The sequence below is a fragment of the Ambystoma mexicanum genome, chromosome 5p, assembly GCF_040938575.1.
Source record: "Ambystoma mexicanum isolate Mex_15411 chromosome 5p, UKY_AmexF1_1, whole genome shotgun sequence".
In the NCBI taxonomy this organism is placed as follows: Eukaryota; Metazoa; Chordata; class Amphibia; order Caudata; family Ambystomatidae; genus Ambystoma; species Ambystoma mexicanum.
In genome coordinates this window covers 907788073-908076430 of record NC_090930.1, presented here as the reverse complement: position 1 = coordinate 908076430, position 288358 = coordinate 907788073, and the positions used below count along the sequence as shown (strand labels likewise).

The window sequence follows — 288358 nt, the reverse complement described above, 5'->3', positions numbered from 1 at the left end:
TGATTAATTAAATTTGGTTTAGTGAGTTTAACTAAGCTGCCTTCACAGTTTGTCACTCTGTATTTACCTTTTTTTCATCAGGTTTTATATTATTTTTGTATGTGTAGTTTTGGGCTATGTGGTATAGACACATGGTTTCCAAAGTATTACTTCTGTTTGGGTAGTATGTGTCCAATAAATTATTTTTTAAAATGTCTTGGCTGTTGGGATCACGTTTGGCTATTGTTTCTATATCTTCGTATGATTTTAGAACTCTTTTTCTAGATTTAGCTGGACCAAGACTTAGCCATACTATATTTTCAGATTTACCATACAATGCAGTACCAGTTAAACGATCAGCTGCTTCATATGATCCACATTCTCTATGGGAGAGCATTTTTATGCCGAAGCTGTATAATTTCTGAGACACTGTTTTATATGATGACAGGGCATTCCAGAGGTCTTGGAGCTCTGTCTTTTCTGATTTGGTTAAGTATGCTGTGACATATCGTGCAACTGCAGTAGAATTGTCTGCAATGTACTGCACATCTATGTTTGCATTCCATAAGTGGGCAATGATTGCATTATAATCATTGATATATTTTTCTTCTTTTCTTTTTATGCAATATGTATTTTTAGGTGACTTACCTTTAACACTATGTCTTACTGAAGACATGACGTTGTTCACTTGACCTGTATTTGTAACTGGTCGAGGGAAACCAAATCTGCATTTGGTGTAGTATTTCCCTTTGTTTCTGTATTTGCGACGGCAATATTTTCCACATTTGTTTCTTTTTGAAATTCTAAAATTTGTACATGAAGATCACTATTTGTGGCTTCTGATGGAATTTCACAAGTGATATATTTGACAATAAACTGTAAAACAGTGTCATCACTGTCTTGACCAAATTTAGGAGCATCTTTAATCCATAAAAGCATGTGGATATGTGGTGCCCCTCTGGCTTGGTATTCTTTTCTCCAAAAGAAGTGTTGCACTTCTCCAAGGGGAGGAACAGTTGTATTACAAATAAAATGTAGCATAGCAATGAAGCGATGGTGAAAATCTTGAAACATTAACAGGATCCAAAGAACAAAGTTCTCCAGGTGTTAGTATATCTGTTTGTTTTGTTTTTGTTTGATATGCGTAGGAAATCATGTAAATCTTCCCATGCATGTTCTGCACAACTTAATGTAACAAATCATCTTCCCATGCATGTTCTGCACAACTTAATGTAACAAATCAAGTGGGTGGGCCAAGGTTTCTGATCATACACCGTACATCTCCATGACGTTGAAACCAGTACTCTTTAGTACCACGCATATTTGCTAATAGATTTGTAATATGTGATTGTAAAACCTCATCCTTTTGTTGCACTTTTTCTAATAATTGTGTAGCTGTCATATTTTGAAAGTGTGATCCTGATTTTAATATGTGTGCAACTCCGGAACATAAAGTTGCTAGTTTACTTTCAAAGAGTAGGTGGAATATGTATTCCCAGATTTAGACAAAATGTGGATCTTCAGAATACATCCGTATTGAGCGGTATTCGGAAGCTGATATTTGAATAGGTCTATCATCGTACCTTCCTCCTTTGCCAGTAGGAAAGAGTAGAGGAAAAGCACACGCTTCTATACTTTTTCCCATATGCTGATTGGTGATCCTTTTGTTTGACGCATTTGGTAAGTTTCCAGTGCATCTTCTATGGGGTCATTAGAGTGCGAAGGATGAATTGTATGATGGTCTAAAGTATTTGATATTGTAGCAGGATCTAGGAGCTCAAATTGACCAGTTTCTTGTCTTTCTTGAATTATTTCAGTTGTTTTCTTCAATATTAATTTCTTTGTAATATTCATTATTCTCTTTAAAATATTGCAAGGCGTATCTAACTTTATATAAATCTACCAGCTGTTGCCATATTTTTTTGTCTTTTATAGGTACTCCATTTAATAAGATAATTAAAGATTGCTGCATTGGACGTTGCACTCCTAGAGTATGCACATTTTCTTTTAGATCTAATGGTAAATAAACTACTTTTCCACGAATGACTTTTACCAATTCAGGAGGAGGTAATTTTGCTGTTTTTGGTTCAAGGCGTATTATTGTTTGAAATGGGTGTACTGTTTGAATTATGGTGCTCTCATATAAATTAAGTTGTTGTAGGGGTTTTGGTAGTGGGTAATAATTCCAAATTATTTGTGATGGCACGTGAAGGAGTTTGGTTGTTGTCAAGTTTTGTAGTGCAGTAACTGCAAAGTATTAAGGGGTCAGTTATTTCGTATTTGTTTTCTGCTACAAGGTAGAGAGCTAATTCAAACCATTTAGAATCTTCATTGTCTTCTATTTTGATTGATAGGTCTACAGTTTTTGTGTTACTTTTATAAAAAGTTATGCGGCAACATACACACACATGGTTTGGTACTTCAGCTGATGTACTTTTAAATTTTATTATTTCTTTTTTGTATGTGTTTAGTAAAAGGTTGCCATGTGTAGAATTGTTGCTAATTTGGTTTAAAGCTATTTCATTCTGTAAGTGGCTTTCACTTCCAAAAGATTTTTTCTGGATATAGTCAATTTCTTCAAGTAGGTCTTTTGCTGTACCATGTAGAAGAATGTTATTTAGATTTGCTAGTGCTAAAGCAGGACTTTTAGCATAGTACAGTTTATAGACTAGATTTCTTATAGTTGAATGATGTGTTGATATCCTTTTGATATCATGGAAGGTGATTTTACAAGTAGGTCCTGTAATGCAGGCCAATGAATGTCCTTGTAGTCCTGTGTACTTGTGTACTGGACAGGTATCTATATTTTGCAGTAATTTAATTTTGATTTTGTCTTTGCTTTTTACATATTGATTGAGGAATTGGCGTAAAGACTTGGAAAATTGTTTGGGAATGCTACACATTGACGTGCATGGCCATTTGTACACTAGATGTTCTGATTCAGTTGAATGGAGGGGTAATTCTAAGATTTCAGGGCATATTTTTGTAAGGAGTACTTCTTGTTCCATTATGGTATCATTCACTTTTTCATAACCTCGACCACTGCTATGTATGGCAATTGTATTTGTTTGCTTTTGTTTGTACGCTTCTTCATTAAAGTATGCTTCTGTGCTTGTAGTGTGATTCCATTCACCTCCGCATATACTTAAGAAGTTCTTTCTGTTGACATTTCGTTTATTGAGAAGTCTTTTTTGTAATTTAGTTATTAGTTTTGTTAGTGGTTTCATTTTGTTCAACACTAAAATAAATAACTTTCTTTTGAGAAGAATTGCACTGTCTATCAACGCTTCTAAGATTAATTTCCTACGATAGGTTTTAAGGGTTGAACCTGGTTTCTCTCCTGTTTTTATAAGATTTTTAAGGACTCTGTGACGGAACATTTTGGCTACAATACTTTTCTTGGTATGCTTACTTTGAAATTTATCAAGTTTTATAGAAGCAGTGATAGCTGATTTTTTGTTAATTGTTTTCTGGTTGTTTTACATTTTGATAGAGGAGGAAAAGTTTTTCCACTTGAAACTTCTTTTGCTTCACTAAATGACTGTATTAGCTGTTTTGTTTCAACTTCTTTTACAAACTCCGCTAGATATGGATGCTTATGTTGGACACTTTTATTTTCATTTGCTCTATTTCTGCGTTGCTTTCTATGGACTTGACTTTTGGTAGGCATTCTTTAGGGTCTGTTGGAAAAAATCAAGAAGGTATGGGTTGGGGTGTTCTGCAATGTATGTGTGCTGTGTGCATGAGTGTTTGAGTAAGATAAGGATGTATGTAATGGTGTGTGATTGTGCATTGGGAACTACAACTAGTAGGGATGGGTATTCTTGAATTTATATGCCACTAAACTGGGGTTCAGATGACAGAAAAAAGTAAGCTAGTGATGTGGAGAAGTACAAATAGTAAATCTAATGTATACAATTAAAACAGTTGTTTCTTCTATAATATCCAAATTGTAGCGGTTGGGTAATTTGTGTGTCCAAAAATAGGAATTTGTCATTTGCCATTCTGTCTGTAAATCGCTGTTTAAGACATGGGGATTTTTGGACAGAATGGTGCACAATCTCTATTTTTAGGCACAGAAATAGCATGAATTAACTTTACAGTGTGTTTCAGTAATAATACAAATATTATTGCGATATTCTACTTACTTTTTTTTTTTTTAAATGAACAGGTTAATTCTTCTTCTTCAAATTTGGTTGCTTCTTTTCAGGAGAATGGTCTTCACTGCAATTGTAAAAGAAACAAATTAGTAATTGTGTTTGTATATAGCACTGTTTTTAATTTAGACATTGTTTTTTTTAATTGAATTACTCAGCGCCTTCCTCCAAAACCATTAAACGTATCTTATTTATATAAGATACGTCGCACAAGTTCAATACACATGATATGTTCTTAATGAACAAATTGTATTGTAATGGCAAAATATCTTTACTATGTTTGTGAAATTCATAATGTACCACTGAATACCACTATTTCTGTAACTAAGGTCTTCCAGGTAATCTCAATGTCATGCTTAAATTAAAGTAATTGAATGAATAAAGAAATAAAACAAAAATATTAGGTCAGTTTGAAAATGTGTTCATGTATTGTACAGAAAATATGCATACCTGTAGTTTGTGTTCATGCATTTGAATATACATGGAGCTGCAAGTAGAAATCTTGGAGACTTGTACAGTATTTCTTGTAGATGGTGCTTGCCAATGATGACACTTGTACTCGGAGAGATTCACAGTACATTTGCAGTGCTGAACTATGATGATGCAGTTAGATGTAGAGGTCTTGAATGTGATTGGTGGATGGTCATGTGTCTTCTTAGCTACATCCAATGAGGGAATGGCACAGAAAGTGAAGTGGAAATGGTAGAAGGGCTGTTCCTGTTACGATATGTCCGCGGACATGGCGGTAGTTCGCGGACATCGGGTGTTGCATCCGGGGATTTTTGGGTTCAGAAGTCATGCACATGAGAATGAGCACTGAAAGGGATTGGTCAGGAAAGTTGAGTGGGTGTGTTGTGCCATGAGAGAGTTTTTCAGATACTCTTTTTGCTGAGAGAACAACAGATAGCTATGGCTGTGTGTTTCAGAAAACAGATTGTTTGGATTTTGATAGATTCATGGACACATTGGTTGAAGGTGCATGCAGAAAGCTGTGGAGTAGCTGTAAATCTTGGATTTCCACATGTGGTAGTACACTGGCATGGAGTACGTGGAATGAAGTGGTTGGACTTGCTACCTCTTTGTGCTAGTTTGGAGACAGAGCAACATCCAGACATAATTGTAATTCATTGTGGAGGGAACAGTTTAGGACATGTGTCTGGAATTTCTTTGCAATTTTCTATGAAAGAAGGACTTGGACATGTTCTCTAATTCTCAAGTAATATTTTCACGGATTGCACAGAGACAAATGTGGCTTCGTTCTTCTTCATTTGGTCCACAAATGGAAAAAGCAAGTCGCAATGTTAATAAGGCTGTTTTTGCCTTTCTAAGAGATTTTGGCATGTCCTCTTTTCACAATGAAAATATTATGTTTCGTAGTACATACATTTTTTGCAGAGATGGAGTCCATCTTACTTATGCTGGCAATCGGATTTTTTTGAGAAATATAGAAAATGCATTACGACCTTTTTTAGAATTACAGCATCCATTTTGAAGTAGGCGTTAAGTATTTATAATTTTTGACATACAACACCTCCCAAAGGCTCTTTTCAGAGCCACCACTTCCTACCAGAGAAAATTGCAATGGTTATAATAGGGTAGCAACCCAATTTTTTAGATGTCTGCGGACTTCTAAAAAATACAAAGGGCCCTGCTTCATTTATTTTCACTTCTATTTTTTAACTGGGAAAGGCGGCTCTGAAAAGAGCCTTATTTTTTTTATTTTTGTAATTTTGTATTTTTTGTTTTTTTTTATACATGACACACTAGGAGAGCAGGGGAAAGGAGGATAACGGGGGGACAGCAACCACAGGGATAAGAAAGGGCAAGCTCAGAGAGGAAGATGTAGAGTGGGTTTTATTTGGGTAGTGAGAAGGTCTTCTCTTGCTCTGAGACGATGGTCTCAAAAGCACTGCGAAGTTGCTTCCCCCTGCAGAGTACTGTGTCACTACGTACATACAACTGTGACCCTCGAAAGGTAAGGGTCAACAGAATTCTGTATTGCCTGTGAGGCAGCTTGAGGAAGACGCTGTCCCACAGAGGTGGTCCTTGTGGTGAAAGGATCAGAAACAGAGGATGAAGTAGAGGAAATCAACCTACTACGTTCTTTGCAAGGTACAACCTTGCGAATAGCCCCAGAGTGAAATGACCTCAGGTGTCGCTTCATGGTAGTGGTCCCAAAGCTGTACGAACCGTGCCTCCCGCGACTGAGTATCATTTTGCTCTCATTGCAGGTGACACGGTTCGCACGAGCCTTAGGACCATTCCCATGAATTGTAAACAACCACCACACCCAAGACTCACGCCTAGTGCGGGTAGTAGGGATTTCCTCTACCTCATTCTCCTCATCCTCTTCGTCGTCCTCTGAATCCTCACCCCTGTTCCCCTCTTCAGGCCCTTGGGGTGGTGGTGGTGGTGGTGTTGGAGGGGGTGGGGGTGGTGCTGAGGCAGACACAGCACCAGGTGGCAGCAGTGGAGCCACAGAAGCCATCAGGTTGAAGATGGAAATCTGCAGGTTGCAGCAAAAATCTCTGTGCTCTGTAGAATAGCCAGAAACACAATGAGAATAAGCTCTAGGGCGTGGTTTTTTAGAGGGGTGCTTGTGCACGATCCGTGGACATGCGCGCTGTCTGCGGACAGATCGAACACAAAAAAGGTTCAAAAGGTTTCAAAAAGTATGTATAAACTTATAATTAGTATGTGGGACTTGTGCTATGGTGAGTTTTTATTGGAAAATGTTGTGGATTACTTGAAAATATACTTTTTAATTGTTCGGAGACACGAACAGTGTCCGCATTCAGAACACGCGATCAGCATGGGTGCGGTCAAATAGTCGCTTCGCGAACATGTTCGCGAAGGAAGCAGCTGTCCGCAGGACACCAAATGCACGGGCATTTGTTTGCGCATGCGCGTTGTTCTACAGGCACTGTTCGGGTCCTGAAGTAATTAAAAGTGCGTCGGATGTCAAACGAACAGTTACGGACAGGCGTTTGTTCTTAGAACAGTGTCAACTTGCTTGCAAACAATATGGACAGAAATAACGTCCTCAGAACACCTCCATTTTCATTTCTTTATGAACATTTCAGAACACCAATTGAGTTCTGTTCAACTTAGAACAGTTTCAACTTGCTAACGAACAGTACGGACAGGTATAGTGTTCTTCAGGGCAGCTCCATTTTCGTTTATTTATGAACATTTCAGAACACCCGCGCTGTCCGTGGACACCTACATTGTATTATTTATTTTTTTTAAACGGAAACTAATTACAACTCAATATAAAAATGTAACTTTATTTAACATATATTAATAATTTATGACAGAGAAGGTGAGGCAGAAACGGAAACAAAAACAGGAGAATTAGAGGTTTCAACATGATTGGTATCGGGTGAAGAAGGGATGGAAGTCTCATCAAAACGTTTTGGGTTATGGAGAGGGTTTGGGGATAATTGACTGTGATATGGTGAGGGGGGACAAGTACATGTGGGGCAATGGTATGACGTTTTTGTTTTAAAATGATCTTCAACAAAAGTTTTCAAATTATTCAAATTGGTCAACAATAGATCCATTTTTTCTTTTATGCTGTCAAGCGTGTTTTCCATAACAGCTTCTTCAGAGGTATTTTCTATTTTGGTATGCTCTGTACAAAAAGAATATATATATGTTAAATGTATATAAAATAATAATAATTAAATGGTTTATATTGTAAAGTGTTTACCATTAGTCTCACTATCTTGTGACATTTCCTCATGTGGGAAATGCTGCTCTAGCCATTCCAGAGTACTGGACATTTCTGTGAGAAAAAAAAAAGATATTATATTTTTTTTATCTAATACAGAAAGTTTATAAATATGAGTAAAATGAAGTACACTTACTATTTCAGGTAAAATATGTTCTAAGTACTGTGTAGGTCTGGTGGTGTTCTTAGTTCTGTAGTGTCTGTGAGGTAATTATGTTGGAAGCCAATTTATGTTCTTCTGGTATATTCCATTTTAGAACATATTGTATTTAAATGAATGGTTAGTGTGTTACATATATGGGTTACATTTCTTATGTATTACTACATATAATGTGTATGTGTGTTGCTTTTTGAATTTGCTAAATGTTCCTATGTCATGATATAACAATCAAACATACCCCCCGAGAGTTTTTAGGTAGTGGTACTGTTCTCCGAAAATGTCCGCGGACATTAAAAGAGTTTGCGGACATCAAGTTCAGTAGAAGAGGTTCAGTATGTTCCATATTACATGTACATAAAGTCAAAGTTATGGTTATGACACTCTACTAAAAACATATGAAATTCAGTGAAAAAACTTTGTTAAAGGGACGTTATGGTTAAATTGTTCTACTAAAAACCTATGAAATTCAGTGAAAAATCTTTGTTAAAGGGAGGTTATGGTTCCAAGTAAAACCAAAAAACCCTTGAAATTCGCCAGTTATGGTAAGCTAAGCAACCATAACTCGCGCCACCACCGTGCACTGCTAAGACTAACACCCACAACATCAAAGATGACATCACAAATGTCATTGGGTGGGCACAAATGTATGGGTGGCTATGTGTGCATGTACAGTGAAAGGGTGCACACTGAAGTATATGGGTGGCTGCCTAGGTGTACCTGTATGGTGAAAGGAGGCACACTTAAATGTATAGTTGGCTGCCTTTGTAAATGTATGGGTGGCTGCCTTGGTGTGCCTTTATGGTGAAAAAGTGCACACTTAAATGTATGGATCACCAGGTGTGTGTATATGATGAATGGTGTGTGTGCTTGTGTTCAGGGGCAAAAGAAACCTATATTTTGGGGGGTAACCCTTCAAATATTGGGAGAAGCACTAACTTAACATGCAGTGGGGTAGGTGTAAACTTATGTGTGGGGCATCTAACTTAACACATTTTTTTGAACAACTTTATTTAAATCTGGTTTCAGCGGATTACAGTTATAAGTTTTGTGCAGCATTTTAATGAGACTATTCTAGTGCAGCTTCAATGTTGCAAGCAGTTAACACTCTCCTTTGTCTAAAAGCACCCACCACGCTGTGAGAATGAGCAGTCTTCTGTTCCCTCTTTACCCTTCCAATCACTCCCCTGGCATGCAATACTAAAGCCACATCACGATTTCAATTGCCTAAACACGTGGCATTTGAATGCAGTTAAATACTTTGTTAGTAATTGCTGGGCCCTTGTTAACAGGGAAACCCAGGTGCTGTTTAACATCTCTGTTCTGTCCGGCAACTGCTCTGTAGGTCAGACAAGTCAAGTCAACATAGCCCAAAATGTCAGGCGGAGGGGGAGAGGAAGTGCTGAAGTCCAGTCCGTTCAATGGTGTTGCACCACTACTTGTGTTTAATGTCTTGATAACTTATTGGCAATCTCCATTACTCCTAGTCCTATTCTTCCTCATCCCACTACTTGTGTATGAGGCAGTACATATGTATGAGGCACTCTGCCTCATACACAAGTACTGGGATGAGGTAGAGGTACATGGAGGTAATGCCTGACTTGGCTACCTGTAACCTTCATTACTCCTAGTCCCACTGTTCCTCATCCCAGTACTTACCTATGAGGCAAGGAGCCTCAACGTAAGCACTGGGACAAGGAAGAGGGACATGGAGGTAATTCTGGGCCAACAAGCTGATTTTGGAGGTTGGGGTTTGGGTTGGGAGAGAGAGGGGATGTGTGTGTGGGGGGGGGTGGTATAAATCATAATGGACATCCATGTCCAGGCTAAGCAGCCATGATATGTGGAATTAGTGGCTAGAGAGGCATTTTGGTGCAGCTAGTCTAGTCATTCCTTATTTGGGTATGACTTTTTTTAATTGGTATTTCTGTTAAAGCAGTACTGCTAAGTGTAATTCCCTGGCTAGACTGGCATTTGCTGCCAGTCTAGCCATTTCTTATTGCGGCATTGTATATTTTTCTGGCCATCTGTGATAAAATGATATTCTGTGATAAGTCACTTATAATGTGCCTGTACACAAGTGTTTCTAGGTGTGACAAGACGAGGAAGACCGAGGGAGGATAAGAAAAACGATCTTACTGGACCTTGTGTCATTCAGATCATGCAAGTGAGAGAACGAGAAGTGCAAGGGGAAAGGGAGGGTGGAAGTGAAAGGGAGAGGGGAGGGGAAAACAGGGCAGCAATCCTCTGAGTGAGTGCAGCCAGGGCAGTGTGGCTCTGGGTAGTGCAAGGAGAACAAGGGACTTGAACGTGATCCTTGCAGCCACCGGGTGCCACTGGAGAGATTTCAGGGCTGGAGAGATACAGTCCCTGCGCTTAAGGCCAAAGATACGTCTCGCAGTCCTGTTCTGGACTAGATGCAGAGGGCAGAGAGTAGAGGAAGGCAGATTGAGAAAGAGGCTGTTGCAGTAGTTAAGCCTAGAGAGAGCCAGGGCTCTGGAGACAGTGAACTTCTGGGGGAAGTGAGAAAGGGACGAGTCCCTTTGAGGAGGTGCAGCTGGTAGTGGGACTTCTTGTTGACATCTGAGATGTGAGGAGAGAAAGAGTGTGGGGAGTCCAAGATAGGCACCAAGGTTTTTTGCCTAGCAGGAAGGTGAAGGAAGAGCGTGCAAGGCGGGTGCCAGAATGAGAGGGGGAAAGCAGGGTCAGGGGTCCCAATGAGAAGGATCTCCATTTTACTGGCATTAACACAGAGATCATTGGAGGGGCACCAATCCTGAATCACAAATAGACATTCCGGAATGAGCAAAAGAGGAGAGGAGGCTGAGGGGAGCCTGAAGGAAAGTGAAGTGTCATCCGCATAACAATGAAAGTTAGAGGAGAAGGTAGAGATCAGGTGGGTCAAAGGGGCCAAGTAGCGGTTGAAAAACCAGGGTGAGAGGATAGAGCCCTAGTGAATGCCACAGGTAGAGAGAGGTGGCATAGAGAAAGGGACCAAGTTAGACTGGGAGGGGCGGTCCAAGAGGAAGGAGGTCCACCACCCCAGGGCCTGATCCGTAATGACAAGGTTCTCGAGGAGTCGATTGATCAGGATGGCTTGGTTGACCGTGTCTAAGGCAGAGGAAAGATGAAGGGGGAGGAGGACAGAAGGAATGCTGGAATCAAGGTTAGAGGGCAGATCTTCACAGGTGTTCAGAAGAGAAGTTTCCATGCTTCTGGCAGCTCTGAAGCCAGACTGATGTTCATGGAGACAACCAACGGGTTCAGTGTGGAGAGTAAGCTGGCAGATGGCAAGCTTTTCCAAGAGTTTTCCCAGGAAAGGGGTGATGGAGATTGGGTGATAGTTTTCCAGGCAGGTAGGATCAGCAGATGGCTTCTTGAGGAGCGGGTGCACAAGGGAGTGCTTAAGGGGAGAGGGGAAAGTTCCAGTGGCGAAAGAGTGATTAAAGAAATTGCCCAAGGCTGGAGAAAGGGTGTCGATATGGTCCTTGATGGTTCTGGAGGAGCAGGGGAGCACTTGTTTGAATGACACTTTCATAGATCGGACTTGTCTAGAAACCTCATCAAGTGTCAGAGAGAAAGAGAGGGAGAGAGAGAGATGGCAAAAGGGGGGCTGAGAGAGGAAGAGGGAGATGAGGAGGAGATGGAGGACAGGATTTCCTGAGTTTTATCAGAGAACTGAGAGGCCAGAGCCAAACAGAGGGCCTGGGAGGGAACATGAGAGGGAGAGAGAGCAACAGGATTGGCCAGTTCCTTGCATATTTTAAAGAGCTTGGCCATGTTGTTAGAGGGCGCAGGGACGCGGCTTGAATTAGTGCTCTCTTCTTGATGAGCATTATTTCTTCAACTGGCATATTGGTGCAACCAGTCTAGGTATGTCTAAATGTGGCCTGGCATGCTTTACTGTAATATTATTAAGTGTCTACACTGCACAGCCAGTTGGACATGTTTTTATTGTGGCATGGCATTTTTAATAGCAAAGTATTAATGTTCATGTAAGCTGTTGGTGACTTGCATGTATTGGTTTGGTGTTACCCTACAAAATAATTGCAAACACTCTGGCTTTTTAGCCAATTTTTCTCAAAGTGTGCTGTTTATTGCATTAACACACATATTTGTATCTTTCTCCTAGTGTAGTGTGCGGCATACCCCTTCAACAGCACGTTAGTGCCTATTGCTCAAGCATGGTAATCTAGCCCAGCCCAAAGTGTGGCGCGACCTGTAATTTATTGCCGAATTGGGAGGCCCCCCTCAGCATGGGTTGCAGGGGGGCCCCCAGATTTTGTTACGCCACTGGTCATCCTGCCTATGGGGGTCACCTTACTCTGTGCTGTCTAACGTACGTAGGAAAGCGGATTCAGTCGACTTTATTCTTTATATTTGAACACCAATTTTCCTTTACATACATATCTCCTTTATACACTTTTTGGACAAGAGATAGGGCAGGCATTAGGTTTTGTTAGCATATGCCATTTTGATTTGACACTCTACGAGGACTGTTTTTAAAAAAAATTATTTGATGGTTGAGACTGCTCCTATCCTAGTTATTGGGCAAAGTAGGAGTTTTTCCAAACCCAGAAACCTTAATAAAAGGTTTTACAAATCATACATTTTGTGTCGGTGTCATACTTGTGATACCATTCCTCCTCTACAGTTCTCCCTCCGCCCACTCCTTCACTCCCTTACTGGCACTGCTTCTCTCACTGTCAGCCACGTATCATTAGCTGCATTCAGAATGTATGTGCTTCCCTGGTCAGCCTTAAGTTTTCCTCCACATATACCTTTGCTTCCACCTCCGTGGTTATGTCATCTGGTAACAGCCGCAATATTGTGGCCCTCTCTTCCACTGTTATGTCTCTCCATGAAAGATATTGTAAGCATTTCTTCAAAATCCGAGGGGCTCTGATCCCTCCCGATCTTCATCTCCTTTATCTAGGGGCTACGCATATGGTTTACAACAATCTCCCTCATCCCTTCACTGCAATACCCTTTGTAATTACTGTTCCTGGGCGATCCCCACCTCCCAATTGTTTCGTACCAACAGGGAACCACATCCCAATTATCCACCATGCTCCTCTCCTGTGCTGGACCCTGATTTCTATGACTGGTCTACCCCCTACTCCTACCTGGTCAGTGGACCAGATGCTGCCATATTGTAACTGCCCCCAGTATTGCCCCTACAGCAAATTAACTGAGGCTTCTGACCACACACTCCTACCCTATGCCCCTTACAGCATCAACCCTACAACATCTCTCCACGACGGACACTCTGCGTATATCACAGTTTCCTAAGAATGCTCTGACCCGATTACAGTCTGTAGTTGCCCTTTCTACTCTGTACCACTGTAGAACTCTGAGGCACTGTCTCTATTGTAAGGAAGGCATGGTATCAACAGTAAGACGGACAGAAGTGACCTCAGTTCATGGGTGTTCATTGAACGTTAACAAGGGTGTGAAAAACACCTATATAAACCTAAATCTACTGATGGGAGCAAGCTACAACCCTCAAATAATAATAATGCAGTCCTCGTTGTTTCTCGTAAAAATAAAAGGGCCTATAATAAGAAATATTGCCAATCCTTACCACTAAAAATACATAGTGAGGGGTAGTGTTCAGGAAAATAAATGAAGTGGTCGCAAAATTATATGTCAGGATGTTCATACCGTTGGCCTTCAGAATGGGACAAGGCGGTTCACTCAGGCAAAGCACAAATTCTGGCTTCTTTGGCACGAGGACACAGTTCCATTACCAGCATCGCGGCCTTCTGCGCTCCAAGTCTCTTTGCTTTTCCAAATTCTCTTTACTCAGAGGGCCTGTGTACAAAAAGAAAATAAATGCAACGTTCCTCTCCTCTTTCGAGTGTTCGATTTGGGTGTCTCACCCTGGATCCCCCTCAGCCAGGCTCAGATTCCTTTTTATATCAGTCAGTATCATGGATCCCCCTCTTCTGGGCTCAGATCCCTATTTCCCAATGTTTATAGAATACTCTCTCAGGTGATTCCCGTTTCATCCCGGATCTCCATCAGCCAGGCTCCGATCCTTTCTCCATCACAATAAATCTCCCTCAGCCGGGCTTGGACCAATTGTAGCACACATTCAACTAACAAAGACTTTTGAATGTGCACAGGATTTAGCTTGACCTGTTGCAGGACCACTTCGATCTCAAATGTTCCCATTCAATAGTTGCCAATTCATTGGATGTCTGACAGACATTTGAGAGCACCCACGTGGCGCTGGACACTCTGTCTATGGTATCTCATTTGGCCTCCCAAAGTTCCATCACTCCTCTAGTTTTCAATTAAATTTGTGTCCTACGTCAGATATGTATCACACGCTATTCTCCTTAGATTTCTCCATACGATGTTGCTGCTTGTAACCTTGATTCTAACATAGGTTGGTTTGGTATCGGTTTCTCTGGCTCTCTGGCTATGCTGTCTTTTCTAGCACTAATTTGTTGTAGGAGCCAAGGACAGTACCACAGCGGCAGTGTTCTTAATAGGTCAAGGGCACTTCCCTCCTTGCAACCCTCTCTGGTCTCGCCATCTTTCTCCTTGTATTAAACTGCCATCTTGAAACCGATGTTTCCTCGTGTGCTTTGCCTCACACAGAGTGTGCTTTCGTACTCCGCCTTTTATCCATGTGGACAAGTGTGATCGAAGTCAGGTGTGTGTAGTGGTCAGTAATTGCCTGACATTGACTAACCATTGTATTGGGACATGTCAGGTATACGGCTCTGGTGTTAGTCTGTTTTTCGCTCACAGTGAGCTGTCTGTGAAAGTGTTTGTGTCAGGAAAGGGGTGGGGGGTTGAGTTCCTAGGTATCCTACCTGGTAGGATGGGGAAAGGGTTTCACAGGGAAGGGGATACTGCGTCTCACTTTCCGGTGTCCCACTTACACTCCCCGAAGACCTCTCATCCAGGTGATCCTCCCACACTGGTCCACCCCCAGGAACTGGATCCAAAAGAGATGGCTGTGTCCTGACCACCTGGATGACAGATCCCCAGGGACTACCGGGTGAGTCACATTCAGCTTTCCAACACTATACAGTGTTCATTCTGTATGATTCCTAGAGTCCCTCTGTCAAGCGTGCAACAGGTACAGCGAGGAACACTTTTCAGTTACTTGTTATATACCCAAGTCGCGCACATCAGGCAAGGTATCAGCCAGGTGTCGGCACAAATGTATTACAGGCTCGTACTTCTCCTCCACAACCCCTCGTACACTCGGACACACAGGCGATCAGAAGTAGAGAGAAATGGCATGTAATGCAAAAAGACCAGCGCATGGGACGACTGCTCACTGATCTACCCCCACCCCCTGGCGTGGCTCATTCATGTATACAAATGGAGTGGCTAAAACCATTCACCAATAAAAGAGCACGTATAATAACAAACAGGTACATGGGAAAGAAAAGGGGGAAGGAGTATTGCAGCAGTAGCAAAATGCTTTCTGTCTGCAAGGCAGCCTCTGGCCTTGTGGATCCGATCCAGTTCCAGCAGTGTCGTCTTCTGTGTACTGTCTCAGGAGCTACCATGAGCCGGCCGGCTGGCTGAGGCGTAACACGCATTCCACAGCTCTGCAGCCTTGCATGACATGGCTGTTTAGCTGTAACCCAGTCTCATCACATCAAGGCCTCAGAAATAAATGAAAGAAAAATGCAGTATCAGAGTTGGTAACATACTTTGTATGCTAAAGTGTTCAAGCCTTAGGGGTAACCTTCAATAACACTATTCTTCAGGTCTGGCAGAAGAGAAATATACAGACATGAAGATACATTGATACACAATTGCTTTATGGATCTAGACACATATATAGGAACTGCTACTAATGCTCTTCGGGCAATATTCCAGTATTACCGAATTAAAAACATACTTCGATAGCACTGGAGGTGATTCCGAATTGTACCAGTAACCAATACTTTGGTAGATGAGCTGACTGATACATTCTAGATATTTAACCTGTTGTTGTTTCTGTATGTGTCATGGAGAAATGGCCGCACATCCAGCTTTCATTAAATTGAATGATGACTTTGGAGGAATATGTGACGAAATGAATTGGTGGAATATGTGCCCCGACAAGGAATATTTCTATCAGCCCACGTTTATATCTAATACACTAAAACTATGTGCATAGTCATAGATTATACTGTACACGATTGTATAAACAAATCATCTAATTGCCAAAGATATAGCATAGACTAAGCAGACTGGCTTATCTTTAATATGCATTTATGTAATGTGAGTACTAGGGAACTAGAAAACACATAACCGATAGAGTTGGATACATTAATGATACCTATGTTGGGTTGTTTAACAGATACAACATAACATGTGGTACATAATAGGATCTCTACCTGGACGTGTCTGGCAATGGTCAGCTTTGTTCTAAGTACTAACTAGAACAGATGTATTCCAGAATGTGATGTCTTACTTAGTTAATTTAAGTAGAAAGCTAATGTTATCTAAGTAAGTTAGCAGGTTGACAAGTGTTGGAATTTGATATTGTTGGGTCAAGGTGATCGTACAAGATTGTAATATACAATATTGAGAATTTCTGATGATTAATGAAAGATGTTAGATTTTTAAAATTTAATAAATACATTCTTTAAATAACTGTTCTCCCACATTGAAGCTCCTGTCACTGCACTCGCAAAAGCATAGGCAACTTGCCATAGTCAACTGGGATATGGTACTGATACTTTTTAATGACCATCAGCTGTTGTACATAGAAGAACTAAAGCACTAAAACACATGAGACAGTTGTTGTGGAAAGGACACCTACAGATGAATACAGACGTCTTACTGGCTATTGTGGATGTTTTTGTTTTTGGATATCCTTCAAAGCCATATAATGCAAGCAAGTGATCTTGCGAATGCCTCTATAGTGCAGTCTTACATATTCCATCCAAGTCTTCTGTATGTGTTGTCCTACAGCCAGCATTCAAGGGGATTGTGTCCTCCGACGTATTCCACATCTATGACGGGTAATGACCACAGCTGTGCTGCTTTGGAAAATTTTCGGCAGAGGACGTCCAGCGTCAATGACGTTGATACATTGTTCCTCGAGGGCCTCCGTCGAGGGTCAATGTCACTGGATGTTATATATAGGACGCATGGTGCCCGTAGCCTCAGTTCTATTTTTTCCACAACGTGTTTGCTTCGGAATCTTGGCATGCTCGGTTCTTCTGTGAGAATGTCTTTGTCTTCTTCTGCTACCCCGAAGTCAGGCTTTAAAAAGTGTTTGGACTGCGAGTCGAAGATGTCCATCATGGACCCGCACGACATCTGCCTTGGTGCCTCGGCGAAAGCCACGCCACCGACAACTGCGAGGAGTGTCAGTCCCTGTCCTCTAAGGCCTTGCGGGAATGGAAGAAGAAATTGAAGGCAGGTAGGGTGTCTAAGCCCCATAAGTCAGAGTCTGCTGGGCTTTTGACCGATGACTCGAGGGGCGACTCTCCACGTCAGCGAAAGTCCAAGGGGTCTCGGTCTAGGAGTGGTTCCCGCCATTCCTCTGCCACGTCGAGGCATTCTAGGAAGCGCCGTCACCGGTCGCCTTCCCAGTCTTCAGAGGAGGAGGACTCCACTAGGTGGTTGACTTGTCCCACCAAGTCTTCGTCGCTGGCCGAATGGGATTCATTCCGCCGGCAGATGTTGGTGATTTTCGAATCCCAAGGCACAGTTCTGTCCGCGCCTTCAAAAGAAGCCGGAAAGGAATGGGCTCCATCCAACACTCACAGGCCTTTGGGCTCGGGTGGTCAGCGCGATCTTCAGGAGCCGTTGAGGTCCCGCTCTGACAAGGGAGATCGCCATAGCCGTGCCAGGTCCAGGTCCCGGTCCTCAACACCATTGAGAGCGTTGGAACCTGTGAAGCCTTGAGGAAGGAGTCGAGTCCGTTGAGGGGCTCTTTTGAGGCTCTGCCCTCGAAGAAGTCATCGGTGCCGTGTCTGTCGAGGAACTCTCTCGGGGCTCCGGCCTCAAAGAGGTTGTCGACACAGTCGACGCCTCGGCCGACGCTGAATCCCTCAGCACCCTCCACGCCGTTTGTGGAGGATTTGCTGGAGGTGCCCCGGAGGGCTGTGGAACCTCCGAGGAAGGCTCTCCGTAAATCTGTGAATCCTGTTTTTGAGCACTTTAGGATGGTGATAATCTCAACCCATTTCCAATAAAATTTTACAAGGTTAAAAATCAGGTTATGATCACGCCCTTTCATAAAATCAGACCAAATTAGAAGATTTCTATCACCAAGCACGCCACTACAAAATTAATTTTAAAAACTCTTTCGTAATTTACACAGACTTTCAAAGTTGATTAACAGTTGATCAATTGTCTCAAGGTTATTATTACCACACAGACGACAGAATGTGTCTTCCCTCGGAGTGCCGGTTTGTGCCCCTTGGATAATCATGGCATTACTAATGTTAAATTTGAGCCTCCTATTTTGCTTGGCAATCATGCTATTGGGATAAGCAGTTAAGTAGGACGGTTTACAGCTGCGTTCAACTATATAGTGACAAAATTCAACAGCATTGCTTCCAGAATACAGATTAACAAACTGTTCTTTACAGATTCCTTTCATTTTAAGTTTGATGCATGAATTTATCAGGTGAACATGTCCATTCGGGGCACGGGCAAGACATCCTTCTGTCCATTTTGCATGTGTGGAAAGCAGGAGTTCAAGGATCCCAATTACCATAAAATTGTCTGCTTTATGAAACGCATCTAAAAACATCCCCATCATTGTGTTTTCCCTTAATTTGAACAAGTTGTAAAAGAACATGATCATCTTCACTGTTGCTTCAATGGCTATATCGCTAAACTCAAATTCTAAATAAAGATAGCCAATTGGCATTGAATATGGGAGGAACATCAAACTGTCGCATCGCCGCTTCAAAACGTTTAATTTTCCCTCCCCCATATCTCTATTCCATACAACATAATAGAACAAATCTTAGTTTGATACTATAGTAGGATTGTCTCTATAGATATACCAGTTTGTTGGCCTATAAATTGTCGTAGAATGCCAACAGCACGGTTACACTTCACCTTTGTTGCCATCCAGTGAGTTTCCCATTTCAAGTTGTTTTGCACATGCAACTTTCTCTAGCAACTGCCCATTTAGGGTACATGTGACTCTCGTGGGTCTTAGCTTTGGAAAGGGTACATTCACCCCTATATTTGAAATTAGCTTTTGCAGCCTAGGAGTATAGTCAACGAAAATGAGGTCATCCGCATAGGCTAACCAACTGAAACAATGATGGCCCATTTTGAGCGGGCATGACATGGAATTTAACAATGCAACACCCTAGTCCGCTAATTACAGATTAAATAATGTCGCTGCAACTGTACAGCCCTGATTAATGCCACTTTGAGTTGACATGGCCTCAGATAGTTTTCCTTCTATGTCGAGGCGGATCTTCAGAGGTATCTGAATCCAGTAGCATTAACATTTTCAACAACCCGCTCGGTATTTGCCATTCTGCTAATTTATGCCACATATTTTACGGAACACTGAGTCAAATGCCGCTGAAAAATCAATGAAGGCAACACTAACTGGCGTCTGCCTGCGCTTCCAGGCGTATTCAATCGATGTGACGAGAATGACCAGGTTATGCATGGTACTCGATTTCTTTAATAAATCCCCATCTGGTTTGGGGGCAGTACATTAAAGCTACCTGTCCAGTCTTTTAATTCAACGAGTAATATCTTAGCAAAGTACTTGTTGTAGTGGTGGATGTGAAATCTGTGGTTATAGACTGAAAATCTACTATTCTACAATCCAACATTCACATCTTCCCAGGAATTGCAACAGCTAATGTTTTGGCAGTGAACCATGCAATAAATCCAATGGGCCTTCCTCTCCCCATCCCATGTTTAGGCTTTGGCTCAGAACATTAGAATTGGTGATGCTTTTTGCCTACAATACCACAGACACTGGCAGACCCTTTTTGAAAAGGATTTAGTGTTATGTCCTCCGATGGATCAATGCCGGAGTGTCCAGTCATTTTTTGGTACCCCTGAAAAGTTCTTTCCCTAAAAAAAAAAAATGAAGCTGTTTTGTTTGTGTGAGCGTGCCTGTTCAAACAAGCTGGCACAGCACAAATTCCTCCTACAGCCTTCAGCTCCGTGTGCCCAAGCAGGTGGTGTGGTGTCCACCACCGGAAACATTTTTTTAAAAAATTGTCTTCAGTTTAAAAAACTTGTTTATTAAAATCTGCACACACATTCTAATGCACCATTTTAACACATTTTTAAATCCTACATGTCATTTACATTTCATACTCATTTAATTAATTTTATTATATAGCCCCATCTAAAACAATTACAAATACATATTTCCCCTTAATCAACATGATTTTCTTTTTTTTAACCTACTTGTGCAAGAGTCAATGAACAGTTTCGACCATCGAACAATTCGTTCCAATCGACCAAAATGTTGACTCCTGTGCTGAGAAAGGGCAGTGCACGATGTTACCCAATGTCTCAAGGACACCAGAGTTTTTACACTGCAACATCGACCATCTACCCCATCTATCAAGAGTTCCCAACAGGTTGAAACAAACGCGCATAAACACAGTAAAGTATTTTGGGTCGGGCAATTTCTTAACATATTACGACATTTTTAAAAAAAAAACATTTTTCCAACACCCCCATTTTTCTGTTGCCCTAAATCTGTTGCAGATGCATTAATTTCAATTTCTTGTGAGTGCATGTTCAGTCAAGCAACTCCTGTGTGTGTGTGTGTGTGTGTGTGTGTATATATGTGTATATATATATATATATATTCAGTGAAAAAACGTTGTTAAAAGGGACGTTCTGGTTAAGTTGCGCTACTAAAAACCTATCAAATTCAGTAAAAAAACTTTGTTAAAGGGACGTTATGGTTCAAAGTAAAACCGAAAAAACCCTGAAATTCGGCAGATATGGTAAGATAAGCAACCATAACTCGCGCCACCGTGCACTGCTAACACTAACACCCAGGACATCAAAGATGACATCACAAATGTCATTGATGACATCACTGATGACATCCCATGGCTGGCTCTCCCTTTTTTTCCTTTACTGACATATTTAAGCCACATAGTTTTCTTCAGTAACAGTCAGGAAGTAAAAATTGAAAAGGTACTTAGGGTCAAGTCATATCATATGAAACATGTATATAGCGGAAAACACAGGCTTGAAAGGGAGCAATCCTTTCTATGCATGAAGATAATCATTAGAGTTATCAGCACTTTCTCATAGTTTTATTTTTATTACTATACCTTCCCTGTATATGCTCATATTTGTATACATTGTACTCGCACTCCTTTCCTTAGGGTTCACTGACATAATTTGATACACATACATACAGTAAGTAGCACCTTTGAAACAGAGCAATCATTTATCTGCATAAAGATAATCAGTTAAGTTATGAACTCTTTCTGCTACTACTTCTGCTTTTTTCCTTACTTCTCTGTCCCTGTATACACTCATATTTGTATGTGTTGTCTCTTTGTGTTTTGTCTGTATTAAGTGTAATTATGTATTAAGTGGGTTTTATTAGCTACTTATTACATGTTAGATTATGAATAGTGCACCTTCATGTACACTGCACACACTGCCTAAGTTTCTGCATGAGTTGCTTAGTATACTGGATAGAACTTCATAATAGAATGCTAGTTATATCAATGCACTAATTAGCTCATGATATTTATTCAAATGATCCTTCACACTTTTTGGTCAACATTATAAGAATCCCTCCTACAGAGTTTTCATGAAAAGTAAATGCACATGTGATGTCATCAATGACATTTGTGATGCCATCTTTGATGTCCTGGGTGTTAGTGTTAGCAGTGCACGGTGGCGCGAGTTATGGTTGCTTATCTTACCATAACTGCCGAATTTCAGGGGTTTTTCGGTTTTACTTTGAACCATAACGTCCCTTTAACAAAGTTTTTTTACTGAATTTCATATGTTTTTAGTAGCACAACCTAACCATAATATCCCTGACTTCATATACATGTAACATAGAACATACTGAACCCCTAGCTAGTGATTTCGATGTCCGCGGACTACTGCCATGTCCGCGGACATATCGAAAATCTGAGCGTGGTGAATGTAAATTTAAATAGTGTGCCCCATTTCCCCTTTGAGGTTGGCTCTGAAAAGAGCTGTTTTTTTTTTTTTTTTGCAGATGCTTGACACACCTGTTTTTGTATTTTTTTTTTTTTTTTTATTTTTCTTACTTTACTCCTAAAATCTTCACATAACCTTCTCCAAAGCAACCCTTACATTCCAAAACAGAATGGCATTTCCCATAAAAGATAAGGAAATGCTATCTTCTTTAAAATAAACAGCATTACTGGAATCAATATTCTCATTATTACAGAAGAACATACCAGCTCTAAGCATGAAGGCACACATGCCCCGGTTGATTACGCACCTAGCATTGTTTTGCTGAGGACAAAAAACTGAACTATTGTCCCATATTGCCCTAGGTACTAATCCAGAAAAAAATACTTTGGCATTTGGAAGGATGTTCATTACTCTTTGAACCAAGTGTTCCAAATCTGCCAACAAAGTAGGGGCACTGACATAGCCCAAATGGAAAGCACCATAGTGCAAAACTACCACATGGGGACTGTTGATCCTGCCCATATCTTCACAAACTTGTACAATTCCCTGTACATTGCAATCAGGCACAGTGCTCCACACCACATCCATTCCTTAACATCAAAATTCTTTGCAACATGCTTGCATTGAGCATACTGTTGTAAACCATGCACAAACATATCTCCGAGCACCAACACCCTGACTTTCTCCACTTCTGCCATCTTCACTACACACAGTCTCTTTGAACACAAATCCACAACCTCAACATCTGATTGGCTGATCCCTACAGTCTTCTTTCCATGCTGGATTTGCTGGAAAACCCCGGATGTAGCACGCCCTGTCCGCAGACCGCATAACTCTTAGACAGCCCTTCTACCATTTCCACTTCATTCTCTGTGCCGTTCCCTCATTGGATACAGCTAAGCAGGCACACAATAAGGAGAACGTCCTCAGAACACCCCCATTTTCTTTATTTCAGGACACCGCGAGTGTTCTTAGAAAACTTTCAGCTTGACAACGAACAATACAGAAAACGTCTTCAGGACACCCCCTGCGAACATTCCAGGACCCCACGAGTCTTCTTAGAACACTTTCAACTTGACACCGAATCCATTCTGTTTATTTAGGAACATTTCAGAACTGCTGTGTTGTCTGCAGACAAATCGAACACAACAAAAGTGTCTAGCACATAAAAAAACAGAACATTGAACCTATCTCAGACTCCCCCACCCTCCCCAAACACTCTTACACACCAACACACTCCACTAAATGCAATTTTTAATCCAAGTTTCACCGCGCTGTCGGCGGTCGTCCGCGAATGCAAGATGGCGGGTGCCACAGAAAATCTGACGCGCTTCACGCACCACGCCGTCCAATCAGCGAACATGTTGCATGTCCGCGGACATCATGCAAGCCGCTCGGCCAATCAGGGCACTGTCCGCGGAGCGAACCGGGAAGTCCGTCCGCGGAGGGAACGGAGATATCACTATTTTTTTTGCCTTACATTTTGGTCATTTAAAAAAAAACTACTCAACGGATTTACACCAAATTTGCAAAAGCACACTTTCGGGACCAAGCCCCCGCTCCTGCCGCAAATTTGGTGTAAATCCGTCCAGGGGTTTGGGCTGTAGGTGTGCGCAAAGTTTTTTCCACATTATGTCTATGGGAAAGAACAAAAGTTTTGGGACCCCCCCTATAACTTTGCCCCCCCCCCCGGACCAAACCTCTCTTGCAAAAACATTCAGAGTGGGCCATATACCTTTTCTGCAAAGTTTGGTGAGGATTCGCCCAGAGGGAGCGAAGTTATAAGCCGCCCCAAAAAATGCTCTTCCTATGGAAACACCAACTTAACCATAACTACATGGACGCTATTGCTTCCATGTAATATATATATATATATATTTAGTTGCCTGTTGGAGAAAGTGAAATCTCGCCCCCAAAAAAAAGCCCACGTCTAGACTGTCTTTCAGTGATTAGTGGTGTTTGTAAGAATAGAAATCACAGTTATATTCTGTTGAGAACTACCTAAAATCACTCTATTCAAGTTCTCGCCTATAATATTAAAGGCCCAACATGCAATGATGCTTTGTCTCGAAGTCCAGAAAGCCATACCTAAAATGAAAGTAAAATGCTTCAGGTCTCGAACAGGAACAGACACCTACATTGTAATTTCCTTTTATTTGTTCCTTCGTTCTGTCTCTCCCTATTAATGTCCCTTAAATATAATAAAGCTCTGAAAAGAAAGCAGAATGTTCCTGATTTCTTACCACAATGGACACCTGCCCACACCATCCCTCCACCCCTCTTTGAACGGTCCCCAGCTACGTCTGAAGATCTCCAGCAGCTTCCGTATATATAGGCAGGTGAATCCACCTGCCAGAACTCCTTTACCCAAATCTCTTAAAAGTTTGGTGCATCCTGACTAAGGTAACAATGTGTGTGATTCAGTAATTCGGGATGAATAATTTTGCACAACCTAATTCCTCCCTATATGATCTTTACTTGTATTAATCCTTTAGTCTGGGTCACATTTCAGTATTTTAGTAAGGAATCATGTACTGATGTGTTGGCCACGTTTTAATAATGCAGCAAGTTAGTCTCGTCTAATCTATGGTTGTATCATTCTTGCAGTGAATGTGGTGCCCTGTACTACGTGAATTCTGCAATAATATAAACAATTCATTTTGTATTACTTTGGTAGGGCCAACTCATGTAACGTGTGTTTGCATTGTTTGTGACCTTGCAGTGGTAGTGTTATGTCCTGCATGATGGTTGCTTGTTTCAATCAAGCATGTTGTCATCTTTGCTGCACTGCAGCAGTTGTCTTCTTCTGTGAAAGCCTCAGTCCTGCAGTGATGACCGCATTGTTATTGTTGTAGCCTATTGCAAACCACATTGCTTCTAAGCACAGCGGGTACAGAATGAAGAATATCCCGTGAAGGTCCATTCCTGATATTCATGGCAAGTTTGAGTCCCATTTACAGTTTCAAAATGTGCACAAAAACGGACATGAGGAAGATATGCATTGGCAAGCAGCAGCATTGGCTAAACAGTTGGCAGGCATTTGAGTAGGAACCAAAGTGGTAGGGGATTGATCCCTGCACAATGCAGAAGAGGGCTGTATGAGTGGTAACCAGTTCTGGTAAACCTATTCCAGCAATAAGGTTGTAGGAGTCCTCATTCCAGAACCAGCTTTAAAGTTTTCTTTTGAAATCCCATCTTGGATTGGTGACATCACTTCCAGTAGCCATCTTGGATTGGTGACATCACTTCTTGTGGCCATTTGGGATAAGTGTCATGACTTTCAGAGGCCGTCTTGTATCGACCCCATCTCCAGCCGAATGCCACAAGTGGATCCTCTGGGAACACCAATGAGGAAGAAATTACTTCATCCCAACAATGCCAAGGACAATATCGGAGGCACCAACCACTGATGGACTAGGTGATCGGGTGACTAAAGCATGTGTACTCCCTTCTGAACTTCCTAGTGGTGTCCAGCCGAGCGGACCCCAGTAAAGGGAAGAACAGTGAAGGGTGAAGACCAGCCTCTTGGTCTATGAGCCTTTGCATTTGCCTTTCTCCCTATTGCTCTGCAGGTACCGCAAACTTCCTAATTACTGCACTGTCTCTCCACATTGTGCTAATCCCCTATAATGCATTCACTCCTGCTCCTCCTACTCCCCTCTCTCTATGCTTTCTCTAATCATGCTACAACTTTCTCCTTTGCTATCCCTATTATGAAACTCATAACTACAAACTCCCACTACTCTATCCCTCTTCCACCCCCCAACAAAGTGAAAGATGAGGTAACAATACCTCCTGTAACACTTATCCATCTTGTCTCTCTTGCTCCGAGACTCAACTCCTCTACTCTTCCTTACCTTCTCAACTGAACATTGCACTCTGGAATGCTCATTCTGTACGAAACAAAATGTTCTTCGTCAATCACTACTTTCACTCCAGCTCTCCTCTCCTCGACCACCTTGCTATCACTGAAAACTGGATTTCACCATCTGACACTGACACTCTGGCGGCACCACACGACTCCAAACTATCCTTCATTCACTCTCCTCGACTGACTGGCAGAGGTGGCGGTATCAGACACCTACCCTCTTCTCACCTCAATTCCTCATAAATCTCCAATGTCATGTCCTTGCCTACTTCTCTTGAATTCACCATCTCTACTATTGCTCTGCCTCACTTGGTTCACATCATCTCCATCTTTCGCCCTCCTGATCCCACTGGACCATTCTTTGATGATCTTGGGGAAACTCCTTGATTCTCTTTCAACTAAACAAGACCTCATCCCCTTAGGTGTAGGGGTGGACTGGCCTATAGGGAACTCTGGAGATTTCCCATTAGGCCTCTGCACCATGGACCTCTTTTGTGTGGTATTTCCACATTTTCTCATAGGAAAAGGGTTGGGATTGCTGAAAATGTGTAATATGGGGCCACTCTGAACATTATTTCCAGGTCCTCTTTCAGTTCCCAGTCCACCCCTGCTTCGGTGTCTTTAACCTTCCCTCTCAAACCACTTCTCAACTTCAGTCTTTTCTTAGTGACCATGCTCTCCAATCAATCAATAACCTACCTACCCACTCAGGGGTAACTCTTTGAATCTCATATTCATCTCCATCTCTCCTTCACCCACTAATACTATTGTCACATCATCCTTATCTGATCGTGCAATTTTCTACCACCATCTCCTTTGCACCCTCTGACCTTTCATCACCACTTGCTTTACCTATTACTAAAAGGACATTTAAACCTTCTGCCATTCACCCCTTTCTCTCTGACCTACAGTTCGCACTTGCCTCCTTCACACCCCATATCTCTTCCACCAACACTGCCTTGTCCAGCTTCCAAGCCCTACTATATGACTCATTCTCCTCTCACTTCCCACTGCTTACTTTCACCCTAACGTCTTCGCATCCTTGACCTTGGGTCACCCCATTTATATATGCTCTCTGTATACAGACATGCACCGGCTGCTGTGCAAATTGGCGTATACCTTCTCGCATGAGGACCTGCAACTTCACCTGTCTCTCTCAAGTCCACTCTTGATAGTGCAAAAAGGGAATTCTAACTTACCCTCATTGACTCTCACTTCAACCATCCTCACTGGCTACACGGTGCCCTAAACTCAACTTCACTCTCAGAGCTAATGACCAAGCTGAATACTTTTCTGCACACATTTCCAAAATTAGAGACTCCCTCCTGACCTTCATCACACCATCTTCCTACATTCTGCCTACTCTACCATCTTCATCTGCCTCCATCTCTTACTTTAGTCACACTAACACTGACAAACTGCTGTCTCTACTGATGAAGGCTAACCCTTCTTGTGCCTCATCAGACCGTATTGCTCCTCAGCTAGTCAAGCCTATTGCCCCTTTAGTGGCCTCTCACCTTGCTGAAATCTTCAACCTGTCCTTTGACTCTACTGGCTACCCTCTGTTTTCAAGACAGCCACAGTTTTCCCTCTCCTAGAAAAAGCAAAGTGCCGACCCAAATCCTAGCGGCTAACTTTTGCCCTGTGTTTCATCTTTTGCAGTATAAAGTGCTAGAAAGGGTTGTGTTCAACCATCCTACCATTTTCTTAGACATCCACAACTTTCAAGACCCCTTACAAAGGAGGCTTCCGCTCCTGTCACTCCACAGAAACTGCTCTCATGAATGTGTCTAACTTTGTTGCTTCTGTAAGCACTCCAACCTATCCTCTAATCTAATTCTCCTTGACTGGTCTGCTGCTTTTGACACTATCGATCACTCTGATCTACTTAATACTCTTCCTTCTTTGGATTTGCGATCAAGCCCTTACCTCAATTGAATCCTACCTCAATAATTATGTCTCCTGGGGAAGAAAATACCTCTCAACTCACTCCTCTAACTGTTGGTGTTCCACAATGCTCTGTCTTGGGTCTGCTCCTCTTAACACTCTATACCTCTGCTCTTGTGACACTAATCTCCTTTTCGGTTCTCGTACCAACTCTTTGTGGACAATACCCAAATCATTTCTTTTTCTGAAAGCCCCACTGATCTCTCATCATTTCCAAATCTCTCTGCCATTACATTGTGGATGGTGTCACAATCTCTGATGTTTAGCTCTACCAAAACAGAGGTGGTGTTCTTCCCTGTCAAAAGCTCTTTTTCAACTCTTCCTCTGCCTGTTCAGTTCCCACCTGACGCTCTCCCCTACTCTTCCTTAGCTAGAAACCTCGGGCATCATCTAGGACCCTTTTTACACTTTCTCTATTTTCATCTCCAAAGCTGAAAAAGCACCTCACCTCAACCTTCTAAATATTAGGAAAATCGGGCACCGCCTTCCTTTCAACACTGCCAGGTATCTCTTAACCACTCCAGTTTTCTATAAACTGGACTACTGTGCCAGCATCCTCTTTGGTCTTCCCATCTATGCTTTCTGTCCTTTTACCAAGATCATTAATTTCACTACCAGGACTCTCCTTTGAACTCCCTCACTTCACACCTACTTCCTCGTACTCTAAGCAGGCTTTATGTCTACAAAGCAAAACAGAGCCAGATTAAAATGTCTTCTCCTGGTTCACAAATCTATCCATGGTAAGGCACCACTGTATCTATCCTCATCTATCCAACTCTACAAGCCTTTTCGTAATCTCTGCTCTGCTTTGACTACCCTTGTGGCTCCTCACCATCCCTGTGCTTCCTCTTGCTTCTGCTCTTTCTCTCTTGTTGCTCCACTTGCTAGGAATTCTCTTCCCCCCGAACATCTAAGGAACAGTGCACACAGATGTGTTAAAAACCAAACTAAAAGCCTACCTCCTCACCTCAGAGTTACCCTCTTAACCTACCTCCAATCAGCCTGCTAGCTAATATTTTTCCCTTGCCTCTAACACGCCTCTGTCCCTCACTTCCTCTGCCTCCACTCTAGCACTTCACCCATCATTGTCACATCTCGAGCACAGCTGCTGTATAGCCTACCTGTACTTACAAATGTCTGATGTTGGTTATCCGTTAATCTATGTATGTTGTAAAGAAGGCAGGGTATCAAAGTAAGACTGACACAAGTGATCACTTCAAGGGTGTTTATTAAACTGTAAAATGGGTGAGATAAATGTCAACTGTAAACCTAAATCTAAAATGGGAGCAAGCTACACACATCAAATAATAATACAGTCTAGTCGAATAGAAAGAGCCTATACTTAGAAAAAACTATTGCCAATCCTTACCGCTGTGCTACAAAATAGTGTGGAAGAATGTTCACAAGAAAAGAAAGAAGTGTTCACGAAATAAGTCAGGATGTTATGGCCAGGGTCTCTTTTCCCCACGTTTTTAGCATGGGACAAGGTGGGACTCTTGAGCACAGCACACTCCAGGGCTTCTCCAGCACAAGCTTACAGTTCATTTTCTCTATGTTGGGAACTTCTATCCCCAAGTCTCTTCTCATTCAAAGTTTCTTTCGTCAGAGGGCCTGATATGCCAAAAAACAGCAAAAGTTCCTTCTGCTAATCTTCACATCGGGTGATTACCCTTCACCCTTGGATCCCCCTTAGCCGGGCTCCGATCCGCCTCTGTCGCCAGCGTCCCTCAGTCTGGCTCAGACCAAACACTCACTGTGGACATCTCTCAGCCTGGTTCATACTTGTCACAATGTAGTTCACTTAGCTTCTTCACAATATGGGATTCACTTCCCTTGGCTTTTCTCTTGACGTCCCTCAGTCAGGTTCACTACCATCTTTCAATCACAATCTCCTCATGTGTAATAGTCAAAAGTCTCAACCATCTTGTTTTAGTTAGGTCCCCCTCATCTACGCTCAGAGCTTCCCAAGCACTTGCCAATTTTAAACAGAGACTTCCAAAGGGCGATCATGTCTCACCAGGTCACTCTGTTAGCCTATGGCAAGTGCATGCTTCACAAAATCACAGTTTGCACAGCGTTCCCCTCCGCATGTTTCACAATTCCCTCAGTCGGTTTCACAATTTCACAATCGTCAAAACTTTCTTCAACGTGTCAAGGACTTTTGATTGTACAAGAGGTTTGGATTGACCCTTGTATGACCACCTTGATACCTCACACCGGCCTTCCCTATGGCCCCTTGGTACTTATAGTTTCAGTACTTTTGTAATTCCACATTCTCTTTGTTCAGGAGAGGGGTACCAGCTAGAGAGCTTCGAAGGAGCACCTGTGTGGCACCAGACCACTCTATCTCTGGTACCAAGTTCATTCACAAAAAGACCTGTCTATTAATCTTCTTAATGTTGCCACTGCAACCTTGAGCCTAACACAGTTCGGTCCAATATCGGGTTCTTCCAATTCACTGGCTGTGCTGAACTTGTTGGACTCTGCCTGACCCTTGTGTTGGGACATGTCAGGAAAACTGTTTGTTGTCGCTCACGGTGTGAGAAAGTGTTCGTGTTGGAAAAGGGGTGGGTAGAGTTTCTAAGTATCCTACTGGGCAGGATGGGGGAAAAGAAGCCCTTAGGAAGGGTATACCGCATCTCACCCTTCGGTGTCCCACTTCCACTCCCCGAAGACCACTCATACAGGTGACACTCCAGCACTGGTCCACCCCCAGAAACTAGATACAATCACGATGGCCATATCCTGGCCACCTGGATGACAGATCCCCGGGGACCAGTGAGTGAGTGAAACACCTTCTCTGGTGACTGTTTCATTTACCTCCGTCCACAACCTGGTCAGAATTTCCCTCAAACTCACCCCATTGTAAGAAGCTCACAGCTTCTGGTCAAATCAGATGTTTTATCTATTGTACGTTGTTTTGTGATCAGAAGAGCATTGTTCCTCCTGTATATACATGCATTCAATAAGTATTTGTTATATTGTAGATCTATTTAATGATGCTGCTCCAGAGATTGGGACAGCAGTGCAGGTGTTTCCACCAAAACATGTTGGTTTTCTTCCAGCTCCGTGTGCTCTATGGTCAGGCTCAAGGTATTCTGAATGTACAACACCTGTCTTTCAATGCATGATGTATATTTTGTCTGTCAGTTTTATCCATGCACCCCTAACCCAAGGATGCGTAACTGAGCACTGTGTACCTTTATAACCATAATTCATTAAAATCAGCATTCAAAAATATAAAAAATGAATTATAAATGTACAGTAAGTTTACAAAACTAAAAGAAAGTGCAGCTAAGCTATATTCACTTTTTGCCACAGAACAGGAACGTTTTTCTTTTGCTTCCTAATGTGAATTGAAATGCCCACCCTATAATCTTAGGTCTTAAAGTATAGGGGCAAAGTAAGAAAACCCCTGTTGAGAATTGTTCTCCTTTCTAACTTCAGCGATTTCCAATCTCAACAGATCAGCAATTCAAGGCAAAAATGATACACGCGAGAGCTGCAGCTTTTTTGCCACGTAGAATGGCTTTTGCTTTTCAATAGTCTGATAACCATCCAGGCAACTTTAAATAGAATATGACACTCTAGTGTGATCCGATCATGTCGGCACTCTTATCAGCTAAACATCATGAAATTTCTGTTTCCCTATCATCATCATCATCAAGGCTTTTATTTTATTGTTTGTCATTTGCCAAAATACATGAAAAAAACAATATCATAAAATGCATGTAAACACAAACAATGAATTGAACAATCTTAAAATAACATTGTACATGTACTATATAATACAAAAAAGTCACACCTTAAGATGAAAGGACATCTACTTGTTATGTTATCAGAATTTGTATTGCGCATGGTCACCCAAGGGCATCATGCCGCAGAGGACAAAATCAGCAGAAAGGCTAGCAAGAACCTATATAAGTCAGGTATTTAAAATATGGCGAAAATGTAAGTGGTTCTCAACCTGCCTGAGAGCAACGGGTAGGTTATTCTATAATTTAGCTGCAGAGACTGAGAAGGCGCGACCCCCAGTCCTGAAACGGCAGCATTTGGGGATAGCCGCTAAGTGTGTGGCTGCAGAACGAAGCACCCGACCAGGCACATAGAGCTGAACCTTATCCTGAAGATATTCTGCACCCTGATGGCAAAATGCTTTGTGCACCATACAGACACTTATATTCGATCCTTTCAGCTATTGGTAGCCAGTGAAGGGAATGTAGCACAGGACTGATATTTGACCCATAAGGGGTAGAGGTGGCTGCCCTAGCTGCCAAATTTTGACAGCATTGTAGCCGATGAATTAGACCAAGAGGCTGAACAAAATAGAAGGCATTGCAATAGTTGATTTGACTAGTAACAATAGAAGCGACAACCCCGGGGCGAAGATGGGTAGTTGGTACAGTAGTACCCCATGGAGTAAACGTAGTAAGAAGTGTCCAGATTTGCATACAATATTCACCTGAGCACACATACAGAGGCAGAGAGGTAACCCCCCCCCCCCCCCCGATTCTTAACCACCATCACTGGGGAAGGAAAGACACCAAAAGCAGTGTGCCAAAAGCAAGAAGACCAAGAAGCAGAGTCATCGCAAGAACCCACCGCCAGGATCTCAGTCTTTTCCTCATGAAATTTCAGCCAATTGCTGTTCATCCAGCCTCTCTTGGCCATTAGGCACTCACATAGCTGGGAGGACACCTCGGACTGGTAAAGATCTAAACGGACCAAAATCTGGGTGTCCTCGGCATACGCGTAGCACCGAAAGCTGTGGGAGCAGAGGAGACGAATCAATGGCTGAACGTAGATTTCAATAGCAGGGGGGACAAGGCAGAGCCGGGAGGGACTCCACAGGAAAGAGAGGAAGAAGAGTGGAATTGGGGGGAGAGAAAGAAATTGGCCCCTATCAGACCGAAAGGATATGAACCATGCCAGGACTGGGCCACAGAGGCCTGCTGATACCGTCATGCTGGTCCCATGGATGGAGTGGTTGACTGTACGATAAAATGAGCCCCAAGGTCAAAATACGCAAACTGCTGGTACTTCAACATGTGTAAGAATGTAAACATTCTCATCTGTGCAAACTCTGCAATGTGACAAAGTGCAAAATAACGCAATATTTATTTACAAATATTGACCTGTCACCATTTGGTATTTGATCCTCTATCGGCAGACCTCATTAGTCTAGTATCCCTATTAATTATGAATATTACTGCTCTGTGGAACACTGTTTGTAGGGGCAACAATGCAGCTTTGGATGAATCCCCCACCCCCATCAACAATAAATTACCACAAAGAACGTGTGCAATAACCATACACTTAATAAGAAATTGGTCTGCTGGGATAAAAAACTTAATTTATTTTTAGCAAGCAGAGCTGATAATATTCTGTTTGGTTGTGGGTCTCTATATCTATATTTTGGGTCAGATGAATCCAGGGACATAGTCCTCAAACAGTCTTATCATAGTCCTCAAACAGTCTTATCACATCCACGTTTTTCGCTGAGGCGATCCAAAGAAACCGTTTTTTCGGGGTTTCGCTTTAAAGCTACTCAAAAAACCATCCAAGGTGCAATGTGTTAGAGACTGCAGTATATATAGTCTTGAACTTTTTCCTTAATTCAATTTGCAATCCTTTTTAGAGATTTATACCCCAGGTCTAGTGGTCTTTTGGTTTTACTCATAGGGTAGGGTTAACTGTCCTGTTTCGAGTTGTTTAAGGTGATATGAGGTGGACTACATACGGAAAGATTTTTCTCAAAAAGTCTAGTTTGAAATGGGATTTCAGAGTAATCTAATATATTTGTCGGATGAACTATCCCAAAGTAGTTTGTCAAATGTATAGGGCACAGTTGGGAACTCATCGATTCCAGACATGTGAAGGATAAGGTCGAAGAAGTGGTTATTCCAAAGGAAATTATTTCTGTTTTACTTCACATTGAGGTGAAGTTAATCCTGAATATGCTTTAAGCGTGGGATGAGAGTTACACATGTATTAAAGAGTTCCTTGCCAATGGTTGTGATCTGAGCGATGTGCAGTGGCTTAACTGCTGTTCTATGGGTTCTATTTCTGCACTGCATTAGCATTGTAAAGTGTAAGTTGTGCAGTGAAGATCACCTTTTAGTATTGGTGGGTTGCTGTCCTAGCAAAGTACACGTTTGATCTTTCAATTAGGGTTTTGTATACTAGTTATTGTGCCTGGTCACTTCTCGCAGCTCTACAGTCCGGATTGCATACATTATTATGTTGAATGTATTGCGTGCGTGGTGTTAATGAGTTAGTCGTGGGGCCCACAGTTCAATATAGTAGTGATGTCGTTTTTTTCTGTCTCAGGTGCACCTGTTGTAGGTGCTGCGGTGAGGGTTGCTTTTCAGTATGGCATGTATGGTGTGTTGTCCAACCTGTGAGGGGTGCGCCGTTATGAAATAACACAAAGGGGCTATTGATAACTGGGGCTGTCTCATTGCTGAGTGTTCTCATTTGTTATGCTACAGTAGTTAATAAACTAAACTGCATGGTGGTGCGAAAGGAGCTGGAGGTCGTGAATGGGGATAGGACAAGACAAAAGTTAAATACATCTTCAGTAATTAGTTACTCTTTCAAACATTGGCTGTCCCTCCTCCAACGCTTTCTGAGAAAGGATGCTTCTGTAGCATGACTCGACCAGAAATTGCACTAAAGATGTACAAAAATAAATGCAATAGAATTTGTAATTCAGAATCGCAGCACACAAACCACTCGTGGATACCTTTGCTTGTCTATAAAACCATGCCCAGACCACCACTTCCTCTTCTGGAACATTTCAGTCCTTTTTTTCAATTTCTAAGCAGAAACGGGTGAATTGAATTGCTTTCAGTGTAAAAGGCCTTTCCTTTTATGCTTGCTGTTTTATTTTTATATCTCTCATATCAACTTGCATTGTTTTAAAATGTTTTTACATTCCCATGCCACAAGGTCACATGTCATATGCTCCAGGGTTTAAGGTTTGTTTCCATATCCCCTTAAAAAGCAGTCTATCCACACAGGGCCTGCATCACATGCCTGTATAACCTGCAACTACTGCGGTCTTACATATTCTGTGCTGACATGCCAAACTCTCTCTGGAATCCCCTTCAGCACATGCAGGATAAAGGGAGACGTCCAGTGCAACACACAGCAGTTTGTCCTGGACCGCCAACCATTGTGTATAGATAAAGGGGTCTCTGTATTGACATTTCCACCGCATGCGCCAGGCTTGTTACAAGGTGGGAAATTACTCCCTCATATCATAGTCTTTTTTCAGGCCATTCAAGAACAGTTAGTTCTAGACCTTCTGGCACACAGGTAATCTCCAGGCATAGAAAATGTGCTCAGTGTAGCCACGCCAGACCTTAGGGCTGAAACAGCTTTCCACACAGACAGGGTCACTAAGGTACTGAAGAGGGTCAACAAGACCTTCACTACACTCAACAAAGGTCTTGCTAGCCATGGAGTTTTTCATACTCCATCTGAATCCCCTAAACTGTCGGAGATGGTTTCTTCGAGACCTCATTTGGAGATAAAGTAATGCTCCCAACATAAACCTGGTTCTTCGTACTAGAGTCACGAGCGCCACAGATGATCCTTAGGATACACTATGTATTCTGGGCATCCAGAGGCACAAACTGCTTTCCTGAACGCCTGTGAAACCATGCTTGCAATTCTCTGTTCCAACTCTGCCTCCATTCTCATTCTCCTTGATCTCTCCTCTGCCTTTGACACAGTCAAACATTCCATCCTCATAAAATGACTGAGATACACCCTCGGCATCACTGACCGGGCACTGGATTGGCTGACCCCTTTTTTCACTAACTGCCCTTCCCAGTTGCAATCAATGGGGCCCTTTCTCCTCCATCACTTCTCTCTCTACCTGCAGTTTCCCCAAGGGCTCCATCCTATCACCATGGCTATTCAATATCTATCGTGCCCCTCTTGCTCACCTGATTTCCTCCTTCTCTCCTCATTTCCAATGTAATGCTGATGACACACAGCTCTCCTTAAAACCTCCCTCTTCTACCTCCTTGCTGATCCCTGACTGTCTGCCATACAGGCATGGTGGGCATCCAACAATCTCTGCCTTAATACCAGTAGTGTGGTGGTTGTGCTGTTCTATGTGGGAAGCAGTGTCAAGCAGTGGTCAAATTGGAGCTCTCTGTGGGTTAAGGCAATGCTTGAAAGACAGGATTGTATGGCCCACCAAATTCGTTTTGATGGTTGGTTCAACTGTGAAGATGCTCATTAGTGAATACACTTAGTCTTCATCTCACTGGTGGAGCACTTTGGAAAGTCAACTTCACCAACAGAGGTTTAATTAAATTCTTTTTTAGGTGTTTGTTCCAAAGTGAATGTGAAAAGGAGTGGGAGACCTCTTCTTTTAAAGGCAGACACTTACAGGTAATTGGAAAAAAGAAAGCCTGCCTTAAGGATTCAATCCCTGTCCTTGGAAGACGTGGAATGTGTCTCCTGACATCACACCCAAAGTGTTTTGTGCTACAGGAAATAGATGGGAAAGGAAAGAAAGATATACGTAGAGATAAAAGGTGGTCGAACCTTCCTCCAGCTATTAGGAGCTCCCTCTATCTACACTAGCCCTGCCTCATTCCCTTCTTTATAGAATCAAAGGCCCTTTTGGTATGCAGCATCTTGGTGTGAGACTACTCCTTTTGGGAATGGGTGTGCCATTTGGTTTCTGTTCCAAAGACCGCTTCTTATGCCGTGGCTGTCTCACTGGGGAGGATGTTACCTGCCTTCACAAATGAACAGAGAGGCAACCCCAGGGTTACATTCTTACTGCCAGCAGCTAAAACAGCCCAGCTATCGGAATACACTATCTCTTCCACAGCTGAGGTCAATTCTGTGTGGATATTATAATAATGAAAATATTGGACACCATACCCTAACTCCGATACGGCTTAAATTTAAAGTGTAACATGTCATCAGGTAGTAATCTCATAATTAAGGCCTTTTGGAACAGAGGTGTATATCTTAAATGCAATCCCTGTGCTGCAGTGGCTTGACTGTCATTGCAGTTGTCAAGGGGAACCTGTGCCCTGAACTTGCTCTGTGTTTTGGAAGAGCAGGGGCAGCAAGTCAGGCTACTTGTTCAGTCGGGCACATGTGTGTACATGCTTTTGTTATTGGGTTCGTGGAGAAGGGGGGGGTGTCTGCCCATCAGACTGCAATCTCTGAGAATTACCTACACTATTTTATCTTTATACATTTTTTTTCAAAAAACAGGGTTTCAACTCCCTTGCCAGGTGGTAATGCTTCACACCTATATGAGAATTGTAGGCTAACAAAGAGGCCCAATTTGTGCTCTAGGGCAATTTGCCAGGAGAGTCAACTGCGCTCTTCTCAGAATTAGGGAAGTGGAAAGGTATGGCTAACAATGTTTCCCACTCCATATGGCACTTATAACACGCTTGTACACAAGTGTTTCTAGGCATGACAAGACGGGGGGGGACTGTGGGAGGACAAAACAACCTTACTAGTTAGGCCTTGTCACTCCATTCAGATCGTGCAGGTGCATGAAGTTGATGTGGTGGAGTGCCGGGAGAACTTTCAGGGGAAGAAAGCAAGGTTACCATCTTGAAAAGCAGTTCCATTTCATCTTGATAGTCCACATATTTTCAGAGCTGCTAATTTAGGGTGGGGTGGATGCATTTTTGTTTGCAATTCTTCCTGTGACAGTAATCCATTGGCCAGTAGTATGACTTCCGCAGTGACAGTGGACCTGTCCTGTGTGGTGGTTATTAGATGCCACCCTATCAGAGAGTGTTACTTAGTCAAATGTGCAGGAATGATTTATGGACTTGCTTTTCTCTGAGAAAATTCTATTCTCCCTAATAACAAGGTTTGGCAGGAGTTCAAGTTTCACCAGCAGACAGTAAGGTTGCTCAACCAAGTCATGTGGGGCATTGTCCCCTTTTTCCAAGAGTTTTCACAGTTTATAAGACAAGGTAGAGTTTGGTGCCTGTGACAAAATGGTTTTCAAGTCCAAGTTTCATCAGCAGACCCCCTCAAATCGTCCAGCTGACAGTATTCAGGCCCTTGAGGTCATAATAGAACAGTAGTCCTTGAACATAATGAAAAGTGGTTACTCCTTGAGACTTGCACCAAACCAGTGCCGCCTCCATGTCAAAAGACAGTGACTCTATAACTCTTTCTAGAAACACAAAGACTTTGCTATATAGATGTAATGGAGGACGTTCCATAATATCAGAAAGGCTGTAGATGTTATAGTTTATACCACTTTATAGCAAATGAATCAGGGGGCACAGAACCCATTCTGAAGCTATTCCTAAATCTTTTCCTCCCATTGGAAACATTCAACATGGAAAATACTCCAGTGTTATTGGTGTCGCTTCATGAAGCAGATTAACCCAAGTCACTGGGTCTTCTGGACACTTTTTTCCACATTTCTAGCAGCAACTAGCATTGGAGATTTAAGGTTCACTCTGGCATGTCCGCACTACCGTTAGGATATCTTCCCTGCAATCTTAATGACAATCAGAGGGTAATCAACAAGGTCCTTGCTCTATTAACTGTGCACTTTAGGCCTCAGCAGATTCATCTGTACCCATTCCTGGATGGCTTGCTGATCAGAGCCCCATGTAGGTTCATAAGGTGTGAAATACATTGTTGAGGCTTTGGATTTCATTACACTAGTAAAAGCTCACATAGATCCCCATGCAGATGATTCACTTTCTCAGGGTAATCTCAATACTTGGTATTGCAGTCCCTTCACTGCAGGGGAGTGTGGCCATCAGAGAGACCAACTTTTTCCATGGAAAATCCATGATTCAGTCAATATGGTTCCAAATGATTCTGGGCCTTTTGGCCTGTTGCATTCATGTGTGGCCTTTTGATGATAAGAATGCAGGAGGTCAAGTTCCACATGCCTGGTCAGTGGGTCCAATATCAAGAGACCTGGCACAAGCTGTTGGATGCTCTACTCTGGTGAACTCAAAAGAAGAGGCTTCTCCTCAGCATCTGCTTCTATTGTCCTTGCTCCGAGTTCTCTGAAAACTGAAGTTTCAAAGTTTCATAGCAATTCTGTGTAGGTGAATGGTCTTTGTTCTCCAAAGGAAATTAAAGTGCACATAAATCTACAGGAACTGAACGGCATTCTCTTGGACATAAAAGTCTTTCCTCTCATTCTATCATGGAAAGATGTTCAGATTCAAAGAACAAAACACAGCAATACTGTATGTAAACGAGTTCAGGGCACCTGTTCACCCTTTGTGCATTATGGTATGTCTGGCTTTAGGTTGGAGCTTTGTGACATGGCCAGTACAAAGGTATTGTCAAGAGGAGACAACTAGGGGACTGGACAGGTAAGGTAGATCCAGAGTCAACCCAAAACGAAAATGCTGTGGCACCAGAAAGGGCACCAAGTCCTGACCCCCTCCCCCATATTACTAGCATATATGTTTGTAGAACCTTATCTCCAGTCTCACCTCTGCTACAGTGTACTTTCCAGTCTTCCTATTTTCAGAGCTGCCACAGCTGAAGGTCAGATAACTCAGCAACCAGAGAAATAGTTTCTGATCACTGAAAAGATGCCAGTACAGATAACTGAGAGGAAGAGAGTCTGTTTTGTTATGGGGCTCCATTGCAGACTGCACAGAGCTGTGGCGACCAGCAGGCAGACTCGCACAGGCCCACTAGACCACTGGTGACTTCAAAGGGAGAAGTACCCACCTTCCCTTTAAAGAATTACCTGGTGATTACACAGAACAGGGTCCTGGAATATGAACATGAGCATAGGCCTTCCCGGGCCATCAGCCTCTGTATGGGGTTATGCCACAAAGCTCCTGAGCAGGGGAAAGGATCTTGTACAATCTGCTGCAGGTCCCCTAGGCCACCAAGCACAAAAAGGGGAAGAAGACACCACCCTGCCCCAATCGGCATACCTCAAGACCCCCTGGGAACAGGTCCCAAAATACAAACATGAATATTGGACTACATAAGCTGCTATCATCGGCACGTGGCAAGCATGTGTGCAGCAAGTGTGGGCCAGGTTTTACCCCCTTCTTTTTACTTTTCATAACACATACATGCCCCAGGCGGGGAAGACTGGAGCAGATTGGCCAGGGAGAGTTTCCCAAACCTGGGCAAGAAGGGGAATATAAGCAGGAAGAGGGAAGAAGGAAACATGCAGGGTGAGTTTTATCGGGTGATTTCAGAGGAGGAGGATGAACAATAGACCAGCTGGAGGAAGGAAGAAGCTGCAGATTGTGGAGAAGACTTTTCAAGCAGGTGAGCAATTGGCTTAGTAGTGAAAGTGGTTCTGCAGACTGCTTGTTTATGTGGTGAGCATGGTTTGGAGGGAGTAGTAGTAGTGTGAAGGGGAGTGAAGTATTATGGATGAGACAGAGGTAGTAGTGTGCAGGAAGGTGTAGTGTGGAGGAGGTAGTAGTGGTGTGGTGAAGGAAATGATTGTAGTATGGAGGACAACGTAGTTAAATTAAACGTTGGTGGTGAGCTGTAGACTGTGAGAGATTAAAGAGACGAGGAAGAGTAAAGGTGGGAGGAGGGGAGTGCATAGATAGAACAGAGAAGAGAAAGAAGGATGTGAGTGTGGAAGATAACCTCAAATCTTAAAGAGTGGGTGCAATGCTTTTTCCAACTTCCATTGGATAGCCCCTGGGCGAATTAAGAGAGCCAGCATTGAGATAATCCCATCTATTGCATGCCAGATTTTAGACAGTTGGGGTCAACACACAGTAGCACTAACCAGGGGATTCAGATTTCGGGGAGGGAGGGAGGGAGGAGCGAGAGGGGGAGGGAGAGAGGGGGAGAGGGAGAGAAGAAGAGAGAGAGACAGGAGGAGAGAGAGGGGGAGAGAGAGAGGGGGAGGGAGAGAGGGGGAGAGAGAGGGGGAGCGAGAGAGGGAGCGAGAGAGGGAGAGAGAGAGAGAGAGACCCAGACTCCCCCAAGGTCCACACCAGCTTTAATAAAACACTGTTTCTAAATTGGAATGATTGTGCCATCTGTGATAGGTGGTGTCCGAGTGGGATATTTAGACCCTGACACAGTGGTCTAGCCCCATCAAAAGAAAACAGATGACACTGGTCGAAGTGAGCAGGAACGGTCAGGAGCAGAGGACCACTACTTTTATTTTTTAATGTTAACAGATACATCACTTTTTGCAACCATTTTCTCCATGATGCAACTGTTGTTTGTGAAGTTAAATCATATTTCCCTATGTTACCAGTGAATAGCAGTTATAGCTACATTGAAATCTGTTTCAACTCAATTGGCTGTTAAGCATCATGGCTGCAATCCTTGAAAAATGTACTGCATGTTTCCCCCACTCAGGTCATAGTTCCACTACATTTGTTTGATACACTTCTACCAATGACAGTTGAGATTTTTGAAGCTAGGCATTCTTGAATAATCTTCAGTGCCAAGCCTAGTTCAGAGAGCCCTGGGAGATGGTAGTGGAGTTGGAACAGTTCCTAAGCCTTGATCCAGGGTGAGAGGCATCATATCTCGCCTCGTTGTCAATAGATCTAGATCGTTCTGCTACAACAACCAGTTTTCCTGAGACAATCAGCATCCTGGAGACTGAAACCAAGAAGCCCCATTTAGGCAAAATATGGGAAGCCCAGGAGAAACCTTGACGGCGAAAATGAGCATAGCCCAGTGGAAGCGGGTTAGGCCGTATGGAAACTGTACTATTATTCCAGCAGTGGATATAACGCTCTTCCTCTGAGGAAGTCAGCAAGATCATGAAGCTCACAGTAGCCTCTAGAAGCCCAATTATTTGCAATGTGGTTTCATCCTCAGATCCTGTGAATGACCTACTAAGAGCCTGAGTTGAGGGCCAGGTAATCATCAGTCATCAACAACAAGAGTCTTTTACCTCTCTGCAGGGTGTCATGGAAGAGTGAAGAGCGAGACTGAGAGTCCCACCTTGCATATATCAATAATTGAGTAAAGGGGAGGACCCAGCTTTATCCTTTAACTGAGAGAGTTGTGGAAACTGATGGTTGGCACCAGGAACAATGGGCTAATTAAATTGGTCCATTACTTGAGGGCAAGCCCAACAAGCCTTGCAAATCCTTAGTCTGGGTGGAAGAACACCATATGACAAATTGAAGCAAGGGATACTGAAGAAACAAGGTCAAGACCATGGGTATCAATGGATATGATTCCAACATCTCCTTCTGAGATGGGGGTAATGACCATGTCAACTATCACATTGAGCAAGAGATCTATTAACTAAATGGTATCTGATACAACATTTTTGGAAGTAAAGCAAACATTATTCCTGAAAGACATCATTGATTCTTTACCCCCAAATCTACAGAAAGATGTCTGGTAAATGCATGAGCCAATCCCCGAAAAATTGATTCAGATTGCCAAATTGCACTTGAGAGCCATATATATACGTGAGAAGCAAGTAGATGGCTCAAGAAATATATTGATGCCAAACCTTTGGTACGGGGTAGAGAAGAAAGCTCATACCAGACGAGACCCAGCTCTAGTCCTCCAAGTATTTTTAAATTTTTTATAAATTATCTACTATGTATTTTAATCTTCATTAAATTGTTGCAAAACGTAAACTATCAACATTTTGAGAGAATAACGCAAATTAACTTGTGCACCAAACATGGAACATTAAACAGTCTTCAGTGGCATCAACTGAAATGTCTAGTTTCAAACTTTATTTTTTTTGACGGCCGGGGAGTCAACGTAAGAGTTTAGGGACACTGCCTCTCAGTACAGGAGTGATTTTAACCATGGGAGCAAAAATGCCTTGAGATAGAAGATGCATCACAAGAGGAGCAAGCTTGAAGTTTCCATGGAACATCAATGTCTGTCAAGTTAAAACAGGAGAAATCTAAGGATATATGATCCTCCATCATTTGGCTGTCTCCTTAATAGCCAGAGAGGAGGTAACACCTCCTACAAAGAAACAACCACATCTATTTCCTAGGGCAGGGAAAACACATTCTGAAGGTGCTTAGTCCTCAATCTGTGCTGGGTTCAGAGGGGTAAACATCCAGCAGCACATTTCCTACTGCTTCTCCATGTAATCCTGGTAACAGCTATCCAGATTTTTAAACTCATTATTAATGTCCTTATTGAAAGGCTGACCTCTAATTAAGAAATCCTGAGCTCGCTCATACTCTGTCAGTGCTAAACAAGCCTGCCCAGATCTGAATAGGGCTTTGGGGTGGCTCTGGTCAAGTTCCTGGGCCTTTTCATCATACACAATGGCTCGAGCTGGACGCTCCAGCTTTATCTAAGTCAGAGATAGTTCAGAAACACCAGCAGCCGAGTACTCCCAATCAGATTTTGTTCATGCTCCTCTACAGAACAGCGGCCTAGGATTGAGGAAGCCCACTTGTAACAGTCCTTAGCATCACAGAAGCGATTCTGCTGAAAGAGATGATTTCCAAACTCCCGCTCTATATTGGCAACTTTGAGCACCTTCTCCAGGGGGAACATACTTTGCTGGTTTGGCGAGAGAGCAAAAAAGTCATGGGCGAGAGCAGTGTCTAGGAAATCCAGAAGCTCCCATTCAAACAGTATAGTGGTGTTTTGTGGAATGAGTGGAGGGCATCCCAATGAACCATAGGCATATGCTGGGTTGAAGAGGTACCTTAAGAACTCTCCCTTCTGCATGGTCAACAGAGCAACCTCCATGCCGTCTAGTGATATCTGTGCCTAACTTCATCAGTCTGTGGTTTCGTCGATAAGGGTTTGTGTCAAAAGGTTGATCAGCATATTCCAGGTAGGCAGAGTATTTTACCAAAACAGAAGCATCAGAAGGCACCAGATCCCCACTGCCAGCACAGCCAATTTCCTTCAGTATGCCACCATCACCAGACACATCCTCCATTTGGTTCCCCAACTTCTGGAAAAAGTATGTGCCGCCTCTGCCAGACGTTCCTGGGAGACGAACGTTCTGGGTTCTTTGTAGTACATCTGATCTTGCACTGCACAGGCCTGCGCACAGTCCTTGTCTTCCAAGTCTTTTATACTCAAGTTGTCATAATAGTTTCTCTATCCTTTCACTCTGACGGCTGTGGTTCACAAGTTCCTTCAGATGTTCAGGCACAGCGTGAACATGACCTTCTTTTTGATTGCTCAGAACTGTCTTAGTCAGGTCTGGTGCTCGGATCTACTGCTATCAAACAAGTGGGTGTTCCTCAAGAAAAGATCCAGCAAGCCATCGTCTCAAGAGAAAGGGTTGATTCTACAACTGTTTCAGTACTTGAAAGCCTACTTTCTGAGGAGATAATGTATGCTTATGACAGGATTTTGGGACCCTACATTCAGATTGTGCAGCCAGGAAGGAACCAACTAAGAACCAGTACACTAGAAAATGAATATGCTTGCGCTTTTAGGCTCTGTATAACTGCATTGACACTTTGACTGCGTAATTGGCAATGGTTTGTCATTCAACTCTCATTCGGCCAGTACAAGTATCAACATTGACTCTTGTAAACAACTTTTGGCTGCTAAAGCTAGCTTGCTTAGGGCCAAGCCTCCATTTTCTTCTTCAGAGCAAAGTCATTGCGTGTCACTTTGATGGGATTATTCATCAGTATCTCCTGGGCACTACCCCTCCATCTTAGTGGGACTTGAATTTGGTTCCGATTATCTAATGATGAAACTACTTAAAGTCTCTGGCTTTCTGCGATATTTGCCTCCTAGACTGGAAGAGTGTTAATTCTGCCTAGAGTGTGAGCGGGTTGCAGGATATATTCTGGGAGGGGCAAGATCACAGATTTCGATGCTGACAAATTGTTTCTTGTGGCATTTCTATCCTATATTCCCAAAGTACTAACCAAGTTCAATTTGAATTGGGAATTATTTTTTTATTTTACATGTGTATATGTGTATATATTTATATATTCAGTAAAAAAACTTTGTTAAAGGGATGTTATGGTAAATTGCGCTACTAAAAACCTATGAAATTCAGTAAAAAAACTTTGTTAAAGGGACGTTATGGTTCAAAATGAAACCGAAAAACCCCTGAAATTCGCTAGTTATGGTAAGCTAAGCACCCATAACTCGCGCCACTAATGTGCATTGCTGCGACTAACACCCATCAGTGATATCATCAATGACATTTGTGATGTCATCTTTGATGTCCTGGGTGTTAGTCTTAGAAGTGCAAAAACAGCAGAATAATAAGAAAGTGTTGATAATCTTACTGATTGTCTTCATACACAGAAAGCATTGCTATCTTTCAAGTGTGTATTCTCCCTATGTATATGTTTCATATGATGTGAGTCGACCCTAAGTGAATTATTGTAAGAACATTTTTGAAGTATAAGTCTACTAATATAGTACTTTTTGATTTTTTTTGTTCCTAACTATTACTGGTCAAGATATATCACTAAAGGAAAAAAGAGGGAGCCAGACATGTGATGTCATCAATGACATTTGTGATATCATCTTTGATGTCCTGGGTGTTAGTCTTAGCAATGCACGGTGGTGGTGCGAGTTATGATTGCTTAGTTTACCATAACTAGCGAATTTCAGGTTTTTTTTGGTTTTATTTTGAACCATAATGTCCCTTTAACAAAGTTTTTTTATTGAATTTTTAGTAGCGTAACTTATCCATAACCTTCCTTTTTCAAATTTTATTTTATTGAATATACATATTCATATTCAGAATTTGATAGATGTTTACTTAGGATTCCCTGACTTTATATACACGTAACATAGAACATACTGAACCTCCAGCTAGTGATTTTGATGTCTGCGGACGGATGCGGACAACATCAACACTACCCAAAAAACTCGGAGTATTTTAAATTGTTCTATCAAGTCATATAAACACTGCACAAGTTCAAAAAGCAGCATATAAACACATTATATCTAATAATAAATAAGAAGTGGAACCTATATATGTAACACATCAACAATCCATTTAAATACCATATGTACTACAATGGATTATACCAAAACAAAAAAGATATGCTTTCAACATAATTACCTCACAGAAAACTGCACAGCTAGAAGCAACAGCAGACCTACGGAACAGTAAGAACACAACTTACCAGAAGCTAGTAAGTCAACTTCATTTTTCTTATATATTTCTAAACATTCTGTATTAGGTACACTAAAAGTAATATATATATATTATTTTTTTTTACACAGAAATAGCCAGCACATTGGAATGGCTCGAGGAAAAGTTTCCACATGAGGAAATGACTGAAGATAGTGATACTAATGGTAGACACTTCTCTATATAACCAAATTAATAATCATAACTTTATGTGTACTTAACATTTTCATTTTTTTTAACAGACCATACAAACATTGAGAATAATACACCTAAAGACACATTAGAACATGCAGCGCATGGAAGAAAAAATGGACATGCTAATGGAAATTTCAATCTTTTGAAACATTTTGTGGAGGACCACATAAAAGAAAAATTAAATATCATTGTCCCACATGTACCTGTTCCCCCTCTCCATGTCCCAGTCAACTATCCCCAAACCGTCCCCACCAAGAAAAACGTTTCAATGAGACTTCCATCCCTTCATCTCCTCTCATCCATCCTCTCCAAACCCCCAATTTGCCTGTGTTTGTGTCAGTGTCTGCTTCCCCCTCTCTTGCATACATTTTATATCTGTATATAATAAAAAAAATTATGTGTTTTAATTCAGTCCTTTGTCTCTTATTTTTTTTTTAAAAGGCAGTTAAGATGTCCGCGGACAGCGCGGGTGACCGGAATGTCCATAATTAACCAAAATGGGGGTGCCATAAACCTGTCCATAATGTCCGCAGCCAAGTTAAAACTGTTCTAAGAACAAGCATGGTGTCAGGGTTGTCCGTAATTAACCAAAATGGAGGTGTCTTAAGGACACTATTCCTGTCCGTACTGTCCACAGGCAAGTTGAAAATGTTCTTAGAACTCATTCGGTGTCGAATGTCTGCAATTAACCAAACTAGAGGTGTCCTAAGGACACTATGCCTGTCTGTAATGTCCGCAGGCAAGTTGAAACTGTTCTCAGAACATGAGCGGTATCCGGGTTGTACGTAATTAACTAAAATGGGGGTGTTCTAAGGACAGTATGCCTGTCCGTACTGCCTCTAGAACACCTATGCACATGCGCACCACACCCATAAATCCTACGAACATCGTGCCAGTCCGTACCTGTCCATCTCACTTGTGTCGCACTTTTAATTAGTTTCAGGACCCGAACAATGTCCGTAGAACACCTGCTCACATGGGCACAGCCGTTCCTGTACATTTGGTGTCCTGCGGACACCTGTTTCCTTCGCGGACGTGTTCACGACGTCATCATGTGACCGCACCCATGCTGAGCGTGTGTCCTGAATTGCGGACACTATCCGGGTCACTGAACATTTTAAAAGTACTTTTTCAGGCAATACAAAGTATTTTATAGTATAATTTCACGATAGCACATGTCCCAGACAATGACCCTGACTTTTTACATACTTTTTTGAACTTTTTGAGCCTTTTTGGGGTGTTCGATCTGTCCGCGGACAGCGCGGGTGTTCGCAGAGCGCGCACCTGCACCCCTATAAAAGGACACACCCCAGAGCTCATCTTCATTCTGTCTTTCTACTATTGAAGATTGACCTGCTTTTGCTGCCTTTGCTGTTGCATCTTCAAACCAGATGGCATCCATGGCTGCTGTACTTCCACCTGGTGCTACATCTGCCTCAGCACCACCCCCACCCCTTTCAACACCACCTCCCCAAGGGCCTGAAGAGGGGAACAGGCATGAAGATGTAGAAGAGGATGAAGAGGATGAGGTAGTGGAAGTCCCTACTACCAGCACTCGCCGTGACTCTTGGGTGTGGTGGTTATTTACCATTCATGGTGACGTACCAAAAGCACGTGCGAACAAGGTCACCTGCAACCAGTGCAAAATGGTGCTGTGTCGTGGGAGGCCAGGTTCGTACAGCTTTGGTACGACATCTATGAAGCGACACTGAAGGTCGTTCCACGGTGGGGCCATCCGCAAGGTTGTACCTTGTGATCAACACAGTAGGTCGCGTTCCTCTACCACATCCTGTTTCCTCTCCTGTCACAAGAGACACTCCTGTTGGACAGCACATCCCTCCAGCTGCCTCAGAGGCCATCCATGATGCTGATGACCCTTACCTTTTGAGGGTCAAAGTTTTGTGTATGTACTGCGACGCAGTACTCTTCAGGGGGGAGAGACTTCGAAGTGCTTTCGAGACTGCGCTCAAGGAGCACAAGAAGACCTGCTACCTACCTAAGTAAGGCCCACCATACATCTTCCTCTCTCCACCTGCCCTTTCTTATCCCTGTGGTTGGTGTCCCCTCTTACCCTCCTTTCCCCTCCTCTCTTAGTGTGTCGTGTGCAGAGTAAAAAAAAATATAAAACAACAAAAATCCCCCCAAAAAAGGCTCTTTTCATAGCCGCCTTTCACAGTCTAAAAATAGAAGTGACAAATAAATGGAGCAGGGCCCTGTCCATTTTTTAGAAGTCCGCAGACAGTTTGCGGACATCTAAAATTTTGGGGTGCTGCCCTATCAAAACCATTGCACTTTTCTCTGGGAGGAAGTGGTAGCTCTGAAAGGAGCCTTTTGGTGGTGTTTTCTTGTGTTTGAAAAACTTGAAAATAGTCAACACCTACTACAAAATGGATGGCTGTAATTCCACAAAAGGTTGCAATGCATTTTGTACATTTCTCAGAGAAATCTGATTACCAGCATAAGTAAGATGAACTCCATCTGTGCAAAAAATGTATGTGCTACGAAACATATTTTCATTGTGGAAAGAGGACATGCCAACATCTCTTAGAAATGCACAAACAGCCTGATTAACTTTCTGCCTCGCTTTCTCCATTTGTGGACCAAATGAAGAACGTAGCCACATTTGTCTCTGTGCAATATGAGAAAAAATTACTTGGGAATTTGGAAACATGTCCATGACCTTCCCAAGTCCTTCTTTCATCGCAAATTGCAAAGAAATTCCTGGCACATGTCCTAAACTGTTCCCTCCACAATTAATTATAATTATGTCTGGATGAAGCTCTCTCCAAACTAGCACATCGAGGTACCAAGTCCAACCACTTCATTCCACGCACTCCATGCCAGTGCACTTCCACATGAGGGAGTCCAAGATCTGCAGCTAATCCGCAGCATTCTGCATGCACCTCCAACCAATGTATCCATGAGTTTCCCAAAATCCACACAATCTGTTTTCTGAAACACACAGCCATAGCTAACTGTTCTTCTCTCAGGAAAAAGACTTTCTGACAAACTATCTCCTTACACAACACACCCAGTAAACTTTACTGACCAATCCCTTACTCTGTTCATTCTCATTTGCATGCCTCTTCACCCCAGAATCTCTGTATGTAATATGCGATGTCCGCGGACTACCGCCATGTCCGCTGACATATCGTAACTTGGACAGCCCTCTACCATTTCTACTTCACTCTCTGTGCCATTCCCTCATTGGATACAGCTAAGCAGTCACACAGCCATCCACCAATCACATCCAAGACCTCTATATCTAACTCCATCATCAGAGTTCAGCACTTCAAGTGTACTGTTGTTCACTCTGAGTACAAGTCTCAGATCACTGGAAAGCACCTAGTACAAAAACTACTCTACAAGTCTCCAGGATTTCTACTTGCAGTTGCATGCTTATCCACATGCATGAATACAAACTACAGGTAGGCATATTTTCTGCACGGTAAATGTACAACTCTTATAAATGCATATAAACAGAGTAACTGTCACTCAACCTGTATAACCTATAGCATGAATTTACTGTCATTTTCCCCATCTGCTATAATCAACTGTCACTTCCAAACCTGTCTATCTAAATTTACTTTACACAAACACCTATCTAAAATATTATAATATTAGAAGATGGGAGAAATAACAATATAATTGTGGAAAAACACTTAGTAGTGTATTATTACATTACACAAAGCCAGTAAAAGGTCATGCATCTTCATACACTCACACATATAGATACTATCATTGAAAAGCTCCCAGCTACAATAACACCACTACCTGTAAATTACATCCTTCTGCTTTATTAACCACACCTTGACAAATGCATACATTCCATGCTTTTCTATACAATTTATGCCATTTACCTTATAAAAATTGCAAAATAAGTATATCATTATGTCTTCTTTCTCCTAACATCCTATAGCACAGCTTTAAAAAAAACCAAGTGAGTTTCATACAGTTAATATTCTACTCATTTGCAAAGCATGTTGAACGAAAATGTTGTTAATACAATATAAAGGCGGCACATAGTCAAATGAAACTGCATGCATACACTATGTTCAGATATCAAACAAGAATACTACTACAAAAACATAAAAATCAACGTCTCAATTAACATCAGTGCTATAAACACACAGAATTACTAATTTCTTTCTTTTACAATTGCAGTGAAGACCACTCTCCTGGAAAACAGCAGCATCTGAACTACAAACAACAATTCCAAAGAAACAAGCTCATTAAGCAAAAAAAGAGTAAGTACAATACTACCTTTAATATTCTTACTGTTACTCACACTGTGCGGTTGATTCATGTAATTTGTCTACAATATTACAAAACAAAGAACTGTTTTAATTGTATACCATTAGGTTTACTATTAGTAATTCTCCTCACCACTAGCTCACTTACTACTGTCATCTGAACCGCAGTATAGTAACACACAAATAGAAGAATCGCCTTCCCAACTAATTGTAGCTGCCCAATGCACAATCACACACCACCACATGCATCTTTGCCATGATACTCAAACACTCATGCATACAGCACACATTACATTGCACAACAGCCCAACCCATACCGTCTTTTTTTTATTTCAATAGTACCTGAAAGCAAGTCCGTAGAAAGCAACTCAGAAATAGAGCAAATGAAAATAAGTGTCCAAAATAAGCATCCATCTCTAGCAGAGTTTGTCAAAAAAGTTCAAACGAAACAGCTAATAGTCATTTAGAAAAACAAAACAATCTTCCAGTACAGAAACGTTGCCTCTTCTATCAAAATGTAAAAAAACAGAAAATGATTAACAAGAATGCAGCTACCACTGCTACTAAAACTGCTCCTTTAAATCTTGTTATAGTGGCAAGTAACCATAACAAAAAAGTATTTTAGCAAAAATGTTCCGCCACAGAGTCCTTCAGAATTTTATAAAAACTGGAGACAAATCATGCACAACCTTTAAAACCTACCGTAGAAAATTAATCTTAGAAGCTTTGATAGACAGTGCAATCCTTCTAAAAAAAAAGTTATATATTTTAGTATTAAACAGAATGAAACCACTAACAAAACTAACTACTAAATTACAAAAAAAGACTTCGCAATAAACGGAATATCAACAAAAATAACTTTTAAAATATCTGTGGAGGTGAATGGAGTCACGCCACGTACACAGAACCATATTTTAGTGAAGAAGCATACAAACAAAATCGAACACAAATGCCATACATAGCAGTGTGCGAGGTTATGAAAAACTTAATACCATAATGCAACAAGAAATACTGCTTACAAAAATATCCCCTGAAAACTCAGTATCAACTCTCCATTCGATTGAACCAGAATGTCCAGTGTACAAATGTCCATGCACATCAATGTGTAACATTGCCAAAAAATCTTTCAAATCGTTAGACCAGTTCCTGAATCAATATGTGAAAGGCAAAGACAAAATCAAAATGAAACTGCTGCAAAATATGGATACCTGTCCAGTGCGCAAATACACAGGACTACAAGGAAATTCATTGGCCTGCATTTCAGGACCTATTTGCAAAAGCACCTTCCATCATATCAAAATGATATCAACACATCATTCAACTATAAGAAATCTAGTTTATAAACTGTACTATGCTAAAAGTCCTGCTTTAGCACCAGCCAATTTAAATAACAATCTTCTACATGGTATAGCCAAAGACCTACTGGAAAAAATATTTTGGAAGTGGAAGGCACTTACAAAATACAGTAGCTTTACAACAGACTAGCAACAATTGTACAGATGGTACAGATGGCAATCTTCTACTACACACATACAAAAAAGAAATACTAACATTTAAAAGTGCATCCGCTGAAGTACCAAACCGTGTGTGTGTGTGTGTGTGTGTTGCCGCAGAACTTTTTATAAAAGTAACACAAAAACTTTAGACGTAACATACAAAATAGAAAACAATGAAGATTCCAAATGGTTTGAATTAGCTCTCTACCTTATAGCAGAAAACAAATATGAAACAACTGACCCCTTAATACTTTGCAGTTACAGTTACTGCACTACAAAACTTGACAACAATCAACAACTCAATGTATATGAGAGCATCATAATTCAAACAGTGCACCCATTTCAAGCAATAATATGCCTTCAACCAAAAACAGCAAAATTACCTTCCTCTGAATTGGTGAAAGGCATTCGTGGCAGAGTAGTTTATTTACTATTAGATCTAAAAGAAAATGTGCACACTCTTGGAGTGCAACGTCCAATAGAGAAATCTTCATTTGTCTTAGTAAATGGTGTACCTACAAAAGACAAAGAAATTTGGCAACAACTCGTAGACTTACATAAAGTTAGACAAGCCTTGCAATATCTAAAAGACAATAATGAATACTACAAAGAAAGAATATTGAAGAAAACTTAATGGAAACAACTGAAATAATTCAAGAGTCACCAGAAACTGGTCAATTTGAACTTTTAGATCCTGCTACAGTATCCAATATTTTAGACCATTATACAATTCATCCATTACACTCTGATGACACCATAGATGATGCACTAGAAACGTACCAAATGCGACAAACCAAAAGATCAACAATCGGCATATGAGAAAAAAGTATAGAAGCACATGCTTTCCTCTACTCTTTCCTACTGGCAAAGGACGAAGGTACGATGATAGACCTATTCAGATAACAACATCAGAATACCGCTCGTTACAAATGTATTCTGAAGATCCCAGATTTGGACACAATGTGGAATACATATTCCACCTACTCTTTGAAAGTGAACTAGCAACTATATGTTACAGAGTTGCACACACATTAAAATCAGGAACCCACTTTCAAAATATGTCAGATATGCAATTACTACAAAAAGTACAAGAAAAAGATGAGGTTTTAGAATCCAGCATTACAAATCTGTTAGCAAACATGTTTGGTAATAAAAAGTACTGGATCCGATGTCATGGAGATGTACTTTGTATGATAAGAAACCTTGGCCCATCCACTTGGTTTGTTACATTAAGTTGTGCAGAATAAGCATGGGAAGATTTACATGATTTCCTATGCATATCAAACAAAAACAAAAAAAATATATAGATATACTAACACCTGGAGAACTTTGCTCTCTAGAGCCTGTCAATGTTTCAAGATATTTCCATCGTCGCTTCATTGTTATGCTACACTTTATTTGTAATAAAACTGTTCCTCCCCTCGTAGAAGTGCAACATTTCTTTTGGAGAAAAGAATACCGAGCCAGAGGACCAGCACATATCCACATGCTTTTATGGATTAAAGATGCTCCTAAATTTGATCAAGACAGTGATGGCACTGTTTTACAGTTTATCGAAAAATGTCACTTGAGAAATTCCATCAGAAGCAACAAATAGTGATCTTCATGCATAAATTGTACAATTTCAAAGACACAAATGTGGCAAATATTGTTGTTGCAAATACTAAAACAAAGAGAAATACTACACCAAATGCTGCTTTGGTTTCCCTAGACCGGTTACAGAAACAGGTGAAGTGAACAACTTCATGTCTTCAGTTAGAAATAGTGTTAAAGGTAAATCACCTAAAAACACATATTACATAAAAAGAACAGAAGAAGCAAAATATATCAATGATTGCAATGCAATCATTGCCCTATTATGGAATGCATACATAGATGAGCAGTACATTGCAGACAATTCCACTGCAATTGCACGATATGTTACAGCCTACTTAACCAAAGCAGAAAAAACAGAGCTTTAAGACCTCTGGAATGACCTGTCATCAGACAAAACACTGTCTCAGAAATTGTACAGCTTGGGCATAAAAATGCTCTCCCACAGAGAATGTGGCTACTATGAAGCTGCAGATCGTTTAACCGGTACTGCTTTGTATGGAACATCTGAAAATATAGTATGGCTAAGTCTTGGTCCTGCTAAATCTAGAAAGAGTTCTCAAATCATACGACGCGATAGAAACAACAGCCAAAAATGATCCCAACAGCCAAGACATTTTGAAAAACAATTTACTAGACACATACTACCCAAACAGAAGTACCACTTTGGAAACCATGTGTCTATACCTGTCACACAGGTCTGAAATATCCTCTTCCTCCAATGAGGACTCCGTCTACTCTCCTTCCCCTTCCCCCTCATCTTTAGTGTTCCATTTGGGATCTGGTTTCTTTCTTCCTCTCAGACCTGGCTTCTCCTTTTTTTGTTGTTGTGAAGGTAGGGTCGGCCACGGAAGGACGCCACAGTGCCACTAAGTCGGTGGGACTGTGGCCATCCTCCGTGACCTCCAGATAATGGGGAAGAAGCCAGAGGCACAAAAAACCCCAAGAATGGTTGTGGCAGTAGGAGACTGGACCAATCACAAAATGGATCAGATGGTGAGCAGTGGCTTGCAGAAGACTTGAGGAGTGGCAACAGGAAAGACCTGACAATAGGCACCGGAAAATCTCAGAGAGGGAATGGAGAGGGAGAGAGACAAACCCGACACTGTAAGCCGGAAAAGAAAGCAGAAGCAGGAAACTAGGAGAACAGACGAGAGGAGGGAGTAGGAGCATGGGGCGTATTGATGAGAGGAGAGGAGAGAAAAGGCAGCAAAGAAAGCGACAGAGGAGCAACAGGTAAGCCGCAAGTAGAAATGATACGGAGCGGGACAACACAGGAGAAAACCTAGATAGTTGCTACGCATCCGTCACCTGGAAGTGGCTGGTAATAAGCTTCCGGTGGCGGAAGCGAGACAGGAGAACTAGACCGACAAATGTTAAGCAGGGGAAAGCGTGATGGAAACTTCAATGGTGGCCCCCTTTCCAATGATCCCAAACACGCCACTTTGCCCAGGGCATGACAGTATGCCCCCTCCTGAGGCACCCCCCCTGGATTGCCAGGATGGCACTGATGGAATTTACACACCAAAAGAGGGGCGTAAATATTGGACTTAGGCTCCCAGGAGTTTTCTGACCAAGGATAACCCTTCCAGTGTACAAGGTATTCCAGCCTTCCCCGATGATATCTAGATTCACATATTTGGCCAACTTCATACTCTTCTCCTGCAGAGCCTAAATGTATTTTGACCTTTTTTGGGGTGTATGCCCATTTATCGGGCTGGAATGCCCGCAGCTGTGATGAATGAAATACAGGATGGACCCGTTGTAAACCAACAGGAAGCTTAAGTCGAAAAGCTACAGGATTTATCTTATGTGTTATTTCATAAGGCCCAGTATATCTAGGGTACAGCTTAGAGGGATGTACCCATCTGGGTAAATGTTTGGTGGAGAGCATAACCTTGGATCTAGCTTCCCAATACGGGACTGGTCTGCGTTGTTTGTCGGCCTGGAACTTGTTACGGTCACCAGCCTCCTGGAGACTTGTCTTGGCCTTGTCATGAGCTTCCTGAATGAGAGCTAGAGAAGAGTCAATTGATGGAATTCTAGATGACAACCCAGGGAGTGGTAGAATGGAGCCTGGGTGGTAACCATATGTCCAGAAAAATTGACGTATCCCTAGCGCTGAGTGAATGGTGTTATTATAAGAAAATTCAGCAGTGGGTAAAAATGCCACCCAATTGTCTTGTTGTAGGTTGATGAAACAACAAAGATATTGTTCAAGAGTGCCATTGAGGCGCTCCGTCTGCCCATTTGATTGGGGGTGGAATCCCGATGACTGAGCCCTTTCCATACCCAACCTTTTCGCAGAAAGTCTTCCAGAAACAAGAAGTGTATTGACTACCACAGTCGGAAATGATTTTGGTAGGAATACCATGGAGACGGAACCCATCTTTAAAGAAAACTTCTGCCATCTCTGTTGTGGAGAGAACCCCCGACAAGGGGGAAAATTAAGCCAACTTTGAAAAGGAGTCTACAGTCACCATTATGCAGGTACACCCTTGAGATTCCGGTAAGTCAACAATGAAATCAGTGGAGATTGTATTCCAGGGGCCTGATGGTAATAAACTAGGCTCCAACAGTCCCAAAGCTCTTTGAGTGAGGTTCTTACTGCAAAGACAAGTAGTACAGGACTGCACATATTGGGAGGTATCCTTCTTCATGTCTGGCCAATAGAAGTATCGTTAGAGGAAATCCAGCATACCTTTGTGGCCTCTATGTCCAGCGATCTTAGAATCGTGACACCAGGTAAATGCTATCTTTCTTAAAGATCGCGTGGGTAGGTACAATTTCCCTTCTACTAAATAGAGTCCATTCTTGATGTTATATTGAGTGTTCTTGGGGTGTTCTTCTACTTCAAAGGCCCCACAAGACGCTTCTCTGACTTGTTGTAAAAAGGAGGAGAGTACACATATCTTCTTGGTCTGGGGAAACATGAGTTCCTTTACCGGTTCCGTGTCTGAGGTGTAGTCACTGCGCAGGGAGAGAGCGTCGGCCAATCGGTTTTGGGCTCCAGGTATATAGGAGATGTTGAAGTCAAATTGCGCAAAGAAGTGAGCCCATCTCGCCTGGCGGGTGTTATAACACTCAAACTGTCTCAGAACTTGTAGATTTTTATGATCCGTACGGATGGTGAAAGGATGTTCTCCTCCTTGGAGTAGATGACGCCATTCCCGACAGGCCAGCTTCATGGCCAGAAGCTCCCGTTCGATAACAGAATAGTTCTTTTGACTAGCGTTGAGCATTTTAGAATAATATGATATAGGATGTTCCTTGTCCTGATGCTTCTGTAACAGTAAAGCACCTACTGCAGCAGAGGATGCATCTGTTTCCAAGATGAATGGGAGACTTTGGTCTGGCTGGCACAATATAGGCGCCGAACAAAAGGACTGCTTGAGGTGATGAAAGCTGTCTTTGGCGTCCTGGAACCAACTGAAGGGATCTGGGCACTTTTTGAGGAGATTCGTGATTGGCAAAACCTTCTGAGAAAATCCAGGTATGACTTTCCGGTAGAAGTTTGCGAGCCCGAGAACCCTTTGAACCTCTTTAACCGTCTTTGGGGAAGGCCACTCAAGAAAAGAGGATACCTTCTGAGGGTCAATTAAGATGCCATCATTGGAAAGGATAAAGCCCAAGTTCGCGATGGATGGAGCAGAAAAGACACACTTGTCCAGCTTTACAGAGAGAGGATTATCTTGTAACTTCTGGAAGACTTCCATGACGTGCTTCTCATGTTCACTTTGGGTGCAGGGAAAAAAACAAGATGTCATCTAGGTAGACAATGGTTGTTTGACACAGCAAGTCCGAGAAGAGACGATCCATAAATCGTTGAAATATGGATGGGGCATTTAAGAGCCCAAAGGGCATTACTTGGTATTCGAAAAGCCCAATAGGGGTGCGGAAGGCCGTCTTCCATTTGTCACGCTTCTTGATTCGAAGCAGGTGGTAGGCATTCCATAAGTCTAATTTAGTAAATACTGTAGAACCTTGGACGGCTTCTATTATTTCGATTATGAGCGGCACGGGGTACCGATCCTTGATGTTTACTTTATTCAAGCCTCTGTAGTCAATGCAGGGTCATAATTCCTTGGACCCCCTTTTTTAGGGATAAAGAATAAAGATGCTCCAGCTGGAGATTTGGAAGGTCTAATCAATTTGATGGCGAGATTGCTATCCAGGTACTCTTTTAGATATTTCTTCTCTTCCAATGACAAGGAAACATTCTGCCAAAGGGTACTAGGGCTCTGGGAGTGAGTTCAATGCAGCAATCTTCTGCCCTATGGGGTGGTAACTCTAATGGAATCTTTTCCGTGACCACTCCCGCGTAGTCCCTTAGATAGCTCAGCAGGCAATGGATAGCATTAGCAGGGCTGTCAGAAGATGTGGTGAGGCCCGGGGCAAAACATTTGGTGAGGCCCCCTTAGAATTTTTTGCACTCGGACAGCGGCGGCACATCCGCAAACAGGAGACTCGAGAAATCTACCCTTGAGTTAGTGTGCAGGATCCCAAATATGGTTTATTACTACAACTCCAAATCAACTACAGCAAAGTTAGATGTCTCTACTGAAGAAAGGTTCATGCCAGACTAACTTTTTTATCGTATGAATAAATATATATAAGATGGCATGAGCTCTCCACTGTGCCACCGCCCAATTCTCTGAGGGTCAGTCTTTTTTCCAAGCAAAGAGTTGAGGGCAGATCTCTTTCTTCGGCTGGGGCCTCCCCCTGGAAACAGCCTCCCAGCCTCGCTGAAACTTGAGTAGAACCATCTCTGGTTGCGGAAGCACCCCAAGACCTGTCTCTTTGCTTCTGCCTTCTCTCTTCCTCTCCCTTGCTGATCACCTGCCTGATCCATGCACTGGTCACCTGGTCAAGCTCTGAATTCCGGCCCAGGTCCCTGCCTGTCCTGTTGCAACCCTGCACTGCCTTTTGGCTCCCCTGCACTTGTGGTCTGTATCTGTAACCCCGCTCTTGCTCTTATTCTCCACCCGTTGGCTGCACTTATAGGTACCCACACTTGCCACCCGTTGGCTGCACGCTTGTTTCTCCTTTGTTACAGCACTTCTGCATCCTACCCCACCCTCGGCACTTCTCCCCTCCCCCCTTCCCTGCTCTTGCGCGATCTGAATGACACAAAGCCTAGTAAGATCTGTGTTTTGTCCTACTCTTTTGATTCTCCATCCTTGCCTTGTCGCGCCTAGAAACACTTGTAGACAGACCCGTTTTAAATGCCATATCGTATCATTAAGGAGCACTCTGCCCCTGTGTGCACATTAAAACACACATCATACACAGTGACAAATGATGTACAGTGGAGGCTGGTACATTTCTGAACTAGAGCGGCTTAAATATTTGTGCCAATTAGGCAGGATCAACAGAGCACAGTGAGGGAGCCCAAGCCAAACAAGGGTTGCTTGAGGGGGGTTCTCACTCCCAAGAAAATGTTTGAAACATTGGGTTAAAAGAATGCATTCTAGAGCACTTTCTTTGCAAAATTGGGTAGAAATCCATACAATTTGCAATTGTTTTTTTTTTTTTATGAAGCACATGGAAATTCCCAATAGTTGCAAATCACACATTGTGCATAGGAACATTTTCCAATACATTTCATGCTGCCTTTCCATGCGAGATATGTTAGTATAAAAATATATTCATGCTGATTGTTGTAATTGTCGATGCAGACTGCATCAATATATACCATTATTACCATGTACGGACTCCCAGCCAGTAAAAATGCCATGCCACAGAGTATATCCAGGCTGACTGTGTAGCATAAGTGTTATTACTGGCTAGATTGGCCTACATTCAGTGTGGGCCAATTTAGCCAAGTAGTATGTTTGATTTGACCTTGATGCATAGTCCTGTGCATCAAGGGCAAAGCAAAAAGAGCACTGGCAATGCTAATAGTTTGGGCATTTGTGTAGGCATGGGAAAGGCACTTCTGTATTGGTATTAGCTGGCCATTGATGGTGCCAGTGCAAACTGCTTTTGAGTACCTGAGCATCTAATAGCTGTGCCTGGTAAATGCCTAATACTTATACACAAGCCAAAACTCATAGCTTTGCCAATGCTTATTTTTAAAAGAACTTCAGCGAATTACACGCAGGGTGTTTTTAAATTTAGTGGCCAAAGGCAGACCAGATTAAGACATTTTTATTACACCAGTTGCATGTTTACAACTCCAATGAAGTTATGAACTCTCAGAATACTCCTTTGAGGAAACACTTGCAGGCACATTGAGGGCAAAGTTTGATGGCAAGGCATGTTTAAAGCTAGCTCAAAGAGTTCCAATGAGGAGGTGTTTTGAGTGAGGAGGGCAGGAACTGGGTGAGAATTGTCATAGGGATTAGCACGGCCATGACAAGTCATTTCACTGTTAGCACCTGCATTCATATCCATACATTTTTAGGTAATTGAAATCGTGATGCGGGGTTAGCACTTGCATGCTAGGGGAGTGATTAGAAGTGAAGTGGTGACATGAGACATCTCATTCTCACAGCAGTCGTTAAGTGTGACGTATCAGAAATGAAGGCAAGAGGTAGCTGCTTGTAACTTTGAAGCTTCACCAGAATAGTCTCATTCGAAATGTGGAAAGATGTTAGGTGCCCCCACACAAGGAAGTTTGCCCCTTCCTCAAAGCCTCTGACGTTAGCGCCTCTCCCAACATTTGAAGTGTTACTCCCCTTCCCCCCTGATATTTTAGCCTATGTGCACCTCTGATGCCATGAACCCACCCCTTAATGAAGTGGCCCCCAAGCGGCTACATTTAGGCGTGGTGCTGAACACACACTCACAAAAAACACTTTCACCCATGCATTCATCCACTAGTTACACAACTCCATACATGCATGTATACATAAAACCAAACACACCATTGACACAAACACCAACATGCACGCATGCATTCATACACACACATATACATACTAATTTAATTGAAATACACATATACACTTTTAGTTTAAAATAAAAACACCTTACAATCCATGCACCCTTAAAAAGCATCCACGCAGCCGACACGTATACATGCTGCCTGACAAGAGAGAACTCCTCTCCCATCAGTCAGCGTGGTCATGCTGAGCAACATGAACACACTGACTGACAGGAGTCCTCTCCCATCAGTCAGCGCGGTCATGCTGAGCAATGTGAACACACTGACTGACAGGAGAGGAGCCCTCTCTTGTCATTCAGCATGTCCACATTGCCAGCTGAATAACACGAGTCAGCAGAGCTCACTTTTGGGCCCTCCTGTCTCCCATTATTTTGCTGTTTGTTGCTGAGCCAAACGGCTTTGCAACAAAAAGCACAATCATTGCAGGGGCAGAGAGCAGACAGCACAGTCCCCCGTGTGAATAATGGACACAGGAGACTGTGCTGCCTTTCACTTAGGAAAGGGGGCCGCAAAGCCCCCTGCAAGTGTGAGGCCCAGGCAGTTTGCCCGCCCTGCACCCCCCTCGTGACGGCCCTGAGCACTAAACTCAGAGCTGCACACTTTCTTGATTGTTTGAAATCTGGGTTCTGGAAGGCACTCAGCCTTACAGTAAGAAGAATGGAAGCTTAAGGTATTCTTAGTCCAATTGATTGTGGGATTATGCTTCCGTAACCAGCCAATGCCGAGGATGAGAGGAAAATGAGAAGCACGGATGATGTCAAAAGTGATTCTTTCCGAATGTTGTTGGATGAACATCGCGAGTTCCTCTGTGGTATGGGTTATGAGGCCGGAACTTAGTGGTTCACTATCCACGCCCTCTACTTTCTGATCTTCCTTCTTGGCGATACGGTGTAGACCCATCTTATCTGCCCACTGAGTATCAATGAAATGTCCGGCAGCTCTGCAATCTCAACAAATGAGTGGAGGCCCCACAATACATGCATAGGCTCCCTTCTACTCGCCTCTTACGCTCTTCAGAGGTAAGAGGGGCACGGGTGGTGCCTATTTGCATTGGCTCCTCTTTGGGCTGCCTTGAAGTCGATGAAGGTGGGGAAATGGCTTCTGGAGGGGACCCGTAGTTTTGTCTTCTTTCTTTCAGAGCAGCGTTCCGTCAAACGGAAATCTATGCGGAGAACTGTGGTCAAGAGATCTGCAAAAGTTGGAGGTTGGGCTATGTGAGCAAGCTAGTCTTTCAAATCCTCTCTTAGGCCTCTGCGAAAGATCGCATATTGATCTTGTTCCTGCCATCCTGCCTCAGAAGCCAATTGTTTGAATGACGTAATATAAGACAAGTGGTCGGAGTTTCCTTGTCGTATATCCAAAAGATCTTCCGATGATAAGTATGTGCTTTCGGTTCTCAGAAAGGTCTGCTGTAGAAGTGACTTAAAGGCACTGTAATCCTGAAGTACAGAGTCAGCTTGATTTACCAACGGGGTAGCCCATCCCAGGGCATTGCCAGTCATGTGGGTAATCATAAAACCCACCTTGGCATGATCAGAGGAAAAGGTACTCGTTTGAAAGGAAAAATGTAGATTGCAGGCGTCCAAGAATTCTTTGACCCTTTTGGGTGAGCCATCGAATTTGCCCGAGACTAATGGTAAAGGGGGTAGATCTGTTGAGGGTTGATCCCTCTCTGTCAGTCTTTGTTGAAGTGTAGCATTGGCACTCTTCAAGTTCTGTGCCTCCAAATTCAGGTTTTGAACAGTAGCTACCAGTTCTTGAATTTGCTATGGAGTTGCCATGCTGCGTTCTGGGCATTGCAAACTGTCACACGGGTCTGAAATATCCTCTTCCTCTAATGAGGACTCCTTCTCCCCTCCTTCCCCTTCCTCCTCACCTTAAATTTTCAACTTGGGATCTGGTTTCTTTCTTCCTCTCAGACCTGGCTTCTCCTTTTTTTTGTGAAGGTATGGTCGGCCACGGAAGGATGCCAAAGCGCCACTAAGTCGGTGGGACTGTGGCCAATCCTCCGTGACCGCCAGATAATGGGGGAAAAAGCCAGAGGCAAAAAACCCCAAGAATGGTTGTGGCGGTAGAAGGCTGGACCAATCACAAAATGGATCAGATGGTGAGCAGCGGCTTGCAGCGGACTTGAGTGGCAACAGGAAAGATCTGACAACAGGCACCGGAAGAACTCTGAGAGGGAACAGAGAGGGAGAGAGACAAACCCGACACTGTAAGCCAGAAAAGAAAGTAGAAGCAGGAAACGAGGAAGCCGGCGGCAGGTGCCAACGGACAGGAGAACAGACCAGAGGAGGGAGGAGCAGCACGGGGCGTATCGAGGAGATGTAACGCTCACCTGATTCTCGCAGAGGCGCCGGTCTTGACTGGGCGACTACCGTATCTTCAAAGGTGATGTCTAGCACCCGGTTGGCTCTTTGGGCTGGACCTCTGTGCACTGTATGCCTGACGTGTAGAGTAAGATGTCTGCAGATAGAAAATATGGGGTTAATGAACTGGGGTTATTGGGGTGTCCCTATCTCTTTCCTCTTCTCCTCTCCTGTAGACCCCAAAGGTTAACGCTCTCACCTTAGGTAAGTGAATGCCGAGCTCTCCATCTGCCTCGGGGCAGGGTGCTGTAGCCAGTTTCTTCACTGGATAGGTAGCGCAGGCCTCTTGACTTCAGAGGACTGCTGTCCGTCGTTTACTGCACGAACGGTAAGTTTCGAGTCATTCAAATGTCTTTTTAAAGTCTTTAGTAATGATGTCTCTTGTTTTGCAGGGTTCCGGCGATGGCGGATGACGGGCTGAAGTGAGTTGAAGATGGAGCCCGTGTGATGAATAGAAGCGCCTGGAAGCACGTGAGTAAGCGCTTGTTGCCTGCTTCACGATGCGCTCTAACTGTCTTTTTATTTTGCAGGTACGAGTTCGGAGCGGCTGCAGGGTGCCGGAATACCCACTGGATTAGATGTGGAAAGGAGTAATGGCACGTGAGTATTAAAGTTCCCCAATGTCTTTAAACGCACCTTGTTTGTCTTTCAGATGCGGATGCAGCGCCGAAGGCCTCCGGAGCGTGCAAAGAGTTGGTAAGCTTTTGTCTTTCAGATGCCGGAATGCAGTATGAAGACCTCCGGAGCGCACGAAGAGTAGGTAAGCCTTTGCCTTTCCGATGCCGGAATGCTAACCTGTTCTTTCTTGTCTTTATAGGTGTTGCTGAAGACTGGATTCAGGATGGTAAGCCTTTGCCTTTCAGATGCCGGAATGCTAACCTGTTCTTTCTTGTCTTTATAGGAGTTGCTGAAGACTGGATTCAGGATGGTAAGCCTTTTTCCTTAGGCCCAGGACTGGATGCAGAAGACACGATGAGCGTCCTGCTGCAGAGGGTGCAGAATAACGCAAAGCAAGATTCATCCACCGGGTGTGGTTTAAATAGCCTCCTGTAGTGCTTAGGTGTCTCCTTCCACAGCCACGCCTAAGTAAGAAAAGAGTTCCTGGTAAGAAAAGAGTTCCAGCCTTCCAGAAGAGTTCCAGTGTTCTAAATCTAGGGAGTGGCTCCAGCCCCACCCAACAGGAAAAGTAGTTCCAAACAGAAGAGGATCAGAGGCTCAACTGGCAGGCAAGTAAGCAGCATGGTCTGCTGCAGGTAAGTCCACCCAAGCATTATGAGCCCGGCGCTTCCAGCGCTGGGACTGGGCATATTTATGAGCCTGGTGCCACTGGCGCCAGGACTGGGTCCAAAAGGTCCCAATTGGGACTGGTTGGCACTCGGAACCTGGGTTATGGATCTGCTTCCTAGGGAGTTGGGAAAACCCTGACCTTTTGGAAGCAGAGATCATGACAGGAGAGGAGAGGTGAGAAAAGGCAGCAAGGAAAGCGGCAGAGGAACAACAGGTAAGCGGGCGGGTAAACCGCAAGGAGAAATGATACAGAGCGGTACAACACAGGAGAAAACCTAGATAGTTGCAACGCGTCAGTCACCCAGAAGTGGCTGGTAATCAGCTTCCAGAGGCGGATGCGAGACAGAAGAACTAGACCGACAAATGTAATGCAAGGGAAAGCATGATGGAAACTTCAATGGCTGTCCCCTTTCCAACGATCCCAAACACGCCACTTTCCCCAGGGCATGACAATACCACATAGCCCAAAACTTCAGATACAAAAATAATATAAAACCTGATGAAAAAAAAGGTAGATGCAGAGTTACAAATTGGGAAGGCAGCTTAGTAAAACTTACCAAACCAAGTTTAATTAATAATGTCAAATTGTCATAAAAAACTCCTCAACATAAAGAACTATATTACATGTTCCTGCTACAACTCTTTAAACCATGGAGAAAAGAAGAGATACTAGATAATTATGACTCCTATGAAGACGCTTTCAAAGCAAATGAAAGCACTATAACCGATGTACACTTTATACAGTACAAAACAATGTTGCACAATGAACAGCAACGCGAAGAAAAACTCCAGCCCCAACTAGATAAGGACACTTCTGACAGTAGTCAACCTTCTGTAACAGAAAGCCAAAAACCTCTGGGACAGCCACTAATAGCAAATGAGTCAGAATTAGCTATGGCAGAAGTAGAAAACACCATGTGTCACTATGAAGAAGATACAGAAAACTTAACTGTAATACAATCAAAACTGAACTATGAGCAGCGTAGCATTTTTCAAGAAGTAACAAAAGAAATTGCACATGGTGTACAACATGAAAATAAAGAATGTACCTGCCAAAATTACAAACCTATACTACTATATGTCAGTGGTGAAGCTGGTTCAGGCAAAACATTCTTAATCAAAATCATCAGCAAGATCCTTCAACAATTGACAAACAAAATGTCAGCTGTGGTAACTGCGCCCACAGGTTTAACTGCCTACAACATAGGCGGTGTCACTTTACACCGATTACTACTCCTTCCAGTAGAACACCAAAACAAATTAGAATATGACAAACTTTCTACAGAAGCTGCAATAGAACTACACAGAGTGTTAAAACAAATTAAAATACTACTAATCGATGAAGTGAGCATGGTCTCCAACCTAATGTTGGCTTTGATTCACCTCAGATTACAAGAAGTATTTAAAACAAACTACGAAGATCTCTTTGGAGGAAAACACATTATTGTTTTTGGAGATCTTCAATTGACACCAGTGAAAGGTGAACCTATTTTTAAAACCTTAGGACACAAACTCTGCCGTAAAACTGTTGGCAGCATAGGAAATGTCAACCTTTTGCAACATTTCCAATGCAGAGAATTAACAGAAAACATGCGCCAGTCTGCAGCCCTCACCTACGCCAACATTTTGAAAAGCATTAGAGTTGGTGTACTATCTCAAGAAGCACAAGCAATGTTAAAAACCCGGCACATCCATGCACTTTATGGCCTTAACTCATGTGCTACTGATGTCATGGAACAATTGGCACACAAAAATGCCAAGTGTATGTCCTTGATGCCAACTCTTGCAAGCTGTTCCAAATTCAATGAAACAATGTTGAAAAATGAAATGCAACCAATAATTGAAATTTCCTCCACAGACAAACTGGACGTACATGGTATGACACTACCCATGTGTCGAGAAGCCACAACAAGACTTACCTTACAAAATTCTATCTCCAACACAGCTGGTTTGGAGAAAATCTTAAAATTATCTTTAAACTGTAGAGTAATGCTTAAACGTAACCTTGACGTGGAGCAAGGACTAGTTAACGGAGCACTGGGTACAGTTGTTGGCTTTCAAACATACCCACGTGACAACAACATTCAGTTTGTCAATATTCTCTTTGACAAACTTTCAGAAGTAAAAAGGATAGGGCGCTCAACAGCTCGATTCCTTCTTTTCAAAGACATGTATGTACGCAGAGAACAATTTTCTCTAACTCTACCATACGCAGTCACCATTCACAAATCACAAGGTCTTACCCTAGATAAAGCATTGATAGATATTGGGAACACAGTCTTTAAAGAAGGCATGAGCTATGTAGCACTATCATGCTTACGTACACTTGACGGTCTATTTCTAATAAACTTTGATGCAAGTAAAGTAAACGCTGATATTCCTTGCATTTTAGAATACAATAGACTACATTCACTATACTCCCTTCATCTAAAAACATATCCTGTTCCAGAAAAAGCAAAACGTTTTAAAAGAAAACTAGTTCAAACAGAAATGCAACAGGATGTCACTGCAAATCCTCCAAAAAGAGTAAAAGAAGCTAATACTTCATCAATTACCACAACCAAAGAAGAATCTATTACTGAAAGTAACTCGGGTACTTCTTCAAAGAACCAACTCGCACTCCGAAACAATGACTTGGACACAGAACTATCTGGTCCATTCAAATTTTCAAATATAACTGGTGTAAATTGCCACGCAAATGTAGCAATGAATATTATATTTTAATTGCCACCAATTGTTGACATTTATTTACACAGTACAGACCAATTGTGTTTGCAAATGTTAGTCCTTCATAGAAATGTAACCAACAATCCTGACAACACATATACAGGCCGATTCATGGAATGAATGTGCGCTGAAAATTCCGGCGCAAAGGTGCCAAAACGTGCGATTCGCAGTAAAAGTGCGACTGCGAAAATCGCAGGGAAACCAGCGCACATCGATTCATGGAAGTCCGTGCGCGAGAAAAATGTTGGATATGCGCTGAAAAAGTGTGCGGCGCATGCCGGCGCACAGGTCATCCAACATAGCGCGGCGCACATTACAAAAGTAGGCGTAACACGGGGCATAACACTCGGAATGGGGAACAACACGTGAAAATATGGGCGTCACGGGTGAAGTACAGGAGGCAAGTGCGCGGAACACCCACGCGCTCGCCTACAACTCGTATTCATGGAATCGAATGGGGCAAACCAGCGCACGGTGAAAGACGCGCACAGGGCCAAACAAGTACGCCACAAGAAAGCAGGTGGTAGCGTCCCTGCGCCTGAAATAAATGTGCGCCAAAATGTGCGCTAACAAAAAGCACCCATATACAGCTATGATGAATGGTCCATACAGTGGCCCTCTAGGACAAATGAGGTGCAAAGGGGTACCGACAAACACTGACACCCGCTGTGTGAAAAATAGTGTGTGCGTGTATTACGGGAAGTTCCACACGTGATTGGCCTGGGCACGTGTATTCCGGGGTGCGCATGAAGTTTCCCACGCGAATTAGCAGGGTACGTGTATTTCAGTGTGCACGTGAAGTTCCACACGCAATTTCAGCAGAGTACGTGTACTCCGGGTGCGCGGCAAATTCCACACGCAAATCCAGCAGCCTACGTGTATTTCTGGGGTGCCGGGGAGTCCCACACGTAAATTGGCCATGTGGGTCCTCCCAGCTGTTCCCTCTACACCCTCCACGGCCCCTGCAGGCAGCCCACACCACAGGGGACTACCCTGCACCCCTGCACATGTCCTGCAAGCAGCCCATCCACCATGGCCATGCCCCGCAGCCAACCCACATGTCAACTTGCACTACTGCCCACCAACACATGTCTCCCAGCACCCCCACCCCCCAGCATCCAGGGGCACCCTCCACCAGGCCCCCACTCCTGTCCCCCTGCACCCCCACCCCCATGCATCCAGGGGCACCCTCCAACAGACCCCCACACATGTCCAACTCATGTCCCCCTGCACCCCCGCCCCCCAGCAGTGCAGGGCACCCTCCACCAGGCCCCCACTCCTGTCTCCCTGCACCCCCACCAGTCAGGGGTACCTGCCAACAGGCCCCCACTCATGTCTCCCTCCACCCCCACCCCCCAGCACTGTGGTGCACCCTCCACCAGGCCCCCACTCCTGTCTCCCCCCCCCCAGTCAGGGGCACTCCTGTCTCCCATCACCCCTATCCCCCAGCTGTCCGATTTGCCTGGATACGTGTATTCCAGGGGTGCGCGGGTAGTCTCACACGCGATACCAGCAGGCTACGTGTATTACGGGGTTCGCAGGAAGTTCCACACGCGATTGCCCTTGGTACGTGTATTTCGGGGTGCGCATGAAGTTTCACAAGCAAATTTGCAGGGCACGTGTATTTAGGTGTGCGCGTGAAGTTCCACATGTGACTGGGCCTGTGAGAGTGGGGTAGGTGTATTCCAGGGGTGGGCGGGAATATTTACTCACGACTGGGCCTGGGAGAGCGTGTTACGTGTATTCCTGGGGTGGGCGGGAAGATTTACACGGTCGCCTACAATGCGCCAAAAAATAAATGGTCCAATCCTGAAACACGTACGCCAGCATGAAGCAGGCGCACGTCCCGCGCAGCATAAAAGAGTGCGCAAAAAACAAACAAGCTCAGACGCCAGGATGAACATACCGTTCCTAGCAGCAGTGGCTGTGGGATACCGCAGGAGGAGGAGAAGGATGGTCAGGGCCAGAATCTTCACACCCAGAACCAGCCTATTTGGTATGCCTGATGACCAGGTGTATGGGAGGTACAGGTTTCCACCACACATAATACTCGACCTGGTCAGTGAGTGGGAGGATGACCTCACATCACCCACCCTGTGCTCCCAAGCACTCAGCCCCCTGGAGAAGGTCCTCAATGTACTGCACTTCTTGGCTACCGGATCATTTCAGCGGACAAGTGCCATAGTGGGCGGGGGGTGTCACAGGCCACGCAGTCACAGTGCCTACACCAGGTGTTGGCCATCATCACTGCACGCCCATCAGTCCGGCAGGCACATATACCTGCCCAGAACACCTGCAGAAAGGCAGGCTGTCAGCCAGGATTTCTACAGGGTGGTACAATTCCCCAAAGTGCTAGGTGCCATTGATTGCACCCATGTGGCTCTACGTCCCCCCAGGGCATCTGAGCACATCTATAGAAACTGCAAGCACTGGCATTCCATCAACATCCAGGTAGTATGTGATGCCAAGGGAATCATCACCTCAGTATATGCCAACTATCCAGGGTCCACCCACGACAGCTTCATTTACAGGATGTCAACCCTAAACCGGGACATGGAAGCTGGGTGGCATGGCGATGCATGGCTGCTTGGTGAGTAGAAATGCCACAGCACATGCATGCATGACAGATACAGAGTAATGCCAATACCCCACTAATTATCTCCATCACCACCTCCCCAGGGGACAGTGCCACCCTCTGAGCACACACATGATGATGCCAATTCAGAACCCCATCACGCCTCCAGAGGTAAGATACAACACAGACCATATTGCAACACGGGTCATAGTGGAGCGCACATTCGGAGTGCTCAAGTCACGCTTTCGCTCCCTTGACCGTTCTGGTGGGCAGCTGTTATACGCTCCCCCAGTAGTGTGCAGGATCATAGTGGCAGCATGTGTCCTGCACAATGTTGCAACACGCCGGGGCCTGGCTGTGGACATGGTGGTGCCCCCACATCCCCAACCACATGCACGCCCGCTGCGCATGGGAGGGGAAAGAGCACGGGGTGAGGCAGCCCGTACGCAGCTGGTGGCTAATTACTTCACATAGAAAGCACACCCCTATGGAGTGCACACAGCCCTGTCACATACCATCTGACAATCAATGATGACTCAATCTGACAATTCTGATGAATCAAGGGAGAGTCAACTGTCAGAACCATAGCAGCCTGAGATTGTTCACCTGGAAGTGTCACAATGTGTGCATCCCTACCTACACAAACGCCACCAATGCAGTGTCATCAAAAGACTCACTTCCATGCAGCAAAAATGAATACCCACTTGCAAAATACAACATGAGAACAGTGCCATGTCACCCAAACCCTCCCCTGCATTGGCCACACAACACACCATGGCATGTCATGCAATGTGAGAGCAAACAAATTAATCCCCACAACATGACCCAAGTGTCACTAACTACAGTGTCCCTAATGGAAACTGGCCACACATGAAATGCTCACAGTAATGCAGGACCAACAACACACATTACCAAATACTTACCAATAATACCAATCACCTACACAACCTCCAACCTACCATAAACATGACAGTACGGACTTAAAAAATTGGTAGCCTCACTACCTGATAATGCCAGCACTTCGAACACTTCCAACTATACAGTGTTAGCGCCACGCAAGAGTGTAGGTGCACTGCTTACAACATGGACTTCAGTTCGACCGCCATGTAAAGACATGAGAAATGGACCTGCAAATTAGGAGGATGAGATGGATGCAGAGGCACATATCAATACACCATGCAGTGTACAATACAACCACAATATGCACTAGGAATGTATACACAGTATTGACTACAGACTGCCCACACATCATATGGGAGTCCAACGTCACCGTGTAAGTCAATGTCACTTGGGCACACCCTTTGCAAGCCCATGGAAACGGGAAGCAGGAGGGGTGTGTGTCACACAACCCCAAGCATCTGACCCAAATTCAGGACAAGCCTGCATGTGCCCAGCCACAATACAGTGTATGCCCACGGGAGCCACACAAGGCAACACACTGTCAAAAAAATCAAGATTCAAAAATAAAAAAAAAAAAATCCCCATGAATGGGCCCGGGGGGGGGGGGGGGGGGGTGAGGGAGGCCACCCAGGAGGCCCGAGGACAGGGTGCACACCAAAACCCACATGTGTGGATCTTGCAAAAAAAAAAAACACCTCCAGGGGCTCATGGCCTGCACGGCTACCCTATTGTGGGAGAATCGCTGCTGTCGCTCTCCTCACCCTCTGCAGCTGCATCAGGAGGTGGTGGCAATATGGGAGGCAGCCCACGCAAAGCCCTAGTCTGGTCCTCCATGGCAGCAAGCATGCGGGTGTGGAAGGTCTGTTTCTGGAGGATAATTGTGCGTAGGTCCCCATGCAACAACTCACCCACAGACACCACTTGAGATGACGGCCTGCAGCAAGTGTGGGTTCTCACCCACCACCACACCACATCGCTCACTGGTGCCCGGTCGGGCCTGATACCCCTCCTGGGTCTGCACCATCTCCACAACCCCAGCAGTATCAAGTGCATCATCCCCTGCAAAGACATGAAAGAAAAGAAATGGGAACAGGCATTAGCACCATGGAACACAATTCGGGCTGAGAAGCAACAGAAACAGTACTTTATTGACACATGTACCACATGACTACAACCCTCCCATGCATGCACTGCCACTGCGTATGAAGGGGAGGCAAATGGCACACATTGATGACACCAAGATGGAAGACCAACACATTTGCTGCATGCTGCCTAGTAGTGCCATCACACATTGGCCTGTGATTGGCATGTCCAATACACATACATGACACATGCCATCACACAGATGGCATGTACCCTAACCATGTCACACATGTGACAATAGGACTGAGAAATGCCTAGTGAAAGTGGTGGAATGCAGACAATCAGCCTGAATGAACACAGAATAACATGCAACTATGTTGTGGCAAGATGACAATTCAAGGGCAACTGGCGTGAGGTTGGGCTGAATGTCTACTGTTGCCAGAAGGGATACTGCAACACCCAAATCCTGGTGCGCAGAATGTATTGGATGAGCACATGGGTGACCCAAACCACTCAGGAACACACCCGCTTACCTGGCACTCAATCAGAAGCACTCACACACACACACACACCATGCACACGGATGACGCACACATTCATGTGCACTCACCGGACAATGCCTCGTAATCTGGCAGGTCTCCCACACCTTGGATCTGTTCCTCCATGACGTAGGTCCCAGCAACATATTCATGTGGAGTGAGTTCTATGTCCTCTGCCGGAGACCCACCTCCAATCACTAGAGTTGCGGCATGACTTGAGGCCAGCTTTTTCTTTGCCCTGCGCTTAAGGTAATTCCAGCGCTTGTAGCAATCATTAGCTGTGCGCCTCACGAATCCAAGGGCATTTATGAGTTCCGCAATGGTCTGCCAGTGTGCCCGACGTTGTGCAGGTGTGGTCTTGCATCCTGCAGTAATCACCATTTTGCTGTCATGTGCGGACACATACTCCATAAGTGCATCAAGTTCGACCTGATTGAAGCTGGGCTTCCTTGGTGGGCCGGACTGTGTAGCCGTGCCTGGGGCATCAGCCTGTACTGGACGAGCACTCTTCCTCTCCCGCTTGGAAGGTGGTGGTGATACTGAGTGTCCTACGCCGCTCTGGACACTAGGGGCAGGAGCCCCGGTGGACTGTGGACTAGGAGTGTGGGAATGAACACTCACCATCGGACTTGGTGCAGGCATTAGCCGAAGTGTGATGTAGTCAGGGGGAACATCAGCAGGATGGACTAGGACCGACACTGTCCTGGCTGGGACACTCAGAGCTGGGGTGGATGGAGCCGCAGCTGCCCCTGCAGGCTCCCCACCCTGCCTACTCAGGGCAGCAGATGACATAGCTGCTCCTGATCCACGTGGGCTGGTGACACCAACGTGCACCACCACACTTGGCCTAGACCTGCTGACCTGGAAGTCAGCCATGGAGTCACCCAGTGCCAGGTCTGGTGCCACAATGGGCTGGTCCAACAAGGGCTGAGCAGGGATGGTGTCCGCCACGTTACCCTCAACCAGGGGGGGCCATGGGTGTCCCTGACTGGTCACCCACACATGGGGGGTTAGGGGCACCCTGCAAGTCCTGGCCACGTCCCCTACCATATCCACCACGGCCACCTCTTGTGGCTCGCCCACCTATGCCACCCTTACCGCGTGCTCACCTCCCAACCATGGCACTGATGTTGTTGTGCGTATGGGAGTTGCAGTAAACTATTGTCCTGGGCAATTGGGGGTCAAAGGGGTAGGGTACTAGATGGAATTCGTACCCTAGTGCTCTAGCAAGGCTGTATGTGACCCCTGGGGGAAGATGACGGGTCACGCAACACACAGGCACCCCGGAAAAAAGGGAGATAATGTGCACACAACCCCTACTAGACCACGCGCATGGAAAAAAAACCTGCACTACGCTGTGGCACCCAGAAACACAAAAATGAACGTATGCGTGTTACACTCAGCCTAGACTGACCTCTGAAGGGGTAGGCAACACACGGGGCAAGCACAGATGTCAAATACCGTCTGCCAGGAAATATCGCGTGAAAAATACGCGCGTGTGCGCGTTGGTAACACCCCCGCCAAAAGAAGAATTGTACGCTATCTGAGGAGACAGGACAACAGGAGAAGTGAACGCTGTTTGAGGAAACAGGCCCAGGAAAAAGACAAGAAGATAAAACGCTGTCAGAGGTAACCGGGAGTACGAACTTGGAACGCCGTGAAGTAAATCGCGTGTGAACCGACAAGAAGTACAGATTTCACCCACTCGCTCTCCACGAAAAGCACGTACAAGGAAATGGCGTTCTACATGTACCTTTTAAAGATGCCCACATGTCCAGCGTCACTTCCGCGTGTACGCGCTAAGGCCCGATCCTCCAATCACACGAGCTGACACTGACGTGCAGTCATTGGACGTGTAACATGCACCCCTGTACAGGGAAACGCCTGCGCACGCTACTTCACAGACGCGCATACGTGATGAGGCCCTTTCCACCAATTACACGCTATGACACTCTGACGTGCTTATTTTTTCTATGCGCCATGGAAAACGCACGTGCGCGTAACCTCATAGATGCGCCTACACGCTGGGGGCCTTTGGGCCAATGAATTCATGTACGTGTGCTGACGCGCTTACGCGTTAAGGCCCTTTTCTCGAATTACACGCAGACGTGCTGGATTTTCACGTGCCAAATCACTCCGTATTAAGTTGGCCACGCTTAAGCACACGGAAGACCACACTCCTGCCCAGAAGGCCGAATTACTGCCCCCCAGAGCCCCGAGCACGCTCCCACCTGCCATCTGCTGCTGCCTGATTGCCTACTGCCCACGTGCCCTGCCATTTGCTGCCTGCACATCAGCCAGGGGTGCTGTTGCTGTGACCACCCCTGCTGGAACGGAAGACTCCAGACTGGGATTCCATCGCTCCACAGACCAGCCCCAGGACCCAGTTGCCCACCCACTCCTGCCTCTGGGGATGTCATGTCGGGCACTGCAACATCTGGCACCACTGGCAACCCCCGGCCAGAGAGGCAGAGGGGCACCAGCTTCACTGCCACCGAAGTTGGTTTCCTGGTGGAGCAAGTCCTCGGGCAGTATGATGCCCTCTTCGGAGGTTTGCGCGCCGACAAGGAAAGACGGACTCGGATCTGGACGGACATTGTGACTGCCATCAACGCGGAGGGGGTGGCAGTCCGACTATTCCATCATGTCAAGAAGCGCTGGGAGGACTTCAGGTCCAGGACCCTCAACAAGGCCCGGCACCTCTTGAAGGCAGCAGATGCTAAGGGCGCCGGGCCATTTGTCAGAAGATCAGATGAGGGTCCTGGAACGCATATCCCCAGCGCTCCAGGTCCAGATCCTTGAGAGGCAGACCCGTCTGGAGTCGAGCGGTAAGTGTACATGCATCCTGATTGTAAGCTGTGTGTGTGGTCGTGTGCCAATAGTGTGCAGGTTGCACATGTGTTTTAATGGGGCCAAGTAGGGGGGGTGTACAGGGCCATGAGGCTAACACATGCGAGGGCTCTCATGTGTGAGACATGGATGGTGCTTGTGTGTGTAGGCTTGCATGCCAAATGCAGATGTGTGGGCACACATGTTTGAATGAATGTGTATGTAAGTAGGCATGTTCATGATGTCACACATGGATGTTGGTTTCAGCTACATGTATCTGCACTGTGTACATGTGCATGTGTGTATATTTGACAAGGGGGCAACAGTGATGCAACATGGATGCATGTGACAAGGGGATGTGGAAGACTGATTGGCATGTGTGACATGGATGCCGATCTCAACACTGCAACAGTTGGCAGAGGTGTACACATGCATGCATGCAAGTGTGGTGGTGTGTGTGCATGTGTAGTGCACTGCCTGTGTTGCATGTGATGTCTGGCTCACCTTTGCCTGCTCATGCTGTCGTATGTGTATGGATGGTGCTGGCTGTTGCAATATGGCTGTGGTATGGCTCATGTGTGCGAGTTGAAATGACATGTGTGTTGGCGATTGTGATGCCATGTCTGAGGTTTGCCAATGCCACTCATGTACAACTGTCATGTGTGTATGTGTCCATTGTACAGTGCCCTGATGCCTGTTTTATTTCTCCCTGTCTGCAGCGTCAACTGATGAAGAGGGCGGAGAAGGTGCTGTGGAGCACAGCGGCAGGGATTGCACCGCCAGACGGAGATGCAAGGGCCGGCTCCACTCCCAGGTTGTCATCTCGTCGGGGAATGAGGAGTCCGGTGCCGTGTCCCAGGCCGCAGCTGCCGGGGGGAGGTCCAAGAGGCGGAGGTCGGAGTTGGACTTCTCAGCATCAGAAGGGGCAGCTGGGACCCCACAGGGCCCAATGGGGGAAGATGGCACGGAGTCATCCAGGTTGGTGGGGGGTTTGGTGGAGGAGGAGGCCGTGCAAGCGACAGAGACGGGGTCTGGAGGTGGGGATTCCACTGGTGCTAGTGGTGCAGTGCAGGACCAGGGGCAGGAGGCAGCACAGGCTGCCGCAGAGGTGCCTGTGTGCAATCCTGTCCCTGATCCTGTCACTGCATCATCTTGCACCAGCAGGGATGCCTTCGTTCAGACCCGTTTTCAGGCAGGGGATGAGCTTACCACAACTGGCCTTCCTCTGCCTGCGGACGTGGCTATCCAGGTACGGGTTGAGCCTGTCCTGACTGGTGTGGCGTTGCGTCAATGGGCCATGCGAGGTGACCTGCAGTCTTTTCATGGGGAGACTGCACGTCATCTCGAATGGCTCATTGACCGCGTCGGCCTACTGGGACAGGTCACCCAAGCCGGATTCCTCCGTTTGCTGGAGCTTGTCACGACCCCCTCCTCAACTGAACACCCTATGCGCCAGTTGTCCTCCGTGCCATCTTTCCACCCATTTGTCACCTGGGTGCCCTGTGGAGCTGCCTCTGACGGTGCGGCCAGGCTGGTGGAGGACAAATCCCTGCCACAGTCGGGAGTCAGACGTCCAGGAGGGGTGGCCGCATCAACGACTGCACCCCGGCCAGTGGAGGATGTGCAGGCAGCAGGAGCCAGGGCAAGGGCACAGGCACAGCAGCAGCAGCAACGAGCTGGGAGCCATGATGCCTTGGGGCCTTCGACATCGGAGGGGCAGGCATCGGCCGGAGGGCAGGAGGACCCAGGACAGAAAGTGTCTTCCGTGTGCCAACGGTTGGGCCATGCCATAGATGCAGAGCGGCAGTGGGCGGAAGAGGCACGGCGCACGATGGTCAGGGCGGAGAACTCCATGCGGAGGGCCCCAAGGCTGGCCGAGTGCCTCGAGGCAATCCGTAGGGAGTTGGAGGAGAACATGTCATCCCTGCGGACCCTCGGGGCCATGGAAGAGGACCGCCTCTGGGACATTGAGCATGAGATCGATGATGCCCTGGCCCGGAACATCCAGAAGTGAGCCATCGGACTAGCCCGCTGCCCTTGTAAATAGTTCTTTAGTGTTAAGTTTCCTTTCGGTTTTGTTTTGGGCCGCTTGGACAATGCCCCAACTTCTTGTATATATTTCTTCATTAGGTAGGATTTTATTTTATACGTTTCATTTAAAGGATTGGGCACATGGACCCTGGATGTTCACTTTGTACATAGTTTGACAGTGGATTTGGATTGTTGATTTTTTTTTTCCATGGATCAATGGTTTTTTATTATTTTTGCACCTTGGATTTATTTTCTCAGACTTTTCCATTTTCATCTGTTCCATTTCATTGCCTTGCTTTTCTGTTTAATACATTATCATTTGTTACTTCAATGTGTGGTATTCTCTCTTTGGTTTCATGCATGTCGCAATGTGTGTTTTTTCATTCACATGCTGTCATTGTGTGGGTTTGACGGATATATGTTGATGTGCAGACTAGCCATTTGGGATGCATCATGTGCTGGTGATTTCTTTGTGTGGTGGATGTCATACCTGGTGGTGTGTTCGGACTGGGGTGGCCTGGGCAGTGTATTGAGTGGGCATGGGGGGCATGGTTATGAACCGTTATGAGGTGTTGGGGGTGCATGTATGGGGGCCTGCTGGCAGCTGTCCTGCACTGCTGGGGGGTGGTGCAGGGGGACATGAGTGGGACATGAGTGGGGGCCTGCTGGCAGGTGCCCCGCAGTGCTGGGGGGTGGGGGTGCAGGGGTACATGAGTGGGACATGAGTGGGGGCCTGCTGGCAGGTGCCCCGCAATGCTGGGGGGTGGGGGCGCAGGGGGACATGAGTGGGACATGAGTAGGGGCCTCCTGGCAGGTGCCCCGCAATGCTGGAGGGTGGAGGTGCAGGGGGACATGAGTGGGGGCCTGGTGGAGGGTGCCCCTGGATGCTGGGGGGTGGGGGTGCTGGGAGACATGTGTGGGGGCCTGGTGGAGGGTGCCCCTGGATGCTGGGGGTTGGGGGTGCTGTGAGACATGTGTGGGGGCCTGGTGGAGGGTGCACTGCACTGCTGGGGGTGGGGGTGCTGGAAGACGTGTGGGGACCTGGTGGAGTTTGCCCCTGACTGCTGGGGGGTGGGGGTGCTGGGAGACATGAGTGGGGGCCTGCTGGCAGGTGCCCCTGACTGCTGGGAGGTGGAGGTGCAGGGGGACATGAGTGGGACATGAGTGGGGGCGTGCTGGCAGGAGCCCCACAGTGCTGGGGGGTACGGGTGCAGGGGGACATGAGTTGGACATGAGTGGGGGGCCTGGTGGAGGGTGCCCCGCACTGCTGGGGGGTGGGGGTGCTGGGAGACATGTGTGGGGGCATGGTGGAGGGTGCCCCTGGATGCTGGGGGGTGGGGGTGCTGGGCGACATGTGTGGGGGCATGGTGGAGGGTGCCCCTGACTGCTGGGGGTGGGGATGCTGGGAGACATGTGTGGGGGCCTGGTGGAGGGTGCCCCTGGATGCTGGGGGGTGGGGGGGCTGGGAGACATGTGTGGGGGCATGGTGGAGGGTGCCCCTGACTGCTGGGGGTGGGGGTGCAGGGGGACAGGAGTTGGACATGAGTGGGGGCATGGTGGAGGGTGCCCCTGGATCCTGGGGGGTGGGGGTGCTGGGAGACATGTGTGAGGGCCTGATGGAGGGTGCCCATGACTGCTGGGGGGTGGGGATACAGGGGGACATGAGTTGGACATGAGTGGGGGCCTGCTGGCAGGTGCCCCACAGTGCTGGGGGGTGGGGGTGCTGGGAGACGTGTTGTTGATCAGTAGTGCAAGGTGACATGTGGCTTGGCTGGGGGGCATGCCCATGGTGGATGGGCTGCCTGTGGGACATGAGCAGGGGTGCAGGGTAGTCCCCTGTGATGTGGGCTGCCTGCAAGGGCCATGGAGGTTGTAGAGCGAACACCTGGGAGGACCCACACGGCCAATTCACGTGTAGTACTCCCCGGAACCCCTGAAATACACGTACCCTGCTGAAATCGCGTGTGAGACTTCCCACGCACCCCAAAATACACATACCCAGGACATTCGTGTGTGGAACTTCCCGCACACCCCTGAAATACACGTACCCTGCTGAATTCGCTTGTGAAACTTCCTGCGCACCCCTGAAACACACGTACCCTGCTGAATTTGCGTGTGAAACTTCCCACGCACCCTGAAATACATGTACACAGGACATTCGCGTGTGGAACTTCCTGCGCACCCCTGAAATACACGTACCCTGCTGAATTCGCTTGTGAAACTTCCTGCGCACCCCTGAAATACATGTACCCTGCTGAATTTGCGTGTGGAACTTCCTGCGCACCCCTGAAATACACGTACCCTGCTGAATTCGCTTGTGAAACTTCCTGCGCACCCCTGAAATACATGTACCTTGCTAAATTCCCGTGTGAAACTTCCCACACCCCCCAGGAATACACGTACACAGGACATTCGCGTGTGGAACTTCCCGCGCACCCCTGAAATACACGTGCCCTGATGGAATCGCGTGTGAAACTTCCCGCGCACCCCAGGAATACACATTCCCTGCTTGGCGTTTGCTGTTTGGCAGCCCTGTGAACTGGTCCAGGGTTAGCGTAGACATTTGCGATTAATTGGGGATTTTGATGGCTTTTCCTTGCGCGAGGGCATTCTTGGGGGCGTAACTGGCACTGCTGCAGGGTCGCTACGCCACTCTGCGCCACGGCTGGTTTTGGAGGCTAAAATCCATGAATACGCTCTGCGATGAAATGGATTTTATCGCACGCGGCTGGCGCAGTGTATCGCATGGGGACACTGTGCGCCAGCCGCGTGCGCCACTTTTATGTGAAATTCTATGAATTACCCTGAAACTATAGTGTTTTTGGAATAAGACAAGAATTGGACTACTGTGCTGATATGGTGAAATTCACTATAAACTCACAAAACGATCCACAAGAATTTCTAATGTACTTGCTACAAGTACTGGAAAACAAAAACATACCTATAAATGAAATCTTCCAGATTTCATACATGTGGAAACATACACGCACTCTGTGCAACATTATGCAATATGAACAAATCCCTAATGAACGTGTTGTGTATGTTCCATACCTAACTGTGAATCCGTTCCATTTCAGCAAGTTGTACGAAATGCAAACCATGGCAGATTATGTACTACCTGCAATTCAGATAATCGCTCCACCTTACTAATACAAACACATAGTAAATACGTAATACTAATGCTTCTACGTTACAATGCAAATGGTACTAAAAACAACTGCAAGCTGACTGGATTCACACATGGTCAAGTATCACTTGGTAAGAAAACCTTCACAACCATAGGTATAATCTACCATGCAGGAACCACAACCAATGCAGGTCACTACACTGCATATATAAAAAAGAATTGTGGATGGTTTGAATGTAATGATAGTACCATAACTTTAAAGCAAAGATTACCAGCAAATCTTATAAACGCTTAATTAATATTCTTAAAACCAAAATGTAATAACTAATCTGTGCATAAACATTAATAAAACTTCAATTAGAAAACTGTAAACAGTTAGAATACGCCAACAGGTGTCAATCTGGAAAAGTGAATACCCTTCATTTGGATGATAGACGTATCTTGATGGCCGAAGGCCAACCGTCTTATGCACAGAATTATAGAAATACAGACTGCTATGCTTGACCAACAAGAGGCCATTTTAAACGTAGCAAGAATCGCCATTTTGCTTGTTAACCATTGCTCATTGCTTTCTGTCTAAACTGCTTTGCAGCTTGCAATTCTTGCGAATTCTGCTTACTCTGCTCAACTGTTAACATTGTTGTCTGAATATGAAAGGGCAAGGCCGCGGGACTGAGGAGTTTGTTGAAACTCCTCATGAGCTGCCCAGAAAGGAATGCCCATGCTCCCTCTCTGTAGCCTTGAGGGAGAGCTGCAGGGCATTTAATCATTTCACAGCTGCCAGCCAGTCTCGTACTGTGGTAGAATATGTTAGAATAAAGCATCTAAACGCTTGAATTATGCTCTTCCTACAGCGCCCCTTCACAAAACCCTTTAGAGCGTGTCGCTCCCAGGACACGAATAGCACCTCATAGATAGCAAAGCTTGGAATGTAACTCTTCCCCCGTGTGCAGCTTGCTTCCAAGAACAGAAGACCTGTGTTCTGTTCAACAACTAGAAGACGCCTCCGCACTTTCTAAATTGCACATTGTTACTAGAATCGACATCGAAAGTGTCATAATTGCCATACCCGTCGGAAATGTCCATCATCATCCCGAGTTCAAAGAGACTCAATAAAAGGGGGGTGGTAAACATGTCATAACTGATTGTAGGATATGCATTTTGTATATATGTAACTGATGTACGTAATTCGCTCTCTTGTGTCCCTCGAGGTCTAGAGAATACACGTTGCGGGGCGTGAGACCACAATTGGCCAATTGGGACTATTTTGCTTGCAATAAACCCTAACATTGGGAATTTTAACCTTGTGTCTGGCGCATCCTTTCTTGTATGGTTATTGCCTTGTTTCCATATCGCGAGGGACCCCTAAGGGCCCCTTTCACAGGTATCTAACTACCCCAAGATTCTGCAAAAACCAAACCGATGAATCAATACCACTTAATTATAAGAAGAAATAAACAGTTAGAATACGCCAACAGGTATCTAACTGCCCCAAGATTTTGCAACAACCAAACAGACAAATTAACAACTTGAGGATATAAATAAAAAGTATAATCAGTTACAATTGAACAAGTATCTAACAATCTGCAACAAGCCAACATTTGCCAGAAAAAACAAGTAAACACTGAAAACACAAAAATAAATGTACTGTACCAAAACAAAAAAAAGATTTTTTTAATCCAACATGGATTTTTTTTTCCCACAGACCCAATGATTTAACAACAAACATAGAAACTGAGCAAATTGCACAGTACACTGGTTTGTAATCTACTAAATATGAGGGTTGAAATGAATAAAAATGGTCTATTATTCAATGTTATAAGTCCTTATAAACTACCAGCACTAACATGATCTTTTTTTTTATCACAGAAATTGACCAAGAATATATGTGCTCCAGTTACCACTCCAAACAGTAAGTATATTATAATAAGTACAACTCATAAATACTGCTGCTCCATAACACAACCATTGAAGCAAACATGTAACTGTACACCACAATGCAAAATGTTTACTTCCATGGATATGTTATACTGCAGTGCTTGTTACCAAACTCTACAATCTTAATGGCATGATGTACCCAAACCTTCACATACAAACTATACAAATCAAACAGTACATAAATTCTAGATTTGCAAATATTTCATACATATTCAATTCTATGGGTGTGATCTATGAGTGTGATATACTGTGGTGGTTGTGGCCAGGGCCGAAGCTATGAACCCAAGACTCTAGGCCCTGGCCACAACCATCGCAGCATATCACACCCATAGATCACACCCATAGAATCAAACATTTTAACCATGCACTATGGGCATTTTTTATGTCTGCGAACACCTAACGTGTTCTAAGAACAGTTTTATTTTGCTTGCGTACAGCACGCAGAAATAGTGTCCTTAGAACACCTCCATTTTGATTGCTTACGGACATCCCGGACACCGAATATGTTCTTAGAACAGTTTCAACTTTGCCTGCGAGCAGTACGGATAGGAATAGTGTCCTTAGGACACCCCGATTTTGGCTAATTACGGACATCCCGGACAGCATGGCTGTCAGCGGATATGACAAACAGAACAGAGGTACCTGCCATCTAAATAAATACAGCATTTGACCCGTCTCTTACTCCTCCACCTTCCCCAAACTCTCTTACACACCAACACACTTGCCAAAGTTGTATTTCTCCAGCAATTGTCACCACGCTGTCCGCGGATCCAAGATGGTGGGCATTTCCAAAAATCTGACGCATTTCACGTTCTTCACCATCCAATCAGCGAACACATTGCATGTCCGCGGATATGATGCAAGCCGATTAGCCAATCAGGACACTGTCCGCGGAGCGAACAGGGAAATGTGTCCATGGAGCGGACATAGATATCACACATTTTTTGTGACCTACTTTTTGATCGTTTTTTAAATAAAACTACTGGATGGATTTCCACCAAATTTAGAAAAGCACGCCTTCAGGACCAAGCCTCTGCTCCTGCCACAAATTTGGTGAAAATCCGTCCAGCGGTTTGGGCTGTAGGCATGAGCAAAGTTTTTTTTTTTCCCCATTCAGTCCATAGGAAAAAAATTACTTTTGGGAACCCCCCTATAACTTTGCCCCCCCAGACCACACCTCAACAAACTTTAGAAAAAAAATCAGAGTGAGCCATATACTTTTTTTGCAAAGTTTGGTGAGGATTCGTCCAGAGCGAGCGAAGTTATAAGCCACCGAAAAAGTGCTCTTCCTATGGGATTAGCAACTTCATCACCTTCACCCTGCTAGGTGTCAAGGTAAGCTTTGGGGAATTATTACAAAGCCCAAGCTGGTTTCGCGATGATTTTGCATCCCACGACTTTTCTACAATCATTTTCCTATTTCTGGATGTAGCTAAAGCCATCCGCAGCATTTTGTAGAAGAAACGCTGATTTTCCTTATTTTTGGCAAAAACGAGTGGCATCCACCATTGTGCACCAGAGGCCCTTTACACACTTCATGATGGCCGCCCATGCCTCCTGCACCCTCCCCATCCATTGCTTGTGACCAGAAGCCTCGTGATTGGTAGCTAGCACCAACAACTAGCCAATCGCCTCTCGGCGTTAGGCGAGCGCCGGCCCACGAACAAAGGCAGAGGAAAAAAGGCACCTGACTGAGCTGACCGAGCGTGCCATGCTGCGGGCGCGCCAGGTCCAAGCTCTTCTGTCGTGCGTCTGCCTTATCTTTCTTCCCGGGATTGCTGCCAGTACGGTGAGACACTTCACTAACAATATTAAAAGTTTAAATCTGTAGCATCCAACTATGAGCCCCACCCACCTATACCAGCGGATCGCCCCATAACAATGTAGCCTGGCGCATTACTCGCACTGCCCTACCTACCTCCAGTATCCCATTTGTGTTCCGTGTTATGCACGGATGGATCGCACTGATTAATTAACCATGTATACTGCCGTTCCAATGCTATATCGCACGGTCTAACCTTATACACCACACTTTATCACTGCATTGCTATACTTATTCAATGTTACCATTAAATTCATTTAATATCTAGATGCACATTAGCATTAAGTCTGCCTGCAAGGTTCTAAGCAAGCCCTGCTATTGTTGCCACGTCCAGCACATAGGTGCACAGTCGCAATTAGATTATTGTGTTGTGTTCAGTAAGCCCTGCCATTGCTATTACTTTTCATTACATAACTGTTTAGTACCCTTAGCTCATTGGAATTCTGTTAAGCAAACGTTCCTGTCACTGCCCAGATCTGCACCTCTAGCTTGCCCAATTAAGTGGCAGTAGCCTTCGGAATTAGTACTTGCCCAGACCTCCTCCACAGGTGTGACCCTCCAGGTACACTACAGCTAGCCAGTACCCATCCCCCCTTACTTAACTAAACCATGCCAGGTTGGTTATTAATCGTGATATTTCCTTTCTGTATCGTCCAGGAGGATATGACACACTCTGCATAGGCTCCCACTTCATTATCCATGATAATGGCCTCTCCAGAGCAGCTTGCCCCCGCCATCACCCCATCCCCTGCCCCACGCCTTTCCTGCCTCTCACTAAAGCGTTCCCCCAACATCATCATCTGATCAATGGTCTAACAGACTACATAGGCACCCAAAAGCCACAAAGAGCCAACACACCCTACTCAGCTACTATTAATAAATTACCTACAATGACTACTCCGGTCCTCAGTGCACTTAGATGCACCAGACTCAGATCACGGACCCTCACCACTTTCTGTTCTCCGAGTAGAGACCTCCTTAAAGTTAAGCAAACCAAACAAATTCCTCTACTAGGTCCCATAAGAACCCAAAGACTCAGATCCCGATTCATAAACCATCCTAGCAAATGCCTTCTCCAGTCCTGCCAACATAGGAAGCACAACTCCACCAGTGACCCAATCTAAACACCCCAAAAGGACCACCTTAACCAAACAACAATCCATTACTACAGAGACCACCAATACTTACCCATCTCCCCAGTCCAAGATCCAACCCCTCCTATACACCTCAAAGCAGCCCTCATTAATGCACGGTCCATACCTGCTCACGCCACAGAAATACATGACTATATCACGGAGCAACAACTTGACTTACATATAGTGATGGAAACCTGGCTCCACCAAGCTTCCGGACCCTCGCTCTTTCTATTACCATTCCTCTAGATTATACAATTCTTAGGACGGACAGAACAAAATCAGTAGGTGGGGGAGTAGCTATTATTGCTAAAACCCACCTCAAAATAAGAACCTGCCCTATTGAGACCCAGACGGCTATGAAGTCCTGCTAGCTAAACTAGCTACAAACCATAAGACTACTATAAACATAATAACTATCTATAGTGCACCTAATGCTAAATCTCAACCAGAATTAGACATGCCACTATTGCTAAGACCACTTATTAAACCAAACACAAAATGTTTAGTCATAGGGGATTTGACTCTAGGATTTAATGATACCCAAGACCACAAAGCAGAAGCACTATACATTGCACTCAAAGACATGGCATTCACACAACTCGTGAACGCTCCTACCCACACAAAAGGGAGAATATTAGATTGGATACTACCACTCATTACCATAGTATCTATAGACTCCATTAACTCGGTACCCTGGTCAGACCATCACAGTTTAAACATCTCTATTCTGTGCAACAAACAAGACTTACCTAAGACGGTTGTTGAGGAATCTTACGTAACGAGAAACATCCGCAAACTTACAGCAGAAAACCTCAACCCTTTATTAGCCATCTCCCTTAATAATAATAAGATCAATGCTAAAAAAAAAACCTGTGCCCTGGTGGACACTTATCATAACTGTCTCTCCAGCACAATTGATACCTTAGCACCTTGTGTTAATAAAACCAAACGCAAGGACAAAGAATCCTGTTTTTGGTTCAATGAGGAATTGGTCTCTCTTAGACGGATTAAAAGATCGCTCGAACACCGGCTAAATAAAACCCACACCTTAGAAGCCATGGAAGCATTCAACTCTGCAAACAAAATTTACAAATCAGCCATCATTGCCCATAAAGCAGATGCCTTTAATACCAGAATCAGTAATGCATCCTCTGACAGCAAAGAACTATTTACCATACTCAAGGATTTGGAGAATCCGATCGCTGTAATCAACCCAGTCCAACCAACCAAAGAATGGTGTACCACCATCCAAGATGCCTTGGCATCAAAAATCAAGCTATTACAAAATAAAATCATCTCCAAAAGAAATCTCCTTTCTGATAAACTCCACGTCTAACCAAATCATCACGAATATGGAAAATACCACCCACCTCTTCAACTTCACACCAGTCTCCCATGATGTAGTACTTAATACTATATACAAACTTTTAGCTTCTAATTGCAAAGGAGACAACTTTCCAGCGCACCTAATTAAACTGTGCCCCTACCCTCACACCTATAATCACAAACTTTGTGAATGCCTCTTTCTACACCAATCGGGTCCCAGTTAGCATTAAAGCAGCATGGGTCACCCCTCTACTAAAAAAGCCCACTATAGCTCCATTAGTGCCATCGAACTACCGTCCCATAACGAATGTTCCTGTCTTACTTAAAATCATCGACAAAATAGCCTATAACCAAATACAAACCCGCCTTGAACAAAATAACTTGCTAAGAGCTAGACAATCTGGCTTTAGGCCCAACCACAGCACCGAGACAGCCCTCCTGGACTTGAAAATCCAACTGGACTCTATTAGAGTCTCAGGCAAATTAGTCACCCTACTGTTACTGGACCTATCAGCAGCATTCGACTTGGCAGACCACGAAAAACTATGCAACACTCTAAAAAAAGATTTTAATTTTTCCAGCAATGCCACACAGTGGATCAAATCCTTTTTAACGGACCGTACATCCAGAGTTGCCATCTGAAATTTTGCAGCAGACCCCATAGCAGTACCCATAGGAGTCCCCCATGGATCCTGCCTCTCTCCCACCCTCTAAAATGCATATACTAAACTCCTATTCTCGGCCCTTAACGATATGGGCGTCATCTACACCAACTTTGCAGATGACACCCAGATCCTCATCCCCATTACAGGTGACTACACCCAAGACACCTACACCATCAATAAAGTATACTCTATAATCCAAAATCGGATGGCCCTCAACAGTCTCTGCCTTAACAATGAGAAAAAGGAGGTCCTCATCGTGGGCTCCCAAAAAAGAATAAACACCCTCATCAACATTGACAGTACACTGATCCAGTACTCAAACAAGTCAAAACTCTTGGTGTTTATATAGATGCCAACCTCACCATGCACAAACGAATAGCAGCCTCTCCTCGTCGACAGCCCATACAGCAAAACTTATTGCACTCAGCCGCCAATGTCTTACCCCTTCAAATTGCATCACTTTGGCCCGAGCACTGATCTTAACGAAATTGGATTATTGCAACATGCTCTTTCTAGGAACCTCCAAAACCAACTTAAGTAAAATCCAATTATTACATAACAAAGCCCTTAGAGCGGTATTGGGTATAAAGAAATCCGAACACATATCCAGCAACAGAAGAGAAAACCACTGGCTGCCAATTGAAGCAAGAATCATTTTCAAAACTCTTAGTATCGTCTATAAATGTATCACCAACAAAGCACCTAGCTACCTCAACAGCACCATCAAGAAAAACATCTCCTGTAGGACACTGAGATCCAATAAGCTGGCCCTCTTAGAAGTTCCTCAATACAAATACAGTAGAAACGGAGGAAGTAGCTTCAAAGTCCTAGCCCCATCGCACTGGAAAGCACTACCCCTTACCATCAAAAACGAGGACACCCTACTAAAATTCAAAAAAGCACTGAAAACTTGGTTATTCAACAAATATTAACCTCCACTAGTCCTACTCCACCTCAGTACTAGAACACTCCTGGTTTGCCTCCTTTCTTTGACACTAAATGTATCTCCCATGGCCAACATGTATCTCCAGGAGTCACCTTTAGATCTGCAAATAGTGCTTAAACAAATTGTCATTGGCTACTTTGACCAATTGTAACTTCGTATAGGAAACTTGATTACATGACTTTATTTGTAACTTAGTATAAAAATGCTTATATGACTGTAACTGCAAAACTGTATAAAAATATGATAATTCACCTTTAATTTCGCCATAATACCTTCGGGTCTGGGCGAGTAACAAATGAAATAAATAAATTAAATAAACTTAACCATAACTAATTTAGCAGTCTTCCTGTCACTGCCTACTAGTTCTCTAGTGTGGTGACTGTCCACAATTTGAATGTGGACAGAAGTAGAGCTTTGTGTTGCTTGGATAATCTTTTAGTCACTCATAGTGGTATTTCACCTGGGCTCGCAAATGTCAAGTCCACCACCGCCAGATGGATTGCGCCATCCTGCATACTGCTCCTATTCAAGAGAGCATACATGTGCATTTGACCAGATCAAAGGCAACAGCAGCAGCTTTCCAAAGGCGTGTGCCAATTTCTGGGATTGGCTGGGTGGCCACATGGTCTACTCCCCATGAGTTCTGTTAGCATGATTTCCTGGATGTTAACTCGAGGTGGGATGTTTTGGCATGGAAGTGTTTTTACATATTCAAATTAAATCCCTGGCATCTCCTCCCTGTCGAAGAAATGGAACCCACACAATAGAATCCTCACAAGTAGCAAAGAATAGAGACTGGTTTAATACTTTGTGATGCAATACAAAAAGTGGCAGAATGTCCCACACAATATAAAACAAAAAATGGCAGCATGCCCCTTTCTTAACTTCCTGCAGGAACCTAAACTCTTCTGCACAAAATCACTCTTCTGTTGAAAACCTGAATCGGATGAACGGATTTCTTTTCTGCATGAGGTAATTTGGCGTTGGGTAGTATTCTTGTCACAGGAAGATATTTTTGTCTGTTTCAGGGGCGATGTCCACTCAGCCCGTCATTGCTTTCCACGTTTCGGACACCTTCCTGTGTGCATGCACCTGTCTGTTAACAATGATCTTCTCAAGATGTCCAGACTTGGCAGTAACCTTGGAGCACCTTCCATCCTGGCCAATCAGTACTTTTCCAGGATCCTTCTTTGTTGGTGCTGAGTCCTGTACTGTTTCCCAGCGAACAGGCCCTACTGCAGTCAGCGTCTTGTCATTCCAGCGGCTAATTGTTTTACGCCTATTGTCATTCCAGCATCTCCAAGCGTTGTGCTCTCATAGTACTGTTAGCATTTAATGCATTTCAAGTATAATGAATATCCAAGATAAAAGTTTAGAAAAGAGAGGAATATAATCAGAAGAAAAATAAATGAATGCATTTACGTTCCAGCATTGATCAATGCTGCATTATCCGTTCCCTTCAATGTGTAAAGTATAGAGAACTAATGGATGAATGAACAACCAAAAGTGGCTTGCCTATTGTGCATCACATACCAATGTGACTAGTACATTCTGTGCAACTGTGTGTACAGTTTGGGAGTGTATTGTGTGTTTGAAAATGCGCTAAAGAAAATGAGCAACATTTTCGTGAAAAATGGTTCACCGCATTGTATTTCGAATTTGGCAAAACAGAAATACAGGTGAATCAGGCAGAAGTGCTAGAGTCGGTGTCCAGGTGCTGTATTGGGAGAACCCCACACAATCAGAAGGCCATAGAAAGCTACAAAAGTGCTGAATCGAAATTTGAGCCAGGGTTTGAATAACATTTAAAAGTGACATAGATCCATACAGTACACAGTGTTTGTTTTTGTCAGCATTGTTTAGTGCACAACTGCATAACGTCTGTTTTGCATACTCTGGATTTGAGCAAATACAAAATGTTGCATGCGTTTTAGATCCATGTACACTATGCGAATCTCCACCAAAATAAGACATGCTTGTTGATTGAGAAATAATTCAATTTTAAATCGTTCAGGTTTGTTAAGAGATGGTTGATATTGTGCATTTCCAGTTTCTAGCACATGAAAATGTGAAATTCAGGACTGTCCTGTTCATTGCAGGATACAAAAATGAAAACTATGATTTAAAACCTCACTGAGGGATAATAACTGGCAAAAAAAGGATTTACACATTGCAGATATCTGTGCAACTCTACTTTTGTCCATTATGGTTAACCTAAAATTGGTCCCTGATTCCACATCTAATGCAAGCCAGGAACTCGGATGGAGAAGTCACATGGCAGGGTTCACCACTGGAAACCTACAAACCAATGAACTTGCAAATCAAATTCCTCTCATGTATCATGTATCCATTTGCTTTAGGGCCTGATTAATGGAAAAGTGCGCATTTGTCCCGCAAATGCTGCATGCCGCGAACAACACTGCATGAACCTGTGTGCAGAATCAAAAATGCGTGCCTCATGTATTCATGTAATTTTCTGTGCAAAGTAATCGTGTATACAAATCGCTGCCGGAATGCCCCGACATGCCCCCACACAAAGCCATAACAGCCAGAAACAGCTACATTTGTGTGCTACCCAGACGTGCATACATGCACCCTGCAAACAGTGCGTATGGTCCCCCATAAGCAGGCCTGCACCGCGGGGACCCCGCACTAGGTCCCACGCAATTGTCATTGGCACTCAGACAACATGTGTACGTGCACCCGTAACTACAATCAGGACCCTGTATGCATGCACCCACCCCTAAATCTGACATTCAATCGCACCTCCAAATTTGTGAATCCTCCATGCAAGCCTGTACGCCTGCTTTCGGGTGGCAGAGAGATGGAGGGCCTTGTGTGGGCATTTTGCAGGCAAGAGGTTGCACAGTCACATCCATTAATACACGTTGTCGTGCGCACTTGGCGTGCCATGGACTGCCTGTGTGCCGTCCCTCGTAATACCCACTTTTTTGCATGTTGTTCCCCATTTTCCATGTTCCGCCTACAAATATGCCCTCTGCGTAGGCCTCGCCCATGCCATGCATAGTCTCTCGCGCAAGGCACTCGGCCGCTCGCATAGATGCATGGAGCATGCTGGTAATCCACGCAAGTCAGTAAAATATCCTGCACATTCGATTCCATGAATCGACAGACTGGATTCTGTATGCCTTTTGTCACGGAAATCCAGTATTGTACATGCAAATAATTCCATCAATAATTTTCAGTTGTTACAAATGGCACAGAAAACACTCCGAATCTCAAGGCAAGTCCAAGCTTCTTTATTGCATTCTTTGTGGGTCGTACGCTCATCCGTCCATGACCTTCCCATGATCCCCCCCTTCACTCAAGCATCGAAAACACTGGTTAGTGCTATTGATTATTGCCCCGAACTGTCAACATTTTGGTTTGGATTGGGGATGTTTTCCCTAAAAGCAGATTTACTGACTCCCTCAGGGACTTCCTAAATGAAATGTCCCTACTCTTTGGGAATGGGGCTGCACCTTGCTCTCTAAGAATTGCCTGGTTTCACTCACAACCGGCCTTCACCTTACCCTTCTATTTTACCATGTTTCTCCTGCCCCGTGCTCTTCTGTTCCTCCAATGTTTTACCTCTCCTTTCTCCTGCCTTCACCCTTTAATATTACCTCTTCTTACACTCCACAACTACTACAACTCCTCCACCCACACACTACCCCTCCACTTCAGATTACTGCTCCTACCTCTCTCCAAACCACTCCTCCTACCACACTACCACAGTCGCCCTCTTTGCACCCTGTACCAGTCCTCTCAAATTCAATTCTTACACTATCCTCTCTATACACTTATCTCATAAACATGCAGACTCACACTACAGAACCACTATCACTCCGAAGGCAATGCCTCATCTGGTTCAAAAATCTTGTCAAAAAGCTGCTGCTCACGCCTTCCTCCGCTTATCTCTTGCTCACCATCAACAACTCCTCCTCCGACCTCACCTGATGCACCCAAAATTCCCGTTTCTGTCCTTTACTCATGTATCATTCCCTTAGTGAGGGTTGGTCAGTTGTCCCTATCAAATCAACTTTATTCCTTTACTTCCTCAGGCATGTATATGTAGCAAAAGGCTTGAAAGTGGGCTTAGCCCCACCCTCTTCATCTGCACTGGCTTGCCACCCAAGAGATTGGGCAGCACGGGAAAATCTGCATCAGTGTTCATATTCTGGGTCACATTCATGGGGACTCCTTAGTATGGGGACCCATCCCCTCCTTACTTACGGAATTGCCATCAAGGTGTGCTGGTCCTGTTTGCTGCATGGCTGCACTGTTCTGCTGCAGTTGGCATTTAGCTCTCTTGGCAGTGGCTCTTTAGTGGCGATCGGCTCTCTGCGGCCCTCAAGCTCTGTTTCTGCGGTTGACTCATCATGGGTTTCTCTGTCTCTCTACTTCTTTTGCTTCGGTGTCTGCATCTGCAAAGGAAAGAGAACATTGGCAAGTATACATACTTCAAGCAAGGGTGGCAACATGGTTCTGGGCAGATACAGATGGCCGCAAATGTGGGGGCAGGAATTGGAACCCTCTCTGCTGCCACTGTCCACCTCAGGGGTAGGACTGGCTCTGGAGCCCTCCATGGTAGGCCTTCCACCCATGGCTGAGACGGGTTGCATCTCCCCCTTCAACAAGGGCAAGTTAGTGCCTCTGCCTCACAGTATATGTATTCTCTGAGTAAACCCCTCTGTAGATGTAACAGTAGGAAAGGTATTACTCCTTTTAAAGTTGGGTTCACATTGCAATTAAACTGGCAGTAGAGTTATTTACTTCTGCATATGGTCACTGCGACCCTTTAATTATTCAAGCAGTTAAAGGATTACTGCTTGCCCTGGAAACCTTGCACATTGTGCTTCTCCCAGATAATAAATTGCAGCTGCACTTTCACCCTTTGCAGTCTTCCACTATGTTCACTTGGACCCTCCACTCTAAGGGTAGCCAAGACTTCTCCAATCCTTAGGGTTTCTGCAGTCTAGTCCCTTTAACTTTTAAAAAGGCAATCTTTGACTCAAATCCCTTGGGCAGATGTGCTTCTCACTCCCAGTATTTAGCCCCGGGGGTTTGTTTTAGGGTGGTAAAATGTAACCTTGCAAACAAACCTCCATGCTTCCCGGGAACAATAGAGCACTACATAAACCACTACAAGTACAGAGCACAAAAGACCTGTCCTAACAGCAATTTTGTCTAACGTTAGAGGAATCCTATTATTGTCCCCATTTTTTCTGCAATTCTCTTCTGAGCCAGCAGCTTTGAGTCTATAGGAATTCAAGCTGTCAAACACTGCACTCTTCCAACATATCTCCTGCACTCTCTGATGTTCATTTTCACCTGCTTTCACGGTGCCTTCCACTGGATCTGTTCCCTTTCTGTTTGCTCCACTGACCAAGGCCTGGACGCTCTATTTGTGGGCACAAAATGCAAAATGTTGGACAAACCTCAGCAGGTCTCGGGAGGATAGCTCAGCGGCAATGTGCTCGCCTTGGAAGCAAGACGACACAGAGCAACACAGGTTCGAGCCCCAAGTCCACGCAGTGCTTTATAAATAACCTATCATATCATTATGAGACCACAATTGTGGTGATGGCCACTGTATAAAAGCTAGTAAAATGACATTGCAGGAGAAAAGTTGATCAAAGTATTAGTTAAAAACTCACTGGTAAATAATCAAATCAACTCTAAGTTCACGCAAAGTGTTTTAATTTTCTAAACATGAATACAATGGCCAGCTCCACTCCCCCTTTCCTATATAGAGCGGTCATTAAAGATGCCATAATGTAAAAACTTTGATGCAGCCAGTGTAGGGCATAGAAGCCAACCAGCAAGAAGCAGTGCATTTACAAAATGGGGAGCCAGGATATTGAGAGGCCTAAAGCATGTTCCTTTTGCATTAGTTGGTGAATTGATAATATGCCTCTTACCTTCCAAAAGTGCAAATATTAATCTGTCTTGCCCTTTGCGCATGTGCAAACATATTTAAATACTGCAAACACAATGCTCCTGTACTGGGTGGTTTGTGTTGATTTGGTCAAACATTTTCTCGTAGGAGATGCTACGCATTTTCTTTTGTCAGATGCATTTTGCTGAACATATATGCAGGTGGAGACCGTCCCAGTCCCCCTTAAACCGGCTACCTTAATTAATCCCCTAAACCCACCCCCTACATAGATATGCGGCAAAATGCATTGCGAAAAATGCGACCAATTATCTTGCGAGAAAAATGCGACAAATTCTCTTGCGAGGAAATGTAATGCACAGTAATCTACCATCACCTACTGGGTTCGTTTAACAGTTTGTGAGCAATTACGATATCATACTGTACGTTTTCTTTTTCTCCATTTTCGATTTGTTATTCGACAGTACATATCTGAAAACTGAAAAGTGCAAAACACCCTAAGCTCGGCTTTTTAAAGTTTATTTCGTACCCCCTTTTCCGGAAATGTGCTTGTTTGTCAGCCAAAACGAGATTGTGTAATGCATGCTGTGCAAAACAATATTCAGGTCAAGGGCACCGTTAAGCTTCCAAAGGGAAAACACTTTTAATGGCGGGCCGCCGGGACCTCAAAGAGAACTAATGTCTTTGAACTTTAAAAAGGGTCAACTTGGTTTTGAAAAAGCACCATGCGAACAGTTCATGATTTACACTGGAGCCACGTCCGTGCTCATTGTTAATCAAGCATTGAGCATCTTTCAGGCAAGTGCATGGTGTAACCTGGTGCCAAAAGGTTTGCTCTTCCGTTTCAGCGGAAGTCTGCGCTAATGTTTACGTTGTCAGTCGGTGTCGCTTATTTAAAAAAAAATATATATATATATATTAGTCCAGCATTTCTAAAGAAAGCCTTGCATCAACTGGGAAGTTAATCCAGCGATTTGAGTAAACCTGTTAAATCGATGGTTCAAAATAACACCCAAGGCACAACATAATTAAAACTTGAGAATGTGCATACTTCAAACACAGACAGAAGCAAGATGGGGGTTTCCATTTCAAAACGAATGTGGGAATTTCGGCACAGTGCTTGTGACAAATAAATGGTTGGCATACACATATGCCAATTGGAAAAGACCGCCAACAGCAGCTGAAACATATGAGGACATATTGCAATGGTGATGCAGGAAGAGCTGCTCTTCCTTAGGTGTATAAACATGTTGGACAGCATTTTTATTTTCACTATGCGGCCAGAATCGATTTCCGTCCTTGATCGCTATCTGGGGCGGTTTTCCTCACAATAATGGTTATTCGTTTTTTTTAAATTTATTAATGAGTTGCCGCAATGCATTTCTCAGCACATCCTTTCTCAGCACATATTTCCCAGAACTCCTCACTTAGGACGAATTCGATTGGATTTCGATCACCTAATACTGGTCAATAGCACTAGTCTTGAAATTGACTCAAACGTCAAAGGTGTTAAATCTCGCGCAACAGTGCCATTAGATACGGTCTTATTTAGGAACATCTTTACAGGGGTAAATTGAGGTTCTTGCCTCAATTGCTAATGATCAGAGTTAGACGTCGCCATGCTTCCTGCTTGTTTACCTGGGGCCTCAGTATGTTTGTTGTTGCTATTTTACTAACAGATTTTAGGCTGACATCTCCGGATCAAGTGACACCTGATATTCTAAGTACCAAATCACTGCACTGCTTGGAATACAAAAAAAATAGTCCCTACTCCACTTTGTCAGTCCCTACACACACGTACTACAGCCATTCTAGCATCGTTTACGCTATATCTACTCTTGTGATCAGTTTAGGGAGCATATCTCAACTAATGGTAATTTTCGTGTGGCTCCTGTGGTTCTTGATAGAAATTCACTGTGATCTCTGGTGCCCGCAAGCCAGTTTGCAGGCTAGAAACAGCTCGGAAATGCAAGCATGCTAAAAGTCCTACAAACCAGCGGGGGTGGAGGGCCACAGGGGGAGGCGTGTGTGTGTAGGTAGGACATTTAAATGCCCGATTGAGTGCCGAAATCTCGATTAAAAGAATAAGGGCTTCAAAAAGCCGCATTTCTATTTAAAGGAATGGTTCGGTCAGAAAATATTATTGTCCCTATGGTTCGGCCATGTGTTTTTAACCATAATTCGATCAATCCTCCAAACATTTCCTATGCACCTTACCCGAGTTTTCGTCTCTTGAACTCGAGCGAAATCAGGCAGCAGGGTGCAGCCATCTTGTGATAATCTTATCACTTGCCGCATTCCCCTGGGTGACCTGTATTTGCGGCACTAAATCATATCCGCCCACCCTGAGCTTGACATCACCAAATCATTGACATTCTCCGCCTCTCTCCGTGACGTTACTGGGCAGCGTAGCCAAACGCGCCCAGTCGTCACGCGACTAGACGCGGAACCCGGAAAACACATATCGTCGCACAGCACGTCACAATTAGGAATATGAAACCATACTTTAAAAGGAAACAACAAGATTGTACAATTGGTAAAGTACATTTATTTCACATTAAATGTTTCGATAACATTCAGTGTCTGACATAATCAATCAAAATAGATTTTTTTTTTCTTTTTCTTTGCTCTCGTTCCGCAAATCCACAAATGTTTATCGTGAGTCATGCACTGTTCCTTTTGGGTACAAAGGGTGTTCGTTTGTCTAAATGAAGCACTTCGGTCGCACAGTGAATTGCAAAGCGGGTGCATGAACTTGGCACTAGAGCACCGTGAAGGTTATGTTTATCCTTATTGCTGATACCGCGTATGGGCAAATTGGACCTTGTCTGTCGTCCCAAAAGACGGTTAAGTAGATTCAGTGATTGACATGTAGCTGCAGCTGGCGGTTGAAGAATCCATCGTTCGGGTCTGGAATAGATGACAATCGCAGAATGGCACGATGTACCTGTTTGCAAAAGATAAAAATAGAAATGTGTCTCAGTAGCCGATCTTTATTGCAGTTAATCATTTTCTTTATTAGCGCATAGGTGATACAATGTGAACCAAGAGAAAACAACGTGGAATATCAAAGTACTCCACTATTTGCTTCCGAGGATAGTGCAATGCAGTTTGTTGAGCTCTAAACGTAATGCGTAAACTGGGGCAAGAATTCGAGGTGCACAATCAATGCTTTATTAGCGTGGAACCAGGGAGAAACGAGTGGTGGTCTACATGCGTCTCGATGCTGGTCTGCCCATGTGCCCGATAGATAGCCCAGCACACAAAGGTTCTACTAGCACTTCATTGCACTATGCCACACAGAACGAACAAGTACAATGTGACCCAGCAATAACGGTCAGTTATTCGTATTTCGACTAGTTCTGGTATGAAATCGTCTAAAAGAAACTTACATTATATTCGGCATTTCCATTCGCTTGGCGCAATGCATACCGTAATGCAGACTCCTCTGTTCGTGTGAACGATTTTTCATAAACAGAACTTATATGTAACTAGCTTCAGTTTCGGAATGGGCAACCTTATCATATCATACGTTATTACACCCTCCCTTCAATTCAATCCCTTTTGGAATGGTCCCTGCCTCTCAAGGTAAAAAAACAATAGAACCTTATACTGTGCGCGGGACGCGTGGGCCTCCCAGCTCTCAAGCAAAAATTCAAAGCTGGTGACCTTCACTCAAAATTAACATACATTCTTACTTTGCAACATCCCGTGTCAACGCATCCATGAGAACATGAATTTTGAAGCACGGCACAGGAAATTGGGGGATGTCGTTGCTCGTTCGTGGCGCTGCTGAGCTGTAAGGGAAACTTGCCAATGACAGAATGCCCCCTATTCCAAAATTATAGTCGATTTAACACATAAAACGAGTCAAAATGTGTCTAGTAATAGGCCCACCTCGGCTTATCTCATGGCGTCCTACCCCGTGGCATGTTTTCACAGTAAGTACATCTTGCGTGCCTAGATTATTTTGTGGCCTAGGTCTAATCCCTTTTGTAGGACGAGCAGATATTTTTGCGGAACTTTACGGCAAGGCAACTGCCAAAACCCAAAGATTCTTACACACTGTTCTCCATTGGTCATTAACATGAAAAATGAAGGTCCCACAGTAGCTCGACTAAACTGTGAAATGTCAAAGCAATCGTAATAATTGTACTATTTTTTTAAGAAACGGACTAACAGGATTGATTTCAAAAGACAAATTGCATACTTTATTTGGACACTTTATAAAAACATTTTTGGCAAAAATAACAGATGGTAATCATTTGTACCGGGATTTGAACGATTGAACAAGCTCTGCTTTGGGTGGACATGGCACGTTGGCAATGTTTTGTGGCAATGTATGTGTGCTCTGAACAGATGTGTGCAATTCCATGAGTATGCATCTCTACGACATTAATAATAACATCTTTCACAAAATCAAATTCCATTTGATCATATACTGGCTTGATCACCCATTTTTTGCTTCTTTTTGTAAAGGCCATATTGTAGCAAAGCATCCCTAAGTTTCCTGCAGTCCTAGATTGTTCCCGGCCTACATTCTCGTTATGCGCTAATACCGCTAGTAAAGTCCTAGCTTTCATCCCTTGGATGCCGAAATGCAATCCCTTTGGCCTGTACTTTAGGCACATATTGTGGAACACCTCCAAATCTCCTGTGTGACAGAATTCTGTGAGTCCCTTCAGATCTCTTGATAGAAGTTTATCAAACACAATCTTCACAAGGGCTTTGTGTGGAGGTGAAGATGGGATCAACCACTTCTTCTTCTGTGCCTGCTCTGGGGACAAAGGGCCATGTTCACATTGGTGGAAATGTTGGTTTTCCGTCCAGTGGTGAACGTTGGAACAGTGGTGCATTAGTGAGTGCCATTTTACCAGTAGAATTTCCACCGACTCATCACATGTTTTGGAGCTCCACCAAAGATGGTTGCTGAAAGACTGGAACCATTGTGAAATACTTTCAAAACCTTTTTTTTTTTTTCCTGCCGCCGAGATTTTTTTTATTTATTGATTTGGCAACATGCCATACATCAAATTGATGTTTAATATTTGGATAATGCTCTCTCATTGTCTTGGCTATTGAAACATGTCTGTCCGTGGCTATGAGGTCGATTTGCATTCCCCTCAATTGTAGATCTTCCAGTGATTTTATAAAACCAAGTTTCTCCATGGCCACTGAGGATTTACATTGGGACACCTGCACGACCACCGAACTCACAATTTTCTTACTTTCCATGTCCTGAAAATGGTAGATGCAGTACTTGGCAGAAAATCCGGGGCTGTCACACTGTCCATCGCCGGCTAGCCTGAAACGTTTGTCGGGGAATGTACTTTGAATAGCCAATTGTTCAATTGCCCAAGCTTCACTAATGGCAGGGAATAGATAATCACATTGGTATTTGTAGTATTGCGTTTTAGAAATTAAATGGAGTCCCACAAACAAAGAAACTGGATAACTTTGTGAAACTAGAGCCACTGAAAAGTAAAGTTGCTGCACACATTAGATTGCCAGCTGGCAGTTTCCCCAGCATCGGTTGAGCGGACCATGAAAATGTTTTATGTGACTTTTCACAGGTGGCATGTATTTTGAGGTTACTGCCTTGTGTTATACGAGTCACGCTCACCAATGGCTTCCCACATACTTCCCCTCCCACTGAATGCACACATTTCACCATCTTTATAATCTCCATCAAGCTGCTGTCGAATACTTTGTATTTGGCCTCTTTTATTAGACTGTCTTCCGGCAACACTGTTGTTTCGGACTGAACCGTTGTGGACATATCAGCCAAATGGATATCTTTGTCTGTTTCGTCGGTCAATAGTGTTGATGATTCAGTCTCTGTTATTTCAACATCTGTTACTTGACCATGGATAGGAGAAAACATCAATGTGGACTGTTTTTTGGGGGGGCATTTTTTTGGCGGGTGTCGATTGTGTCAAGTGCTCATCGAGTAATGTAAAACTATCTTCTATAAATTCACTTTCGCATTCATCTGGCGGAGCAGGCGCATTGTAGCAATGGTCCAAAAACACTTTGCTGGATTCGCCGGTCACATTAAATTCATTTTCTGGCCATTGGACATAGGCATCTCGAATGTGAACACGCCACACCTCAATTAATAGTTCCTCCATGGTGAAAACAGTTGGGCAAGCAGCATCTGTCATTTGTATCACTGTCTGTGTCTGTATAGTCCGTACTCCATCGGGCAACTACAGGACAGAGATAGGAAAAGGGATGTTCATTGTAAATCCAACATACAGTGTTGTACAATGTACATTAAAGAAAAGCATATAATGAAGGCCTCAGCACAAAACAATTGCCAACAATATGAAGTCTTTATAACTAACCTTATTTTTATTTCTTTTCTTTGAAACCTTCTTTACTCTAACATCAACATCAGCAAGCTGGCGCACCGACTCAGATCCACATGCCTCTGGTTCAATATACAGATCTTGTATACATCCCTACAAAAAATAGTATCCATTTAAAATAAGTCATTTGCATTACACATATAATTAGACCGACTTTCTTTCAGTATGCATACCTCTGGCTCCGGATCAACTGCAAGGTCTGGTTCTGGAACAACTACAAGGGATAATGTAATAGTAGAGGACGCTGCAGAATCTCCCTGAAACACAGTGCTTGCATTAGTAAGGATGAAAATATTGGAAACTGGACACACAATTTGGAAAGACAAAGGTACATATCAGTAGTAAAGTAGGAATTAAACATTGTGTAAAACAATTACACTATATGTAAATATGATCAGATTATCTCGCCCAATTGAACTGGGAAGATCCATACCACTGGCACTGGATGTACTAAGAGGGATGTTGTAATTGTAGCGGATGCTTCAGCATCTCCCTGAAACACAGTACTTGCATTAGTAAGGATGAAAAATATTGGAAACTGTACACACAATTTGGAAAGACGACAAAGGTACATATCAATATCAAACCACGATGAACATTGTGTACAGCAATGATACGTTGCAAAAATATGATCACATTATCTAGAATTCCGTGCATAAAACCAGTCTGGAACAGACTAGCTAGGTAAGATTACCTGATACACGCTCAAAGTGGTTGATGACTGCAGGCAAGACATGGATGTTGAATCTTGTTGCTTCATATTCGATGGATAGTCATCGAGTTGTAAAGGGAAAGTATTCAATTTAGAAATTCCAACATTAAAAAGTGGCATGTAAGGAGACTGAGTGCGAGAAAATTATGCTTATGTAAATGCATAATATAGCATAGTTATCTGTCCCCATAAATCATTTTTCTATGTGGGTTCTGAAAAAACAAGGACTGAAGTTTAGCAAAATAGTCATTATTTCAACAGCTATTCAATCACATAAATATGCAAAGTATTATAAGTGACATTTACACCGAAAATAGAGGCATAAAGCTAAATCCGGAAGCGTGACTCACCTGTAGCGGCATTTTCACAAATAAAGTCGGAATAGCGTTTGGAAGCAATTTTCGAGTTGTTCTCAGTTGATTCCTCTTTGTGTACAAGGCTGTGTTGTACATATCCAGGTTGAAGTGCAGGCTGCAGATGAGGTATTGATGACCCCTCTTGTCCTCCAAGACTTGTTTGACTCTACTTTCAAGTTCTTCCGGTGGATATCCGCAATGTCTGACCCATTCTCTTATTCGATCAACAGTCTTAGGGAATACATGCATTGAAATGCCTTCGGATTTGTCATGGGTCTTAGAAGGGCAACTGAAAATAGAACATGCAGGCATTGTAGTAAATTCTGCAAAATAAAGGTCAACATTATTAGAAAATTATTTTGCCTAAACATGTGAGAAAGAATGAATTGGACCATACATTGTTCATTGCACGCTTTCTTTTGGGCACCACAGCAAAACCATTGCAGCGGTGCGGCTGTATTATGTGATACATTTCACAAACGATTCATTGATGTGTTGAAAATCAGAACATGTTACTCGTCCCTTGAATGTTCTATCTTGCGCAAAAGGAAACATGCTTATACTATAGACACGGTGTGTGAAGGATGCAATACGATGCCAATTGACACTGATAAAAATTGATATATCGATAACATAACAAAAGAAACTCAAGTCATTAGCAATGATACAAATTAATAAAGCACTACTGAGTACGTTACTGCGAAATAGATATAAATTTACAAATGAAGGAGATATGATTAGGATACATGCCCTTACCTTGACCAACAAACAGTTGGATTCAGCAAGCAGAGTAATTAGTGGCAGGAGAACAGGGAGATGTTCACAGGTAGCACACTGATGAGTTCACTCGAAGCGGTCACAGAGTAACACGTTCACGAGTTGACTTGCAGTGCTAAAAGATGTTCTCCTGGTAAATATCAAGTGGTTTATAAAGAATAAAGTGTGTTTGTGAATGAATGACGTGTATATGTCGTGGTATTATGTGTATTGCAGGGGCACGGTCTGCTTCAGGTGAGCCTGCCTGGAGACACAGGGTCTGAGGAGGCCATGTGAACAATGAACCCTGGGCGTAAGATAGCTTTTGATGTGTACATGTTGTTTGGCACCTTTGGCACCTTGGCCGTTCATGCCCCTGACAGCACCCCATTGCAGCGCACATCCACTGGTGCGAACTGCCTTTGATAGTGGGGAGTGGGATGGCTGGGCGGGAGGCATGCAGACAAGGCACCAGAACACTGCTGAATGGAGACACACTTATGTGGATTGCAGGGGCACGGTCTGCTTCAGGGGAGCCTGCCTGGAGACACAGGGTCTGAGGAGACCATGTGAACAATGACCCCTGGGTGTAAGATAGCTTTTGAAATGTACATGTTGTTTGGCACCTTGGCCGTTCGCACCCCTGACTGCACCCCATGGGAGCGCACATCCACTGGTGCGAACTGCCTTTGATAGTTGGGGGTGGGATGGATGGGCCGGGAGGCTTGCAGACAAGGTACCGGAATACTGCTGAACGGAGACACACTTGATTCACTTAAAAACTGAAACAACCATTGATAAAAATATGTTGTGTTTTATTTGGTTTCTTATTTTGATGGCACAAAAATACTACGCATTGTAAAGGTTTGGTTGCAGCTCAGCGAGAGAAAATCCCATGTACTGACCGCTGTCACTGGGGAAAGTTTGTCTAATGGCACCAACGACACAGGCGGGTATTATCGTTGAACGCGGTGTCCAAGCCTCCCATGAAGCCACCATGTGTACGAACGATAGGCCACCAGCCGGTACCACCTGTGAAAGAGAAAGATACAAACTGTTTGTAAATGACCAAGATAAGTGTATTAAAACTTAGTTGTCAATGACCATTCTTGTATGCAATGGCTTTTTAGCCAGGACAAATGCTAACTAGACACTGCACAATATTGAACGACTTTTATGCGACTATTACGAGAGAATTGCAAGACTAAACTGATAGGACAATGATATATTGGAATTACAAGAATGTAGGGGACAACCATGAAATAGTAGTGGCCTAACTGACATCACAACCAGACCATACTTAGTCGTTACTTGGATTACGAGGGCGAAGTTCGTGCATAAGCACCATCAAAATCCTCAACACCGACCGTGTGAGGCAGGCTGCCGTGAAGTCTGGCAGCTCGGTAACGCATTGCGGCTGTGGATTGCCTTGCGATATGTAGGACAAGCATCCAGAGTTTTCTCGGCATCAGCGGTTCTCCTCCTCGGTTGACATTAGCGTGCACCGATTGCAGGTACAACAGGTGGAAACACCGTCCATGCGACTAGGCCCAGGCTCTTCATCTGTTGAAACGACCGCCCAACTGTCGTTCAAAGCCCTATCGTTTACGCAGCTTGCTCTTTCCAGTAATTCCTCCTTGGAATACTCGGGCTCGTACAGGTAGGACATTATTGTTGCCATTGTGTGGTAAACAAACCAAAAAAAATTATAGCTGTGGTACTGGTATCTGTTTACACAGGCTACAAGCAACAAAGGAAGCTGACCAGAGCACAGAAACGAGTCACAGAATACTCAAAGAAATACAGTGAGAGGAATGGAAATGAAAATCTGCTGTTGTGTGTTGTGAAATGCTCTGTTTATACTTATCGAGAAAAGAGGCTTCCTGCTGTTTCCATGGCGACACGTCATTAGCTGAGGTGCAGAGAATGTTGACATGAGACGTGCTTTGGCGTTGTGAAATGGGTGGTACACATCGAATGATGTCAGGCTCAGGGGCGGGGGATATGATTTAGTGCTGCAAACGCAGGTCACCCAGGGCGATGCTGCAAGTGATAAGATTATCACAAGATGGCCGCACCCTGCTGCCTGATTTCGCTTGAGTTCAAGAGACAAAAACTCGAGTAAGGTGCGTAGGAAATATTTTTACGATCGATCGATTTATGGTTAAAAACACATGGCCGAACCATAGGGACAATAATATTTTATGACCAAACCATTCCTTTAACTTGTTGTGGGTTCCTACTTCCACCTGCTAGTGGCTGCTTAAAATGGCTGATGAATGTTTCAGTAAAATAGATTTAAAGAGGGAGATGGAGCAATACAAGAGGGAAAGGGAACAGAATTTCAGAAGTATGTTCATTTTGAAGCATGTTCTTTTACAGTTTACTTTCAGTACTTTGGTTTTTCGGTTTTCTACTGAGTGGTTCTATTTTCCTATTAGTTTTTTTTAAGTCTTCATTTTCAGTTTGGGCTGTTAGATAGCGTTTTGGCCGCTATAAACCAGCACAATTGCATTACAGCGCAAATAAGGGGAAATGCATATGAGGAGGGACACAGAGTTTGTAGGTGGTGTTTTGCTCATCCATTCACTGCCCCTGACCATGCCAATCCCTATGGCCATTGTTAGGGAGAATTCTCAGCAGCTTTTCTGGATTTCTAGGATTTATTTTTTTCACATGGTAAGAGTGTGAGCCTTTTTTTCCCACTCTTACATGTGTTTTGCTGTGTGTGTTTAACATGGTTGTGTTCATAGACAGTGGAGCTTCACCTACTCCATAGGCATCACCCTTTTACTCTGTGTTACAAAGCACCTTCAGTGCAGTGACACAGGGTTGTCTTTATCAGACTTCCCAACTCCGACTTAATTTTCTGGGACTGACTATTGTCTCTCAGAACATGTAAAGTTGGCATTGACTTTATTAGTCATTTTAAACTCACAGACCCAGTACAACCTATCTTACATAGAGTTCTGGAAAGGGTTCATATTTATCCCATTTGTCTGTTTCTCATGGAACATTGTTTAGTTCCCTTTTCATTAAGATTTGGCTGGTGGCAGTGGTAACTACCCTATTTGTTCTCACCGTGGTTATTTTAAATAGCCTAGGTATTGTTTTAGGCTATCTTGGTAGCCTCAAACTTAAACCCACTGGACCATATACATTTTTATACGGTCCCGGCTGGGTTTATTCACCATTTCTTTTTGTAAAAGTCTTTCTCATGTTTTTCTCTGTGTGCAAAACCAAGTTTTATTCCTTTGTTTGCCGACCTTTGGCGGGCTTCTGCACAGAAGCCCTCCTTAGGCGCCTGAATGTCTGAGGTGGATAGGATGTGAGGGAGGGGTTTGAGACTCCCTGCACTTGGAGACCCATGTCGCACTCTGGTATGATTGGCTGTGGTGACTGTCCTGGCGGGACAGCTACCCTGCTGTGTGATTGATAACTAGGCTGTGTGAATGGGGAAAACTGCATAAAAAGGAGGTCTCTGGGCTGGAAAGGCAGAGTCGCCACTGGATCGAGAGAACCGAAGAGAAGCTGACAGAAGAGGACCTCTACCACGACAACCTCCCGATGAAGCCCTGCTGCGGGTCCGAATCTTCAAACTTCGATGACGGGGAAGATCTGCAATGAATCTTCTTCCCTTGAGCTGGTGGAAACAACCAGTTCATCAAACTGCAAACCAGGCCTCCCTCCTCTGGTCGAATTTGCTGTACAGAGCTACAATGAACTGGATAGCCAGGAGGATCGGACCCTGCGTGAGTTTTAAGTAGTGCACCTTTTATTCGTCGCTTTGCTCCGCTGCTGGTTTCTTCCCTGGGCAGTGCAGGACCCTCCAGTCTTCCTCCTTCTTGTCAGTCCAACAGTCGCTTCAGGAACTGTGAGCCTGCAGGACCTGCCAGGAATGTCTGCCGAAGCTACAGCATTCTTCTGCTCTAAAGGTACTGTGCTAAACCGCTTGTTCGTTTCGTCCATCCGCTGTGAAAGTGGGTGAAATGTTTCACCAATCCAAGGGCTGGTCTTCCTCTATTCTTTAAAGTAACTTTTCGTCCGACCAACTTCCTTCTGAACTCTTGGCAAAGACTTAACCGTGAACTACCCTGAACTGTGTGATCCTCTGCAAAGTCTTTGGTCCATTGACTTTGGGCCAGGCCCCTTGAATTTGATTTCCTCACTGTAGTTCCTTTTTCGAGATTGCCCTTCTTACTTAATTGTTGGTGCTGCTCAATTTCTGTATAACTTTGTTTTGCCCTTCCTTTTAAATTACTGGAGTGCCATTTTGCTCACACTTTATTTTGAGCCTAACTTGTCCAGAATCTATTGGGTGCAGAGTAGTGTATTTAGTTCGTGATTTTTCAACTGCTTGATAATAGTGAAATGTTTAATAACTGATGTGTAAATAAATGTATATTCTTTTACTCAACCTTGATTGAGTGTGTGTTTGAATCATAGTAATTGCTGTCCTTTGTGTAACTATTGATACTGCTCACTTTACTCTTGAGATAAGTCTGGCTGCTCAGCCATCTCTACCACTTTACTGTGTAGTGCAGGCTTGTACCAAAGGTGAATTTGTACTGTCACTTGTAGTTCTAATTGTGTGTGGTGTTCCCAAAGGGTACTGCATATAGGGCGCTAGAGAGCCGTCTAAGATGGCAGCTCACTAGAGAGCTCTGCACCGATCCTGAGAAAGATCCTGACAAAATAGCTTCATACACCCCCAAATCCCCCTCCATCGGTCACGATATCGTGTCCCAAGACTCAAACGTCTGACGGGTACCAATTTCAAGGCCGTCCACCAACATCCTGATCAACGCAGCGGCGGCGCGAGCAAGGCCGCAGCAGCGCTACACTAGGCAACGGGGCGTTCGATCCTCCAGCAACATCCTTACCCAAGCGACCACCCCCGGATTCAACCAAAGAGCAGGCTGCCGAGCAAAGAGAGCTGCGCACAGGCCTCCTCGAGTTGGTGCCTGCGGCAGTCTGGAAATCCACGGTCTGAGTATAGCGGAGGCAGCTGAGAACCCGCCCGGCCTACCTGCGTCATCGGGCCAGTGGACGGACTGGGTGCTGGGCGCTGCTGCTCGCCTCCGACTCGCGGGGCCCGCCAGGTAGGAGAAACGCTGCCCCGACGTCGCCCACCCACCCCGGTGCCCGACCCCGTGGGAGTGAGATTTGCTGGAGCCTGTGACGATCCACAAGCCTCCGACCCCTCAAAATCCCAACAGCCCCAGTCCCAGCCCCACCTCCAGCGAACGATCCGCCAACATCGTAGACCGCTGTCAGACACCCCGTGCGACGAACAGGCGAGAGGCCCATGCAGCTACTCCATCCAGGCCTTTCTGGCCCGGCTGATGAAGTACATTAAAGCTCACGGCGTGCTACGAACTCTCCAGCTCCCCAAACCCAAATGGCTCTGAGCCCCACCATCGCCAAAACGCCCCGCCGACGGTACCCCGATCACGGCCAAGCGAACAAGGAACACAGCAAAATTTCGCGCCTTGGGCCCGCACTGTAGCGGGGGGGACTCGGTAGACTCCAAAATTGGCCACAACAAGTCCCACCAACGCTGTGACAACTCCACGAAAGTGGCAGCGGCGGCCACGTGGAAGGCTCCTGCTGTTATTCTGAGACCCGACAGCGGGGCTCAACAACCACTGCTCTACATAAATATCACTCAAGCCGCCCAATCAATCTTCCGCCAAAACCACACAAGCCCGGTAGCACCCCCAAGTCAGTTGAGTGGGCCCTCTACAACCAGCGGCGTAACTCCAAACAGCACACGCTCATCCCAGTTGAGAGCCACGCCGCCGGCCCAGCAAAGTATACCAGCATGGGCAAAACGGACAAATCGCAGCGAAAATTAATGTTCGAAACCGGGGCCATAGCCAAAACTCCCAAGGAGACGAATAGAGAGATAGCGGCATCACCAAGCATGGAACAGGAAACCGAATCAACACCCCCCCCAATCTCTCGACATACGAGAAATACTGCTCGAACTTAAAACAGGCATAGGCAACCTTGATGCCAAAATTGACACCCTATCATCCAAAGTCGACCAAATACAACACCGCCTTGATAAACATGGTGAGAGGCTTGACACCGTTGAATAGAGGGTCTCCGATTTTGAAGATAACGCCACATCCCTGTCCTCCAAAGTGTCCTCACTAGAGCACCAAGTAAAAGAAATTGTCGCCAAAAATGAAGACTTAGAAGGGCGCAGCCGCCGCAACATCATCAGGTTGGTAGGGATCAAAGAGCAACAAAATCCTGCAAAAACGGAAGACTTCGTGGAACAACTATGCAAAGAAATCTTTGGAGCAAACACCTTCTCGCCACTATTTGTGGTTGTAAGGGCTCACAGTATCCCAACCAACCGCCCAATACCGGGAACGGCACCTCGCCCTATTATCGCCAAACTGCTGAATTTCAGAGACCGCGACCTAATACTCAGGCTGGCCAGGGACAAAGGCGACATTCAAATTGATGGCGACAAAATCCAAATTTTCCCTGATTTCTCACCGGCGGTCCAAGCATCCTGCACAGCCTTCGGTGGAGTTAAGCGTCGCCTCCGAGAGGAACAAATCCAATATTCAATGCTCTTTCCAGCCAAATTAGGCATCCTCCATGCTGAAAAAACGCAATTCTTCATGTCACCAGAAGAAGCCAACATCTTTCTCGACAATATTGGATGCCACCCATTACGTGAAATGCCTAGACCAGGAAGGAGAGGGAGGAACGGGAGCAATCCGCCCTGAAAAATGCCCCACATTCAGCTCGACTTGGAGGATCGGAACATGAGCAAAAGTCTGTTGCACACACCTCGGGATGGGTGTTTCTTGGAACGCACCAGCACCCCGAGCACAGCACTGTTCACAAAGTTATCTAGGGAGGGCTCATCTTCGGGCGGGTTGGGGGTTGCCCGACAGGGAGGGGAAAAGGGAAGATGGGACTCAAGTTGGGGAAAGAGTTCCCAGAAGAAACAAGCCAGCAGTTCAAGACGTGCACCGACCGGGGCCAAAACCGGCCCCACCCGAACCCGACTGGGACCAACGTCTCCACCTCGAATATACAAATATCCTTTTCAAATCGACATGCACTCAAGAAAAGCCGCTTTAAGCACCCAAAATCGCCAAACAGTAATAGAGCAGCAGAAACAACGCAGCAACTCTAAGCAAATTCAAACTAGCCACATGGAACATTAAAGGGGGCATCCAGCCTTCCAAAACCAGGAAGTTGTTACACTATCTCCGACGTCACAACATCGATGTGGCCCTCATCCAAGAGACGCACTTACGACCTATCTCAGAAAACCACTGGGCAAAAACATGGGGATGTCACAGATACTTCGCCTCGTTTTCATCATATGCAAGAGGAGTTGCCATACTTATTAACAAAACAACAAATTTCAGGCTAATTCGGACCCAGAGCGACTCCGAAGGAAGAACACTGCTCGTCCACGGAACCATAGACGGGGAAGAAATAATCATGATTAACTCCTATGGCCCCAACATTGATGGCTCCAACAATTTCGACTGGGTCCAGACCCACATTGCATCAAACGGGGAAGCCACAATAATATGGGATGGCGATCTAAACACCCCGCTCGATCTACGCGTAGACAAAACACACAAGAAAACCACCCCACGCTCCAAGGCGAGTATGCAAATAACCAAAATATGCAAATCACACAATCTCATTGACATATGGAGAAGCAAAACCGTGATTCTCAGGAATTCACTTTCTACTCGTGGGTACACAAATCCGGCTCGAGACTCGATTACATCTTTGTGTCGGCTCATAGTAGACTCCAATGGGGCGAATGCCAAATCCTCCCCAAGTCCATCTCAGACCCTTCAGCGGTCACCTTAGTGTGCACAACATCTCGGAGCGACTTCATCAGGCCCCAATGGAGATTCAAGCACAGAGCCCTCCAAGATCAACTCTTTGCCGATGAACTACGTTCTGAAATGAGCACATTTCTTGAGACAAACCAAGGCACAGTAGCATTGCCGGGTACACTCTGGGAGACACTGAAATGTTTTATCAGAGGAGTGTGCCTAGCAAAAGAAAACGGAATCCTAAAGAGGTTGAAGGAAGAATTAAACTCATGCGAAAATCGCCTCAAAACACTTGAACAAGCAGCAACAGTCATAAATACTCACAGCTCGCTAGCTGCACTCAAGGCAGAATTGGAAACCTTCAGAACACTAGCAGACAGAGAAGCCAAATTCCTAGCAAGTCACCACAAAATCCGCCAGTAGGGAGAAGGGCAACGACCCGGTGCACTACTTGCAAGACTAATCACTGCAGAACGAAAACCCACGACAGTCGAAGTGGTGCTGGACACATCGGGAACCCTCGTGTACTCTGAAGACGATATATTGGAAACATTCCGCAAATTTTACCAAAATCTATACAACTTCAATTATTCCAGGGAGACCACCGAGATAACGGAATACCTAAATACATCCAAACTGTATTGGACTAGTGCCGAGTTACGTGAGCCGTTGAACGCACCCATCACTACGGCAGAGATCCTAGAAGTCATCAAAGAATTACTGAGCACCAAAGCCCCAGGACCGGACGGCCTAACAGGTGAATTTTACAAATTTTTCGCAGATATTCTAGCCCCGCTCCTACTCCAGGTCTACGAAGAAGCCATAGACAAAGAACAACTACCACCAACTCTTTACACAGTGAATATCATTCTCCTACACAAAACAGGTAAACCCAAGGAAGATTGCGCCTCCTACAGGCCCATATTGTAAATACATTTTGATAACAAAATCTTTGCAAAAATCCCGACTAGAAGGTTGATGCCACTCATGCCCGCAATGGTTCTGGCAGACCAAGCAGGATTCGTTCCAGGCAGAAACGCATCATTCAGCCTCAGAAGAATGTTCGGAGCAATGGAGGCCCTCAACCCAGAAAACCAAGCGGTAGCAGTGTTTCTCGATGCCGAGAAAGCGTTTGACTCTGTGGAATGGCCCTTTCTATTTGCAATATTGGAACGAATGGGCCTCAGCAAACGATTCATCCAAATGATAGGCCTCCTCTACAAACACCCAACATCTAAAATTAAACTTGGAAACAAAAGCTCCTCCGAAATCCTCTTACGCAGAGGGACAAGACAGGGCTGCCCGCTGTCAGCATTGGTCTTCGCCCTGGTCATGGAACCCCTAGCGTCCGACCTAAGGCTTTATTATCTGCACAGAGATCTCGCCTTCGGCCCACACTAATTGGTGGTTTTACTATATGCCGACGACATAGCACTCTTCCTTCGCGACCCACACGACAACCTGAATCTGGTGATGCGAGCAGTCCTCAAATTCGGCAACTTCTCGGACTAAAAATTAATAATGCAAAATCGATAATTTTCCCTCTCAACCAAAGAATTCCAGGACGACTTTGGCTTCCACTGGCAACACTCGAAGGTCCGGTACCTGGGGATTCTCATGTCCAGAACCAGCACTGACATCATGCAAGACAACTACGAGACGACACTCGACACTATCCAAGCTAAAGTGAACAGATGGAAAACGCTTCCCCTCACACTTTGGGGCAGAGTGTCCCTAGCAAAAATGGTAATCCTCCCCAAACTACTCTACCTATTCACAAACATCCCTCTACTACTCACACAAAAATTCTTATAACAAATTAAGTCCATCCTTCTCGACCTCGTCTGGGCGGGCAAGGTTTCCCGAATAGCACACAGCATTATGATCCTGCCCATAACGGAAGGCGGACTGGCTTTACCCGATATAGAAGGCTACTACTGGGCAGCGCAAGCCCAGTTCCTGAGCCATTGATATGCAACACACTTCATCCGGCCACATGTGCAAATCGAAAGAGCTCTGGCAACACCCTATCTACTTCGCACAGTCAAACTTAACGAACCACCAACACCTTCAACACCAATGAACACAATGGTCACGATGCACACAATTTGGAAAAAAATTACCAAAAGAAATGGAATCCAAACCAGATATTCTCCCCTCCTTCTGATGAGAAGCATTCCAGGGATACCTATAACATCTGAAAAAGTGTTCCAGCTTTGGACCAAGAAATTGCAAGTCCACTCATTGGGTGAACTGTTTCCGAACGGCTCGTTCCTGTCGATTCAAGAAGCCCGTGACAAAGGTGGAAACAACGCCCTGGACGTCTTCATGTACTACCGACCTCGACACGCCATGCAGACCAACTTTGCAACATTCCCACTCCAACCGCCGACTTGGCTACTGCTCCACAGAGTGATAAAAGCCCAAGGTGATGGCCGCCTGGTATCAAATATCTACAAAGCCCTGCTAACTGAAAAACTCACTCGCTGCTCAAAAGCTCGAACAAGGTGAGAAAGAGCTCTGAACATTACGATACCTGACGAAGACTGGTCATACATACTTTGACTCACAAAGAAAGTGGCAATAAACACAAGGTACAAACAAATTCACTTCAACTTTGTCCATCAGGTCTACCACACTCCAGTAAAACTACACGCCCAGAGGACGACAATATCCGCCTCCTGCTCTCGCTGTGGGCACTCGGAAGCCGACTTTGTCCACCTTTGCATGGTCGTGCCCCGAAATTGGAGCATTCTGGACAGCAGTCCTAGAGAAAATCTCAGCTATAATCGGAGTGCAACTAGAACCCAACCCAACACTGACCATGTTGGGCCTAACCAACCAATTACCAGAACATACCAGAAAACTGGCAAACCTACTTCTGGTCCTGGCATGCAGACAATTAGCTTGCAACTGGGGCAGAGGACCGCCACCAAAACTAAAGCAATGGCTTCACGATGTCACCTACTGTCAAGATGTCGAAATGAACTACTGACGAACTCTGCCCCTTCACGCACGCCCCCCAGATATCTGGGGGCTCTACATAGCATACCTGTTAAATGCAGACGACGACACGATTTCACAGTCTCCACGACCAATACAAAACTGTCACGAGCAACCGGATACCTCAACAGCAGCCATGAGTGCCGAACAACGAAGACATTAGAACTGATAAGAAACTGAGCTAAATATCAAGCTGGGATCGTTCCGAGGGTTGGAGGGGGGATAAGGGGTCACGTTGACCGGTGCACGGTCTTGTAATGTCTTATCATATCATTGTTGTAAAACCAATAAAGAAAGTTACAAAAAAAAAAAGGGTACTGCATATAATTCTGCCTAACAGCCATTCCCACCTACGTCCTGAACCGCTTTGCCTAAAACACTTCCTAAAACACTTCTTAATGGGAACTTTTTGAGCCCGCTTTATTCAAGCCATACCATCAAACGTTGCATTCAAAGTGCCTACCAGTGTTTTTTTTTTTTAAGCAATCTTCTGAGAGTTAATGGCTTCATTAGAGCTGTAAAACACACGAGTGTCTTCGTTGGAATCCTGTTAAAAAAAACAGTATTGGCAAATCCCACCGTTTTGACTTAGTTATAAGTATTAGGCATTTGCCAGGCACTGCCATTAGACATACTTCTCCACCTTTTCCGCCACCCAGTGTGGGTGAAAAAACAAAATATTTCCTTTTAGACAGGTGAGAGAGAGCCAATTGAATTGAATAAACGGAATAACGTTTTGGCAGATAAGTGAACTAATCATTGTGGAATTCACACCTGCCAAAAGCAAGTGAGTTCAGATGTTTGTATTAGATGTCCAGGTATTCACACTATTTTGCACCTGCGACCCTCAAGGACCAGTTAATACCACTACAGCAGTGCCTGCCAAGTGCCTTCCCCATGCCTACACAAATGACCAAACTGTTGGCATTGCCAATGCTTGTTTTAGTTTTCCAGCGGTTATTCGCTTCTTTTAGGCTTTCACTTTACTTTCTCGTTCTGAAGTGTTCCTGAACAATGGATGCACTGGGAATGGACATGGTGGTGGTCTCCAGTTATGTCACTCAGTGTGAAAGACTGTTTCAAAAGGCCGCCTTGTCCTCAGTCAAAGAAAGAGGAACTCTTGCAGTGCTGGGGAAGTAGGAAGACGTGTTCATGGATGTTAAGGGTGTGCTAGGCAAACTTGAGGCTGAGATTTAAAGGTGGGGTGAAATAGAAGCAATGTGGCAACAGGGAATTGCTGACAGCAGTGGAGAGGTGAAGCAAGTGTTTAAGAGAGAATGGCAACGATTTGCTGGGTTCGTGAAGGACTCACTCAGCACAAGGTTTGTTTATTTATTTAGTATGGCGCACAGAACCCAGAGGTAACATGGTCTCTGTAAGTAGCAGGCAGTGCCACACCAAATAGTGCATAAAGATCAATTCATAGTTCATGATCGTTGTCGGTGGTGAGAGGAGTATACCGGCCATAAAGAATACACATGGTTTGAAAGCTGCAAAACCGAATATAGTTCGTTCTTATAGGTGCTATTACACCCAATTAAAGAGAATGGAATATCCACGAGTTGAACAAACTGCACCTGTCCTTTGACCCTCAACATTAGCACTGACGCAGTGCAGGTATCTGCTTGTGCCTCACCATATGACTTTGTTGTAACACCTCAGTGTGTGCCTACCCATGGATTTTGTGCATCACTGCCTTTTATTAAGACTGGTGGAGGGCTCACGGAGAATATGATTGATCTCTTTAGGGTTTGTTGGTTTCAGGGCAACTGTTGCATCTGGGCAGCATTTTCTCAGTAAAAAAAAATGGTTTTGTTTTTAGTTTATTGCTCATGAAATGGGAATACACATTGTTAGGCAAAGTTTGAATGCAGTACCCTGTGGGAACACTACAAACAACTATGACTACAGGTATAGGCAACCCAACCTTTAGTATAAGCTTGTACTACACAGTTTTGGTAGCGCGTTGAGCAGCCAGGCTGATCTCATGAGGGGGAAATGTGAGCTGTAGTGGAGTTACACAAAGATTCACAGTTACAGGTATTCAAATAAACTCTTACACCCAAGGGTTCTTGCATACACAATTAATGTATTTATCAGTCAGTTATAAAGCCTTCTTCAGAAGGGAGCAATAGAATAGTAACACAAATATACTTCAATACTGTACACTTTGAGTTTCTGAATCAGACAAAGCCCTTTTGGGGTGGCCCACAGACACAACCTACACCCACAGGTGACTTCAGTAACAAGTGTGCTGGGGACATTAATACCTTACTATTGGCATTCAGAATACTCTTTACAAGTAGGTAAAAGGCAAAGGCTATTAAAACACCAGAGACCACAAATATTCTTAAGCAGTGCAGATACTTTCAGAGTTCACTAGAAGAGTCATTCAATTCAATAGGCTAAACCAAAGTCAATGGGCACAAGTCTTGGATAGGATAAAGCACTCCTGGTAAGTAATGGAAAAGTCTTTGCACAACTTCTAAGGAGTCTTTGAAGAAAATAAGAATCAAATGTAGGCCCACAACCTGATTAGACTTGTAAGTTGTGGAAGTTTCAAGCACTTCTACAGTAAGAGGTAAGTTGTCTTAAACGTGTTTTACAGTACCTTGATAAAGAAGAAAAGAAGCAGCTGATGACTTCTGTTCTTTTGCAGCTCTGCAGATCTTGCTGTTCCCGGGCCTCAGTCATGGGGACAAGAGGGAGGATGTTGGGGGACTCCTGCACTGCACCAGCACTGTCATAACTGGCAACCGGCAAACTTTACTTTCAGCGGCTGTTTCGCATTTCAGCTCCTTGCATTACAGCAAATAGCAATAAGCATGGTTCCTCACTGTCAAGGTGGACTGTCCTTGCTTCTGGGTTCCCGCACTCTGCTGATGGGGACTCAGGCTTGGTCAGTCCGGCTTCGCGGGAGTCCAGAGGATCTTCCAAAAGCTTTAGGCCAGCTTAAAAGTAACACACTCAATCAGGTGTCCCTCTCCCTGGCTATGCGTATAATGCAGCACCACTGAGGAAATTCAACCAGCTCCGAGATGGGTGTCCAGGTGGCTTACTTTGGAGTTGATTGGTCCCACCAACTCAAAGGGAGAAGTCATCCTTGCGGGGGCTTCTCTGTCGAGGCGAACTTGGCAACTAGTCACTGCAGCAGGGCTTCACCGGGCAACCAACGGTCCAGGAGTTGCAGCAGGCGTCCTCTAGCTCTTCTTCGGTTCCTTCGTCCAGTGGTCGACTCTGCCTTCCAAGCCAAAAGACCTGCCTTTTATTTAGTTCTCTCACATTCATTCCAGCTTAGCTGTCACTCACCCAGGAGGGTTGCTGTCCTTGCCGGACAGTCAGCCAGACAAACACCACAGAGTGCATTTGGGTCTCCTAGGAGACTAAGTACAGGGAGTTTCGGGCACCTCCCTCACTTCCTGCCTACCCCAGACACTCAGGCACCAGAGGCGGGTTTCTCTCAGAAACCCTGCAAAGCAAAATGAAAAAAGAGACCAAACCTGGTTTGGTGTGCAGAGAAACTCTCTAGAAGGACCTTTGCACAAAGACCTGGTGAAAAAAGAAGACCGGGCACCATTTTAGCAAAAATTTAGCAAAGATGGCTGGACGCCATTTTGAAAAAGATGGCTCCCGCGGTTACTTTACCGGAGCCGCGAACGGTTGCGGTAAATGCAAACCAAGGTAGATCAAAATGAAAGCACTGCCACCAGCCAGTCAATTGAGGAAAGGGTAACATTAAAAAAAAAGTTACATGAGCATTTAGACACAGGGGATGCTAAGTAACTCCTGCAGCACTCTATTGTAAGATAGGGTGTGCTGGGTCTAGCAAGTACAACGCTCAGTAAAGTCAATTTCACTTTACTGCTCTGGGAAACTGTAGTTGATCCCAGAGAAGGTATTTAAACCTTGGGAAATCTGGAAGACTTCCCTGTGGCACTGCACTGAAGGTGCTTTGTGACACAATTGTAAAAGATGATGCCTATGGAGTTGGTTAGACTCCATAACCAAAAAGAAACACAGTGTATAAAATCACATTAAAATACATGAGAACATGGGGGAAAAAGGGTCTCACTCTCTCCAGGTAAAAAAATCAAGTCCTCAAAATCCGGCAAAGTTGCTTGGGGTCTCTAAGGTGGAGGGAATTGGCACATTTTTGAGAATTCTCCCTAACATACTGTGTAGAGGGAGAAGGAAGGTGGTATCCAGAAGCACAAGATTCAAAGACTTCATGTAATATGTCATCCAATCGTTAGGATTTGAGGTACAAAATATAATAGAAAAGAAATTGCTTGTAACACATGGTTATCTAAAGTCACCATATTTAGCATCCACAATCATTGTGGGTGATTGCTGTAAGGAACCACAATAATGCGAACCCTAACCTCTACCAGTGTCCGGTCATTACATTGACAACCAAAGCATCGACACCCAAACATCTAAAAAAAAAAACACCTAAAAATAAGCATCTAATGCATTTTTTTTTAGATGGTAAAGGCTTTAATTTAATAAAAATGGGTTTTAAAGAGGTTAAAAAAGAGGGGTTGGGGGGACCCCCCAGATCCCCTCATTGGAAAAAAAAAGAAAAAAATGCATTAGATGCTTTTTTCTTTAGATGCTTTCTTTTAGATGGTATGGCATTAGATGCTTTGGCTGTCAATGGAATGACTATAAACCAAACTACTACTTTTATGGTTGGGGTGGGGGTTCATATATGTATAATATAGCAACACTTTTCATAATTGCCATGCAAATACAGACATTCAAATTATATCTGCCCTCGCTCATAATTTGGTATGACTATGTTTTAAAATGAATGTTTTCCATATGTTAATGAAGACTGTGACTATGAACAACTTTCTGTTCTCTCCTCCTCTCCCTTTCTGCCTTTTCCTATCTCCTCCCCTTACTTTCTTCCATGCACTTACTGAAATGTCGTCAGGCATAGTACGATAGTTAATTTCACATCTTTACTGTTCATGGCTTGTAAAAATGTAATTGTATTTTCCATTGTTCCCTCCCTTGCCTTGAAGCGCTTTGAAACACATAGGATACGATTGTCTATAGGTGCTATATAAATAAACTATCATGGATGTCCCCCACACTACTCATCCTCTATGAAGACAGGGATTCTGATAGTGTATAGAGAAATAAATATCCATCTATCAAAACGCTTCCCTTCACGGAATTAGTGACCACTCTGGGACAATATTACCCCTTATGTTTATGACTGAGATTTTGCACTTTTTTGGATGATTTATGTTAGTCAGGCAATAAGCCCCGAGCCGGCGGTTCATTGTCGCAAAAGGTGATGCTCCCAGACCATAGTTACGCTCAGACTTTACGAAGGCCCCTGGGGCATTACCTTATGTGGTAATGGCCCACTGGCGAGGGCCTTATTGCCATTAGTACCCCGGCCCATTAGAATGGGGTACTAATGGTATTTCTTTTTCAGCTGCGAGACACTTGCGTTTCGCAGCCAAAAAAAAGAAAGTAAAAAAATGGCTGCCGCTGACTGGAAAACATAGTCCGTTTTCTCTTTCTGTGGTGGCCATATTAAACAAAGAAAATGGCCGCCATGGAAGGGGAGAAGGGACACTAGTAACTAAAATGGCAAAACCACATAGAGGCGTAAGCCTTTCCTAACTTGTGGGGTACACAATATATTATTAAGGAAAGCTATATATATATATATCACATTGGAGAAACCAGGTAGTGTTGTTCCACCTTTCAAATTCAAAAACACTTATTTAATATAAGAGGTTTCCCTCTCTCCATTTATTTCCCTCCTTTTGTTGTAGATAACATTGGAGTACTCACCTATTGAGTGACGGACTTTACCCAGCTTGCATTAAATAAAGCAAGGCTGTGTGGTAAGCCACATGGATTTGGGAATCTATGCAAGCAACAGAGTTGTTGGATAATTAAGGTTGTTTAATAACCAGGATTAGGAACACTTTATTTCAGAATAGCGAGAGGGTGATTTATTACGGTGAACTTTCAGTAATTAAGGTAGCGTGAACAACATTTTAAGTTGAAGGTTGTCTGAAGAATTTTACGAGACACACTGGTTAGATATGGAGAGATCATGTCCCATATGTATATACTAGGGGTATCCTAGAACATTTTGGATCAATTATAGATCAATTTTAACTATATATATTTGGTTTATGTATTTACGGACCTTTGGAAGGAATACGATGCACTGATTCAGTCAAGTAGACCACACATACATACTGTAACAGCCCCTGATAAATGTCCGGCATAATCAAGCCTTGAGGACAGAAACTTGGACAAGTTGGGCAAGAGGAGGAGTATAAAATGACATACTGTCTGTACATTACTACCTCTCTTTTTTTCATAAAACAAAGTAGTGCATAATGGCACAGTTGGCTTTAATGCGTGGTTTACGTTTCAAGAAATGAATAGTTTTTCTACTATATGGATTTTATCTATACATGTATTATATTGCGTCTTTGTGTGTGCATAAATATTTAATAAAATTGATTTGTGATATTAAATGTGTTTTAGAATTTGAAAGGTGGAATAACACTACCTGGTTCCTTGAATATGATTTATATGTATTCCTTTCCATGGCGGCCACTCCGGAATAGAAAAGTCATGTCGGGACCGGCGCGACCTGCACGCCGTTGCGTGCTTGGGACTACTGTATGGTAAGGCTTTTGAAGTACCCAATCACAGATCCGATAATCGGATGTTTTTGTTGCGCTAGGTACTAGTAATTAATAAAATCCTGATAAATAATGCTATTTGAATAATGTGTGCACTCTTAAATCATGTAGACCTGATGAATGATTCTTTGAAAAAACAGACAATGGTTGGAAAAAAAAAAATTGGAAAGGTTCTTTCAAATGTCATTTTAAGAACATTAATATTAGCTTTGGCCCAATGATTTTAAAACTATAATAGCCATGTTTTGAATAAATTAAGATTTAGTATGAATGTGATAGGAATTAACTGACATGAGACTTAGCCTTTGTTCACTTCTTTTGCCACCCAAGTAAGGTGCACCCATTATATATTTAAATCATAATTTGCCTTTGTAGTTGTGTGCATATTTTCTTATCTTTTCAATTTTATTTTTAATCCAATGATTGTAGATTCTCAATTTGTTGATTGTAGTTAATAACGAGCAGCACGTAATACAACCCAGCCTCCAATGCATATAAATAGGCAGGTTCATTTGTAAATGTAATATTGTTTTTCAAAGAACTTAGGATAGCTGGGGTGGTAATTGGTGGGCTGAGATGCCATAGTCCTTCTTTTATGTTGCTGGTCGTCTCGGTTTTTCGTTTTGCAAATCTGGTCACCCTATCACTGCTAGACGAGTTGATGGAGGACACCGCCAAGTAAGTGTCTAATATTCTGACAGTGGCAAAAGGGCTTGTGTTGAATTGACTTTTTCAGAAGAAGTATGTGCATTACACAAATTAATTGACATGATCTGAAATGACAGTACCGACACTCTGCAGAAACGTGCTGTGTGTGTGCACACATGTTTGGGGTTTATAGAGCACGAAATTAGCAGAGCACAGTCGTGCAAATGATGAGAACCCAGGGAGAGCAGTGGCAGGGCAGTGCACATGGATGGAAGCACAGTTAAAGCACATGCGGAAACATGAACACGGTTTCATTTTATGCACAGTATTAATTGCATGCAGGGGGTCACCAGCGCTAGAACTTGGATGCTACTGGGTCCCCTGCACGCAATTTTAAACCTTTACAAATTTTAGTCAAAAAGCGAAGAGCAAAAACAGGTGAGATCGTCTCTACTCCTGGTTTTGATTTTTTGTGAATGATAGCATGCGCAATGCATTTACAATGGCGCTAGATGGAGGCACAGTTCAGAGGAATCCAATGATTGTACGCCCATGTAATGCAACCTGCACATTGTGGTCAGAGGGGCAAAGCGCGGCAGAAACGGAACTCCCACTCCGGGTCAGTTCTTCACTTCTGAGTGAATGAGCATGTGCAGAGTGATGAGGGAAGCCCTGCTTTTGCACTCCACTGCACTGACTAAATAATGACCCCTAAAGTTTCCTATAATCATTTGAATTGCCAATGCCAGTAGTAGATGCTCTTCCAAATACCTGTTGGTTTTCTCTAAAGCAATTCCTAGATTCGTGGGGCTATATGTAGAGCACACACATTTCCGAAAACATCCTAACTTTGCACACTTGGGGAGGGGGTTATTGAAAAAAGGCACTTGCACCGAAGGCCGCGACTGCGGCATAACCACCACACACTATTCAATGTGGGTGGCTGTGATGCTGGAAATGCATCGGAGGGACAGGGCCTCCGTATCCTTGTCCTTTACTGCTTTTTATCGTGTGTTCTGTCGTGTTTTCCGCACAGGAGTTCATGTGAGACCCCTGGCGGTGCAGCTCTCTTTTGGTTTGGTGAACGGGCCCATGGGATACCCTTACAGCACCCATGGGTGGGGGTACAACCCTGTGCCCCTAGTGAATGTTTTTGGGCACCTGTGGGTGGCCCGCAGAGCAGGGTATGGGCTGGTGGCAGCTCCATGCTGAAATTGACAGGTGCGCGGAGTATCCTCCATTTTGGGATACCCCGGCTCTGCCATTGGGATCAGTTGATTCCTGATGGAAAAAAAGATGTGGCCTCTTGCTTTCTATTACCCATTACCTTGTTTTCCCAAAGCCCTGACTCTGTCCCTTCCCCCTGACTGACTGTTGGGTGGAAATGCCATATATGGTGTTGTTGTGAAGGGCCGGCCAGACTAGCTGGAGCCTTACCGGTGATGTATGTTGTGGATACCTCCTGTGGGTGGGACCTGGGTGAATAGAGTGTGTGACGAATATGCATTGTGTGTTGTGGATGTCTAGTATCTGGTGGTTGACACAATGACTGAGACAGCCCTGCCCGAAACCGGTATGAATGCAGTCTGGAGTGTTGAATGGCTCGGTACTTGTCCCAATACACATAACTTGTTGTGAGTGTCTGGCGAGAAGTGAATGGCCTGAATAACTCGTGTGCCTGATTGGCGCCTGCCTGCATGAATGCCCTTAGTCGTGATTGGATGCTTGAGTGTGACTCAGCGGAACGAATGGGAGATCAACAGCATATCTGGGAACCTCTCACTGCTAGGAATTGAGTTCAGAAGCTGAAGTCCACTACGACGAGTAACTGGAGTAACTGACGCTTGACCTTGAAGCCCCGCTGGACGAGAAAGTGCTGTTGCTCTCCCTCGCAATCTGAAAGCTGCTGTGTTTCCAAGGACTGACCCAGAGAGGACCTGGTAAGGCGCCCTCTTCCCGAACTACGAGGGACCATCGTGCACAGCTGATCTTTGCCAAAGCTCCCTGGTAGACAGACCTTCAACAGGCTGCCGACCCGAGATGGGGACTGCCGCGGAATTTCAGAGAAGCACTCAAACTGTTGTCCGCCACTGTAGACGACCGCCATCGCCGACCGGAGCCGCCGTGCTCGCGTTTGCCTAAGAACTTCAATTGATCATCGGACGCTCTCGTCTGCATCGTTACCCGCTTGTCTCCCACTGGAGAAGGCCCGACCGTTGACGCGCAGAGGAGTATCCACCGGTGGGTTTCCCGCGACCCAAAGACCACAGAGATGCCGACGACTCGACGCTCTTGCTGGGCCACAGTTCTTCATCATCTCTTTGCGGTCCAGAACTATCGTCGCCGAGGTACCAGGCATGCCTCTTCCTTGCAGGACGCCAACGCTCTGTCGTCGACGAGCACCGCTAGGAATGAAGCTGCCACTTCACGGCCATAGTTCAACCTGTTCACCGTCGGACGTTCGATGACCCGTCACTCCCGCCTTAAAGGGAGGGCACTCAAGAAGGGCCGTCGATTCCCCGACAACGAGCGCCGTGGTCCTCGACACCTCTCGACGATCCGTGGCTCCTACCTGAAAGGGAGTCACACAAGAAGGATCGGTCGACACATCGTCGGAGACCTCTACTCCTCCAGGTACATTGGGGGGGTAAAACCTTAATAGGAAGAAGTGAGACTATTGATCATATGGACTGGGCTTGTGCGATATATTTTTATTTACAGGTTGCCCAGGTGGGGGGGGATCTCCACACAGAACTGTGCCTTGTGGTAGGTGTCAGTATTCTGCCTATGGTTTCAACCATTTTACGTTCCTGCCTATCTCTATTGCTGGTTTCCTCGTCATTAATCTGTGTGACATTTTTACCGTACAGTTGATGCACTTTAATGAGATTGGATAACATTTGTGGTACCACTGTAGAATTGTATATATTTATCATTATTGACTTCCGAGTACAAAGTGCGTTATTGTGATCGTGTACATACTTTTGAATATTAATTATTTAAGGACTGCGTTATCAGTAATAGTGTGTGGACATTCCTTTGTAGGGGTTCGGGGACTACACTGTACTTAAGAACCAGCCTGCATCACCTCCTGAGAAGCTAGGCTATGATTGCTCGTCCATTGCTACCTTATAGAGAATCTTGGCTGGGGTCTGCTGTGCCTCTCCTCTACCATATAGAGAGCGGAAGTACAGACACCTCCTACCAGTCTTTATAGTGGCGAATTGGGGGTATTTACAGCATAGCGCTGCTTGGAGAGAGAGGGCGGGCTCTACACCCCACCCCGGCCCTGCGCTGTGAATGCGTCAACATGGCACAGGCATTTACTGATGTGCGTTTGCGCCCGCTAGCAAATGAGGACCTGCTAGTTGTCCTGGTTATAAATGACCTGCTGTGGCCGAGTGAGAGTGGGGCCATCTAATAAAGAAAAGTGCAACGTTGCTACGGAGACGTGTAAGGAGTTTCCACAGTTCACTTTCACACCCCTAGAAAAGTGATGCGGGATATTGCACCTACAACATGGATACTGTGCATTTTCCAGTGGGCAAGTATTCCACTTCCATGCGAATACTCGCTTACACAATTCACATCTCTTGCATCTGTGTTTAATCCTTCATGGCAAGTAGTCTCTAGGACTCAGTTCTTAATAAAAGATGTTTGTTCTTATAAGAGTTCATGTCTCAGCAGCAGGCAGCTCTTTGTCTAACCTGCAAGCTCCAAGTTCCATTACTATGAAGATATCTCCTTGCATTGAGGTGCCTGACTTTGATGTGTAGATAACATTCAATGACTGTGAAATAGCTTTATGTATAACCACTATTGCTGCAGAGGTGTGTGTATATCCAGGTTCGAAGCGCTAATCCCTGTCGGATACCTCAGTTGGTTCATGTAAATGCTGCACAGTTATGTGCATGTAAGAAGCTAACCCTGCAGGTTCCTTCCAATTCTAGCAAAGGAGCTTCAATGGTTGGCACACCTGAGGTCTGCTTGTGGAATAATCCAAATGATATATACCAACCACTATTGCCCTCTGCCTCCTCAATGCCTCTGGGTTTTATGTGTGCTTTATAATTGAAATGAAATAAATAAATACATTGTCTGCAATGAGCTGCCCGCATTCCAATGTCCTTTATGATTATGTACAAGGCATTGTATCAGTGCATTCTGTGCATTTAACAAATTAGGAGCATTTCTGGCACACTCCAATAGTAGAGAGCCGTCTTTGTGGTCCAGTACTGCTAATGCCGCCCCTATCTATGCATCTCATCAGCTGATTAGGGGTCAGAGCAGGAGGCCGATCTGACCCGGCAGCAGCAGCCGATCTGCTACTGCTTCTTTGAAAAGTCGGGCTACAATAGAAGTTTGGTGGTATTTCGATGGTAAATGTTCCAAAAACGGAATTCATGTTACCGCCACTTTGTGTAAATACCCATTGTTTTCAGTCTATAAAAATGGGGATTATCCGTGTAATGACCACTGATGGTAATTCCACCAGCAGTAATTCTGGTGGTTTTTAGCAGTATGAAGAAAGGCATATCCGACTGATCACACAGACCCCTAAGTGCAGCAAGTTTCTGGAGGGTGTCACACAGACCCCGGAATGCAGACAGGCCCCAGAGTGCAGCAAGGTGCTGATCACAGCTCCTGCTGTGCATTGATCATGGAGGGTGGGGCGTATCTGACTGATCACACAGACCCCTGAATGCAGCAAGGAGCTGATCACAGCTCCTGCTGTGCATTGATCATGCAGGGTGGAGTGCACAGACCCCCTAGTGCAGCAAGGTGCTGGAGGGTGGGGCGTATATGACAGATCACACAGACCCCTGAGTGCAGAAGGTGCTGATCACAGCTCATGTTGTGCATTGATCATGGAGGGTGGGGCATATCAGACTGATCACACAGAACCCTGAATGCAGCAATGTGCTGATCACAGCTCCTGCTGTGCATTGATCATGCAGGTTGGGGCGTATCTGACTGATCTCTGTTGTGCATTGATCATGGAGGGTCAGTGCTGGACTGGCCTACCGGGACACCGGGACTCTCCCCGGTAGGTCTCGGGGTATACGGCCTCTTTTATTGCTTCGAGCCGAAAATCCAATTAAAATCGTAATTATTTTTCACAACACTTTTATTTTTTTGGAGGATTGGCTCAAACCCTCATCAATTAGAAACGCTTGTTTTGAATGAAGAGGCCAAGATTCACAGACAAAAGTGCACAAATGAGATCATATGCAGTTTATAGAAAGGAGAAGTGCTGGAAATATATGATTGGGTGGTGGTTGTGAGGCCGTGTTGGGGGAGGGGTGGTAATTGGTGGGCTGAGATGCGGTAGTCCTTCTTTTATGTTGCTGGTCGTCTTGGTTTTTCGTTTTGCAAATCTGGTCACCCTATCACTGCTAGACGAGACGATGACTGAGCTCAGGCGGGGAGCACTGCCATTTCAGGTGTGAATTAATGTTTTTTATTTTCACTAATAATCTTCAATCAGAGCTGGCGTGTTGTTCAGGTGTTTCAGACTATGCTTCTGATGCCTTGCTGTTGTGATGTGGCTGGGCGTGGGTGGCCTAACTGCTGGTGAGCGTGTGGGTGCACCATAAATATGTTTTTTATTTTTGCTAATCTTCATTCAGAGCTGGCGTGTTCAGGCGTTTGCATTTCCAAACCGCTTGTGCCTCGGTGTCATGCCCTTCTGTTTTCGTTTATGAATTTGGTATATTTTACTTTTGCATTTCTCTCACATCATGTACATGAAAAATGTAAAGTACGTGCAAGTGAGCATGTGAGCAAACTTTCCTTTTCTGAATAGTCGCCTATGTCTGCAATAAGGAGAGTAGCAGGAGCTTTTGCCTCTGCCTCTGGTGCACGAAGTGCTGCTGCTTTAAGACATTGTGACTTGTGAAGGACTTAACTGCCCTCCCCTGTCGTTTCCTCTTGTCTCCATCTCGAGTCCTCATATTCTCACTCGATGCCAGTCGGGGCTAATGGCATGCCTGGTGTGGCTGGGCCTAACTGGTGGTTGATGTGTGTGAGCTGCGGAGTGGCGCCATGGGCCAAAGGGGAAGAGGACCGGAACAAGCAGCCATTCTGCAACTACGCTGCAAACGCTGCTTATCGGGATGAATGTTCTGGTGAGAGGAGCAGAAAGGTGGGAAGGGGCACCATGGCATAGAGAGTGTGCGGTTTTTTGGGAGCGTGGGTTGGGGAATGGCTGGAAAGTATGTCTTCAGACGGAGGAGGGATCACCTGCTTGAAGTGGATTGCTTCTAGGGGGCACCCAGGGCAGGTTGGTCAGAGGAGCTAACTCATTGCTGACGTGGTGTACAGGGAGATGGCTTGTTAATAGTATGGAGCTAGAGCAACCTTCAGGGTTATAGCCAAGTGATTGTTTTCAGGTGGGGCTTATTGTGCCAAGGTCAGGGAAGGGTATATATGTTAAAAAAGGACATCAAATAATATTAAAGCAATATAAATTGAAAATGTGTATATATTTGCTGCCTTGTGTGAATGTTTGCTGCTGTATATGTCCAGAGTGCCCGGTCCCTTCTCTCTCTCCCCGAGTCTGCTCTGACCCCAGCGTGGGGAATAGCCTCAGATCTAGAAAAAGTGAAGGAAGAGCGGTTCATGGGCGAGAAACTCCAGCGCTGGTCTAACAGGCACACGAAAAGGCTTAGATGCTAAATGCAGAGAGGACAATGGTAGTGCAGAGGCGCAAGTGGTATACGTTCAGGAGAAGAGAATTCCAAAACGAGAGATGTGCAGGCTGTTGAGGGGTAGCAGGGAGTGAGCCACAGAGAGTTGCAGGTATGGGAGAGAGAAGGATGCAGTGGGATCAAAGGGGAGCTCATGAATCGAGAGAGGGTCCACAATTGTGATACTTTGGCATTTACAGGGTAGGGGCTAGAGAATGGCAGTAACAGAGCTTGAGAGACAGCAGTTGCTGCTGGCAGGTGGGTCGTTTACTGGGTGCATGATAGAGGTGTAGAGGGAGATCAGAGTATGCAGAGTGGTGCGGCGGAGATAGCTGTACAGTGTATAGTCTGATCAAAGTGTGGGGAAAAGAGGTTTGCAAGCATAATCGCAGCACGAAGAGATGTTGGGGAGCCATAGGTGTGCAGTGAGAGGCAGTGTTATAGGTGTACACATGAATGCAGCAGGATCAGAAGAATGGGGTGCAGCCGAGAGTGAGAAAGTAGAGGAATATAGAGGGGTGTAGGAATAGGCACACACTGCCAAACACTGAGGTGCAAGGAAGATGCCAAAACTCACACCAATTCACCCAAGCCAGCCAGGCATTCCTGAGGCAGAGTGTGTCAGGGGGTAGCCACATGGGCCAACAGACCCCTAGGAAGTCAGCCACCTACCATGCATGGATTTTTGGAGGAGCACAGGCAGAGTATGGGGACTCATTGGGTGTGTGATGACAGCAGTAGAACCCGAGTACCGGGCTCAGTCCCCAGTCCGTCACTTGAAGAGCCACCTGTGTCCCCACTAAACAACAACATGGGAGCAGCCAACACTAAATCAATTGCAATCAACCTAATATCCCACAACCGCATACCGAAGCCTCTCCGGGTAAATGCTAATATGCTCATTTATTTGCTATTAGTGGGCTTTTAGTGTGTATTAGCGTTTCACCCGTCGAGCATAGTTATTGACATCTAACCAGCACTATTTTAAAACCTGCAACACATTTTCCTAGCAGCATGAGTGCCAGCATGTCTCCATTCGATTTGGGAGATGCTAGTCTAGTACTGTTTTTTCCATTGCATTCTATGAGTAATTGTCTTAGAATTCCAATCATGAATCCAGAACTATAAATCTGAGAATGCCAAAATAAAACCAGGACTGGATTAGCATCTTCAGAATGGATTAGGGCATGGTAGCATCCATGTAGTTTTCATATTACGTCACTACCCACCTGCAATAAGAACATGTCATAAGTACCCTACTGTAATATTATTTTACAGTTCAGCTGTGTTGGCCAAATGCATGTTGGCCTGCCAAAGCCAGTCAAAAGTGTTGAACGCAGGTCCCTGAGCATAATACCAGCTGCCACTGTTCAGATTCCTTCATTCTGAACTGCCTACCCCTCACAATTCAATATTGTTAGCTAAGAATAAGATATATTTATGCATGGACGGATGTTTATTTAATATGTAGCGTGCTGTGAGCAATATTCTGTTGCAATGTTACTACACATCTTAAAATAAAGCTACTTGCAAAACTAACATATTTAAACACTTTAAGAATTGGTTTCCAACACAGAACAAGCTAAACATTGGTGTGCTTATTTCTACAGTACGCTCTCTGCGTGTATTCTGCATAATTGCCATTCGTGTGGCAAAGAGCACATGTTTTTACAGGAGTTGGGTGATGTTGTGTCATGCTTAAGGAATACATACTCTATCATCTGCTGCAGATTCTGCTGTGCCTGTTCATTGTGAGGGAAAGATGTGAGATTGCAGCCTATGATGGCCTGTTCTTTGCTTGAGCGAAACGTGCAGTGTCTCCTATGGCCCATACTTTGCCTCCTTTATGTGAGGCAAGCTTGCCCTGAGGAGGGCCAATGTTGATTTGCCCAATATGAGGAAATTGTGAAATGTTGTAGCCCATGCTGTATCTATGAAAGAGAACCTTCTGCTGCTGTGTATGCTGATATGTTCTGTGTTTGATGGAAGCATGCTTGGCTGTTGACCATGCTGTACCAGTTCAATGTGAGTGAATCTTGCACTGCTGCTGCTTATGCTGACCTTTTCTGTCTGTGTTTTCGTGGGTGATACGCCCAATCCCCTCATAGAGGGGTTATGCTCACGTGCTGTGCTCGCTCCTTCGGCGAAAAATATGGGGCCACTTTGAAAACTTTTTCCAGGGCCACTTTTGGTTCCCAGTCCAGCCCTGGCTGGGTAGTAATTAAGGATGCAACACAATGTTTAAGCAACGCAAATAGGTAGAAAAAAAACTATTACAACATTTCAAATGAATGGAACAGTAGACACCAAAAATGTTTTCGGGCGAGTTTAAAAAAATGTAAATGGACAAATTCAAACAAAAAATGCATTTTAAGACTTTCTTCACAGCATTTTATTGTTTCTTATATTTTTTCGATCACTAAATTAACTTTATCAGTTACCTAAATAGATATTTTTAGACTGCTGGGAAGATGGGGCAGTCCCGACATTTATACCTTTGTTAATGTTCTGGGTCATGTCACTTAAACTCCAGATGTTTGACGAACACTTTACACCCTTGAAATGTAAGAAAATAGAGTATTTCAGAATCAGGACACCCAGGACTAATGCCATCATTAATTAATTTACACACTGCTTGGCCAGATGACTCCATTTAACTTACATCGATGGTGAAAACTATCTTACATTTCAAGATCGTTTGTCAGACTCTTTTTCTGCCTTTATGTATGCCATTCATTGTTTTCTTCTGGACACTTTTTGATTTGTATTTAATGGAGATTATTCATTGTAGTTAAAAGCATTCAAAGAATGGATATAGATGATATAACAAATAAGTACATTGTGCTCTATCTACCTTACCATACAAAGCTCTTTTTAAAAAAAATGTTGTGTACCACCCACACTAGCATGTGATACTGAGCACTGCAATAAAGAACTGTTTTTTTCACATGGGGCTATTGCCATTCACCAAGGTGCACATGTAAGTGGTGCAACTATTCACATGGTGCTGGTGGTCGGAATCTTCCCATGCTAAAAGCAGTTTGCAACTACATTTGTGAATTGGCCCACTTGCAGATTACAAGCAAGAGGTGTGCTGTAGGGGTGTCTTATACACCTCACTACACCAGTTAACAGAACTGGATAATCTTTCAGCTGCAGTGTCCATGTTTCCCCTGTGCCAGGTCTTCCCTGTTGAACGAATGACACTGGAAAATGAAATTCTGGCCAAAGGGCTGCACTGAAATGTGCGAGAATTTCTTAGACCCAAATTGAAATGCTCATGCTTAGCATTTCTGGACTTTGCTTAGAACACCGTATGGTTAGCACATGGGGTACCTCGGTCGACTTCTCAGCAATGCCAGTTCATCCATGGGATGCAGGAGGCGTTGCCGTGGATTATGGGAAACCTTGACTGGTGCAGTGGTCTATCCCTGACAATACCAGTGCAGCAAGTCCCATCATTATTCTACCCACTTGAGTGAGGACTCTTACAAATCAGGCAGAGGGGCAGGTTCAATACTGTGATGAAATAACCCACAGAATCTGGTGCAGAGTTGCCCTAGAAACCAAGTTTGAACACTTAATACACATTTTTATATAGAACGTTATTTTCAGAAGTTAACTAAAACAATATAGACATCGATCAAATAATAGTCCAATAAAATCACAAACAATTGGTGCATGTAAATAAATCCAGACAAATATACCATTGCGGAACACATTATGCCAATTACTGGACTACAGCATTTTCTGTAAATTAATTCTGTATTCCTTCTTATTTTTCAATTCTACAATCCTGTGTGTCGCACATCATTTCCATTTTACAGTTATTGGGCTAAACAAACACTGCTTCAGTTTCAACTGTAAACCTCTGCCTCGAGGCAATCCTTGAACAGTGCAAATTCTACGTTTCCACCCAACATCATTTTATATTCCCCGTCTAACCCTGTCCAGAAGCCTTTCATTTTTCGGCAAGTCATGCCTAGATTTCCCCTGGTTCTTGTATGCAGGCTACACATCCAGCATAAACCCATTTTGATAGCCATGACACTGCTGAGGAAATCCCCCACATAAATCGAAATGATGTGCATGCTTTTCAGGGAGCTGTTGCAAAATTGGCAAATTCGGATTTCTGACAAGCAACCCCTCCCAAATGTTGCTGGCGGTCCTAGGGAAGCAAGTAGAAGGACTTCGCTGCCTGTGTTTTTTTGGTAGGCTTTTTAACATGGCCATGCTCACCATTACACTGTGGAAGACGCAAAAAATCTGGCCAATGTCGAACCAGTGGCCTGTTCTGTTTACTTTGCACCGACGACAAAGCCTAGAGGTTGGTCAAGTAAAATAAATAAATAAAATAAACTCCATTTACAAAGGATGGGCCATTACTCTCAAACCGAAAAAGAACACAAATGTTCCTTCCTCTGGCTGACGGAGCTAACATGTCTTAATTAATGGAAGAATGGCACTTCTTAATGCAAGGAAACAGCAATTGGGCTCTGCTTTTATGTGTATGTTTTTATTCCTTCAACGACATGCGTTGTTTTATAGGTAGCCTGATTGGCCACGAATAACATATTTTAATTGAGTACTTTTCTGTTTATTTTGTTGGACATTACAAAAGACACTTTAAAAAAAAATGTTTTCTGTTCAGAGATTTTCATAGCATCTGTTCATTGCTGCCACACATAGTTTTAGAATCCCTTCAGATTTTGCCCTATTGCTGGACCACATTTCTCTACTGCGCCACAAAGTCAGATTACGTAACAGATCTGTGCCTCAGTGGCTATAAGGATTGGGTAGGTGAAACGTTCAGCGCATAGCCTATTTGAGTTTATGGATGTTTGGTGGGCTGCTCCGCTGGGGCCTCTTGGCCCTGCTGCTTGATGTCTGCCTTACTCACATGGCCAAAGGTAGCTTTCCCAATTTAGCTCTTTACTTCTTGCTCTCGTTTACCTGCTTAAACCGTTTTTTCTTTTTTTTATGCTAGCCATGATTGCTCTTTTGAAGTAAGCCTTTTTGCATGGCATCACCAGTGCAGATTCTCCCCATCTAGCCTCACTGGCTCAGTCCTTCTCTTCCCACGAATTTCACATACCGCATTTTGATTGTCTGATTACCTGATGTAGCCCCCCCCCCCGCAACATGACGTGAGGCTTTCCCATTTGGCAATCTTTAATCTATTACATGCCAATTGTCTGCTTACCTGATGTAGCCCCCCGCAACAGCAGATGAGGTGTTCCTAGTCTGCAATCTCGAACCTATTATGTCCCAATTGTCTGCATGCCTGATGTAGCCCCCCCCAAACAGGAGGTGAGGCTTTCCCAGCCTGCAATCTTGAACCTATTATGTCCCAGTTGTCACCATTCCTGATGTAGCCCCCCACAACATGAGGTGAGGCTTTCCCAGTCGGCTTGCTTGTACCTGCGTGATGTATGCTTGCCCTTAGTACCATGATGTGATTTTGGTCTAGTACAGTTTTCACCTCCCCCAGATCTATGTAATCTTAATGCATATTCTTGTACTAATGATTTGAAAAAAAAAACACTAACTACCGCCTAGATGCCTCTGGGCGTTGTGCGCTGAAATAAATGCAAATAAATAAAAACAAGAGACCTATTATTGAAGGTCCTTAATCTATATGCACGGCTCTGCTTCCCCTAATGTAGGATTCTTCTGCCAGGCTATTTTGTGGATTGCTCAACACCAGATCGGCTGTTGCCAAAGCATGTCATATAGCTGATGTTATTCTGGAATCAACTCTTGATATCTGTTTTATCATTAAAACCTGGTTTACTGACAACTGATCTTCTGTGTTACACACACACTAGTACCATTTAATCATGTCATCTTGTTAGCCAACCCCACTAATAAGCATGGGGGTGGACTTGTTATCTTTACAAATGTATATTTTTCCTTTCTCGTCCCCTTCACTCAGCTGAACTTCTCGCAATTACCAACATGACTATTATATCATTAAATACTTAATATGTTATTAATCACTTGGGGCATCTTGGACATTCTTCTCTAGTTGTGTGACTCTGCTCTGATCTTAACCCGCTAAATAACCCTTATCACCCAAAAAATAAAATGTCCAACATTGAGGAGATTTCCCAGGAATCTGACTGTGAAATTTTCTGATCTCCTTAATGACCATTACATTAACTTATCAAATCCCCCCTCTCATGTTAAGGGTCACTGTTAAGATCTAATTCTTAATAGAAATTTTAACTTTTTACTTCAGTAACCTTTCCTTGAATTGATCAGACTATGCCATTTGTTTATGTTCTTCTAATTTTCAGCTGGACGCCCCCATATGAGTTGAACAGGCACTTCCATATCTTTCAAGAGCCAAGACTAAACTGCATTCTGCCACATAATCTTTTTTTTCTGAAGTCTTCATTTCAACTCCCCCAATCTCTTATCTCCACTGACAGACTTATTTGAACACTTTAAAAAGTGCTGTATCTCAGACCTCCCCAAGTCTCTCTCCCCACCTCTCTTCTCTTTAAAGGGTGTGTAGGAGACTTAAATCTCACTAGATGAAATCTCTTCTTGAACTTGATTGGACCTGGGCTAAGGAGGCCGTTATAAGAGAGCCCTTTTTGAAATCAGAAGCTCTTATCTCTTTGAAATATTTGTCAACATCCTCAAATAATCTTCCCTTTAGCTCCTTTTTGCCTTCTTACTGTACTAGCACCCCCTCCTTGTGCATCTTAGAAACACTGTGATGCCTTAAATGTTGTATTCTTGCAACACATTAAGGACATCCAACAGGAAATTGCTCCTAACTTACCTCCTTTCTTCTGTACTGTTTCAATGGTGGCATCATTACTGTCTACTACCACCCTCCTTTTCCTTCTGGAAGAACAATCCTTTCATGTTTACTATAGTTGCCTCCATTTGCACCTCCTCTAGCCCAGCATATGATATTTCCACTATTATATCTAAAAACGAAGTGCTGTCCTGCTGGCAAAGGATGTCTAATTGTATCAATTCATCATCATTTTCTGATGTAGCTGCTTCTGCTATCAAACAGCATGTCCTCACGCCCCTGTAAAAAAGAAAAGAAAAACCTCAACATTTTCACTTTCCCTTTAACCATTCAACATTTTCAATTTTGGGTGCCAGCTTGGAATGATTGCCCTTGTCTGGGAATTTTTGCTGAGGTAGGAGCATTTTTCTCTCTCGCAATCCCTGTTAACCGCAGAGTACCTCAGGGCTCAATGCTGTGTATCATTCTCTTTAACATCTATATTGGTCGCTCCTCAGTATTTTAGAACTTAATCATCACAACACTGTAATGCACATGACACACTAATATATCTGTGTATTAATGGTCCTAACCATGATTTCTCTGATCTCTTTGAAACTCTTGTCTCCACTTACTGCGGGAGTTAATGGTGTCAATTCTGTCAGAGAAAGCCTATGCTCTCCCTTTGTGAGAGAGTGGACTTAAGCTCATCTCCTCAAAAACCGAGCTTCTCATGCTGGGGCAAAATGATCCAACCTCACCCCTGCTTTCCCCTGCACCCCAGAGGCTCTTTGGTCACGCCTGTAAGTTTGCCGATAGTTAAAATCCTGGTTATTATTTAGATAGGATCTGTGTCTACATAATCAGATTCATTCTGTTTTAGAATGAAGCCTTCCATTTTATCTTCACAATTTCCATCTGCTAGTGGATGGTTCCCCTATGTCAATATTACTTGAACTTACTCTAACCTCGTATTCTAAAATGTGACTTTGCTCCTGTGTTTCAGCAATAACATCACTGGTTTCATGTCAATAGGCACTTGCATTTTAATTCTAAATCTCACCTTCATTGCTTTTCATCTAGTTACCTTAGCACCAGGATGCCCAATTTCCTGACCGATATTGCCATGTCTTGAGAGGAAGCTGAACTCAACACGTGTATTTCTATGCCAAGCCTCCCTATTACTCAACATGGCAAATATGGCTCGACACTATATGGGTTTCCTGGAGCAGGCATATTGTCAACTCTCTAACCTTCTGTCATGACCTCCAAGCTGAGTCCCATGGAAAGGGGGGAACCTTGCACCCACCCAAAAAACCCAGAAGAACCAGCACCTTTGAGTGCATAAAAGCATGAAACCTTTAAAAAGAAAAAGAAAGAAGTACGTACATGTGTATGAACCTTGTTGTCCAACGAAAACTCAAATGATGGCCTTGGAGCTGACATTTCAGAATATGTATTCTGATGAACCATGGCTGCTTCTTAATGTCCCTGAATCAAAGAATACTATTGCACCCTAAATGATATTGGGGGGTTTGGGGATGCAGAAGGTTCTAACATCCCTCATATATTCTCTTAAATACATAAACTCCTCTTCTGATGACTGTGGTACACCATTGGGTTTTCAATTACTGCAAGTAATTTTGGTCCTCAGCTGTTTTAAGTGGAGTCAACAAAACAGAAGAAAGGAAACGCACATTAATTAAACAAGGACCACAAGTGAGGTCTACCATCTAAGCCAAAAAAAAGAGAAGATCCTTGTATCATTTTAGATTTAATGACAGTAACACAGTAAGCCAATTGAAACATAATTATAGAAAGAATGTATCATTTTCAAACTGATGTAATTATCAACATGCAAGATTGTGGAAAACACATTTACAAAAGGGCATTGCAAAATGACCATTACTGGCCAACGATCGTGAAAACGAGATATAAGGAACTTATTGTTAGGTCCTAGTGAACTAAATATGTGACCATCTCGAGCAACACCAGATGTGCTACCACCACCACAATGATGTGACATCACAATTGTACACTAAATCAATGAACGAAAAAAAAAAAAGAAATCCTAAACCCCAAAAAGGGTTTTACACTTGGGAAGCATAGAACTGTCAGTCCTAATTGGCGTGAATGGTTTTTAAAATACACCTGAGCTGTGGATAGGGCTTGGAAACAAATTGTGCTCTTATGTCTGGATTGCCTCATCCATAATGTCTACAATGTTGGCCGCTCAATGATGTTGTAATCTCCTACTCAAGTTTTTAGCCAAGGAGGCAAAAATGAGTTCATAGGCCAGGCCATTACCGGGGCGAAGAAGTGATGTAGCGATGACCAACAACTTGTTAAAGGCAACATAAATAATACAAATAAGAACTGTAATCATCAGATTAAAAACACAACAATGCCCATACATGCCCCAACACCATGTGTTTAGATGTGTAATGTAAATTGGCATGTATGCATGTATATTTCAACTTACAAGAACCTTTTTCCATCACTTCAAAAATTATTTTTAATGGTTGTATCCTGAGCTAAAGTGCTTAAAGTGTTTTAATTGGAGTCATCATGGCAATCTGTTGAGACGTCTCACTGCTTCAAGAGTTGCAGCTGCCTTTTCAAGCAGGTCTAAACTGGTTCTGCAAGTCTTAAGAGTGTGCTAGATATCTGTAAAATGTGAATCAATGAAAGACCGGGATTGGTGTATTTGTAAGCCCACTCTTGTTGGTTTGATTGCACTTGGGTCACGTGTGGTCTCTCTGATAAAATTCACTATTGAATTCATGGTGGGTGTTGATACACATACTGAATGCCCTTAATGTGTTTTCCTTCTGAGTGCTCAGGAATGTTCTAAATAATTTCTCCTTAAGAGGACCAGGATCCTATTGAGGAATACAGTCGGGTTGATTCTGATTGATGTAAGTGATCCTTGGATAATTTGCCATGACTTGGCCCCCCTCCCCCATATGGCGTTGCTAAATGTTGGCCATAATGCAGGTGGTGGCTTTAAATCAGATACATTTGTTAACCCTTTACTGGTTCCAGTGTTCAAGTAGGGATCTATCCCATGAGGGGGAAGCTATTGTTCTCAACTCTTCATGGTTTTGTCTTCTGTTCTACCCACAGACTGCCCTCCTGATGTTCCTTTACTGTTCCTGGGAAGAGCTCTACTATGTTTCAGTATTGCCCGTCCTTTTCTTTCTCCATCTATTTGATGGGTGTTGAATCTCCTATCTAACTCCTGAAAATAATTTTGTCTCACTAGTAGTCTAGCTATCCCCAGGAATTGGAACACCCTCTAGTGGTGCAGCCAGTTGGACTTCATTTCAAGCCTCTCATCCACCTCCACTTTATCCTTCTGGTTTCCAATTAATGCTAGAAAAGAATCCGCTTCTGACTCCTGAAATAGTAAAACAATCCCACCTTCTGTTCTAAGCACTGCTCCATGTGTAGCTTCAGGGGTCTACAACGTCTTCCTCATCAATTTATGCTGCATCTTTACAGCAAATAGCTCTGCAAAACCAGCTGTTTGAGTTGGTTTTAAACTTCTGGCAGCTGCATGCTTGTCCCCCTCCACTTGTGGCATAAATCTGATTGGCTTATGCAACCTAGTTTCCTCATTCCAGGGACCCAAAAATATCGTGGGGCCTTGCTTGCATGTGGATCCATGGTGGGCACTGACATTCCTGGTACTTGTTAAATTTCTCACATACATGTTGATGGTTTCTTCAGCGACTAAACAGACAGATTATTTTTTTAATAGAAACTGTCCTTTAGATAATGACTTAGTGCAGTGAGGCCAGCGAACTGGCAGCATACTAATATATCACCGCCCAGAAGATGATTCTTCTGGCTCACCAAGACACAGCTTTTCATAATCTTGAAAAAATACATCTGAGGTTGGTAGGTCTAAGATCTGATCCACACCATGGGGTCAGAGCATCAATATTTTGTTTTCAGAACTAGCAATGTCAGTGCTTATTTCTTCAGTATCATTTTCACTTTAAATCCACCATCTTCTGCCTTTACTGAGGCCGGCAGGCACCACCACAAACTCCAAAACATACCACTCTAACTACATTTGTCTTGGCCTAATTTCCTTGTTATTGTTAGTTTTACATATAATCCCTTCATGGCTGGCTTCCCTGCATACCAAATCGAACCCTATCTTATTGAAGATGTGAAGACTTTGAAGGCCATACAGGTATACATGCCAGTAAGTATAAAAAAATGTGGCCATTTAAGGCAAAAAGGCAATTTAAATATTAAGACAACAGTACTTTTCCAATAGACCCAACACTGTATCTGCTTAATGAAATATGATGTCTACATACCTCCTCCTTTTCAATATTTGAAATATGCAATACAAGGCAGGAAACAATAGAATATCTCAAATTGAGGTCTGTCTGTTCAGTTACCTTGTGAGAGTGCCAGGTGTTTTCAGAATATTTCTAAATGGAAGAGGACTAATCCTAAATTGAGGGCCAAATCTGAAAATCAACAAAACGGAATAACCTTAGCCCCACTGAAGGCCACTGATGCTCTTCTGCCACAACTGCCTCTGACTGTTTCTGCCACTGTCTCTATATTTGCCGCAGGCTGCTCCTGCTCCCTCTGCTATCTGCAGTTCGTGTTCCCTCCCTTCATCTGTTCCTTACGTGTGGTTTGTAATCTGAGGTCTCCCTTTACATTTCCTCCTCCCTACAGCTCCAAAGAAATCCTGCTGCTATCTGGTCACACCCAGAAAACCTATGAAATATCTTATGATATGCTAAATCATTTATAACGCGGCTGTACACAAGTGTTTTAGGCAGGACAAGACAAGGGAGGGAAGTGTGAGAAACCAGAAGGTGTCTCGCCCACTAGTCCCCGGGGATCTGTCATCCAGGTGGCCAGGTCAAGGCCATCGCTTTTGGATCCTGTTCCGGGGGGTGTACCAGTGCAGGAGGATCACTTGGGTGAGGGGTCTTTGGGGAGTGGGACACCAGATGGTGAGACCCGGGATCCCCTTCCTTGTAGAACCTTTATAGCCCATCCTACCAGGGAGGATATTTAGGAACTCTGCACCCCAAAAGGGCCAAGTAGAGATTGAAAAACCAGGGTGAGAAGATAGCGCCATGGGGAATGCCACAGGAAGAGAGAAAGGTGGCAGAGAGAAAGGGACCAAGTTGAACCTGGGAGGGGCGGTCCAAGAGGAAGGAGGTTTTCCACTCCTGCACCTGATCTGTGATGCCCAGTTTCTCACAGAATTAATTGATCAGGATGGTGTGGTTCACAGTGTCGAAAGCAGAGAAAAGATCAAGGAGGATGAGGACAGATGGAATGCTGGAATCCAGGTTAGAGAGAATGTCTTCACAGGTGTTCAGGAGAGCAGTTTCCATGCCTTTGACAGCTCTGAATTCATTGGTTTATGGTTTATTGGTCATTTGTTAGGCGCTTAAACAATTAGCAAAACTGTTTCAAAGCACCCCGTGGGCAACAGGGTGGGGACATGGGAAGGTAGAAAATGAATTACAACAAATATAAATAATTAAGTCAATAGACAAAAAGAAGGGAGGGGAGACAAACCTACTATGCCTTGTGAGTGTTCAGAATGTGCAAGTGCAGAGGGGATGGGGTAAGGGATAGGTGATGATGCTCAAGGAGAAATGCTCAGGGTGCAGTACTAAGAAGAGAAAAACGTAAGTGCAACCTCCTATGGGGAGGGTGTGTTTGAGTAAGTGCAGTAAATAAACACTGGCTGGGATGAGAGATGCTTGGGGTCAGGGCCCCGAGGATACATAAGTGCCCTGCACATCAGTCACGCTACTGTATGATTAGCATGGAAGAGAAGTGGAGAATGAAGAGATAAAGATAAAGGTCTTGAGGGTTTTTCAGAACTTAAGGAGGTCCTGCTCAAAACGCAGAGGGAGAGGGAGGCTATTCCACAGGAGCGAGCCCGCCGTGGAAAGTGATCGACCACCAGCACTCTGTTTAGCAAACTGCTTTACACGCAGGGAGTTGGTGCCAGAGGAACGCAGGAGTCTAGAAGGGGAGTATTTGGTCAGGAAACATTGAAGATAGGGGTCCCCTCCCTCAGATAGCCTTTTGGATGATACAGAGGGATTTGAATTTAATATGTGCTGAGACTGGGAGCCAGTGGACGCTTTGTAGGGCAGGAGAGATGCGGTCACTGAACTTGAGGCCAAGGATAAGTCTCGCTGCCCTATTCTGGGTTAGCTAGAGGTGTCGCAGGGTGGCCGAAGGAAGATTGAGGAGGCTATTACAATAGTCTAACCTGGAGAGAACCAGATCACTGGTAACATTGAGTCTCTGGGGTTAGGAGAGGAAGGGTAGAGTTCCTTTCAGAAGGAAGAGCTGAAAGTGGGACTTCTTGACAATGTCCTGAATGTGAGGGATGAAGGAACGGGAGGAGTCGAAGATGACTCAGGGATTCCTAGCTACAGAGGAGGGAACGGGGGGGGAGACTGTGGAGGAAGGCCAGATTGAAGGGAAGACGTAGGGTGCAGGGGACACAATGGGGAGAATTTCTGTTTTGCTGGCATTGAGGCAGAGGTCATTGGCAATGCACCAGGTCTGGATGGCAGAGAGGCAGTCAGGGATGGAGGGTGCAAGGGCGTCAGTAGGAAGTTTGAAGAAGAGTTGTGTGTCATCAGCGTAGCACTGGAAGATGGGGGAGAAGGAGGAAAGGATGCGTGCCACCAGAGAAAGGTAAATGCTAAAAAGCCAGGGTGAAAGAATGGAGCCCTGGGGGATGCCACAGGTGGAAGAGGAAGTAGGGGAGGATAAAGGGCCCAAAATGGTATTGGAGGAACGTCATTGAGGAAGGAGGTAAGCCAGTCCAGCACCCGCTCCGAGATACCAGGGTTATCATGGAGCCTTTTTATGAGGATGGAATGGCTCACAGTGTCAAATGCAGAAGAGAGATCAAGAAGGATGAGGAAGGACAGCAGGGGAGTTAGAATCAAGGGATGTGAGCAGTTCTTTGCAGGTGTTCAGAAGAGCCATCCATTTCCATGCCTCTGGATGCTAGGAATCCAGACTGGTGGTCATGTAGCCTGCCAACAAGTTTGGTATGCTAATTGAGTTTGGGAAGGGCCAACTTCTCAAGCAGTTTCTTCCAGGTGATGGAAATGGGGCGGTAGTAAGCTGGACATGTGGGGTCTGCAGAGGGTGTTTTGAGGAGGGGCGCACAAGAGTGCTTGAGGGAGGATGAAAAATAATCTGTAGCAAAGGAGTGGTTGCAGAGATCAGCAGGGGCGAGACAGTAGATATTTTCCTTGATCGTTCTGGAAGAGCATGGGGCAACATGTTTGGGAGAGACCTTCATAGAGTTGACAACGCTGGTGACTTCTTTGGGGGAGACCGGGGAGAAGGACGGTGAAAGGTAGGGGTGGGGCAGATGGGGGGAGGGTAGGGTTGGAGGAGTGTGAGACAAGGCTGTTGAGTATGTCCTGGGTTTTGAAAGTGAAGTGAGAGGCGTGTGCATTGCAAAAGGCCTGGGAAGTAGTAGGGGCAGAAGATACTGCGGAAGGGTTGGCAAGTTCCCTGCAGATTTTGAAGAGTTCAGCCATGTTGTTGGACGCATTGGACACTCGTGCCTCAATGTGGGCACTTTTTTTGGCACGGATGGAGAGTCTGTAGTGTCTTTGGATCAGGCAGCAGGCCAGTTTGTCAGAGGGTGAGCCTGAAGTGTGCCACTTCCGTTCAGCAGCCCTGCACTTATGTTTTTGGTCTGCAAGTTCAGAGTCGTACCAGGTCAAGGGTGTTGGTAATGGACAGATAGAGGTTGCTGTGGGCAGAATCAGAGGAAGAGTCAGTGTTGGGTGGGCATGGGAGAATGAAGGTGGAAGAGAAGGCGGCAGCTGACACTCGTTTCATCGGACGGATGTCATGAACGAGGTTGGCAGAGCATTATGAGGAATTGTCACGTGGCCATAAGGACCCAGATGAGTGATGAGGAGAGAGTGGTCAGACCAGGAGAGAGAGGTGACCAGGGGAGTAGAGAGGGTGAGGTTGGAGTGGATGATGGCATCTAGCGTGTGTCCAGCAGAATGGGTAGGGCCAGAGGGAAGAATTGAGAGTAATGGGGAAGAGCAGAGGTCAGTGAAGAGGGTGGTTGCTGTGCAAGCGGAGCCTAGGTGGAAGATGAAGTCACCTAGTAGTAGCAGGTTGGAGGTGGTAGAGAGTAGAGAGGAACAGAAGTCCGCCCACTCAGAGAGGAACAGAGAAGAAGTGCATGGGGGCCGGTAGATGGTGGTGTAACAAAAGGTGACCAATTTCCATACCAGGCTCTCGAAGGATGAATAGGGCTGAGTGAGTAGGATGTAAGAAGGAATCCACTCTGGGAAGATTAAGGGAACTCCACCGCCAGCACGGTGGGGTCAAGGATTTGAGGTGATCTTAAAGCCATCAGGAAGGAGTGAGACAAAGGAGGTAACTGAGCTGGCATTGAAACAATTTTCAGTGAGTGTAAGAATGTCCAGGTCAGTGTCTTCAAAGAGAAGGCAGATTTCAGCATAGTGTTTAGTGAATGATCATGTGTTGAGGGTCGCCAGGTGGAGACGATCACTGCCTTTGAAGCTTTTTTGAGGCGGAATGCCGGGCTGGGGTGTTTCTGTCAGAGGTGGTGGAGCAGAGAGCGTGAAAGGGGGAGAGGCAGGAGAAGGAGGGAAATTGATGAGAGATGGCAGGATCTGGTCAAAGAGAAGGAGGTTGGCCTGAGGGCCTTGAACAAGGACTGTGCCGGTGAGGTAGACATTGATGCAGCAGTGAGATGAGAAGAAACAACCTGTAAGGAGGACTTCCCACTTGGTGCCGCCATTAATGGATGTGGAACAGTAAGGTGGCAGTGATGTGAGCGGTCCATAGGTCAGGAGATGGGGCATGAGATGAAGGTGTCAGTGAAGATTTCTCTTTAGGATGCACTGAAATACGTGTCTGCAATTGGGAGGCCAGAGTTTGCAGCAAGGATGTATTTTTTATGCTTTTTCCATCAGGATTTTGTGAGAGGGAGGGAGTATAGGGTGATGGTGTAGCAGTTGGAAAAGATTGGGGAGATGGAGAGTGCCATCCTGGAGCGAGAAGAGGAAGTGAGCAGCATAGAGAAAGCGAGAGGGTTGGTGTGTGCTGCAATGAACAGTTCTGAACCTGGTACGCAGTTGGGCAATGCCGGTGTTAAGAGTATAAACAAAACTATGTTGGAAGAAGGCACACCTAAATTCGATTTTTAAGCTAACAAACAAATAAAATGCAGGATGAGGGCACACCTTATTTCGATGTTTAGGCTAACAAACAAATGCAATGCGGGATGAGGGCACACCTAAATTCGATTTTGAAGCTAACAAATGCAATGCGGGATGAGGGCACACCTAAATTCGATTTTTAAGCTAACAAATACATTGCAGGATGAGTGCACACCTAAATTCGACTTTGAAGCTAGCAACCAAATACAATGCAGGATGAGGGAACAAAAAATCGATTTTGAAGCTATAAAACAAATACAATTCAGAATGAGGGCAGACCGTAATTCGATTTTTAAGCTAACAAACAAATAAAATGTAGGATGAGGGCACACCTAAATTCGATTTTGACGCTAGCAAACAAATACATGCAGGATGAGGGCACACCTTAATTCGATTTTTAAGCTAACGAACAAAGGCAATGTGGGATGATGGCACACCTAAATTCGATGTTTAAGCTAACAAACACATGCAATGCGGGATGAGGGCACACCTAAATTCGATGTTTAAGCTAACAAACAAATAAAATGCAGGATGAGGGCACACCTAAATTCGACTTTGAAGCTAACAAATACAATGCAGGATGAGGGCTCACCTTAATTCGATATTTAAACTAACAGACACATTCAATGCATATTGACACAAATTGCAGCACAGCAAATAGAGATGGGCTCAGTGAAATGTAACTCAGGGAGTGAAGCAGAGTGAGGTTTCATTAGTGCAAGGGACGTCTGCAATGGGAATGAGTGGAGAGACAGAAGGAGTGAAGTCAAGTAGAAACAAAGCAACCACCAAGCAACAGTCTGTACTCATGTGATGGCAGAGGGGGAATGACACAGTCCAGGGGTGTGTGGATGGAGCAATCAACATGATGGAGCATCAATTGGCTGTATAAGAAGAGTAGTGCCCAGAAGCCTGTCCAGGCATGGACAGAAGCAGACAGGTCCATACTATGGGGGCCTTGATGGTGTGGGCCGGCTAACGCCTGCCGGCGGCTGCTGCTTGGTTAGAGACCGCAACTGCCCAATCCGGAAGGCAGCAACTCACCAGGGGTTGTAACACGGACACCCTATGGCAGCGGCCATTTTGGAAGAAACTTTTCTTTCATTGAAGTGAATAAGTCACAAAGGGCGAATGCAGAGGTGTAAACCTTCCTAGCATATACCATGGGCTATTCTGTGCGTCCAAAAGTATTCTCAAATAAAATAATGGAGTGCTTGTATGCTCAAGTGTTCACTGCTATATTACAAATTCCAAGAGTTAAAATATTTATTTTTTCCAAAACCGCCCATCGGGGCTTACCTTAAATGTGTGCGTAAGGGGTGCTGCTCTAGCAGCTTCCCGCGATGGGTGTTAAAGCACCCGATGCTGGCGTCCTGCCTTGAGATGATGAATGGTCAAAGAAGAGCAGACGGAGCCTTACTGTGGATACAGTTCAGACAGGGCCTTACTCATGGAGACAACCAACAGATTCAGAGTGGAGAGTAAGCTGGGAGATGGCCAGCTTTTCCAAGAGTTTGCCCAGGAAAGGGGTGATGGAGATTGGGTGATAGTTTGCTGGGCAGGTAGGATAGGCAGACTGCATCTTGAGAAGGGTGTGTACAAGGTAGTGCTTAAGGGGAGAGGGGAAGGTTGCAGTGGGGAAAGAGTGATTACAGAAATCGGCCAAGGCTGGTATGAGGGTGTCAATATGATTCTTGATGGCTCTGGAGGATCAGGGGAGAACCTGTTTGGACAACACTTTCATAGATCGGAGTAGTCTAGAAACCTCATTAGGTGTTGTCAGAGAGAAAGAGGAGGATAGGGAGAGCTGGGTAAAGGGGGGCCAAGAGAGGAAGAGGAGATAGAGGGCAGGATGTCCTGAGTTTTGGTGGAGAATTGAGAGGCCAGTGCCGTACAGAGACTATGCTGTTAGAGGCCACAGAGACACAGGCTTGAATGTGTGCTCTCTTCTTGGACAGGACAGAGATTCTGTATAGGCTTTGGAGCAGGTGGCAGGCCAGTTTGTCACAGGATGTGCCTGAAGCCCTCCACTTCCTCTCAGCCACCCTGCACTTGTTTTTTAGGATGGCAAGGTCGGAATCATATTAAGAGTGGCACTTGGAGGTAGGCTTCAGCTGGATTCTCATGACGGGGGCAAGGATGTGGAGGGTGTTGGAAATATAAAGATGCATATCAGAAAGGGCTGTATCAGGGTGCGAGTCGGGCACAGGAGTAGGAGGATCAAGGAAAGTGGAGGCAAAGTCATCCACTGACACACGCTTCATGGGCCGGATGACCGAGAAGGTAGGTGGCTGTGCTGGGGGGGTCATATTTGCCTGAGTGATAGTGTTTCAGATGAGAGGAGAGTAGAAAGTGGTCAGTTCAAGAGAGAGGAGTGGTGACATGGTTAGAGAGGGGGATGTCTGAGGTGATGAGAACATCCAAAGTATGTCCGGCAGAGTGTGTAGGGCCAGAGGGCAAAATTGAAAGAGTGTATGTCACAGAGGCTGTGGAAAAGCCCAGAGGAGGTATTAGAAGCATACAGGCGGATGTTGAGATCTCTGATGAGGAGAAGTGGAGAAGCAGAGATAAGGAGAGAAGAGGAGAGGGCAGCCCATTCAGAGAGGAAGAGGACAACCTAGCCAGGTGGCCTGTAGATGGTGCCACAGTTAAAGAGAGTTTATCTTCCTGGTACTTCCCCATATTTTTTGTTTTCGAGGGACCATTTTCAAATGGGGAAGAAACAGAAAAGCCTATCTATCTCTAAGAAGACTGGTTACCCCTCCCTTACTTTACAACACACTCTTGTGTTCACACCGTTTACTTATGTTACTGCTTATCACATTTTAAGCACACCACTGAAGATAGAAAACAAATGTCATACAGTATACATTTTATTTTGTTAATTGTTTAAAAAAATGCAGAAAGATTGTTAAAAAAAAAAACAGAATCAGTGATTAGGGGTTAGTATTGGTGACTTTTGCAGAACAAAAGAATATATATTCAGTGCACCACACGGAATGGACTAAGAGTCTGTACTGCCTTGCTGTAATTAGGCTTATTTTATAACTAAATATAAATTTGATTTCACCGGTACAGATTCTTTCACTACTATCCTATGCATTTTCATCTGTGGGGAAAAAACATAAAAACTCCAATAATGGCAGGTTGTGTTGAGGTCGACACGTGTTTCGGCCCTCCATTCGTGATGCACGTGAACCCACATGCTCACATAGTTGGTTTTTAGGGCCATCATTGGGACATACAATTGGTAGAAAAAAACAGGTTTAATCTGTTGCAAAACTGGCAGGTCGTACTTCCTATAATACAATAACATAATACAAAGATTTAAAACAAGGAATGATTTCTACAACACTCTCCACAAACATTATGTACTGGTAACATGGTTAGCCCTTCAACAAGTAAAACAGTGTGCTGCCTCTGAAATTAAGGCAGGTGCAGTAGGGATCATCATGAGATAAAGCCAGCAGAACCACTTGCTCTGGTGTAGATTGTTCGAGGGTGTTCAATTATTTCCCTTAAAGAGACAATAAACAGGGAACCGGTCTCATACTGTCTGTTTTAGTGTGCTGCGCATCTCTTCACATTTTAATTTACAAATTGTGTTTACAGTTTATATGCAAAAGATATGTAATAAAATGTATACTGACCTGCCATTCTTTGTTGTTTCACTCGACTGGCAGATCATATGCAACTGGAGACACTTCTTCCTGCATGCATGTGAGTAAAGCATGCAATCTGTGACAAAGAACACAGACCAGTAAATATACTGTATTCAAATTTGTTTTTCTACTTTGTGTACACAGAGATTTCTCCCCGTTTTGATGTCAAAGTCCCCAAAGTTTCTATCCTACATCAAAGGAAAAAACATGGGGCGGTAAAAGGTGGTGGGGGAGATTTTTGTCGATCTGCCCTCACCCGTGTAACTGTGCCCAATCTTACAGTCCGCACATATATAATTTATTCTGCAATGTTTGCGTATCTCGTTGGTAAACCAACATGTAAATCGTTGTCTTACCTCACGAAATGCTGTTGTGCAACTGTTCACCAAGGCGCCGTTTGTGCTTCGAATGACTGAGTATCAAATGCAGGCTTTTCACTTCCGTGTTTACATGAGGCTGCCAAGCCTCAGGATCAGAACAAGGCTAGGCCTATCAAATGGTGGCCTTCTTAGGTGTGGAAAAAATGCCTGTCTAGTGATATTGTTACTGATGCTGGTGTGACAGAAGCATATCCATGGAAAAAACTGACGGGTTGTCTGTCATATATAAATCAACCCCATCTTGGGTATGAAAACATGTCTGTGCAGTAATCTTGTTATTGATACTGGCATAACACAAGTGTCTCCACGAAAAAATGCAATGGATTATCTGTCATGCCTGAATACGCCCCTCTCAATACTGGTGTTTAATCCATGATTGACTGTATTGAGCCTTAAAATCCACGTTTGTTCTGCCTTTCTGAGTTTCACATCCCTATTGCCACCTCTTGGTGATGCCTCAATATTCTGGAAATTGAACCAGGATATGTCTGTGTATTTATGGTGATGTCTAGTGAAGTGTGCTACCATGGGTTTGTCCTCCACCTTGTTTTTAATACATGAGTGATGCTCAAAGATCTGTAGTCTCGCTGCATGTTTTGTCTTACCGATATAAATCAGATCACAAGGGCATCTAATCCCATAAATCAACTATTGTGATTTGCATTTATAGAAAGATTTTAGCTGCCATTTCCAGCTGTAAAGATCTAATTCTTTCATGTTCGTGTTCAGTAGACATACGGAACAACCTCGACATCTTTAGTGTCCCACTACGGGCCGTAGGTCCCATAGTGTTTTTTGTTTGTCACAAAGGGATTTGGGATTTTCGTAGGTGTGCACTAGGACGTCCTTTAAGTTTTTGTGTCTTTTGTAGCCAAATCTGGGTTTACTAGGGGTGAAACCTGGTGTATGTATCATTTTCGAGTTCTTTAAGATGACTCTCCTCAGGTTGTTTCTGATTGGGCTAAATGTCGTGATGCAAGTCATTTTGTCTAAATGTGTCTTTATCCGGGGGGTCAAACACGCTCTTTGGTTGTGTTTTGCCCGCTTGTAGGCATTTTGAATTACTCTCATGGGATACCCGCTTTGTTTTAAACAGCTTAATTCTTTGCTATGTTTTTCATACTCTTCATTGGAAATGCAATTTCTGCCCACTCTGAGGACTTACCCAACTAGTAGATTATTCCTCAGGCTTAGTGAATGAAAGCTCTCAAATTTAAAAAGGGTGTTTTTATCTGTTGGTTTACAAAAGAGTGCAGTGTCTAACTTCCCAGTTGGGGTTATAGCTCATGGTGAAGTTGATATTGGGGTCTTGCATATTCAACCACGTCAAGAACACATTTAATGACTCTGGGTTGCCATTCCAAACCATGGAGACATCATAAATATATCGATGCCACCCACTGATGTTAGAGCAATGTGGGTGGTCTTTGTCAGGAAGACGGGATCACTGTGAGACAGGAATTCAGACCCCAAACTCTTTACTGATTATGGAGTCTGGAAACCATCTGAATTTGGACCGGAGATGCCTGAATGATACAAAACAAGTGAAGAGTGGAGAAAGTACAGAAAAGCATAGTGCAAAGTACAAAGAGGAGAAAGGGGCACAATCTTTGGGAGAAAGCAACAAGGGCAGTCCAAGGGCTACAGGGCCCATGCATAGTTTACAACAGAACCAAGGGGTCCCGATTCATACACATTATGAAGCTTGAAAACTTATCATGAATAGTATACGCATGATTAGAATGAGAGTGATTACAGACGTTGTGCAAAGGAGGGAGTTACGCTGCGCTTGCACATCCGTGCCTTACTTAACTACGGTGTCGGACCTGTAAAATAAGATAATTTCAGGATATTAGTTTATGCATGGTGTTATTTAAACAGGATGTTATATGTAGGTATTTTGATACTACTCTCTCAATGCATATGAGACTTAAATGAAGCAAAGCCTTGAGCGTAGCGTCTTACATGTAATGACATGGGACTCAAAAACTTTTTCTATATCTGTTTTTGGTATCAGATTATATAATAATGGGATTTGACCCAATACACAAATGTTGAATGAGAAGCTATTGACCCCCGGTGTGGGTAAGTTATGATATGTAGTAGCCGTGGCTCTGATTGCACACTTAAGTACGAGATAAACCGTGACTAACGCAATATCCGTCTCTTGTCTCTTGTTTGTCTGTATGTCTCTCCTCCTCTTTTTCTCTCCCAACCCTTCTATATAAATTACAAATGTATGTTTTGCTGTTTGTCATTATATAATTGTATTGATGCCAAAATAATGTTTTTATTTGTTTGCATATGATGTTTTTTGTTTTCTTATGGGGAATTTTTTACTTTTCAAAATGTATGGTGCAATACATGATTTTGCATAATTGCTTTGTTGGATTGGCAACTTAAAATATGATCTATTTTCGTGTATCACTTATATTTTAATGTTCCTGATTACACCAGCCCTGATTTCAAAAAGGCCGGCAGGGGCCGAAACACGTGTTATTACAAGGGCAAACTTATTACAAATGATAATAAAACATATCTTTCTCAAACTTTAAAAGGTGCAATGTCCTGGATCTTTTTGGATGCTTTTGCATATTTATATTACTATTTATGACGGGTTTCTCGTGGCTTACCGTTGATCCAGTGACCTGCAACGACACAATAAATATGTGGAAATAATTCCTGTCCCCAGTTTGGATTTGGTCAAAACTGCTTTTGTCTCAACTTAATGCTGAATAAGTCGCCCAATAGACAAGCTGTACCACTAAGCCTAGCATTTTTTCCCATGTTTGAATGATGTTGCTTCTCCTAAGGAGGGAGCCCTTCTCCATAAAGCTAGGGTGGTGCAGCCGCTAACCAATATTCCCCCTGGGGGTGGTTTAATACAGGACGGAACTGAAGGGGATGGACTCCCCCTCCGGAGACAAGGATGCCCAACTGGGGAGCAGCCTTGGCAATCCCATCAGCCACACACATTCCCTAGTCCTACACTTCATCTCTAATCCTTCCTTAGAGAGCAAACATATGTTCTAATGTCATAGTGATGAAACCAGCCAAGTAGGATGAGGAAGAACATCAGAGGTATGAAGATTACACCTTCAAGTACTGCCACGAGGTGCATCACCGGCATCATGGAGAGCTCCCTGCGATCATACTCTGCAGGTGTTAATGATAGGCGTAGGCGGGACCAGTCCTACATAAAGGAAACTGAAGATGGACTCTAAGTTGTCTTCGAGGAGCAAGGGACCAGGAGATTCAAATCCCGACAGAAGCGGGTGGAGCAGTACATGTCAGTGAGATGCTGCGAGAATCAACCATGGACCCTGTGGGAGCAGACAACTCTGCTCGACCTAGCAAGGAGAGCGGTGGCATAGCCTTGGTCAGGTGGATCGACGGGTCCCACAGAGACGCAGAGACCACAATGTTGGGAGATCTACGAGAACACAGTGGAGCCCGCCGGCCGAAAGAGAAGACACAGAAAAGCAGCAGAGCAGAAAACCCATCCCTGGAAGAACGAGAGCAGTGCCTCATTATGCATGAAGATAAAGGGGGAACTGGAGGCCTAGTGGGGAGATGAAGGGAACCACTGAAGTAGGAAGCATCCGGGGAACACATCAGTGGCGTGCATAAGATGATTGGACACAAGAGAAGGGTCTGGGACGCTAAATTAGAGATGGAAAACCTCAGAGGAATTCTTCCTCATTAAAGTGAGAAAAGAAACACCACTGACCACCAGAGAAGGATCTGCAACCCAAACTTAGAGACTGAAAGCATTGGAGGAAATTGTCCTGGTTGCAGTGACAAAAGGAAAACCACTGACCATCAGAAGGGTCTGGGACCCTGACAAGATTTGGGACTTTTTTGAGAACCGGTCAAAGTGGCGAAGTGTGCATGAAGTGTAAAACGTTGAGAAAGAAATAAACCAAGCCATACCAGGAGAAAGAAGTCATTCTCCTGGCACCAAATCGGAAAGCTGATAGACACCAGGGGGGGTGGGAATATCCCCTGGCCTTATGCTGAGCTGTTCCAAAGCATGTCAAGAGAAGGGAGGCATTCTCTTGGTCCTGAACTGAGACTTGAGCTGAATATGCCGGGAAGGGGAGTCATTCCTCCTGGCCTTGTGTTAAACTGTGCCACAGCTTACCAAGAGAAGGGAGGCATTCTCTTCGTTCCGAAAAGAGAGTAAAGATAAAGAAGTCAGGGAAGGGAGTAATTCCCCCTGGTTCCATTGAAGAGTATAAGGAGCCATACCGGGAGAAGGGAGACATTCTCCTGGATGGAACCTTGTGCCAGGACTTGGTGAAACCTGTAAACCTGGGGCAGGGAGTCATTTCCCCTGGCAATTTTGGTTTTAGAGAACACTCTTTTTTGAACATTTTCCAAGAAGAAGGGAGCTATTCTTGTTAAAGAATGAACTTTTTGTTAGTGTACCTTTTAGTTATATAGTGTGAGGGATAGAAGTAGGTTTTGACATAGCACTGTGGAATTTATGTTGATGGACATCCCGAAAGACCCTTTCAGTTTTTGTTTTGATGCAGGGAAGCCCCTCTTAGAAGTTAGGTATAGTAAGAACCCTTTTTCACACAGAAATAAGTCTATAACCAAAACCATGCCACTTTTGTGTCAACTTCTTTACAACTTCTATGGTTCTAAAATTGTTACATTGAATATTCCAGATTGAGTTGGTAGTATCTCCCACAGTTTCTCAGTTTCCCTGGTGATGATACATACTGTTCTTGACATCTCTGGAAGTATGCTGAGCCCAGAGGAGGTTGTATTTTTATTCCTGTATTTCCTTGAAGCAATTCTAAGATGTGTTTTTTCTCATTCCCAGTAAGTTTTTATTGTCCATCTCAAAACATTTTCACACTTAGTTAAACTAATAAATGTCACCTCCACACTATTTTATCCCGGCACAAATCTTCACACCTAGTATTATGTCATAATATGTTGGTGCACTCGTATAAGGTATCCAAATCTAATTTCCTGTCCCAAACAAATCTAAGAATTTGCCTACACGACTGGTATTTTGCATTGGCTGTGAAATAATTATGCCACGCTCTGTTACAGCTGCAAAATGTAATCTCGATTTGGTGTTGCTTACCCAACTGCCATCTCTGTGCCACCTCTCACTGAGCTACTCGATTTCCCACTCCCATTTGTTCTGCTTGCAGGAACTTCCTTCTGCTCCTCTTTTCGGGAACAATATTGCATAATGTGCCCTGAGCGTGATATCCGCCTATTATGTCTGTCCTCTGTTTCAGCTCTGTTTCTGTGGTTATTAGATGCCAGCCATCTCCTCTCTGGATAACTGTACCTTCTCCCATGGCGGAGGACCCTTCCCCCGTGGCCAGGGTGGTGCAGCCATAGTCCAATAATCCCCCTTGAGGTTATGCACTGCAAAAAGATCACAGGAGAGGGAAAACTCTCATGGGATGAGAGGTGGCACCCTAGGAGAGATGCAGTACATTTCTAACACTGGGCGTAAAACAGAGTGTTCTGTGAGGCACTCGGTTTTGATGTGATTGCGGTACTATTGCTGCTTCTGCACTTTGGGACAGTCTGTTCACCAGTTCTAACATCAGATCCTGAGGCGTTTCTCCCATGCTATTCCCAGGGATCTCTGAGTCAAGTGGCCACGGGAGGGCCATCACTCTTGGATCCTAACCCTGGCGGCTGACAAGTGAGGTATGATCAGCTGGAAAAGGGACCCTTGCAGACTGTGGGAGTAATGCCCTCGGGCGAGACATCCCCCTCATTCTGATATATCTCTACCCGACATCCCCTTAGTCGTCATGGGATATTATCACCCAAAACCCCTTCACCCACAACAATACATCTGCCCCCTTCACCCTGACAAAAACCCACATAGTTTTTCCATGATGCCTAAGAAAAACTAAAACTCCGACAATCCCTTCATCCACTATAAAAACCCAAAGACTGAGACTAGGAAGATGGCCTATAATATGCAACAGCCCTGTCCCACTAATAAGACAAAGCAGGGTCAGGAGCTCAGTGTATACAAATGACTCGGAGTCAGAGGCTTCCTTATCCTGTCTTCGTCTGACTGCTTTTTTAACACCATTTAGACAGAAACAATGTATTCAAATTACTTAATCCTATGGTCTGAGTCCCTATGTCTAACTAAATGTCCCTATATTCGCTGGCCCTCTCTACAGGTAAGGGGCTTGCCCTGAGTGGTTACTAATATTACACCTGTCAAGGGTACACAAATGGAGGTGAAGTCTATCCCTATCCTTGCTCACTACTTTCCTGTCTGTTAACATGTTGCACACATCATCAAGGTCGATATTTTTACTTTGTCATCTCCTTGGATCTGTGTGGCTTACAGTACTCAAAGCCTTGATTTTACTAATCAAGGAATTTCTAAAACCAAAAAACAGCTACCAATCTTGTTGGGCTGTTTATCTTAAAAAAATGCTACTATGTCTGTGCTGTGTCTACCACTTCTGTTTGTATCGGACACGGGATCTAGGTCATCACTCCGTTGTCTACCGGTATCAGCGGTATCTCATTACTTCCCACTTTCTTCAGGACATATACTGATTTTAGCGTTACTGGTCTCAATTATTAATAACAGAACATCAGAGCAGAAAAACAACAAGAATGGTGACTATTTGTCCTGTGTGGCCACATGTATAGGTTGTGGATCCTTTTCCCCAATTTTCTGTAGGGCGTGGCATTCTGGTCACCTGCCCTAAAGGGGAAGAGAAAGAGAAAAGGGAGGGTGAGAGAGGGAGTTTGTTTTAATCTAGTGTATGTGAATTAATACCACATATGGTTGCGTATCAGGAAGGATTTCTCACCTGTCTTCTCTTTTGTACTGATGATATTATGTGTGCTTTTCCCAAATGTGTAATTTAGGTATCTGTAAAACATGAATATATTTGTTTTATATTTATTTTTTATATAGGAATATCCTTTTTGTATCACCACTGCTTACATGGTGTGTACCTGTATCTTCCAGGGTCTGTAATTTCCTATTCTCCAGTTGTTTTAATCTCCAAGCCCATGTGTGTGGTTATGGATAAGCCAGGCTACTGCCTTCTCGCCGTGCTCACCACTGACTAGAGACAAGGGAGAAACACATTGTTTTTATTGTGTATGCCCGGATTCTGCATATAATTATAGCGCCAGTTCTATATTTATCCACTATTCTTATAGCTTGTGCCAGTCCCGCTATATTTAACTTCTGTTGCTCTTACCTAGCATTCAAGTTCCACAGGCACTGCTCTGCTGTCTCTGGTGTGGCCGCCATTTTGGAAAAGCTCCTATTTATATGCACAGTGGTCACGTGATTGCGGGTCATTCCATGTTTTGAATCGCTATGAATCTAGGTCATTTGTTCTCTCAAGTAATGCCTCTGATTCCTACTTCTAAAGGTTTGAATTCTACATCACGTTGTTCTGTTTTTTGCCTCGTTTGCGGCGTTCGTGTCAGCTAGACCTATGAACTACTGCTGACTCTAGGTGTCATGGGAAATGTAGTTTTTTGTCAATGGCTATTTCGTTTTCTGTCTATTCGTGCCAAGGATCTCCTCTTAGCTACTTGGTGCAATTCCAACACTTAAAAACCTCCATGCTTGATTTTCTACCTGCTTGTTGGTTTTACATGCAAATTTGCCTTTGACCTACCCCTGACTCATGGTATGTTGAAAAATGTAGTTTACTGGCTGTCGTATATTTTGTCTACGGCTGATGATGTATATCATAATCATACTTATGCTAGTTGGTTCCACTGTTCTTTAGTCATGAAACGTGTGTTGTGGGATGACTTATAGTGATAGCCTTCATTTCTGCTACACTGTTACCATTATTCTTCGGGAGGGTTTCTAAGTGGCTGGGGCTCAGAATCTACTACCTCTAATCTCTGTGAGTGCATGGAGGGGGGTGTGTTATTATTGCTTATTAATCTGAGTGTCTGCTTCACAGGCTGGTTGCTCAAAACTATGGGATACACCTTTATAGTGCTTGCCAGCAAATTTCATCATTTAGGCCTTCCATGTGCCTTTTTAGTCTGGAAATCCACATTTGCTCACGTTTTAATAACAAGACTGGTGCATTTCCACCTCTCTTCGGTACAAATACTTTTTCCAAGACTGTCCACTCAAGATCATTCTCCGAGTAGTTATTTTGGATGAAGTGTTCAACTAATGGAGCTGTGATGCGTTTTGTTCTCATGTTGGACCTGTGTTCACAGATTCGCGTTCTCGCTGCTCTGGTCGTCATTCCGACATATCTTTTGGCACATGGACAATGGATGAGATATACTACATTGGTGGTATTGCAGTTAGTAAGGGATCTCTGTTCCCACAATTTTTCCCCACCAATGTTTATCGATGTAGTGTGCCTCGTATATTGGCAAACTGTGTAGTTTCCACATGGTGTGCGTCCTGTGGCTTTTGGTGCATTCCACAGTCTAGTTTGCACTATTTCTTTCCTCTTTTCTTTGTAGGTGTGTACCAAACCGTCCCAGATGTTTTTCCTTCTTTTTATTGCAAACAGAAGGGTCTTCAACTGTTTTTCTCCTGTGTTCAATATGTACCAAGCTTTTTTAATCTCTTTTTTGAGTCGATTAATGACCGGTAAATGGCTAAATACCGCCGTTATTATAGTTTCTTCCCGATCCCTTTTTCCATGTTGCATCAATGTTATCTCTCTCGGGATATTTCTAGCTCTCTTGCGGGCATGTTTTTGTCTTTTCTGGATAATTTCTCTCTGAGATTTTCTGTGAGCCTCTCTGCTTGTTTGTCATATTCCCCCCTCATAGTACAGTTCCTTCGATACCGGAAGAATTGTCTGAAAGGGATATTCTCTTTGAGTGACTTTTGATGGAAACTGTTGCACTACAGTAGTGAGTTTCTATCTGTGGTTTTTTTGATACACAGTGGTTTCCAAATTTTGTCAGTTTCTACTGATCCTTAAATCCAGGAAGGTTGCTTCCTTCTTACTTGCTTCATAGGTAAATCATAAAAATTGAGCTCAGTGACCATCAGACCCACTCTGCCTTTAGAAAAAATGTGCAGTGCCATTACATGCGCCTCCCCACCCCCTTTTTCAACAGTACTAAGAAGAAGAAGAGGGAAAAGGGAGCTTTAAAGATTACCCATAGGAATGCACCAGGGTCTCCTATGGGCAGTCGCCATTTTGTCCCGATAATTAGGCCAGGCAAGGTCAGGCCTCCCTCCAGTCATTCCCACCTGAAACCTGTTAAGTCTCCCAGTCAGTATAAAAAGCAGAGGACACAGGCACACTTTGAGCGAGCTGGGGATGCTGCACAAAGGCCAGGAGGAAGGAACAGCAGCAGAAGAAACCCTGGAGGGCCTGAAAGGAGAAGGTCTGCCTGAACATTGAGCCTGTGAGTACAGGGGATGCTACAGTGTGGCGAGGGAGCTGTGACTCCAGGAGGCCAAATCTGGGGCAGCTGGGGCTACCTTGCAGCACCCAAGCTAGAGCTCCTCCCCGGGGTCAGATACAGAGGCCCAGGCCTTTCAGGGGCAGGTAGTGAGACCCTGACCTCAGAGACATCCTATAAATACCCCCTGCAGCTCCCAGAACCTCCTGGATGCCGTTGAGGGGAGCTGGTGAAATGGGAGCAAAATAAGAAAGCTGCATTGTGGGACCTGAAGTCCAAGACCTTTTTTTTTAAATTGCACTTTTGTGCAAAGCGAGAGGGTCCGAGCCTGACTGAGGGAGACCCATGAGAATTGGAGTAGGGTGGAACACGAGAAGGAGCAGAACTTATGGGGCAAAGGTGAATCCGCTGTAGCAGAACGACCGATCAAGGGACCAGATCAAAGGTTTGGGGAAACCCTGAAGTTCCCTGCAGGAGATTGTTGCCTCCGAAAAACTGTGAGAAGGCCAAATCCCAGACAATAAGACTGCATTGTGTTTCAAGGTCTACTGCGACCCTCCCGGGTGAACAACAGAGTTGGGGAGAGGAGGCCAAGCCTATGGTATTAACACTGACTGCTGATTTGAAGCCACAAAGTGAATAAACTCTGAAATGCATGATGGTCAAGAATGACCCCGGCAAAAGGGGAAGTGAAAAGGTGAATTCTTGAAGAGAAAGATTTCTTTGAAAGTTTTGCTTATGGTACAGAACTGCCAAGAGACACTGGGGCAAATAACAAAAAAGGAGAGTGGAAGTGAAAGTCGAAGTGCTCTTGTGGAGGTCCGTAGTAAAAGCCCTGCTCATTCGAAAGTCTTCAAAAGGGGTGAAAGATCTGAGAGAGACTGAGGGAGAGCTGGAATGTGAAATATGTTAGGGAAAGGGAACCCCTGCAAGTGCTGTGATTGCAAGTTCCGAGCCCGGCTGACAGAGATCTATGTTGAATCGGGTACTTTTTGCTTTGAGAGGTCTGAGCCTGACAGAGGGAGGCCTACGTGAACCTTTTGTTGAATTATGGTTTGAGACATCCAAGCCCGACAGAGGGAGACCTATGTGAACTCTTCATTGAATTGTGAAAGAACTTTGGTGAACTGGAAAGCCAGTGAAAGTGTGCCTCAACCCACATTTTGAACTGCTTCTTGATAATCTGAGCCAGTGTACGTCGTCCAGCCCAGTGGTGTGGGGGGGGCACCTTTATTTCGTGCTGTCCAACATGGGAAGGAGATCTGGCTCAGCCATCTTGATTCTTTGTTATAACACTGACTTACATATTCCCCTTAATGCATTTTTTGTATAAGAGATAGGGCAGGAATTAGGTTTTGTTTGTATAGGCCATTTTTAGGTTTTGTTAGTATAGGCCATTTTTATTTGACAGAGACTGACAAGGACTGTATGGTCCTTATTATTTGATGGTAGAGACTACTCCCATCAGAGCTATAGTGCAAAGTAGGGGTTTTTCCAAACCCCACAAGTCTAGCAAAGTTTTTGAAATTGTATCTCTTGTGCGAGTGTCATACTTGTGATACTGTCATTCTTACATATATTGGAATCTAGTGTGAGAAACCACTAATCCCTGGGGATCTGTCATCTAGGTGGCCAGGACCCGGCCATTGCTTTTGGATCCTGTTCCTGGTGGTGGATCAGTGCAGAAGGATCACCTGGATGAGGGGTCTTTGTGGAGTGGGAGTGGGACATCAGATGGTGAGACGTGGTATGCCCTTCCTTACAACACCTCTACCCCATCCTACCACGTAGGATATTTAGGAACTTCAACCCCCCACATTTTACAACATGAACACTTTCTCACGACCAGCCCTCTATGAGAAAAAATTAACTAATACCCGAGCGGTATACCTGATGTGACCCAATACAATGGTCAGGCAATTACTGACCGTTACGCACACCTGAATTCCACTAAGCTTCCCCACACGGATAAAAGGCAGAGCATGAAAGCACACTCTAAGCGAGGCAAAGCACACAATGAAACAGCATTTCCAAGATGGCAGTTTAACAAGTGGAGAAAAATGGCAAAACAGAACGGGATTGCAAGGAGGGAAGTTCTTTTGACCTTTTCAACAAGGAACAGTTGCTTTCATGAGCTCTTAAGATTGGAAAGTGTAAGACAAGGAAAATGGGCTGAAGAATCCTGCATTGTGTGTCGGAGATACCCAGTGTGCTCCCGCATCAAGAATCAAGGTGGGGAGAATTACCCGCTGTGGTACTGTCCTTGGCTCCAAGAACAAAGCAGAGTCAGTGAAATCAACACATCCAGTGAGCTGGGGAGACCGATACAAGACTGGTCTGCGCTAAAACCAAGGTTGCAAGTGGCAACATTATATGGCGAGCACTGGAATGAACATTGTTTGAAATACGTGTGATAGAAGACAAGACAAGAGTGGTCCGGCACCACGTGGGTGCTCAATTGAAGGTCTCTGTAAGGTATTCAGCTGAAAAGTGAAAGAGTGAGAATCAAAGTGGTCCTGCGATGGGTCAAGCTGTGAACAAGAAACAGAAAAAAGGGAGAAAAGCAGAGGTCAGGATGTCACACGGTTGCAACATGGTTACCTTGCAAAAAATGCGGGGAAGGGAAGCCATCGGCTTCAATATCCTGGTGCATCATTTCTTGAACACTAAAACGTCCTTGTGGCTGCAGAAGTTTAACTGAGGTGAGAACCTTATATCTAGCACATTTAATTACTGAAGTAAAAACCCTTTCAGCTTCTGATTGGTGGAAAATGCCTGTGATTGGGAATAAACTGCATCCGATTCTTGCAATAATGAAATTCATAGAGAGGCTTCCAAAGCTGGAATAGGGGGAGGGTGCACTTGACCGATTTATATGGAGTACTTTTGTTTCGGTATGCTCTCTCCTTATTCTTTTACTCTTTTTGTAGTCCTGGGTAATGAGGGTAGCGTAAATGAACACAATTGAATTGTGCTGCATATTCACATTGTTCTATGAGTTCTATGTTTTGAAAGGTTTGTAATAAACCATAAGAAATAAACAAACAAACAAAAATGTCTAACACTGTGCCAGCTCCCTCACGCTCTGACCCTCTCCAGAGTACTGGAATTCTCCATATTTCTATGAATGCAAGCAGAATAGAAGTTTGTCCTCCCCTACATAATACTGAGACAAAAAAGAATGGTTATGACATTTTAGGAAAACGTACTGAGATGAAGACAATGCGCAGAGTGTGGCAGAGCACTCAGTGGAACCACAGTGAGCAGACCACAGAATAAAAAGGAAAGAAGGAGCTAAGAGCCTGAGGTGAGAGCCAGTCTGCAGCAGTCCGCTGCAGACTTGAAGTAAGAGCGCGATGGAGCCAGAAGTCCGACCTCTGCAGTCCGTAGGAAAAACCATCCCGATGCCTACTCCAAGGACATTTTGCATAGTAAACATGAGAGGAGCGAGGCGGCGCTGAACATGAAACCACCGCTGAGTAAAAGATCCAGCGAAGCCACGATTCAGGAAGGCTCCCGGGAAGCAGTGGACTCCCATATGGAAGTGCCCCGGGGGCCTAGAGCGAAGAACCAAGCGAGGCCATTGTTACCTGGATTGTGGCCATCAGCGAATGTACATCGGAAGGTTCCCCTCAGCTCTCCGCCCAGCTCTACACTGTCGACGGCCGGGGAGGCCCAGCATAGCCAGGGGGCTGGAACTGGAGCGGGAGCACAGGCACAGACGGAGCCCGGCGACCGCATACGTGACCGCAAGGAGACCAACGAGAACAAGGAGTGCAGCGCCGCGGAAGTATCCACGGCCGAAGAAAGAGGGCTGTGCCTCACTCCCGTCTCGTCCTGCTCCTCTGCCGTGGGTACCCTGCCAACCGTCCCTGGGACGAGAGGTTCCGATGCGAGGGCTGTCGGAGGACGGCCCCCGCCGGGAACAAAGCGGGTCCTTGGCAGTGGGGAGAGTCAGAAGGATGGGACAGCAGGAGTCGGACAGGGGACAAGGAGCGAGGGCAGCGCCGCCAATCCGGCACCCATGCTGGTGGGTAAGGAAAAGGAACCTCTGTGGGACGGGACCTCCACCCTTCCACCCCGCAGCAAAGCAACTACATTAGAGGGCCAGGCAACCCCTGAAGAGAGCCCACATTCTTTGGACCAGGGTGAAGAATGGCAGCAAACGGCAAAAAAAGGCAGCAAACTTTTAGAGCATAGGAGAAGTCCGCTGTCTCAAAACAGAATAAAAAAATATGTAAGAACAACGCCTTTGGAATCTACAAATGGCACAGAGGTCGTGCAGAAGACAATCAAAATCAAGGCGATGATCCACGTTTCCAACAAATGCCAAGTCCCCCATTCTACTAATAGGGCTAAAGTAGCGACTGGGGAGAAAAATTTGGAAAAGGGTAATAAAGAGATCGTTGAGATCTATACAAGTGATTCTAATTGAGAAAGAGAGAGTGATGACGTCTTTGAAGATGGAGAAAAAATTTCAGAAGGCAACACACCTAGCGATCTAGAGGACACTAATAAGGAAACGGAGGGGGAGCAACTAAAGTGGGCAACGAATTAACAAAGAAAGAAAAGAACTAAAACAAAAAAGGGGCAAAAACCAACAGAGACCAATTCGAACCAAGCAAATAAACGGTCGATTAAGGACCTGAACGACAGGAGTAAGGGTGGAGTAAAGGTGATAAAAAGGAGAGGAATCATGCCCAGAAACCTGCCTTTCCTCTACTATCGTGCCCACTAAAGGCCTTTTTTACCCAACAATATAACTGAAAGCTAACGGCGGAGACCGAGGTTTCTGACGCAGAGATGCTCGAAGTGGAACAAGAATACCCACCGGGGTTAAAACTGAGGAAAATGGGCTCAATTTGGACCCCAAAGGTAGCACCGACAGAGGAAGAGGTCCAACACCCAGGAAACTTGAACAAAAGCTCTATGGGTGAAAACAAAGCCCCTAAAAAGAAAAGGGGGGGATGAGAAATCGGCCCCCGGCATAACAGAAAACGGCTCTGCCCAGAAAGCTATAGTGCCAAAAGACATACTCATAGCTAACAAAAAGGTGATGCAGACATTCCCAGCCGGCACAAAAGACAGTGAGGCGGAAGTGAGGAGGGATCCAACACGGTCTAGCCAACCCTTGGAGGAAGCTCAACGGCGGGACAGTGCCGTGGAGGAAACAAAGCATCGACTCGCATGGACTAACCCCATCTGGCGACTGGTCTTTCAACGATGCCTCAGTCAAAGCCTGGGGGATTCCTCACACACGAACCAAAGATCCTCGGTGGCTCGACCACTGACGGATCAGGACCTAAGTACTTTATTGGACCGTGCGGCTTTGGGAATTTCAGGTATACTAAAAAGACTGGAGAAAATTCATACCTCCCCAAAAAATCGCCACCTAAGTGACATAGCCACAGCCATACAGAAAGACTCCCCAAACAAGAAGCCGGACATGATAGCAATCATGTCCGCAAAGTCCATCGTATTAGCACCATTCTGCAAACTGTATGAAGCCATAAAAGAGGAGATCCAAGACAACACGGCAATTCTCACAAACATGATATTGAAAATGTCACATGTAGAAAGTTATATAACGGCCCTGGAGGACCAGAAAAGTATCCATCAAAAAGCTTGGGAAACTAAAATCGAAGCCCTCGAAAGGAAAATTGAAAGAATGGAGTTGTTGACCAGAAAACTTTCAAAACCTCACTCTTTGCAGTTAACCAATCCATATGAAGCACAACCTGAGATGGTGAATAAGGATAGCAAAACACTGGCTAGAACGGCAGAGAAAAGTCAAGAGAATCCCTTGCAAAAGAAAATAAAGGGCTTGCCAACTATTTTAACCCGAAAGCCATCGGCGGGCCTTAAAACGTTAAGGGAGCAACCAGTGCTAATACTCAAGAAAACAGGGTCGCATGTAGAAGAGATCCAAATTCTCGACGAAGAAACGCCACCTAAGGCCAGCGCTTTAAGATCACCAAGAACAGTGGAGGACTTCATGAAAGACTGGACGTTAATGAATATATCACAACATTGGGAAAAAAATCCATCAGAAACAAAAGATGATGACATAAAGATGTCCGACCCAAAATTAAACACCCAAAAAAAAAGAAACGCTGGAGAAGCAATGAAATCCATCAAAGAGAATGATCATTGGGAAAACGTGAAGCGGAGTGCGACTGCAACAAAAAAAGGGGATGCAGATCAGAGCAATCGCGGACTCCGGATAGTAGACCAACAGACAATTACAAGAGCAAGGTCAAGATTCAGAGGCAGCCCTGGGCATCAGATCTCTGCAAGAGAAAAGGAGAAAAGGGATTCCAAAAGAAACGAACAGACCTGCCTATTTAAACTTGAGCAATTGGACTCAAAAAAAGAATATTTAATATTAAATCAGCCAACAGTTTTCAGATAATGAAGAGAGCTAAATCGCTAAGGTGCATAAGAACTGAGGACCTTAAGTTGGTGGAACCATACCATAATGATAAAAAAGCCAAATCATACCTTCACGTAAAAGCAGCGGGAATTACACATATTGACCAGTGGGCATTCAAAGAATTAGCCCTAATGGGTTTCAGCTTGACCGAAATAAACAAGCCGGAAAGAAATGTGCGAGATATAGAAAAGAAAATACCAAGAAAACATGAATCGCATTATCACTCCAAAACAGAAGTCCTCTATCAATACAATCAATGGAAAATGCCAAGGGAGGATGAACCAGCTCGGGGATGGACCCTGCATGACCAAGGAAATGAAAAATGACAAATCGATCGGATCCAGAAAGATGAAGTCGAAAAAATTTGGCAAAGGCGTGCCTCAGAAAGAAAGTATCATGACCAGGAAAACCGATCTGCAAGAACTAGAAGAAAGGAAGACGAGGAATTCCACCCAAGAAGCGATTACACTTCAAAAGTCTCCGACCCAAAGAACATCACAAAGACCTCAGTCTCCACACACCCGAAAGGCCCGTGGGATTGGTTCACATCGACCTGGTCCAAGAAAATTGGAAACAGCAGCTACCAAGGGCCGGCCCTCAAGAAACTCACAGCTACATTGAGCGGAGAGGAGCGGCCCGACCAGGACAATTTTATCTTGGGTTCCTGGAATACGAGAGGTCACATGAATCTAACGAGATGTGAACTTAGGCGCATATGACATACTATGTCTCCAAGCTGTTAGACAAACCCACGCCTGACGGTTTCTCTGTGGAAATTTCTCCAGCGGTCAAGGGCCTATTAGGAAGACCGTCGTCGGGCCTTTTAACAGCCATTAAAACAGGCCTTGGTCTTGCAGAACCCAGGAAGTGGAAGGAAACCTACAAAATGCTGGTGATCCTGACAACATGGTCAAAACTTACCTGGAAGAAACAAGGAGGTCGTTTGAATGTTTTAGCAATTATAAATTGCTACTGGAACCCCCAACGGATGACCGCAAAAGCATTCTTCTCAACCATGGGAGCAACCATTGATCCACTCTATGAAGAGTTTGACGAAATTGAAATCATGGTATGCGGTGATTTCAATGCAAACTGTAACGAAGAGCAACAAGGACCGTTTACTGTCAAACAACGCCATGAGCAATGGGATGCAACCTTGGAATGCAGGCTAGCATGGATGGAACTAATTAGTTCAGGAAACATACAGAATATAGCTACACTGTTTCCGAAACAAATGAACATCCCTACGTTGTTCCTCGAAAGCGACTTTAGATTACATATTCATCACAGCCGGCCTCATACCAAACATAGTGAGCTTCAAGGTGCTAAAAACGGCTAACAGCGACCACGACTTACTCACATGCACCTGGCAAGGACGGAGACCGGAAAAAGCAGTCTACCCTGTCGCCACCGAAGTAAACTGCCAACAAACATGGCTACGCTTAACAGAAGCGGACATCTTGAAAATCAAAGCGCCCTGGGACGAAAAAATCCTGTACAACCAGTTAAGTTTGGCAAATGAGAAACCCAACTACCTTCCGCTCCTACTGCCCTACCAGAAACCATCTGGAGGAAGACGGATGACACAAGACCAGCCAAAGCATGCATATAATAAAGATCTGGTGGAACAAAGAAAGCTAGGGCGACAATTAAAAAGAAGGGCAATGAAAACAAACATCAAAGAAGACTGGTTAGCTTGGCAATGGGAAAAAAAGATGCAATTGCTGGCAGAAACAACAAAGAGCAGCACAATACCAACAGGATGCAGAAGAAATGATGAAAAGATTGGCAACCAATAAATCTAGCAAATTTTGGTTGCTGATAAAAAAAAAAACCACAACCCCATACTAAGCATAACGTTGAGCAATGCAGTGTCAGAAGCCAAATGGATAGAGTACTTCTCGAATGAGTTTGACGAGCCAAAGGAAACTCTCGGCGCGACTGAACGCAATGCTAACCCGTCTTGGGTGAACGTTTCGAATTCGGATGATATTGAAACAAAAATTTGAAATCTCAAAACATCCATAGCTCCTGGGCCAGACGGCCTTACAAACATTAACCTCAAACAATTCCCGAAAGAGTGGTCTGACGTGATCGGGAAGATCTTTGGGGAATGTGAAAGAAAACCAGCAAATTCCCGAGACATGGCAGAAAGCCGTCATCATCCCGAGTTCTACGAAGGGCAGCCGGGGAGACCCTGAAAATGACAGGCCGATCGCACTCCTCGATATTATAGGAAAGGTCTTCGCTACTCTTCTACTGGACCATTTCAGAGCTTGGGAAAAAACTGGCCCATATAACGACATTTTCCAAACAGGCTTCCAAAAAAATGGCACCACAGCAATTAACATCCTGATAATCAACATCCTCAAAGCAAAAGTCAAGGAAGGGGCTCCTAAGGTCTACTTAGATTTCGTTGACTTGTAGAAAGTGTTTGACAAGATGGACCATAATATGCTGCGGATGAAACTCGAAACTTGGAATTGCCCTCAAGCGGTACTTGACCCTTTCAAAGCGCTTCACTCGCAAACCACCATAAGAGTGAAGCTAAAACAACAAGGAACACTTTCAGAGGAAATTCCAGTTAAAAGGGGGGGGTCAAACAGGGTTGCCCCCTGGCTCCTGCTCTTTTTATTGCTTTCTTGGGAGATTTCCAACACTCGGAAACCAACATCAGGACCTTTCCACTTAAAATAGTAAAAACCATCATCCCGCGACTGCTGTACGTGGACGACGTGATCCTGATTGACCAGACGAAAGTCGGACTCCAGCGCAAATGAACAAACCTGGCAAAATACATCGACGAAAATCATCTTGAAATAAACAAAAACAAAACAAAAATCATGACTTTTGAGAAACTCCCGAAGAAACTATTGAAACAGGAGTAGTGGCATCTAGATAATACTAAGATCGAAAAAGTAAAAAATATCAGATACCTGGGTGTTCAAATAGACAACTCACGAACGGACATGGCGATGCAAGGCTTACTCTGGGATAAAGCTAAAAGATTAACATCGCAAATGAGAACTGTGGATAGGAAGTTCGGTAAATTCTCACTAAGGCCCGCAATCAACTTCTACAAGACAAAAGTAGTACCGGCACTGGCGTATGGAATGGAGGCCTCTCTTTTCATCCCCCAGACAGTTTGGAACAAGTTGGAAGGTCTGGTCTGAACAAATTTAAAAAAGGAAACAAGGCATTCCAACGAGGACCAGTCCTCCCTGGAGGCACTGAAAGGAAAGGCACTGTCTGTTGTGCATGGTAAGAAAGCTGTGATGCCCAGGAAGACGCTGATAACTCTGTAGCCGGTCCTGAGACCCAGGCAAGTATTGCAGGCTGGCAGACACAGGGATAGATGATCCTGAGGCTTTGGAAGCGCAATGGCTTCCTGAAGGATGGTTGGTGCTGCTGAGCCGCACCAGACCAAACAAAGCCTTCCCAACCACCACAGGTCCTGCGGCTGACCAAGAAATCTTGGATAATGTGTATGCCCTTGCGAACCGAGAAAGGAGGTTTGCAAAGGGGCAGGGAGATGCTGTGAACCCGAGAGAGTGGAGGTGAGTGGAAAAGTGGAAGAAATAGCCTGAAACCTATGGTCTGGGACCCTAACAAGCTGAAGAGGTCATGGCAAGTGTCATGATGCCTACCCCCAAGGAGCCAGATCGGATCCAGCGTCCCTGGAAGCAGACATGTTCTCGGGGGGAGGTCCAGCGGCCCCTGGTAGGGGCCTATGGCGCCAGGCTCATAACAAGTGAACTTATGTAAAGAGAGATTCTGTGTAAACCTACCTGATGCAGACCATGCTGCAACATCCAGGCCTCCTTGAGGCCTGAATGGGACTACTTTACCTGTGGGACTATTTTGCCACTCGGGCATGGTCAGGGAAGGATACATACCTGGTTGGGGAAGGATACATACCTGGAACTTCTTTGGAGGCTATTTAAGCCACGCCCAGACAGCAGCTCACGCTTCGCGTTGTTCTGCTCCTAGCAGCTGGACGCTCACCGTGTCAGCTCCTGCATCCCGGCTCCAGCCACGCCCGATTAGATCCTGGAACACCTAGAAGGAGAGGAGAGAAGAGAGAAGGTGAGAACAAGAACATTGCCAGTTGCTTACCCTGTGTCCGGAGTCGTCACGCCGGCTACCTGAAGAAGAAGAGTTTATTTTAAACGCTTTGCGTCGCTCGCTGCAGCGCCGCGCTTACTCATCTGTCCACGAAACATCTTCATTCTTCATCGCGACTCTGGGTTCCATCTTTAATACTTACCTGTCTGTACTAGGCGGGTCCTGTCAGCATCTCGGGTCGGCGCTGCTTCTTGGGCAGTTACCGTACCCCGGCCCTTAAGGGGAAAAAAGACAAAGCATTACTGGATGTATTAAAAAGACATTTTCAAGGAATCATCTTACCTCTTATCCACCTGAGTTATTTCCGGCGATTCCATTCTTCACTCCTAAAACTCCCGCAGTTTCTGTAATAAGGAACGGACTTCAGATTTCGAAGACAGATGAAAGGGAGATCATTTTCTTGAACTTTTACAAACTACATACTCACGGCGCTTGCCTGGAAAGTCAGGTGAACTTGAACCTCACGTTTCCAGCTAACCAGTGAAGTAACTGGATATACACGCACCCCTGCACCAGAAGCAGGATGGAGAGTTCATCCTTTCAAAACCTAAGGTGAGACTTAGCGGGGGGAATTTTAGGAGGTTGCCAACGGAGAGTGAATTGGGAGGTGGAAAGCCAAAGCGTCACTCCGTAGATAGCTTACCCCCTTTCTCCATCTGCAGAAGGATTCTCCTGCGGATTAGACAAGCAAGATTCGGGGGTCCTGTCCAGTCGGTCTTCCGAGTTCTGCGCATCACCCTAGAAGAGGCCAGAGCAACCCAGACCAGATCAGCGCCTCCGTGGGAGTCAGGTGAGCGTTACAGAATGCGAAGCCTACCTACAATTTCCTACCCAGGCGCTATGGAAACTTCTGAGTCTGACCAGTTGGCCCAATTACTGGGGGAATTACGGGCAGAAGTGCATTCCGCCCGCCAAGAGACTAACACTCTCAGGAGAGAACTGATTCTATCCAAGGAACAAATTGATGACCTGGCTAGACAGCTATTGCAGAGTCAGGCTGGACAAACTCCTCTACCTGGTTCCGGGGGTAATCCCGCTCCTGTGGTTTCAAATAACCCGGTTCAAATCAATCTCCCTGGAAATATGCCACTGGCCCCGCCTGAACGTTTTGCTGGGGACCCCAAAAAATATGCCGTATTCATGAACCAGTGCCACTTGCACTTTCTATGCAGACCTGGGGCCTTCCCTAATGATCAAACCAAGGTAGCCTTTGTCTTATCATATCTCGGCGGCTGTGCTGCCGATTGGTCAGTTCCACTGGTAACTCAAGATGACCCAATTCTCCGAGACTTTCAAGGCTTCCAAGCAAGCATGGAAAGATTATTTGCTCGACACTCACAGGGACAGGCCCTGGACAACGAACTTCTGTCCTTACGACAGGGTAATCAGGATCTCTTATCCTACATCGCCACCTTTAATAGTTTGATTGTGGAAACTGGGTGGCCGAGAATAAAAGGATTACGTTATTTCATCAAGGCCTGCGCGGAGAACTTAAAGATGTCCTGGCACAAATTGTAAATCTGCCCCAAGACTGCGCGGAATATATAGAGTTAGTGGTCCAACTAGATCACAGGCTTCAAAACAGAAAAGCAGATCGGTCCAAGTTTGAAACCCGAGTGTTGGTCAAGACTCACGTTAACCCCAAGGGTACCGATGTTTCCGAACCTATGCAAATTGGTGGAGTTAAGGGACCATTAACTCAAAGGGAACGTGATAGAAGGCGGCAGAAGCAATTATGTCTTTATTGCAGGGCTTCTGGACACTTTTTACGAGATTGCCTGGTTAAACCACCCCAGAAGGTGGTAGGAGCCACTGACAAAAACCTTAAGGAATCTGATTCGGGAAACGACCAAGCCCGACAAGTGTAGAGGTCCGCTTGCCGAGCTTGAAAACTAACTCTTTGACCTCGCATTTCATCATGCCAATGGTCCTCGTAGATCCGGGACAGCCTCGGCGGTTGCATGCGATAAAAGCATACATCGATAGCGGGGCTATTGGAAACTATGTTGACCGTGAATTGGCCTCCAGGATTAATCTCCCTCTCCGTCCTAAAAACAGCAAAGATGTCATTACCACAGTGGCTGGAACCGAAATTGTCTCTGGGCCGATAACACATTCCACTACAGAAATGACATTAGTGGGTCAGGATGGACATCGGGAGTCGGTTGTGTTTGACGTAATCAAGGCTCCACAGTTTCAAGTAATTCTAGGAATTCCTTGGTTAGAAACACATAATCCTCGAATTGACTGGCGAGCGAAGAGAATAACCTTTCCGGATTGTGCAGAAACTTGTTATCCAAGAAATCCAAATTTAGGCCTGGCCACAGTAACCTCCGCCATTATGCATCTACCGCCCGAATACCAAGAATTCCAAGATGTCTTCCAAAAGGAACAGGCCAACAAGTTACCTCCCCACCGGTCGTACGATTGTCAAATCGATCTGATACCCAATGCACAACCGCCTTGTAGTAGAATCTATGCCCTTACTAAACCGGAGAATCTTCATTTGCGACAATATTTAGACCAGTATCTGGCCAATGGTTTTATTCGCCCGTCAGTCTCCTGCTTCCTCAGCTCTGTTCTTCGTGCCGAAAAAAGAAGGCGACCTTAGAACTTGTATCGACTACCGCGCCCTAAATCAGATAACAGTTAAGAATCGTTACCCTCTGCCTCTGATCCCTGAACTTCTCGACCAAGTGAAAGATGCCTGCATATACACCGTTAGATCTTCAGGGGGCTTATCATCTGGTACCAGTAAAAGAAGGCGACGAATGGAAGACTGCCTTCCGCACCAAATATGGACTCTTCGAATACCAAGTATTGCCTTTCGGGTTGTGCAACGCACCTGCTGCCTTTCAATACTTTATGAATGATGTCCTTCGGGAACTTATCGATGTTTGTGTTATCGTATATATCGATGACATTCTGGTATATTCTTCCTCGGAATCCGATCACAGAAAACATGTCAAGGCAGTTCTTGAGAAATTGCGCCAGCACAAACTGTTTGCAAAACTCATAGTGTGTTTTTCATGCCACGGAAGTAGAGTTTCTTGGATTCATCCTAACACCTAAGGGAGTCCGAATGGACTCGCGAAAAAAGTGGATGGCATCCTTAAATGGCCATCACCTAGTTCAGTGAAGGGTGTTCAGAGCATGCTTGGCTTTGCCAATTTCTATCGCAGATTTATCCCAGAATTTTTACGTGTGGTTCAACCCATCACTGCGCTCTTGCGGAAAAATAAACGCTTTGAATGGTCTAGGGAGGCAGAACAGGCCTTTCAAGAACTGAAAACTAAATTTACCTACGCACCTATTTTGAAACATCCGCGTCCAGAGCTCCCATACATAGTTGAAACCGACGCATCCAGCTTAGCCATGGGAGCTGTCCTGTCTCAAAGAGATCCTGTAACAAACCAATTGCACCCTGTAGCCTTTTGGTCCAGAAATTTCTCGGTGCCTGAAGTTAATTATGCAATCACCGACAAGGAGTTATTAGCTATTAAGTCAGCCTTCAAGGCTTGGCGTCACTACCTTCTCGGCGCAAGACATACCATCACGGTGATCACGGACCACAGAAATTTACAATACTTAAAAACTGCCAAAGCCCAATCATCACGTCAGCTCCGATGGGCTTTATTCTTTGCTGAGTTTGATTTTGTAATCACCTACCACCCTGGCTGCAAGAACGGTAAAGCGGACGCTTTATCCCGAATTGGGATGGGAGAAACGAATTCAAGCTTAGAACCAGTACCAATAATACCTGAGCAGAGAATTTTGGGCTTGACCTCTTTACAAACTATTGAAGACATTCAAGCTAGAGTTAAACAACTTCTAAACCCTACAGCCTTGCAAGAATGGATTCAAAAGGGTTCGTACTTTTCCGTCAATGATGGTCTACCTTACTTCCAAGGGCGATTATTTCTACCTCTTAAAGAATTACAAGAACTCGTTATTGCCCATTATCAAGATACACTGATGGAAGGACACCCAGATATTGCCAAGACAGAAGAAAAGATTAAACGGCAATTCTGGTGGCCATCCTGGCGGAAGGATATTAAATCTTTTGTGATGTCCTGCGGAGTTTTCACCCAAAATAAAGGTCAAAAGAAAAGACCAGCCGGTCTTCTACAACCCTTAGACATTCCCCCGGCACCTTGGCACACCTTGTCGCTGGATTTTATCACGGACCTGCCTCCTTGTAATGGTTACAATACTATCCTTGTTGTTGTGGACCTATTTTCCAAAATGGCTCATTTTATTCCATTGAAGGGGTTACCTTCAGCTTCCATCCTAGCCAAGGAATTCCTTGAGAATATTGTTTGTTTACATGGATTCCCATCCATACTGGTCTCTGACCGAGGAAGCCAATTCATTTCCCATTTTTGGAGAAAGTGTTGTCAACTGGCACAAATCGATGTACGATTATCAACCAGTCATCACCCTCAGACCGATGGTCAGACGGAGAGAACCAACCAGACCCTTGAACAGTATCTTCGGTGTATGTTGCATCAATCTGAATGTAATTGGAAAGATATTCTATGGATCGCCAAATACGCATATAACAATTCAGTACATTCTGGAACGGGACAAACTCCTTTTTATACTTTGTATGGTCATCACCCTCGAACCTCAGACCTTGACCCCCCTCAAAGTCTCGAAATGCCCGCTGTGGACCATTTGCATTCCACGATAACTCAAGCCTTCAAAGAAGCAACTACTCATTTACAGCAAGCCAAGAAAAAATACAAAGAAAATGCTGATTTGCATGGAAGTGAGGCACCTCCATACCAAATAGCGGACCAAGTGTGGCTTGCGACCAGACACTTATCCCTCCAAAGGACCGCAAACTTTCAACCCAAGATATGTAGGGCCTTACCCAATCAAAGCTATAATCAACCAGGTGGCCATCAAACTCGACCTACCAGCTAACATGCGGATTCATCCAGTTTTTCACGTGTCACTGTTGAAACCAGTGCAACCTGGAACCAGGCTAATCAAACCGCCAGAACCAGTTCAAATTGATGGGGAGCCTGAATTCGAAGTAAAGGACATCTTAGATTCCAAGGTGTCAAAATCAAAACTCTTCTATCTAATTGATTGGAAAGGATATGGGCCTCAGGAGAGATCTTGGGAACCTAGCGACCATGTACATGCGCCTTGGTTGGTAAAAAAATTCCACCGGAATTTCCCAAACAAACCAAAACCCCCGGAGAGAACAACCTTGGGAGGGGCTTTGGGAGGGGGTACTGTCATGATGCCTACCCCCAAGGAGCCAGATCGGATCCAGCGTCCCCGGAAGCAGACATCATGTTCTCGGGGGGAGGTCCAGCGGCCCCTGGTAGGGGCCCTGTGGACTCAGTCCTGGCGCCTTTGGCGCCAGGCTCATTGGACGTCAGTCCAGGCGCCAGACTCATAACAAGTGAATTTATGTAAAGAGTGATTTTGTGTAAACTTACCTGATGCAGACCATGCTGCAACATCCAGGCCTCCTTGAGGCCTGAATGGGACTACTTTACCTGTGGGACTATTTTGCCACTCGGGGGTCAGGGAAGGATACATGCCTGGTTGGGGAAGGATACATACCTGGAACTTCTTTGGAGGCTATTTAAGCCACGCCCAGACAGCAGCTCACGCTTCGCGTTGTTCTGCTCCTAGCAGCTGGACGCTCACTGTGTCAGCTCCTGCATCCCGGCTCCAGCCACGCCCAATTAGATCCTGGAACACCTAGGAGAGGAGAGGAGAGAAGAGAGAAGGTGAGAACAAGAACATTGGCAGTTGTTTACCTGTGTCCGGAGTCGTCACGCCGGCTACCTGAAGAAGAAGAGTTTATTTTAAATGCTTTGCGTCGCTCGTTGCAGCGCCACGCTCACTCACCTGTCCACGAAACATCTTCATTCTTCATCGCGACCCTCTGCATGGTCCACCGCATACCTGCACCTAGGTGAAGAAGAAAGACAAAAGGTAAGCAGCAGGATCGTTATGATGAAACCTGGGTTCCATCTTTAATACTTACCTGTCTGTACTAGGCGGGTCCTGTCAGCATCTCGGGTCGGCGCTGCTTCTTGGGCAGTTACCGTACCCCGGCCCCCAAGGGGAAAAAAGACAAAGCAGTACTGGATGTATTAAAAAGACATTTTCAAGGAATCATCTTACCTCTTATCCACCTGAGTTATTTCCGGCGATTCCATTCTTCATTCCTAAAACTCCCGCAGTTTCTGTAATAAGGAACGGACTTCAGATTTCGAAGACAGATGAAAGGGAGATCATTTTCTTGAACTTTTATGAACTACATACTCATGGCGCTTGCCTGGAAAGTCAGGTGAACTTGAACCTCACGTTTCCAGCTAACCAGTGAAGTAACTGGATATACACGCACCCCTGCACCAGAAGCAGGATGGAGAGTTCATCCTTTCAAAACCTAAGGTGAGACTTAGCGGGGGGAATTTTAGGAGGTGGCCAACGGAGAGTGAACTGGGAGGTGGGAAGCCAAAGCGTCACTCCGTAGATAGCTAATCCCCTTTCTCCATCTGCAGAAGGATTCTCCTGCGGATTAGACAGGCAAGATTCAGGGGTCCTGTCCAGTCGGTCTTCTGAGTTCTGCGCATCACCCTAGAAGAGGCCAGAGCAACCCAGACCAGATCAGCGCCTCCGTGGGAGTCAGGTGAGCATTACAGCAAGTAGAAAAGGGAAGGAAATACCCTGAACCTAGGGTCTGGCACACTGAAAAGCTGAAGAAGTCATGGCAAGTACGAAAGGGGAGGAACTACCCCAAACCTACGGTCTGGGACCTTGAGAATAAGAAGAGGTGGTGGCAAGTAGAGAAATATCCCGAGCTGAGAGTCTGGGACTCTGAAAGTAATACTGAAGAAACATTTACATCAATGGTCATATATGGTAGTGCTTGTCAGGAGAGTAAACAGTCTACCAAGAAGGAACAGTGCAGAAGACAGGCGAGTCTGGGACACACACTCAAAAGAAATAAATACACCAGTTGCTCATCTTCATAGTCACAGTACCTAGGTGGAAAGTGAATAAGGCTATTTGTGCAATTGATAATATCTGGCAGGTGTGTACACTGTGTCAACCTAGAAGGAAAACTGTTGAAACCAGGCGATTCAGGGGCTCACACCCACATAAGGACAGTTGTTACTCCTCCTTTTAGTACCAGGGAGATGAGTTAACCTGGTTATCTGTGCAAAGTAAGAGACACCTGGGGAAGGGACACAACCCCTCAGATTGTGAATATTGTGGCAAAGCCAAGAGGAGGGGGGACATTCTCTTAGTTATTCTAGGAAGTAGAAAAGGAACCAAAGGAAAGAAGTAATTCTCCCGGAAACTTATAATCACAGTGAGAATTCTAGAGAAGGGCGACATTCTCTTGACCCCTGTGGAACTTTGTTTGTTTTTGCACCCTTTGGAACTTTGTTTGAATCTTTTTAAAAGAACTTTGAAGAAAGCTGTTGAGAAGAATACCCCTTTGCATTTTATATTGAGTTGTTGGGGTTTTGACACAACGGTGGACGTATCTTTATTTTGAAATCCTGACTGACCCATTTAAGATTTATGTTGAGGCAGGGAAACACCTCTTAGAATTAGGTCTAGTGAGGCCTTTCCCCAACTCCACTTTTAATTTCGATAAAAGTCTGTAGTATCGAAAATGCCACCTGTGTGTCGATCTCTCACTGCTTCCACATCCCCCATCCTCTATCAACCATCCTTCCCTGGTATCTGAAAGCAGCAGTGGCAGGATTCCATGCAGCATTCTGTTGAATTACGCTGCATCAACTTTGGTTACAGTTAGACATTGGTGGCATCATGAACTTCTGCCACTTCTTTGCGGTTTGGTCATGAGAGGGTGTGGCATAATCCTGTAACCTCCTGCCACCAAACTATTATAATATGTATTTCTTACGAGAGATTTTTTGTCTAATTTGTCACAACATTTTCTAGACACTATTCCAACCACTGAAAGTTTCCAACCTCCAAACAAGTATGAAAGATATCCTTTGCCAATTATATTTTGATGGCTATTTCACAAAAGGTTTGTAAAGTCAGTTATGTCAACTCAATTTGATTTCCTACATGTAAACAATTCTATGCATTTTTTTCTTTCGCTACCAGTATATTCTTGTCAGAAATCTTTGCATCTATTTTGAATTTTCCATCATCACAATGTGTTTGCACAAATATATATCATTTCCTGCCTATAGTTCATAACGTTTTACACAAATGTATCAAAAATAATCAATACACTATTATCAATTCATGTTGTTATCCTAAAATCATCATACAAATCCATACAATATAATCAATCCACTGACAGTTTCTGGTTATATATAATTATAACTCTGAAAAGGCTATGGGCCTTATTAAAAATCAGGCGGTCTGGAAATAACGGTGGCGGTAAACCCGCCGCCACCGTTGTTTCCGGACCGCCTGATCCCGACTCCTGCAGGCGGGAGGTGATGTTCCCGCCAGGTCTGACCTGGCGGGTTTAACACCGCCCGCCTGCAGGCGGCCGAGGAAACACCGGCAGCATTACGTGATGCTGCCGGTGTTTCCATGATCCCCATTCCCATTGAGTCCCATAGGACATAATGGGAATGGGATTAACACCATTCCGCCTCCGTGATTCCCGGAAAACCGGGGTTGTAATGCCCCGGTAATTTCGGGAATCACGGAGGCGGAATGGTAATACGAGTCTGGCGGTAACCAGGCGGTTTTACCGCCTCGGTTACCGCCGGACTCGTAATGAGGCCCTATATCTTGCAGATTTTCTAGAGAACTGGGCAATGGCGGACATGGTCAATAAAGCTTGAGCTCTTTTATTTCTTAACAACAATTCATTATTAGTCTCAGTAGTCAGTTCATAACCCAAGTAACTATAATTGGTCACCATATCCACCAAATCCAGGATTTTATTAATAGAAAATCTACCAGCACATCTGCTAGCAGTAGACATGAATTGAGTTTTTAAAGTTTACTTATGAACCATTTAATTGCACATATTCTATGGTGGTTTGGACACTATTACTGAATCCTATGAAGGTGTTCTCACAAATTATTTCATTTTTATTTATTGTGTCTGGTTTGAAGAAAAATCTTTGCAATATTCACAAATTACACTGCGCAATTTCATTGTCAATTACACAAATACATAAATACACCAGGCTAACTTCCTGTAAAGAAATTCTAAAATCATCCTGAATCATTGTTTCGATGAGATTGGGTCCTCCAACGTATTCCATATCTATGACAGTAATCAACACAGCTTTGCTGCTTCGGAACATCTTTCGGCGTCCTGCGTCAATGATGTTGACACGCCGCCCTCGAGGACCTCCTCCGACGGCCAACGTCACTGGACGTTCTAAGTAGGACGCATGACACCCGTAGCCTCAGTTCCGTTTTATCCGCGAACGTGTTCGCTTCGGAGATCTCGGCGCGCCTCGACTCTTTGGAGTTTCTGTTCTTTATCGGTTCTTCGAACCTGTTCATTTGTGGAGTTATCCTTCGTGATGTCTACCTTGTCTTCCACCCCGCATCCGGGCTTTAAGAAGTGTGGGGACTGTGGTCCAAGATGTCAGTGACGGACTTGCACAACACCTGCCTCTGGTGCCTCGGGGAGGCCCATGACACGGATGATTGTGTTGACTGCCAGTGCTTACGTCCAAAAGCGCAAGAAGAAACTGTTGGTAGGTAAGGTGTCCAAGCCACGGAAGTCGAGGTCTGCAGGGCTTTCGACGGATGATTCGAGGGGTGACTCTCCGCATCGTCGTCGGAAGTCCAGTGGGTCTCGGTCCTGAAGTAGGTCCCGCCACTCCTCTGCCTCTTCGAGGCACTCCCAGAAGTGCCGTCATTGGTCGCCTTCCCCGTCCTCATCCGAGGACTCTGTCCGTTGGCGGGTCGCTTATCCCACCAAGCATGCGACGCCGGAGGAATGGGCTTCCCTCGGTATGAAAATGCTAGCGATTCTCGAATCGCAGGGCACTGGTCCGTCCGCACCTCCGAGTGGGGTCGGTCATGATCGGTCGAGAGACACCGCTCGTACGCCTTCGGGCTCGGGTGGTCGGTACGATTCGCGGGAAAGGTCCCGCTCGGACAAGGGGAATCGTTCTCGTCATGCCCGTTCCAGGTCCCGGTCCTCGATGCGCTCGAGACCGTGTGCACCTGTGGTGTCTTCGAAGAAGACGTCGACACCTGTGGCGCCGAGGTCGTCAATGGACTCTTTCGAGGCTCCGCCTTCGAAGAGGTCGTCGACGCCATCAGCGCCCAGGCTGTCGAGGGACACGCTCGGTGCTCCGCCCTCGAGGCCTGTGTCGACGCCGCGTTCGGCGTCAACACTGATTCACTCGACGCCCTTGACGCCTTTTGAGGCTGTTTCAACAGGGGTACCCCGGGGCATGGTGGAACCCCCTAGAAAGGCTCTGGCCAAGGTCAAGCATGGTTTTGTTCCCCATTCTGTGCCCTCTTACCACCATCTTCAGTATATTTCAGAGGTGGATGAGGGCCATAGCCAAATTGAGAACCTGCGTCAGTCCCTGCACGACTCCAGTGTTCTGGACACCTCTCCGGAGGTGGAGTTTTGTAGGCCTGAGCCTGGCACTCATGCCGACTCCTCGTACCAGTGCCTTATGTCTAGGGTCACCGAGTACTTGGGTGGTCTGCTCCCCCAGGGGATTTTCTTCGGGATGACCTTACGGTTATCCTCGACCAAGGTCCACCAACTGACCTGGTACTGCCGTTCCATATGGCTCTACAGAGGAGGGTGGCGGCGGCTTGGACTGCTCCGGAGAGTCTCCCGGCAGTGGGCAAGCCTTTGCTGCGAAAATACCGCCCAGCCAGTAGCGACCCCTGCTACTTGACCAAGTATCCCACTCCGGAGAGTTTGGTGGTGCAGGCGGCTACGGCCCCAGCAAAGCAGGCGTCGTATCTTACCATCACTCCTGATAGGGACGACAAGCATTTTGATGGTTGGGTGAAGAAAGTGTTTTCTTCAGGGGGTATCGCTTCAGGCGGCCAACTCTGTGTGTGCATTGTCTCGTTTCACACACACACTGTGGAACTGTGTTCCCTGAGCGACTGAACATATTCCTGAAGGGGACGAACGGGATGGTTTCCTTGCTATGGTGCAGGATGGCAAGGATGCCATGTGTGAGGCCGTTCAGTCGGGTTTGGACATGGCAGATTGCGTCAGCCGGTCCATGGCGATGAGCACCGTGATACACAGGTTTGCGTGGTTGTGGAAGTCGGGGGTTTGCTCCTGATGTGCAGGCCCGGCTCCTCAACATGCCCTTTGACGGGGAACATCTTTTTGGCAGCAAGCTGACGAGAGCCTTGAGAGGTTGCAGACCTCCAAAGCTGCAGCGAAATTGTTGGGCGCTGCGGTTCGACAACCTCCGCCTTTTTGTCTTAGGGACAGCAATGGAGGGGAGGTTCCTTTCGTTATTACTCATCCTTTGGTAAAGAGAGAGGAGCTGCCAGTCAAAGGGGCCACCGTAGGAGTGCCAGAGGTGGAAAACAAGGTACTCTAGGTGCCAAGGCCGCTCGGGCAGTTGCCTCTCTGCCCTCAGGCAACGCTGCAGCCACTTCAGCTCAGTCATGAGGCCATGTCCCATGGTTCGCCGGTTGGGGGAAGGCTGGCACAGCATCTTGTAGAGTGGCATGCCATTACTTCAGATGTGTGGGTTCTGGAGAACATAGCCCACGGCTACTGTCTTCCTTTCCGGCAGAGGCCTCACGACAATCCACCGGGCAATCTCTCTTTGAAGAGTCTGGATCCGCTCCTTGCGCAGGAAATTCAATCCCTGCTGGAGAAAGGCGCCATAGAACTGGTGCCTGTAGTGGAGAGGAACAAGGGATGGTATTCCCCTTATTTTTTGATTTCCAAGAAAGACGGGGGATTGAGACCCATCATCGACTTGCGTGGTTTGAACAAACTCCTCAGGAAGGACAAGTTCAAGATTGTTACTCTCTCTCAAGTCCTCCAGGCCCTTCAACTTCAGGACTGGTTGGTGTCTCTCGACCTCAAGGACGCTTATTTTCATGTGCCGATCCATCCAAAGCACAAGAAGTACCTGAGGTTTGCGGTTGGCAACTCGCACTTTCAGTTTCGGTTCCTGCCGTTCGGATTGACCTCTGTCCCGAGGGTCTTCACTAAGCTCATGGTAGTGGTGGCATGGCATCTCAGGAAAGGGGGGATTCACGTCTACCGCTACCTGGACGATTGGTTGATCAGGGTGCACTCTCCCGAGCAAGTCCTGGATCATCTGTCAGTCACCTGCCACTCCCTCCACAAGCTGGGCTTCTCCCTCAACTTGAAGTCCCATTTGACTCCAACTCAGAGGCTCCAGTACATCGGAGCAGTGCTCGACACGTCCCTGTGGCAGTGTTTTCCTCCCCAGGTGAGGGCTCATCACATTTAGCAGATGGTGCACAAGTTTCAGCTTGCCCAGCGTCTCCCAGCATTCGAGTTCTTGAGATTGCTCGGCCTTATGGCATCCTGCATTCTTCTGGTGCCAGAGGCCAGGTTGCAGATGAGATCTTTGCAATGGGCACTCAAGCTCCAGTGGTCTCAGTCCTCCGGCAGGATGTCGGACCCTATTCAGGTGCCGTCCTCGGTCGCCCAGGACCTTCTGTGGTGGGCCGGCAGAGGCAATCTGATGAAGGGGGCTCCTTTTTGGCTACACTGGCCAGAGATGACTATCGTGATGGACACATCCCTCACAGGATGGGGAGCTCATGCAAACGAGTTGACTCAGTGGTCGTTGGTCTGTGTCGCAGTCCAGACTCCATATCAATCTGTTGGAGCTGAGGGCCATCAGGCTTGCCCTGAAGGCTTTTCTACCGACTGTGCAAGGAAAGAATGTCCTGATCCTGACAGACAACACAGTGGGCATGCACTACCTCAACATAAAGGGGGGGGGACTTCATCTGTGCAGGGAGGCGATGCAGCTCTGGTTCTGGGCAATCCAGCAGGAAGTTACGATCTCGGCAATTCGTCTGGCCGGAGATGAAAACGTGACGGCGCACACTCTGAGCAGGCAGAGCGCATTCTCTCACGAGTGGGAGTTGGCTCAGGAGATTCTCCTGGAGATCTTCGCCCTTTGGGGGACCTCTCAAGTGGATCTCTTCGCCTCCAGTGTCAACCAAAAGTGCGAAAGGTTCTGCTCACGGTAATTTCCTCCAAAAGGACCCTTAGGAGATGCGTTTGTGGTGAAGTGGTCTTACCCACTGCTGTATTCGTTTCCTCCAGTCCCCGTCATCCCGCAAGTGCTGCGGAGGTTACGAATGTTCGGTTCCCAGATGATCCTCATTGTTCCGGCGTGGGCCCGGAGGACGTCATACCCGGACCTTCTCGACTTGTCCATCTGCCCTCCACGTCGTCTTCCCTACCGAGACGATCTGCTCTCACGGGAGAGGGGTCAGGTTCTCCATCCAGAGGTCAGATCCCTCAACCTTCACGCTTGGTTTCTGAAAGGTTGATCTATACCATTGCCGTTAGTGAAAGTTCTGTGACTGGTGCAGGGTTAAGAATGTGGATCCTTTTGCATATGACATTCCTGTGGTTCTGTCTTTTTTGCTTTCTTTAGCCCACAGGGGCTTGCAAGTGGGTACGGTTAAAGGTTACATGGCGACGCTGTCCATATTTAAGCGCTCGTCTGAAGAGTGTTCTTATTTTAAAATTCCTTTAATTTCTCAGTTTCTAGAAGGGCTCATTAATGTGTTCCCTCTGTCACCTTTCCAGGTGCCCGGTTGGGATTTGAACATTGTCCTCAAGTTTCTAATGGGTGCTCCGTTTGAGCCTTTGCATTCTTGCCCTTTGAGACTGGTAACCCTTAAAACTGTATTTTTGGTTGCGGTCACTTCCGCTCGCAGAGTGAGTGAGTTACAGGCACTTTCAGTTAAGCCACCCTTCACTGTATTTCGTAAGGACAGGGTTGTCCTTAGAGTTAATCCTCCCTTTCTTCCGAAGGTGGTGTCGGAATTTCATTTAGGCCAGAAGGTTGTTCTTCCGGCATTTCATCCTCCTCCACATCCTGGTAAGGAAGAGGAGAGGCTCCATAGGCTCGATCCTAGGAGAGCTTTAAGCTTTTATATTTCACGCATGTCCCGGGTCAGAGTGGATGAGCAACTCTTCATTGGTTACGCTGGTTAGCGTTTGGGACAAGCTGTGACTAAGCAGACTTTGTCTCGCTGGATTATTCAGGCTATTTCTGAGTGTTATCACTTGGTGGGTAAGGACACTCCGGTCGGCTTGCGGGCCCATTCTACCAGGGGTATGGCTGCCTCTACTGCCGTACAGAGGGGGGTTTCTATTTGTAACATCTGTGATGCAGCCACCTGGGCTTCGCTCCATACTTTTGTACGTCACTACTCCATCGATTCCATCCGTGGGCAGGATCTGGCCTTTGGCAAGGTGGTCCTTTGCTCCGCAATTTGATTGGGCATTCTAAATTTCTTTTGCTAAATTCTTTTTCCACCTCCTTGCATTGGTACTGCTTTGGGAGTCTGTCATAGATATGGAATACGTCGGAGGACCCAATCCCCTCGAAGAACAAGTTACTCTCTTACCTGGTAACGTTCTTTCGATGGGATGGTCTGAGGACGTATTCCATATCACTCCCTCCCTGCTTTCCCCACTACAGAATTTCTTATGCGATTGCAGCTTACGTTTCCACAAGGCTTTGTGTGGTCAGACTGGCAGGCGACTGGTGCCACACGTTCTGGGGAAAAAAGTACAACTGAGGCTACGGGCATCGTGCGTCCTACGTATAACATCCAGTGATGTTAGCCTTCAGAGGAGGACCTCGAGGGCGGCATATCGATGTCATTGACGCAGGACGCAGACGCCGAAAGATTTTCTGAAGCAGCACAACTGTGGTGATTACTGTCATAGATATGGAATACGTCGTCGGACCATCCCATCGAAAGAACGTTACCAGGTAAGTGAGTAACTTGTTCATTTACATAATGTTCCCATTCAATTAATACCTTCACAGAATACACTAGCTGAGTTGACATAGCTTTAAAAATCTAACAATTTCTAAAATCACTGTAATAGATCTTCCTCAGCTACATAATCAACAGTTTTCCACATTAATACATGCTAAATTATTTACAAATCTTCCAAGATGTGATATCTGTTGGGGCAACAGCACTGGATATTCTAGCAGCAGGGGTTTTAAATTCTTCTCCCCCTTCAGATCTTTACAAAATCTACAATAAGCCAATTCTTTTAGAAGATTGCCTAAAATACAAATGATTTCATTAGTATCCAATACATTTAAATGGAAATGCATTTAAGCATTGCGATACTCCACATCTGGAAATCTTACAAGATATGGTTCTGCAAAACCTGCCCTTTTATGTATCATACTCAACTGAGAGTATAAGGTATAGTTAGCCACTGACTCACGCGTATGTATCCAGTCATTCAAAAGTACAGCTTTCTTTAACTTTTAAGTGGTCTGCAATCAACACTTCACATGTAGGATCCAGTTCCTCTACTTTCTCATTAGGGAAATTCTTTTCCAAACCACTCTGCTTCTCAAGGACGGTAAGCCGAATTCATGCTTAATGGTCAGCAGCAGTAAACATTTAGGTAAAAAATAGAATACCTATTTACACCCTCATTAACATTCACTGAGACAACCTTATTAAAGTGAGCATGTAATATAACAGGAAAGTGGTATCTAAATGTCAATATAGCATGATCAATATAATCTACAAATAATATTCGCAGTTCAATAGCCAACTGAAAAAAACTGTTCATATATGTGGATACATTCTAATGTAGAAGATCAATTAACACTGTACCATGTTGATGCAGGGGGATTTTCCCTTTCACTGCACCATTAACTATTAGCAGATCTAGTTCTTCAAACATGTTAATCCACCTTAAGGCATTTTTTTCATGAGCGCTTCTGCGATGAAATTCTGATGCACTTGTGATCAATGTACTTTCAGATTTGGGTATTAAACAATTGGCATTCAAATCACCACAAATAATATTTATATTCTGGTTAGATACAGACTGCATTCAAAGCAAATTAAATACTTTAAGTTTAATATCCATAGTAAATGAACCTCCAGGAGGATCATAAATGTTTTGCACTTCAACCACTAAAACATTCTTGTCATTCTCTACTTTTATGCACTCGTTTGATCTAAACAATTTGCCACTAATGTAGAAATGCCACCATAGTGGCGACATTTTTCTCCATTTTTCATGGTGCAAATATGCTGTGCTAGCTGTTTCTTGTGGCTTCGCTCGTGTGTATTTTGGGATTTGGTACAATTGTTTTTAAAAGACACGAGTTTTTTGGTCAAACTGTACAAAATATAATTTAGAGGTTGATGTCTTAACGTAATAAGCAATGTTTATTGTAGACGTTATTTGGGGCATATTGGCTACAAAACAAAGTTTGTTGCTCCATTGATGTGCGTCCAGAAATCATTTTGTGTTGTAATTACAAACAGACAATTAGACAGACAACAAAATCAAAATGACTTATTTGGCATCTGCAACCTACAAAAAAAATGATTTGACTACTTCTCTGTAAACTACATTGGTGATTCTCTTTTCAGGTGCTAGGATTACCGGAGAGTTCTGCAATAATATCACAGGTGCTCCGATTTTGAGAAGAAGTATCTGTTCGGGAAGACCAGGAGGATTTAAAATGTTCAAGAACTCGATGGGGTAGTGGACTGCGTCATCACTTTGAACCACAGAGTTTACAGATTTGTACTTCGTCTGGACTCCTCCAAAAGAATGAATAAGTACATTATTGATTATGGTAGCCATTGCTGTTCTTTGGTGTTAAAATGGCACGCTCACATAAACATTCTGTAGATTTCTCCATTGGATTTTTTATGTCGGGCTAAGCTCTGCTAGGGAATTGATTCTGTGCCAAGGTTGAAAGGGGTGACAATTTTGCCCTCCAGTGTTCACAATTTTAAGAAGTAGTTCGGTGAACTTGCCTGCAAACACAACACTTCACTAACCTCAAGTTATTCTGGTGGGATATTTGTTGTATCACTGGCCATAAATAGGACTATTTGATGCATGCCTTTACTTCATCAGCTTGCCTTCCTCTAGGCACTACAGGCAAAGTCTGCCAAAGTCCCTAGCTAGTAGCACGCTGATGCCTCCTATCACCCCATTGTGTCCCCAGATGTGTTTAACGCTTCTGCTTAAGGCCGCAAAACATCCCTTATGCGCCATAGTGCTTGTGTCCCAAACAATTAGTTTGCAATCCCAGAGTGGTTGGGCCATGTTGCTTTGTTTTGAAATATTGCACTGGGGAGTTTGTGTGTATTAAGTTAAGAGGGTTCCATGTAATATTTTCGCTGCAAAAATATCGCAATGCAAAAGTATCGCCAGCTTAACGACAGCATGAGCCATCTTACCACCCTTCGACAACGTTGCAGCAATGCAAGATGATGCCTAAACCTATCCCACCGTTACTGCTTACTTTCGCTAATAGCAGGTTAATGAGAAAGATTTTCCCCGTACCACCGGGAGCATCTAAGAAAACCAATTTAACCAGATCCTGTGTCAATGCTCTTAAGGGCCTTCTTATAGACGGCAAGCTGCTCATCTATCAAGGAGCCTTCGTTAGTCAAGACGACTTGTGCTAAATAATTCATATCATAGCTGGTCTCCCTTAAATAGTCTCTGTTACCCAAATCTCCTGCAGACCTTGATGGATGTGGCAGACTATACTGTGATAACCCTTGCCCTCCCAAAGCTTGTACCACCTCCTCAATCATTAACAGGCACCTGTTATACACCGCGTAAATCACATGCAGCACGTTGCCTTTTAACTCTATCTGCCATGGGATGTCCTCAGCAAGACTGTTTTAATACTTCTCCCAAAGACTCAAGGGATTGGAGATTTGACAAAACTCCAACTTTACTGAAAAGAGCTTCTGCAATTTATGAGGAGAATCCCAAAGAGAAGCATCCTCTAAGGTAGTATTCCAATGTTTGTCATCTTCCAGCCTGTCGAGTTCCTGACATGCTGACGGGTAAGTGGGATGGAGGACACAGTTGACAGTTTTCAGATCAGAGAAAGAGTTTGGACCACACACTTCATGTAGAAGCAGGCAGAGGTGATAACTTTCTGTGGTATTAGGATGGATCGGTATACCCTTTCCAACGCATGATCCTTCTTTATGCCGGGCCAACTTTCAACATCAATTCCCTGCTTCCTTCTCTCGAACTTGTTATTCTTACACTCAAAATAAGAAGGGACTTCAGAGTACAGGAGAGCCTTTGCAAAGTGTTAGAAACTTGAAGGTGTCTCGCTCACTATTCCTCGTGTATCTGTCATCCAGGTGGCCCGGGACACGGCCATTGCTTTTGGATCCAGTTCCTCAGGGTGGACCAGTGCGGGTTGATCACTTGGATGTGGGGTCTTTGAGGAGTGGTACACCGGAGTCTGAAATGCGGTATCCCCTTCGCTGTAACACCTTTGCCCCTTACCAGGTAGGATACTTAGAAACTCAAACCCTCCTCTTTCCTGACACAAACACTTTCTTATGGACAGCTCACCATGAGTGAAAACGGACTAATACCAGACCTGTGTACCTAACATGTCCCAATACAATGGTCCGGGAACGTCAGGCAATTACTGATCATTACACACACCTGACTTCCATCACACTTCCCCCGCATCAATAAAAGATGTACAAAATGGAGCACAAAAGCACACTCTGAGCAAGGCAAAGCACACAAGGAAGCAGCAGTTCCAAGATGGCAGTTTAATATGAGGAGAAAGACGACAAGACCAGAATGGGGTTGCAAGGAGGGAAGTGCCTTTGACATTTTCAGACCGTTACTTTTGTGAGCCTTGGAAAATAAGAAACCCAAGACCGGGAACTAAAGCTGAAGAAACCTACATTGTGTGTCACATGTACACGGGGCTCTCCCGCTTTGATAACCAAGGCGGGGAGGAACTGTTGCCACTGTGGTACTGTCCTTGGCTCCTACAACAAAGTAGCACCATAAAGACAGCACAGCCGGTGAGTGGGAGAGACTGATACCAGACAAGCATGTGTTAGAACCAAGGATCCAAGCGGCAACATTGTATGAAGAAATCTAAAGAGAACAGTGTGTGAAAAGTATGTAATGAGCAACACAAATATAATTGAAAACTAGAGGAGTGACTGAACTTTGGAAGCCAAGAAAGATACCGTGGAAGTGGGTGCTCATTCGAAGGTCTCTGTTGGGTATCCAACTGGCTGGCAACTGTGAAAAGGGAAATTGGAGATCGAAGTGGTCCTGTAAAGGGTCAAGCTAAACCTTGTGCACCTTTGAAAATCTGTAATAGTTTAATGCAAACTGAAATTGGTCCGAGCCCGGCTGAGGGAGACTCATTTTGTAAGAGGAAGGATCAGAGCCTGGATGAGAGGATCTGGGGTGAACCATGAGTCACCCAAGAAAGAATATTCTCTGAACATTGTGAAAAGGGGATCTGAGCCTGGAAGAGGTGGATCTACAGTAAAGATCATGATATAAAAGGGATCTGAGCCCAGTTGATGGGTATCCAAGGTTAATCACAAGAATTGAGTATGTGTAAGAGGAAAGGAACTTTGCGTTTTATTTTGGTACATTAGGCCCTCTGAATCAAGAGACGTTGAAGTAAAGAGACTTGGGTACAGAAGGCCCTGATGCTGGTAATGGAACTGTATCCTTGTGCCGAAGAAGCCAGAGTGTGCGCTTTGCTCGAGTGATCCGCCTTGTCCCGTGCTGAAAACAAAGGGAAGGGAGGCCAATGTTCTTGAGGAGATGTTGTTGGTACCTCTTGCTACAGCTGCCTTCTTTCATGCAGGATGAATTGTAGTTTACGCTTCTGCAGGGGCCATGTATCATGTTGGACTTCACAATGTCATTAAAGAATGTCTTTATTGGGTGAAGGAATTTCAGCACAGATCACATAGTTGATCTTGTCTGGGGAAATGCGCTGCTCTAGCCATAGAAAAATGTGTAAATGAGGCAGACCCTGCTTCGGCCACTCCATAGAGAACATGAAACATCGAGCATCAACAAACAATTTTCCCTTATTTAAAAGAGCCATCATTTTCGTAACATTTAAATGGAACACCCTGGCTATAATGTCATGGCGATCATGGGTCTTTTGGCCAGGCAGAAGTGCATCTATGATTTTTTTCCACCAAGGGTTACAAGTGAATGTTATAAAAAGGTCAGGGTGGCCATAGTGGCGGACAATTGGCATGGCTTCCTGGGTTTTGTTCGTGCCTGTAATGGGGTCACCCGGTGAATGAACAGTAGTATCACCATCTGACCCAGTTGATTAGCATCAATGTCTTGCCTTCCCACAGCATCCCTAAAATGAATATAGCTCTCTGCCCTGAGGTGTGCCTGGTTATTTTTAATGAAGCTCAACCTATCCCTCTCTATTTTACCATACATGTCAACCAAAAACTGACTTAAGAGAGAACAGAAGTACAGCAAGTAGTTAATTTCATGTTGCCTGACCATGAGGCGATAAGAATAAAAGGAAGTTGCAGCGACCGTCTTTAACAGTGGAATTTTGGTTCTGGGGTTAAGTTGAGGAAGATGAACTGATTAGCTATCTTTGCGCTAACAAAAAAGAACAGTGTACTGAAGGTTGTTGTAAGAATGGTGAATTTCACCGATACTCTGAAGCGTGTTATTGTGGCTATGCAAAACAATATTTTGCTGTTCAAATTGCTGCCCTACCATCACTAAAGCCACTTCATTCGCTGTCGGTATGTTAAATCAACCTCGATGGCCATCAACCGGTTTTCTGTCGGCATAAATGACAACATTTTCACTTTGGAGGCAACTTGTCTAAGGTGGTTTTCAGGTCCCTTATATATTTGTTATCGTGCAACATACGCTGCAATTGTTTTACCAAACCTTGTTTTGACACCAGAAAAACTGGTGCACCTTAAGCGTGCCTCCCTGCCATCTTCTCCAACAAATTGCATTTGCAAGAATTAAGGTTCTTGATGTGGACCTCTGACTAAGTGCTTTACCTGACCTGGCACCTTCAACGTTGGCCTAAAACCGTTTTCTATAATCGTTTTGCACCGAATTACATAATTTGGAAACAACCATTATATTTCTGAATACGGTCCGTAAAATGAGTATATTCTGGGTGATTGTTCATTAGCAAACTGTAAAGGCGCTCAGGTAAAGGTGTAAAGGGGGAAGCTTCACTTTACCAGCACTACAACACGTGCAAGGAGCTTCTTCCCTCCACTTGAGAGCACTGCAGTAATTACATTTGTACCACATAGCACATGGAGCTACAATGCTGTCATTTTCATAACTCAAATGCTTAGCTTGAGTAAGCTTTAACTTTCCACAGAAAGGTCCTCCTTTCAGCTCATTTACCAGGATGGTTTTGCTCATACCTTGCTACTGCCGCCCTATGTACCTCTGGCTTTTCATGTTGATATTTCTTTGCTGTCTCCCTATGCACAGCAGGCTTGTTTTTTTGGTATGTAGCTGACGCTGCTTTAAGGATATTTGAATTGTTTTGTTGATAAACAGTCATTGCAGAACAGTTAACCTCAGGATTACACGGAGTATAGTTCTTTGCCGCAGTCCAAAGTTGCTTTTCCTTCGTGGCACTGGTGTATCTAGCATGATGTTTGCTAGATTTGTTAAATAGAAAGAGATGATTCCTGAGAGCAGTGTGTGATAACACTGAAGTGAGTGTGAAATGTATTGCTATTAGAAACACCATCAGTTTCATATGGCAAATAAGCATCAAAATGGCTGCTGGAAATATTTTGCAAAAAACATAACTGTTCTACAGGGTTACCATTAGTAGTGTATTTTGGGTAAGGTTCACGCTACGATAAACTTTGAAAACTAATTTGAAAAGCTGTCCAGCCTCTGTCCACTCGCCTAGACCACCATAAGTATGAGGTAGGGATATCTCGTCAAAGTATGCATCAGCACTTGCATAGTTATTATCGCTGTAGTGGGACATTCTAGAGAATTCATCCCAGTTTTCAATGACATGATCAACTATTTGTTTGCATACCTCTTTACCAAGATTTTTACTGCCATACAGAATGTAAGTTAGTGCCCAGAATAGGCACGTGCCATCACCTACAATTGTTACAACTGTGTGTGGTGTCATCACACCATTTACATTCAAATGTTCAATGTGCATTTTGAGTTTTTTTTATGGAGAAGTAAAAGAAATGAAGCAGGTCAATATTGTATTTTTGGAGACTATATTATTCTACTATTTATACTTATATAAATAAACCTCTTAAAGATAGAAAGATAATTCAAACCAAAGAAACAGAAACAATAATTGAAAAGAAGTAAGAAATTAACTGTGTCTAGAAAAAGGCCAACGCAGCTCCAAAATATTAATCATCAAATTTTAGAAAATTGCAAAAACACGACCACTCGCAACATGTGCCCTCACGTGTGCCCATTTGGTTTGCACACTCACTGACGCTAACTTTGTGAGTTTTTGTTAATTCATTCTCAGTGTTTCTCGTACATGGGCACCAATCAGCTAAATTGTGGGCAGAGTGTGCATCCGGCACATTAAAATATGTTATTATCATTCTGTTTACAGTTACTGTAATATTAAATTGTAATTGTATAATATTAAATTGTATATTATGACTCAAATGTCAGATGTGAGTAAAGAGTATTCATTCTTTTAGTGATATCTATATCTTGAGAACTACTACTGACGTTAGGAGCCAGAAATGTGGCACATAAACTTACTTTATAATGAAGATTAAAAATGTCAATTTTTACTTTTCTAACATCTTCGGTTTGTGAGATATGGGTATCCTTTAAAATAAATTCACCCCCTTCTCCACCTCCCTTAACTGGATTTTCAGAAAATGGTAACATAGTGTTTCTCTGTTTTTGAACAAGAATCTAAAAAATAATTTTCACATCTGTAACAACTTTGTTTTTTGAGATATAGGTAGCCTCATAAACATATTCACCCCTCCTTTTCACCTCCTTAGGGACGGAATTTCTGGAAATCCTTCCTTATTGGGTGCCTACATCATGAAAACAATGCACCTTAAAAATTTCACGTTCCTAGATTAAACAGTTTGAGCTGGCCGTTGATGAGTCAGACAGTTAGGACTTCTTCTTTTATATATATATTTATGATACCAATCAAACTGTGCATTCCATTGCAGCCACTTTTCCTCAAGTAATATAATATCAGCTTTAAGAAGATCTTTACAAGAGCCACCTGATCTAAATGCATGGGCATTCCCTCTGGTAGTCCATGATTTAGGGGCCGATTCATGGAACAAACGTGCGCCGAAAATCTACGCGCAAGCAGGCGCAAGCAGGCGCAAGCGGAAAAAAAGAGGCGCACGCGCACGCGTGCGATTCATGGAAGTCCCTGCGCGTGTCTTCCTCGGGATGTGCGCCAAACCCGTGCATGGCGCACACGTCACTGCAACATCGCGAAAGGCGTGCGCGACGCGCACAGTGAAAGCGCACAACCGCAGCGCACACACCAGAAAGTGGGCGGGACATGGGGCGTAACGCGCGGAATGGGGAACAACACGCGAAAATAAGGGCGTAACTGGGGATGTACTGCAGGGAAGCAGACGGAACGCCCACACGCACTTGAACCACACGTATTCATGGAATCGAATAGGGCAAAGCCACGCACAGCCAAAGACACGCACAAGCTGAAACACGGCCGCCACACGAAGGCAGGCGGTAGAGTCCCAGCGCATCAAAAAAGTGGCGCGCGGGAAGTTAAATACGCGATTGAGCGGGGTACGTGGATTTCAGGGGTGCGTGAGAAAATCTACACGCGATTGGCCTGGGTACGTGGATTTCAGGGGTGCGCGAGAAAATCTACACGCGATTGGCCTGGGTACGTGGATTTCAGGGGTGCGCGAGAAATGCTACACGCGATTGGCCTGGGTACGTGTATTACAGGGGTGCGCGAGAAAATCTACACGCGATTGGCCTGGGTATGTGGATTTCAGGGGTGCGCGAGAAATGCTACACGCGATTGGCCTGGGTACGTGGATTTCAGGGGTGCGCGAGAAAATCTACACGCGATTGGCCTGGGTACGTGTATTACAGGGGTGCGCGAGAAATCCTACACGCGATTGGGCCTGTGCGAGTGGGGCAGTGTATTACGTGGGTGTGCGGGAAGTTGAAGAGGTGAATTCCCAGTGTGGGTCCTCCCAGGTCTCCCCTCTACCCCCTCCACGACCTCTGCAGGCAGCCCACACCACAGGGGACTACCCTGCACCCCTGGTCATGTCCCGCAGGCAGCCCATCCACCATGGGCATGCCCCCCAGCCAAGCCACATGTCCCCTTGCACCCCCACCCCCCAGCACCGTGGGGCACCTGCCAGCAGGCCCCCAACCATGTCCCACTCATGTCCCCTTGCACCCCCACCCCCAGTCACCAGGGGCAGCCTCCACCAGGCCCCCACCCATGTCTCACACCACCCCCACCCCTCCAGTCACCAGGGGCAGCCTCCACCAGGCCCCCACCCATGTCTCCCACCACCCCCAGTCACCAGGGGCAGCCTCCACAAGGCCCCCACCCATGTCTCACACCACCCCCACCACCCAGTCACCAGGGGCAGCCTCCACAAGGCCCCCACCCATGTCTCACACCACCCCCACCCCTCCAGTCACCAGGGGCAGCCTCCACCAGGCCCCCACCCATGTCTCCCACCACCCCCACCCCTCCAGTCACCAGGGGCAGCCTCCACAAGGCCCCCACCCATGTCTCCCACCACCCCCACCACCCAGTCACCAGGGGCAGCCTCCACAAGGCCCCCACCCATGTCTCCCACCACCCCCACCCCTCCAGTCACCATGGGCAGCCTCCACAAGGCCCCCACCCATGTCTCCCACCACCCCCACCCCTCCAGTCACCAGGGGCAGCCTCCACCAGGCCCCCACCCATGTCTCCCACCACCCCCACCCCTCCAGTCACCAGGGGCAGCCTCCACAAGGCCCCCACCCATGTCTCCCACCACCCCCACCCCTCCAGTCACCAGGGGCAGCCTCCACCAGGCCCCCACCCATGTCTCCCACCACCCCCACCCCTCCAGTCACCAGGGGCAGCCTCCACCAGGCCCCCAACCATGTCTCACACCACCCCACCCCTCCAGTCACCAGGGGCAGCCTCCACAAGGCCCCCACCCATGTCTCCCACCACCCCCACCCCTCCAGTCACCAGGGGCAGCCTCCACAAGGCCCCCACCCATGTCTCCCACCACCCCCACCCCCCAGCAGGCCCCCACTCATGTCCCCCTGCACCCCCACCCCCCAGCTCTGTGGGGCACCTGCCAGCAGGCCCCCAACCATGTCCCACTTATGTCCCCTTGCACCCCCACCCCCCCAGCACTGTGGGGCACCTGCCAGCAGGCCCCCAACCATGTCCCCTTGCACCCCCACCCCCCAGCAGGCCCCCACTCATGTCCCCCTGCACCCCCACCCCCCAGCACTGTGGGGCACCTGCCAGCAGGCCCCCAACCATGTCCCACTCATGTCCCCTTGCACCCCCACCCCCCAGCACTGTGGGGCACCTGCCAGCAGGCCCCCAACCATGTCCCCTTGCACCCCCACCCCCCAGCAGGCCCCCACTCATGTCCCCCTGCACCCCCACCCCCCAGCACTGTGGGGCACCTGCCAGCAGGCCCCCAACCATGTCCCACTCATGTCCCCTTGCACCCCCACCCCCCAGCAGGCCCCCACTCATGTCCCCTTGCACCCCCACCCCCCAGCACTGTGGGGCACCTGCCAGCAGGCCCCCAACCATGTCCCCTTGCACCCCCACCCCCCAGCAGGCCCCCACTCATGTCCCCCTGCACCCCCACCCCCCAGCACTGTGGGGCACCTGCCAGCAGGCCCCCAACCATGTCCCCTTGCACCCCCACCCCCCAGCAGGCCCCCACTCATGTCCCCCTGCACCCCCACCCCCCAGCACTGTGGGGCACCTGCCAGCAGGCCCCCAACCATGTCCCCTTGCACCCCCACCCCCCAGCACTGTGGGGCACCTGCCAGCAGGCCCCCAACCATGTCCCACTCATGTCCCCTTGCACCCCCACCCCCAGCAGGCCCCTACTCATGTCCCCCTGCACCCCCACCCCCCAGCACTGTGGGGCACCTGCCAGCAGGCCCCCAATCATGTCCCCTTGCACCCCCACCCCCCAGCAGGCCCCCACTCATGTCCCCCTGCACCCCCACCCCCCAGCACTGTGGGGCACCTGCCAGCAGGCCCCCAACCATGTCCCCTTGCACCCCCACCCCCCAGCACTGTGGGGCACCTGCCAGCAGGCCCCCAACCATGTCTCCCACCACCCCCACCCCTCCAGTCACCAGGGGCAGCCTCCACAAGGCCCCCACCCATGTCTCCCACCACCCCCACCCCTCCAGTATACACACTGGATGACTGGAATGAGTGGCAGGTGAGGGGAGGAGGAATGACACATGAAACTAGGGAATGCACGAAAATTTACAACCTGCATGAACACATACACAATCCAAACAAACTTGGACATCATTGTCATGGCCTTCTGTAGTCCAGGCTCAGGAGTGGTACGAACCAACCACCCCCTCTAGGGTTTTGGCGCCTGCAAGTTCGGGGCTTACACAGGCATCCGGAACCCCAGTGGGGAAAGAGGGTCAGGGAACGTTGCTTGGATAGGCACGGGAAGCAGGAACACCGGGTAGAGGGTACAGGTTTCATAATTGCATAGGATCACGGGTGAATAGGGAAAAAAACATACCAAATAGGACGACACATACATCCATGCATCAGTACACTCCCCAGCAAGCCTATGCAGGGCAGTTTGTAAGGAAAACAACAAGACACTTAGCTCTGGTTTTGAGTGCTGGCCTCCTGCCTGCGCACTCTCAGGGCCGGTTACAGGAGCACTCCAATGCTGCAAAGAGAGACACAGTCAACAACCTGTATGTGCCAATTACACGAAAACACAACACAAAACATGCCCCATAGCAACAAACTACTCTACAAACAGACAATCAGTGCTCGATGCTTCGTACCCATATATAACATCACCCCTGTGACGGGTCATACACAGTCAATGCAGTAAGTCAGGCGCTGGTGGGTGCGTGGCAAATGGAACACCAATGTGTCACAATTCACACAACATGCAATGTTCCCTGGGTAAGCAGACAGACCCATATGGCAAGCCATGACTACAGAGCAAGTTGCGTACCACCATGACCAAAACAAAGTTGGCAGTGCATTTATCATGAAGTACGTGGAATAGACATGCACTGCACCCAAGTATGTCCCTTGCTGTATGTCCCTGTGAGCTGCCCCTTTCCATGTCTCGGAAGGCTACATGGTTGATACAAGTGCCTCAATGAACCTTGGTGTACCGCAGGGTATGTGCCACTGCCCCTGCATGTGTCCCAGACAACCCTACTATCAACAGCCATCAGTCCACAAACACATCTGAGCTGCATTGTGTGCTTCAACACCAATATTTGTCTAAGCTCACCCTCAGTGCTGTGACTAAGCCTGCATGTGCAACTCGCCTGGTGCAAGCTTTGCTGTGTCGTGGCCCCCCTGTGATGCTCACCTTGCCTGGAGTTCCTTGGAACATGTCAGCAGTTCTAGGATGTGGGTCTGCAATCACTGTGGCTCTGCTCGTGCACACATGTGCATGTGGGCACCAACAAACGGGTCAGGAAATCCGTCGTCCAATGGGCCATGTCTGCTGGCAAAGGTGCTCTGGTGCCTCATCCCCCTGCAGAAAGTGCATGAAACAAATGATTAATGCATCAAAGTGATCTGTGTGTGTCTCATCAGGCATCTCATTACTTGACCATGTCAGAGAGTCACATCACAAATCACACCATCAGTCCGTCTTTGACTTCCAAAGTGTGGAACACTATCTACAGCATGAATTGCAACAGGCACGTGTACAGGAAAGAAATGAGACATAATACACAATGCATAGCAATCAATGTCCACATTAATCATGACACACCCCATCTAGCAAAAGCTGAACAGTGGACAATTACACCTAAATCATCCCCACTAGGGGTGTCAACACAAGTCACAAAGCACCAGACATGCCACAGATATGACAGTCCAAAGCCCTTGTGTAAAATTCTGTAACACCGAACCATGCTTGCGAGCCCATGGATAAGGGAGGCAGGAGTGGCATATGTGCGTCAAGGAACCCAAGCAGCAAACACATACACAAGACAACCATGAAGGGCCCAGCTGGAACAGACAGTGGATGCCTTCAAAAACCACAAGGCACCGCACTGTCACATGAAAACACAATAGACTACAAATTTTAAACTAACTCAACTATTAACTAATTACACTAACTATGGACACCTACATTACCTATTTAAACTAACTATCAAACAGAAACTTAACTAACTAAACTAAACGAAAAATCAAAAATGGCCACATACGACCCGGGGGGGAGGGGAGGCACCCAGGAGGGGGGAGGTACAGGGTGCTGCTCAACATCCACATGCGATGATGCTGAGCCAAAAAAAAATACCTCCATGGGCTCAACGCCTGCACAGCACGACCTATGTGGGAGATAGATGGTCGTCCAAGTCTGGCTCATCCCGGAAAGGAGGACGTGGCACAGTAGCCTGGCCACGCCTAGCCGCAGCTTGCCCCTCGTCGGCAGCAAGTCTGCCGGACAGGTGAGCCTGGTTCTGTGTGGCGATGTTACATAGGTCTGCATGCAGAACCTCACGTGATACACGTGCTTCCTCTTGCAAGGTAGCACGTGTAACACGGAGTTCCTCCTGCAAGGCCTGGCTGGACAACCGCTGCACCTCCCGGCAAGCCTGTAGCTCAGCCGAGATGGTGCGATCAAGCTGTGCAAACCTCTCCTCTGCCTGCTGCCTCTGGGACATCATAAGGACACCCAGAGTGGATCTGAGGGAGGCATACTCCTCCCTCAGGGCATCCATGTGCGCCTCTGCGTGAGCAGCAATTGCTTGACGCAGAGATGACATTTCAGCCTGGTGTGCCCTGTCTGAGGCCGCCATGCCCAGCCTGAGCGAGCGGGCCGTGGACCGTGCCGCCTGCTGCTGGAGAAGCACCTGCCTAGCAGGGGGGAGCACAGATCGGGCCACACGCTCCATGCTGTCAGCGATGTTCTCCATTGCTGCCCCCTGCCGTTCGGAATTGGCAGTCATGTCTTGCTCCCACTCAGTATAAAGCGGTTGCGCGTGGCGACCGCGTTGCCGGGCTTGACCCCTGCGGGACCCAAGGACCGGAGGTCCTCGCTGTGTTGGCACCGCCTGCGGCTGCACGACTACATGCCCCCGTCGACGTGATGTCCCAGGCACATCAGTGACTGGTGTGGAGGGTGACCCTGCGTCCCGATCCACCACGGGCGGAGGAACCAAGACTGTCTGATCCCTCAGTGCAGGTGTCGCAGACAGAGGAGTGTCCACATCAGAATCACTCACCCCTGACACATGGACTTGATGCTCATCCAACTCAACATGGACGTCAGAGTCGTCATCAAGGCTGGACTCATAGGCAGCCAGAGACAGGATGGACTGCAGCACTTGGGGGTTTTCGTGGCCTACCACCCCACGACCCCCACTAGTGCCGGGTTGATGTGGTCTTACCAACCCTGTGTCTGGCATGACAACACCATGCTCTGCATCCATTGCGTCATCACCTGAAAAATAGAGAGGAAAAGGTCACTACACATGTCAGAAGCACACGACACACACACCGACAGCAAAGGCATCCGGCAGACATGTGACACACAACATATGACCTGGCATGCATGCTGGGTCTACTTTGAATAGCTACTGTGATCAGACCTGTTGAAAGGTGGCAGTTTGCATGGAAGTGGGTCTATGCAGTGCTGAAAATGTGTACGCCACTCACTAGCTACATATACAAGCACTCCATGGTGTGTACCAGGAAATGTGAAGGCAGTGCAATGTCAAATTCAGACATCACGTGCATTGTGTATTCAATGTGTACCATGTCTAGCAGCCAAGCACCCCTCCACCCCAGTACCAAAGCAGGGATGCCTAGCATGGGATCAAAAGGCTGCCCATACACCTGTGTATTGACAAGCAGTGTTGACTGGCATCAACAGCTTAATGTGATTCAAATTACAACACTGCAAATGATGCTGGGACAGTGGGCAGGACACATGATGGAAGATCCGGAGGCCAGCCACGTGTGAAGAAGACACGACAAGAGTTGGACAGAGTCATTGGCCATTGAACAGGCTGAGGCCTGTGAGCCACACAGATTGTCAGAGCCTAAACATGTGTGCAACGCAGGACTGAGCCACAGTTGACATGGGGAGGCCGATAATATGGCAGGCAATGTATGTAACCAAGGACTCATATTACAGTGATCATCCAGTCAAGGACACATAGTTGGGCAGCCGTAGTCTGACTATTGGCACCCACTAGCATGTCACGGCTGTGTCCCCGCACGTAGTCCACGAGGAAGTCCAGTTCCTGCTTACAGAAAGGCTTCTTCCTCGACGTGCAGGAGGTCGTGGCTGTGTGTGGGGTCCCAGCCTGTGCTGCAGGTGCAACCTTCCTCCTCTTGGACTGTGGCGCAGACCCTGGCTGGCTAATGCCGCCCTGACCAGTATGGCCAGTGGGTTCGGTGGATTGAGCCGAGGGAGTGGCAGGTGGAGGGATGACCAAAGGCCTGACTTGTGTCAGTGGCAGCTGGGTGCCCACTAATGGACCCTGCGCTGCAACATCAGCTGTGGCAGGGTCATTGACCGCAACGGTCCTGGTTGGCAGACTCACAACCGGGGTGCTGTTGGGTGCATCTGCCCCTGCACTTGCCAACACCCGGCTGTTCGGGGCAGCAGATGACATGACTGCCCCAGGGACACGTGTCTTGGTCTGAGCAGCCCGGCGTGCCCCTATGGTTTCCCCCCTGGCATGTTGGAGATCTACCAAGGGCTCTTCAAGTGCCAACGCAGCCTGCGCTGGCAGACCCTGAGCCTGGGTGGCGGTGTCCACAGCTGCACCTGCAGCTACCGCTACCCTTGGGCCCGTGGCAGTCGATGGAACGGACTGCCGGGTCATACGGGTGCCAGTGCCAGATGCAGGAGCTGCATCCCCCGGAACCACAGGGGGTGGTGGCATGGCTGCACCAACACATGGCACAACATTGTGCTCAAGTGGCGCACCCCTGCCTCTTCCCCCTCTGTGGCTGCCCTGGACACCCTGGAGTCCCCCTACTCCCTGGTCACCACGTCCCCGACCACGCCCGCCACGAGGAGTACGCCCAGCTGAGGCGCCCCTCACCTTTGGTGGCCTCCCAACCATGGCACAGATGTAATAGTGCTGGCACAGATGGAGTGGTGCCAATGGGAGGTGTACAGCACAATTGACCTGGGCAATTGGGGTGAAGGGGGTGGGAAGCAAGATGTTAACAGCCCCCCTGCACCTGCAAGGCTGTATGTGACCCCGGTGATGTGGAGACGGGTCACGCAACGCTCAGGCACCCCAAAACTGCAGTAAAACCGTGCACGCAACCCTGCAGCCTACGTGCGTGGATTTAACCTCCCGCAGTACGCGGTGGCACCCAGTAACACGAATAACGCGTACGCGTGGGACACGCAGGCTACGATGACATCGAAAATGGGTGCAATACACAGGGGCACCAGCAGTGGGAAAAGGAGCGTTTGCGACTCACCGTCTGACTAGCGCAATGCAGAAAAACACGCGTAGCCAATACCCCCGCCAAAAGAAGAGATACGTCCTTGAGAGCTGTGAAGTAGATGGCGCGCGAAACAACTGGAAGCAGCAACACACGTCGGTCTCTACGGAAGGCACGTACAGCGAACTGCTGGGCCCGCTCACCTTTAACCCGTGCTGAGGGAAACGCACGCGCGCGTCACGTCACATGCGTACGTGCAGTTTTTCACGCGCGATTACGCGCATTACACGCGGACGTGCAGTTTTTCACGCGCGATTACGCGCATTACACGCGCGATTAGCCTGGGTACGTGTGTTTCCGGGTGCGTGGGTAGTTCCACACGCGATTGGCCTGGGTACGTGTATTACAGGGGTGCGCGAGAAAATCTACACGCGATTGGCCTGGGTACGTGTGTTCCGGGGTGCCGTGAACTTTCACACGCGATTGGTTGAAATCCACGTGTGTTCTGTCATCACGTGCAATGAGGGATACACCCTCGCACGACACGTCACAGACGCGCTCACGCGCTGAGGGCCTTTGGTCCAATGAAAATGCGTATGCGTGCAGACGCGCTTACGCGCTAAGGGCCTTTCCTCGAATTACACGCTGACGTGCAGATTTTTCACGTGCCAAATCACTCCGTATCAAGCTGGCCACGCGAATACACACGGAAGACCACGCTCCTGCCCTGAAGGCCGAATCACTGCCCCCCAGTGCCCCGAGCAGCCTCCCACGTGCCATCTGCTGCTGCCTGCCTGCTGCCACCGTGCCCTGCCATTTGGTGCCTGCACATCAGCCATCTGCAGGGGTCCAGTTGCTGTGTCGACCCCTGCTGGAACAGTAGACTCCCGACTGGGATACCATCGCTCAACAGCCCAGCCCCAGGACCCAGTAGCCCACCCACGCCTGCCTCGGGGGTCGCCATGTCGGGGCAAGCACCATCTGAGACCAGTGGCGACCCCCAGCCAGAGAGGCAGAGGGCCACCAGCTTCAGTGAGAAGGAAGTTGGTGTCCTGGTGGAGCATGTCCTGGGGCATTATGATGCCCTCTTCGGAAGACCACGCGCCAACAAGGAAGGACGGGAGAGGATCTGGGACGATGTAGTGGTTGCCATCAACGCGGAGGGGGTGGCAACCCGCGACATCAAGCACATCAAGAAGCGCTGGGAGGACTTGAGGTCCAGGACCCTCAATAAGGCCCGGCGCCTCGCGGAGGGGGGCCGGGCACGCCTGAGTGACATCCAGATGAGGGTCCTGGAACGCGTAGACCCAGCGCTCCACGCCCAGATCCTTCGGAGGCAGACCGATCTGGAGTTGGCCGGTAAGTGGCCAAGCATTACTGTGTGAGACAGGGCATGTTGCAGTGTGCTGGTTGTCTGATACCTGCCTGTATGTGTGACATAGGCCATGTACGTATGTGTGTGTGCAGGGACATCATGGTCAGGCATGTGAGTACAGTGATGTGTGAACCACATGGTTGGTGCATGTGTTCTATTGCAACATGGGGGGCTCTGTGCGGAATGGACACATGGAAGCATGGCAGTCTCTGTTCCTGGACATGGGTGGGGGTGAGGGATGGGTGCTGGTCCCATGTACACATATGGTGTCCATGTGTGTGTGTCTGACCTGCGTGTCTGTGACTTGTAACTGCCATGGATGCATGACACATGTCTGTGACAATGTTCAGATTCACTGATGCAGCCTAGTCATCCTTGTATCCACTGCGTCTGTGGTGTACGAGGCCAGATGGATGGAACTACGGTGAGGTGTGTGCATGTGATGGCAAGACCCATGATGCATGTGAGTTTAAAACCAACATTGTATGAATCATGAGTCCCCTGGTCATGTATGCCAATGTCCATGGCATGCGCCATGCCTGTTACTGTATGTGTTTTGCCTGCACTGACCCATGTGTTGTGGAGGGACATGATGGAAGTGATGTATGACAGTGCCACTCATCTGCTGTTGCTTCCTGTCTAGGGGACCATTGTACAGTACCCTGATGCTTGTGTTCTATGTCTCCCTCTACACAGTGGCAAGTGAAGAAGAGGGCGGAGAAGGCGCTGTGGAGCAGAGCGGCGGGGATGCCACCACGGCTGCAGCGGAAGGGGTGGGTGAGCCCCCACAGGGGCTTGCACCGGCGGAAGACGGCGTGGAGACATCCCGGTTGGTGGTTTCCACAGAGGGGGAGGAGGCCGCTACTGAGCCACACATGGGGCCTGGTGGGGGCATCCCCGCTGGTGCAAGTGGTGCAGTCCAGGGCCAGGGGCAGGAGGCAGCACAGGTCGCGGTGGAGGTGCCTGTGCATGTCACTGTCCCTGACACTGTGACTGCACCACCATGCACCAGCAGGGATGCCCCATCCCAGGCCCGTCCGCAGGTAGGGGAGATGTCCATGTCATCTGACACTCCTCTACCTGCGGACGAGGGGACCCCTGGCCGTGTGGAGAGGGTCCTGATTGGTGTCGCGTTGCGCACGGCTGGCATTCATGATGAGGTGCATGCTTCCCGGGAGGAGCATGCACATCATCACGAAGAGCACCGTGCGTACGTGAACCATTTGGGAGCCGCCATGGTCGGGGGTTTCCTACATGTGTGTGGCCTTCTGGCGACCCTCTCCTCCTCTGTGGTGGCTATGCGCCAGTCGTGCTCCATGCCGTCTTCCAGCCCAGATGCCACCAGGGCCCCCTGTGGACCTGCCCCGACCAACGCAGCCAGCTCGGTGGGGACCCCATCCCTGCCACAGTCGGGAGTCGAAGGTCCAGCAGGGGTGGACACACCAGCAAATGTCCCCCTGCAGATGGAGGATGTGCCGGCATCATCTGGCAGGGCACGTGCACGACGGCATCGGTGGATTCCATCAGCCTGGATGCCGTCGTGCTGGCAGAGGCAGTGGCGTCGGAGGCAGCAGCAGGCTCGACGTGGGAGGCCTCATGGCTCGGGGCCATCAAGATCAGAGGGGCAGGCATCGGCCGGAGGGCAGGAGAACCCTGGGATGGCAGTGTCTTCCGTGTGGGAGCAGTTGGTCCAGCGGATAGGTGCGGAGCGGCAGCGGGCGGAAGAGGAGCGGCTCACCATGGTCAGGACGGAGTTCTCCATGCGTCGGGCGTTGAGGCGGGCTGAGTGCCTCGAGGAAGCTCGCAGGGAGTTTGAGGTGGACACGGGGTTGTCCCTGCGAGACCTCGGGGCCAGGACAGAGTCCCGCCTCCGGGACATCGACATGGAGTTCGAGGATGCCCTGGCCGGCAACATCACAGAGTGAGCCGCAGGACTTGCCCGCTGCCATTGTATATAGTTCTTTAGTTAGTTAGTGTTAGGTTTCCTTTATTTTTTAACTTTTTTTTGGACCGCTCGGACAATGGCCACTTTTCTGTATATATTTTTATTATTAGTTAGTAGTAGTAGGTTTAATTTATGGTGTTGGGCTCACGGACCCTGGGATGTTCTTGTACATAGTTTGATGTTTGGAAAACATTTGTTGGATTTATATTTGTGTTCACCATGAGGCAATGGTTTTTCCTTATTTTTCCCCCCATTATTTTGCTTTGGACTACATTAGTTTTTGGATTCCTTTGTTTTTTGATTTTTTCTATTAGTTCTCGGACATGGACCATTTGTTTTGTCATCCCCATTGTTGTGTGTTTTATTTCTTTACTTCATTTTCATCTTTAATACATCTATTTATTACTTACATTTGTGGTATTTTCTCATTGGTTTCATGCATGTCATGATATGGGTTTTGACATTCACTTGCACCCATTGTGTATGTGTGTGTGAGGGACATGTGTTCATTTACATACTTGCCATTGGGGTTGTATCATGTAATTGCATCTACTATGTGGGTGGATGCAATCCTTGGCTGGGTGTTTGTGCTGGGTATGCTGCCCATTACTGCCATGATTGCGTTTCGTCAGGACCTGGGGGCAGGGGGACATGAGTGGGGGCCTGCTGGGGGCTGGGGGTGCAAGGGGACATGAGTGGGACATGGTTGGGGGCCTGCTGGCAGGTGCCCCACAGTGCTGGGGGGTGGGGGTGCAAGGGGACATGAGTGGGGGCCTGCTGGGGGTGGGGGTGGTGGGAGACATGGTGGGGGGCCTTGTGGAGGCTTCCCCTGGTGACTGGAGGGGTGGGGGTGGTGTGAGACATGGGTGGGGGCCTTGTGGAGGCTGCCCCTGGTGACTGGGGGGTGGGGGTGGTGGGAGACATGGGTGGGGGCCTTGTGGAGGCTGCCCCTGGTGACTGGGGGAGTGGGGGTGGTGGGAGACATGGGTGGGGGCCTTGTGGAGGCTGCCCCTGGTGACTGGGGGGTGGGGGTGGTGGGAGACATGGGTGGGGGCCTTGTGGAGGCTGCCCCTGGTGACTGGGGGTGGTGGGAGACATGGGTGGGGCCTTGTGGAGGCTGCCCCTGGTGACTGGAGGGGTGGGGTAGTGGGAGACATGGGTGGGGGCCTGGTGGAGGCTGCCCCTGGTGACTGGAGGGGTGGGGGTGCTGGGAGACATGGTTGGGGGCCTTGTGGAGGCTGCCCCTGGTGACTGGAGGGGTGGGGGTGGTGGGAGACATGGGTGGGGGCCTTGTGGAGGCTGCCCCTAGTGACGTGGGGGTGGTGGGAGACATGGGTGGGGGCCTTGTGGAGGCTGCCCCTGGTGACTGGGGAGTGGGGGTGGTGGGAGACATGGGTGGGGGCCTGGTGGAGGCTGCCCCTGGTGACTGGGGGGTGGGGGTGGTGGGAGACATGGGTGGCGGCCTTGTGGAGGCTGCCCCTGGTGACTGGGGGAGTGGGGGTGGTGGGAGACATGGGTGGGGGCCTTGTGGAGGCTGCCCCTGGTGACTGGAGGGGTGGGGGTGGTGGGAGACATGGGTGGGGGCCTGGTGGAGGCTGCCCCTGGTGACTGGGGGGTGGGGGTGGTGGTAGACATGGGTGGGGGCCTGGTGGAGGCTGCCCCTGGTGACTGGGGGGTGGGGGTGGTGGGAGACATGGGTGGCGGCCTTGTGGAGGCTGCCCCTGGTGACTGGGGGAGTGGGGGTGGTGGGAGACATGGGTGGGGGCCTTGTGGAGGCTGCCCCTGGTGACTGGAGGGGTGGGGGTGGTGGGAGACATGGGTGGGGGCCTGGTGGAGGCTGCCCCTGGTGACTGGAGGGGTGGGGGTGGTGGGAGACATGGGTGGGGGCCTGGTGGAGGCTGCCCCTGGTGACTGGAGGGGTGGGGGTGCAAGGGGACATGAGTGGGACATGGTTGGGGGCCTGCTGGCAGGTGCCCCACGGTGCTGGGGGTGCAAGGGGACATGTGGCTTGGCTGGGGGGCATGCCCATGGTGGATGGGCTGCCTCCGGGACATGACCAGGGGTGCAGGGTAGTCCCCTGTGGTGTGGGCTGCCTGCAGAGGTCGTGGAGGGGGTAGAGGGGAGACCTGGGAGGACCCACACTGGCAATTCACCTCTTCAACTTCCCGCACACCTATGTAATACACTGCCCCACTCGCACAGGCCCAATCGCGTGTAGGATTTCTCGCGCACCCCTGAAATCCACGTACCCAGCCCAATCGCGTGTAGATTTTCTCGCGCACCCCTGAAATCCACGTACCCAGCCCAATCGCGTGTAGAATTTCTCGCGCACCCCTGAAATCCACGTACCCAGGCCAATCGCGTGTAGAATTTCTCGCGCACCCCTGAAATCCACGTACCCAGCCCAATCGCGTGTAGATTTTCTCGCGCACCCCTGAAATCCACGTACCCAGCCCAATCGCGTGTAGATTTTCTCGCGCACCCCTGAAATCCACGTACCCAGGCCAATCGCGTGTAGAATTTCTTGCGCACCCCTGAAATCCACGTACCCAGGCCAATTGCGTGTAGAATTTCTCGCGCACCCCTGAAATCCACGTACCCAGCCCAATCGCGTGTAGATTTTCTCGCGCACCCCTGAAATCCACGTACCCAGGCCAATCGCGTGTAGAATTTCTCGCGCACCCCTGAAATCCACGTACCCAGCCCAATCGCGTGTAGTATTTCTCGCGCACCCCTGAAATCCACGTACCCAGCCCAATCGCGTGTAGATTTTCTCGCGCACCCCTGAAATCCACGTACCCAGGCCAATCGCGTGTAGAATTTCTCGCGCACCCCTGAAATCCACGTACCCAGCCCAATCGCGTGTAGATTTTCTCGCGCACCCCTGAAATCCACGTACCCAGCCCAATCACGTGTAGATTTTCTCGCGCACCCCTGTAATACACGTACCCAGGCCAATCGCGTGTAGATTTTCTCGCGCACCCCTGAAATCCACGTACCCAGCCCAATCGCGTGTAGATTTTCTCGCGCACCCCTGTAATACACGTACCCAGGACTATCGCGTGTGGGGACACCCGCACACCCCTGAAATACACGCTCCCCGCTCTGCGTTTGCTGCTGCCCTTTGCGCTGGATTGGGGATTTTGATGGCTTTTCCCTGCGCAAGGGGCGTTCTTGGGGGCGTAACTGACGCTGCTGCAGGGTCGCTGCGCCACTCTGCGCCACGGCTGGTTGTGGATGTTGGAATCCATGAATACGCTGTGCGCCTGAATGTGTTTCGGCGCACGCGGCTGGCGCAGACTACCGCACGCGCACAATGTGCGCCAGCCGCGTGCGCCACTTGTGCGCCAAATTCTATGAATTACCCCCTTAATCTCTATGCAGGATCAAGGTTTCATCATAATTGTTGGGAAAAAAGAACATAACCACTTCCAGTGAGATTGACTATCGGGGTCACATCCCTCTTCAGGTATATTCATTTCCACTGCTTTCTTAGAAATAACAACTGTCTTCCTTTCTCCCTTCTTTGTATTTTTTAGATCCTTATAGGGGCCTTTTTTATTCATCTGAAAGTGTAATTTATAATCCCCATTTCAGGAGTGATTCTGAGTTTCTCCTAATTAGACTAACTACTTCAGAAGAGGAGCAATGTACCCTACTTACATAATATGGACATGGGTCCAATTGCGCAACAAAACCTGTTACTTCTTTTTATCACTGTTAGAAGGAAGGGGATTGCTAAAGATTTTAAGTAGATGGCCTCTGTTTACCGGCTGCTTTGAGCCCTCAAGTAAGCTTGCAATGGGGAACTCCGTAGGATGAGAACAGTCGCAGCCCGAGAAGACCAGCTTTCTAATAGCACTTTCACACTTGATTGTTTGTTTTAACTTTGTTAGCAACTGACACTGTTCCATATTTGTGTTTTATCTTGGCTCTATTCAGTTGGACACCTGCCAAAGTAGTTGCAATACTTGTTTCAAAAGATGTTTCAGTATCACCCATAGTGATTTGATCAAGTTCAGCTATTACTTCTTGATGCAGCACTCCAGTTTTCCTTTGGGGTCCTTAGAGCCCTTAGCCAATTAGTTAGATTATCAATTTGATTAGCTGCTCTTTTTTCTCTTCTCGCCACTAGACAGGTTCTTATGTATATCTTATCCACCTAATGGAGCATTACTTTCTTCCACAACCTGAGATTTAGTTGCCACTTTAACCTTTACGTTCTTAAAGAATGTTTCGTTTTTGCCTTCTTGATCGAGGCAAACCATCATCTTCCTCATCACTACCGTCAATAATCTCTACCTTTTCAGAATGAGTTGACAGTAGGATTTCATTAGGCGAAACACTGTTAGTGGTGTACATAGTCTGAGGATGAGGGATAGTAACTTCCTTATCAAGGCCATCCCTTTGGCCATCCCTTTTTTGTTGTAATAGTTCAGACAAGCAAGATGCATTTTTTTGTACTTGGCAAAAAATAGGATGTGTTGATTTTAACAAGATCTTTAACGCACAACTTGTAGCCAAGTGATGTGCGTCCTGCTCTTTGAATCTTTCATTATCCGTGCTATACACAATCGCTTGGCTACTGGCCACTTCAGCCAAATCAAGCAAATCACTTACTATTTTAGGATTTTCATTCATAATCCCAGTAAATCGTGGTGAACAAGAAAGTCTCACAGAAGGTATAGTTAACTTACCACTAACCTCAATCACTGTTTTTTCATTAATATGAACAGCAGTATCAGTAACATCCTGCCCAGCTTCATAATTCCTAATTCATTCATGTAATGACTGACACAAATTCAACAGAGTTATTATCAAATTCTGCCGTAGTGCAGGTTATTGCGCTATACAGTTTTTCACATACTTCATCATGTTGAAATCATTTGTCGCAAACTGCCCTTTAAAAAATCTGTTATTTTGTCAATTTTTGCCAGTTTGGGTTTTGGGGCAGTTTCCAAACTTATAGTAGTTGTTGTCTCTGCAGATGCTGAGGTTTTATTAGATTTTGCCTCAATCCTGTTTGACATTTCGTAAACTCCTTTTCCCTGGCATTCTGCTCACAGTCAAAGCAGTATTTACTTATTTCAAGTGCACTTTTTAATCTAGAGCAGCTCAAAGGCCAATATGACCCACAGTCACTGCTTGTTGAGGGTGACCAAACAATTCTACACCAGCAGCTCAAAGGATCATTTCACCACAAAATCGCTGCACCAACCCTCAACAGTCGCAGCTTTTTATAAGCAATCTGGATTGTGGTCTTCATTAGAAAGTGTTTCACAAATGTCTCAGCGCGGTCACTCGATTATATAGTTCTCTATGATGTTTATCAGCTGCCCTGTCACTGCTTAGACTCAGTAGGCAAATTCTGCACAGTCTGTTTGCAGCTTGACAAGCGGTTTTACTCAGGAAACAAACGCGAGGAGAGTTAAGCACTTATAAACTCTGATTCGATACAGTGGTCGAAGTGAGCGGGAACGGTCGGGAGCAGTGTTCCACTACTTATTTTTTACTGTTAACAGCTCCACTACTTTTTGCAACCATTTTCACCATTACAGAACTGTTCTTTGTGAAGTTAAAACTAGGGGTGTACCGAACTTCAGCTTCGAGTAAGTATTCGGCTGAATTCCGGCTAAAAAAAAGCTACTTGGCTCCAGCCGAATAGTTTCTAGCTATTCAGCTCTTGCCGAATACTTTGACCTTCTCATTTGAATACTATGCAGCATGAACCCAGAAAGGCAAATATAGACTTCAGTTTGAAAATCTGAATAGAATTAGACCAGACAAATTGCTATTACACAGCTGGAAAATATCTTATATTGTAATCTGCTCTTTAGGGCATGTTTTGTTACAAATTCTTAGACAAAAAAGGTGCTTATCTTTTATAATTAGCCTGCAACAATACAGGAAGATCTTTTCTTTTGGAGAAGGTTTATATGCAATGTGCTCTTTTTTCAGTTGGAGAAAAACAAACTGAAAGATATGTGCAAAGATACTTTCAGTTCCTGTCATTTCACTTCTCATTGCATATGTCATAGTCCCCCCTTTTCTTTTTTTAAGGACTCGAGTCCTGAGTTTAACATTATCTGATATTTTATGAGGGAATTAGATGTTGCATCTGTTTGTGTATTGATGAGAAAGAGTGGCGTGGATAAGTGAAAATTGAGCAGCATTTGTTTGGGTGGGGTGAATTGTTGTGAGATGTAGTTCACGGATTTCAAATTTCCACTTGTGTCCTGCATGAGCCGATAAGAACCATTTTATATATTTCTATGTGAGCTGCAAAGAAGTTTCGAAACTCGACCACATCAACTTTACAACTGGATAGAGAATGCAATGCATCTGATTCACAAAGGCAGTCTTTTTGCATTTGTGAAGCCTCCTACTTTAACAGGCACTGAATATGCAATAATCTCTGTACATTTGGTCCCTTCATTTTGGTTAAATGTGCTGCATTTCTGGCTTTTATACTTTAAAAAAAGATGCTACATTAATTACAATGAAGAGAAATACAAGTATAGAATGCATTTAAAATGGTGCTTTATTTGTTTTTTAATAAGTGTGTTTTTTTAAGTTTGGAACATGATTTATTAAATAAAGCAACTATTCGGCTTAAGCTGACTAGTTGACAAACTATTCGGTATTCGGCAGAATACTAAATATGCTATTCGGTACAGCCCTAGTTAAAGCACACTTCTCCATTTTTCAACCGGATATCAAGTAAAGCTACATTGAAATCTGTTACATTACATCTGAATTCAGAATCAGCAAGTTGTAGTTACTTGACAGTGGCTGTCGTTTCAGCATGGGCCGAGTTCACTAATCATTAAGCATGCACAGCTGCCCTGTTTGCTTGGTGGCCCGTGGTTTGTGTTTGGTGTCAATATTCCAAGAGACAACACTCGACTGTTCAGAGATGGTATCTCAGCTCTTCAAAGCCGACCCCTGCAAACACCCGCACTGTCCAAAACCGTCCACCGTCCAAAACAATGGAGTGACTCTGGGAGAAGGAAGTCAAAAATAAAAGTGGGTTTCAGCAAGACCTTACTTGTCTCCCCCCACCTTTCTGATGATTCCAATGAACAGGCACTCCTACACTATTTGAGAACCTGAACCTGAGAGGTTGTGGGAGTAGCAATGCTGAAGATTGAAGAAGTGTTCCTGGCACACGTATGGGCGCTGATGGTATCTTTATTCAGCTTCGACACCCAAACAAAATCAGCATAGCCCATTATTTAAATATTTTCACGGCTGTGTGAAACAGTGGCTATAAACTGCACACAGTAACTGAAAATACCCTTGGGACAAGTGCATTGAAGACTTGAGACGAAAATAGAGAATGAGGTGTTTGATATTTTTCTCTGATTAATGTATGAAAGTTTGTTCTTGGGACTAATGCAATGCATTTCACTTTAATGTGAATGATTGATCGTATATTTACAACTGAACTCTCTAGTATCTCTTATTGCAATATGTGTGTTTCTCTGGTTTAATACATATATAAATACAGATTCAACTGTGGGATTGCATTTATATTACTAATCGGGTTTACATGTCAATTCATAGAATTATAAATGCCATGGCAAGTAGAATCGAATGTGTTTTGGGTGTGTTTGATCTCATTTTACATGGCTGTAAGAACCGTCAATAAATAAAAAATAATGTAAAGCGACAGTACGGGTTCTATCACATGAAAGGAAACCAGAATGTTACCAGGCCAGACCTGAGCAGGAGAATCTGGGTTCTGTTAAGGGGGCTTTTAACACGTGTTTTTGTGCATTTACAATGTGTATGCACTTTGTGCATAGGACAACGACCTCCTTGTCTCAGACAATGAATACAAGGAGGTGACTATAACACAGGCTCTTTTGGCTGTGGGCAATCTGAAAGTCATATAACCATGTGATAGTTTGCATAGATCTCAGGTTGTGCCATTTAAGATCTTAACTGATACACCAGTTCAATGCCATTTTATTTATGCAAGGATCTGTAAACCTATTTTTTGTTTTAAATGAATATTAAAAGAAACCCACATATTCTTGCCTCTTTTTGGCTATGGCCCTTGCTTACCTTTAATTCGTTTTACAATGTTGATGTTCAGCAGTTACTCTCCATGCCTTTTACTATGGTGCAGCACATTCTTTCAAGGCCATCTCTTACATTCATGTTTTTACAATCAATAAAATAAATGATATTTAGTTGGGAAATATACACTTTTATCATTTAAAATGTTGTGGCGCTTCTGGCACTCACTGTGTTATGGTGAAGTTTACACAGTTTCCTGTGACAAGCATTCCTGGTAAGCGTGAATGTTTGAATTATATGCACTGTGGTAGTTGCATCTGGGCTAAAGTCCCTCTCGCACAACTGAACAAAGTCAATCACCAAGTAAACCCTTTACTTTCTAAACTACTTTTTTTCCCCTTAATGTCTTCTTGTTGGAAATCCATAAACGTTTCTTTTTTGGTATCACTTCACATCTTTTGTTACATCACAAATTACAATTTGCATGAACTTTTCCAACAAGCAGGTGCACACAGCTTTTGTTGTGAAAGTACAGTAAAAATAGAAAACTCATTTGTTTATTTCCACAGTTGCTTTCTGGTACAATGAAAAGGGGCATTTGGTTGCATAATTTCTTTGAAATTATTAGTTAAGTGTACAATAGCCTACAACATTTCAAACGTGTTCCTGGTCCATAGGAGCATGCTAAAGAAAACAGCCAAAACTTAGTTCAGTATGTTATTTATTTATTGTTATTTGGTTGAAAATAATAAACTGTTCACATTTTTATACAAAACATCAATCGATGCAATTTCAAACAAAAAATTTAATTAAATAAATTCAAGATGATAAAACCAAATCAAAACACAATATTTTATCAAGAACAGCAAACACAATTAAGATTAAGTTTACACATTCGACAAAAGCATTTCCTGATATTTTGTTAGATAATTCCATGTCGAACCCTGGAGGAATCTACAGGATAATATTTGTTTAAGAATTCACAGATGGTCTCTTGGTTACAGAATCGACATGTAGCTTGATCATTGGATACCATACCTTACCAAAATGTATTTTGTTAAAAACCAAGCGCCACCAAAATCGAAGAAAGACCGACCTAGTGAGTGTGTCTGGATAAATAGCAAGGTATGATGCTAGAGTCCACAGTTTCTTGTGACCCTCCTGAAGATGATCCAGGGAAGGATAAGCATGCATTGTCTCAATAGTTGATATTCAGTCCATATCATACAATTTGCATTTAATTCTGACCAGATAATAAATGAGGTCTTGAATCGAATTGTCCATCTCCTCTAAGAGGCTACTACAATAATCATGTATTTAACAGAACCAAGTATTACCTCTCACATCTAACATAATTTTAAGATCCACATAAAAACAATTATCAGCTGGACATAAAAAAATTTGAAGGAGAGATGGAATCTTTCAATGTTCTCTAGCTTTGAGAGTCAACACCCAGCTCATAAATAGCAGTACTAGGAATAGAACAAGGTAACCTTAAGACAGTTTTCCAGATCAAAGCTTAATCAACAGGCAAATGACCAAGCACCGCCAATGGGTAGGTGTATATCCCATAAAACAGTTTAGGGACTACCTCCCCTTCAACTGACAGTATGACAGGCCTCAAAGTAAATTTATTTTATCTGGAGTCCACCCTCTGAAGTTGAATGGACAGGGCAACCGCCTAACTCTTTATCCAGGAGATAATCTTGGGTGAGCAGGGCCCAGCAGAAATAGAAAAAAAACACCCCAAGTTTACCCACTGGTTTGGAGCTTTGTCGCCAAGTATACCCATTCTTTTTCCTAGACATGGAAAACTGAATTATTTGAAAGATTTATTTTCAATGAGTGTTTATCACAAAATTAGAAAAGGTCTTGATCAATTGCTGAAGGCCTATGGAGGTACAATCAAAAAGGAGAAAGTCGTCCGCATAGGCCAACCATGTAGGTCGAGGGTGATGTAATTTTGGAGTGTTAAAGGCAGCTGGTTTTTAAACTGTCAGTCATATATAAATTGAACAGGCAGGAAGCCAAAATTCATACCTGCCTGACTGACATCAAGAAAGTTGCTACAGAGTGTGATAAATGGCCAAAATGATTAAGATGAAGTTGAATCTTAGACTTGGAGTATATGCCGATAATCACTCGTAACAGTCTCACTAGAATACCCCACACACAGAGTTTGGACCACAGCAAGCTATTATCGACAGCTTTGAAGGCAGCTGTTAGGTCCAAAGATGCAATGTAGACAGAATCATACTTCCCACTTGAAACAAGCTGTTGAATTCAGTTACATTGAAAACCATTTAATGATGTTGCCATACTTTTTCTGAATCCTATTTGCCATTTTTCAAACAGCCCAGCTTCCATTGCTCACAGTTCAAGGTGTGACAGCAGGATTGAGTCAAAAACCTTACTGTCTTTGTCTAGTACTGCTACAGGGCTATAATTAAGAAGGTTGGATCTCATTCTCTTTATATAGATGGGTATAATATAAGCAGTGGACTAGGTGTCAGTAAAAACTTTGTTTATCGATGTTCTGAAACACAAAAGACTAAGTGGTAGCCCATGTCTCTGGATTAGATTTAAACAGATAGATTGGCAGCCCATTAGGGCAGAGAGCACGATGAATTACATCAAGCAATGTTTTATAACCAAAATCAATACAGTCAGTCTCATTCATATCCTGAAAACCGGGGGTAAAGAAGAATCTGCTACCATCAGTAAAGAGAATAATTCCTGGAAATAAGCCACCCAATCAGCCTCCATTACTACATCAATGTGCTGCTCCGCTTGGGAAGTGTCTATTCCATTGACCACAAGACAAAAAGCTATGTTGTTTTTATTACTCGGAATTGACAACATCAGCTCTGCATCCTCCTGAGATCTTTTAATGCGAGTCTGATAAAGCCAATTGCGGTAGGACTGGCAAATCTTTATACATATACACCCCTTTTCCTCAAGGAAGATATCTGTCCTTTTCCTTATGCGTCTCAGATTCTTTCTCATTTCCCGTTTTTGAATTACCAGGACTTCATTATAAGCAGGAAGATGCTTTGGGACTGAGTGTGTAGATCCCATCTTTTGAGTACTTTACTAGAGCTAAGAATCTTACCCGCAAACGACCCAAAATCATCCAAAAGTTACATTTCCACTCAGAGGAGTATATCAAAAGATTAGCAACAAGATCATTCACTTTTATGGCTGTAGCAGCATTCTAGGATATTCTAGTGCCTGATGCATTCACCGTTAGACCAGACAAAGATTGTATACATGTAGCCTAATTTTCCAGATCTATTGTAAACAAGACTTCAAGCATTGAATGATCACTCAATGTAGTTTGAATACTGCTAAAGTGAGTACAATTCAAATATAACCAGCAATCAGTGAATATATAGTCAATAGTTGATTTGTTGTTCCCGTTAGACCAGGTCAGGACAGCAATAGCATCAGCAGGTGAGATATTTAAAAAGGCCAAACCAAGACCCCCCCCAAGCCTTTCATGCATTGTTGACTTTGTTTTACTTATTATTACTCCTTGCTCCACCTGGGTATCATTGGTCAGGCTCTGGCGTGGCTGACCTCGGTTACCAGACATTTGGTCGAATGCATTTGATCGAATTACAATATGGTCGAATCAATTTGGTCGAAAAAATGGTCTTTTTTTTTTATTTTTTCTGGGGGGGGTCCCCCCAACCCCCGTTTTTGGTGTTAAAACAACTTTTTACCTATTTTTACCTATACTAGAGCAAAAAAAAATATATACTTTTAAAAAAAAATTCGACCTTTTTTTTTTCGACCAATTTGTCATTCGACCAAATATATTCGACCACTTGACTTGGCAGCGCTGACCTCCTTCCTCGCCAATCGACCCTCCCAGGTCCAACTGGGGTCCTTCCTCTTTGACATCTTTTTCTCTACCTGTGGTGTCCCCCAGAGATCTAACCTCTCCCCCTGGCTTTTCAACCAGTATCTGGCACTTCTTGCCCATCGCATCGCCGCTCTCTGTCCCAACTTTCAGTGCTACACGGATGACACCTAGCTCATATTCAGGCTACCCTCGGCCTCCTATTCCCCTTCCATCATCTCTGACTGTCTTTCTGCTATCCATGAATGGTGTGCCGCCAACGACCTCTGCCTTAATGCCAGTAAGACTGAGGTTCTACTCCTCGGCACACCCACTTCCTCCTTCCCTGCAGCTCTCTGAGCTGCCTCCCTTGGCCCTCTTCCTTCTCCTACCTGCAAGGCAAAAAACCTCGGGGTCATCTTCGACTCCACACTCTTTCTCTCCTCACATATCCGATGTCTCTAAGAAGTCACACTACCAGCTGCACCTTCTCAGAGGAGCCCTGGTTCTCTCGAAGCTGGACTACTGTAACAGCCTCTACCTAAATCTGCCTGCCTCTACTCTCCTCCCTTTGCAACTCATCCAGAACAGGACTGCGAGACTTGTCCTTGGCCTCAAGCCCAGGGACCGTATCTCTCCAGGACTGAAATCACTACACTGGCTCCCAGTGGCTGCAAGGATTAAGTTCAAAACCCTCTGCATTGTCCACAAGGCCTTCTGGGGCCTTGGGCCCAAATACCTTCAACTCTCTTCCTAAATATCTTCCTTCTCGAGCTCTTTGCTCATCCACCTCCAACTCCCTCAGGGTCAGCCGCTTCTCCAAGCAACGAGTTGGGGGTAGATCTCTCTCCGCAGCAGGGGCCTCCCTCTGGAACAGCCTCCCTGCCCCCCCTGAAACTTGAGGAGAACCATCTCTGGTTCTGGAAGCACCTCGAAACCTTCCTCTTTGCCTCTGCTTTCTCTCCCTCTCTCCTCTGCTAAAACCACTGAACCTGCACTGAATCTGCAACTGGGCCACTCGCTGATCTTGGTCCTTGGCCCAGCCACTCTTCCTGCACTGCCTCACTGCACTATGGGACTGTCTCTGTATCCTACAGCCCCTCCTCCCAGCACTTACCTTGCACTTGCCACCAGCTGGCCCTATTATTTATCTTGTATTCTACTAACCCCGTACTGCACTTTTCCCTTCCCCTCTACCCTTGCACTTGCGCGATCTGAATGACACCTGGCCTAGTAGGATCGTTGTCTGTCTCCCCTTTATCCCCCCCTTGCCTCGTCGCGCGTTGAAACACTTGTGTATAGGCACGTTACAAATGCCATATCATATCTTCATCCAAGTGATCCCCATAACATGGTAGAGACAATACAAGTTCAGATCTAGTGTAAGCATAATGTGCCCTTCTTCAAAATGTTCAACCCAATCAATCATGGCTAAGAAGCTGAAGTGTGCTTTCCAAATCACTCATACCACCAGTATGCCAATCAACATGAATAACTAATACATCATATGATAAGGTTACGTGTGTTGCAAGAACCCCAAAGCAAACATCTACAGATCCAATTACTGAAATATTTTTAGTGGATTTCACTAAGGTCAATAGACCACCAAAAGGATGTCCTAGAGCTCCCTGTTTGGCAGCCTGGCAGTATAAACCATATCCGTCAAACAACGGTGTGTCTCCTGGAGAGACATAATCCCATAGGTCTTAAGTTTAATTCCCACTTCCGGGCTAGTAAAGTGATAAAAATGACCTTGTGTATTACAAGATAAAATAGCCAGGGGATAATTTCGGGGAGCAGAGTGATGTAAGGGTTGGTCACTACATGAGATGCATTGCATTTAAAAGCCAAGACCGATCCTTAATCTCCTCAGAAGGTTTAATGTTTGGCTTTAAGGTATGAATTTCATTTCCAAGGGCTGAATCATTGTCCAAATCTCTAAAAGGATTACCTGGTATCAAATTTTCCTTATGATGCACAAGATCAAAAGCAAAGGTTCTAAGGCCTTCACGTTCCTGCAACACCAAGTCAAAGACAAGTTTGGAATTAAAATACGCAATTGATCGGTTGGTTCTATATTGTTTTACGAAATTGACTCTCGGAATAGCCCCAGTGGAGATACCTCAACACTCTCAAATAATATGACATGCGGATGGCCTGCATTATGTTCTTCTGAACCAGCTGATTTCCTTTGTGTTTGAGTACGCACCCCATACCTCTGGCCAATATTTGTACCACTTGAAAAGGCCAGAGGGCACAATGGGTAACGATCTAATTCCCCCCACCGGTTGCCATGAATTGGGCAGTATGTTGGGACCATGGCAGAGGGCTTGAGAGATGAAGCCAAAAGAGAACCTCCTACACCATGGTCGGGACCACAAACAAGGAAGATTGGGGCACTGTGTTAAAACAGGAGACATTCCCTGCCGCTGGAATGAGAGAAACCGGACCAGTTACAACATGCCTTTCCTCCACGAAAGTGGAAGGCAACACTAGAAGTATGGGTTGGAGAGCTAAGGAAGAAGCGCATTCAAGAGACAAATTGTTATCAGCTTTAACTTGTCCAACTGCCTGAAATGTGAAATTTTCAGCCAAACTACTAGAAGAATCAACCATCTAAGCTTTGGTTGCATTATTAATCAAAAAGTGTTTAACTGAGGGTTGAGACAACAGCTTAGGCAGAAAGCAGCATGATGCCTGATTATTTTTCTTCAGAACACTGAGCTTTTTAATTTGTTTTTCCAGGGTACCCCTCTTCACTCTGCCAGCATTCGGAGCCACAAGATGGGGACCAACCCTTTACCCCAAGGGGCAAACAATGGGTGCGTTCTCGGAACCCTCTCCTTCAACTAGGAAAACCTCCAGAAGTTGAGGGAAAGGAAACAATCATTTAATATGAAATCATCCAAAAAAATAGAACTATTGATGCTTCCCAAAGGGGCACTTGAAGCCACACTCACACAATCTTCAGTCAAGTCATCAGGGATCCTAACTGAAAGTAGACAACCACATAGAGTACCCTTAGATTTAATATGTTCAAATGCCCTTTCATGTTGAATCATAATGGAACAAGAGGAATCAATCACTGCAGTGGAATTATCCCTCCTTGCAGTTTCTGGTGAATTTTACCTGGTTTCATTAACTTTCAGAAGGTTTTGATTGAATAGTAGCTCTTTTGCAGGCACATGCAACTTGATATTTTCGAATTTAAAACGCAAGGATTCCAAAATGACAGTTACATTTCAAGTCTGTTTTAAGTCTTTCATAAAGTTAAACCAAAATACATAACACCTGATTGATTTCTACCAAAGTCTGGTTTGTAACATTCCCTGGATGGCCATCCACATGATCCACTGTTGTAGAAAATCTGCTGAAGGGAACACATGGAGGTGGAGAATCCATAGAAGAGGAGAACAAATCAAAATCTGGAACAGAGCCCGCCTCAAGAGCGGGTGGAGTGTCAAGAAAGCACAGAGAGTTAACGCCCAGGTCAATATTTGAAGGCAAAATCACATCTACATGGTTAGAAATACCCGACTGAAGCAAAGAAAAATTTTGAGCCTGTGATTTAAAAATGGCTGAGCTTACTGCAGCCTTTCCTTTCTACCTTGTTTTAGGAGGGAAATAATCTGTTATCTTTTCCATTCGGTTTCTAAAAGCTGATTTTTGAATCAATAAGGGAGATAGAAAGGCTGATGGATTATTAGTTGCCTTTCCCTCAACAGAATTTACAGCTTCAAACGACATACGTGGAAAAGGTTTACAGCCAGCATCATTTCATCTGTAACGTATATAAAGGCAGAGCAAGATAACATTTTATCTTTTTCGCTCCTCAGGTCGTACATAAGACTGTTGCTGGAAGCGTGAAACAGCAGCAAGATTTTTGGTTGATCGAGATTACAAAGTGGGTTTTAGCCAGATTGCAAACAAAGGTAGTGGTGATTTAATGCTCAATATGATAACTACAGCCACTCAAAAATCCCATGAGATCGGCAAGGAACTGGAGATTGCCACTAAACAATTTTTGTAGAGTCCCCTTATAAGTGACGTCCGAATCAAATTAGAAGCAATCGGCCAATATATTGAAGAATTTCAAAAGTTTAACTCTGCTTAAAAAAGCTGATAAACCTAAGAAAGATATCCCAGCCTTCTCGAAGGAGAATGTGTTCCCTTATTTGGTGCTCAACTACATTTGTAATCACTGGTACTACCCCTTTCTCTCTCAGAAGTACACAGACCCGAGAATTAAGAGGTACTGGGTTACATATTCAAATTCGGGGAGTAACGGGTCAGATACAACCATATCAACCTCAGAAAATCAGTCTTCTTTTTTTAGGAAGAGTACAAAGAAGGGGCCGAAGACCACATGGGCCCAGACAGCCTCAAATACAGGGGCCATTCAGAACATTCAACATGAGGAGGCGGGCATATCCACGAAGAAATCACCAATTTTCAATCTTTACGAATTTTATCTGGATACCCACCATACCTCACTTTTACACCGAGGACTATCCTTTGTACCTGCACAATCAGTGACCCTCCAACAAACCAAACTCAACATCCAAGCCTTTTTTTTGCAAATCTGCCTAAAAATTATTTTCTTGGTATAAACATTGAACCCGATAAGGCGTTCACAAATTTTAGGGATACATCTAACTTTACTCCCCAGCACTCAGATATGCTGCCTGAGATTTTAGCCTTTGAGGGCCGTACCATACAGGATATACACAAATTATTTCAAGGCCCGATCCCCATAGTCATTGATAATCTGCATAAAGAAGAGAGAACAGCATTGAACACACTTAGAACAAATCATGATTTAGTGATTAAGCCCGCAGACAAGGGTGGAGAAGTGGTAGTACAGCATCAATCCCAAAATGAATTTATGTTTGTTGAACTTCTGTCCAAATGGGTCACATTATAACATAGTATTGGAGGACCCAACCAATGACATTATGTCCTATTTACAAGACATCTGTCAGACAGCGATAGAAGATGGATTTTTGACTGAACCAGAAGCTAGGTTGTTAACTCCATATAATTTAAGAGCTTCTTGTTTTTATGTTCTACCTAAAGTTGATAAGAATAGTGTGCAACCACCAGGCAGGTCGATAGTGTCCCAATGAGGGTCCATATTACAACCTATGGGCCAGTTTCTGGATTATTTTTCTAAAACCACTAACTTTGACCACACATGCATATTTAAAAGATACAAGGGATGCAATAAACCTGATTGAAGATCTTGAGTTTGATACAAAAAAGATTACTTGGTAACTTTAGACATCACAGCCCACTACACTAATAATCCACAGGACGAGGCATTACAGTTGAAGAAACGGCACATAATACTTGTGAGATTCCACACACTGTACAGATGGAATTTTTGATACAGCTATTGAAAATTGCTATGAATCAAAAGTCTTTACATTTTACACTAAAAGATACCTACAGATCAAGGGCACAGGGATGGAGGGCACATTTTCCCCCAGCATTGCCAATCTGTTCATGGCAGCATTTGAAGACAAGTATATCTTTCCTTGACATCGGTTAACCCACATTTCCCTTTGGCGTTGGCACATTGATGACATCCTATGTATCTGGCATGGCAATTTTAAAGAATTGCTCAATTTATAACATGGCTGAATGACATTACACCCAATCTACACTTCACTGCTCAACGGAGCAAAGAGGAGATTGCTTTTCTCAATTTAACCATCAGACACTCTAACAATAGTTTACATACCACCTTTTACACCAAACTCACAGATCACAATACTCTATTACAATATGCTAGTCAACATTCCCCAGACAGTCTTCCATACAGTACATTTTAGCGCCTCTGGCGCAACTGAGCCAAGAAATCAGATTACACCATTCAAGCTGATTGACAAATTCCTTGAAAGAGTTTACCCGTTACATTTACTGAAAAGAAAGGCTAAGAGAGTCTGGTTTATTAATCGAGAACCACTCGTGCTTTGTAGAACTGCAGGAAAATACCAATCAGATCTGTGCCGGCATCACCACTTTCTCTAGATTTAATCCCAGGTTGAAACAACTGGTTTGTAAACATTGGGTATCTCCATATTAACCAGTACCCAACTATTTATTTCCCTCAAAAGGGGATACAACCTGCAAGATAAACTAGTCCGTTCGGCCTTAGATACCATTACCAGGTCACCTAATATTGCCAGATCATTTCATTTGGTAACCTTACCATGTCACCTATTGGCCATCAACCATGTGGACACTGCACAGCATGTCCCTTTCCTAAAAAAAACAAAAAAAACACATCTAGTCTTAGTCACTTATAATAACTTCTCTTGGACTCAACAGTTTACAACTTGTCAGACCAAATATACCATATATGTCATAGTCTGCCCTTGTGATCTGTGCTGCATTGGCAGGACTACACGGAGCACCTGTGCCCACATCAATGAACCCTGACCAAAGATTAGAACAGCTCAGACTCAAGCTCCCCTGATTAAGCTCTTTTGGAGAGAGGGCACTCTGTAAATGACCTACAGTGGTTCATATTGGAAGCTATTTCATATTGGAAGCTATTCTCCCTGATGTGAAAAACCTTTCCATCATACGTAGCTTATATAAAGATTAGACACACACCTCCGATCTCAATAAGACAATGAATTGGTCAATTCTACTTTAAAGTGATGTTTATGTTTAAATAAAGTACTTACAATAAAGTGACTGTTGCACTCTATGTAATTTGCCAGCAGGCATCAATACTTTTACTTTATATAAAGGCTATTTGGCATCCTGCATGAGCTTTCAGTAATATTGTCGCATCCTTGCATCCATGCGTTCGAATTTTGGAACAGATTTGTTATCTCTGTGACCAGACTACAGTGTGAATAAGGCTTCAATCTCTGGACTTCTTTCCATGATGGTTGCCATTTTTTCTGTATTCAGTATGCTCATAGGACATCATTGTTTGTCCATGTTTTTAGTGCCCTTCTTTTGTTTTTACTGCATCGTGTCTGACATAATCTGCTGAGCGCGAGTTTAGCGATAAACTTCAAGCAACAGTATGAATTGTGGCTTTGACCAAACAGCTGGACCCGTGTGAGACAGTGCATGCAGGAACCATGTGAGACACGTGCACTGTGAGGTAAGTCTCACATATAGATTGTCAGAGACTGCACCCGTCTTTCCATTGGTTTTTGATCAGATACATTTGGTGTCGGATATACGCGGAGACCGTTACACATCATCTCACTCAGATGATCTTGTTCAGTCTTATTCAGCGTAACAAAACTCATCACATTATTGTGTGTTACATTATATGTGGTTTTCTTCCATTTTTACAACTTGGCACTTTTATCATCTTTAACACACAATCTCATTTCACGCGTGGGCTCCATGCAGTTATTGACAGCATATTTTTTTATTGCCTCATACGTGGTTTACCTGGCATATCTCTAGATGCAGTGCTGGTATGCCTACTTTTGACGGTGGGAATGTACCATCAATTTAGACTGAAAACACCTCCATTCAAAATTAATTTATTAATTTGAGACCTCCTGTTCAGGTACTTGATTTATACTTTATTAATGGCCTGTTGGCCCATTTAACATTTTGAAACTTTAGTGAGCCCATTCACTTACACCTACTCTCTCTCAGATGTGTCTTTTTCTGTATCCACTGTTGCTGGGAATTACAGACAATGTAAATCATCCTGAGCATCGTTGTGTGATGCTTAGATTTGCCTTGTTCACATCCTGAGGAGGGCTGGGCCCATTTTTTTGGTTAAAATGTGGATCCTTTCATTGGCCTGAAAATTAAGTACTTGATCGACGACAGACAATTTTGAGGGTTGTTTTACCCACACCGTTTCAACAGATATTCTCTTCTCAACAGGATGGTTTGCTATTCAAATTGTATTAGATAGAGGTCATTTTTGGATTAAGTTGCACTTTACATTTCAGTTTATATCTTCAATATTTTTGCCTATATGGTTACATTTTGTGCTGATCCTTTTGTTTTTTTCTGATTCATTAAACAATGCCTTTTAGTTTTGTAAAATGGTTTCCTTGTTTTTATCTCTTCTTTCTATTGCAAATAAAAGGTTTTTTATGCTTTATGGTACTAAGCAACCACAGTGTGTTTGATTTGTATTATTAAGAAAGTGATCCACAAATAACCTGTTCAGTTGATCGTTATAATTTATGTTTAGTTGACTTATGCTTCTGTATTAAATAATGATATTTGAATTCATTGCATTTATATGTTTGCGTGTTTGTTGGACTCATGTAACACTTATGTCCAGACTTTATAAATTGTGACTTATACCAATTTCTGCTAACATAATAGACTTTGTCCTTTGCTAAGAGAGTGAAGCAGCGGCAAGCCACCCGAGTTATGCGATCGAGTAGAGGTGCACAAAGAATTAAAGAAGAGTACTAGATCTGCAAACAAATAGCTCACGGTTTGTAGAAGCCTTGTGAGCTTCACACACTAAACAGAGTACTCCCCTCAATGAATGTGATGAGCCCAAACAATGAAAAGAATCGGAGCAATGGCGTCCCATGGCTGCACCGCTGTACGGACTGCAACTGCGCGCCGCTCTGCATGTTGCTTGGAGTTTTAAAGGCACACCTCCAGAATATTTTCTCCAGCAAAATCGCAACTCCAGCAGCAATGAACACATTGAGCAGTAAGACAACCTGCAGGGACTGCAACTCACCACAACTTTGTGTATGTTATGTTATTAAGATTTTATACTATGATGGTTTCCGAGTCCTTAGGCTTGTCCGTGGGCTGGCATACTGTGCCCGTGCCAATGTGTCTATTATATGTTCCCACCATGTCATGAAATTCCGGTTTCCTGGTTATAGCACCAGCCATTGACTCTTCCACGTCTGCCAGAGTGACAGGAGAAAATGTAAATAGCAGGGGTGAACGGTACAAATTCAAATTTACTAACATAACAGCTAATTGTATAGCTGTACTCATGCACTATGTTCAGTGCTACAATACTAACATACTAGTATGTTAATGTTTTTCAGCATGCTACCTTCTAAAATTGCAAATCCACCTTTCATATCTCATTTCGAAACCATTCTCCATTATGACTTTTACAGAAACCACAAGGAGTAGATGCAAGCACTTGGGAGGGGACCTCAAATGTGTAATGTGCATGTTCCTTTGATTAAGTACGAACATGTGCACACTCCTGTGATGGTACCGCCCTTGCATTAAAAGATAATGCACAGAAAGCGATGTCTGAGAAGGGCGTGGGTTTCAAGACATTTTACTTCCAGTGTATGACACGCTTGTCAGATTAATTGAATAAGTTGCTCCCAAACTGAGCAGTCTCTGCACTCGTTCATAATCTGTAAACCAGATCTTATTCGAGGAGGTTTCCTCTCCGCCCGAGATGCATTCCGAAAAACGAGCTTTAGCAATTCAAGTCAAAAGATCAAATACCGCATGAATGGTTGTTCTCTCGTTTCATCTGCCTGCAGTTTAGCATTGTATGATCATATGAATGGCTCTACTTTTATAATCTATAGACAGGCTCGGACTGGCCTAGAGGGCAATGACCGATCCAAAAACATTAAATGCTGGTGTGGACCTTGTTTGTTTGGTCAAAGTGGGCCATTTTGATAAGTTACTTAACCACGCGGCTAGTAGTTTTGACCAGTGTTACTGAATACATTTTCTTTAACATGCACAATTTGCATCACATTCTATGGGTAGTACTCAGTCTGTCACAAAAGGAATGATTTGTCATTTGCAACTGAGGGCCACTTTTTTATTGGTGAGTGCCCGAGACACATTTATAGCCCCTGTCTGTAGAACTTGGTTTCCAGTTTTCCTAATGAACACATTGCGACTGTTTCCAACCATCCATTTATTGCATTGCACTGGCTTCACTCTAAAGCCTTTCAAACATTGTGACCTTTTAACCCTGTGTCACTGGTGGCCCTTGCTTTCGTTTAGGGCTGCTGATGACTTCCATCATCTTTGATTCAGTTTGAGTAAATTGTTGGGACTAAACGAACAATGATTTGCTGAGGTGAGTGGAAAATTAGTAGCCTGATTCTGCACGCACAGCTGAGTCTGGAGCAGAAGAAGATGGAGGCTTGCCACACTGCTCCCTCTTTCCACTGTCTGTGATTTGGAACTGCCACTGTTTCATTCCATGTGTTTTCCTGATTTTTCCTTTGTATGGCTAGAGGTACTGTGGGCAAATTGGGGTGGCTGGTCATGTTCATGCGCTACAGTAGGGATGTGGGTAAGAGGTGAGCCATCACTGATGCAGGGGTTTAGGTTGAGCGATGGAAGCAGCCAGTGGCAGCAGTGGAGTAGAGCTGTGTGCCTTGTGGACTGTTCCGAAGCATGAGTGCCTAGATGAGAGGTGCTAATCCATATAAAAAAGGCCTAGGATCACAAGAACCTGAGAAAGATGAACAGCTGGCAAGGTATTAACATGAATCCAAATCTTATCTTATAACCAATCATATTACTTTGTTAGAAATGGCTTGACTCTGTAGATTGAGCAGTGCCGCAGTTCTACCTACTTACCCCGAGACCGGAGATTGAGACTCAATGAATCTCTGCTAAGGCACAGGTGAAGCTCCTGTACAGTGGCCCATTTCCTCTGGGCTACTGAGAACACTGAGCATTGACTGCACTGGTGCACCTTGGGGGAGCTTACATGGAAACCTGGAAACACAGGGCTCTATTTATATTTGCGCATTGAACTGCACTGAGCCTTCCATTCAAATCAAACCTGAAGTATATTAGGCCTGCAAATGGTTAAGCACCCCTTTGTTGGAGCTCTGTACAATACTCCATTTGCTTTCATGGTGTGTCATCTGCTGGTTGTTCTGATAGCTGGCAAGTGATGATGTTCTGAGCGTTTTATCAATTTAACTGCGTTTACATGGACTTGTTCAAGGCAAACCAGGGATTTTTACATCGACTTCCAGGGCAATTTTTAGTTGCATATTTCTCAGCTATCAATTTTACTTTCGTTTATATTTTAAATTATATTTTATGAAATGTACAATAGCTTATTATGCATGAATCAACAGTGCTACATATAAGGGTGTGTTATACCATTGCTGCACCTATAGTGTATCCGCTTTGTACCATTGTTGTCATAACATGTCACCACGTTGCTTAACCACGTTGTCACCACCAACATGTCACCACGTTGCTTAACTCCCCACAGTCGGTAAATGGTGACCTCTTCCCTACTGACTTTTTGGGGAAGATAGTGTGTCATCCCGCCCATTGTACCTAGTGATAACCTCACTATATCATCAAACACAGCCATCTAGGGTTTTGCAGCTTAGAAAATATAAACACTGACTAGAAAAAGGAAGGGACACATGAGTCGAGACCATATAACCAGATCACTCAGAAAGAAAGGCTTACTCTGAAGCCAATGTGTAACAGAAACGTAGGTTCCTAGTAAATTATGCCTAAAATTATTCCTAAAAGGAAACAATACATTGGAAGCAATTGTCGTTTTGTTGGACTCCCACAGCATTTTTCATGGTTTGGAAACTCTTTCCCCAGCAAAGTTCAATGTGTCAGGTGGAGAGTGTCACTTCAATGTACATTGGTGTTGGAAAGCCTTTGGTTTGTTTTTCCACAGAAAGCATATCAACTTGGAAGAATATGTATCAATCATTTTGTCAAAAGTATAACTTCATCCTTCTTTACAGTCTCTAGATATTTCTAAGTTGCTAAAACCGTCTTTACAAGTGAGCAGATCAATGACTCCGTTTTTTTATCCACTGATGTAGAGATGGACAAGTCCAACGCTAGCCCCCTGGCTCAGGTTGAGTCACACGAGTTCCTGTTATGGGTTGTTTCAATAGTGAGTTTTTACTCTGAGAGATCTGGTACAGTTAAAGTTTGGGCCAATACATGATGTTCAATGAGATTTTAAGGGGATGGGGAGAGGGTTTTTGTTGAAGAAAGATGATCGTAAATGAGCCTCAAATTTAAATGCAATTACTGCAGTAATTCAATCATTCACTTTCCTTAAGACTTGATAATATATATTTATTGCAAAATTTGAAACCATTAATAGAAATATTTCAAACATAAAATGTCTCTTAACAAGACTCCCATGGTTCCCAAAGTTGATAATCCAGAAGCGAAAGTGTGTGTGCTTTCTCCCCTGATTTGGCTAAACATTCATACACTTTTCTTATTTTAGCCCCCAAAGTGATGCCTAGAGGAGGAATAAGTTTTAAGGTATCGCTTGTGTATTGATTAAACTGTTCTATTGACTTTTTCAGGGGTTAATATTTGAGGTTATCGCTCCAGTTATTCAGGTGCAGTGCTGTGTAGATGCGTCTTTGTTTTTGTGTCCGTTTTTAAATTTAAAGACGGCTTTAACTCTGTCTCTTCTCTTGCAGCATTATTTGAATAGCATTGGTGTCAATCAGCTGTTCCATGATATAGAAGTATTTCATGGTGCAGCTCAGCTATAGTGTTGATCATTTTGTAGAAGCTAGCCCAGCTGTGTACATTGGGGAGAATGGTATTGAATGTTTCTTTGGAGAGCTTCTTTTGTGTTGCAATGCTGATCTGTACATTTATATTTTCAAACCTATGTGCTGCGTTAGACTGTTGATGATAAAGAATGCAATAGCAAGGCTCCAGAACTATAACATTCAGCTGCGTCAGAAGACCCCACAAATTGTATGCATAGATTTCCTTCCATTCATCGATTACATGTTAATTTAAGCAGTATTTTCACAGGCGCTGTTGTTACTAATGTGTCTGTTCTTTTATGGTGTATCTATTGTATGTGCTTTTTTGTATGTGACAACCTGGAGCTGCACCATTTAGCAAAATATGACCATGAATAAATCACTGCATGTGTAAATATGAGCTTTGGCTTGCCATGTAATAGTGCATTATAATGAATCGCTGCATTGTACCGAAGGAGAACGTCTTTGCTGTCTGTTATATATTTGAGCTGCATCTTGTCTTGTTACAATATATTTTAGTTACTGAATCTCCGCATTATATTCTATCATTACAACCCAGGCGGTAAGTACGCCAACTTTACCACCATGGTGTAAACTACATTTACACCATGGTGGATGACGGATTTACCGCCCCATTCCAAGGTGAGTGGGGCGGTAAATCCCCATTTCCCATTTTACCCTTCCCCATTTTTGCCCCATAGGGCATAATGGGAGTGGGGAAGGCGCTAATTCCGCCACCGTAAATTACGGTGGCGTAATTAGCACCAAGGCGGTTTAGCGCCATGGATTTTAAGGGCTGCTAAAAGCAGCCGTTAAAATCGGAATCGGGCGTTAAGGGTTAACGACGGCGTTAACCCTTAACGCCCGAGTTGTAATGAGGCCCTAGAAAATGTTCTCTTGGAGAGTAGAGTTTTGCAAAACCGTGCAACTCAATCATTTACAATACTGAGCCCACAGGGCAGATGCAGCCCTCCAGAACATGATTTATATCCTGCAAATCCCTGATATTTACAATGAAGTCTGGCCTAATTCTTCTTTTATCTCTGAATTTTAGAGTGCATACAGAGAATGACTGGAATTACCAAATATTCAATCTTTGTGTTCATTTTCAAATATGGAAAAGGAAGAACATTTAAAAAAAAAGAAACACGTACGCTTCAAAGAATGCTGCACTTTAAATGTATAATTTGAAACAACAAAAAATAGGACAGATTACATTAAGCCACTTCCTTAAATACAAAATGAATTCAATACATTAGAAATTCCTTTTATTTTGTAGGTATCAAACTGCATGAAGCAAGGTTGAAATGGAATATCATATTTGTTACGCTAAACTACCATGTCATGTAATCATGATTCATAAACCTCACAGTAATATAAACCATCGATTAGAGACAGAGTTGAATTAGACGGGATAGCTGTACTCCTTAGAATTCACCAATGATTTTTACAACAAAAGGTCCTCCTTTCTATTACTTTTAATCAATAGCATGGCAGCAGCTAGAATGTGTTGGAGGTTTGGGGATTCTTCTTAAGTCTAGGTGATGAAGTGACCCCAATCTCCAAAACAAGGAAGAGAGACTCATTACCCAACGTGACCGGAGATTGGATTTTAGTGGCAACCATCATGTCACCATGTGGGAGGGGCCAGAGGCTATAGAAACAGAAGGCAGATGAGAGAAGACCGTGTTAGCTGTGGATAGTATATGGAGAGTATTACATGGAGTATAGGAGTGAGAAACTGCTGGAATTTGTTAGAAATACCTGGAGGGTAGGAAGAAGCCACAAAGAGATACTAAGCTCTATGGAAAGTGCTCATACAGAACAACCTGACATGGTGAAAGAGATGAGGGGGAAGGTTTGCAAACAAAATCCATGATGACTACCGAAAGAGATATTGATAGACGCAAAAGGAGAGCTTTCATTAATGCACTAACTTATAGGGGATACACTTACCAAGAGCAGAGAATGAAAGAGGAGCCACTCTCCAAGTTGACAAGAACACCAAAGTGAATGTCCCTGAATGGCCTGCCAATGGGAAATGGCATAAGAGGATAGAGCACGGTGGTAGCTGAAAATGAGGTGAGGAAGTGGTACCTTTGGCTAAAATATTTTTAGTATCCCCAAATTCATTCTCTTGGCCACTCTTACTTAAAACAGAGAGGTGCATTGTGGAGTTGTGGTGCTAGCACTTTAAATAACCCACTCAGACCAAGTGCACAGTGTTGTGTGCCTCAAGTCCGCAGAGCATGCTGCCTGACGTTTCATTCTACAGGATGCTTGATGCCACTTTCAATGCCTTTCTCCGCCTACACATTCCATAAAATCCACACACCCGATCCACTGTGGCAAAGCCCGCACAGGCAAAGGGCGCAGTGTTGTGCTCTGCAGGTCTGCTGAGCACGCTGCCCGACGCTTCGTTGTACACTATGCTTGATGCCACGTTGGATGCTTTTTCTCTGCCTACATGTACAATAAAATCCATGCACCGACCCTCTGCGGCAAATCCCATATAGGCAAAGGGCGCAGTGTGGTGCTCCGCATGTCCGCAGAGCACACTGCCCGATGCTTCGTTCTACACTATGCTTGACGCAACGGTCAATGCTTTATCTCCGCCTACACGTATGATAAAATCCATGCACCCGACCTTCTGAGGCAAAGCCTGTGCTGGCCAAGGCCATGTTGTGCTCTGCAGGTCGGCTGAGCACCCTATCTGATGCTTCGTTCTACATGACGCTTGACGCCACATTTGATGCCTTTTCTCCACCTACATGCACGATAAAAACCATGCAGCCGATCCTCTTTGGCAAAGACCGCATAGGCCAAGGGCACGGTTTGTGCTCCGCAGGTTCACAGAAAGCTCTACACAATGCTTCGTTCTGCACAACACTTGACACTACGTTTGATGCCTTTTCTCCGCCTACATGTACGATAGAATCCACACACCCTACCCTCTGCGGCAAAGTCTATGCTGCCCAAGGGTACAGTGTTGTGCTCCACAGGTCCACAGAGCATGCTGCCTGATGCTTAGTTCCACACAACGCTTGATGCCACATGCAATGCCTTTTCTCTGCCTACACATACAATAAATCCACACAGCCGACCCTCTGCGGCAAAGCCTGCGCAGGCCAAGGGTGCGGTGTTGTGCTCTGCAGGTGTTTGGCACCGCAGAACGAAGCTGCCACGCTTGCCACTCCAGTCACCTAAAATGGACACACCTCACCTGCCCACTGGGCTTAACACGGTACGTGCTCCCGCTTTTGCTGTGAATGTGGCTGTCACACTCTTTCTCTCAGTATGGTCACTCCACTACCCCCATTTTCCCTCATCCCCCCCACTACCTTCCTACCCCAACCCTAGCTCAAGAGTTCCCCCTCAATACACCGACTTTCCCAAACAGCTCACCCTTTACACCTACCCCTTATCCCACCAAACCATGCCTATGCCGTCTAGCATCATATACCCCACGACCCCAGCCCAGTCACTAGTCTTCTTACAGTCAAGCAACTACGCAATCTCATAATCGTCTCAAGAGCATCACCAGGCTACACGCAACTAAAACGCCTCCCGTCCGCAGCCCCAAAATCAGTTACCCGATATCCATTCGATTACGCAACCTCAGAATCACATCCAGAACACTACCAGTCCGTACACAACTAAAACAATGTCTTCCAGCCGCTGCCCCAACATCAGACGCCTGATATCTATGCAAAATTAGAATCTGCTCTAGATTCTCCCCACGCCAACAACCTTGATGAACTGGCAATTACGGAAACCTGGCTCCATGCAGCCACAGGACCAGTTCTCTCCCTTGCCATACCACCAGGATACATCATCCTTAAGAGTGATAGACAGGACGCTAAAGCAGCTGGTGTAGTCTTTATTAGCAGAGACCACCTTGCATCAAACAAACCAAGACCTCCCTCAACAACTGTGACATCCTATCACTAAAAATACCCATATATCCTTCCAACTCTATCACCACCCATCTAGTTTACCGGCTGCCTGGCCCCATCCTTGCCTTCGAAGAAGACCACCTCCAAATCTTACAAGAAAACACCAGACCTACTTCTCAAATACTACTCTTCGGTGACCCGAACCAAGGCCTCAATGGCCCCCCAATGACACACCAGCCACCTCTCTTACAAACTCACTATCCACACTTCGCTTCTATTACTGCATCCACTGCTGCACACATGACAAAGGACGATCCTTAGACTGGATAGCCGACCATAATTGCCACATCAATATCACCTCAAACACCCCTTGCTCATGGTCCGGCCATCATTTCCTGTTCACCATCCCCACCGCTCAACACAACAAAACTCCCACCACCACGATGCCTCCTCCCTTGCCTGCAGTGTCCGTAAGCTCACTAAAGAAAACCTCCTGCCCTATCTAGAAGCCCTCAACCCAGTTATCTCAACCAGTCTTGGCACAAATAGTCTGGTTGACCTTTACACCAAAACTCTAGCTAATGCCATCGAAACGATAGCCCCATTAGCTTCTAAAAAAGTGAAACTCTAACTGCTGGTTTACCCAGGAGCTCTATGAACTCAGAGCTATAAAGAGAAAATTGGAACTCTCCTGGCGAAACCTGTCCTCTGACACCCTCAAACAGGAATTCCCAACTGTATCCAAACAATATAAAAATGCAATTATTCAAGCCAAGGCTAACACATTTAATTCCAGAATTGCCAATGTGATCTCAAACACTAGAGAAATATTCTCCATCCTCAAGGAACTGGAGACCCCAGTCTCCCTACCATCCCAGCTATCTAAAGATCGCACAAGGTGTGACAGCATCCAAAGCGCCATGTTAAATAAAATTGGCCTGCTCCAAAAAAAATCATCACCAAACAAAACATCTTGAACAAGGTCCGAACAACCCACCTTGTCCAACACCGGCCCTGCTGCCACACACTCTGCCCCCACCCAAGCCCACATCACTATTCTAATTCAATACAATTTCTGACCCACACACTGTTAAAATTCTGAAAAGCTTCAAGCCATCCAGATGTAAAGGCGACATATGCCCAGCCCTACGGATGAATGACTGCACTGAAACCCTGGCCCCGTTTATCACAGCAGTCATAAATTCCTCCCTCACCTCAAGTCTGGTCCCTGCAAGCCTCAAAGAAGCATGGGTCTTACTGTTCTTAAAAAAAAATACCCTTGATCCAATTTTCCCCAACAACTACCACCCCATCACAACTGTTCCCTTCCTGTTAAAAATACTTGACCAAGCAGCGTACATCCAAATACAACAACACTCTAGAACAGATATTGTCACTGGAATTACTTGTAGTTGTAGGAGTTTATATTCCTGGGAGGAGAGTCAACCAGGAAAGGGATCCTTAGTAGTTAGTCCTGGCAGGCAAGTATACCAGGAAAGAAGAATATATTTTCGAAGAAGTGTTGTTGTGGCAAAAAGGTGTCATGGAAAGCAGTTATTATTTTTGCTATCATTTGACATACTGTAACATCACCGAAGGTAGTTATTGTGCTATCCTGACAAATGTATTTCAACTGAAGAACAAGTATGATGTGCTAAGAATTGCCTTGAACTTTAAAGAAAACAATTGTCTAGGTGTATAAACATGTGTTTTATAAAAGAGACATTTTGCCTTATCAAGACGGATATTGTGAAGGATAACAAATGTTAGATTTTTTAACAAGTGTTTGTGACAGAGACATTTGCATCATTCTGAGGAAGGATGCAGTTGAACGAAAAGACATTTGATAGTGAACTGAGCCAAATTGGTTGAATCAGAACATTTTCACAAATATTCCTGACTTGATCCACGAGAAGGAAGTTCAAGGAGTACTTGCTCAAATCTTTAAGTTTGAACTTGTATTTTGTTTTGTGGAACTAAAGATATCCAAACATTCCTTGTTTGTTTTTGTTGTATGTATTAGTGTGAGGGTCAGAGACTTTTTGGACACTAGGTCTTTTTTCTTTAGTTTAGTATGCTAGGTAGGGACATCTTCATTGGGAAAGATAGGCGTTTATCCCACCCTTTTTATTTAAAAAAATGGCAATTCTTGAGAAAACTGTACCTTCTTCTCTGTCTCACATTTCTGACCCCTCATTGTATCAAATGGGTAATGCCCCCCCATGCTACTTCTTCTGTCATGGTGGGGTCTGGTCTGCAATTACCCTGTTTTTAATTTGGCATCTTTGTCTTGGCTGTACCAGCTCCTTCTACTGTAAATTTCCAAAGGTGCTCGTTGGATCCCTTTTGTTCTCAGTGGTGTGAAATGTGTGGGTGTATAGTTCCCCCTCCAATTTAAGTGATTTTCCCTAGGCTTAACTTTGCCACCCGAGACAACTCTTAAAATGAACAGGCGCGTAGTTCTCCCTCCTGCCCTTATTGTTGTTCTTGGTTTGACAGCCCCTGACTGAGACATTTTGGTAGACATTCCCACCACACCTTAGTTGGTTTGGAAATATTTACTCCCCCCTTTACATGGGTGCTAACTCTAGAGTCTGACAAAGTAGTTTAAACCCCACCCTGCCTTTCTGGTAGGGTTTAGTGAGTGGGGTAGGTCAGAAAGAGGAGCCAGACCAATGGATGTCATGTTCAATGAGATGCATTGTGAAATAATAAAGAAAATTACAACTTTCCTTAACCTAAGGGTTTCCCTACCTAACGCAACTAAACTAGGGTGCCCGTCATCAGTAGTGTCTGTAACTAAAAGTCTGTCCTCTGTCAAAAAACTAACCTTACCCTACCATTTATATTGAATAATAAAAACACCACAATAATTACTCCCTTCTCCGGGGTTGCTTTTTCATTACAGTTCTCATTAATAGGAAAGCTTCGGATAGTCGCTTGCCACTTCTTGTGGCAAGTCTTCTAATACTTGAAACGGGCTCATCCACACCCTTATACTTGGGTTCCTTTTCTTTCTCTGATTAATATTCTCTTATTTCTATATTCTTCTTCTCAGTTAACCATATAGGTTTTGTCCTTGTTACACTTTCACTCCTTATCAGTCTGTGTAGGATTTTCACTCTTCTTACAAGTTTGCCCTTCAGGCGGACAAGTATGATTTCTCACTGTGATTCTCATTCTTCTTACAAGTTTACCAATCTCTCGGACAAGTAGGATTAGTCCTACTCTGTGTATAGGTTTGTCACTGACTGGGACAAGTATGAGTCTTGCTGTGATTCTTACACATCGTACAAGTTTGCCAGTCACTGGGATGAATATGATTACTCTTGCTGCAATTTTCATGCTTATAAAGTTCCCACCCACTGGGACGAGTATGATTATTCTGGCTGTGATTCTCATTCTTCTTTTAAGTTTCCCGCTCATGGGCAAGAGCTATGATTACTCTAAACTTTGTTTGGTTTCACAACATTCGTATATATCACTCACGCCTGTTTTCTTGGGTCTCCTGCTCTCCCCTTTACCTGGATTGTAATGGGGCCACATCACCGGTTAGGCATTCTTCCTTGCCTTAGTTTTGCTGTTCTTCAGGATGTTTTTCCACTATATTCTGATTTGTCTTGAGACACGCTTCTGTCTCTGAATGTGGTATTGGCTCTGTCAGGGCTATTCTTTCTCTCTCCTTGTTGGCCACCACCTCTCCTAATTATTTCCCTCCTGGGATATGCTTTAGTCTGGTAGGCCTTTCGTGGTCTGCAGTTGGTGTGCTTTATCCACGACACGTCGAAGTTGGGGCTCTCTGTCAGCTGTGGACACTTGTTCAGTCTGTGGCTCACACCGTAGTGCTCCTTGGCCACCGATTGTCTCATTTGCTTTGCCGCTGTATAAACCAGGATTCTCGCCGAGTCACCTGCTTCCTTCAGCGAGCCGGTTTGAATCTCCTTGGTTTCTCTTCCTAGTTCTCTGGATCCTCCCACTTTTATCACCTTCATCCTTCTTTTGTGTTGGATTTGCATTATTTATAACTTTTTATGGTTTCTTAATCTCAGTGGTTGACAGTCATGATACATTACTCCGGCACTCTTACTCTTCACTGTACCAAGCTGATTTCTGTCTTCAGTAATTACATTACAATAGCATATATATGAGGAGTCTTGTGTCTGTCACTTGAAGGAACTGTATTGGGTGTTTGAGGATAATACAAAGTGAGTTCCTTATTGGAAAGGGATTCCTTATCCCCAAGATGGGAGTCTCTCCCTGTGACGTCCCGCTTACTGCCACACCAAGGGGAATGCTGCATAGCCTGCTCTCCTCCCTAGCATCACAGGAAGGGGCTCCTTTTTTGGGAAAAGTAACCAAACCCCTTGATTTGCCACATGACCCTTACTCAGTTCATCAACAATACTGTTGCTGCATTTGTCTCCTGCAAGCTCTGGGTACTGGATCACTGAGGTCCTCTGTTGCTGACCAATATTAGTCCCTGTTGTTTCTGCACGCATATTAATCTCTGGGTCCTTAGGCTGTGAGCCCTAACTATGTACCCATGTTCACAAGGTTTGCCACCTGCATTTGCCCTGTAACCCAAATTCTCTCCATCCCTGTCCCCTTTGTCTCACAGCCTGCCCTTGGTTCTCTCACTACTGAACTTTTGTGTTTTTGCTTGGCCAATTTTATTTCCGTTGAATGTCTGTCCACTTTCTGGCCATTTCCTCTTCCTATATTTGCAGCACCTTATCCAATTACAACCATTCCCACTTGCTCCTGTTCTAATCCTTCTCAAAATATTATTTTCCTCCGCTAATGTCAAGCTTTCCATCTTTCTCTACTTTTTCGCCTCTTTCTTCATTTCTTGCTGTTCCTACCCGGTTCAAACAACTTCCTCTCCTTCTCAATATTTCCTCCTCATGCTCCTCTCTGCTCTTTTTCCTCTTTGTGGAATGCCAGATATCAAAATCAAGTACCTCTCCCTGACCCAGCTAGTGGACACTGGCTACCTTGTATACTGTGGTTAAAGGGATTGTGGAAATAATGGATCTGGTCAACTCTGGCCAATTTTCCCACTTCCTCCCCTTGAGGTCAACTCCCCTGAATCCAGGTGTGGGTTGTTTTGTTTTACTGTGTTAGGCCATTAGCCTGCCATGGTGGTGTCAAGCAGACATGTCATGAATGCCTGCCTCAGGCATCTGCCCGGTACTTTCTAACTCAGTTATCTATTCTCTTTTGACTATCGTTAGGGAGACATTTGTGGTCTAGATTCCTCTGGCTTCAGTAGACGAGTGGATCTCTGGGGGTACCCCTAGTTACTGCCTGCAGTGATGTCATGAAGTGTGTGGCTCCTGGAGTACCATGGCTGCTGTTGCAGCAGTGAATACATAACACTACATATAAAATTACACAGATCAATCTTCAATTTCATTGAAAGTGGGTCACCAATTGAATTTAAAGCTTCCTATTGTCATTCAGTGAAGGTGCATAACAGTGCCTGGGAGATCTATGACAATATATTATGCTATATTAACTTTCAGATTTTTGCCTTTAATGTAAATATTTCAAGCATTGAAATGTATCTTCAGGGCAATAGGTTATACACCATCAGAGTGTAGTATTCATTGTGGAGTAAGAGTAAGGATTAGGGATGGAATGAGAAGCATGGAACAGTGAGTGAGTTGGAATGCAGATGGAGTTTGAGGAGTGTTCTCCTCACACTAGAGAGAGAGATTAGAGAGAAGCATTGTGCGTATGGGGCCTCTTACCTCTATAAGATACCTCTATACTGATTAATAAAGGAACATTTCTAGTACGACAGATGACTACCTTGCTTACTTCAAATGGTGACGAGAATGGGATGTGTATCTGCTTCTCCTTGAGGTGAAATATTCTCGGAACATCAGGAAGGCCCCACAGCGCTGCCGGTATGTGATTGCATTCCTCTGGTGAAATTACCTTGCCAGTGAGTGCACCCGTACAGGATTCTGCTAGTGCAAGGCGTTGTTAAAACCAAGCACTTCTGTTGTTACCAGGCAAAACGCGCGCGTGTCGATCGAGGCAAGCAAGCATTCATTCAGCGACGCTGCGGTCATTGTGACACTACAGGAAATAAACTAAAGGGTTGACATTGTGTGCAGCCATCTTTTAAACAGGATAAACTTGATCCTTTCTTACAGGAAGCCATGCAGCGGCATATAAGAAAATTATTTTAAAGTACATTACAGTGTTGAACAAACGGTGCATGAGACGGTTATAACCACAGTGGTTGGCTATCATTAAAATTGTAAACCACAATAAATTAACTACCACAGAAGAAAAACGATCAAAAATTACCATATTTTAACATGATGCAAGGAGTTACAATTCATAATTCTCAACCATTCCTGGCTGCAGTCGGTGAACCTTCCATGCCATGGATGGAATGAAAGGAGAATTGGAAGAATTACATAAACACTATTGACAATGGAAAGGCACAAAGTCTATAGGAGTTGCTAAAGCTGACTAAGCTTAAAGATGACCAAGATTGGGAATGGTTGAGGAGTATGATCACCAAAGGAAACCAACACAGTGAAACAACATTATCCCAAGTTGGAATACTAAGGGGTTTAACCATTGGCTTAACCATGGGGTGGGGGTGGGGGTGGGGGTCATGAACTGCTTACAGCCTTTGAAATATGTGTCCTTCAGGAGACCTGGGCTACCTTCGAGCTGGAGTTTGATGGATATGTAATACATCAAACCCAGGCCCTCAAGGGAAAACAAGGTCAACCTGCAGGCGGCCTGTTGATTGGAGCCAAAAACTGCCTTAACCCAAGAATAATTCATCGGGGACAACTGGGAGGCAATATATTGGCTGTCGGAATATCTCTTGTGGTGAGAAAAGCGGTAAGCAGGAATGTTTTGGTAGTTAACATATGTGACCCTCCGGGTACCAATCTAACAGAGGCTATATTTGATTAATTGGATCCCACATTATCTACATGGTATGGGAAAGCCAATGGGTTAGGGGTAATTTTCTGTGGAGACTGCAATGCCAAATGTGTGGATGACGATGGGTGTGGGTCACACGCTAATGTTTTTGACCATTGTGTAATGTCAAAAGGTAAATCCAATGACAAAGGAAGTCTTTGGTTGGACTTTTTGAAAGAATCTAGTCTGACTCTATTGAATGGCCTTAGCATAGGGGACCAACCTGGTCGGGTGACTTGGTCGGTTGGCATGAAAGAAGCGACATTGAATTATGTGGCCATCAACAACTGTTTATTGGAACATGTGGCCCGCCTTAAGATTGAACTGAATGATTATAGTGATCATGCTACTTTAATGTTGGCATTTATGTGTATCTCCAATTAATGAGGCGATTGGGTTTGTGGATATGTGCTGCCCAACAATGCTGGTAATTGAATCTGATGGACACAAAAAAGCATTGTAACTTTGTGCACCATTGCTTTCATTGTAGGATTTGAGGTGTGCATTAGCCTGCAGAGTAAAGACCCTGATGCTATTGAAACATGGATTCAGCAGTTAACCCACTCTGTTTTGAAGAGTAATCCCAAATCTGATATAGTGTGGAAAGCTGAGGGTAGAAACACCTTTGATATAAATATTCGTGATCAGAATCGCAAGATGCGCAGAGCTATCAGACCTGCCAGGGCACAAGTTATACATATTGGCACAACCTCCCAGATGCACAGAGTGATTAATACAATAAGCGGGAAATATCGCTCCTGGCTGAAACTATATCGACAGTCTGAGCAAAGGACTGCTTGGCAGAATTCTGTTAATACAGTGATTAGCAAAGACAGTCGGAAAATCTGGTCTCTATTAGCGAAAGCCAGTGGCGATAAGGTAACCAAAACACTGAACCCCATATCGGGTGACCAATGGGCTAAGCACATATCTGCTAAATTCTATATTGTTAAGTATCCCCCTACTGTAGAACACTTTCCTGACCCTTGGTCTTTACCCCTGAGTCATAGGATACTGAAGGATGCCATATTGAATCTTAAATCATCTAATGCCCCTGGCCAATATGGTCTGGCAAATGCAGTGTTAAAAAAGATGTGGTTAACTGTGTCCAGGTTTTGCTTATTCTCTTCTCTCGAGTATGTAGGTTGTGCACCATCCCGTCCTCATGGCAAAGATCGGTCCTCATCCCAGTGCACAAAAGGGGGGCACAGACTATTGTTACTTACTATCGCCTCTTATCCATATTGAACTTAACTGAAAAGATTTGTACGTCACTTGTAGGAAATGAATTGCAATCCTAGGTGTCCTTGAATATGATCCTCAATTTTGCTCAGACTAGTTTTCGTCCTGGTTCAGGCACTACCCATAACATCAGAGTCCTTGAACAACTTATACAGTCCACTCGTAGTAGAAGGGAGCGTCAACTTCCGTAGTGCCTTTGACCAGGTTAACAGGGGAACACTATGGGCAAAGTTTAGCGGCATGAAGTGCCCGTCTTGGTTTTTGCACATCCTGATTCTCCTTCATAGCAATAATTTTGCCAGAGTAAGACTTAACAATGAAGGAGTGGCTTCAGATCTTATCCTCATAAATACGGGGGTCAAACAAGGGTGTGAAGCTGCCCCTCTTTTGTTTAACTTATACATTGCTGACCTTCTCCCTCATTTGTTTGTAAAATCTAACTGCTCTCCGAAGTTAGGAGACACACCATTATTGGGCATGTTGTATGGCGATGATTTGGTGTTATTCGATCAAACCATTTCAGGCATGAGGAACATGCTCAACGAATTGGCTAAATATGCCTCTGAACTGGGATTAACCATCAATTCGGAGAAAACTAGTGTAATCTTATGACTAGGATGGATACCTTAATTGGTACCATAGATTGTACACCATACTACTCCTACTTAGGCCTTCAGTTGGATACACGGGTTGACTACAGACAGATAATAATCTACAAAATGAGGCGATCATACAAGCTTTTAAATTTGCCAGAGGCCATACAGGATGTAGTATGCTGGGGATTATTAAGCTATAGCAGCAATGCTTTGTCCCAGTCATCCTATAGGGTTTTGAAGCACTAGCTATACAAGATCTTGCTTGGCTGAACAGGCTGGAAGCTCACTATTGGTGCCCAGTATTAGGCTTGGGCCCATCCTGCTCAATACAATTTCTCCGATTAGAGCTGGGCTTAACTTCACTCACGGGAATGGCACTACGGGCCAGGGAATGCTTATACTTCAAATCTTGTGCCAACCCGATTTGTAAGTTGTTGGCAGTGACAGGGCGGAACCTTGACGATGAGAGAGTATCTGGAGGCTTAAATTACAAGTCCTTAAATGAAACTCTCTTCACAGAGATTGGTTGGTCTTCGACTCAAATCAGATATAGGCCCTACCTCCAGTCAAAAAAATCCTTTGAGGAGAAACTCAATAAATGGGATTGGGGGGGAAACTATGCACATCTTTCAAAGTTAAAGGATATATAGAAGTATTGCATGTGGTTCATCGATGCATAAAAACTCAACCATACCTCCTTTTGTGTCCTGCCCAGGAAGTTAGACTATTTATGTTGAGACTTCGTACAAACCAATTACCGGTTTTATCGGTCGTGGGACCTCATTTAAGCTAGCCACTGAAGACCGGTACTGTCGTATCTGTGGCCTATCTGGTAAACCAGAAACGGTCAGACAGGTATTAACTCAGTGTGTTAACTTGGGGTCTCTATACATGTGCAATTTGGGTAGGCATGTGCATTTTTATGAGCAAATTACCTCTGACTCCTTTTGGGACTATTGTGTAAATTCTGACTCCATTGACTTTCAGCTTGCTTTATTTCGGGTGTGGCTGCATATTAAATCTTTGGTTCCCAATTAAAGGGCCTTACTCATCCCCCCATTCTCACTAGAAACTTTTGTCTAGGGGTTAAGTTAAGCTAAGTTTGGGTCTCCTGCTACGTAATGTATGAAACATCTGAAAGAATGATTTATTGATTGATTAGTTGGTGAATAATGTATAATGACTTAGTGATTTGTGAAATTTTTGTTAATTCACTCTTTACTACATTTTTTGATGAATTGTAGCAAAATTGTAGCAGTATGTTTACTGTGTTTAATTAGTTAATCACAATTGATTGTTTGGTTATGGATTCAATTTTGACTTTGTAATTGGTGTACTTGAATTTTAAATCTTGTATTGTGTATTATATCATGTATTTTATTTATACGGTTAAGTTTGTGTAAAGTTCAAATTTTGAACTGATTCACAAACTTATTGGAGTTGCCTCCTCAAAGGGGGAGGGAGATGGAGATGGTGCAGATGAATATGATTTGGCGCTTGTAGCTCTTGACAATTATCAGCCCAAAGCCAATGTAGCAGTGAACAGGTATTACTTCTACACGAGGAAACAGGAAGTGAGCAAAACTGTAGATGGGTATGTCGATTCAGTCAAAAACCTAGCAGCAAGCTGCAATTTTGGCACAGGCGTAACACATGATGAATTGATTTAAGACCAAATGATCATTCATACAAATAGTTCTGTGGTCCAAGAAAGGTTATGGATGTGTGGCGATGCGTCTTTAGATGAAACAATGGCCATTGCTAAGAAGGTAGAACACACAGTTATGTGCAGCAAGGCTACCAACAATTGTGAGAATGACTTGGGAACTCAGACAACTAAATTGAATGCAGTAAAGCAGAAGGAAATATCCAAGCAAATGAATTCAGTTAAAATCAAAGCGTGGCAAAGCAAGGAATTTACTAAGTGTCCAACAGAAAAAAATGAAGAGAATGCATAAAGAACGTACATGGGAAAGTGTTTTAGATGTGGCAAAAAGGGAAACTATGCAAATTCTCAAAATTATCCAGCTCTAAACAAGAAGTGCTGCTTGAATTGTGGAATGAAAGGTCATTTCAGTATAGTGCAAAAGAATAAGAAATCCAATAAAAGGATAAAATGTGTAAGGGAGGATGGTGCTGACGAAGGAGAGGGACAAGAAGTGTAAGTGGTTAGGAGTAGTAACAAAAAGACCACACCTAAAAGCATGTTTCAGATTGATGGGGTAGTTATTTCAAAACTCAGTAGATTCTGCTATTATAGCGAAAGAAAGATGGCAAGAGATAAGCTCAAGGGGATACAATCCTCTTTTGAAATAGTCTGATATCAGGAATCCTGGAGCCTTTGAAGGTTCGGTGATTCAGATATTGGGATACAGACTTGCATTAATTCAATTCAAGGGCAGGTTAGCAGAGGGGAAAATATGTGGCCTCAAAGGGTGTGAATGTTTTAGGGTGGGTAGATCAGGCTAAACATCATATTAAATTAAGTCCTGATGGGCAGGAACCAATTTCCACAGTGATGGCCAACATATTCGGACTCAACACATCAGTGGATGTGTTGAGTCCGAATATGTCAGGGGTGAAAAGAAGGAACTGTTCCCTAATGTGTTTAGATAGAGTATTGGAAAACTTCAAGGGTACAAACAGAAGATATCGGTGAAACCTGATATTCAAGCCATGTTGCATGCTGGAAGACATACACCTATAGCTTTAATAGAGGATGTTAAGGCAGACCTAAACGAAGGATGAGGGAGTGATTCAAGAAGTTGATGCGGCTGGATGGGTATTTCCTATTCTAGTGGCCAAGAAACCTAATGGTAAAGTGAGGATATGCATGGACTTGATAGAATTGAACAAAGCTGTAATCGTAGAGAATTATCCTTTGCCAGTTATCTCGGAAATGTTGAATTTAACTGCTGGAGCAGACATGTTTTCCACTATTGACCTGTCTGCTGGTTTTCACCAGATGCAGCTACACCCTGATAAAAAAAAAAAATAACATGTTTATTACTCCATTTGGCATGTATATGTATGTTAGAATGCCACCTTTGAAATATGCTTCTTCGTTATTCACAACGAGTTCTTTATTCATTACTTCTAGTCCAAAATGTGTTGATTTAATTTCCAATGTTTTTTCTCCTTTTACTGTTCCACCTCTAATTGTAACTTTGAGAATTATTCCTAACATGCGTTTCCTTGCTTTTCAACACATGTCTTTTACGCAAATTATTTTTCTGCTTCTGTTAATTTTAGTTTAGCAATTTATTTGTTGAACCTGAATAAATCCAAAGTTTATATTTTATGAACACTTTTCATTGCTTTCAGAATTCAAGATGGCTCAAATCACAGTTGTAGTGATGTGATATAAAAGATACCCACAATATTTGAAGTTCATAAATAATTTTTGAACTTTGTTCTTAGCACAGTGGGCCTCAACCTTTTAGTTTCAGTCCTATGTCCCATTCCACTGTTGCTTATGGGACTCTCCCCACTTGTTTGTGTATGGAACTTGGGTTGGCTTCGGCTGCTGCAGTATTTCAAAGAGTAATGTCTCATTTGCTAGAAGGAATGCTTGGTGTGTATGTTTTCCAAGATTACATTTTAGTCTGTGGGCAAGGTACGGATGAACATGATCAAATGCTGTGTAAAGTTCTAATAAGATTAGAGGAAAAAGGGGTTTGACTGTAGAGTATACCAAGTGCAGATTTGGTAGCGATGAAATAGATTACTTGGGACACACTCTTTACAAGGGCAGATATAAACCCACATTTAAGACTATGGAAGCCATTGAAAGGGCACCTTACCCTGCAGCAAGGATGATTTTATGTTCTTTCTCAGGGTTAGCTGAGTATTATATTTGTTGAACATTTTTCTAAGATAACTCAACCATTGTTGGAAATGATAAAGAAAATGTGAAATTAATTTGCAATAGTGAATATGAGAGATGTGTGGACACTATAAAGAAATGTATTCTTGAAGCAACTCTACTGGGTGGTTTTGTTCAAGGAAGAAAAACCATTATGAAAGTTGATGCCAGTGGTAAGGGTTTGGCTGCTGTTTTTTTCTCAAGTTGAAGGAGAAAGGGAAAGAGTTATGTTTGCTTTGGGAGCTATAAATGACACAGAAGCACAATATTCAGTGATTGAAAGAGAATTACCTGCGTGTTTTGGGGGGGTTGTACATTTTAGAAAGTATGTTTGGGGAGAGAAAGTCATGATTAAAACTGACTACAAACCTTTAGTTGACTGTTGACTGTTGAAGGTATGTCTAAGGCTACGCCAAGGATTGCCAGGTTGGGCCTCAAATTATTGGAGTACAATGTGAGATTGAATATTTTCCTGGGAAAAGAAACAGCATTGCTAATTTTGTTCCCGAATGCCTTGTGACAATGGTGTGGAAGGGGAAAATACAGAAGGTGAATTTGATGAGCAAGTATGTGGAGTACTCAAAGCTGTGAGTAAAGAGCAGTGGAGAGAAGAATATGTAGAAGACAATATTGTAATTGCTGTGAAAAAATGGATAGTGAATGGTTGGCCAGACACAATAGAAGATTAATTGAAGGGTTATTTTATAGTTAGGCATGAGTTAAGGATTGAAAGTGATTTGGTTCGGAGGGGCAGTAAAATGATACTTCCAGAAGTGTTGAAAGAGGAGATTCTAATGTTGGATCATGAAGGTCATTCTTGGTTGTCAATAACAAAGAGAAAGATTAGAGAATGATTTTGCTGGCCGGTTATGGATACACAGGTGGAGAGCTGTTTAGATTTGTGTGCAGCTTGCAACAATTGTTATAAGAATATGGTCACTAAGAGGTAACTTAACTCCAATTCCGGTTCTGGTAGGACCATGGATGGAATTGGCTATTGATGTGTGAGGTCATTGTGAGGGGCTTGGGCGTTGAAAAAGATGTGTATTGGTATTAGTAGACTGATATACCAAGTGAAATAGTTGCTGGTATGGATTGTGTTACAGCGAAAAAGATCATTGCATTTTTAGAAAAGATGCTTAGGAAAGAAGGAGTACTGAATGTGACTGAGTGATAATGGTTCACAATTCCGCAGCAAGGAGATCAATGATTATGTAGATAAAATGGGTTTTCAATGGAAGTATTCACCGGTATACCATTCAGAAAGTAATGCAATGGTGGAAAGGCTTAATAGAGTGGTCAGTGATTGTTTACAATTGGCGCTGGCCAATGGATTGGACTGGAAGGACAATCCTAGTGATTTGTTGTGGAGTATGAGAATAACACCACATAGTACAACTGGACTTGCTCCTTTCAGGTTGATGAAGGGTAGAGAACGTTATAGTAAATTGTGCCCATCTTGGTTGAATGATGTGGTAGGGGTACCGGTTGCCAACAAGGATTTTGTTGCTGATAAGCTATTGCTAATTCTGCAGAGATACAAAGAATATCATGATAAGAAGTTCAAAGGAACTGTTGCCTAAAAATGAGATGGTTTCTGTTTGGGTGATATTGTTAGAGTGAGACAGGGAAGAATGAATAGATATGGTGTGTCCACATTGTCTAAACCTGTAAAGGTCGTTGAGTGTCTTAAATGAGCAGTCAGAGTGGAAGGTGGAGCTGTTTGGAATTTCAACAGAGTTTTTAAATTAAGAGAGAAGGTGAAAGAAGATAACAATGTGGTGATGAGAGAGAGGGATCATTTGGACTATCCTTTAATGGTATAAGGAAGCACTGATAATAGGAATAAGAGTGTTAATGGTAATGTGGATGTGAATCAGGCTAGTGAGAATGAAAGGGTGGATAATAATCCTACTCATAATTTTACTCATACGGGAGTTAAGTGACGTTCTAGAGTGTGTAAGTTACCTGGCACATTTCTGGAATTAATGATGTATAAGTGAGTGCTAATAATGTTAATTTTTCTACTACAGGTACATGGTGAGTTTATTTTTTTGTTTTGATTTTGTTACTCCATACATTGTATGTGGACTATGTTTTCAGAGACTAGCATACATCACACGTGGACTATGTTTTTCAGGGATTATCAATGTTGCTGCCTTGAAGATTCCATACACCACATACTGCATGTGGACTATGTTTTTCACAAACTACCTTTATGGTTAATTGGTGTGTCCCATCAAAATTAGATTGGTTAATTTAGTTAGAGATATGGTTAGAATTTGTTTTCTTGTCAAGGGGAGGGGGATGTGTAGTATTCATTGTAGAGTAAGAGTAAGGATTAAGGATGGAATGAGAAGAATGGAATGGTGAGTGAGTTGGAATGCAGATGAGTGTGAAGAGTGTTCTGAAGTGACCATTAGAGAGAGAGAGAGAGATTAGAGGGAGAGAAGAATTGTTTGTGGGGCTGGTTACCTTTATAAGATACCTCTATGTTGATTAATAAAGGAACTTTTCTACTATGATAGATGACTGCCTTGCTTACTTCACAGAGCTTATTTTAATACAGGGGTGAGTGTAGTACCAATCTGGGCACATCACTGGATGCTTCTTCTAGTACCCTAAGCCTGTTAATAGTATATAAAAGATAGGGGGGCAGCACTATTACACTTGAGACCCACATGTGAAGTTCTTTGAAACCGCAAACCATCATGTGGCATTACATTGAATTCGTACATTCCTGAAGCAATGCTTGCAGAATTGTGCAAGGAGCGATGTAGCCCCTAGTGTGTTCATGGTTTGCCATGATGTCATGCTACCCACAACAATGGATGATGTTCTACTGGTAAACTGATATGGTTACTTAGAAGTAGCATAGAGGATGAGGTAGATGAAATGCTTTATGGTTTCAAGGAAATGCAAGGTGGAATAAATGCAGTACAGAAAATAAACTGATATGGTTTCACAAGAGATAATATGTTCACTTTTCCCCTGGTGGTAATTCACCCCCCCCCTATATGCAATGCAAGGAGATGGAAGTAACACACACATTCTTCAGGAATACAATCAAATACAATACGGAATTCAGTTCCCCCCCCCAGCAAGCTTAGACAACAGGTATGCTTTTTAAAACACGGGCAAGAGTGCTTTGTAATGTGGTGGCAAGGAAGTGAAAAATGCTAAAATTGCTTTTTAATTCCCTATAGGAGGTTCAGGGTGAGTGGTAGACACTTCAAATCAGTTCAGGTCAGCCCTAACAATGGTTCAGGGATGGTTATTAGGTTGCAAACGAATTTTAGCAGTTCAGGCAAAAGCGGCTATCTTTTTACAGATGACGAAATCAGGCCAAATCGCAAATCGTGGTAAATTTTGCGAGTGCGGTACAAGTATAAGGAGTAGGAGGTCTGTTCTAGGTTCTTTGGAAAGCCCAGAATCACAGCTTTAAAATGAAAGTTAAACCACGTTCCTAGGACAAACGGTTCCGTTCCGGAGATACATACGATTTTGTGAAGGTAGTTTTTCGGATTTAAAGTAAAACTCAGAATGACAGGTGACAGCTTTCAGCTTTAAAATGACAGGTGACAGTTGTGCAGCTTTAGAATGACCGATGACAGCTCGCAGCTGTAGAATGACAAATGATACGATTTCTAGGAGGCAGTTCTACTTAGGTTAAAATAGTTTGGATTAGAATATTTTTAATTAAGAGATTGGGTTCTGCACAGTTCTGCTAGGTACTCACAATATAAATTTGAAATAGGCCTCGTCACAGATCTGGTCAACACGTCCAGTGGCGGTTCTCTCTGCTCGGCAGGTCAATCAGGTACCGGTTCTGCTCACAGCGATCCAGATCTCTGGTTCTGCTCACAGCGGTCTGGGTCTGGTCTGCGGTTCCGGCAAAAGTTCTTGGCAAAGAATTCAAACAGCTTGCCCGGCTGTTGAATAGTTTGGTTAGGTTTGCTGGATTCTGAAGGCCTGCTGAGAATACTTTTGCTTGCAGTGGGCCTTCTAGGTTCAAAGTTCTCTAGTCTATGGGTCCCTGGTTCTGGTCTTTTTCTGGATGGGATGTCGGCCGTCAAAATACTCCGCAGAAATGGAAAATGAATGTCTCTACCTGTCCCAGCAGTCTCTTTTTATGTGTTTTGGAAAGTGGGTGCGTGCGTTGGTCATAACTAAACCTGCCCCTCTCACTTATCATTGGCCAATTCCTCCTCTCTCCCTTGATTGGGGGAAGGAAATGTGAGTCAGAGTGATGCTGTAGGTTTTATGGTCAGAGGAACCTCCCCTTGTCAGATTACACACAAATCTATTTCTGACCCAAACACATATTTATCTATGTACCATTTTTATAATATTATAGGTCCAGTCAACATATTTTCTGTAGCACCAAACCATCCGATCCCTGTCTTTCTACGATGTTGTGTCCACTGATGACAGAATTCTCCCCTTTTCATCCCGATAACGACCTCTAAACCTTTCCAGATTTTACACAAATGCGCACCAGAGATATGGGTTACAGATGATAAAGTGTTAGATTTTTAACATGCATACATTTGGAGTGACAACCTTTTTTCCGCTACAATCCCCAGGAACATACCACAGGGTCCTAATACCTCTTAAAATGTGCACAGAAAAATCACAAGAATAATGATATTATTTATATAATTTTGACAGGTCCGTACTATGAATTATCCATCTTTTTAAAATTATGCCCTGGTCAAAAAGGGGTGTGGCTTCCCACATCACAGGGTGGAATAACTGGTTTATCCACTTCCCCCAAGCTCAGCTGCTAGCAGAGGCACTGCCCCTCCCAGTTTCTCCCAAGAGGAAGCTATTTTACGACCCCCCATTATAACATTTGCCTGAGCCCAGGACAGTGCATTGTTCTGTGTCTCTGCCCAAAGTTCTGTAGGTGCCCCTCCCCTAATCTAATCAGAGAGGTGTCATCTCCTTTTGGTGGGGAAGCAGGATGCAGCTAGGCCTGGGAAGAGTGGCTGAACAGGTTTCTCCTGTCGGGGGTAGTTGTCAGGCAGAATTCAGCTAAATGTCACTTTAGTTCCCAGTTTTCTACATTCACAGCCAACTTACATGCAGCTATTTTTTATATATACATTAAATAATGACTGCCTTCAAGTCATTTCAGAATATAGTTTTACATTGTTTCCACCTCTTAGCAAGTCTTTCCTTGGCCTGGTTTCGGTTAATTTGTTCAGTTTTACACAAAAGTCTGGTGGTTTTAAAACGCCGACTTTCTGATAGTGGTGAGTACCGGTATTGTATCCATTTTTGGGATCTGTCTTGAATTACTGCATTTCAATAGAGTGGTCTTTTGCTTGATAGTATAGGACCCCTGCTTAACATTGTTTTGATGGCATCCTTACAGTAGAGTGGTGATGTGGAACCCCCCACAAGAAGGTTGTATCTTTGGAGTGGTCTTGTGCCAACTGCGCAGTTCTCCTGTATTCTGGCGTGAATGTGGGCGGCGATAGCTCATCCCCACATCTACCCAGTCTATTGATTCAGCATGGGTCAAGACCCTTCACAAACCCCCCCGCCTGACTACGCTTTGATTCAAGTCAAGGGGAAGTCGGGTGCAAAGGAGGTTTTGAGCCCTTGCGCTGGTATGTCCACATTATCTTCTTCCAATTCTGTAGATGGCACAGTTCAGCATCTTTTCCTCCACCCAGTTGGATCGATCGGTCCTCCTCGCCGGTCCTGATGGGAATATTGGGCGGTACCCCGGGCCCCTCGGGTCTCTGCACCAGGTCCCCGGTCGTCGTCCTTGGCCAGTCTCCAGGTTTTCTTTCTCCTAGGACGACAAAGGAAAGTGGCAATACACATTCCTAGACATTTTTCCACCACTATTAATGGTGTGGCGAACTTATACATTTTATAAATCAGAAGATATGAACATATACATTTTCTTTTTTAAGCAATACCTATTCATAGACATTTCTCCCCCACTATTGATATAGTGGGGCGACATATACATTTTATACTTTAATAGACATAGCATTCCAATTTTGAAAAACAAGATATAATTCAGAGACAGTGGCTTACAAGCATCATAATATTTTAGAGACTATGTGTGGGATATTTTAGGGTTGGAACTGAATTAATCTGGAGCGGTCCCCTCTGGGATTCCAGAGGATTCCTCCAGTTGCTGCAGAGTGTGCCTGGGATGGCAACACTTTAGCTGATTTATATGTACCCACTTGTCTTCCCCTTCCGCCAGACTACCTTTGGGGATGCGGATCTTGTACGCTACAGGGGAGATCTTGTCTATAATTTCAAACGGTCCCTTCCATGTAGGCAAACATTTTCGCTGTTTGGCCTGGTTCCTTTGGAAATTGTATAGATAGACCCGGTCCCCCACAGTATATTCCTTCCTGGTGGTCTTCAGGTCGTAGTGGGTTTTCATGCTATCAGCTGATCTTTCTAGATTCCGCTGAGCATAGGCAAAAGCATGCTGAAGGTGTTTCCTTAAATTCTCCACATACTCATGAGTTGTGTAGGCATTTATCAGTGTCTGCTCTTGGGTCCTGTAGAGCAGATGCTGGGGAAGCACCATCTTGCGTCCGGTCATCAACTCAAATGGTGACATTTTAGTTGCAGATGAAGGGGTAGATCTGATGGCCATTAGGACCAGAGGTAATCGGATATCCCAACTTGGCCCAGAATCTGCCACAAACTTTTTTAATATGCTCACAATGGTTGGGTTGTATCTCTCTACTGCTCCAGAAGAAGCTGGCCTGTAAGCAATATGTAGCTTCCTTTTGACCCCCAGTATCTCCCACATCTTTGTCATTACCTCGCTGGTGAAATGGCTACCTCTGTCTGACTCAATCCTTTGAGGTAGACCAAAACGGGAAAAGATGTGGTTAATCATCAGGGCAGCTGCTGTTTCTGCCTTGCAGTTTGGGGCTGGGAGACATTCCACCCACTTGGTAAACAAGCATGTAACGGTCAACATGTACTTGTTTCCTCTAGATGAGCGAATTACAGGGCCTACAAAGACGATTTGCAAATCTGACCATGGCAGTGTCATCCCCCTCTTTTGGAGAGTTGCACGGTGTGTGAGGGATGATGGCTGAAACTGTGCACACACAAGGCACCCCTTCAAGTATTGGTCGAGGTCCTGCCCCATGTGTGGCCAGTATGCAACCTCTCTTAAGATTTCCAGTGTTGTGTGAAACCCCCTATGACCGGCGGTGGCCGCATCACGGGCGTGACTTAACATCAGGCTTCGGAATGAGGTAGGGACCACCCACTGATCATGGCCAGCTTGGGATTTCCTTACCAACAAACCGTCTTGGATTCAGAACCTTTTTGGACATTTCATCAACACTCTTAGGTCCTCTTTCCCAATGCAATCGGTATCCGTCAGGGGAAAATTCTCAGGGTCCTCAATGTGTTGGTAAAACTTACCAATTATTGGATCCCCCTTCTGAGCTGTAATCAAATCAGCATCAGGGGTCTCCTTACTCCATTGGGCAGTTGAAAGATCATTGTGAGCATTGGTCTGGGACCTAGTGATGGCAGTGACCTGGATTTCCCCCAACAGGGACTCCATTTCTATTGGCTCCCCTTGGATATCCCCGGTTTTGGCCAGTTGATCAGCTAAGTCATTTCCAGTTTTGTCTGGTCCCTCTACTTTGGAATGACCCTTGATCTTTTTCCAGTAGATGGTCATCCCATTCGATGTGACCAGATCATCAATATTTTGGATTAGCTTCCCATGTTTCAGGGGTTTGTTATTAGCACATAACATGCCTCTGGTTTTCCAATTTACCAGGTGCTCTACGAACCTGTTCCGTACATAATCCGAATCTGTGATTATGACCAGTTCGTGGAGTTGATGTTGGACAGCAGTGAGGATGGCCTGATGCACAGCCATCAATTCTGCCACCTGACTACTTCGGGGACCAATTTTGTATCCAGCGGAGGGTTCTGGTGACTCATTCACCCATGCATTCCCTACGCCGGTCACCAGTTCTTTCTCCCCGTTGTTGTCAACATGGTACGAGCATCCATCCACATAGACAGTGGGCATTCCCTCACACTTGTCTTCTTCAAAGACTTTGTGTGGGGAATTAAGGTATGCCTCAATGTTGTCCTTGATTTTTAGACTTTCGTCCTCGAGACAGTTTTCTCTGGCACAATCATGCAAGTCAGCCAGACCTTGCGCGAGGGGACTCTTCTTGTTTTGGCCATATCTGACCTCCACAGGAAAGCCTTGCATTGACAGAATCCAGCAAGTAATTCGGGATTACTCACATTTCTGGCCCAGATTCTGTCACTTTGGAGATATTGCAGAGGCTGGTGCGGAGTCTCCACTGTGATGTGTTCCCCCTGGATAAACGGGCGGTAATTCTTCAATGCCCACACCGTTGCCAGGAGTGCCTTCTCACAATTGTTGAATTTTTCCTCCACAGAGGATAAAGTTTTGCTCTAATAGGAGATTACTTTATTGACCTTGTCATGCTTTTGGTATAATACTGCCGTCAAGCACGTATTAGAGAACCCTGTCTCCAGGAAGAACTCCTTGTTTCTGACAGGGTAAGCTAGGCAAGGCGCTTGTGAGAGGCTTCTTTTGAGTTGCCTTACTGCCTCGGATTGTTCTGGACCCCATTCCCACTTGACCCCCCCCTTCAAGAGATGAATGTAATTAGTCAGTCCAAGGAGGCTCCTTAGTTCCCGTAGAGTCATGGGGTCTTTCAGTTTCTGAAGTGCTTCCACTTTCTTTTCCTGGGGACAGAGACCCTGAGGAGTAATCTCATGCCCCAAGAAATTAACATGGGTTCTACACCACTGTGCTTTCTGAAAGGAATGTTTTGCTCCGGCGGCACTCAACTGCGTCAGAACTTAACGGATCTCCGCTATGTGTTCCTCCACAGATGAACTTTTGATGAGGACATCATCTACATAAGCCAGGTTACCCCTCGCACCCAGGTCGGGCATGGCCTTATGCAAGAAAATGTTGAATTCATTGCCGGAGTTGAGGTATCCGAAGGGAGTCCGGGTCCATGTGTACTGCAGGCCCCCAAAGGTAAAAGCCAGTTTGTATTGGTCCTCCCTACTGACAGGCACGGTCCAGTATCCATTGGTCAGGTCTATTGCTGTGAATACCTGTGACCCCTGAATCTGGGCCAACCCTTGGTCAATGTAGGGCAGAGGCCATCCGGAAGTATGGACCCATTTGTTGAGCTCCCTAAGGTCGGCACAGAGTCTCCACTGGCCGTTTGGCTTCAATATTCCCAGCACCGGATTATTGAAGGTGTTGTGTACTGGACGGATTATTCCCCGGGACTCAAGGTTCTTAATTATTTCAGTAAGGGACTCCATGGATGCGAGAGGCAAGCAATATTGCTTCACAAACACTGGAGTCATGCCAGGGTCCATGGGAATTGTTGTGGTGTGGATGTCGGTGCGACCACAGTCATATGAGTCTACCGCAAAGAGATCTTGGAAATCCAAGAAAACTTGTTTCAAATTTTGTTTCTGTTCCAGAGTCACACAGGCATCAGCTAGGTTGACTCTCTCTTCCACCATCTGCCTGAAGCCTGGAAAGACTTCTGGTTTGGCTATCTCAGCGGCCTCCTCCAGCTAGGTGGAGAAGTCCCTGGTCAGAGTGCTGATTTGGACTGGAGGCTTCAGGTGGGAAAGGCAGCCCTCATGGACCTAGAAAATCACCTCATCCCTCCTGAAGTCAGAAGTCACATCTTCCTTACCATAAGGGCAAGAAGTGTACGCCAGGAAGTTCCCCCCCATGCCGGGTGAAAATCCTGTCTGGTGTTGTATTGTCATCACTGTCACTGTCAAAACAGTCCTTGGGGATCGCTCCTAACAGTTCATTTCCTAAATCAATGGAGAAATGTCAGTCATCAACCGCCATTCCAATAATGGTGCCCGCGGCTAGAGTAATACTCTCTAAGTCGCTGTTATCCACCTCTATTGGTATGGTGTCATGTTCTATGTTGACTAATGGAGTTGGGTTTACCCCCAACCCTTGCTGTTGGAGAGAAGCATTTAGATGAATATAAGCATCAGGGTTTTTTAATTTTTGTCCTCTTTTAACTTTCACTTCCAGGGAGAATTGTCGGGTCCTTTCTGGGATGGTGACTTCCTCTTTAATCTGAATTTCAACTGCATAAGGTAGCAATTGAGCTGACCTAAATGCTTTTTCTGGATCATCAAAGCCCATGGGATTATCCGCTAATCGGGACCGAGCTTTGAAGTTTATTAGGTCCAAACTAATGGCGAAGCGATTGAGAATGTCACTGCCTAAGTAAAAGGTGGCAGTGACATCTCGCACGACCGAACAATTATGGACTATGCTCTTGTTGCCAATGGAGATTTTGAGCATACACCTGCTTGGCAGGAGATGTTTCGAATTGGGTGCTTCCAGGTCCATTTCCCATTTATCTATCAGTTTGAATGTGGGAATGGCTGGATCTTTTGGGAGTTGGCGGAACATGGCTTAGCTGATGAAGCTCTTACCGTTGTTCACACACACTCGGGCGAGAACAGAGTCCTTCCCATCATTTAACTGAACAGGGATGAACAACTGCTCTCCAATTTGCTGAATATCAGCCAGGCTCTGAGCTGATTTACCTCTTTCTGGACTATAGGAGTGGGAGTGTCTGATTGTGGATTGGTAAAGAATTTTAGAGTGTTTCCTTCCAGTGTGGAATACCACCTTAAACTGGAAGGAAGGTTGATTTTCAGAAAAAGAGAGGACCCCCCATCACCAGTCTGTTGTCCTACTGCTATTACTGTCACGTCTGGAATTTGGTTGTTCTGGATGTGAAATTCTACTTGGTTAGATTTTTGTTCAACCATGTGGCAGGTGCCGTTTAAACTAACATGGTTGACACTCGGTTTTAATTTTATTGGTCGGCTAGTCTGGGTCCAGAGGACCTTGTTTACGCAATCTATTAGGGGTGATAACCTTCTCAGGAGGTCATTCCCTAGTAAACAAGGGGTGGCCTCTGGAGTCACTACTATGAACGGGTGTTTCACCTTGTGTCGCCCAATTTTGATGTCCAAATCTGCAGTCCCCTCGACAGGAATTTCCTTCCCGTCAAAGTTCTGCAGTTGTCCAGGAAGAGAGGTTAGAGGAATACGGTAATTCTCCCCCTTCCTGCATTTAGTTCATCAAAGGCCCTTTTGGACAGAAGGGTAGCTTGGGATCCAGTGTCCACCAGTGCCGAAATTGTACCCTGCCCCTGTACTTGTACCGGTGCATAGTATCTTCCCTCCTTCTCCTCAAGGGGGCACAGATAATGCACATTTTTGGACAACTGGTGGGCTAACTTTCTGGTTTTGGACATTGCTAGCGAAGAGATTTGGGCAGAATTCTGTGGAGAGCCTGGGGAATCTGAAAGAAAAAGTTGGCAACTGGAAATGGTTTCGGGTTCTGGGTCGCCCCTCCCCTTTTGGGAGGCAGTCATCAGGATGGGTTTGACCCATGGGATTTTGGTATTGTCGGTTCTGGGATGAGATGATGGGCGGCGGTAGCTCAGTCGCCACATCTCCCCAGTCTGAATTGGCATCCCTTGGGACCCATTTTTCCTTGGGAGGAGTTCCCCCATCTCTGAAGGAGAAGATCCTTTTCCCAGGATCTTCTGAGGATCCCTCTCCCTCAAATTGGAAGACCTGTACCTCCTCCACAAAGTGGGTCTGTTTGGGTCCTTTGTTTCTCCTACCACCCCTCTGCTCCTTGGGAGACAGGCTTTCAGGGGCAGGAGATTTTGTTTCCGGTTCCTGGTTTTCCAGGGGCTGTTTACAAGTTGAGAAGGAAGCTTCCTCCAATGCTTTATACCCCCCTTCCCCTTGTTCCTCCTCCCTGGGAACCGTTAGGTTATCGGGGTGCTGCCCCCGTCATTGTTCTGGAGCACCAGGTCCAAGGTTTGGGGCATTCTGCGGTGGCATGCTCATCTGAGGGTTCTGTTGAGCCCTCAGTATGTGACCCAGATCTCATGCCATATTTTGGACCTGTCGCTCAAGTTGTCTATTTTCTCCCCTGGGCTGATCCCGGGAAGGGTAGCTATCACTTCTCTGGTAATACCCGGATTGGGAAGATTTGGGTACCCCTCCACCCTTGGCCTACCCTCTCCCGGATTAGGTTGTCTCGGCTCAGGGAATTGGAGAAAAAAGGATGGATGATTTTGGGGCTGGAAATTGGGTGGATACCTGGAGAAAAAGTTCTGCCCAGGATTTGGTGAATTTCTGCCCTCCTGGTCGACGCGTTAGGAGGGAAGTTCCCTGGGTCAGGTGCTTTGCTGGATCCCCCCCTTGGGCTGGAGTAGTCCACACATAACCCAGGATGGGTCAGTTTCCCTTGTAGCGGGGACTTACATAATCAGGGGAGCGGGGGACCCCATTTGTGGGACTACCTCCTCGACTCCCTGTCTGTGACTGGCCCGAGGGCCTTCTGGGCTGTGAATTATTTGGTGCAGGGAGGTTTTTAGGCTCCCCATCTCCAAACCTAAAACGGGGGCAACCTTTACCTCCGCCACCTTGGCAGCAGCAGGGGTGCTGGTTTTGGGGTTTTTCTGCACATTATTTTTATTTTCGATATGCTTCTGCACCTCATAGATCCGGGTAGCCTGTTCAATGACCCAGTCCAAAGATATTTTCTCATGAAAATCTCTCACAAGCTGGGTCATTATGTGTTTGGGTAAGGCATGGAAAAACGGATTGATAAATTCTCTGCTATCCGCACCCTTCTGGTGGTCTGCGCAAAAGCACGCTTTAATTCTTGCACAAACTCTTGTTGGGCCTGATCCTCCCCACATTGCAAATTGTAGGCTGCCTTGTGAGCCTCTTGAGGATTTCTGTGCACAGAATTTTTTTTCAAGATGGCCGCCCTGTATGTGGACCACTTTGAATGGTTTTGATCCTCCAGCCCTGCAAAGAAACTGGAGTATTCTGGTGAGAAGGTCCATTTGACGTACTGGATGCAGCTACTGCTGTCCTTCAAATGGAAAGTCTCCATCATTTGCTCATAGAGCTCCAAGTGTTCCCAAACAGAATACTTGGCGTTCTTATAAGGCGTGATGACACTCCTTATTGCCTGTATTTGTTTCAATGGGTCCTTAAGCAAGGCCCTTTTTGCCTTAATGGCCTTTTTGGTTCGGGTAACCCTGGTCCGTTCATCCTCTGACTCAGAAGCACTGCTCCCAGAGGTGCCCGTCTGATCTTCCAGGTTTTCCCGGATTCTGCAAGCCTGGGAATGGCTGGCAGAATGTGGGGACCTGGTCTCCTGTGTCCTGTAATGCTCAGAGGAGTCTTCAGATCCCTCTTTGCTGCCAGGATTTGATGGGTACACCCCCACTGACCTAACTGGGCAGAGGTTACCAGGATGCCCTTAATGGGCCTACTCTCCTGGGGTTCCCCACTAAATTGCACTGTGCTTGGGTGCCCATACCCGGATGCCCGCCCATCCATTCCTGGGAGGTACTGGCCTATGAGCCCAATACTTCTAGCTGGATAGTAATCTGCCATCCCTGTGGCCCTGGGCTCATGTGCGCGAGGGGACATGGGGGTGGCAGAGTCCAGGGACTGGGAGAGATGAAGGCCTCTGGTACTAGGGCTCCTGAGGTTATGCTCAGGAGTTTCTCTTTCCCAGCGAACCTCATCTCTATCCGCCCCTGTTGCAATGCAAGAGCCTGCGCTTTCAGTTCCTCAGTTAAGGCCTTACTAGACTCTATCAGTCTCTCCTGCATCGCTACCTGTTGCTGGAGCCTATAATTGTGCTGGCAGAGAGCCTCATTCTCTCTCTGTGCCTCCTGATTGGTCCTGGAGTACTGGGCCAGTCTCTGCTGCAGGAGGGTTACCTCCTGAGTCCCATCCCTACTGGCCTGCTCCTTTCTTGCCAGAGCCTCCTCCACCCTCCTGGTGTGCTCTAACAAGTTCTGGTGTTCTTTTTGGAGGTCACCCAGTCCCTGGAGGGCCAGGTGATTTTCTTCCATTTTCCTTTTTAAGTGGCAGACTTCCTGGCCTAAGGTATCCCATTCCTGACTAAGAGCCTGCATCTGTGCCGCCAGGTCGTCCCTTTGCCTTTGGAAGGCACCAGCTTTCTGGCGCTCCTGGTCAAACTCTGCCTGGGTATCCAGGTCTTTCAAAATCAGTTTATTACTTTCCTCTTTTTCCCTATCTAGGTGGCTTTGCAGGGTGCTCACATGCTCTATTGAAATCTAATTGTTGCTCCAGCTTTTTCTGGCTCTGCAGTAGTGAGTCCAAACCTTCTTGGTACTCCCTCTGTAAGGCCAGAAATCTGGTATCCTGGTCAGCCTTTTCCTGTTGCAGCACATCCATATCCTCCTTTATTTTAGTGATGTACTGTCTGCTGTCATTTTCTGACTCCTGGCTCCTGAGCAGCCTCTGCTCAGAAGAGTCTAGATCAGATTGGGCCTTCTCTAACACCATCTGTTGCCTATTTGCCAGATCTTGGTCTTCAGCACATTTGTTCTGCATGGCTCCCATATATAGGTACAAATATGCTGCTATCCTGGCGATCTTATTATGTTCATCTTTGGCTTCAGGGGCCATATATAGTTCACTCAGGTCCACATGTAGGGGACCCTGATCTCTCCATGTATCTGACCCTGTTTCTGTGACCTGTTGCGCGATTGCCTGCAACCAGACCGTTTGGTCCTGATGAGTCCACTCACCTCTCACAAATAGCTTATGTAAGAAGTGCTCTCTGGCTATTTTGATTTCTACCAGTGTCGTCATTCTGGAATTTGAGTTCCTTCCTGACTTACAGAAGTTTGTATTTTATTTTTGCAAAACAGACCGTTTCCTTAGGTCGTTCCTTTGAGGAGTGCTTTACAGCGTAACACAGCGTGGTGATCCGACCGGATGTATGTCTCCTGTCAGTTTGCAGACTGTATTAATCTGCACAAGTGATAGATCTAACCCAGAATCTCCGGTTACAAGCCCCCACTTTGTTAAGCGGCTTCACTTCAACACTACAGCTAAGTCAATGCCTAGTCTGGGATGCTGAGGGAAACCCTTATCGATATATTTTTAGGTCCAGGTCATGTACTCTGAATGACAACCCTTATATAACACCCCTCTCTTAGAATCCCCCCGACCCCACTGAGCCAAGAAGTAGGTCTGTTTTGCAAATTTAAAAGGTTTATTTGAGAAATATAACCATATATATCTATCACACTTTTATAATAAATTATTATTGGATATCACACTTAAAATATGACAGTGATCAACAATGGATAATGTTCTACTGGTAAACTGATTTGGTTACTTAGAGGTAGTATAGAGGATGAGGTAGCTGAAATGCTTCATGGTTTCAAGGAAATGCAAGGTGGAATAAATGCAGTACAGAAAATAAACTGATATGGTTTCACAAGAGATAATATGTTCACTTTTCCCTTGGTGTCAATTCACCCCCCTCCTATATGCAATGCAAGGAGATGGCAGTAACACACACAGTCTTCAGGAATACAATCAAATACAATACGGAATTCAGTCCCCCCCCCCAGCAAGCTTAGACAACAGGTATGCTTTTTAAAACACGAGCAAGAGTGCTTTGTAATGTGGTGGCAAGGAAGTGAAAAATGCTAAAATTGCTTTTAATTCCCTACAGGAGGTTCAGGGTGAGTGGTAGATACTTCAAATCAGTTCAGGTCAGCCCTAACAATGGTTCAGGGATGGTTATTAGGTTGCAAATGAATTTTAGCAGATCAGGCAAAAGCGGCTATCTTTTTACAGATGACGAAATCAGGCCAAATCGCGGTAAATTTTGCGAGTGCGTATATCGCGATTGCAGTACAAGTATAAGGAGGTCTTTGGAAAGTGGTTCTTTGGAAAGCCTAGAATCACAGCTTTAAAATGAAAGTTAAACCACGTTCCTAGGACAAACGGTTCCGGAGATACATATGATTTTGTGAAGGTAGTTTTTCGGATTTAAAGTAAAAAGAATGACAGGTGACAGCTTTCAGCTTTAAAATGACAGGTGACAGTTGTGCAGCTTTAGAATGACAGATGACAGCCCGCAGCTGTAGAATGACAAATCATACGATTTCTAGGAGGCAGTTCTACTTAGGTTAAAATAGTTTGGATTAGATTATTTTAACTAAGAGATTGGGTTCTGCACAGTTCTGCTGGGTACTCACAATATAAATTTGAAATGGGCCTCGTCACAGATCTGGTCAACACGTCCAGCGGCGGCTCTCTCTGCTCGGCAGGTCAATCAGGCACCGGTTCTACTCACAGCGATCCAGATCTCTGGTTCTGCTCACAGCGGTCTGGGTCTGGTCTGCGGTTCCGGCAAAAGTTCTTGGCAAAGAATTCAAACAGCTTGCCCGGCTGTTGAATAGTTTGGTTAGGTTTGCTGGATTCTGAAGGCCTGCTGAGAATACTTTTGCTTGCAGTGGGCCTTCTAGGTTCAAAGTTCTGTAGTCTATGGGTCCCTGTTTCTGGTCTCTATCTGGATGGGATGTCGGCCATCAAAATGCTCCGCAGAAATGGAAAATGAATGTCTCTACCTGTCCCAGCAGTCTCTTTTTATGTGTTTTGGAAAGTGGGTGCGTGCGTTGGTCATAACTAAACCTGCCCCTCTCACTTATCATTGGCCAATTCCTCCTCGCTCCCTTGATTGAGGGAAGGAAATGTGAGTCAGAGTGATGCTGTAGGTTTTATGGTCAGAGGAACCTCCCCTTGTCAGATTGCACACAAATCTATTTCTGACCCAAACACATGTTTATCTATGTACCATTTTTCTAATATTATAGGTCCAGTTAACATATTTTCTGTATCACCAAACCATCCGATCCCTGTCTTTGTACGATGTCGTGTCCACTGATGACAGAATTCTCCCCTTTTCATCCAGATAACGACCTCTAAACCTTTCCAGATTTTACACAAATGCGCACCAGAGATATGGGTTACAGATGATAAAGTGTTAGATTTTTAACATGCATACATTTGGAGTAACAACCTTTTTTCCGCTACTAACCCCAGGAACATACCACAGGGTCCTAACACCTCTTAAAATGTGCACAGAAAAATCACAAGAATAATTATATTATTTATATAATTTTGATAGGTCCGTACTATGAATTATCCATCTTTTTAAAATTATGCCCTGGTCAAAAAGGGGTGTGGCTTCCCACATCACAGGGTGGAATAACTGGTTTATCCACTTCCCCCAAGCTCAGCTGCTAGCAGAGGCACTGCCCCTCCCAGTTTCTCCCAAGAGGAAGCTATTTTACGACCCCCCCAATATAACATTTGCCTGAGCCCAGGACAGTGCATTGTTCTGTGTCTCTGCCCAACGTTATGTAGGTGCCCCTCCCCCTAATCTAATCAGAGAGGTGTCATCTCCTTTTGGTGGGGAAGCAGGATGCAGCTAGGCCTGGGAAGAGTGGCTGAGCAGGTTTCTCCTGTCGGGGGTAGTTGTCAGGCAGAATTCAGCTAAATGTCACTTTAGTTCCCAGTTTTCTACATTCACATCCAACTTACATGCAGCTATTTTTTATATATACATTAAATAATGACTGCCTTCAAGTCATTTCAGAATATAGTTTTACATTGTAGCCTCCTCTTAGCAAGTCTTTCCTTGGCCTGGTTTCGGTTCATTTGTTCAGTTTTACACAAAAGTCTGGTGGTTTTAAAACGCCGGCTTTCTGATAGTGGTGAGTACCGGTATTGTATCCATTTTTGGGATCTGTCTTGAATTACTGCATTTCAATAGAGTGGTCTTTTGCTTGCTAGTATAGGACCCTTGCTTAACATTGTTTTGATGGCATCCTTGCAGTAGAGTGGTGATGTGGAACCCCCCACAAGAAGGTTGTATCTTTGGAGTGGTCTTGTGCCAACTGCGCAGTTCTCCTGGATTCTGGCGTGAATGTGAGCGACGATAGCTCATCCCCACATCTACCCAGTCTATTGATTCAGCATGGGTCAAGACCCTTCACATTAGGAACCTTTTTAGTTTTGACTATTAGGTGGCATTGAAAGCGATGCCAATAAGTGGAAGTTATTGTCAAAAGAAAGAAATATAAAAGAGAGATGGCATATGAGGAGGGACACACAGTGTATGGGTGTTTGGTTATTTACCCACGCATTGACTGCCCCCGACAATGCTAGTTCTTATATACCAGTTTCAACCCACTACCAGCCCCTCTCCGCCTTAACATTTAACTGGGCTCTCTTTAATCAAGCTCTGTGAAACAGTAACTTCAGACGTTATTCTGTGAATGGCATGCCGGCATTATTTTAAAGCTGTTTCCTGATATTTCATGGCTTACCTGGAGCAGATGATGTCTACTGATGTAATAAATATGTCCTAAACAAATGTGCCGTCCACCATTTCATTTATAAGCAGTGTTTGCGCCCTTGCAGCTGAAGTGTTGTTAAAAACAAACATCTGTGTCCAGATTACAGAAACATTGCATCAGTGCAAGTGCAAATTTGCACAGTATTAGCACTAGGGCAACATTTGACCTATTTTTAAAAACAATGGGACACATTAGAAAACTATTGCACCATGACAAGTGCAGTTTGGCATGGTACAAGCACCAGGGCAAAAATTGCCTTTGGGCAAAAAAGATACATTTTCACTGCATTATTGCAACAGGGCCCAAGTTTACCTTAGTGGTAATACGTAATGTATTTAGCACTAGGGTGAAAAAACGCATTGAAAATGTATCTTATTTGCCCAAGGGCAATTTCTGCCCTGGTGCTTATACCATGCCATACTGCACTTGTCATGGTGCAATAGTGTTCTAATGTGTCCAATTGTTTTAAAAAATAGTGCAAACTTTGCCCTAGTGCTAAAACCTTGTAAGCTTTGCACTTCCGCCGGTGCAAAGTTTTTGTAATTGGGCCCCTGAAGTCCTGTGTATGTGATTATACAAATGAAAGCCTAAATAAAATGTAAAGATGCATAACCTTAAGCAGAACAAGGTTCTTTGCAATTGGTATTATTAAAATATAAAAACAGACCGTCTCTTAGCAGCACTTTACACGTCAGGTGTTGGCATACCTGTTGGCAAGAGCAAACCAAGCAGCAAAGATTTCACATTCATTCTGCATTCTGCAAAATGAAATATTTGGTGTCAGTAGAAACCATTGTTTATTTTAATTTGGTCTTTAGTGCCAATGCATGTTGTATTGAAGCATATTTTTGAATAGATACAAACGCCAAACGTAGAAGAATGTTCACTTAGACTGGGACATAATGTTTAGGTACCACACATAAATGCATAGAAATACTACCTTAGGAAAAACGTGCTAATGACAACGGAGAATATTCCGAAGGCCCTAAAACTGAACAACTTCAGGGGCAACGTGTTTGTCTTGGAAGCAAGGCAACATGGCTCAACACAGGTTCGAATACCTATCCCGCGCTTACAAGCCACTTGCTGGTATTAAGCGCATTTTAAATGAACAATAAAATAAATAAATAGCACTGTGCCAAAATCAAAAGACAAACAGCTTTATTCTGATCTATTTTTATGAAACACTTTGGTCCAGCATTCGTGATCACTTCGGCTTTGCTAGGCCTGTTGGAATAGTTTGCTACTATGCCAATGCAATGGTACTTGATTTATCTTGGTTTTTCTTGACATTGGAAGCTAGCTCAGCCCTGCTTAACATGGTTGACATCATGTCATGTGTCACAGAATAGGGGCCTCTTCCAGTTGAGGGCCGGATGCTAATATCCAAAGGTACAGCCTGAAGGTACTTCTGTGGCCTCACATCCTAATCGCTTCTGCGGTTTTGAACTGCACTTAGCGAGTTCCAATTTGACATTTCTGACGCTTTAAATACGTTTTGGTAATTTTTCTACTTGTTTCATATCTGCAATGTGATGACGCTCACACAGATTCAGCCCTGATGAAGGGCCTATGTCTGAAATGCATTGGCATCACTACATGAATCTGGTTGCTGCTTTTTTCCCAAGTTACATTGATTAAATACAATTATTTACTAGTGACTATATAGTCAGTTTTCTCTTCCTTTTGCTATGTTTAATGTTTTGACCCTTTGGAATGTATCAAGGAAATTGAATGCACAACCTTGTTTTGGCCCTTAAGCTAAGTATGCAGCAGCCAAAGATTTTCCCAGGGGATGGTTGTATGTTTATTAAGCGTCCCCGAAACAGTGATGCTTTCTCTGCAGTACTTCTCATCTCACTGACTTTTAATTAGTAGTGAACTATAATGTACTCTAACTCTGGTTGCAATGCCCAACCATTGTTTCACAATGACATCAGAAGCGGCGCATTATTTCACGTATGTGCCATAGATTTTCGAATCCACTTTATCACATACATTGGATGTTCAGACATCCATTCTCTAGCTGCCGAATGGTATTCGAAACAAGTAGGCACTTTGCCGTTTTCATTTTCTTTTGTCAATTAGTTGCAGGTGGCGGGGGGGTGGAGCTGTAATCAAGTGAAGATAGAGAGATGACATGTGAGGCAGGACACATGGCTCGTGGGTTTCTTTGGGTATTTAACCACTCCTTGACCGCCCCTGGCCCTGCTAATCCTTATGGTCATATTCATCCACTACCTGTGCCTCCCCCCCCCACCCGAAAGAAATTCCCCTGGCATCTCTTTGAGCTAGCCCTATCAAGCAGTAACATGAGACTTTGTTTTCTTATGGGCTTATATTGTTATGTGGTTTACTAGTGCATCCTTGTGAGCAGTCAGTCTTGGGTTGACAAAGCTACATATAAAATAGCACTGCCCTATTAGACAATCAAAATGTACTCATATGAAACAAAAAGAAAGCTTTTCAGATAATTTGCATACCCATATTTATTGCTGTGAGGTTCAGACTGCGGAAATATTATTAACAAGGAGAGCTGTTCATTTAGTATCATTATTTTTGCCATTTGGTTTAGCATTTCTGCACGCCTTATTTGTAGTGTTATTTGTAGCTGGCTTTAACACACTTTAGAGAGCATCACACAGTGAACGAAGGAGCAGCAAGAATATTGTTTATTATATTTAGAGTTTATGCATAGGATACTTAAGGACTTTGTAGTTAACATTAGTGAATTAAGTTGTGCTGTGTTTGTATTTAGCAGAAGTCAGAATGTGTTGCTTTGGTAGTTGGTGAAACAGTGACTGAAATGCCACATAGAGAAAACATTAAGTAGTATAGATGTGGATGTTTTAGCAACATAATGGTTGTCAGCCACGTTCACAAGAGTTCTGCCATTTTGAATTAAGCCATGCTGGACGTTGTAGCTTCTGTGATTTAGAGTATGACAGGCATGGGAGGATAGCTCCGGGGCAATGTGCTTGCCTTGGAAGCAAGAGGACACAGAGCAATACAGGTTTGATCCCCGGGACCGTGCTTAGAAACCTCTGGGTATTAAGCGCCTTATAAATAACCAATCATATCATAAGCAATCATATATTAAGCCACATCTTGGACCTACTGTTCCGTTCATTTAATTAGATTTTATTCCTCCTTCCCCCAGTGAGTATTTTGATTGTCAAGATCCATGGAGGAAGGGGGAAGCACCACACAGGTATTAGTTGATGGTGTAAGGCCAAGCAGTCCACGGGAGCTGTGAACAAGGTGCATTATATCAGTTTAGTTCCTGAAGATTAGATTAGTGCAGCTGCTGTGAAGGGAAAATCCTATTGAGAACAAGGCCTGGTGTTCAGACTTTGCCATGGTGTTGAACTAGGTGGCAGCCTCATTAGATCTACAGGTGTCAAGCTAAATAGAGTAAATACATCCGAGAAATGATTCGCCAAAAGCAACATTTCTGCTGTGTTTTTTATAAAGCCACCTGGTTTCCAAGAAAGATAGCGAAGGATGTGTACTAGGAAGGCAAAATGTTTCAAGACGGCAGTTGCAAGAGGTGTTGCAAAAGAGTAGAGCTGCAAGATCAAAGAGCCACTTGGGGTTGCCAAGTTGTCTGGTTTCATGAGAAAGTAGGATTGTGTCCACTTCGTTGCCACAAGGTATTGTCTTCATTGTTCACACTCGCTCCTGATTGGGTCTTTTCGAGGGACCTGCACATAACAAAATTATCTGACGTTTTTATGAACAATAAGGAAAGTCCATTGTTGCAACAAGTTACCCGAATGTAATAGACCAATCCAAGCAAAGTATTTTTTGCGGACTGCACAATTAGTTAATTCACAGGGGTCTGTACACATGTCGTCACAGATCCTTAACTGGCCAATGGGGTATTCAAATATAGGGGATGTTTAGATTTCTGTCTAGGGGATAGCAAATAGGAAATGCGGGATTAACCCGCATTGGATAGATGTTGCCAATGTAGATCTTGTGGTTCTTTTCTTGAAAGCTGTAACTAACGTGGGCATGTAGAGTGAGTCTTTAGTTTTCAATTCTATGTAGCTGACTGGCCCTCCCAGCTGTATTTGTCTGTAATAAACTTGTATCCCTTGCAAAACGTGCACTCCATATTGACCCCTTTGTTTTTATTGATTGTTTTTTGTACCTACCTTACACATTTGGTGACCCTGATGTAAGGTGGTTCTCCCTTTACTTTCTGAATTAAAGCTGAGCAGCAACCTGTAGGAGACCTGAATACGGGATATTGCCACCTTACTGCACACATGTGCAACTGAGAACCCCAGGTGGTGGATTTAGGGACCCTCGTGCAATGGCCTAATGGCGTGTCAGCACTGAAGGCTGACCAAATATTGGTGCACCGGGTTAAATGAAAAGACACAGCCTTGCTTCTTTTGATAAGCTGGGACAGCCTTTGTTTATATATTTTAATTTGCAAGAACCAGTCATCTGTATACACAAATGATAACACACTACAACATGTAATGGACATACATGAATACTTAAAGGTCCTCCTTTCAGTACATTAGGCATGAACCGATTACACATTTGAGGATAACATAGTTTAGGTCTTCAATTGCATCACATGGGAGTAAGTGCATTTGCTTTAAATAAATAGATAAGTAATTAGCTTCAGTGTTGTCACACAGAGCATAATACATTCACCGTTGTTAAATACATAAGTAATTGGCATCAAATGTGTCACACAGGGCTTAAATACATTTCACCTTGGGTAAACAAAAAAGTAATTGGCGTCAGTGTTGCAACACAGAACATGAATAGATTCATCTTTGGTAAATAAATAAGCAATTGACATCAAGTTCGCCACACAGGGCGTAAATGCATTCACCTTTGGTAAATAAATAATTGACATCAAATGTGCCACACAGGGCGTAAATGCATTTCATCATCGGTAAATAAATAAGTAATTGGCATCAGTGTTGTCACATGGAGCATAAATACATTCACCTTTGGTATATAAATAGGTAATTGACATCAAGTGCACCACAAGGGTCGTGAAAGCATTCACCTTTGGTAAATAAATAAGTAATTGACATAAGGTGCGCCACACGGGGCGTAAATGCATTCACCTTTGGTAAATAAATAACTGGCATCAGTGTTGTCACAAAGAGCATAAATCCATTCACCTCTAACAGTACCAATAAAACTGCCAAGCACAGGCCTTTGGAAAATGTCGGAACTTCCCCTCAGTGGGTCGCTTAGCCCCTTCTGAAGACCCACGTTTCCTTACACTGGATCCTCTGAATAGCACCCACCACTTGTTGGCGATGCCATCGCTCAACCCCTCATGAGGTGAAGCTAGTTTGGATAATAAGGCCTCTCCTAGTTCACTGTGACAGAATACAGGCGACTCCAGCCTTCAGAACTCGCTGTCAAAATCCACGAGTTTGCTGTGTAAGTGGCACACTCGGTAGGCGGTGCCCTTTTTCTCCCTCTTTCCCATCCTACCTGGCCGCCAACATGCAGCGCGGCGGAAGCAGCTGTGCTCTGTCCCTCACTCACGGTGCCGGCTTGGCACAGTAACCATCAACTTGCTCCTGAATCCAGGACACTCTCTCAACCCTGGGCAGGGGAGAGGTAAACTGCCAGTGGGGAAGTGGATGACCACAGGAGACGTCCCGGGCACGACAGAGGGCCTGGCTGCCCTCCGTGAAGGCCCCAGAGTGTTCTTTTCCCTTGGCTTTCCCACATCTCGCTCTCGTATCTCTCTCGTCTCTCTCCCCCACATGGCTTTATGCTCCCCAGGGACTTTCCAACTAGGTCCCCCAGTAGGGGAGTGCTCACCAAATCTGATGTGGAATCACCTCATGCCTACGCTCGCTCTCCCTACGGGTTGGAGCATACCATGTGTCCCTTATGCAACTCTCTCGCCCCGTTGGTGCGAAAGAAAGGAACCGTATTGCCCGTCAAAACGAACAGGAAACCATTAACAAAACCCACATGGAACTGCAGATTTTCACACAAAATAGGCACTCCCATTACACCATGCCCAGAACTAAATGTCCTGACTTCCAATATAATTTAGCACTGTTCTAATGCTGGCAGACCTCTAATATACTTTAGCACTGTTCTAATGCTGGCAGACCTCCAATATATTTGACCACTGTTCTTGTCATGAACCATCGGACACGCCCCTTCTGGGCCTCCTGGTCCTTGACACGTCGGGGCTTACACTCTGTTGTACTTCCAACATGGCCGTAAGCACAGAACGCTGCTTACCAGCCTTCACGTCCGATGCAGCATGTTCTATAAATTAGCCACACCCCCGCGGCCCCGCACTTCTCAACGCTACTGTTAGCTGTGGCTAGACGTGTGCTACTTAGTTCACCTTCATGGAACTCTGTTGTTTCCTGGTTCCCGGATCCTTCGCTTTCCCCTACTATCCTTTCTTCTTCTTTTTCAGCCTTCTTCCCGGAATCCGTGCACCCGCCTCTGAGTGCACCTTCTCCTTATCATGGACTTCCTGGAGTTTCCTATAGATCCCGGACATCGAAGCTGAATGAACACTGGAAGCCGAAGACGGCCGAGCGGGCTTGTACAAGGCCCGTGCCGTACAGAAGAAAACTCCTCCTAAAGAGTCCATCAAGCAGCGAAAACAGGTGAGAAAGGGGGAAACCTTCGACAGTTCTAATGCTGGCAGACCTCTAATGTGTAACGGACAAACCTTGTGTGTACAACACGGATTTACACTGACACAATCTCCAAATTCCCACAAGAGGCTGGGGGCTCCCCTGCCACGCATCCTATGTTGCAGCGCCTATCTGCAGTGACCACTCCATGTGCACACCCTGAGGACATTTGCAGGCATTGTGTTTCCAGAAGGCCTGCCTGATCCTTGGAGCGGGGTGCTGCACCCATTTCTGTAGGAAATTGAAGGGGGACACTGTACCAGAGGAGCTCAGGCGACACTTAACCACATGCAGGAAAAACAAAGGGGGTTGACAGTTTTTTTGTGTATGAGTGAGTGAATAGAGAGAAGGGAAATCTCCTCGAAGAAGAGGAAAGACAACGCTGTGACTTTGGATGAGCTTTTGACTAATAGGTGAAGCTGCCCTGCCGCATGGAAAGCTGATGCCATACATAGTAGTAAAAGTGAAGAACTGTTGTTGGGTATCTCCTCTTAGATGAGGAAAGATGGCACTGTAGTGGAAGTCCTACAGTGAAAGGGGCATGAGAAGGGTTGAGTTCCCTGATCTCTAGAGGAGATGGTAAGGAACCACACCACTGTGTAAATAGATGTGATTTTACTAGTGGCTTGAATTTGTAGGTTTGTAGTTAGAAAGATTCAATGTGTGGCAGTAGTAGCCCAGTATGTGGATAAGGCATTTTTGGGGTGATATTAGCAAAGGTGTTTGAAGAGGAGGCAGGGTTTTTGAATTATTGTTGTGGGAAGGTAGACTGCTTTTGTTGGGGTATTGTGGGTTCTTAGGTGAGATGTCGCTGGTTTGGTGTTCAGCAGATATTTTTGGGTTTCAATAAGCTTGGATTTGAGAAGGAGTATGGGTACTCCATTGGAGAATATGTGTAAGACACTCCCTCAGTACAAACAGACAATACTGATGTACCACTGTGTGTGGGTTCAGGGAACATAGGGGAAAATGTTTAAGGCTTGGCCCGAGGAAGGCATGCATGATAAAAATGTATTGGAGCATATGTATCCACATTTATAGTCAACATATAATGGAAAACATTTCAGAAAAAGACAGCGTACACTTGAACTATGAAAACTTTTTGAGGATGTAGAGATCTCCCCTGATGAATCAGCAGAAGAAACAAAGCACACCTCTGTCCTGCCTCCTTACAGGTGCTTTCCTTCACAGCCTGCCACAAGGTACACCAAACCCTAGTGTGTGCTCCCCGCCAAGCCCAAGACAGGAACTTTGGAGCAACCTAAAGTTAGAACACAGGACCCATTGGTTATGGAAGTAGAGAATAAGGCACGTAGAAATCTAGAAGCAGTGTTAATAAAGGTAGAGGAAAAGTTGGCCTGAGTGACAAGAGGAGGGGAGGTGCGCGCGATAGGCACAGACGAGTGGAGGGCAGGACAGATTATTTTTAAGATTGATAGTAAGGTAGATATCAAAGTACACTCAAGCGAGGAATTCTCAATCCAGGGAGAGCTTTAGAGGTTCTGCAATAAAGGGACGAACGCCACAATAGCATAGATTATGACACTGTATTTGTCGAAGGAGAAGCACAGTGAGCGAAGAGGAGTTGGAGATAGATGAAGACCAGAGGGAAAAAACACAATAGGGCTCTGGGCCTAGACTGTGGCTCAGCTGAATGGCCCTAGTAAAGGGCAAGAAGTGAAGGAACACATCTCAGAATTGGAAAAGGGGGACATAATTCCAAGGAGAGCGCATCATGTGCCCTGGCCCAAATAGATCAGAATAACGTAATGAAGTCACTGCCCTTCTTTTCAGTTGGAACAGTCAAGTGGATTTATGCCCTAGAATAACAGACAGCAGGGATCACATTTGCTGCAGGAGACATGAAGAGTTTGTTCGCTTCACTATTAGGGGGAAAGGAGGATGAGATCTGGAAGAAGGCGGGGCATCCAGGGGTACGGGTGAACAGTGAAACCCGTAATGGCGAACCATTTAACAACTGTTGAGAACATATGGAAAACATTGATGGACACATACCCCGACACACCTGACATAAATTCCATAATGGCTCATAAAATTAGGGCATACGAAGTCCCTGCACCATACATTCACCAGATTTAAGAGATGTGGCAGTTAGAGACATGAGAAGGATGGGACAAGAATATAGCTGTCTTTTTTCATATGTTGCACAGGGCTCTCCCCACAGAAGTTCAAACTAATTGGAAATCATTAGTTGGTATCAAGGCGAAGGGATGTCTCGGTACAGGCACACATAGTCCATTTTTTTAGGAGAAGGCAGCAGAAGGAAGTAGAGAAGTGCAGGGGCCAAATTGTACCAGAAAAAGCTAGCTAAATTGAACATGGAAGTGGCAGTGATTACTAACATGACTGAAGGACAGCAGGTATAGAACACCCAGCAGGAATGGACAGAAGGGCCACGAGATGGCAGACAGGAAACAGGAAGTTTCCAGAGAGGAAGGGGCAGTTATCAGAGGGATAGAGGGAACAGATGGGGAGGAATGAGACCCAGGTTTGGAGGACAATGTTGGTCCTATAGAATGATAGGGAATTCTGCGCTAGAATGCCAAAGTAGGACACCTTTTTCTTATACCAACCCAAGTGGTCCAGCATCTAAGTGCACATATCACCCACTGTTTCGAAAGCAGCCCCTAGTTTTGCCATATGCCCCAGGTCCCATTCACGCTGTAGGTCTCATTCATGCCCCAAATACCAAGCAGCAACAGCAGATCGCACATTAAGCATCAAATGTCACACAGGCACACATGCAGCAGCCACTCACACAGGCCCCTTCTCACCCATAGACAAACCCCCCTGCCACAGGGCACAGGGACTCATTACACAGGAGCGTAGGGGCATTCCTTTACCACCTCAAGGTATGAATGCTTATCCCCAATAGGACAGCCCACAGAGAGCTTTGATGTGCACAGTTCATTCAGTCACTTCCGGCCAGGAAGAGAAACAATCACATTTAGGGTTGACACAGGAGCCACAAAGTCCTGTATCGGGGAAGGGATCTCTTGTCTTGTAAAATACTGGACAAACAGGGATTCTCTGGGGCAATTTTATCAGTTCCTTTCACTGAAGATGTATACATCACTGTAGGTACACAGGAGTTGTCAGCGCCCTTATTGTATTCTAAAGATACCCCAGTCAACCCTCTGGGCAGGGATCTCCTCAGTGAACTGAGCGCAAACATTTCCTTCACTCAGGAAGGTATAGTGTGTTCAACACCAAGCACATACCATGCTAGGGCTGCAGCAATAACACAAGCACTTTGTAGTGATAGTACTACACAAGGAATGCCCCTACATCCATGGTTTATTTACAGAGTAAGAGTATTGCTAGGATGGGTGCATGGAATTAAGGATAAGACACTGTGCGTACCAACCAGGTTCCTGTTCAGGACAGCTGTTCTTCAGGAAAAGGCACCAGGCAGCATTATTATTACGTTAGATTTGGAAGCAATGATTACAAAAAAGACCAAAGTAATTATTTCTGGTACAGATAAGGAAGGGGATGAATGGTGCAAGGTTTTGTGCATAGACCAAACCCAGCCACTGAAGAGGGTGTCTGAAGAACAGATGTTCAAAGATACCGAATACACAGGAGAAAGGCTGTTTCAAATATGTATACCCTGTCAAATAATGATAAAACACAGGGAAGTACCACACACTGTTCATCTTTGAGGCATTACCCCAACACTTGCAGGACGATATGGAGATGGTACTCAGTCACCTATGGACTAGCAACCCCCCCCGATGTAGGGTTATTTAAGAGCATTCGGGCAGTTAGAATAAAACTGAAACCTGGAACAGTGTTGCCCCGAGTGAGACACTCCCCCATGCCAAGAGAAACAGATGAAAGGATCTGTTCCACCATCGCAGCATTATGGCAAAAGGGTGTAATACAACCATCAGAATCCAAATGTAATGTGGCTATATACCCTGTGAAAAAAGCAAAGGGTTCAATTTGGAGGATAATTCAGGATTTACCCCTCTTGAACAACATTGTAGAAACAGAATTTCCAGTGGTCCCTAATACCACCACCATTCTTAATAATTTCCATGCTGCTGCAACCCACTTCGATGTGATAGATCACAAGAATGCATTCTTCTCCATCGCATTACACACTGACTTTCAGTATCTCACAGCATTTACTTACCATGGGCAGAGGCTTCAACACACTAAGCTGCTTCCGGGTTTGTTGTGAATCCCTGAGCATTTTTAACAGAGTATTTCAAATGGATAAAGGAAATTTACAGTTACAAAGCACAGTGATTCAATATGTAGACAACCTTTTAGTTTGCAGTCAAACAGAAGTGCAATGTAGAGAGTATTCAGTAAAACTTTTAACTTTACCAGCAAAGAAGGGGTAGAAGGCATTCAAATAAATATTACAGTATTACCACAAAGTGTTAGTGTACCTGGGGCAAATAATATTATCAGCAGCGAGGAGAGTAACACCTGAAAGATCAACAGCAGTCCAACACACTCCCCAACCAACCACTGTAAAGCAAATGCAGCAGTTTCTAGGGTTGTGTAACTATTGTATGGCCTGGATATTTGACTATTCCACCTATGCCAAACCCCTGTTACAAGGTCTGAAGGAATCACAGAAAATAAAGAGACCCCTTGTCTGGACAGATGAGGTGACCACACCATTTTAGGAACTCAAAAACACCATTAGTAATGCACCCATTTCGGCAACACCAGATTACAGAAAACATTTCTTTCTGTTCTCACATTGAAATGATCAAGTGATGGGGGCTGTCCTCACTCAGAGATCCATGGGACACAAGCCTTTGGCTTATTTTAGTGAACTGTTGGACCCTGTAATGCAGGTGCATTTTCCATGTGAGCAGTCATTAGCAGCAGCTACTTTTGCAATACAGAGGTCTGCTAAAATCACAATGGGTCGCACAGCCATATATGTGGAACATGCAGTTTTTGCCATATTGGAGAAGTCGAAGTCCACCCTTACCACACAGAGCACACCCGGTATAGGTTAATCCTATCCAACTCCGCCATTCACATTTTCAGATGTCGCAAAGTGAACCACGCAATATTTTTTGCAGATCCCACATTGCCAGATGACTTAGTACATTATTGTGCAACATTCCAAGGGACTATGGAAGACGATACCAATGTCAGGGAGGATGCACTTGAAGAGGAGGAAGTGCTCTTCATTGATGGGTCATCAATGATTGGTCAGAACACAGACAAAATGCAAACTGGTGCAGCAGTTGTGAGCCTTGTAGATGGAAAGTATAAGGTAATGACAAAAAGATGATTGCCTGCACATTATTCCACGCAGGTGGCAGAATGAATACCACTCATTCAAGCATTAGAAATGTCCAAATGATGTTGCATCACAATTTATTCAGTCACAGCATATGTCACCACAGTACATTCCAGTTTATCAAGATGTTGCAGGAGAGGGTTCAAAAAAATCAGACGGTGCACCAATGCAGCATTAATATATAGATTAATAGATGCATTCGCTCTTCCATCAGTTTTGGTAATAGTGAAGTGTGCAGCCCATACAAAGAATACAGACTCAATTGATTAGAGCAAAGATGCAGCAGAGAAAGCCGCAAAAGACAAAGCACAACTAGAAGTACCAGCTCCCTTAATATCCACCAAAATAGCATTTTAACAGCTGCCAGTCTCTTATATGCAATCCCATTGGTGCAGATTATTGAACTGCAGGGAGGGGCCCCAAAACAAGAGAAGGATTTATGGGTCAAAAGAGGGTGTTCCCTGTCCGCCAAAAATTTCATCTAGAGACAAAATATCACGGGAAATGCAATAATGTCCCAGGAATTGCTTACAGGTGACCTTGAGCATTGCACTACCCTACACATGCATCTAAGGGGTAAATTGCAGCAAACATACAAGAGGATTGGTTTGTCCCTAATCTCCAGGAACACGTAGACTAATTTTTTAGTGAACCACATCATGTCACCTGTATAAATATAGGTTACATCCTTAAAATGCTGAAGGGAACATTGCCCCACCCCTCAGGGCCCTTCAGGGAATTCCATATTGATTATGTTGACATTGTTAACCGGTGAAATAACTTGTGCTATTTAATTGTTGTAGTTTGCCCATTCTCTCATTGGCTTGAAGCAGGATCCTGTGCTCACCCTGATGCCAAATCAGCAGCACATTTTTGGTGTGCAGGGTATTTCCTTGCCAGGGAATATTTGATGTCTTGAAATCTGACAATGGGTCACACTGTTTTAATGAACTCTTCAAATAAAATACCTTCCTATTAGCGTAAAGCACAGACTATGACCTGTCTATCACCTGCAAACCAACAGACTTGTGGAGGGCCTTAATGGTAAAAAATAGGCTCTACTGCCTTTCCACTGCTTTGTTCAAGTGCAGAAATCAGCCAGCTAAAGACCACCATTTAACACCACACGAGATTGTGATGGGCAGGAGATGGCATACACCACTCACACCTGCATGTACAGACTCTGACACCCACAAAACAGCTGAAGTGTCAGGGATATATTAGGGATCTAACCGAAAGTTATAGCTCAACAGCTTGGACCACATTCACAACAGCTGGCTGCATCATAGATGAACGAACCAGCATCTCTGCAGAAACCACAGCAATTCCTAGGTGGTCAGGTTTTTGTGAGGACATTTGTGAGCAAATGGAACAAAAGAAAATTCCAAGGGCCTTACGAAGTCATCTATGCCACACTCACCACAGTGAATGTTGATGGACACAGAACTTGGATTCATCTAACAGATGTTGGAAAGGACACCAGCTCCCCAAAAGCAGGACATGTGGGGGCCCTAAAGATGAGTTTTCTTACAATGTTATTGACATTTCTGCAATCATTGTGTCCTTTCGGACACCAAACACTAACCCTCCTTCACAGCCCCATGAACAGAAAATACGATTAGGAGAATTGTTGTGTATTGGTTGTCTCTCTCTTTTTTTTCTTCCTTTTTTATGACAAGCTTTATATGGTTGGGGCGGGAAATGGGGGATATGATACTGAAATAGCATCTGGATTAGCAAATAGTAATGTATCCATGACCAGAAGCAAAAGGGACACTGTCGATACAGAGGTTCTTTTGAATAGTATTTCAGATATGCATCACCCACCCAGACAGACAATTTATGTTACACTCACATGTGGGAGGTGGGAGGAGGGAAGTCAAACGACTCCTGTTATATTTGTTCTTTGATAACCCATTCACCTGGAACACACAGACTGTTTATTCTGAAATGAATGGCACTTCTAACAGCACAATGTTTAGTGCAGCTAGCCCTATGTAGGGTAAATCGGTTGTTTCAGAGACATAAGGTTCAAGCAACTGTGTTCGAAGCAAGCAAACAACAGGGAATGTTCTAAGAATAACAGGCAGGATCAATTGTGGTGCAGAATAAGATCCCAATTACAGCTGGAAGGAGCCATTTTTTCCAAACAGAAATTGGGATAAAGGAATGATGGGATGTAGAGCAGGAGGACTGTTTGGGTTTTTGGAGGAAAGTAGTGGAATATTATGCTGTGTGGGGACAATAAAAAACAACAGACCTTGATAAAGCAACATGAACTTCCTAATAAAGTAAACATACTTACACCCTTCTTGTATTTTAGGGGCAATGGCAGTGTGCCTGTTGGTACAAACTGACAATGCAATAGAACACTTTATATTCCAGACCTCAATGGAGGAACAGCAGTGATCATGGATGTTTTTTGGACATGTGGGAGTTTTGCATGCTTCCAGCTCCCACCATTCTGGAAGGGGGTCTGTTCCCTAACAACTTTACATTCCCTTGTTCTCGTTGAGCAAGATGCCCGTATCACCATAATACATGCCTCTCCCACCCCATGTCAAAGATGTGTGTTCAACCTACCAGTGGGCCTGCCGATCCATGGGCCTCCACCACCATAAACGTTCAAACTATTTTTCTCAAGACTCGACAGAAAAGCTTATGGCCTCTCCCGACCATTACCGGTTGTTCAGAAAGACAGTTCACCTCCCTGCTCATTCCAGGAATACAAACCACTGTAAAATTGAAGTGGTTACAAATTACATGCTGGGAGTTGATACAGATCACAAATGACACAGAGCATGGCCTAAACATGATTAGAGAAGAATTGAGGGCCATCAGATTAATGACACTGCAAAACCGCTGCATACTGGCTCCACCCACTTCCATGGAGGCCGAGGTTTGTGCCAAGATAGACAGCTCTTGTTGCATATATGTTCCACCCCATGATTCTGATAATAGATCCCTGGCACACGCCATTGGGACGTTTCACAATCTATGTGCTGAATGGAAAAGGAAGGTGGGGTGGTAGGATTGGCTAACTAGCTTGTTTTCATTGGTTCCTTCCGGGATCAGCATAGCTGTAAAAATGCTAGTTCCCATGGTTGTCCTGTTGCTTGTCATATTTTGCTCCTGTCAGATCATCCTATTGTGCTTCACATGACACTGTCCAAGGGAATGACTATGATGTCCCTAAAACAGTTGAGACCACTCCCCTCTTGAAACGTGCGCACACAGACAGACAAATGTAATGGTGAGATTGAACACAGAATGGTCAGGATAGAACATCAGATTGGTCCCCTGGGGACACTTTCCTACCCAGGACCTGATCCAGAGAACTATACAGAGCATTGTGTAGATCCCACCGATGATGGAGGATGCTGTTTCCTAACATGTACCTCAGAAGAATATGCCATGAGTGGTGAAAACATACATGATGTGTATTTAGTGTGGGTGCCCAAGGATGATTTTGATAGGGAGAGGGAAGCAAGGACAGTAGTTAATGAATTAACTAAACAGGGAATGTTGTGATGCAAGTGCAACATCCCAAACGTGTAAGGGGGTTCAGACTGCACACATTTTATAAGCAAGGAGAGCTGGTCATTTAGTGTCAGCATTTTTGATGTTTGGTTCAGCATTCCTGCACATGTGCTATTTGTAGTGTTATTTGTAGTTATCTTTAACACACTTTAGAGAGCATCACACAGTGAAAGAAGGAGCAGCAACAATACTGTTTATTACATTCAGAATTTAGGCTTAGGATTCTTAAGGGCTTTGTAACTAGCATTAGTGAATTAAGTTTTGCTTTGTCCGAATGTGTTGCTTTGGTAGTTGGTGAAAGGGTGGCTGAAATGCCACATAGGGTAAACATTAAGTAGGATAGATGTTGATGTTTTAGCAACATAAGGGCTGTTGGCCACATTAGCAAGAGTTCAGCCATTTTTAATTAAGCCACGTTAGAGGTTGTAGCTTCTATCAGTAACGGTATTAGGACACATCTTGAAGCTTGCATTCTGTTTATTTAGTTAGATTGTATTCCTCCTTCCCCCTAGTCAGTGTTTAGCTGGCCAAAGTCCCTGGAGGAATGGGGAAGCACTCTGTAGATAGTAGTTTATGGTGCAAGGCTGAGCAGTTCACAGGAGCTGTGAACGGGGTGCATAATATCAGCTTCATTCCTGACAATAAGCTTAGTCCTGCAGCTGCTGTGAAGGGCATATCTTATTGAAAAAAAATGCCTGGTGTTCCGACCTTGCCATGGTATTGAACTAGGTTGTGGTGATACTGCCCCCATTGAGAAGTGGCAGCTCCATTAAAACTACAGGTGTCAAGCTAAATAGAGCAAATAAATCAGAGAAATTAATCCCCAAGAGCAGTCTCTTGGCTGCATTGTTTATAAAGCCACTTGGTTTCCAAGAGAGATAGGGAAGGATGTGCACAAGGAAGGCAATGTGTTTGAAGACGGTTGTCACAAGAGGTGATGCAAAAGAGTACAGCTGCAAGGTCAAAGAGCCGTTCGGGGCTGATAAGTTGTCTGGTCTCATGAGAAAGTAGTATTGTGTCCACTTCATCACCACAGGGTATCGACTTCATTGTTCACACTCGCTCATGATCGGGTCTTTTTGAGGGTTATGCACATAATACATTATATGAAGTTGTTTTGAGCAATAAGGAAAGTCTGTTGTTGCCACAAGTTACCTTGATGTAATGCACCAATCCAAACAAATAATATTTTGCTGAATACACAATTAGGTCATTCACAGGGGGTTGTACTCATGTTGTCACAGATCCTTAATTGACCAATGGTGTAGTAAATTATAGATGATTAGATTTCAGTATAGGGCATAGCCAATATATAATGTATGATGAATCTGTATTGGATATATGTTACCAATGTAGTTCTTGTATTTAAACGCTGCAACTAACGTGGGTGTGTCGAGTGAGTTTTCAGTTTTAAGTTCTACTGAGCTGACTGACTCTCCCGGACGTATTTGCATGTAATAAACTTGTTTTCCTGTAAAAACGTGCACTCCTTATTGACCCCTTGGATTGTTTTTTTATCTCTTGTTTTTTGGGCCTACCATAAAAGTTCATTGATACTGCGTTGAACAAGCCACATTGCATTATTCGACCTGGTTTACATGTGTTGGGTGCAGTATATCATAAGGGAGAGTGGGTTCCAGGGACGTCTGCGTACAGAGGTGGGGGGATGTTTGGGCTATCCATTGATGGGGTCTCAAGAATAAATGACAGTTGTTTGGCTACAAGGGGAAAATATGTCAAGATCTTAACGTGCATTCATTGAAATGTGCCTCCCACTACAGTTTTAAGACTCTTGATTCAACGTATGTTTTAGGGGCATTGGCACTGTACTTGGGGTAATTAGGAACTGCAACAAAACAGTCAGCCCCCCCTCGACATTCAAGGAGGCACTGACCCCTTCATGGACTCATACTGGGTGTGTGAGGGACTTGGCCACATACAATTGCAGCCAGCCCAGAGAGGTGCCTGTTCCTTGGCGAAGTGCAAGCCCCAATGCTGACTGTGCATGAAGCAAATGTTACATGGCAGACAAACCCTCACTGACATCCTCTTCTTTGTTCCTTCACCAGATCTCGGGACCCCTCGTATGATCTCTGTGCTCTGTCCGGTCTCCTCCTCTCCCATTGATGGTGGCACCCTCTGGGAAGTCTGCATCGATCTCTGACTCCTCCAGAGTCATCATTAATGTATATCTAAATGGCACTGCCATGGTGCAAGGCCATCAGGCTAATCTCCTCTTTGATAGGCGGTTCCCTCGTCTCATCAACTTCCTCACATCTCCAGCTGTCCCCTACTCTCTTCCCCTGGCTACCTTGCCCTCCTCCACTTCCTCCGCTGCCCCATCTCAAGCTCCCTTCACACCTCTGCAGGAGGTACCTCTGATTTGTAGTACCCCTCCCCAGAAGGTCTTTAAGGCTGGCAACCTTCTCCATCTTGCCACTCTCAACTCTAGTTCGGCTGTTGAACACTCCTCTGACATTTGCCACCTCCTAGAAGAACTTGACCTTGATGTCCTCGGTCTCACTAAGACGTGGTTCATGGCCAGCTATGTCACAGGTTTTGACACTCTCCTCCCTGACGGCTACAAGATCCTCTCAGCCCCCAGATCCAACCAGCCTAGAGGGGGTGTAGCCTTGATATTCCCTCAGTGGATTCCTGCCTCTCTCATCCCCACTTAGGCTTACTCCTCTTTTGAATGCCTAGTCTGCAGCCTCTCTCCCCTAGCCACTCCCATACTGCTGCTACTCTCTACCGGCCCCCTGGTCAAATCACCTATTTTCTCTGAGTGGGCCGACCTCTCCTCCTCCCTCCTGGCCTCAACCACTCAACTCCTCCTCCTTGGTGACCTCAACATCCATCTTAATTCTACCTGTCCCTCCTCTGCCCTCTTTTACAACCTCTCCAATTTACATGGTAATTCATAGAAATTCGCACAAAAGTGGCGCACAGTGTTCCCGTGCGAATGTCTGCGCCTGCCGCGTGCGCTAAAATCGATTTCCGCGCACAGCGTATTCATGGATTTTAGCCTCCAAAAGCAGCCGTGGCACAGAGTGGCGCAGCGAACCTGCAGCAGCGCCAGTTACGCCCCCAAGAACGCCCTCGCGCAAGGAAAAGCCATCAAAATCCCCAGTCCAGCGCCAACCCTGGACCAGTTTACCTGACTGCCAAACAGCAAACGCCAAGCGGGGAACGTGTATTATGGGTTTTGCGGTAACCTCCACACGTGAAAGGGCCTGTGCGAGTGGGGTACGTGTATTCTACATGCGATTGGCCTGGGTACGTGTATTCCAGGGGTGCGCGCGAAGTTTAACACGCGATTGGGCCTGGGGGAGCGGGGTACGTGTATTTCAGGGGAGCGCAGCAAGTTTTACACGCGATTGGGCCTGGGGGAGCGGGGTACGTGTATTTCAGGGGCTCGCGGGTAGTTTCACATACGATTGGGCCAGGGGGAGCGGGGTATGTGTATTTCAGGGTGCACAGGAAGTTTCACACGCGATTGGCCTGGGTACGTGTATTTCCGGGGTGCGCAGGAAGTTTCACACGCGATTGGCCTGGGGGAGAGGGGTATGTGTATTTCAGAGGCTCGTGGGTAGTTTCACATGCGATTGGGCCTGGGGGAGCGGGGTATGTGTATTTCACGGGTGCGTGGGAAATTTCACACGTGATTGGCCTGGGTACGTGTATTTCAGGGGTGCGCGGGAATTTTCACACGCGATTGGCCTGGGTACATGTATTTCAGGGGCTCTCGGGTAGTCTCACACGCGATTGGCCTGGGTACGTGTTTTTCAGGGGTGCGCGGGTAGTTTCACATGCGATTGGGCCTGGGGGAGCGGGGTACGTGTATTTCAGGGGTGCGCGGGAAGTTTCACACGCGATTGGCCTGGGTACGTGTATTTCAGGGGTGCGCGGGAAGTCTCACATGCGATTGGCCTGGGTACGGTTTTTCAGGGGTGCGCGGGTAGTTTCACACACGATTGGGCCTGGGGGAGCGGGGTACGTGTATTTCAGGGGTGCGCGGGAAGTTTCACACACGATTGGCCTTGGTACGTGTATATCAGGGGCTCGCGGGTAGTTTCACATGCGATTGGCCTGGGTACGTGTATTTCAGGGGTGCGCGGGAAGTCTCACACGTGATTGGCCTGGGTACGTGTTTTTCAGGGGTGCGTGGGTAGTTTCACACGCGATTGGGCCTGGGGGAGCAGGGTACGTGTATTTCAGGGGTGCGCAGGAAGTTTCACACGCGATTGGCCTGGGTACGTGTATTTCAGGGGTGCACGGGTAGTTTCACACGCGATTGGCCTGGGTACGTGTATTTCAGGGGTGCGTGGGATGTTTTACACCTGAATTGGCAGTGTGGGTCCTCCCAGATGTCACCTCTACCCCCACCACGGCCCCTGCAGGCAGCCCACACCACAGGGGACTACCCTGCACCCCTGGTCATGTCCCGCAGGCAGCCCATCCACCATGGGCATGCCCTCAGCCAATCAGCATGTCACGTTGCAATATGATAACCAACTCATGTCTCCCAGCACCCCCACCTCCCAGCAGTCAGGGGCACCTGCCAGCAGGCCCCCACTCATGTCCCCCAGCACCCACACCCCCCAGCAGTCAGGGGCACCTGCCAGCAGGCCCCCACTCATGTCACCCAGCACCCCCACCCCCAGCAGTCAGGGGCACCTGCCAGCAGGCCCCTACTCATGTCCCACTCATGTCCCCCAGCACCCCCACCCCCCCAGCAGTCAGGGGAACCTGCCAGCAGGCCCCCACTCATGTCCCCCAGCACCCCCAGCCCCCAGCAGTCAGGGGCACCTGTCAGCAGGCCCCCACTCATGTCCCACTCATGTCCCCCCCAACATGTCAACATGACCCACAATCATGGCCCTCATGTCCACCAAAATCCCACGGAACGCCACCCCTGCCCAAATAACCAACCAAGCATAACATACACCCCACATTGAAATGCTCATTACATGAAACAACCCAAATGGCATGTATGTACATCAGCACATGTCCGTCACACACACACAATGGGTGCCAGTGAATGTGAACACCCACATCGTGACATGCATGAAACCAATAAGAGAATACCACACGTTGAAGTACGGGAACAAATGTATTGAACAAAAAATGTGTTGAAAGAAAATCAAATACCAAACAATGGACATAAGGAAAACTATGCAGAATGTCACATAATGATAAAAAAAGGAAATCAGTATCCAAAATATATGAAATCAAAAATGTCTCCAAAGTCTCCTTCCAACAAAGCGAATCCAAACCGAAATGAAAAAGTAAAATCCATTGCTCCATGGAAAAATCAAAAAAGAAAATCCTACAAATGCACACTCCAACTATTTTCAAGGATGAAATCCTGGGTCCATGAGCCCAACTGTCCAAAGGAAACCTACAAAAACGCCTACAGAATAAACAACTATATACAAAAATGTGGGGGATAGTCCATGCGCCCCAAAGGGAAGAAAAAAAGAAAGGAAACTTAACACTAATGAACTATATACAATGGCGGCGGGCAAGTCCAACAGCTCACTGGTTGATGTCATGGGCCAGGGCATCATCGAACTCCTGTTCAATGGCTTGGAGGTGGGCATGTTCACTGGCCCCGAGGTCTTGCAGGGATAATGCGGTGTCCAGCTCCAACTCCCTGCGAATGCCCTCGAGGCACTCAGCCCGCCTCAGTGCCCTGCGCATGGAGTTCTCTGCCCTGACCATTGTGAGCTGTTCCTCCTGCGCCTGCTGCCGCTCTGCACCTATCTGCTGGCCCAACCGCTGCCACACGGAAGACACTCCCATTCCAGGGTTCTCCTGCCCTCCGGCCGATGCCTGCCCCTCTGATGTAGATGGCCCCGAGCCATGATGCCTCCCAAGTCGAGCCTGCCGCTGCCTCCGACACAACTGCCTCTGCCAGCACGACGGCATCCAGGCTGATGGAATCCACCGACGCCGTCATGCACATGCCCTGCCCGATGATGCTGGCACATCCTTCATCTGCTGGAGTCCAGTTGCTGGTGTGTCCACCCCTGCTGGACTTCCGACTCCCGACTGTGGCAGAGATGGGAGCCCCACCGAGCTGGCTGCGTTCCTCGGGGCAGGTCCACAGGGGGCCCTGGTGGCATCTGGGCCGGAAGACGGCATGGAGAACGACTGGCGCATAGCCTACACAGAGGAGGAGAGGGTCGCCCGTGTGGCCGACACATGTACGAAACCCCCGACCATGCTCGCTCCCAACTGGGCCACGTTGGCACGCTGCTCTTTGTGATGACGTGCGTGCTTCCCCCGGAAAGCACGCACGTCATCACGAATGACACCCGTGCGCAACGCAACACCAATCAGGACCTTCTCCATATGGCCAGGGGTACCCTCGTCCGCAGGTAGAGGAGTGTCAGATGACATGGACATCCCCCCTACCTGCGGACGGGCCTGGGATGGGGCATCCCTGCTGGTGCATGGTGGTGCAGTCACAGTGTCAGGGACAGTGACATGCACAGGCCCCTCCACGGTGACCTGTTCTGCCTCCTGCCCCTGGACTGCACCACTTGCACCAGTGGTACCACCCCCACCATGCCCCATGTGCAGCTCAGTAGCGGCCTCCTCCTCCTCTGTGGAAACCACCAACCTGGATGGCTCCACACCATCTTCCGCCATTGCAAGCCCCTGTGGGGGCTCACCCACCCCTTCCGCTGCAGCCGTGGGGGCATCCCCGCCGCTTTGCTCCACAGCGCCGTCTCCGCCCTCTTCTTCACTTGCCGCTGTGTAAAGGGAGACATAGAACACAAGCATCAGGGTACTGTACAATGGTATTGTACATGTACAATAGACAGGAAGCAATAGCAGATGAGTAGCACTGTCAAACATCACTTCCATCATGTCCCTCCACAACACATGGGTCAGTGCAGGCAAAACACATGCAGTAACAGGCATGGCGCATGCTATGGACATTAGCATACATGTCCAAGGGACTCTTGAAACATACAATGTTGGTTAGAACCTCACATGCATCAAGGGTCATGCCTATCACATGCACACACTTCACCGTAGTTTCATCCATCTGGCCTCGTACACCCCAGACACAGTGGATACAAGGATGACTAGGCTGCATCAGTGAATCTGAACATTGTCACAGACATGTGTCATGCATCCATGGCATTCACAAGTCACAGACACGCAGGTCAGACACACAGACATGGACACCATACATGTACATGGCATCAGCACCCATCACTCACCCCCACCCATGTCCAGGAACAGAGACTGGCATGCTCTCATGTGTCCATTCCGCATAGAGCTCCCATGTTGCATTTAAACACATGCACCAACCATGTGGTTCACACATTACTGGTCTCACATGCATGACCATGATGTCCCTGCACACACACATACGTACATGGCCTATGTCACACATACAGGCAAGTATCAGACAACCAGCACACTGCAACATGCCCTGTCTCACACAGCAATGCTTGGCCACTTACCGCTCCACTCCAGACGGGTCTGCCTCTCAAGGATCTGGGCGTGGAGCGCTGGGCGTACACGTTCCAGGACCATCAGCTGGATGGTACTCATGCGGCCCCGGCCCCCCTCCATGAGGCGCCAGGCCTTTAAGAGGGTCCTGGACCTCAAGTCCTCCCAGCGCTTCTTGACTTGCTTGATGTTGTGGGTTGCCACCCCCTCCGCGTTGATGGCAACCACAAAGTCGTCCCAGATCCTGTCCCGTCCTTCCTTGTTGGCGCATGATCCAAAGAGGGCATCATAATGCCCAAGGACAAGCTCCACCAGGACACCAACTTCCTTCTGACTGAAGCTGGTGGCCCTCTGCACCTCTGGCTGGGGGTCACCAGTGGTCTCAGATGGTGTTTGCCCCGACATGGCGACCCCCGAGGCAGGCGTGGGTGGGCAACTGGGTCCTGGGGCTGGGCTGTGGAGCGATGGTATACCAGTTGGGAGTCTTCTGTTCCAGCAGGGGTGGACACAGCAAATGGACCCCTGCAGATGTGCAGGCACAAAAAGGCAGGGCACGATGGCAGCAGGCAGGCAGGCAGCAGCAGATGGCTCGTGGGAGGCTGGTCGGGGCTCTGGGGGGCACTGATTCGGCCTTTTGAGCAGGAGCGTGGTCTTCGTGTGTTTTCGCATGGCCAGCTTGATATGGAGTGATTTGGCACGTGAAATTCTTGCACGTCAGTGTGTAATTCGAGGAAAGTCCCTTAGCGCGTAAGCGCGTCAGCACGCATACGCGATTTCATTGGACCAAAGGCCCTCAGCGCGTAAGCGCGTCTGTGACTTATCGCGTAAGGGCCTGTACGTGCTTTTCGTGGGGTGCGGTTCGTGTGTTTTCCAGGCGTTGGGGTTCACACGCTATTACTTCACAGCGGGTGGGTGTTGGTTACGCATTCTTCTACACGCAAGGCAGACGTTGAGTGGTACCCCGCTCGACCAAGGCCTATCGCATGTGAAACTTCACGCGCACCCCTGAAATACACGTACCCAGGCCAATCTTGTGTGAAACTTCACGCGCACCCCTGAAATACACGTCCCCAGGCCAATTGTGTGTGAAACTTCACGTGCACCCCTGAAATACACGTACCCAAGCCAATCGCATGTGAAACTTCACGTGCACCCCTGATATACACGTACCCAGGCCAATCTTGTGTGAAACTTCACGCGCACCCCTGAAATACACGTCCCCAGGCCAATTGTGTGTGAAACTTCACGCGCACCCCTGAAATACACGTACCCAGGCCTATCGCGTGTGAAACTTCACGCGCACCCCTGAAATACACGTACCCAGACCTATCGCGTGTGAAACTTCCCACGAACCCCAGATTTACAAGTACCCCGCTCGACCAAGGCCTATCGCATGTGAAACTTCACGCGAACCCCTGTAATACACATACCCCGCTCCCCCAGGGCAAATAGAGTGTAGAACTTCCCGCGCACCCCTGAAATACAAGTACCCAGCCAATCGCATGTGAAACTTCATGCGCACCCCTGAAATACACGTACCCAGGCCTATCACGTATGAAACTTCACGCACACCCCTGAAATACACGTACCCAGGCCAATTGTGTGTGAAACTTCACGCGCACCCCTGAAATACACGTACCCAGGCCTATCGCATGTGAAACTTCACGCGCACCCCTGAAATACACGTACCCAGGCCTATTGCGTGTGAAACTTCCCGCAAACCCCAGATTTACACGTACCCTGCTCGACCAAGGCCTATCGCGTGTGAAACTTCACGCGAACCCATGTAATACACTTACCCCGTTCCCCCAGGGCAAATAGCGTCTAGAACTTCCTGCGCACCCCCGAAATACACGCACACACTATTTTTCACACAGCGGGTGTCCCTGTTTGTCGCGTAGCCCTTTGCACGTCATTTGTCCTAGAGGCCCACAGTATGGGACATTCTACATAGCTCTATATACATGCTTTTTGTGGGCGCACATTTTGGTGCACATTTTTTTCATGCGCAGGGACGCGACCGCCTGCCTTCGTGTGGCGGACGTGTTTAGGCCTGTGCGCGTATTTGCCTGTGCGCTGTTTTGCCCTATTCGATTCCAAGAATACGTGTTGTAGGCGAGCGTGGCGTGTGGGCGTTCCGCGCACTTGCCTCCTGTACTTCCCCCGTGACGCCCACATTTTCATGAGTTGTTCCCCATTCCGCGTGTCACGCCCGTGTTCCACCTACTTTTGATATGTGAGCTGCGCTATGTGCGCTTTTGCTGTGGCCTTAGCGCACGCCGTTAGATGGCCTGTGCGCCGGCATGCGGCGCGCACTTTTTCAGCGCACATCCCATGTTTTACTCGCACACGGACTTCCATGAATAGATTTGCGCTGGTTTCCCTGCGATATTCGTACTTGCACTGCGATTTAAGCTCTTTCACTGCGAATCGCACGTTTTCGCACGCTTCCGCCAATATTTTCAGCGCACATTAATTCCATGAATCGGCCTGTTACTCTCCCTCTCTATCCTTCCCACCGGCCCAACTCACTCTGCTGGTCACATACCTGATGTCTTGATCTCCAGCCTCCCCTTCTCTACCCACCTTACCACTTCTCTCTCCAGGAGTGATCCATGCCTCCTTTCCTCTCATCTTTCCATCTCCTCCCTCCAAGCTAAGCCCACTCTTAGATTGCCACCCACCTTCTTGGATATCCAGCCCATGAAGCGTGTGTCAGTCGAGGCCTTCGCTGCAAGCTTCTCCCCCCCCCCTCCACCCCAGGCTGACTCACACCCTGACACAGCCCTGTCCCTTCTCTACTCCTCTATTTCTGCTACTCACAATGCTCTTGCCCCCGTCATGAGGATCTGTTTGAAGTCCAAAGCCAAGTGCAATTATTGGTATGACTCGGACCTAGCTACACTTAAACATAAGTGTATGCCAGCGGAGAGGAAATGGAAAGCTTCTTGCTCATCCTCTGACAAACTGGCCTGCCGCCTGCTCCAAATGCAATACCGACTTGCTGTCCGCACAAAGAAGAGAGTCCACATACAAGCCTGCGTCTCTGTGGCATCTAACAATTTGGCCAAACGCTTCAAAATCTGCAAGGAACTGGCCAACCCTGCTGCAGTCTCTACCTCTCCTCTCACCTCCCAGCCTCTTTGCAATGCCATTGCCTTTCACTTTATCTCTAAAACCCAGGACATCTCGTCCACCCTAGCTGTGCTCCCCCTACTCCTCCCTCTCCTCCTCGGCTTGCTGATTCTCCCTTAGCTACTCCCCCTTTCTCCTCCTTTCCTCTTTTCTCCCCCCATGAGGTAGCTAGACAAGTCCGATCTATGAAAACCTCATCAAATCAGGTCCATCCCTGTTACTCTAAAACCATTAAGGACCACATTGACACCATTGCCAATTTCTGCAACCTCTCCTTTGCCTCTGGCTCTTTCCCCACCCCTCTTAAGCACTCTCTTGTGCACCCTCTCCTCAAGAAATCCACAGCTGATCCCTCATGTCTGGCCGACTATCGCCCAATTTCCATTACTCTGTTTTTCGGTAAGTACCTGGAAAAGCTGGCCATCTCTCAGTTTAATCTTCACTCCGACTCTGTTGTCCCCCTCCATGACCACCAATCTGGCTTCTGAGCTCCCAGAAGCATGGAAACTGCTCTCCTGAACATCTGAGAAGACCTGCTCTCCAACCTTGACTCTAACATTCCCTCTGTCCTCATCCTACTTGATCACTCCTTTGTGTTGGACACGGTCAACCATAACACCCTGCTAAATCATATCCGTGTCAAACTGGGTATCGCTGATCAGGCTCTGGCCTCGCTGACCTCTTTCCTTTCTGATTGACCCTCCCAGGTACAACTTGGGTCCTTCCTATCTCCTATCTCCCTCTCCACCTGTGGTGTTCCTCAGGGGTCTAACCTCTTGCCCTGGCTTTTCAACCAATACCTGGCAACTCTCTCCTACTGCATTTCCATTTGCTGCTCAAATTTCCAGTGCTATGCTGACGACACCCAACTCATTTTCAGGCTTCCTTCAGCCACCTACTCCCCTTCCCTCATCTCTGTTTGTCTAATTGCCATTCCAAATTGGTGTGCCGCCAACGATCTTTGTCTAAATTCCAACAAGAATGAGATTCTCCTCATTGGTATACCTTCTACATCCTTTCCTCCGAGTCTCTTGCTGGCCTCCCTTGGCCCTCCTCCTACCACCACATGCAAGGCTAAGAACCTCAGGGTTATATTTGACTCCAAACTTTCCTTCTCCGCACACAACTCCGACATCTCCAAAAGGTCAAACCTTTTATTGCACTTCCTTAGAGGTACTCTGCCTTTCCTCTCCTTCCCTCAAAAGGTCGCTGTCCCCCAAGGTCTGGTTCTCTCCAGGCTGGATTACTGTAACAGCCTCTTTCTAAATCTACCTGCCTCCTCTCTCTGCCCTTTACAACTAATCCAGAACAGCACTGCAAGTCTTGTCCTTGGCCTCAAGCCCTGGGATCGTATCTCTCCAGCCCTGAAATCCCTACATTGGCTCCCAGTTGATGCAAGGATTACATTTACAACCCTATG

General features: G+C 45.2%; 1 pseudogene; it reads right to left on the bottom strand.

Annotated features, from left to right (window-relative positions):
• Positions 1-42942: 42942 nt before the first annotated feature.
• Positions 42943-57258, bottom strand: LOC138480599 (inactive peptidyl-prolyl cis-trans isomerase FKBP6-like; annotated as a pseudogene).
• Between the last annotated feature and the right edge of the window lie 231100 nt (positions 57259-288358).